The 218,629-nt window shown below is 34.6% G+C and overlaps 6 protein-coding genes across 19 annotated transcripts; 2 read left to right on the plus strand and 4 right to left on the minus strand.

Annotated features, from left to right (window-relative positions):
- Positions 1-2,209: 2,209 nt before the first annotated feature.
- LOC137387979 (uncharacterized) lies at positions 2,210-32,552 on the plus strand. The gene is made up of 12 exons (XM_068074495.1): positions 2,210-2,650; positions 5,990-6,137; positions 6,247-6,689; positions 7,200-7,277; positions 9,659-9,844; positions 12,499-12,673; positions 14,758-14,868; positions 16,096-16,338; positions 20,041-20,256; positions 21,309-21,482; positions 31,825-31,987; positions 32,352-32,552. Exons 1-12 carry the CDS (start codon positions 2,368-2,370, stop codon positions 32,550-32,552), a joined length of 2,421 nt encoding a protein of 806 aa, XP_067930596.1. The 5' UTR covers positions 2,210-2,367.
- A 19,004-nt stretch (positions 32,553-51,556) lies between these two features.
- Positions 51,557-54,101, minus strand: LOC137386748 (uncharacterized). Its single transcript, XM_068072874.1, has 2 exons — positions 53,784-54,101; positions 51,557-52,526 (listed from the first exon to the last, which is right to left on the minus strand). Exons 1-2 carry the CDS (start codon positions 53,895-53,897, stop codon positions 51,717-51,719), a joined length of 924 nt encoding a protein of 307 aa, XP_067928975.1. The 5' UTR covers positions 53,898-54,101; the 3' UTR covers positions 51,557-51,716.
- Positions 54,102-69,605: 15,504 nt separating this feature from the next.
- Positions 69,606-70,962, minus strand: LOC137387980 (fucolectin-1-like). The gene is made up of 3 exons (XM_068074496.1): positions 70,803-70,962; positions 70,183-70,392; positions 69,606-69,853 (listed from the first exon to the last, which is right to left on the minus strand). Exons 1-3 carry the CDS (start codon positions 70,960-70,962, stop codon positions 69,606-69,608), a joined length of 618 nt encoding a protein of 205 aa, XP_067930597.1.
- Positions 70,963-76,543: 5,581 nt separating this feature from the next.
- Positions 76,544-80,664, minus strand: LOC137387981 (fucolectin-1-like). Its single transcript, XM_068074498.1, has 3 exons — positions 80,505-80,664; positions 79,876-80,085; positions 76,544-76,791 (listed from the first exon to the last, which is right to left on the minus strand). The coding sequence occupies exons 1-3, from the start codon at positions 80,662-80,664 to the stop codon at positions 76,544-76,546; spliced, it is 618 nt and encodes a 205-aa protein (XP_067930599.1).
- Positions 80,665-91,569: 10,905 nt separating this feature from the next.
- On the plus strand, positions 91,570-165,514 carry LOC137386905 (tensin-3-like). 14 transcript variants are annotated; one of them, XM_068073109.1, is made up of 33 exons: positions 91,570-91,624; positions 94,334-94,495; positions 101,986-102,083; positions 103,256-103,494; positions 105,252-105,335; positions 105,906-106,076; positions 109,051-109,247; positions 117,545-117,604; positions 119,655-119,747; positions 128,365-128,526; positions 128,863-129,177; positions 130,964-130,987; positions 135,149-135,372; positions 138,354-138,558; positions 140,188-140,331; positions 143,648-143,692; positions 145,012-145,100; positions 146,092-146,200; positions 149,422-149,523; positions 150,709-150,858; positions 151,865-151,897; positions 152,170-152,292; positions 152,930-153,232; positions 154,410-154,527; positions 155,156-155,374; positions 156,744-157,024; positions 159,325-159,420; positions 161,468-161,689; positions 162,453-162,530; positions 163,421-163,522; positions 163,658-163,823; positions 164,048-164,161; positions 164,470-164,611. In XM_068073109.1, exons 2-33 carry the CDS (start codon positions 94,402-94,404, stop codon positions 164,594-164,596), a joined length of 4,587 nt encoding a protein of 1,528 aa, XP_067929210.1. In that variant the 5' UTR covers positions 91,570-91,624; positions 94,334-94,401; the 3' UTR covers positions 164,597-164,611. The 14 variants fall into 14 exon arrangements, with proteins under 14 accessions (XP_067929210.1, XP_067929216.1, XP_067929218.1 ...); XM_068073115.1 differs by having other exon boundaries at positions 156,744-156,970; XM_068073117.1 differs by having other exon boundaries at positions 156,744-156,856.
- Positions 165,515-165,675: 161 nt separating this feature from the next.
- LOC137387982 (uncharacterized) lies at positions 165,676-205,784 on the minus strand. Its single transcript, XM_068074499.1, has 11 exons — positions 205,732-205,784; positions 203,959-204,128; positions 203,285-203,357; positions 202,993-203,081; positions 202,016-202,509; positions 201,270-201,386; positions 200,154-200,258; positions 167,118-167,209; positions 166,346-166,420; positions 166,179-166,253; positions 165,676-165,808 (listed from the first exon to the last, which is right to left on the minus strand). Exons 1-11 carry the CDS (start codon positions 205,782-205,784, stop codon positions 165,760-165,762), a joined length of 1,392 nt encoding a protein of 463 aa, XP_067930600.1. The 3' UTR covers positions 165,676-165,759.
- Between the last annotated feature and the right edge of the window lie 12,845 nt (positions 205,785-218,629).

A 218,629-nucleotide genomic window follows, 5' to 3' on the forward strand; every position in this document is an offset into this window, starting at 1 on the left:
TATATAAATATATATATTATATATTTATAAATATATATATATATATTTATAAATATATATATATATATATTTTATATATATATTTTATATATATATACAGTACTACTAAGTTCTATCAATCCACGCATCCCATATGCTTGTTTACACATCGCTTCAATATGCATATCTCTGGTAATATCCCTGATATGAAATAATATTAACACCTAAATATTTTATTGCTTCCACATAGCTTAAAGGTTGACTGCGCAGAAAGTAATTGTTAAGCATATTTTGTCCAGGCACTAAGCTATAACATGTGCTTTTACAGGATAGAACTGCATCTTACAATTATTTGCTGATGTATCAACTCTATTAAGGCCATCTAAAGTTCTTACAAAGTCTAGAACTAAACAAGTGTGTTATAAGCTCTGTATTCAACTGACAAAATGACAAAAAAAAGATAAAACCAGCTAACAGGTCAGTATGCTCAAAAAGCAAAACTGAGAGCCCAAGTTCGTTTTACTACAATAAGTACAATTTGAAAGCGATTGAGATAGCAAACGAAAGCTTCTAAATTTCCCCGCCTGTTGACTAGCAGTACTTGACGAATCGTAATACGTATACAACAATATTCATGCGCTTTCGTTTCGATAAATAGATCCCGTAAACTCGCGCAAAAATTGACCCAACAGTGCCGACTTGTCCTTCACCTTCATTGAATTAGCAAAAGGCAGGGAAAAAGAAAATCCCGTAGACATAAAGGGTACGTCAACTTTCGAGCATGCACAGCGAAGAATGTCGTGCATCAGTTGTCTTCAAATCTAGATAAAATAAAGAGATAGTAGGCAAGCAAAATGGTAAAATAAACAATATATGAGTGTCCTGCACAAATAATTAACGCCAACAAATCCTTACGTTTGTGCATGCTGCGTCTTCGACAGAGTTTTGGCTGATCGATAAGCGAACGTCTTGGTCTTGGTCAATCGAACCCTAAGACCTCGATCCCCGAGGAAAAAAGGGCCATCATGTACATATCTAGATTTAGTTCAAATGTTTTCAATAAAAGTCAAGTAATATTCGAAGTAAAAACGTGACTATAAAAAGTGCGTTAAAAATTTCCTCGTAGGTCGCGAGAAGTTCTCGGTAAAAAACTGTTATGATAAAATGTTTTGCTGGCTGGAACAGCCCTAGGTACGTCATTGGATACCGATCTGGTATGATGTGAGTGTGTGTCATTGTGTATATTGTTAAAATTATTGACTAAAGACTCATGCACACCGCTGGAGAGAATTTTTATAAGTAAAACCATTCGAGCCGACTTCCGTCTGTTCTTAAGCAATTCCAACCCTAATTTGTCTCTGGCCATAGTTACGCTTTCCACCCCTTTAAGATCCGCAATAAAACGCACAGCGCGCCTCTGGACATTTTCCAGTTGTGTTTCATGTTTTATGAGGTATGGATCCCATACCTCACAAGCGAATTCCAAAACGGGCCTGCACAGACTAAGATATGCAATTTTTTTGACGTTTCTGGGTGCTCCGTGTAATACTCTCCTCAACATCCCTAACCTTTGATATGCTCTAGAGGTAATGTCATCTATGTGTATGTCCCATTTAAAGTCATTAGAGACATTCACTCCCAAGTATTTAAAAGATTCCACAATCTCCAAGTGTACGCCATAAAGGGTATACGATAAATTAACTTGGTTGATTGGTGGCTTCCAGCCAAACAAAACTACCTGGCATTTTTTAACATTAAACTCCATTTTCCATGTGTTAGCCCATCGCTCAAGAGATAAAAGATCTTGCTGAAATAAAAGCGTATCACTAGGCGTTGTAATTGGACAGTATAAGAGAGCATCATCAGCAAAAAGGCTTATAGAAGAATGTTGAAGAGAACTTCCAATATCATTAACATAAACTAAAAACAGTGAGGGGCCCAAAACAGAACCCTGGGGGACTCCGGATGTAACTGCCAAAAAGCTTGAGTTACCTCCTTGGATAACCACTCTCTGAAATCGATCAAACAAAAAATTTTCTATCCATTTGATTATTGACTTGTCAATTGTAGTACGAAGCAATTTGTCAATTAACAGACCATGGGAGACTTTATCAAAAGCCTTGGAAAAATCCAAGACTGCTGCATGTACTGATGTTTCATTACATGATAATGTCGCCACTTGTCTTCGTAAAATCTTTTTAGCTTAAATATAGATTGATGCAGGTAACAGTTGGCAACTTTGCGAAACACACTGATCGGGTATTTTTATACTGAGTCTTTAACCTGTGGTGCTTCGACCTGGAACGCTGCAGAAAGCTCAGAATTATTTTTCGGCTAGTTGTACAATTTTGTAATTGAGATAAACGGCGACCTGTTGCTTTGTTTGGAATGAGTTTTTCAGTAAGTGAAGAAAACTGGGACGATACGCCATCAGCAGTGCCAGAGACTTCTTTTGTTCCAAATGGAAACCATGATAGCTTTCAAAAACAAGACCATTATACTAAAGATAGCTATGACTCGTCAAGAAGCGGCCGCGGTCGAGGCTTTCGAAACCGAAAAGATTTTCAAACTACTAAAAGTCATAGGGACGCATCAAACGACTACACGGAGCAGGATGAAGATAATTTGACGACGTTAACCATTCCTAAAAGTATGATTGGGAGGCTTATAGGTGAGTACATTAGCTTGCCTGATGCTACACATTTTAAGGTAAACACGATACCTTGTGATCATTTGTAAGCTATATTAACTACAATTCTATAATAACAGATGAAGTACCTGGTGACTGGAACGGGGCTAATAGTGTACCAGTTTTACAAAATTCAAGTTAAAGTCCCTGGACCACCCGTAGGTGGAAGTGGAGACCATCAGACTCGTATCAACTAAAATATTCGCATATCTCTGGTTGTTTTTGGTATAAAGCTCTTGGCTGACCCTGACATTTTGCGCGAATGCCAGACGCTCATCATTAGAACACTGCTCAATAAAATCATTTAGTTTTTAGAAAGAGGTGTTTTCAGACTGCATTATGTCATGAAAGGTCTTGACCCTCTGAATTTTCCTACGATTCTGTAATAAATCAAGTCTCAACAATTCCTTCTCTTGGGTAACACCCTCCCTCTCTTTCAGACAATTGACAAAACGATCAGCCTTGTTATGTATCATTTCAATCATTGAATAAGAGATTTCAGGCTGGGGTCCCAAACCTCTGACGCAAATTCCACTTTTGGTCGACAAAAAGTTTTATATGCCAGCATCTTTATTTCAGGTGGTGCTGTTGTAAAATTACGTCTGAGCATGTCCATAACCTGCATCGCTTCTGAGTGTTTTTTTTTATAGATGTGCTCACTACAGTTAAAATCACTAGTTGTGAAAACTCCTAAATACTTGATACTATTAAGACAATTTGAAACCACATTGTTTATTTTATATTGTACGCTATGAAAATCAACAATTTTTAAAGTTCCCAAAATTGTAACTGAACAGGTTAAGGGTGATAAATCTTTGCCGCCAAATTACCGACCAATATCTTTGACAACTATCCTTTTAAAGACCACTGAGCTCATTTCTCCACCTGATATTCACGAGTACCTTGACAGAGAGCAACTGCTTAATTGCTGTCGGTATAGATTTAGGACTCATAAAATGTGTGAGTTGCAGCTGTTGTCTATGGTCTCGGAGTATATTAATAATTTTGATGATAGGATTCAAACTGATATGGTTGTATTAGACTTTGCCAAATCCTTTAATATAATCTCCCATAAAAAACTGGCCTATGAGTTTTCTAGGTGTGGGATCTGTCTACATCTGGTAGAATGGATTTCTAATTGGCTCAGAGGGTGATCACATTTCATGTGTTAATGGTGGCACTTCAGCTTTACATAGGGTAACATCAAGAGTCTCTCAGGGTTTAGTGCTGGGGCCGCTTTTGTACCTTTTTTACATAAATGACATGTTAGATGTAGTGCAAAACTCAAGGTTGAAGTTTTTTGCTAATTACTCGTTGTTGCTCCATTCTCTTGAGAGCCCAAAGACAGAAGTCTTGACAGTGTTGCTATGCAACAAGACTTACACAATCTAGTAAAATGGGCCGATGATTGGCAAATGTGTTCCAACATCAGCAAATGTGAAACTATGTAAATTATTAGATCAGAATGCCTGAAACAACATTACAACTACCATATGCAGGGCACCCAATTATTCTCTGAATGTTACAATCGGTATTAGACTGTTGTTTAATGAGCATATAGATAATATAGCAAAGAAAGCAAATGGAATATCGCATATATGCTAAAGAGATCATTGAGAAGATCTAAGCCTTTGACCGAGAAAATTGCTTTTTTCACCATTTGTATACCCACTTTGGAATACTGTATTGTTTGGTCCCTTTACCTCATTAAAAATATCAAAAAAACTAGAAAGTATAAATCGAAATGCTTTTCTCTGCAGGTACACAAATAATCTCTCAAAATACTTGGAGATTAGTGACAACATGTCCCATTGGTGCTGGCCTTTTTCTTTTCTTGGTCATCAGCAGTCTTCCATCGATCGATGGAAGGCTGCTGATGTCGACATTTTAAATAAATTAATTGATGGAAGGATGTTATCCACAAAATTAAAAGCATCACATAATACACGATTTGGTGCCACAAGGGAACATACAACAAGATATGTTAACAATAATTTTTTTTTTTATTCAACATTAAACAACTTTACGTAATCTTGACCCAAGTGATCTCTTTATATATTTTTTCTTTTGTAAAGTTTCAGTGAAATTTTTGCACTTCACTATAATGCATCTTAGATGCGAATGTGATTATTTCGTATAGATACAGATTCCTATTCATAAAGATAGTCTTTAGTGATACAAAGCGTACGCATTTTAAGCTTAAAATAATTTTGTTTTGCAATTGAGAAATTATACATTTCATATTATCAATACATTGTGGTCGGGTTTTGATTTTTAAGTTTTAGTGTAGACCGAAACATTTAGTAAATAAGTATGGTATTTTTAATATGTGGCCACCATTGAATCATCATCACCAGTGGAGTTTAATTCCTTTGTATCCAACACATATGTCTGAATTTTGACCAAAAGTAGTCCTGCTGTTTTTATGTCTGTTCAAGACATTCATTTGATAAGTTTTCTAGACTACCTATATGTTCAAGGCTGTTTGGTGAGTTTCCTTGAAACAAGCCATTTTGAGACAAGCTGGTCATTTAGCCAATCCTTTAGATGAATGCTATTAGAAGAGTTAACAGTGTTAACTTTCAAGTTGTTTGTACAAGGTCAAAATCTGGTAATTTTAATTCAAATATCAATAATTATCTGCAATATATTTAAAAGCGACTTTATATGGCCTCCAAGTCACCTTAAATTAAAACAACACATCAGCCTGTTTTATTTTATAGTATTCTGGCTCAGTATATTTGAGACCAAGTACGGTTTAAATTAGAAGGCCAAGGTTTGCTTAACACGGGCTTATCTTAGATGAGAATACTGTACATGCTTGTCTTGATATTGGGAATACCCAGTTATCCTAGAGCAAGGGCTACAAACAATACTCGTATATATATTGCAATATATATACAATATACATATATATATGTATACATGTATATATATATATCGTATATATATACAATAACTCGTATATATATTGCTTTTTTCCGCGTCTCGACTGCTCTGACTGCACAGAATATTCATTGATGATGTTGAGCTAACCTTCATCTGGATATTGCATAACATATGTTTTGGAAGTTGATTACTTGTAAGCAGAGGTTTGAAAATTAACTTCAATAACTTATTATTATATGTCCAATTTTCAGTGGATAGCATGCGTGATTAGTTTTCATCCCCAAAAAATGAATGCTAGAATATACTATAAAGGTATATATATAGTACAACCTTCACTGACTGGCTCCATGCATTTTAAGTCATCACTGCTGATAATGGTAAAATATACGGCTTTGGAATTACAATACCAGATGAAGCTGAATGGTTTGTTAGGCAGAGGGGGAAGCAGAAAGCGGGAGATGGAGGAGGACTCAGGCGCTAGCATACATATACAGGACACGGACGGAGAGGGACTAGTGAAGATCAGAGGCAGCGATGAAGCCAAAGATAAAGCCAAGAATCTCATAAATGATATCATTAGGTAACCACGGGTTGGTGTCTATTTTCTATTTAGTTGTTGTTGATTCATTAGCCTTCTAACTCACAGGTCGCTGTGGTCAAGTAGCAACTCTGGTGTCTGTCCATTGCAGCGATGATAGAGGAAGTCATGGCCGCGGAAGATCAAATAGGGGACGAGGTGATGGAAGAAGCTTTGGTGGAGACTTTGGATCCAGTAACTCTTTTAGTTCTAATGGAAGCTTTGGCGGTAGAGGGCGAGGATTCAGTGGAGGTGGAGAAGGGTCTGGCGGAGGAGGATTTGGTAATAGTGGAGGAGGTTTTGGAGGTAGCGGAGGAGGTTTTGGAGGTAGCGGAGGAAGTTTTGGTGGTAGCGGAGGAGGATTTGGTGGTAGCGGAGGAGAATTTGGTGGTAGCGGAGGAGGATTTGGTGGTAGCCGAGGAGGATTTGGTGGTAGCGGAGGAGGATTTGGTGGTAGCGGAGGAGGATTTGGTAGTAGCGGAGGATTTGGAGGACAGTCGGACTCTGTGAAGCCAATTGTTTTTACATCTACAGGAAATTTAGATACCCCTCAAGGTAGATGGTTATTACAACAATTGCTACTAAAACTGCCTGTTCATTGAATGTTTAAATGTACATTTTACTTGAAAACTGTACTGATCATATTTTAGAGTAATAGTGCATAGCATTTTAGAATTAATAACACTATATGAATTAGAATTAATAACACTATATGAATTAGAATTAATAACACTATATGAATTAGAATTAATAACACTATATGAATTAGAATTAGTAACACTATTATTTTATAGCCAACATCAAATCCCAAACTTGTCTCATGTGTTTTCATCAACCAGCCTGACAGACTCAAACATCGCATTTGTAAGACCTGTAGTTCGAGTCTTGTTTAAGGTATTATAATAAGCTAGGCATGATTTGTCCTTTCTAGACACTTATCAAAGATCTACTATTAGAGATCTGATCCATATGGGTTCTGTGTAATTTAACTTTTCTATGGTAGCAGCTCACAGGTTCAGCACTTATATCTTCACATCAAACTCTTGCTTTGCATTCATTTATTAGAACCACTGAATGTGCCGAGGATCGACTGGGATGCTGTAAATGCTGCTTATGTTAGTGATTACGCGGCCCAATGGAAAGGTAACTGCTATACCTTCTGCTAAAGCTTTGACTACACACTGATTCAATGCTTAGCTGATTTGTAACGTAGGCATGTGCTCTGGCTCAACACATCAGTGATTTGCAACATCGGATAATAGCAAATTCTGTCAAACCTCTATTTAAACGCCACCCTTTAATTGAATGCCACCTCTATTTGCCCACCACTTTGACATTTTTTGATTTGTACAAACCCATTATAGAAAGTGATCAGTAGAAAAGTGTTCACAAAGTAGTACTAATAATGACTCGGTTATATCAATCACAATTAATTTTTTTTCATTTTTGCTGGTGTGGTTGCCATCGGTTTAGTGATGGTGTACCTGAGAAGATCGCTCGTTACAATCGCCAGAACTATACTCAGATTCAAAGTCACCAAGGTCTAAATCTTATCCATTGTTTTCAGATTTGTCCATAGTGTGGTTTACAAACTGACCTGAAGACTAAAGCATTTTGATGAATTATGAGAATACACTTCAAGAACACTGTAGAACGCAATAGCAGCCATTGTTATGGCGTGTTTGACTTTAAAACACTAAAAATGTCTTTAAAAATTAAAATCGTTATGTATGTTTTCAAACTCCAAATCTTCTTGGTTTTTAATTTAAAACTGAAAGCGAGACCATCGAAATACTTACATACGAAATACCACACTAATATTTTACAGTCAAAGTAGTTCCTTGGTCTGGTACTTCGACGTATTTGGAAAACAGTATAGAAAAAATGCTCAGGTCGACAGTATTCATGTTGATTCGCCTGAATGAGAGTTTAAAATGTAGGCGACATTAGTATTGCTTCTCTTGTAAAGATGTCCAATTGATCTTCTCAAAAATCAGACGATCTAGTCAAAAAATACAGTGCTACCCTTTATTTGAACGCCACCTCTAATCAAATGTCACAATAGGACAAGGGTTGAAACATAGAGCGTCGTGGTGTTCAAATAGTGGTTTGAGGGTAGATTGACTGGGTCAGATAAAGGAATTCTGACATCTGCTTGGATTTTCCATTATCACTAGTGAAGCGTGGTCAGCATATCAATTATATAATTATGAGTCATCAATAATTTGTGATGACTTATTCGTTAATGTTAATTAATAGGTATGAATAACAGGAGAGGTTTTCCAATATTAGAATAGCTATATTTGTGTGTAGATAGTTGTGTGGTGTCCTGTTGTCATAATTGGAAAGCGATTATCAAATAAAATAGAAAATAATTATTTAAAGTAGAATCGGAATTCTGTTCATTTGGGAATCGTCATCTCTTTTGACTAGTCAGATGTTCAGCAGTCTGTACGGTGCCAACTTAGAATAACACGTTCATTTCACACATTGTGTCACACATCTGTTGGCCATGTATTGGCTATGTTTGTTACGTACAAGCTTGGCTACTTGTTTGTAGCCATGACTCAACTCCAACAAGTTACCAGGTGTCGCAACTCTTCTAGCTATGGCTCTAACTTTCATCCTGTTGATGAAATTTTTCACCCGCGAACTCTGGTGGTTCCACTATATTGATTTGTAGGATGCTGCTGCAACAGTCTAGACCTTGAGTCGTTCCAATTTTAACTTCTCTCAACATCATTTCCTGTATCTAAGTGTATATATTGACGTATTGTACTACATACTATTATTTTCTACTTAATGAGGGTGCTACAATACTAGTAGCTTCTCATTCAGGGCGAAATGATTCGCAAGCCAAGAGCATTTGCATCAGTTTCATGTATGGGCGCAGTTTGTGAGTACATGTGCTTGTGTGTGCACATACTCGCATGCGAGTATGTTCACACATCTGTGTTTACGTGTGCATGCTTGTGTGTGTTACTCATCAAGGACTGAGCACTGGATTTTTGTTACATTAGCTAATTTTGCTTTGATATTAATTACTGGCTTTACACTTCCGGAAAGTAACAGCTTATTTCATAGGAACTGATCAACCCAAAAATACTTTTCGTGCCTGCTACGATTATTTTTGACTGATTTGTGAACACTTTTAAGCTGGGCCTCACAGTTATAAACGCTCAACTGTGGTGGGAGTTGTTTACACATCTGTTTATGAGTTGTGTACACCTCTGTTTGGGAGTTGTGTACACATCTGTTTGGATGTTGTGTACGCATCTGTATATGAATTGTGTACACATTTGTTTATGAGTTGTGTGCACATCTGTTTATGAGTTGTGTGCACATCTGTTTGGGAGTTGTGTGCACATCTGTTTGGGTGTTGTGTACACATCTGTTTGGGTGTTGCGTACACATTTGTTTGGCTGTTGTGTACACATTTGTTTGAGAGTCCTGTGATCCTTTTTTGTGTATGAGATGGTTAGGCAACTCATTATATATCTAACCTCTTCATTTTTATGTCTTAGACTGCCCAAAACTTATCAAGGAATTCTACATTGAACACCCAGATGTGGCGGCTATGTCACCAGGTGATGCGCAGAAAGTGAGGAAGGATAACGGTATTATGACAGTGGAGGACATGAAGGAGGGAGAGGATAAAAGGCCCATTCCTAACCCATGCTTTACCTTTGAGCATGCATATGAACATTATCGTAAGTAAGGATGAGATAACTCTTCGCAATGAGAAATAAGATTGAATCGGCAATATAAAATCAGATTGAAACAGTTGCTGGATAATTAACTTAGGTAATAACGTCTCTTATAAGGGCTGGTTTAACCTTCCATCATTGAGATCAGTGAGGACATCATTGATCATAAGACATCATTGACATTTTAGGATCTGTTCTTTCGGAAAATAGATGTCAAAAGACCTGTAAGATCTCTCATTCTTTAATTTGAATTATCGTAAAACCTTTATTTGAACGCCACGACGCTCTATTTGCCAACTCTTCCTCTGTTAGAGGTGACGTTCAAGTAAAGGGTGGCCTTGTATTTTTCAAACACCTCATCAGAATTTTTGAAAGATAAATTTAATTCTTCCACGGGCGAAGTGAAGTCGCTTAAATTTAGCACTCTCCTTGGGACAAAGTGACATTAACCATTTTGGATACAAGAAATTTGCCGACTTACCTCCCACTTGTTGTAGATCTTCAAATAAATGTGCACGGGGAAGCTGATACACTTATCTACCAGTTGATATCTATTACTTATGATTAACCTATGACGATCTTATAGCCTGCGTTGCAATTTGTTAGACTTTCAATTTTTTATTTCATTCTTAATTTGAAGGCATATTTCTATTTTATAACTTTATTTAACAAAGTAGTATAAAAGGTTGCATTCATTGATATGTTTGCTACAGTTTGCAGCCAAAACTGGTTTTTTATGTACAATAGAAGAGGAGTTATGAGCGTCAATCTATTGTAAGCCGAGTTTATATAACTGCAAGGATGTTATCAAATAATATGCTATAAGCCTGCAAGTTTATGAGTTACATAATAATAATCTATCAAATGCTACAAATACGTATTCAAGGACACGTGACATAAACAAACCTTATTTGTAATACATTCAGAAACAAAAATTAACATTTTTAAAACAAGAATATTAGCATTGTTTTTTCAGCCAGTTGTGTTCTGATTGTTGCTTTCTTTAAAACCATTTCATATTCTTCTGGCTGTTCAATACTTTTCACAGGGTTTTCTGACCTCAACTCCTTTTTTGGACAGCGGGTCGATATTAGCATCCAAATAATTTTTTAGCCAAGCAAAACTTTTACGTTATACAATTAACACTTCTCGGATGAATTTATAAAAACCGCGTGTAATCAAATTAGCCTGAAAAATTTATCCTTAATTAGGTAGTAACACAGATTCCATCATAAATGCGCAAAACTTCACATACATCAAAGTATCAAAACCGTACAAAGGAACTACTAGTAGCCTGATACAAATTATTTCTATGGTGTTGTATTCAAAGTTTTGACAAAAAATTGTAAAGATTTGGATTAGGAAAACGGACTTCGATACAAACAGAAACAACGAAAGAATCAATTGTTATTGGTGTAACTGAGTCATTATTAGTACGGTTTTGTGGACACTTTTTTTCTGATCACTTGCTATTATGGGTTCGTAAAGATCATGAATGTCAAATAGTGGCGGTCAAATATAAATGGTGTTCTAATACAGGGTTCACGGTATCTTGTGTTGCAAATAGAGTAAGTCTGTGTTATTGTTTATCATATCACAAAGTTGTTGAGCCAACCTTATAACAGCTGTAAAAGTACTCTTTCAGTAAACGAGGATGTGCCTGTCAAAGTTTGTCATTCTCAAAACATGAATCCAGTTGTGCCAAATACCACATTCTATTTATCACCAGGTGATATTTTCAACTTTTCCAAAGTTGTTTTCATTTTAGATGGTCAGACGTTTTGTGATTGCTGAAAGATATCCATTAAGGACACTTGTTGCACCTGAAAGTACATCATTTTATAGTTACATCGGGCTCAAATCCTGTAGCTTACATTGATAAATGTGGGAAAATTTTAGAAATGTTTACGACAACAGATTGACGAGCAGTTGATGGTGGGAGGCATCACTTCAGAGACATCGCTGATTAGTAGATTCAGATTTAGATCACCCGACACGGGTTTTTAACTAGCTGTAGTAAAATATCCATAGGAAGTCATGTTCTGTTCGTGTTCAAAAACTGAATGGTCAAGAAAAAGAGGTAAAAATTTTCCAGAAATACACGAGTCTTTTTCATAACTTCTTTACTAGAGATGGGGAGCTATACTAGTGTCCACCAACTACAGTAGGTTGTTTCCATCCTTGGAAAATTGAAATTGCCAGATAAAGTGTATTTGATTAATAGCGGATTTAATATGCTAGTTCTCTCCGTCTCCTCGTTGTTGCTTTCTGCTCTTTTCAGTCTGCAGCCATTCGATATTTCATAGGATGTTCTTACGAGTGTTGTTCATTACGCAGCATACAACATTCCAGTGTACAACACCGAATTCTTATTGTACGTTTCATTACAAATACCGAATGTAAAACACCTCTTTTCCTAGTAGTTCTTATAGCTGCACACTAATCAGTAGTTTTTTCTTGAAATGCACTAATTAACTAATTTTTCACACATTGTATTCGTTTTAAAATATAATACTAACCTCTGTTCAACCTTACATAATTCAATAGACTCGGTTTTTTCATATGGCTATAGTCTACTCAGATCTGTTAATCACCAATCAATTTGAAATTGCTCTTAACGTCTCACAGAAACTATAGTTGTCTTATCTGGCTTCTAGCTCTCATCTTGAAAGAAATATACAAGCAGAAGTTCACCAAACCATCTCCCATACAAGTGCAGATGTGGCCTGTGCTCCTTCAGGGCATGGACTGCATAGGAATAGCTCAGACGGGCACAGGCAAGACTCTGGGTTTCCTGTTGCCTGCATTCATTCACATAGACAACCAGCCTCTGTGAGTAGCCTCTAAATTTGGTCATTTAATGAATAAATGAGAGCTATCACTCCTTCCATCTTATCATGGTATTTGCCTGTTTGTTTATCTATATATAAATCTCGGTGTTTGTGTGTCCAGCTATATCTAGCAAAGGAAAAACCACTTCGCACTGGATTTGAAGCGCGAAGTGGTTTGAACTGGATTTGAAGTGGTTTCACTGGATTTGAACTCAGAACATCTGCATCTGCAGACCAACGATCTATCCACAACACTAACCTGTTCTTATCATTATTATACATCTTATCTATCCTTAATTAAAATTTATTGGCTCGGCATTGTTTTCCCCGCATTGTATTGGTTCGGCATATCAGAGTTGTATTACCACTTTTTCTTCTAGCTGCGATTGCAGAATACAAGCCAACTATGTACTTTTCATCATTAATTAATATTACCTTTTGCCGTTGTTTTTTTTTCGAACACTTTTTCAAAGCTTTTTATTCATTACCTTTTTTTAATTTGTCATTTTCAAATGTACCATTTCAGCTTACGCGCCTTTAATTTCTGGTTCTACTAGTAACTTTTTCTAAGGTCAATTTCTAAAGACTGTAAAAACTTTTCTCATGCACAGGATGTATGTATATCGTGTTATCTCGAATAAGAATTGTCTCTACATTCTTTCTGTTCAGACAGACAAGGTACCCTCATGCGCTTCACTGCTTCAGTCATGTATTTAATCCTGGTATCTCATTATTACGTTCGCAACCAGCGCAGTTGTATTCAAAAATTTGATGAACAGCTTCAGCTGCGACAGAAATCTTTTTTATACACGCACTTCTATGTACGCATTGTTATTATTAATTCAACATATTCATGTTTTTCATTTTGTTTTCTCAGTTTATTAAATGTACAAGTATTAAGTCTTTTTTATTGTAATCATTGTAGTAGAACAGACTTTATCTAGCCATTACTTGCTAGTTTACATTTAGACATGTTTATAGTTGTTTACTTTTTTATAAATTTATTTGAACTGCACAAAACTCTTTTCTCATGATGTGAAGTTGAAAAGTTAGAATGGTAAATATTATATATGTTAAATTAAATTATTGTATTATATATTAACGCTATACGTTAAATTAAAATAGATTTTCTGGGCACAAACCTATTGTATTACCTTTATTAATGTCGGGCATTCAGTTAGTATAAAATAAGTTTGCATTTTTAAGCAGGGATTAATTTACTTTTTTGTCACACCATCTATTTAAAACTAAACTTCTAAACTTCTTAAACATCTAAAATTAAACTTGATTTATTAAGTTTTTTGTTAATTGGTGTATTTTAGATTTGTAGCAAAACATATAATGGAAGTTGGTTAAACTTGCATTAGATCATTTATGAGAAGCTGATTTGATTAAAATCAGCATATATAAGTGAAAGCATTTGGATTTATATCAGAGTATGTAGTTAAAATTCTTCTGTTTGTTAGCAAAAAGGTTTTTTTTTGTTCCTACCTAAAACCCAATTGTGGAATGTAAAGTGCTAAACTATATTTTATGTTTTAACTGTGTATGCATATAGCTAAAGGATTTCTTAGCCACTATAGACGTTTGAGCTCAAAATGCCCAATCATCAAACCCAGGTATTAAACCAAAAGCCTTACTACTAGATTTGTAAATTAGTTTTTGTCACTTTGTGATATCTAATCTAATTTAATCTATTATTATCTTCTCTTTTTTGCGTTTTTAATATTTTATTATCCAAACAATTATTGATGTTTTAACATTTATGAAAGAAATCTCCACTGATATGTGTTGTCTCTCTCATTTGGATTTGTCTGCTTTCTTTACCTTGAGCAAGCAACCCCTTGTTTTAGTCTCAATTATCATATACTGCTTTGTTTTTTTTTAAAAGATTTTAGCAGCTGGTTTGCCAGACTGATTATCTTAGCAACTACACTATTGCCATGTAATTCTGATGTTTGAGAGCTCTCTGGTTTACAAATGTTGAAAATACTGTACTTTGAATATTTGAACTAAACAGCATTTCGTTACATGGGGAGTGAAATAAATATTTTTAAAATAATAATTTATGGAGTTTTCTTAAAGGTCACTTGAGGAGCGTGGAGGAGCAAATGTCCTTATTCTTTCCCCTACCAGAGAGCTTGCTCAACAGATACACGAAGAAGTTCAGAAGTACAACTACAAAGGTATTAAAAGGTTAGTCAAGAGCTTTTCTGACTGGTTTGCGCAAAAACTGGTAACCTATGACTTATTTGCCAAATTGAATAAGTTGATAACATAATTGAATCAAACTCGAATAGCTAAAAGTGGTAAGTAAGCTCAAGGAAGTGTACCGAGTTGAGTATGGTTTCCTCTGCTATTTTATCTAGGATGTCTTGCTCTAGGGATTTCAGTAGTATTTATGAAACTGTTCAAAGGGGCTTGTTATTAGTTACGTGTAGTACTTGTTAGTAGTTACATGTAGTACTTGGTAGTAGTTACATGTAGTACTTGGTAGTAGTTACATGTAGTACTTGGTAGTAGTTACATGTAGTAGTTGTTAGTAGTTACATGTAGTAGTTGTTAGTAGTTACATGTAGTACTTGGTAGTAGTTACATGTAGTACTTGGTAGTAGTTACATGTAGTACTTCATAGTAGTTACTTGTAGTAGTTACATGTAGTATTTGGCTGTCTCCTTTGATATTTTATGTGATTTTCTGATAAAAGGCTTCTGAAAGAAAACTGGCTATTTATTATACAGTAATCTCTTGCTACTTAACAATTCAACTTTTGCGGCTTTAGTACTTCATGGGGTAAAAAATATTCATCGAAATATTAAAAAAAAACAAATAAAACCATACTAAAATACATAACTTTCATAACATGTGATAATCTTTCTCATGTGAGAAATCCCTCCGCAAGCATTGTGAGTAGCAGTAGTAGTAGCAGTTGTCAGTAGTAGTGGCAGTAGTCATATCATAGCAGTAGTCGTGGTAGTAGTAGTAGCAGTAGCAGTAGTCATATCATAGCAGTAGTCGTGGCTCACTGCTCTCCTGGAACATTTTATGAAGTGTTAAAGTGCAAAGTGCTTATGATTTTCACTTTTCACCAGGCCGCTCGTCTCGATTGACCATGAAAACAAGGGGGGCTACTACAATTAATAATACTAACAATCAATATACGATTGAGCGCGTTCACCGCAAAGCTTCTTCTGTCATTATTAAAAAAAGTAACTGTCTATAGAGTTATATTTCCACTCGCCTGACAATTTGTACAGGTGGTCGTGGTCTAGCACTCTGGATGGCTCATCAACTGTGCACTGCTCAATTACAGGCTTTGCATTTATGTGTACTCTTTTGTTAGAGCTAAATGCTTACACTCTATTGTTAGAGTTGGCTGCTCATTCTATTGTTGGAACTAAACTATTTACCCACTGATTGCAGCTGCTGTGTATATGGAGGGGGGAGCAGGAGAGAGCAAGTTACTACAGTAGAGCGGGGTGTACAGATAATTATCGCTACTCCTGGTCGACTAAATGACCTTATCATGGCTGATGTAGTAAATGTCCTCAGCATAACCTACCTTGTCCTTGATGAAGCTGATAGAATGCTTGACATGGGCTTTGAACCGCAGATAATGAAGATTCTCTTAGATATCCGTCCAGATCGACAGACAGTGATGACCAGGTAGATGTTTTTCCGCTTGTCATCTCATTTTCAGTGCATCACTGTTGGCTTCAGTTTGGCTCTAGTGAAGGCATGACTGATATTAAAACCAACGACAGCCTGGTCATTTCCTTAGAGATAGTTGCAGTAGTAACAATGCTAAAATATCTCTCTTGTGTTGAGAAATACTATAGTGTGACTTATATGCGGTATGACCTGCTGACTGACACCAATGGACTCTGACCAAACCCTCCGACTTGTAACTGGGCACGGGTTTGTGAACATTAAAACACCAGAGTTTATATTAGTACAGTTATCCATTCTATTCATATATATATATATATATATATATATATATATATGAATAGAATATATATAAACATATATATATATATGTTTATATTAGTACAGTTATCCATTCTATTCATATATATATATATATATATATATATATATATATATATATATATATACAGTCAAACATGGATAACTCGAACTTCAAGGGACCGAGCAAAAGTGTTCGAATTATCAGAGCGTTCAAGTTATCAGAGCACTGTCACAAGTCCATATATTTACTTATTTATTAGTAGATACATGTACATATACAAACTATAATATAAATCAAAAGCACAAATGGCTTGTTTCAAATTAAATGCTTCTAATGTAAAGTTTAAAACGTTTTCATGAAAAAGTATAGAGATTTTTCTATCACTTGAGATTGGTTTGTTGTTTGAGGTGATGTTATTGCCAGGACGTTTTTCAGATTGACATTGGCAAAACTTGGTCGTTGTTGAAATGCTCAAAAGAAAAGACATTTTTTTTCTTTTGGGGTTTTACCCACGATCAATTTTGCCGTTTTTTCTTGAAGTTTATGCAGATTACCTTACTTTACCTGGGATTCGTTAAGAGCAACACTCCGAGGCAGTTCAATTAGAAGTTTTACGAGGTTTTACGGTACATTCTATATCACTCACGCTTTTTTAATAGATACTTATTGAATGTACACACGTATTCTGTGTTTAGGTCAAACGATGAATAGTTTTTTTGTAGCTCAGACAACGTATACGTTTAATTACAAGAATTTTTAAGACGATTTAAACATTCAACATTCCGACGTTGATTCAACACAGAATCAACGTCGGAAAACTATTCATCACGGGCTAGCTGGGTTACGCCACGCACTCAAGGATTTTCGCCACGCACATACAAAACAAAAACAACATGCGATTTTTGTTTTGTATGTGCGTGGCGAAAATCCTATCACGCGTGCCCTGGCTAGCCCGTGCTATTCATCGTATCGCAATATAAATCAAATTTCACCAAACTTTTAGAAAAGTCGTTGACAAAAATATTTTGCCGATGGTGGTAATAACGACGCTTATGAATTACGAAAAGATGAAGTTTACCTCTATGGCTTTGAATAAAGTGATTTTCTAAAGCGATAACAACCGTTTCGGTAGCCGTTGGGCAAAAAAACAGTTCGAATTAACAGTGTTGAGTTCGAGTTATCTATAGCAATTTATCATTACGTGGGAACGGACCAAAGGAAATGTTCGAATTAACCATGTGTTCGAGCTATCCGTGGACGAGTTATCCATGTTTGACTGTATATATATATATATATATATATATCTCAGCTAGTATGTATATATATATACTAGCTGTGCCACCCGACGTTGCCCGGGTAATAAAAAGGTCTTTGGACAGAAAATTGATTTGTATTTAACACATAACAACATTTGCCATTCTAACATTTAAACTATATATCATGAGAGAAGTGTTTTGTGTAATTGAAATAAATTATGAGAGAAAATAAAAACAACTGTAAAGGTTTTCAAGCTTTGTCAAACAACTGTAACTTTCAAACTTCATGTCTTGAAGAAAAGGTTCTGTGCAGGACAACTAAATTAAAAATTTAAATAAAACAACTGTAAAGGTTTTCAAACCAATGTAAATTTAAAATTTCATAACTTTCAGCGACGTATATCTTTTAATAACGTACAGTGGAACTTCGGTTCTCGAACATAATCTGTTCCAGAAGGTTGTTTTAAAACCGAGTTGTTTGAAATCCGAAACAATTTTTCCCATTAGAATAAATGTATGTAAATTTTAATCCGTTCCAAGTCGAGAAATCAACTTCGGTAAAGTATTTTTTCGACATTTTACACCATAAACTGTACTGCATACTGCATATTATAAATAAAAATGGGTAGATATAGATCGTGTTTAATTTTAATAAAATGTTTTTTATTTATGTTGATGGAAAAAGAAAACAGAAGTAAACATTTCGTATGTTTTGCTCTTAAAACATCCAAAACATTATAGAAAACATATATCAAATATTATCAAAAACATCTTAGGGTAAGTTGACTGGAGGAGTTGTCTCCCTAGCAAATTACTTCGGTAGAGGAGATGTTGTCCCAGATGGTTCCTTTCATTTTGTAAAGAATTTATGAAGCGTAAATTGCTTCTCCGTTTGTTAACGAATGTTTCTGGAGCTGTTTCCAGAATGGTTCCAATTCCGACGCACATGCTTTGGTTTGGTCGATAACCGAATTTATGTTTGAGATCTGAAACGAACAAATCTCAAAATCTTTGGTCGAAAACCGAGTTGGCCGAGAACCGAGTCGTTCGAGAACCGAGGTTTCTCTGTATATAATCAGTACACAAATCGCCAAATTTTAAGTTCAAGATAAATTGTTATCGATATCGTGGTGCCGAATAAATTAGCCCTAACGAAAAAAAAAACGAAGCATCATGTTGCGTAAATTTACGTTCCAAAATAGTTTTCAACAGAGGCATCGTAACGCGTGGGCGCAATGCTAAAATAATTGCGCATGGGGTATATGTTAATGTCAAGATTTTAATAGCTATAGCCAGAATGCAGACAGACGGACTTTGAGAAATATATATATATATATAGATATACATGTATTCATACAGTATATATATATATATATATATACATGTATCTACATAACAAAAGTTAAAAATGAACTTACTCAACATACCATGCGAATCAACCATGGTCAGCCAATATCAGCAATGATAGTTTAATTTATAGCATGCAATGAATTTCGTGCGATAAACAACGCCAGTTGTTAGATAGCTTATCGACCATATTTAGTTTTTAACACAGACTCATGTACCAATTCTGCTACTGTTTTGAAGTTGTTTCATTAAAGAAAACAAGTTTTTTAGAAATGCTGTTTTTTGCAAATATCACAGACTGTATCTCTCAAGGTTTTCTTCATGTGGTGTTGAAGCTGTCGACTACCTATTGTACTTGCAGGTCATTGATATCCAAAAACTTGTTCAAAGACACATTGAGCTACTTTCATAAATATTAAGAGCATTTGCTGCAGCATAATGTTGGAATAGATTGTCATTTGAAGCCAAGCACGCGCTAACAGCTAGTCAAACTTGACAATTCCAAATAAAAAACAAACTTCAGATAGTTACCTACTTTGCCGTTGAAGAGAAACAGAACGGGTGTGGCATGATCAACTTGGTTGAAATATGATGCTGTATTTTTAATAGGATACATCATTTTTAGCTTTAGTAAAATTGTCACCTCACGAGATTGGCACTCATAAAAATTAGAATATTTACTAAACCTAGCACTTGTGTAGCATAATGCCATGTCATTCGATTACAAAAAATATTAATCAAATATTCAGCATTTAACCATTCAACTTCATTTAATGAACTTGACTGTTTTAGCGCCACATGGCCTTCTGGTGTAAGACGTCTTGCCACAAGGTACATGACAGACCCGATCTATGTGTCATGCAGTCTAGACTTGGCTGCATGCCATACTGTCACACAACATGTGGAATATATCGATGAAGAGTACAAGAGAGATCGGCTGTACGACTTTGTACTGCAAGAGCTGGATCCTTCAGAAAAATGTCTAATTTTTGTTGGTAAAAAGTCTGTGTAAGTATCCGTTATATAACTGTGGTAAGTATAAGATAGACTGTATGACTATTATGTTTGTAAGTACATTGGAACCGCTATTTATAAAATTAATTTGTGCCAGAAGCTGTTGTGTAAGTTGGAAATTTCATAGATAGAAACACATTTTACCATATGAATGCCCTAATCTGTTCCAAGCTTCAACACGGATATAATGCAGGCATATGCTATTAATACGTTTAGTGATTAAAACCTGTAACAGATACATATTAGAATTTTATGATTACATAATTATGCATAGAACAAATACACATGGATAGAAGAATGAACAGAAGTGACGAATAATAACTACGAATTGTGTGTTTGATTTTCTGGGCATTGTCCAATAAATTAAGTTAAATGAGGACCATGGGAAGTGGGAGGACAGTGGTCAGAGGAGGTGGGTGTTGAATTGTTTTCTTGGTTTTGTTTTGTTCTGACTAAGTGTTTTAATAGACGTTTTAAATAGATTTATTGACATAAGTACAAACTAAGCAGCTGTTTTCAAACAGAAAACACGGAAATGGAATTGCTAGAAACTAAAGTTGTCCAGCTTTGTATGTGATGGAATAACTCCAACTTATACCACAGCAGCAGGAGGTGGCCAACAGTTAACGGCTGAGAGGAAACATAATGCACGAAAATGAAGACGCACCCTAAATTCAAAACACTGTGAATTCAAAATAAAAACCCAGTAAAATAGAAGTTATTTTTCTTGCTTTGCTGTTTTTACTTTTGTTTTATTTTTTAAACAAACGAAATGAACAGGTCAAGTTACGAAAAGCTTTTCCTTTGTATCTAGAAACATGTTTCGTAAGTCGAAGCAATATTTCTACGAAAAGATGTTGTTTCATAATTTGAAATTTCGTAAGTAGTGTTTCGTGAGTGGAGTTTCTACTGTATATGATAAACAGAGGCGCTGTAGTAGCTCTATTTGAATAATGTTGCTGAACGTTTTTCTACAATATCTAATCTTTCTTTCATGTCATTAATTCCAAGCTTTTAGTGTTAGAAGGGATATTTCTCTGTTGTAGGGCGGATGATCTGAGTAGTGATTTTGCTCTCCGAGGCATCGTATGCCAATGTATACACGGTGGTAGAGAGCAGATAGACCGTGAGACAGCCCTTCGAGAGTTTAAGGATGGCACAGTTAATCTCCTCATCGCAACTGATGTCGCCTCTCGTGGCCTTGACATAGCTGACATTAGGTATGGTCAACTCCTTTTTGTTATCCTAATCGTTGTTGAAAGACTTCATGTACACCACAAAGTTAATGTGATATCGGTCTTGGGTTTGCAACTATCTGCGTATTTTGTAGGATTTACACGATAAGATAGGCTTTTGCTACTTTGTGCCTTGTTGTAGTAAGGTACCACATGTAATGTTGTTATTTTCCAAGGGTGTTGAGCATTTTTATATGATAGTTGCAGGCTTACAGCTGACATCAGCTTAGTTATGCACAAGTTAAAAGAAAGTATCTAATTATTTTTGCCAATAGGTGAAATTTCATGATGTGTTCCATTTACTCAATGTAGCAGTAATATCTTGTTTCATGCCTCGCTTTCTTGCTCCTGATTTTCACAAGCCCAGGTCACATTCCTCTGCGCCATTGCAGCAGTACTGGCACCCTATGGCTACACTCAGACGGCACTATGAATTTTTCATACAAAATGTGATCGCTTTTGTCATTAAAAATAACTTGGGCAGTCACTGCACTGTACTAATAACTTGGGCAGTCACTGCACTGTACTAATAACTTGGGCAGTCACTGCACGCCTCTTATAACTATGAGATCTTCTTATACATTAGCAAATAGCTTTGGAGTTCTCACTCAGGAACAATATCTGCATTAGGTTTCACAATACATTTTACGATTTGGAATTTTCCGCTACTGGATTTCATTTCTAAACAGTAAACCACAAATTGGACCAACCACTTCTTCCAATAGATACCAGTAAATCTTTTGAGATAGCCCCAGAGCTGTTGGCTGTGTGCAAATGCCTTCTTAGTGTTGACAAACTCGCTATTTGTATTATTATATGACCATTGGCTTCCTTTAGATGGAATATTTAAACAGAAATAAATGTGTTCTACTGTTTTACTATCATTGGTTGTTACATAGTGGTTTCTATATGTGAACTCCGGGAGCAAATGAGTCAGACATTCTCCTAAAGAATGCGAATTGCACAACCAGGCGCTCTCGAACTTTAGACTATTTGGATTTAAAACTTGCATTGCTAAATTATCACTTGAAAACTGTCTAGTTCTGAGGATCATGATGGTACCCAACTAGCCCTGCAGCTAAATATTAATGTTGCACTCATTTTAATATACCATACAATGTACAGTATATACGATTACTCTGTTTTGTGATTTTTTCACCTTATGAAGTGGAGCGCGATTTTTCATTCTCACCATACGAACCTTATTCTCACAATACGAATTCAAAAAAATTTCGCCCGAGTTCAAATTTGGCAGTCGGTGTGCTTATTACGTACGTCGAAATAACAAAGACGCCAAAATGCTGTTCGCCGAAAACATTTTCACAACGCGTGAAAGAGACACGATGACCGAGTTCTCTCAGTTCAGCATTTCGCGTGGGAAAAACAGTAATATTTTCCCTTTAAACCGGTAACAAAGTTGGAGTTGCCATCTCCTCAAACAGAAAGTGAGACAACTTTTCTTAATCTGCTAACAAAAGTCCACTTCATTACATATTGAACAGAACATTTTTGAGAACAGCATTGCTCAGGCTTTCTTGGTAAATTTGGTTGAAAAAGGTTATAAAGAGGCCGGCTAAAAGTTATACTGAAAATGAAGCCGGAAACTGATAAGTGATAAGATTTTAGTGATAAAAAGTTGAAGTTTAGTAGAATAATTAAAAATTAATACTGAAACTTAGCATCAAGTGTGTTTAGTAAGCTAAATTAATACTGAAACTTAGCATCAAGTGTGTTTAGTAAGCTAAATTAATACTGAAACTTAGCATCAAGTGTGTTTAGTAAGCTAAATTAATACTGAAACTTAGCATCAAGTGTGTTTAGTAAGGTAAATTAATACTGAAACTTAGCATCAAGTGTGTTTAGTAAGCTAAATTAATACTGAAACTTAGCATCAAGTGTGTTTAGTAAGGTAAATTAATACTGAAACTTAGCATCAAGTGTGTTTAGTAAGGTAAATTAATACTGAAACTTAGCATCAAGTGTGTTTAGTAAGGTAAATTAATACTGAAACTTAGCATCAAGTGTGTTTAGTAAGCTAAATTAATACTGAAACTTAGCATCAAGTGTGTTTAGTAAGCTAAATTAATACTGAAACTTAGCATCAAGTGTGTTTAGTAAGCTAAATTAATACTGAAACTTAGCATCAAGTGTGTTTAGTAAGCTAAATTAATACTGAAACTTAGCATCAAGTGTGTTTAGTAAGCTAAATTAATACTGAAACTTAGCATCAAGTTTGTTTAGTAAGGTAAATTAATACTGAAACTTAGCATCAAGTGTGTTTAGTAAGCTAAATTAATACTGAAACTTAGCATCAAGTGTGTTTAGTAAGCTAAATTAATACTGAAACTTAGCATCAAGTGTGTTTAGTAAGCTAAATTAATACTGAAACTTAGCATCAAGTTTGTTTAGTAAGCTAAATTAATACTGAAACTTAGCATCAAGTGTGTTTAGTAAGCTAAATTAATACTGAAACTTAGCATCAAGTGTGTTTAGTAAGCTAAATTAATACTGAAACTTAGCATCAAGTGTGTTTAGTAAGGTAAATTAATACTGAAACTTAGCATCAAGTGTGTTTAGTAAGGTAAATTAATACTGAAACTTAGCATCAAGTGTGTTTAGTAAGCTAAATTAATACTGAAACTTAGCATCAAGTGTGTTTAGTAAGGTAAATTAATACTGAAACTTAGCATCAAGTGTGTTTAGTAAGCTAAATTAATACTGAAACTTAGCATCAAGTTTGTTTAGTAAGCTAAATTAATACTGAAACTTAGCATCAAGTGTGTTTAGTGAGCTAAATTAATACTGAAACTTAGCATCAAGTGTGTTTAGTAAGCTAAATTAATACTGAAACTTAGCATCAAGTGTGTTTAGTAAGCTAAATTAATACTGAAACTTAGCATCAAGTGTGTTTAGTAAGCTAAATTAATACTGAAACTTAGCATCAAGTGTGTTTAGTAAGCTAAATTAATACTGAAACTTAGCATCAAGTGTGTTTAGTAAGGTAAATTAATACTGAAACTTAGCATCAAGTGTGTTTAGTAAGCTAAATTAATACTGAAACTTAGCATCAAGTGTGTTTAGTAAGCTAAATTAATACTGAAACTTAGCATCAAGTGTGTTTAGTAAGCTAAATTAATACTGAAACTTAGCATCAAGTGTGTTTAGTAAGGTAAATTAATACTGAAACTTAGCATCAAGTTTGTTTAGTAAGGTAAATTAATACTGAAACTTAGCATCAAGTGTGTTTAGTAAGGTAAATTAATACTGAAACTTAGCATCAAGTGTGTTTAGTAAGCTAAATTAATACTGAAACTTAGCATCAAGTGTGTTTAGTAAGCTAAATTAATACTGAAACTTAGCATCAAGTGTGTTTAGTAAGCTAAATTAATACTGAAACTTAGCATCAAGTGTGTTTAGTAAGCTAAATTAATACTGAAACTTAGCATCAAGTGTGTTTAGTAAGCTAAATTAATACTGAAACTTAGCATCAAGTGTGTTTAGTAAGCTAAATTAATACTGAAACTTAGCATCAAGTTTGTTTAGTAAGCTAAATTAATACTGAAACTTAGCATCAAGTGTGTTTAGTAAGCTAAATTAATACTGAAACTTAGCATCAAGTGTGTTTAGTAAGCTAAATTAATACTGAAACTTAGCATCAAGTGTGTTTAGTAAGCTAAATTAATACTGAAACTTAGCATCAAGTGTGTTTAGTAAGCTAAATTAATACTGAAACTTAGCATCAAGTGTGTTTAGTAAGCTAAATTAATACTGAAACTTAGCATCAAGTGTGTTTAGTAAGCTAAATTAATACTGAAACTTAGCATCAAGTGTGTTTAGTAAGCTAAATTAATACTGAAACTTAGCATCAAGTGTGTTTAGTAAGCTAAATTAATACTGAAACTTAGCATCAAGTTTGTTTAGTAAGCTAAATTAATACTGAAACTTAGCATCAAGTGTGTTTAGTAAGGTAAATTAATACTGAAATTTAGCATCAAGTTTGTTTAGTAAGGTAAATTAATACTGAAACTTAGCATCAAGTGTGTTTAGTAAGCTAAATTAATACTGAAACTTAGCATCAAGTGTGTTTAGTAAGCTAAATTAATACTGAAACTTAGCATCAAGTGTGTTTAGTAAGCTAAATTAATACTGAAACTTAGCATCAAGTTTGTTTAGTAAGCTAAATTAATACTGAAACTTAGCATCAAGTGTGTTTAGTAAGCTAAATTAATACTGAAACTTAGCATCAAGTGTGTTTAGTAAGCTAAATTAATACTGAAACTTAGCATCAAGTGTGTTTAGTAAGCTAAATTAATACTGAAACTTAGCATCAAGTGTGTTTAGTAAGCTAAATTAATACTGAAACTTAGCATCAAGTGTGTTTAGTAAGCTAAATTAATACTGAAACTTAGCATCAAGTTTGTTTAGTAAGCTAAATTAATACTGAAACTTAGCATCAAGTGTGTTTAGTAAGCTAAATTAATACTGAAACTTAGCATCAAGTGTGTTTAGTAAGGTAAATTAATACTGAAACTTAGCATCAAGTGTGTTTAGTAAGCTAAATTAATACTGAAACTTAGCATCAAGTTTGTTTAGTAAGGTAAATTAATACTGAAACTTAGCATCAAGTGTGTTTAGTAAGCTAAATTAATACTGAAACTTAGCATCAAGTGTGTTTAGTAAGGTAAATTAATACTGAAACTTAGCATCAAGTGTGTTTAGTAAGCTAAATTAATACTGAAACTTAGCATCAAGTGTGTTTAGTAAGCTAAATTAATACTGAAACTTAGCATCAAGTGTGTTTAGTAAGCTAAATTAATACTGAAACTTAGCATCAAGTGTGTTTAGTAAGCTAAATTAATACTGAAACTTAGCATCAAGTGTGTTTAGTAAGCTAAATTAATACTGAAACTTAGCATCAAGTGTGTTTAGTAAGCTAAATTAATACTGAAACTTAGCATCAAGTGTGTTTAGTAAGCTAAATTAATACTGAAACTTAGCATCAAGTGTGTTTAGTAAGCTAAATTAATACTGAAACTTAGCATCAAGTGTGTTTAGTAAGCTAAATTAATACTGAAACTTAGCATCAAGTGTGTTTAGTAAGGTAAATTAATACTGAAACTTAGCATCAAGTGTGTTTAGTAAGCTAAATTAATACTGAAACTTAGCATCAAGTTTGTTTAGTAAGGTAAATTAATACTGAAACTTAGCATCAAGTGTGTTTAGTAAGCTAAATTAATACTGAAACTTAGCATCAAGTGTGTTTAGTAAGCTAAATTAATACTGAAACTTAGCATCAAGTGTGTTTAGTAAGCTAAATTAATACTGAAACTTAGCATCAAGTGTGTTTAGTAAGGTAAATTAATACTGAAACTTAGCATCAAGTGTGTTTAGTAAGCTAAATTAATACTGAAACTTAGCATCAAGTGTGTTTAGTAAGGTAAATTAATACTGAAACTTAGCATCAAGTGTGTTTAGTAAGCTAAATTAATACTGAAACTTAGCATCAAGTTTGTTTAGTAAGCTAAATTAATACTGAAACTTAGCATCAAGTGTGTTTAGTAAGCTAAATTAATACTGAAACTTAGCATCAAGTTTGTTTAGTAAGCTAAATTAATACTGAAACTTAGCATCAAGTGTGTTTAGTAAGGTAAATTAATACTGAAATTTAGCATCAAGTTTGTTTAGTAAGGTAAATTAATACTGAAACTTAGCATCAAGTGTGTTTAGTAAGCTAAATTAATACTGAAACTTAGCATCAAGTGTGTTTAGTAAGCTAAATTAATACTGAAACTTAGCATCAAGTGTGTTTAGTAAGCTAAATTAATACTGAAACTTAGCATCAAGTGTGTTTAGTAAGCTAAATTAATACTGAAACTTAGCATCAAGTGTGTTTAGTAAGCTAAATTAATACTGAAACTTAGCATCAAGTTTGTTTAGTAAGCTAAATTAATACTGAAACTTAGCATCAAGTGTGTTTAGTAAGCTAAATTAATACTGAAACTTAGCATCAAGTGTGTTTAGTAAGCTAAATTAATACTGAAACTTAGCATCAAGTGTGTTTAGTAAGCTAAATTAATACTGAAACTTAGCATCAAGTGTGTTTAGTAAGCTAAATTAATACTGAAACTTAGCATCAAGTGTGTTTAGTAAGCTAAATTAATACTGAAACTTAGCATCAAGTTTGTTTAGTAAGCTAAATTAATACTGAAACTTAGCATCAAGTGTGTTTAGTAAGCTAAATTAATACTGAAACTTAGCATCAAGTGTGTTTAGTAAGGTAAATTAATACTGAAACTTAGCATCAAGTGTGTTTAGTAAGCTAAATTAATACTGAAACTTAGCATCAAGTTTGTTTAGTAAGGTAAATTAATACTGAAACTTAGCATCAAGTGTGTTTAGTAAGCTAAATTAATACTGAAACTTAGCATCAAGTGTGTTTAGTAAGGTAAATTAATACTGAAACTTAGCATCAAGTGTGTTTAGTAAGCTAAATTAATACTGAAACTTAGCATCAAGTGTGTTTAGTAAGCTAAATTAATACTGAAACTTAGCATCAAGTGTGTTTAGTAAGCTAAATTAATACTGAAACTTAGCATCAAGTGTGTTTAGTAAGCTAAATTAATACTGAAACTTAGCATCAAGTGTGTTTAGTAAGCTAAATTAATACTGAAACTTAGCATCAAGTGTGTTTAGTAAGCTAAATTAATACTGAAACTTAGCATCAAGTGTGTTTAGTAAGCTAAATTAATACTGAAACTTAGCATCAAGTGTGTTTAGTAAGCTAAATTAATACTGAAACTTAGCATCAAGTGTGTTTAGTAAGCTAAATTAATACTGAAACTTAGCATCAAGTGTGTTTAGTAAGGTAAATTAATACTGAAACTTAGCATCAAGTGTGTTTAGTAAGCTAAATTAATACTGAAACTTAGCATCAAGTTTGTTTAGTAAGGTAAATTAATACTGAAACTTAGCATCAAGTGTGTTTAGTAAGCTAAATTAATACTGAAACTTAGCATCAAGTGTGTTTAGTAAGCTAAATTAATACTGAAACTTAGCATCAAGTGTGTTTAGTAAGCTAAATTAATACTGAAACTTAGCATCAAGTGTGTTTAGTAAGGTAAATTAATACTGAAACTTAGCATCAAGTGTGTTTAGTAAGCTAAATTAATACTGAAACTTAGCATCAAGTGTGTTTAGTAAGGTAAATTAATACTGAAACTTAGCATCAAGTGTGTTTAGTAAGCTAAATTAATACTGAAACTTAGCATCAAGTTTGTTTAGTAAGCTAAATTAATACTGAAACTTAGCATCAAGTGTGTTTAGTAAGCTAAATTAATACTGAAACTTAGCATCAAGTGTGTTTAGTAAGCTAAATTAATACTGAAACTTAGCATCAAGTGTGTTTAGTAAGCTAAATTAATACTGAAACTTAGCATCAAGTGTGTTTAGTAAGGTAAATTAATACTGAAACTTAGCATCAAGTGTGTTTAGTAAGGTAAATTAATACTGAAACTTAGCATCAAGTGTGTTTAGTAAGGTAAATTAATACTGAAACTTAGCATCAAGTGTGTTTAGTAAGCTAAATTAATACTGAAACTTAGCATCAAGTGTGTTTAGTAAGGTAAATTAATACTGAAACTTAGCATCAAGTTTGTTTAGTAAGCTAAATTAATACTGAAACTTAGCATCAAGTGTGTTTAGTAAGGTAAATTAATACTGAAACTTAGCATCAAGTGTGTTTAGTAAGCTAAATTAATACTGAAACTTAGCATCAAGTGTGTTTAGTAAGCTAAATTAATACTGAAACTTAGCATCAAGTGTGTTTAGTAAGCTAAATTAATACTGAAACTTAGCATCAAGTGTGTTTAGTAAGCTAAATTAATACTGAAACTTAGCATCAAGTGTGTTTAGTAAGTTAAATTAATACTGAAACTTAGCATCAAGTGTGTTTAGTAAGCTAAATTAATACTGAAACTTAGCATCAAGTGTGTTTAGTAAGCTAAATTAATACTGAAACTTAGCATCAAGTGTGTTTAGTAAGCTAAATTAATACTGAAACTTAGCATCAAGTGTGTTTAGTAAGCTAAATTAATACTGAAACTTAGCATCAAGTGTGTTTAGTAAGCTAAATTAATACTGAAACTTAGCATCAAGTGTGTTTAGTAAGTTAAATTAATACTGAAACTTAGCATCAAGTGTGTTTAGTAAGCTAAATTAATACTGAAACTTAGCATCAAGTGTGTTTAGTAAGCTAAATTAATACTGGAACTTAGCATCAAGTGTGTTTAGTAAGCTAAATTAATACTGAAACTTAGCATCAAGTGTGTTTAGTAAGCTAAATTAATACTGAAACTTAGCATCAAGTGTGTTTAGTAAGCTAAATTAATACTGAAACTTAGCATCAAGTGTGTTTAGTAAGCTAAATTAATACTGAAACTTAGCATCAAGTGTGTTTAGTGAGCTAAATTAATACTGAAACTTAGCATCAAGTGTGTTTAGTAAGCTAAATTAATACTGAAACTTAGCATCAAGTGTGTTTAGTGAGCTAAATTAATACTGAAACTTAGCATCAAGTGTGTTTAGTAAGCTAAATTAATACTGAAACTTAGCATCAAGTGTGTTTAGTAAGCTAAATTAATACTGAAACTTAGCATCAAGTGTGTTTAGTAAGCTAAATTAATACTGAAACTTAGCATCAAGTGTGTTTAGTAAGCTAAATTAATACTGAAACTTAGCATCAAGTGTGTTTAGTAAGCTAAATTAATACTGAAACTTAGCATCAAGTGTGTTTAGTAAGCTAAATTAATACTGAAACTTAGCATCAAGTGTGTTTAGTAAGCTAAATTAATACTGAAACTTAGCATCAAGTGTGTTTAGTAAGCTAAATTAATACTGAAACTTAGCATCAAGTGTGTTTAGTAAGCTAAATTAATTAAAGTTAAATTCAAAGTGTATGTTATATGTCTGTCTCGGAGTTACGAACTCCCTACAGTCGTACTGCGCATAGCACATTGCAACTTTACATTTTAATGCAGATCATAACCAATAAATACACTAAATACACTAAAGTTACCGTAGGTAACTATAGTCACTAAGGTTAATATACTATTTTATAACTAATTTTTCATTTGTACAGACTTGTATGATATTTTGATGATTTTTACCATTTGATGATTTTTACCAGGGATGTCTGCATTATATAATTACAATAATTTCTATACCACTCTATACAATTTTTTCGCCATACGATGCCAACCCTGAAGCGGATTAAAAATGTATGCCGAGGGCGCACTGTATATTAAAAGTATCAGAGTGATGTGTTTCATACAGAGTGTATAGTCTGTGACAATGATGGAGTGATGTTGCCATCTACTCACATTTTGATCACACCTGAGTCGCTGCAATTCTGTTTGCTTATAATAAGGAAATATCAAGTTTTCTCAATACACAGTACATCCCTGAACAAAACAACAAATTTTTTAAACAAACCGCAAAGCAGTGAGTATACAAGGATGAAAAACCATCAAGGAATTTTTTTGTAATTAGAAGATGAATAGAGAGCAAAAAATACCTTGGCTCTCTCCGCCTTCTTACAGTTCCTTCACTGATTGGTTGCCTCCTTTTCATCGCACGCAAGTTGTACTTGAAGAGCGTGCCACTTGTCATCAAAATTCCAAATGTGGCTTTGCGTAATATCACTGACATATTTAGATTAACTGATTCCTCTACATTGACTTATTGAAACTGGTCACTGGTGCTACAGATATGCACGGGCATACCTACAGTATCCTTTAAACATATTTCACATGGATTTATTAGCTTTCGCTTACCCGCTACAAATCTTTACTATAATAAGAGCCGCGTTTGTCTGTCCGAATCCACGATAAGAGCGCTGGAAAAAATTGCTCCCATGGGAATTGAACTCAAATATTCCATTTCTCAAACAGGCACACTACCAACAGCACCACTCGGCCACCGTCTGAGTTGAGGAATAATTGTACATATAGTTATTACACCTGATGATCTTTTATGGTACACTAGACTGCCAGCATACTAGTCTTCACAATAAACAAGCTGTGTCTGTCTGTCTGTCCAAAGTCACACTAAGAGCTTTAGGAAAAAGGAATGCACCACACAGGAGTTGAACCCGGTTATTTGAATTTGCAGCCATGCACAACACCATCTGTGCCACTCAACAACCTCCACATCTAAGAATAATTGTGCACATAGTTATTACACATGGCGATATCTCACGGTACACGGCACCACCGGCGTACTAGTAGAGTATAACAATCAGGTAGGTGTAACGGGTTGTTTTCTCTTGTAGCTATGTCTTCAACCTAGATATGCCTCGTTGCATAGAGGAGTATGTTCACAGAGTGGGACGAACTGGCAGGGCCGGAAGATCTGGTATTGCTGTGACACTTGTCTGCAGGAGGGACTGGGCAATGGCCGCCTCTCTTATCGAGATTCTTGTTGAGGCAAATCAGGTGACTATGTTCAATTATATATTTGCTTCCTCGAATGATAATTTGTTTCCAACTATCAACTTTTCTCATCAGTGGTTAAGCTTGGCGCGTGATGCTGGGAGATGGCTTGAATGCTTGACTGAGCGATCTTTCTGTAATCTGAACCGTGAGTCTGGTAGTCTTGCCTTGGTGGTTTCATGGCTGTCACGCTTTACGCCTGGTTAGGCGTATGCGCTATTTTATGTAAATGCGTATGCGAAATGCAGACTCCAGGGCGGGAAGCTTGCTGTTCTGTGCCCCTTTCATTCCCGCATGTCATGCTGCACCTCGCAGAGGGGATGTCAATATTACTTCTCAGTTTTGACACGGTTTGTTATTTTCCCAGGAGGTGCCTCAAGAACTGGATGACATGGCGAGAAGATTTCAAGCGATGAAGGAAAGAGAAGAGAGAGAAGGCGGGCCAAGGATGGGTCGAGGTCGAGGAGGGGGAAGAGGGGGTCGTGGTGGACGAGGAGGTCGCCGTGGAGGTGACTTCGGGGGTTGGGGAGGGGAGTCATTTGGGGGAGGCAGTTTTGGCTTAGCGTAATCACGTGTTTCTTAGGCAATATTCCATCCATCTAGTCAGTTCATAGTGGCTCTTCTGTCGCTATGCAGTTGTCTTATAATAGATAACCATATTTTTTTAGAAATTCTCTTCACGCTTACATCGATTGAATTTCTTTCTCTTTATTTCCCTTGCAGCCATCACCCAAATCGGACATATGGTCTTCATCGTGTAAATAGTGTATTTTTAGAGCTATTAAATATATTAACGTAACTGTATAATTGCATAAAGAATACAAAAGTTTTATACACAAAATATTAATGTGTGCACTTTGCATAATTTCTCAGATAACCTTCAAATGTCTCAATGGTGATGGAAATTCTGAATGAGAATTTTAATCTTACATTTCATATGACCATGTAGAGGTGGAACGAGACACGAGACGTCTCGAGTATCGACCTGTCTCGTATCGGTCTCGTCTCGACTTAACTATTGCCAAACTCGAGACAGGAAATAGAACTAAAGCGCCTGCGCACGGTTGTTAAAACATGGCTTCTTGCGGTAGCAACAACTCCATATATTGTAATGGATTGCGGGCAACTGCCTTTAAAGTTATACCCGGTCCGTTACTACTTGTTGCTATTGATTATGTTGGCCACTGAGTCTAATCATGTAGTCCGGACAACGGCCCTGTTATATTTTAGTTCTGTGTCGTTAAAACAGATACCGGGTCGTATCTAATTACTCTTCGGATAATCCAATTTAATAAATAACACTTTTGCGGGTAAAATGTCTGTATTTTATCGTATCGTGTCTAAACACCAGCTGCCCTTCATAAAATTCGGGCCTCTTTTACGTATATACTACCAATCGCGGGTAAAACTTGTCCGGACACGGAGAAACGAACGAAAGGCCTTGTCGACCATAGTCCGTGTTCGGTTAACAATGACGTTTTGTTAGCTCAATATAAGAATATACATGTGCATGTATACAGTAATTAATATAATTTCATGAGTACAATTTAAATACAATTCACATACTACAGTTAATACACAAACAAAACTTAACATTAATGAAACGATAAGAATGAAAGTGTTATCGTGTGTTCTTTTAGTTGCGGTATTTCTTTGTAGAGCGACGGTTAACGGTTTCATTACACATTACGGTACATTAAAAAGTAAGAACTATTCAATAGATGGTAAAAATATACATGTACAAAGCAATATGTTTATAATGATTATGATCAGTCAAGCTCAAAATTCTTAGAATATATAACTTCGGTATTTTAGAGCTGTTTGTGTCACTTTTGTTTACAAAAACTATATGCATATCACTATTAAAATGTTGTATTTAAATTGTTTACACCAGGTGAAAATTCAATTTAAAAATAGTTTTATTAATTTTATATATACCAAGTAGCTAGTACTTGTGTAGTGAAATCATCACCAAATGCTCATTATTTTACTGTCTCGTGTCTCGAGTCTCGAATTTTTACAAGACAGTGTCTCGAGTCTCGTCTCGAACATAAAAAACCTGTCTCGTTCCACCTCTATGACCATGACAGTAAATTGCTGTTAGCAATGGCTGGTTCTGGTATATTTAAAAGAATCATGTCGTAGCATAAAACATAAAAACAACTGTTTTCTTTGTTTCACACGCTAAGACAAATATTATAACACGTAGTAGGGGGATCTCGCTGTATGAAAATCAAAACTGAAACATGATTTTTCATGAATTCATGAAACACGGTTACATGCATTTGGAAGCATTCAGCATTTTTTCATCCGCTTCAACTATCTAATTTTCTACAGACAACTCTCACTCTGTTGTATGATAGCAAGCACATGCCTCTGGTAAGGCGGCATTTTGACCAACGACATTGCCATTATGAGTTTTATAACAGGGTTCTTGTTGCAGGATGAGTTGAGTTGGGTAGTAGTGCAGGTGTAAACTACTATTTCTATTGTCAAGTCTTCTAGTTTCTACATATGACAGGGTCAATAAAGAAAACCCAAAATTTGTAAAGTTGCTGCATCTTACTAGTTTGAAGTATTACTATTACCGGTATATGAAGCAGTCCATTTCGGTAAATTGCCGCAAAATTTGGCAATTGCAAGATATCATTTCTAAATGAAATTGTTACAACTAAATAGACAGCTTTGTAACATACTTGACATTTTCGCCTTCAAGTTATTAGCTTAATCACAGTAACTGCGAAACATTCTTGAGCTTTTGGGACGCAAAAAGAACTTTCTGTAGACTTAAGAAACTTGAAATGTGAAGTACCATTTTATCTAATCCTCTAAAGTATTGTTCTTCAACACCAACCTGGGCAATACATGCAAAGAGGGGTGGACTTTGATTTTCATTGAGCCAGACAAAACAACCTTTCATGCTTAATAGGCTCTTTGCTACTCTGTCCATCATGGTCGCTTGGGCTTGATTGAGTTTGATACTGAACTGAATGATTGTATGGAACCTGATGTCTAAAATCTGTTAAAACTAGCTCAAAGCCTTTTAATAGTCAGTTGAAATCAGTGTCAAATAAGAAGTCTCTCCAACAACAAAGCAATTTTACACTGACGATTACACTTGAGCGCTTGGAGCTAACCTTGGCTAGTTTGCTTGGAGAGAAGGGAGACAATTTCCTGCTTGTCTACATGGTGTATCAACTTATATCAGTAGGAAAGCATTTCAATGAAAATACCTGATAAAGCTCAGTACTATTTTCTCCTACTTGTGTTGTTCTTACTCTATTTTCTTTCTAAAAACATGGATTAGGTAGTGGACCTGTGTCCAAATTTCTGTTTTTCACAAAATTCATTGCAAGTCAGGTGTTATGGAGGTGTGAGCAGCTGCAATTTATTAATACCTAAAAGGACCTGAAGCTATAGCGAACATCAGATGAGTGCTAAGGCTATGAGCGCTTGAGCGGCAGGCTATGACAAGTGTTAATAGCTCCATTAAATGAGATAATGGGATGAGGCGATGACAGAGTATATGTACTGGAACGCTAGCCATAGCCGATCTGGCTCCATCCAAATGACAATCCTTATCAGATATCCCATGTCGTGCAGCAACAGATGCCTGTAATCAAAGTAGCCCATTGCTAAATACCAATGCTTCAGTGGGCATGACTGCGGTGTATCATCTTCTCTAGGCTAGATCATCTTTCCTTTTCTCTTCATCCATTACAGACCTCAGTTTCCCCATTCTATTTCAGCTCTGTGAACTGGTCTCGAGCATTTGTAAGTGCAAATCGATTGCCTTTAAAATGCAGAAATACAAGGATTTTAGAATATAATATGTCTGTCGTACTACTATGGACACGATAAGCATAAAAAGTGGTAGATTAGAGAATAGAAACTCGGTGACACAATTTTAAGACTCCAACAAAGAAGATCACCATGTTCCCCAAGGATGCAATGTTTATATACCAAATGTCCATCGTGGTCATTGCAACGCATAAACTTCAATGGTCAATATCATTCTTACACCTGTCTTATGATTCAAATAAGAGACCGCAGCTTATTGGTGTTTTCGTAAGTGTAACCATACAGTAGCAGTCTCGCTATGACAATGGCATTGGTGTTTTCGTAAGCGCCACCATACGGTAGCATTCCTACTATGACAACAGTGCTGATGTTTTTATAAGTGTTGCCATATAGTAGCGGTCTTACTATGATGATGGAGTTGGTATTTTCATAAATGTAATCATATTGTATCAGTCTTACTATGAAGATGGTGTTAATGTTATCTTAAGTGTTACGATATGCTAGCACTCATACTTTCTATTCTAGAAAACATACTTTACTAGATTCATCTGTGACCTTACCTTTTTCAGGTTGCTTGCAAGTTCTTTCAAAGGGCAGTGCTGCATGGTTTGTCATTTTGACTAGTTTCGGCTAAAATTATAGCAGGCCAGTCTGTTGTACTGTGGGAGATTATCAGCTGTAATAAATATATGAACAATCATTCTGGAATGCCAAGAGATGGTTGATAGGCACAGTTGTTGGAGTGTCAGACTATCATGCTGAAATTCATGAGTTCGAATGTCGTAAGCTGCAATCTTTTTTCTCAGTCACTAATTGTGGCTTCGAATGGACACGGATCATATTTTAGTCAAGAATATCTTCTCATGCACGATGAAAGGACGCCTGTTTACTTTATTCTTTACTAGTACTGTAACTGCTCGATTTGTTGTGAGGAATAGTCAGACCTGCCGATAAAGCACTGAGAATAAGTAAATGCACAGTAATTCTTACACGTAAAAGGTGAGTGATTGGCTTAGCAGTCAGGGTGATAGCCTATGCAGCAGATGCTCATAGGTTCTAATCCACTAAGAGGCAATCTTTTTTCCAACATTCGACTGTTGCTTTAGAAAGATGGACGCACACAGCTTTTATGATAGTAAAGATTTTGCCCTAGTCCAACTTATTTTAAGAATATTAATCAACATCGAGTTACATAGTGACAGTTATTATTAATACAGTGACATATTTTCCTAAATGACCAACATGTTCGGTTGAACTTACTGATAACAATTTTTGGCTAAAAAAGTTGACAGCAACGGTTTTGTTTCTGATTTAACATGCCATATTCAATACGGAGTCAGTCATATCTTTGAGGGTCTAACTGTTGACAAAGAAGTGTTGGGAAAGGTTTCCATAGCGGCAGCATTGAATATTCAGCTACATCAACCATTTCTCCATCGGTATTATGCTGATGAAATCTGTGTCGGCAGTCAAACTCAGCGGGTATAGGAAGGTCATGAAAACTAATATGGCTATTAGTGAAGCAATAACATGCTTGGTGAGTTTGGAGAATTTTTAACATGTGCATTCTCAAGATGGGTCTCATCTAATGGTTGAGGATAACTACACAATATGCCACTCAAACAAGCTGGGGAATGTAAGGGCGTATCATTGAATCTTCTCACAACTCCCATATGAGCTGGCCGCTATTAGCAAATGAAAACCATCAGAGAGGCAGCGGGCAGTAGCCTGTGTTCAAAACCCGCTTCACGCTTATCTCTGTCATATCTCTAAAGTTGCCCATATTTTATGAGGCTCTCCGCCTGTTTATAACCTGCAAAACAATAAAGCGAAGATAAAAATGTTCCCAGGTCGATAGGCGTTAGCAGAACAGCGTTCACGGTTGCTAACAAGTGATGTGCCACAACAACTGTTAACAAACTTAGGCTTTGTTGCAGTAGTAATAAGTTGAAACTGTTTTTGCTGTACCTGAGTAGAAGGCTGCCACTCCTCCCGTTCCCAATTACGTTGCCAAACAGGTATGAAAGTTTTCAGTCTAACTAAATCTAAACAGAAAATTTAAAATTTTCACAAGTATGGGTTTTATTGCAATAAAATATTTATAACTTTCTGTTGAAAGCGGATATAATCTCAAAGCAATGGGATACCATAGTAAATGCAGGCTCAATAGTTTTTTAACTTCTTTGTATGGAGATCAATTTTGCAACTTCTGATTGACTTGAAAGTGTCAATCTCCCAAGTAGCAGCAAAGCTACCCAGCAAGCAAGAAATGAACAAGTTAATGTAGGAGTGGATAATAGGTTTATAGAGATATGCCACTATATGCTGAGGAACAAAGAGATGAACATAAATGTGTTTTCTCGTCTTGTCTCTCTTAAGTCTCTCTCGACTCCTTGCTTATATTCGTTATAAACATACGAGCATATTTCTACAAAGTTAGCTGTTGTATTCAAAAATACCGTCGCTGTTAAAATTTTTTAAAGAACTCCTAACGTTGAAGTCTCGAGAACTCTAGCTTTTTAGGGTCATTTGAAGTGGAAAACCTTTATCTTTTTATCTTTGCTGACTCGTGGTTTTTTTCTCCCAACAATGCCAGTCTTTAAGATTTTACACCCATCATATAAACATTCAATTAGACAGTTTAGTTTTTAACAGAAGCATGCCTTTCAATCATTAACTAACGCGTTTACAAATTAAAAGTAGGCGTAAATGCGTTAAACCTTGCAACTAAGATGTACCATCTTGAATTAATAGAAACTGACAGGTACAGAGCTGTCAGAAATTAGGAGACTATCCATTTGTTGTCGCCCTTTTTCATTATTGCCCCCCTGCCTGAGCTATAGTAATTCATTCAGTTGCTAGATATTGCACATTATTAAATACAGAACATTTTCCTTATTCTAAGAAACTAAAGCTCTGAGCAAAGAAGAATGCTGGAGAGTTATCCTCTCTTCAGCATGTCATCACGAATGTTGTTATTAGCGGAACAAGATCTCACTACTTAGTGTTGAGCGTTCTGCAACCCCATGACGTTGTACGGATGTTTTTTAACAGGATTAATTCCACTTATTTGCTTTGTTTGTTACATAAGTGTGCATATAAACTCCAAAAAACTGCATCAAAATGCAACAACACCTCAAATCAAAGCAGAAATGTGTGGTTACCCATCTTAATAAGACTTGGCTTTCTCAGCAAAAGATTGTGTCAGAGTTTTTTGCAGGAAAACAGGTGTCAAAATTACCATTAAACGATGGACTCGATGTGAGATGTGAATGAGAAAAAGCGATGCACTTTTGAACACTAGGATCACTCATTAGTACGACTTCCTTCAGAAACCATCACTTCACAAGCATTGACCTTAGCCGAGAGTGGAAAGGGTCAACCGATGTTGATGTTGATGTCAGAATGTTGCCGGAGTGTGGGCTAAGAGGATGGGAGGCAAAAAGGAAACAAAAAATAATGAGAGACAAAGGGCGGTAGAGTTGAATTGGGCACGAGAGCGCATGCAATGGTCGAAGAAACAGAGAGCAAAGGTTTTTGTTCAGTGGCTATCGCATCCAGAATAATTCAGCCTAGTATGAGAGACTTGACTAATGTTATAGCTTGCAGGTCAAACTGCTCTTCCTTATCTGCCATGGAATAATGAATGCTCCCTAATATAAAGATGCATTGCAGACAAAAATGCTGCCAAATACCAGAATGCTGCTTTAAGTGGATGACAGCATGTTTCAGCATGACAAAACACTTTTTCAGGGTACAGTATTGGTTAAAAATTGGATGGAGGAGAACAACAGGTCAGCTACAAGGAGCCAGCTCAATCTTTTGACCTAAACCTTACAAAATATTAGTGGCAGAAAATAAACTGCATCATAACAAAAAGGTCCACCATCAGAAAAGCTCTCGATGGGAAAGATGATTTGAGCACGGCGCTACATTGTGATCACAAAATTTGATCAACAGAATGTCAAGACACTGTTAAGCGATCATCAAGAACAAAGGCTGACCATCATAATATTGATGGAAATTCTGAGAACCCACGACAACCTTTTTCAAGGCTACCATATATTTCTAAGATCTGCTCAACTTATTTATAAATATTACTTTATTGGCAGTAATTTAATTTCACATAGGATTGTTTTTTAAATTATGCCATACAACAATAATCAAACAAAAAAAGACAAAAGGAAAGCAGTTGGCCATGAAAATCAAAGAAACATAAAAATTATGTAGCAAAGATATCACTAAACTAAAGAGTTAAATGCGTAATAGTTGCATAAAAACATACTCCAAAGTTCCTCATCAATCTCGGCAGAATAGACAATTTGATTGAATAAAATTATGCATGACTCCCTATGAATTAGAAACTTGTTCCATATTAATCCTGAAAAAAATTCTGCATTTGATGGTATACAGTTTGTGGTTGGTTAGAGCAAAGCTAAGGCAATAAATCATTCCTGTACGCTATTGTCTCCTAAAATGTGAAGGGATCTCATAATTTTGAACCGTACCGTAATTAGCCATAGCTATTTATAATTAGCATTTGCTATTTCTAACTAACAATTGCTAATTGTAACTAACAATTGAAAATTATAAATAGTAATTGCTATTTGTAATTAGCGAGTTCTGTTTATAGTTAGCTAGTGTTGTTTATTAACAATTGCTATTTATAATTAGCAATTGCTATTTCTAACTAACAATTGCTAATTGTAACTAACAATTGAAAATTATAAATAGTAATTTCTATTTATAATTAGCGAGTTCTGTTTATAGTTAGCTAGTGTTGTTTATTAACATTAGCTATTTCTAATTTTGTACTTGCTAATTATAATTAGCGTTTGCTATTTAGTTGACTAGTGGTATCAAATATCAGATGACACTTAAATATTGATAAGGATTGCATAATGACAGTAAAACAACCCACAAGCTACGCTGAACACATGAAATAGAACTATGACGTATGTTTGAAACCCTTCATCACCTAAACACCAACAAGCCAATACTAGAGTACTCCAATTTCAATAGTTAAATTTCCGGAGGTTTTAGACATAAAAAGTAGGAAAAGGAAGTGATTTCGAGGGTCAGACAGGTTAGCGTCTTTTCAATCGTTTTCAATTTCTCCCACTGCTTTAAGTAGGCGTATCTAATAGTTTCAAAACTTGAAGTTTTTTTTCAAAAAATTTCAAATAATTTCTGCTGTCAAACTACACTGATTAATAGCTGGCAGTCATAATTATGGGCCTAGGTTAAGTTTGTTTTAGCTAGTGTTACTAAAGTACTTTAGGGCACCAGCTGTGTCTTCACCGTAATATGTCAGGCTGAATCATCCAATTTTGCACTCAGCATGTATTTAGATACACTCCTTTATAGCAGCCATCTTCCCTGGCCACGTATGCAGTGTTTTTTTTGTTTTGCAGAGATGTGCATTCATTTTTGATATAGCAGATGTGATATACCACGTTGAAATTAAATGTATCTTTTAAAATACAGGTTGTGGTTCAATTCCCAAGAAGGCCATTGAGTGTGGCAAAAATGCCATCCAACCCTAAATTTCTCTCTGCCACTCGGCATGTCTCCAGTCATCGAGGTTTCCTTGGTCCTCGACTCAGGCATGTCCAGCCAAGATAACAGAGCTAATTTTGGTGCAACGATATTCTTAAAACACCCACAGCCTCTGCTTGTAGTAAGCTGAGCAGACGTCATACTTAGATGTATTCCTCACACACGCACATCTTTTGAAATGCTTCACAATTTTTCCAAGTTTCTGAGGAATATTTAACAAATGAACATCCAATCAATCTTATAGCGTGTCATCACTGACTGCGTTGGCTGACATTTGACTTTTACAAGTATTTCCTCGATCCAATAGGAAGCCACTCTAGAGGAGATATCTCCATAGTTGGGTGTTGAACTAGTATTGTTACTCGGCTTAGACTGCCCGATGCAAGCCTTGCCTTGCTGGCTCTCATTTTCAAATTTGCATGTAATTTGATTTCAGGGTTCAAATCACTTCATAGTCTATGGTTACGCCCTCTAGATAACGCTTACTCATCTCTAGATACAATCATATTCTAACATTTTCGTTTTGCGTGATCTAAGGCTAAAGAGAGAAATCTGAGTAAATTCCGCAGGCCGCTATGAATAATTCCTGTCAGCTGTTGGCATATCAAAAAAGTAATAAAACGGACCTGTTTGTCGTTTGATAGGACTGCGTGTGTGTTTAATTACATCAGAACTGGCTCACCGACTATCGCTGCGTCTGCCAAGCAGGTACATAAAACACATACTGTGTACTGTAGGAGAGAAGGGACAATGCCTGGCTTTGTCTGACACATCTCCTTATTGTTCTGGTCATACGTATCATCTTGTCTACGATTGCCGTATGCGAGGCAGAGAGCGGACTGGGAATCATCACCATACCAACTGAGGCATGTGTGCTGCAAGCTTGACTGGGCAGCTAAGGAGGAGGTACACACGGGACTGGCAGTTGGTAGAAAGAGTTGAAGAGAGGAGGGTTGAAGTTCTTCGAACAAGCTCGGCTAATCTCCGCTCGAATCACCTCAGCAGTGTACGATCTGTTTTATTAGAGAGTGAGAATAGCAGGTAATAAGACAAGAAGGTTTCTTTATAAACTGTAAGTTGTTTTAAGTATATTGTATTAGAAGTACAAGTTGTTGAAAGTATTCAGACCTTCAATCCAAATTTAAACAGATTAAACTCTATTGTTCAATTATGTTGTTTTTTATTACTTTGGTTGCAATAATTTCATTTCTCACAGAAATTTCTTCCAATTTATGCTCTACAAGAATCTTAAAAAGAACAAAATTTGGTCAATTAAGCAAATAAATGTGCTTGTAAATTTTATATTTGAAAGGTTATCTAGCGTGAATTGAATAGCGGCTTTCCAGAACTTGCACATATAACGATTTCCATAGAGGATTTTATTTACTCATTAAGTGCTATATAAGATATAACATACGCAGAAGATGATGCAATGCACTTGACCTCTTTATAAGTTTCACATCATATACAATTAAAAAGATATTCAAGCTAAATTCTTATAACATCGTCTAATATTAGATTGACAGCTTCGATATGCTGGATTGTTTTAATTCAGTATAATACATAAGGGGTTCTTTTCACTCCTGTAAACTATCTCTTTTATTCCTATAGTTACTCGGTGCTAGAAGGATGGCACAATGTCACCGGTTTACATTGAGGCTGCCTCCTTACATTATATCTCAGCTGATTAAAGTAGGCGATCCATCTGCGTCTGTCACCTGCCCATATCTGTCACCTGACTTCAATGTACAGCTTGAGTCACTTTACAAGGGCTAACAAGGCCTGCGGGCACAATAGTTGACAGGCAGTCACTGAAAGACAATGCATTTCTTTACTCTTTCCGTAGCAAAACTAATTCTATTTTAACATGAAAGAATTTAAAAATGAAGAACAGAGTAGAATGATGTCCTTAATCTATAGCCTGGACTTCCTTTAAACCTAACGTGAGAAGAGTGGCACTGGTCAATAGTAGAAAAGGTGGCAGGTCGAAATGGTTCGTCTGCTTGTTTCAGTACATTTTTAACTCTTTATCATTGGTTCTTATGAACATTTATTTATATGAAGATTTTTTTCAGTCTAACCCATATCATATCATTCCATGGATGTAGACTTCAAACACTTTTTTAGCTCCAAGTTAGTTTGGTTAGACCAAATTACAAATATAGTGAACCAAGAATGAACACTGTTAAGGCTATAATACTTTTTTTTAAATATTGTAAACAAATTGATTTTCTTTGAGTTCAGAAGTTCTAATCACTAGTTGCCCAGTCAGCCAGTGGGGGTTTTACAAATAACAACATTTAGCTTTTGCATACGGAGAGTTCTCTGAGCCATATCCATAATTTATGACATGCAATATTGATACTACTTGCCAAACTCTTGACAACTCAATTTCAATGGTCATTATCAGATAATATTAAACTACGCTTTCACACGGTTTTACTAAGTGAAACAGACATGCCCCACCTGTCTTTGGACTTGATCACAAAATATTGTTCAAATGGTAGTCTTTTATGCTGCTATCAATTAGCATACATAACCTGGTGAGATGACGGATGCCCGACTCTCCGCTCTAATCTACATGGTTTGAGTCAGAGTCAAAGCCAATGATGAATGACTTTGTGTCGTTTGATGTCTCCAATATTATATCAATTCATCTTCCGACCCTCTTGCGATTAATAATTAATGGCTTGTCGAGAAATTATATTGTGTCAGGCGCGAGTGGTTAAAGCTTTCATTTTCCTTTAGAGTGACTTTATTTAAATATTTCAATTTGCCAACTGAGGCCAAGCTTGATACTTAAGTGTGAAATTTGAATTTAAAGTTTAATCTCACTTAAACAGAACTAACTTTCATCAGATGTCAATGGAATATAAAGCATCATTTAACAAAATATTACCATTGCATCTGTTTGATCTTCTCAGTAAATAGATTTACACAACAATCGTTCTATGAAAACCTTAGAATCAGTTTTTTTTGTCATCTATGCACAATGAATGTAGCCCAGGATTCAAAGTTGAGTTTGTTCCCTATCATACTGGGTGTAACAACAGGGGTAATTATTAGCATCTGTTGTGCACTGTAGTGCCACGGAGATTCAAATTCCTTTTCTTAAAAAGATTTCCTCGCTCTACCAAGAATAACTCTTGATTAATCAAATCAGTTGATTAAGTAAAAAATTATCCTAGCTTTTGCATTTTTAAACAAGACTTCTCTAAAACCTCATGCGGAAATATGAATTAAAAACCAAACAAATCCTACCATGTCAGCAGGATAGCCCTAATAATCAAGGTGATCCACAGATTTCAACATAGAAACTCACTTCTTGGAACTACCTACCCTTCTTTTATATAAGCTCAATCACTTATATCAAAGACAAATAAACAGTTCAAATTGTGGTTTTAGCCAAGATTTTTGGACAGACAGTCACATGTTATTGTTGCATCACTCAGATCACTAATTTCAAGAATTTTTGTAAACGCTGTTATTTGGTTGGTTGATAGCTATGATGGCTAAGTATCAGGAAACAGTGTCAGTATTTTCAATATTCTGAATTGGGGAGTAAAGTTTATGATAATTAAATTTAAACATAGAGAAATTAATCCAAGAGGAGACAACAACGAAAACCAACTGCTTTGTCCTATTGTATGTAACTTCTTGATTATCTGTTTTTCAAACTTTATACAAAATCTTTACTTTCCAAACAATAAGAGCAGGCTCATTTTTTAGAAGAAAATTTTTTTTACCAAAATTATATATGCATCACAGTAAACGGTTCTATAGGTATTTTTTATGGTGGTTATTTAATTAATCAAACCTCTATTTTTAAGTAGGTCAGTGTGTAAAATATTGTTTACACACTGACCTACTTATTATTGTTTACACCAAGTTAACTAGGTATTTGATAGTTGACTTTATATACCGTAACTGATTATTTGTTATAAACCATTTAATATATTATTTCATATCGCTGACAAGCTAACAATTTTGCATAATACACATGAATAAGCTCATGAAGAGTGTTTCCAATGTGATATCATGCTTACACATAAATTGTATCACAATAGCCTTTATCTCTTCTTGATTATAATACCTAGTCACATTATGTTTTATAGCGACTAATAGCTCTAAGAGAGATTATCAAACAATCAGAATAGTCTAGCTTAACAAAGAATTTAAGATTTTTAACTGTTTCTTAGGATATTTAATATTTCACCCTACACCTCGCTGGCAGTTATTACAGCAGAGTCACCAAGTACGCTCTGCTCAATGCAGGCTATTAAGTTGGGCTTTAGCTGGGTATTTTTAATCATTAGTCGCTGTGTGAGAAGTTGCTGATATGTACAACATACGCAACTTGTCTCTCATCACCATCCACAAGAGAAACATCGGAAGAGTGTTAGATTCTCAACCGCTGTCTTGTGCCCTCTTTGGTTATCTAGCTGTATGATTGATTCACGAGCTCATAAAGCTAGGTTACCAAGGCAGGCAAGGCAGGTCACTCTTCATCTACTTCAACTACTGCAGTCTTTCCGCCTTCCATGAGCAGACAACTCCTTATTCATACAATTTCTCAGAGAAGACTTCATGGACTTTACAACTTCAACCATGCTATGTTTCTATAATTAGAAATTGTCCTCTATTTAAAAAAAATTAATACTTTAATTGTCATGAAATCTTGATGACTGAATCCTTAATATTAGGAGAGTGTGTGTAGGAGGGATGAGAGTGAGATGTGAGTAGAGTGAGTAAAGAGTGAAGGTGAGTTATAGTGTGAGTGAGGATGATGTGAGTAGAGAGTTAGAGTGTGAGTAAGGAGGGTGTGAGTAGAGAGTGAAGGTGAGAGTAAGTAAAAAGCAATTAAGTGACTCAATAACTGAGTGGAAGATAACATAAATGATATTTTTTACTGAACTAGACAGTTTAGCCTGCTAAGCAATTATCCATACTAATTAACATGCTTCAAGTTTATTGCTTATACAAGCAGCAAGAGAAGCAGGGGTCAAGGTTCAATAATAATTGAGCAAACCCTTTTGTGAATATTGGTTTTGCACTTTTCTTGGAAGCTTTTAGCTATTTACGTACAAAAAGCAATACTTTAGGGCATGTGCATAATGACTTTTACAAATGAAATTCTTTCCAGACTGCTGTATACTGCTGAGTTTTGTCTTATAGACTAGTTTTTGGAAAGTTGTGGATTTTTAACCAGCGTTGCTTATTAACGCATAACGAATTTTATAAGGATATGAAGGAAATCAGACTTCCTCTTTTCCCAGAGTGGCGATTCATTCATCCTCTTCATCTTCCATTCTTATGACAGTCTTTTGGCTGTAAACTACCATTTTTCTCTGCTTGGATAGATTGTGGAAGCTTATTTTTATCACCGTGTGTCACCCCGCATAAATACGGAGTGAGTAAGTATTAGTGATGCCATAACTAGATGTAGGCACATACGTCTGAAGACGAAACTATTTATACACGTGTAGGCGTAGAATGTGTCACTGTGACCCAGGTGCTGACACATCGCAATGCAATGTCTACTTCTGCCAAGAAATTTCTGCACAATTAATGAGGCAGCCTTCTTTTCACTGATAGGGTAACTTGCTCTTGATGAATGAAAACTTTGGTTTCTGTTGGAAGTAAAGAACAGTAAATAAATAACAGTAAATAACACTGTGAATTACTAAATCAGAGGTAGTTAATGGAATACTAAAATCTATGTGTGTTGAAATAATACAGTTGATTTGTAGCCAACAGTAAGGGTACAGCGACTAGTTGAAGGTCAAGGGTATTTAGGCATTAGAAGCTGATATGCAGTTAGTTTCAACCATATTGTTGTGAATCATAAAATAAGGAAGGAGCAGCCGTGGTTCTGTGGTTAAGTGTGAAGGCTTACATTCAGTAGGTCAGTTGTTCAAATCTAGCTATACTAGCCATCTAGTTATCTAGTTATACTAGCCATTTAGGTATATTAGCCATCTATCTATGCTAGCCATGTAGCGATATTAATAATCTAACTATACTATCCACCGAGCTATACCATCTAGCTATATTAACCATCTATTCACAGCAAATGTCTAATTACACCAACTATCTAACTATAATATCCATCTTGCCATACTACAATGTAGCGATTTACAGCTGTATTGGCCTTCTAGCTATACTATCCATTTAGTTATGCTAGCTATATAAGCCATCTGACTATACTTATCCAAAATTTATGCTTAATATTTCATTTGCTACTCAACATCATTCTAAAATAGTTCTTGTGTAAATGATTTCTACTTAAAATATTTCAACTTGCTTTACAAAGACCTTCATGAATATTTTATGCCAACAAATTCCTACCATATTATATGTTCATTTCCTTTGACTGATAGTTTTTAAAGCTTTAACAGAACAAGCTAATGGGCAAGTCAAATAATTGCAGCCGAGGTTGTCTCCCCCATAAGCAGACAACTTCAATTAACAAAAATAATAAACTTTTCAGCTTTTGATATAAATATTATTAACTTTTTGTTATTTTTCATCATGAAAAAAAACAAAATATTCAGTGCACAATTTGAATTATTTTTTATAAAAAAATAAATTTTGGTTCATAGCTCTGAACAGTAACTAGAGTTGTCAGTATACATTTGTGTTGCTATCCTTGCTGTTATTATTAATGCAGTCTTGCTGTTACCAGTAAGACAAGTTCTATTTAATAGCCGGAATATTTAAGGTCATTATTTTTTATTTCAATTTTCAAGTCTTGACTATCACAGATTATAAATCAGTTGAAAATGTTTTTGCTGATAATTATGGCTAAAATTCGTCAATGGAATTGCCAGAAACCCAGTGAATAACCTTTTAGACATACACCAATTCCCTGCATAAAATCAATAAACAAACTTTTTCAGCCTGGCTGGCTTATATTGTGAGCCCACTTTTCCTTCTTTAAAAGACCGTCTCCTTATTCATAGTTGAGATAAGATCAACTATTATTACAGTATTATCATTATATGGAATAATATAAATTTAACTTGAGGTGATACTTTTATATTATTTGCTTTTAATGGTTGTAAATTAAATTCAAAATTTTCTGAATAAGATTTTTATATTTATTTTGAACTTTTATTCAACAAAATATAAACATGTATATAAAGTATCATATTTCATTATTATAAATCGATGCTTAAAAATGTAAGTCTTTATGTAAAAACATAAACACATAATACTACTCAAAACAGCACAAATGTTGGAGTTTTCTCCTCTGTGTATGAGAGGTCTTCAAAAGACTATGTGTGAATGTGTGATCATCCACATACTCAAATTTTGCTACTAGTCAGTGAGTTCTTGAGTTTGACTTAAGTAATGCTTGTACAAGTAACAAGTAATGCTTGTTCATTAAGGGTTGGTCACACGACAATTACAAGGATGTATAACTCTTAAAGGTTGACTTGCAACAAAATTCACATTACAGTTATTTGGTATCATAAGATTCCCCATGTCTTACTCTGTTGTTTAGTAGGTGCAAAATTTATGGGAATGTGATTACAAGATCTTAAAAGCTAAAAAACGAACAGTTAGTCGCAGCTACACGAGACTATCGTAGTTTGGATTCGCTTTCCAAAACGGCTCAAATGGGACGTAGTTGTTACAGGAAGGTTTCTGTTTAAACTTTCATGCAACCTCATTCGTTGAAATATTTTCACAAATATACTTCACACATTCAATGAAACCATGTCTATTGTTCTTATGCGTCTGTTTTATCATCATTGTAATGATGTGAATTTTAGCACTGATATCTTATAACTTACCGTAAAAAATCATTAAACTTTTTAACCTTAGCTCGAAGGAATACATATCATTGTCTGATAATCATGATGAGCCTGCTGGTTACCTGTGATAATCGAAAAGTGTTGCAAAAAATAATTGGTAAGTATTGGGTCACGTTATCAAATTACGACTTGACGATTGAATAATGCCGAAACAAAACTGTAAAGTAGCGAGCATCTATATTTAATACGGGGACTTCGGTAAAACCCGAAGTGTTTGTCATAAACTAGTGGTACGATATGTTTTATAGTGAGCTTTTTATTGGCCTTTCAATTCATGTGAGAACATCATGTGACAAGACGATAATCAAACTGTAATAACTACCCCAGATAAATAAACAGATTCCAATCTACAGCGGCTTTTCATTTTTGAGCTTTTAAGGGCTTGTAATCACATTTCCACGTATTTGGCACCTACAACACAACAGAGTAAAACATGGTGAATCTTTTGATACCAAACAACTGTAATGTGAATTTTGTTGCAAGTCAACCTTTAAGCAAAGCAGCCAAAGTCTGTAAAGGGAGCCACAGGAATCGGTGCCAAATCAGAAAATGAAAGGCATTTAAAATTCTTCCTGTGCTAAGTTTACTATCGACAGATAAGAATTTGTCGAACAGAAGAACATGAAGAACAGAACAGAAGAATTATCACTGGTCAACGCCATTAAAGCCATATAAAGCAAATTAAACAATGAGACAACAACAAAATAGAAACAAAATTAAGAATAATAAAGTAAAATTATATTTCTTGAAAGAAAATGCTCTTTTTACATAACTCTGTTTTATAATGTGAATTGGCAAGGTGTTGGTGTCTGGTATAAGGTGTAGTGACTTTTTGGTAAAATAGGAATGTAATGGATGGTCAGGCAAATTAGAAATACGATTTGAATATTTTTAACAGCAAATATCCAATAGCGCATTTAGCTCATCAGCATTAAGGGCATTTAGGCACTGGTCGAAACTGTCCACATCAGATAGTATAGCCCTAAAACATAACCTTTGAAAGACTTCATTACTTCTGCTGCACCTTACCTAAGCAGATTGAATGAGTTGGAGGCAGTTTTGCTCTAAGCTTGTACACTTTGGTTACTTCAGCTGCTTCTATTAATTGTATTTTTTTATGTCAAAAGGCTTAGTTTCTATTGCCTTTTGGCGAAACCTTTAGGCTAGCCTGTGTTCCTCAACTAAAGAATTTCAAAGCATTGTCACATGCACTATCTTTTACATTTCTTACTTTCTATGTTTTATGATGAACAGTTTCTATGGATTAGGAAACATAACTTGGGAGTTTTCGTCTCTTATAAAACCACATGCTAAATATCAAAAAAGGCTTGGCAGTCAGAGAGTTAAGGGCACAACTTCTAATATAATTACCGATGTACTAGTTGTGATAGGCACAAGCACTACTAACTTTTTACACATCTTACACCAGCCTTGCAGAATCTTTTATTTGTAATTCAAGTTATGCATTGATTTATTGTCCTACAACAAGGTATCCACAATCGTTTTCAACTCAACATAATTATTCTTTGACAAAAATCTTTGGAATGAGTTTTTTACAATCTGATCATTAACATAATAACATTGTAATTAGCATTCAGTGTTAACCACTTTACATCTTGGTTAACAGCTAACAACTAACTTGACGACTAACAACGAAATCTTGGACTAACAATGAAATTTTGATTGCTTTGCGCATCATAAATTTCCAGTCCAATTCCAAAATATCAAAATGATTGGCCAATTAGGTCTTCAGGAATAGCAAAAATAGTGGGACACCTCTAACCGATCGAGAAATGGACAATGGCTGCCGACAGAACATTAGATTCCAATGAAACACTGATTAAAATTCTTAGTAATGGATGTTCAAAATTAGCCAAAGCATGACAACTTCTCCTTGGCAACTAGAGTATGACAGTAAAACTGTTGGCTTTTTTACTGATAACAAATATACACACAATCAGACTCAGTGCACTGCAATCATTGTTTCTACAATTACTTTAGTTGATTTACTGTCTTGGGTTCTGCCAGCTTGGAGCTTCAACATGCTATTCATCTAAAAATATTGTGCTATTCTTAGTGCTTTCACAGCAGATGGAAAGTTGTTAATATGGTCTAAGATCAAGGGGCTTCCTTGTATACCCAAGGTTAGCCTTCGTAGTGCTAGGATGTGGCCTCTCAGTGTCCATTTTATTAAATCTAGCCATCATTTAGTCTGTCAATGTTCTAAATATTGGAAGTGAGGCGCCCAGGCAGCCAAAAACTAAGCTCGTGTCCATAAAATTCACTGCTGCTCTCCAAAAGCAAGTAAACAAATCAGTGCTTTAGAGATTCCAGTAGTTGAGGCAACCTGATAGCAGAATATTCCCATATGAGATGTCAGCAGCAGCTGCCATTGCTAACAGTTGTGTTTATTTTTGGTGCCAAGCAAAATATACTCTAAGTACGTAAGAGAGTATGTAGAGGATAGCAGGCTAGACACGCCAGGCCTGTCATGAGGTAGAAAACAGCAGGCTGAGAAAAGGATTGTATCTATTTAGGTTAAATGAAAATAATCAAAGGTCGCTGGAATGCGTCTCAATACTGGATAATAGCCTGCCATCTAAGTATACATTTTCTATTCCCTGTCTAGATTTCTCTCTGATAACAAAGGGGTATATTCTATACAGCTGTCGACAGTTGACTGTGGTTATCTCCTTCAGGGATATATCTTTCTCCTTTTTATGATCATACGACCGACTTTGACATAAATTGATATCATAGTTTTGGCTGATTATGAGCTCACTATTTTTAGGAGCCTTAAGGTTTAAGTTTGCGAAAGGTCTCAGGATCAGAGGAAAAACGTCTGACTTTTTATAGACAAATGTTTTAGAGAAAGTTGGGTCCATATCGTAAAGGTGTGTGCCGTTATCTCCAAAGAAACAAATATCTATAAACGGCCACTTCCAAAAACGAGACGAAATATCGGTGGCGTTGTTGTTGTAAAATTTGTAACGGTTTAACGTGTGGATATTCATTGTATAGCCAGGAATGAAGAGCGACTCCAACTTCTGCCAGTCTGAAATATTGACTATAATATCCACGTCATCATCCCAGGGTATGATATCATGGTGTCTCCAGGAACCGATGAGAGAGCCACCATACAGGAAGTACTCTATTCCTGATGCGCTCAAGGCATCAGTAAGCACTTTAACCGCTTGAATGATTTGGTCTTTGTCATCTTCAGAGAACTGTGGTTTGAAGGCCTTCTTTAACTTAGGAATGCCAAATGATCGAAGGTACGCACGCTCGGCAGCGGTTAAGTTGTGCCTCTGGTTGCTGACAGAGACACGTGCGGATCTCTTTGCTCTACCCGACTCCACAGCCTACAACACAAAGGTATTAATATTAAGGAGACAAAGCCATCAAGCCTCAGATGAAATACAGATGGGGTGGCTGATTAGTGGCCCTCAAATAAATGTCAAATGTTCTGACAGTCTTCATGGTCAATTAGAGGTATTAAATTTGTTGGTGCTGTAAATAGTAACGGAACACCTCAAAAACTTTTTCATTCTTTAAAGACCCCAAAACACTGTTTATTTTTCACAGAGGAACAATGCACTGTAAAACATTCCTAAAATATACCTTATAATAACTGCTGATTTTTTTCACAGTTGAAACAAGAGAGATCAGTTAAAGCTTGCCTAGAAATTTACAAATTATTGGAGCTATGCCAAAAAGCAGCGTATTCAAATTAAAGATGTATGATTTTATTTGAATTAGCTAATTATGTTGAATATAACGATCTTCATCTTAATTTAATTAAAAACAGTTATGGAAACATCAGAAATATATTTTTCAATATAAGCTTTAAAATTATAATTTGTATCTTTAGATCTTTCAACTAAAATCGAGGAGGTATTTAACAATTATTTAGAATAGAAGTGACATTATTCTAACGTTTTTTAAAATATTTGATGGCAAAAAACTAAGTTTAAGGCTTGTAGATCTATTTTCATAGAACACAAACTTTAATAGATATTTGAGATAATAAATTAAATTAATAATTAAACAACCTTCTGATACCATAAGCCTAAACCCTCTAAATACATATTTATCAATAAGAGTGGGCAACTCACTTTTACGAAGTGTTCAAATAATATAATTTCTATAAAAGCATTAGCAAATATAATAAATATTAAAGATTATTTAGTTTTTAGGTAATTATATCAAAAGATGCTTGAAATCGTTACATAGAATTATTTATTTATGTATGTGTGCATGTGTGTGCGTGTTCACGTGTGTGTGCACGCGCGTGTGTGTGTGTGTGCACGTGTGTGTGTGTTTTGGTGCATAAATGCGTACGTGCGTGTGAAGTCAAAATTGACCAAAGTTTAAAAAAAGTTTGATTTTTTAAAACCTATAAAAGATAACCTATCATTTGCTCTGGGGCGATACTCCCACAGAGTAAAATGTTGTTCAAGCACCTGCTATCAATGTACAGCAGGCAACAATATATTTCAACATAAAAACGTTAAAGTCGAAATGATTTTGCAGTCAACCATAACAACCTGTAGCGATGAAGTTACTCAAGTCAAAATCGCTCCAACAGCGACAAGCAATAGATTAAATAAATGGCTCACCAAACCTTCCTTGAGTTTCACTTCCCAAATCTCTTCTCCTGCGTACATGAGCATCCATAAGAGCAGTACTGTCGTAACTAGACCAGCTAGAATGCACCGTTCACCCTGTACCATTCTCCATGCGATACGGAGCTTCTCTGTTCGTATCAGACGCCTGGTTAAACATACAGCAGATGCTGGGTCAGCGTGTTGAATCAATTGACTCCGCAAGCCTGAGGTATATATGAGTAAAGGGCACGACTGAGGGCTATATGAGACCTTATCTGATGACTGGTGTATCCAACCACAGAATGACAAGTAGTGACATGTGACATGAAAAGACGGCAGCAATTATAACTTCTGTGCAATAATGAACGATGATGTTGTCTAAATGTCAAGGTTGATGAGATATTTCCTTTATTTTAACAAACGAAGAAGATTGTTGAGTCTGCCTACTGATGATTGGCTGCTGATTGCGCTGAGGTCTTCTCAGCCGCACATGTTAGAGCTGCCTCTGTTGAAGCAAATACTCTACTAAAAAGCTTTTAGATTCTTTAGATGTGTGGTTCTATGTAAGTTGCTCATGTATATTGAAACAGGGCAACAGATGTTATAGAAATAAAAAATATTGTTCATAATCCTGAGAGAACATAAACCCATTTCTTGTAGAAACTGTATTTTTATAGCAATATAGCCATCTCCCGTACCTAGTCTTTTGAGATATACAAGCTTTCACCAAATACTTTACTGAAATGTTCTATGTTGTCATATATGTACACATGATATGATACACATGTTAAGTGACACAGTACACAAAGTGTATGTGAGGTAGGTATGGGACATCTATATATGGTATAAAATGTATGCATGATAAATATATTAGATATACTGTATATCTAAAATATTTATCTGATGATTATTAATCTGAGGATTATTGCTTTGCAATATGAAACTACTAGTAATAAACTTGATTTAAACTAGACTTACTTTAAATTTTACTTTGCTCTTTTTAATATTGAGCCCTTTGATGCTAGAGACTGTAAACACTGCATCTATTGTATATATATTGTGTAGATTTGTATAAATGTATATTATTTATATATTATAAATAATATACATATATACTAAAAGAATGCCTGGCGTTGCACAGGTAATAGAATAATTATCTATTGAATTTGAGTAACTTACCTAGAAAGTTAAATCTTCACTGAAGTCTTTACTAAAAAAAATCTGCGCTTTGGGAAAGCTTAACAATAGTTACTCATAGCAGTCAACAGCACTAGTTAGGTGCTTCCAGTGTGAGTATCTTAACCAATGTAATGACTATTTGCTCAAAGCATTCATCGAATTCCGTGTAGCTTAAAGGTTAAGTTAAGAGGTCAAATCCAGAACGGATTTTTGATTGCTAGATTTAATTGCTATAACTGGATACAGCGTTTAACAAAAAGACAAAAGGCAAAAAGACGAACGGTGAGATATAGATATACAGTATATTCAACATATTTATCATATATACATTTTATATACATGTATATATGCGTCCTACCTACCTCACATATATTCGTGTACCGCGTTACTTAACGTGTGTATCATATCGTGTGCACACAAATATGACAACATACAACATTTTCATAAAATATATTGATGCTGGGGAAGCAAATAATTATATAAAAAAATAATTACTCAAGTAAAGCTAGTAAAGAGTACTCAACGCAAGGTATGGAGCTAAGTCTATAAATTGTTTGAAGAATAGTTTGTATTTAGCTTTCAGCTACTGACAGTTTAAAGAATGCATCCTTGATATTATCATAGCTGAAAGCTAAGTATAAACTATTTTTCACACTGTTAACACGGTATACTTGTGTAAGCCTATATCATATCTGATCAAAATGTCGGACAGAAATGAAGTGCTGAACACAGAGCATAGTCTGCAAGCCTGACCTCTGATGGATACAAATATTATTGATGTTGGTCTATATTCCTACACCTCAGGTATGACCTTTTCATTCTACATTTTCCTGTTTTTAGGCAAGTCTAGGCAAATCCATAACTGACTGATTGTAACAAAAAGGCTTGCTATAAAACACTGCAATACAATCATGGGAAGAAATGTTTTGTGGTTTGGTTAGGCAGATGATACGCTAATGTGAGAATTTTTGACCAGATGTTTACAAAATGTGGTCTGTGTTAGCAAACAACCGCATTGCCAATATTTCTATGTAACAGAAGAGAGTACCACTTGACTTATTTTGTAACATTATCAACTTACCAACGAAGATCTTGAACCAATCTGTCTGCTGACCAATCTGCACTATTCTGAATTTAGCACAGTTGAGCCAAGGAGTGTGAAGTGTGAAATATCCTGTGTACTGCAGTGTGCAGGACAAGCTCTCCTATGTACAACAAGTGGTCTTCGTCAACTCGTGAGATAGAATATTCACACATCTGTTTCCAATAGTCGGGTCTCAGCAGAGCAGCGGTAGCCTATTCTCCTACAGTGCTAGGAAGGGGCGCTGATGCGATGCCTCGTCAAATAAAGTAACTTTTTGATCAAGCTAATTTGATAGCCTGCCGTGCGCAGCATGTACTTGGTGACTCAGCTGTAATAACTGGCAGCGAGGCGTAGGATGAAATATTAAATATCCCAAGAAACAGTTAACGATCTTAAATTCCTTGTTAAGCTAGATCCTTCTGATTGCTTGATAATCTACATTAGAGCTATTAGTTGCTATAAAACATAAAGTATGGCCATGTGGAAGTATTACCATCAAGAAGAGATCAAGGCTATTGTGATACAATTTATGTGTGGACATGACACGAAGGTCAAAACACTCTATACATGTGTGTTAGGTAAAATCTTTTAGTTTGTTAGTGATATGAAATAAATCTCAAATGATTTATTATACTAGAATTAGATTTAGCCTGCGCAGCTTGCAGTCTCTTGTTTAGTCTACCACCTAAAAACTATCTTTCTCATTCTTGGCCTGACATCTTTTATCAGCATTCAGGACAAATATTGTGTAAAACTCTACAGATATGGAATGATGTGTACATATTCAGTACATATACAGTGCATCTATTATAAGTACAGCATGATGTGTCCATATACAGCACATTTACGCATATAATGCATCCATCCCAGTATAAGTCCACAACATATTGTACTTGTAATAGATACACTATATATAATAATATGTTATGCTGAATATGTACACACAGTATTTATATATAGACTTATTTTGTATACATAGACTGTATATACATATATATTTATATACATATATATCTACATAAATACATATTACATATCTATATATACATATATATACATACAGTCAAACATGGATAACTCGCCCACGGATAGCTCGAACACATGGTTAATTCGAACGGTTTCTTTGGTCTTTTCCCACATAATGATAAATTGCTATAGATAACTCGAACTCAACACTGTTAACTCGAACTGTTTTTTGCCCAACGGCTACCGAAATGGTTGTTATCGCTTTAGAAAATCACTTTATTCCAAGCCATAGAGGTAAACCTCAACTTTTCGTAATTCATAAGCGTCGTTATTACCACCATCGGCAAAATATTTTTGTCAACGACTTTTCTAAAGGTTTGGTGAAATTTGATTTATACCAAACATCCGCTTAGCGATCGCCCTTCGGAAGCAAGGTAAAGTGAGGTAATCTTTGCATAAACTTCAAGAAAAATCAGCAAAATTGATCGTGGGTAAAACGCTCAAAAGAAAAAGATGTCTTTTCTTTTGAGCATTTCAACAACGATCAAGTTTTGCCAATGTCAATCTAAAAAACATCCTGGCAATAACATCACCTCAAACAACAAACCAATCTCAAATGATAGAAAAATCTCTATACTTTTTGATAAAAACGTTTTAAACTTTACATTAGAAGCATTTAATTTGAAACAAGCCATTTGTGCTTTTGATTTATATTATAGTTTGTATATGTACATGTATCTACTAATAAATAAGTAAATACATGGACTTGTGACAGTGTTCTGATAACTTGAACGCTCTGATAATTCGAACACTTTCGCTCGGTCCCATGAAGTTCGAGTTATCCATGTTTGACTGTATATATACGTATCTATATATATATTTTTCAAAGTCCGTATATCTGTCTGTTGGAAATCCGGCTATAGCTATTATTAGAACAGCTGAGCTGGACAACAATGAAGACAACAATGCAGAATGGTAAGTCATGGCTTACCATCATTGGAAGCCTAACCTTATTAACTAGCTTAGTGGAGTTTTCCATTGGCAATATGCCAGTCTACTAGCTTTAAAGGTACAGTTGTTTGACAAAGTTTTAAAACCTTTACAGTTGTTTTTATTTTTCTCTTAATTTATTTCAACTACACGACAAACTTTTCTCATATGTAGTTTGAAAGTTATAATGGCAAATGTTGTTATATGTTAAATACAAATCAATTTTCTGTCCAAAGACTCTTCTATTTCATGGGCAACACCGGGTGGTCAAAGGTCAAAGTCTCCCTTTTCTGTTCTCATAATTATGTAGTCTGACCTAGTTTGTACAAATCTCACAATCGTCTCCTCATGATTTCAGAGATTCCATTGACACCCTGACAAGTTGTTGATTAAATTATAGAATGCTAATTGTCTCCCTTGATGTTGGTAAGGATCAACTACATCTATATTAGCCGAAGTGACAAACCAATTAGCTTTTCAGCAACGGCATAAGTTTGTTTGATGGCGGGAAGATAGTTCAGTACTTATCAAGAAGGGTGTGGTGTCTATATTTAGATATAAAATTGTTGTAATAGATAATTGTGGGAGAATAGGATAGCTGAACCACCTACATGTATAATACCTCACATTTTTAAGTTGAACTATTTCTCTATTAAATAGATCTTGTTTACACAAGGTCTATACAAGGTGTAAATAAAATGATGAAAATCTTTTGCCACGGTCAAGGACATACGTGGATCATGCAGAGGACACTTTGCTCGCCGCCCTTTCAGATGGTAGGTAATGGTCTAATGAGGAAGAGTGAAGGTCTACAGAATTAATTTGAATTATAAAATAAAATTTTAGAATTGCTAATCTCGCTCTTTTTAATATTATTACCAAAACTTTACAAGTCACACTTTTCATCTTTACACGTTTGAATTCAATTTATTTCTTATTTACCATGTAATTGAATAATGAATGTTTTCTGTCAGATTTGACCTTTTGACCTTGACTGACAATCAGCAATAGTTTGTGTGAGTTATACAAACCCTAAATAGCTGATCAGCGATTGAAATAAAACGAAATGATGTTCTCAAAACAATAAAACAGTAGACCGATGTTGCCCTTTTAAACCAATACTTTACTCATTTTAATTTATTATATATTAGTTCTCTAGCAGCCTAGCTATAAGGATCTTCAGAATTATTCCCCCATGTTAGAAGGTGGCTGATTGGTGAAGTTGTTAGAATGTTAGTCTGGTAAACTGAATGCTGGGAGTTTGAAACCTAATAGATGCAGTAGTTTTTTCTTAACACCCAATTCTTATAAACATGCCTCTTATAATAGTAAATATTTATGTGTGTAAAAAATTGTTAGCTATTAAAACTTGGTTGCAAAAGGCTCAATTTTTTATTAAAAAGAAAGATTTCTGATGATAAATGATAGGTATAAATGCCACTTGAGATGATAAACTAAAGAGTGGCTAAAAGCAACCGTTTTGCTGTCACTGTTTCTTTCAGGCTGCCACTTCTATCAGCTCACGAAGAACTTTGTTTATCCGTACGAAAGTAGGTAGTATACAGCAAGACATAACTTGGTGAGTAAAGATTGGGAACGACTGCAAACAATGATGACCTATTGCAACAGAAACTTGAGTGCCAGGCAATAATTAGTCTCAGCCATTCCGACCAGGCTCACCGTTGAAAGAACACATTAACATCGCTATGCTTAATGGTAATTACACATCCTTGACCTTTCAGCATAAATTATAAATATTATTAGAAGGCGAAGAATGGCTGTTAATTAAATAAGAATAAGAAGCATTCATCGACTTGATGAGCTGCCAGAGAGCTTGCTAATGCAATTAGTTGGTCTCCCTAATCTAGCATCACAAGAGAGAGGAAAGTGACAACATTTGGCCTCATCAAACCAAAGAGTTATTTTTGTTAATAAACTTTAATCACATGATCCAGGAAGCAAATCTATTTTTCGTCATAATTTCGTAAACATTTTTTAAAAAAACATCTCAACACGATACGTTTTTACAACAACCAGAACAGATTTGGCACTATTACAAAAAACTCTTTTCCTATATTTACTTTTACAATGCAAATGGCAAAAGTCTATTACAAACCCTTTTTATTGAAACTTATAGGGAAAGTGTCTGTTTCTCATTATTATCAAAATGAGTTATGCTAGTAACTGCAAAACTGTACTGTATATACTGATGTTAGTAGATAGAATACCACCAAGCGACAAACCGAAAGTGTTTTGAGAATTGAGAACATAGATGACAGAAATTTACCATCAAACGTTATATTATAACAATTGTAAGGAAATGTTACAGATTACCTAAAAGAAAGCACCAATTTGTTTATCCGCTATATAAAGAACATTTATCAAAGAATATCATATAGGATTACAAGTTTGATATGTCTATACATAGACCGCATATTACACATAGACAGCTTTACTGCTGTCTATGCATATGTCAATGTATATGCCATAAACAGCTTTACTGCTGTCAGGAAGGAGAGTAATAAACGGCAGTTCAGTGTGCTGTGAGATGTTGCCACTCAATGTTTTGGTGAAACACTTCTACTACTTCACTACTTCTACTACTAATAAATTTGACTTTGAATTTTAACAATAGTTTATAGCCACTCTGAGCTGTAACTAACAATAGAGTTGTTAGTTACAGTTGTAAAAAAAATCACATCCTGCTATCACAGGTTTTAGAAAGCAGTGATTATCTCCTCTTGCTCGCTGTTTATTGATTAGTTCATACAAGCTAAAAGAAGTGAAAACAAAAGAAACACATAGAAAGATCACAGAGTCTGTGTTTTTGAGCTTGTGTGATGTTTTACATTAGAGGAGATTAAAAGATGCTCTCTCGTTAAAAAGAAAGTAAATGTTTGTAACACGTGACAGCGTGAGACATAAAGCAAGAATGGATACAAGCTTGAGGCAGCAATCATATGATGTTCAGACATCAATCATCAGAATAATCATCACTAGCAATAGTTCTTAAAAGCTTTTTCATGAATTAATGTTAACACTCATGATGAAATTCTAGGACATATTTATTAACAAACCCTACTGTGACATTGTGCATTCGTTAGTCTGAGGAAACGCTCTGTGTTTCCACTTTTTGGTCAATTGAATCCAAACCTGCTCTGTACCTATTTACCAGGCCGCTAACAGTATTTACATGTAGTTTTAAAACTCCAACTGGTTCCTGTGAATCAGCCACTTAAACACCCACCTGCTGGCCATTTGATTGAACATGGAAGAAATCTCAAGCATCGCCAGGTTTATTGCTAGTATCGTTTAACTATTCTTATCGTCATTGTGTTGTCCCACGACCACACGAGCGGAGCGGAAGTGTGGGAGTTTTATGATAAATGCATGCGCACACAACTTACAAAAATTATTCATCAACAATGAGACGAACCCTCGTCAAGAAATTTCATCAAAAAATTTAAGCATCGGAATTTAAAGTCGTTAAAGTATAATAACGATACAAAACACATTTAAAACTATTTAAATATGTTACCAAGTCTTTGTAAACCTATGATAATATCTTAAAACTCATCCATCTGATCGGATTATACACAAATAGACAGATTAATTTCAACGAAAGTCGCCACAAAACACTTGAAAAGCTTGGTTTAATAAAAGTTAAGACCGGAAACTAAAACGCCGAGGGATAGATAATAGAACGATGAAGTATAAAGATGTCTTGCGCATTTCACGAAAAAGTAACGTGCACTTTTCACCAGTCTATAGCATTGTCGAATTGCCGAAGGTTTTGGCCATTAACATAGGAGTACAGAAATCATTTCATTTTTGCTGATTTCAATTTTTTCATTTTCATTTGCCAACACATTTAAATACTTTCCCATTCTAACTGATGTCCAACGCAGTATAAGTAAAGGCAAGCAAACTACGATGATATTTTTTAACGTTTCTTATGAGATTATTACAATAATTAACTATAAGTTTGGACGACTACAGAACAATGACTACGTAGTACAGACTTTCTAAAAATCTAACGCAGTGTAAGTAAAGGCATGACGATGATATTTTTTCTAACGGTTCTAATGAGATTATTGCAATAATTAATTATAAGTTTGGATGACTACAGGACAATGACTACGTAGTACAGATTTTCTAAAAATCTATATAAATATCACAACTTCGTGATATTGTTAGCTATGCCGTTTTGAAATGTAAACAAAATTGTGCATTGGTTTTTTATTATTACTATATAAATAATATTGGTTATTCTAATAATATCAATGCATTTTACTTCTAATATTGGCCAATATTGCATTTCTTTTTTTGCAGGAGGAGAGATATAAACATATAATCTTTTCCTTTCATTATTACTATTTGTTGTATATAATAACACCCAGTACATTACAGCTACCATTGCAGTTATCCTATTTGACTGCTAATATTGCATTTCTCAACCATCAGTACCCTTTCTTTTTTCCAATATCACTTTGTTCGTGGGCTGTATGACAGTGGAATTTCTAGAATTTCTAGAAATAAAGATCGCTTATCAAAACCATTCCACATTCAACGCAACCAACTTTCAAACTGTGTATAGTACACAGTATCTAATTTTGCATTTCTAATCTTCTAATTTTGCATTTCAGAGTTATAAGAAACATATTTCTTTATTGTTGTTGAATTACATACATTACAGTAAATTAGGCCTACAGCTTTATAACACTTTAATAACAGCTTTTATTTTGCTGCAGTTTGCAGAAATCTTCGAGACGCATGAACGCTCATAGGTTTTCTATTATTGCTGTATTACTATATTAACAATATTGGTTATTTTAATAATATCAGTGCATTTTACTTATAATATTGGCCAACATTGCATTTCTCCTATTGCAAGGGAGAGATATAAACGTGTAATATTTTCCTTTCATTGTTGTTGTTTGTCATGACCAAACACTTTTTAAATAAATTTTCTAAAAACCTATATAAATACCACTTCTCGATATTGCTACCTATTACGTTTTGAAATGTAATCAAAATTGTGTATTGTTTTTCTATTATTACTATATTAATAAAATTGATTATTCTAAGAATATCAGTGCATTTTACTTCTAATATTGGCCAATATTGCATTTCTCCTATTGCAGGGGGAAAATATAAACATCTTTTCCATTCATTATTGCTTATTGTTGTATATAATAACACCCACACCCAGTACATTACAGCTACCATTGCAGTTATCCTATTGCACTGCAGAGCCATTTGATTGCTAATATTGCATTTCTCAACCATCAGTACCCTTTCTTTTTTTGCCAGTATCTCTGGCCATCTCGTTGGTCGTGGGCTGTATGACATTGGAATTTCTAGTTATAATTATATGTTTGGATCTAAAACCAAATTAAATTTCAACATGGTCTAAAGTTATTAACCACTATTTTACGATCTACAACTGTAATTTTATTGTCTGTAATTTACATAAGTTATTGGTTATAAGCATGATTTGCATACTCTTTGGAATGTCATCATCTCTTTTATTATTTGTAACAGGCTCTTAACTTTGTACTTCCGATAGGTCTAGAAAAGTAGGCTCAGCTTCAAACAACTCCTACACTACCCTATAGATTACCCTTTTTGAGTAAACAAAATTCCTCCTTGTCTGGGGAAAAGGAAAGTGATTTGCTGACAATCTCTCCACCTATTTTCCATTGTGTTTTAGTTTAGTTACTTTTCATAAAATAATCTAATAGTAGGTTATACTTTAATTTGTTTGTGAGAAATGAAGTTGAGAAAAGCAACCTAATTATGAAAATAAAAGCTCTTTTCATAAAATGAAATTTTTACATAAAACATGATTTAAAAAAGTAAAAAGAAAGACTTTTGCTAGTTGAGTCCTTTGATTGTTTTTTATTTTTTGTACAGCTTGGTACAAAACTTATTACGAACCCTCTACTGTACAAACACTCTATTGTGCAAACCCTCTATTGTACAAACTCTCTATTATACAAACTCTCTATTATACAAACTCTCTATTATACAAACCCTCTATTGTACAAACCCTCTATTATACAAATCCTCCAATATACAAACTATTTATTATGCAAACCCTCCATTGTACAAACTCTCTATTATGCAAACCCTCTATTGTACAAACCCTCTATTGTACAAACCCTCTATTATACAAATCCTCCAATATACAAACTCTCTATTATACAAACTCTCTATTATACAAACTCTCTATTATACAAACCCTCTATTGTACAAACCCTCTATTATACAAATCCTCCAATATACAAACTATTTATTATGCAAACCCTCCATTGTACAAACTCTCTATTATGCAAACCCTCTATTGTACAAACCCTCTACTGTACAAACCCTCTATTATACAAATCCTCCAATATACAAACTCTCTATTATACAAACTCTCTATTATACAAACTCTCTATTGTGCAAACCCTCTATTGTACAAACTCTCTATTATACAAACTCTCTATTATACAAACTCTCTATTATACAAACCCTCTATTGTACAAACCCTCTATTATACAAATCCTCCAATATACAAACTATTTATTATGCAAACCCTCCATTGTACAAACTCTCTATTATGCAAACCCTCTATTGTACAAACCCTCTATTGTACAAACCCTCTATTATACAAATCCTCCAATATACAATCTCTCTATTATACAAACTCTCTATTATACAAACTCTCTATTATACAAACCCTCTATTGTACAAACCCTCTATTATACAAATCCTCCAATATACAAACTATTTATTATGCAAACCCTCCATTGTACAAACTCTCTATTATGCAAACCCTCTATTGTACAAACCCTCTATTGTACAAACCCTCTATTATACAAATCCTCCAATATACAAACTCTCTATTATACAAACTCTCTATTATACAAACTCTCTATTATACAAACCCTCTATTGTACAAACCCTCTATTATACAAATCCTCCAATATACAAACTATTTATTATGCAAACCCTCCATTGTACAAACCCTCTATTATACAAATCCTCCAATATACAAACTCTCTATTATACAAACTCTCTATTATACAAACTCTCTATTATACAAACTCTCTATTATACAAACCCTCTATTGTACAAACCCTCTATTATACAAATCCTCCAATATACAAACTATTTATTATGCAAACCCTCCATTGTACAAACTCTCTATTATGCAAACCCTCTATTGTACAAACCCTCTATTGTACAAACCCTCTATTATACAAATCCTCCAATATACAAACTCTCTATTATACAAACTCTCTATTATACAAACTCTCTATTATACAAACCCTCTATTGTACAAACCCTCTATTATACAAATCCTCCAATATACAAACTATTTATTATGCAAACCCTCCATTGTACAAACTCTCTATTATGCAAACCCTCTATTGTACAAACCCTCTATTGTACAAACCCTCTATTATACAAATCCTCCAATATACAAACTCTCTATTATACAAACTCTCTATTATACAAACTCTCTATTATACAAACCCTCTATTGTACAAACCCTCTATTATACAAATCCTCCAATATACAAACTCTCTATTATACAAACTCTCTATTATACAAACTCTCTATTATACAAACCCTCTATTGTACAAACCCTCTATTATACAAATCCTCCAATATACAAACTATTTATTATGCAAACCCTCCATTGTACAAACTCTCTATTATGCAAACCCTCTATTGTACAAACCCTCTATTGTACAAACCCTCTATTATACAAATCCTCCAATATACAAACTCTCTATTATACAAACTCTCTATTATACAAACTCTCTATTATACAAACCCTCTATTGTACAAACCCTCTATTATACAAATCCTCCAATATACAAACTATTTATTATGCAAACCCTCCATTGTACAAACCCTCTATTGTAGGGGTTGTAGAGGTTGATAGGTTAAAAGATTTGTAGCTAATAGGGTTGGTATCGTACAGTCATTTTAACTATAGAACACTTCACATTTTAGTTTATTTTGTAACTTTTACCGACCTGAAGGATCATAGGTATTCGATTCTTTTCCATTTTGTCCTAGGTATTTGACTTTTTTCCAGACAGGTATCCACAAGTCAATCATCTTCTGCCTGTCAAAATAAGTCAGCCAGGCAATGTATCGATTTTAGCTGTGATCAGATGTACTAGTATGTTGAGGCTGGTAAAGGTATATGAAAATTTATAAATTTTTGTCAAATTTTTAAAATTTCAGATTCATGAACTACTGTACTGTGTGCAGTAGAATGTGCTCTTTCAGATGGTATGCATTTTATTGACAGGAAGTTGGAGTTTACCACTCTTGTCAGTAAGTTCCATTTGTGTAGACTACTTCTTCTATACTTCTCAGAGTGGCTATAAACTATTGTTAAAATTCAAAGTAAAATTTATTAGTAGTATGTTTCACTGAAACATTAAAATGATCTTTTATGTTAAATTCAAAGCATTTCTCGCCTTTTGAAACATTTTCTTGCAGAAACTTTTCAAACACACTCATTGTGGGTAGATCTTATGCAGTAAATATACAAACCACCTGATGGACTGAAGTTTTGATGCATACTGCCTTTTGTATGAACACCTGCCTATAGAGACTCTATAGTAATGGTAATCGATTAACTTTCTGAAGACTCACAAGAGAATCTACTCACTGCCATATAGCACTTGCGTAGAGCAAAGCTAAGTTCACAACTGTCAAGCGATTTTAGTTTCTAAAATTTGAAAGATTAGTATGTGGGTGTTTTATATAGGCCTGTGATTTACATCTCTTGACACGCTTTACACATGTTCAAACATTTTTAACCTCTAATATTTTTTCCCTCAGTTGAGTCTAGGTTTCTATACTCGAGCATTTAATGCTTACTAAATCTCTCTAGTGAGTGGAAAATGAAGGCCTTCTAACTAAATTCTGATAAAACTAAAACTTGAGTCTTGAATTGAGTCGTGTAATATTAGAATAAAGAGAACAACATACTGACGATAAGAATAATTAGATGACTAGCAATAAGTCTGGTGATGCTTGAGATTTCCTTCAGGTTCAATCAGATAACCTGCAGGTGGGTGTTTAAGAAGACGGTTCACAGGAACCAGGCGGAGTTTTAAAAAACAAAACTATTAATGATTTGGCAGAAGACACGGAGCACATGCATGTTAAGTTTGATTGGAAACGCACAGCGTTCACTTTAACTAACAAACACAAAATGACAAAGTGGAGTTTATTAATAAAGGTTTTATAGATTTTCATCATGAATCTTAGCATTAATTAATCGAAAAGCTTTTGAAACAATTGCTAGTGATGATCGATGTCTGAACATTACATGATTGCTGCCTCAATCTTGTATCTATTCTTGCTTCATTTCTCACGCTGCCACGTGTTACAAACTTTTAATTTCTATTTAACAAGAGAGCATCCTTTAATCTCCTTTAATGTAAAACATCACACACACTCATGAACACAGACTCTGCGATCTTTCTACATGTTTCTTTTGTTTTCACTTCTTTTAGCTTGTATGAACTAACCAATGGACAGCGAGCAAGAGAAGATAATCGCTGTTTTCTAAAACCTGTGATAGCAGGATGTGAGCATCTTTACCACTGTAACTAACAACAATATTGCCTTTTCAAATGATTACGTTAATAACCATTTTCCTAGCCCTAGTTACTAGCCAAACATCATTTAAGTAGATGATTAGAGAGTGATTGTCCAGACTACAAACTGCACTTGGCCATTTTTATTCTTACATATACATATAGTTTTGGAAAAGCCTTTGCCTGTTAAAATGCCATGTAAAAAAAAGAGAAAGAGAGAGAGAGGGAGAGAGGGAGGGAGGGAGAGAGGGAGGGAGGGAGAGAGGGAGGGAGGGAGGGAGAGAGAGAGAGTGAGAGAGAGAAAGAGGGAGAAAGAGGGAGAGAGAGGGAGAGAGAGAGAAGGAGAGAGGGAGAGAGAGAGAAGGAGAGAGGGAGAGAGGGAAAGAGAGAGAGGGAGAGAGGGAGAGAGAGAGAGGGAGAGAGGGAAAGATAGAGAGAGAGAAAGAGAGAGAGAACATTTAACCCATAAGTGTACTGACTGTCTAACACTGTTTATGTGAGCAAACTTTGTACATCAAGTTTAAAATAAAAAAGGTTTTCTCTTCTTAAGACAGAGTCAACTGATATCTACGATGTTTTACTAGAGACCTAAAGAATAAGAAATAATTTAGCTTTGCCAGAAATTGCAAAGTTACATGTATTTATTGGCTTGGTTTGTAAAACATTGTAATTACACGCCTTTAAATCCTTTATTATACAAAATATATTATGCAGCTCATGGCTTAATCAACTTTTAAACCCAAGAAACGCCAAGTTAATTTTTTAAGGTTTTTGGTAGTATTTCCATACCAACAAGTTTTGTAATTGTACTCATCGCCTCGCACTTGAATTCAAAATAGTTCGTCAAACTTTTTTATGTTGCTCATATTTGCTTGTCTAGCTTCTCCCTTTTACAAGCTTATTTGATTAATTGATTTTTAAACCTCCATCTCTTCGATTTTGAAAACTTAAGAGAAGGTTTACCAGCTGCCATAAAACACTTTGTACCCGACAACTTCATGTTTAAGACTATGAATTATTTTTGTTTTTGAAGCTATGCTCTCAGGCTGTTTTATGATGATTTGTAATTGTGAAGCCCTCAGGTTACACAAAGGATAAATCTTTATCAATTGCACAATATTGTGATACGTCTTCACTATTGCCTAACTTTTAAACTCATAGTATTTTTAGAGCTTATTCAATGATACCAAATACTTTAAAACCATTACATTAAATATATAATTTGTACTACATTCAATTAAGGTGAGATGACAAACTAATGAGACAGTTGTTATTAACATACTTTGAATTTTTACTGTTGTATTTAAAGTTGCGTTGCCAAAACTCACTTTGTATTTTTATCACATTCATTAGGGTATGCATAAGCTATTATAGTTTAAAGACCTTTATCATAGATTTCTGGAAATATGCTCTTGTGTCAGTTATTCCCTACAAGTATCCTGGCAGTCCGGTCTGCCGTGAGACATCAACAGGTATCACAACTAGCTGCAGAAGTAATCCCAAGTCTGTGAGGTTGGTCAACTAGTGCAGGTGGTAGAGTGTTGGTCTACCAAACTGGAAGACCCAGATTCAAATCCTGTTTTTCCTAACGTGGCTTCGCATGGACAGACAGACACAGCCCTTAATATAGTAAAGAATAAGGTTATTCAACAATACCAAATTGTTATTGAAATTTTGCAGTTCCATTTACAAGTTGACAGAGTTACTAGGCCACAAACAATGGTTTATATCATACAGATGTAATTCTATTTACTTGAAGAAACTAATTTCCTCTCAGTAAGAAATTCAATGGTATGAACGCAATGCATTTCATTAACTAAGGTAATTTAATCAGATAAAACTGATGAACTAGTCACAACAGTAACACAACAAGCTTATGGTGTCAGATTGATTACTGATACTTGCAATGAATAAATAAATAAGCCTTCACCAAATCATTCTATTTGGGAATCTGGTTGAAATCTTATTAACAGTTTCACGCGCTATGGAGATGCATGTCTATGGTGCATCAAATCCATGTACTTCGAACTCATAGATGTTAAGGGATTGAAATCCGACAATCGTAAGTTGGACGAACTGAGCTCTCATTGGTTGAACGCAGGTGATGGTCGTAAAATACTGGTTAAGCATGCCGGCAATACTACTACAGACCGTGTCAAGGTCGGCATCATCAAGCTGTTCCTTTTTTGCTGAAGCAGTTATGGTGACGTCCCTCAATCTTTGTATTACATGTGAAGCGCTGGTATCTAAAAATTTAATAAGTATTTTTAATCAATTCTTCTGGTTAGAATAGAAGTAGCGGCAAGCAAGTGGCGATTGGAAACATTAATGGGCCTGAATACTCTAGTCGATTTGAAAGCGCATATTTAAGTGATGTTTTTATAACTCAAGACTTTTCTCATGCTAAATATTAACAAAATGCTAGCTCCAACTATGTTTTCACATTTTCACATTCCTATGCATAACCACCAAACAGTTGATTTACTGGACAGACAAACAGGAAAGTTTCAGTTAGTCGTCTTTCGAATCGAGCGGCAGCGTTTATTACTGCTGCTAGTTACTCAAAATAAACTACCTCCACGATTGAGAATCCTAACAGCCCAGATGCAGTGAACCTTCTGCAGATCAACTCTTAACCAAGGATTAGTCTCTCTGGTAGTGTGAGCAATTGAAACCGTTTCATCATCCGCTGGTGGTCGGTAGATTCCGTCAACAGCAAACGCACCAAAGTAAGGTGTTGGCAGATTTGCATTATGATAAACAGATGATAAAGTTACATCTTTCCCTAAAAAAAATGTAAGCAGAAAGTATATGAAATGCTAGAAATGTGAGACATAATTTGACCAATTTTATTTTACTATGACAAAGGTGAGAGTACAACATTGAAGTGCTATTCATAGTTTATGAAAAGGTTTCTGAAGCATGAAAAAGTTTAAGATGGTATTAGATCAGATGACCTTTCGTAAGAATTTTACACTGTCATAAGAGCTGGTAGATGAAACCTTTTATGGAAGCTTTGTGTATTTAAGTACTAATATATACCGATTAAAAGATTATTGTATAAACTGTCTAGAAAGAAGAGTTATTCATGCAAAGGTACATTTCACTGCCTTGGTCAGCTGGCCCACAAAACTCATTATTCTTACACATTCCTCTATAATAAGATTTAAACCAAAATATTTATTGTAAACTTACCTCTGGCAAGGAGATGATTGACAGTCCGTGTGTATGCCAGAGATCTTTCTCCACTTTCCACCTCATTTTCCTTCTCCGGATTGATGCATCCCAAAAGGTCACATGAACTGAGAGAGTCGTTGTACAAGAAGCCAGTACAGTCAGATCGGATAGTACACATACCGGCGCATTTCACCTTGCTGACTCTCTGGCTAGCCTTAGAACAGCTTGTTGTATGCTCTGATGACAGAGTTGTCTTTTCAAAAGATGTTGTCAAGCAGCTTCCTCCAACGCTCATAAGTAGCAGACAGAAAATACCTAAAGGAAAGTTTCTAAAATTATTGTCATCAATACAAAAATACGACTTTCGCGTAGCTAGCACTAAACCACAGTGTAGGCTGGTCGCTAGAAGAAATTATAGTGAGTCGTATGCCCCTGTCAAAAGATGTGCTCACTTCAATTTTTAGTAGATATTTATCAGAGATCATAGATATTTTTCTATCATTGAATATTGTATTTGTTGTTTGAAGTGATCTGATTGACAAGATGTTTTAAGATAAAATAGACAAAAGTTGAGCGTAATTAAAACATTCGAAAGATAAAGGTGTGTCCAAAAATGACATCAACAGTCACGCTTCCTGTTTACAAGTGATAAATATACGGTCTCATCAGCATCTGGTACTCTTTTGTTTACCCAACATTTAGATAAAAAAATGGGACAAATTATAATCAAACTATTTTTAAGTCGTTTGGGATATCTATAGCAATGTATCTGAAACAATACTTGAAGTTTTACTTTGGAAATCATGAAACCATGGGCAAATACAAAACAAAATATATGTAGATAAGGACGCATAGCGCCGCAACTTGAACGCAACAGCCGGTGTCATAACGAGATGGATAGGCAGACACGCGGCTATTGACATAATTTTGGGAGAGATATTTTCCTTCCAAGCGTTTTAACCACGATCAAGTTTATCGATTTTACTTTAAAACATTCTGGCAGTCAGATCACTTAAAAAAACAGACTCTTAAATGATACAAAAATATCCATGATTTCTGATAGTCTACTAGAATTTGAATTAATCACATCTTTACTGACAAGAATACAAAATTGCTCCAATTTTGCTGAAGCAGTGAGAATATACTTTTGGAGGTTTTTATATCTAACAGTTTACCATGTTTAAAATTAAACATACCGAATGTCTCCATGACTAGCAATAGCGGCGAATGCGGTTAGGAGAAGCCCTCTGCAGAATGATATGAAAAGTGGCAGAATGAAGATTTCTTCATATACTTTAAGCTCTTGCAAACATTGTTATTTCTATTTGGTAATGGCCATTGATTTTATTTTATGTTAAAGAAAAGGCAAGATGAAACTTATTCTGCTTTTTGAACATAAAGTATAATCATTACTAAATGGAAAATAAAACAATGTACCAGCTTCTCGTGTAATCACCTAATATGGTAGATGTAAAGATTGTAAAGTCTTTGGTAAATGCAAAAGGATCCATTACATTGATTTCTTTTATTTTATTTAAAAAACCTACAGTATGTATATTTACTGTGTCATCTGATTACATAAGCAACAGCTATAAGACCAAGACCCTAGAGTTTTATGGTAAAAATCTACCTGCAATATCTTTTCCCGTGTTTCCATGCTTTGAATTGGTTTGGAGTCACCCGCTGCCAAAGAATTTGTACACTACCGCTTTGCTGATTCAAAGTTACACTATATAGATCTTTGCAAGATTTCTAATTTATTTCTTAAAACAAAATTGGTTAAAGTAGACTCACTTTTTTACCGCAAATGCCTTATATACCATATACACCATATAAACACATTTCATGGTAAGTATTATATACCATAATATTATACACCCTATAAACACATTTCATAGTAAGTATTATATACCATATACACCATATAAACACATTTCATGGTAAGTATTATATACCATAATATTATACACCCTATAAACACATTTCATAGTAAGTATTATATACCATATACACCATATAAACACATTTCATGGTAAGTATCATATACCATATACACCATATAAACACATTTCATGGTAAGTATTATATACCATATAAACACATTTCATGGTAAGTATTATATACCATATACACCATATAGACAAACTTTAAGGTAAGTGTATCTAAATATTTCTATCTAAAGTTTGTCTGTGCCTCTGTGTTTTTTTCAGCTATAGCTATTAAAATAAAGAACCCGTATTGCAGAAGATTTGATCTTCGACCCTCCCATTCACTAGTCCAATCCTTTACCAGTTAAGCCACACAAGATGGATGAAATCATTAGGCAATATATGCCATTATATGGGTGCAAATATGCTACCGCCCTCCGTGACGTTGAGCCATAACATCATGGAGAGCGGTCAGTTAAGTAGCTAGCTCTTATTAGTAAGCTTACTCAAATTATCAATTGGCAATATGCCAGGCTAATAGCATGTGGCAAGCAACTACATTATGCCAAATTTTTATAAGCTGATTTTTAATATCCGTGCAATGCCGGGCATTGCACTAGTAACATATAAACTCATTTTATGGTAAATAATATATATGATATATAACATATAAACACACTTCATAAGTACATGGTCAGTATTTCATACGATATATAACATATAAACCCACTTCATAAGTACATGGTAAGTATCTCATATGATATATAACATATAAACACACTTCATAAGTACATGGTAAGTATTTCATACGATATATAACATATAAACACACTTCATAAGCACATGGTCAGTATTTCATACGATATATAACATATAAACCCACTTCATAAGTACATGGTAAGTATCTCATACAATATATAACATATAAACAAAGTATTAAAGCATTTTCCAGCAGAAACTTTTACCAACACACAAATGATTGGTAAGTCTTATTTATTAAATATACAAACTATCTGATAGACTGAAGTTTTGATACACTTTTCATAAACATAGAAACTCATAGAAACTCTAGTTATGGTAGTCAAATAACTTTCTGAAGACTTTCTGGAGAATCTACTAACTGCCATAGAGCACTTGTGTAGAGCAAATCTAACTTCACAGTTGTCAGCTGGTTTAAGTTTCTACAATTAGAAAAGACACACAGGTATATGTTGTATATAGACCTGTAATTTACATCTCTTCACAATCTCTACCCATTTATAACTCTTGCTCTTTCGGTGAACCTAGCACTGTACTTATGCATTTAGTATTTCTTAAATCTCTCTGTTGAGTAGAAAATCGATGCGTTTTGCTTACATACGGCTAAAGCCATTACATCAATCCTTAAATTGAGCCGGGCAACATTAAAATAGAGAGAACAACACAATGACGATAAGAATAATCAAGTGATGCTAGCAATAAGCCTGGTGATGCCTGAGATTTCTCCCATTTTCAATAAGATAGTCCAGAGGCGGATGTTTATAAGGCTGGTTTTTAGGAATCAGACAGAGCTTAGAAACCAAATATTTTTAGTAATACGGAAGCATAGCAGAAAGCACGGAGCATGTGAGTGTGGAGTTGGACTAAAATAGGCCAAAAAAGTGGAAACTCTTAGCGTTTACCTAAACTAACAGACACAATATCACAGTTTGGTTTGTTAATAAAGATGTCATAGATATTCAGCATGACTGTTAGCATTAATATGTGAAAAAGCTTTTTAGAATTATTGCTAGTTATGATCGATGTCTGAACATAATATGATTGCTGCCTCAAGCTTGTATCTATTCTTGCTTTATGTCTCACGCTGTCATGTGTTACAAGCTTTTAATTTCTTTATGACAAGAGAGCATCTTTTAATCTCTTCTAATGTAAAACATCACACACGCTCAAGAACACAGACTCTGTGATCTTTTCGCATGTTTCTTTTGTTTTCACTTCTTTTAGCTTGTATGAACTAATCAATGAACAGCGAGCAGGAGGAGATAATCGCTGCTTTTTAAAACCTGTGATAGCAGGATGTGATTTTTTTACAACTGTAACTAACAACTGTATTGTCTTTTCAAATGACTACGTTAATAACCATTTACCTAGCCCTAGTTACTAGCCAAATATCATTTTAGTAGATGATTACAGAGTGATTGTTCAGACTACAAACTGCACTTGGCCAGTTTTATACTTACATATAGTATTAGTAATGCTATTGCCTAAACTTGTAAAAATCTTGGTCACCAAAAACTTTAACCAGGTGCATTTACAAAAACCTAAAGAATGCATATTTTATAGATACTACGATAAAGAGTACATCTTACACATATTGACCGTCTAATACTGTTTATGTGGGCAAATTTTGTATATCAAGTTTAAAATAAAAAATTTTTTCCCTTCTTTAAACAAAGTCAACTATTATCTACAATTTTTTACTGGATACCCTAAGTATAAAAAATATTTTCTCAGAAATTGTGAACTTATTCATCGGCTTAGTTTTTGAAACATTGTAATTACACCCTTTAAATGCTTTAATATATACAAAATATATTATACAGTTCAACAAATCAAGTTAATTTTTTAAGGGTTTTTAGCAGTAATTCTATACTATCAAGTTTTGTAATTGTACTAATTGCCTCGCACATGAATTAAAAATAGTTTGTCAAATCTTTTTATGTTGCTCATAATTGCTTGTCTAACTTCTGCCTTCTACAAGTTTATTTGATTAATTAATTTTTAACTCTCATCTCCCTGATTTTGAAAACTTAGAAGGTTTACCAGCTGCCATCAAACACTTCGTAACTGACAACCTCATGTTCAAGACTGAATTATTTTTGTTTTTGGAGTTATGCTCTCAGACTGTTTTAAGATGATTTGTAATTGTGAAGCACTGAAGTTACACAAAGGATAAATCTTTATCAACTAAACAATATTGTGGTGCATCTTTACTATTGCCTAACCTTAAAACTCATAGCATATTTAGAGCTTATTCAATGATACAAATACTTAAAAACCACTAAATTAAATATTTAACTTGTAACACATAAATTAAGGTAAAATTACAAGTAAATGAAACAGTTGTTGTTAACAAACTTTGCGTTTTTAACTGTTGTATTTAAAGTTGCGCTGCCAAAACCCATTCTATATTCTTATCACATTCATTATCGCATAAGCTATGGTCTAAAGATCTTTATCATAAACTTCTGGAGTTATGTTCTTGTGTCAGTTATTCCTTACAAGTACTCTGGCATTCCGGTCTGCCATGAAACATCGACGGGTGCAATAACTGGCTGCACAATTATTGTCAAATCTGTGAGGTTAGTCAACTGGTGCAGATAGTAGAGTGTTTTTCTAGCAAACTGTAAGACCCAGGTTCACATCCTGTTTTTCCTAACTTGACTACGCACGGGCGGACAGACAGACACAGGTCTAAATATAGTAAAGAATAAGGTTATTCAACAATACCAAATTGTTATTGAGAATTTGCAGTTCCCTTTACAAGTTGACAGAGTTACTAGGCCACAAACAATGGTTCATGTCATACAGATGTAATTCTATTTACTTGAAGAAACTAATTTCCTCTCAGTAAAAAATTCAATGGTTTGGACGCAATGCATTTCATTAATTAAGGCAGTTTAATCAGATAAAATTGATGAACTAGTAATAACAGTAACACAACAAACTTATGATGTCAGATTGATTACTGATACTTACAATGACTAAATAAATAAGCCTTCACCAAATCATTCTATTTGGGAATCTGGTTGAAATCTTATTAACAGTTTCAAGCGCTACGGAGATGCATGTCTATGGTGCATCAAATCCATGCACTTCGAACTCATAGATGTTGAGGTATTGAAATCCGACAATCGTAAGTTGGACGAACTGAGCTCTCATTGGTTGTACGCAGGTGATGGTCGTAAAATACTGGTTAAGAACGCCGGCGATACTACCACAGACCGTGTCAAGGTCGGCATCATCAAGCTGTTCCTTTTTTGCCGAAGCAGTTATGGTGACGTCTCTCAATCGTTGGTTCATAAATGAAGCACCGTTATCTAAAAATTTAATAAATACCTTTAGTCAACTCTCTTGGTTAGAATAAAGTTTAACCATAAACATTACTTTATTGTAATACGTAGCATTAATGCTATTCGACAGTGGACCCATGATCAAGCTAAAGAGTCTTTTTTCCATCCTAAACACACTGAATAAAATAAACTTGCAACTTTTTATTTAACAAGACACGGTTATACACAACATGCACTTTGCACTTGCATTTCAATTTAGAAGAGGTTTTTTCCTAGAGAAGGAAAAAGATGTACCCTACTAAGCGCAAAACATAGGTAATTTCTTTGAGAGTACATAAATATTCAACGATCGCGAATCGTGAACCACTATAAATAAAAGCAGCAGTATCCATAATACCGAGCATGTGATACTAACAGGTACTGAGGCTACTATAGCCTGAGCTCTTTCACATTGGAAATGCTGACTAAAAACTAGCTCACAAGTTGTAGTAACACCTAAAACTTATGAATTTTAAGCAGCTCTGATGACCAGTTCAAACAAGAAGAGATCTGATCGATTGAGGAAGCTTGCAGGAAGGTCAACAGTTTAACAATTTTTTTACATGGAAGCCTGAAAATTCCAAAAGAGAGACAGAGCCGACAATATAATACTGAACAAGAACTGGGTAAGAGAGGATTACAATGTTAAATGGAGCTACATTACAAAAGATACTATAGTTGTGTGTCAGGCAAAACATTTGAAACAGTAATGGAAAAAAGTTGGCTCAAATATATTAAAAAGTAACTTAATTTTACTCCGATGGGGTCGTGCCAACAAGTTAGGTGTAAGAAGAGGTTACGATGGTCGTCTACCGCTAATTAAAAGTTTGTAGAAGTAGCGGCAAGCAAATGGCAATTGAAAACATTAATAGGCCTGAATATTCTAGTCGATTTGAAAGCGCATAGGCCTATTTAATTGATGTTTTCATAAGTCAGGATTTTTCTCATCCTGAATAGTAACAAAATACTAGCTTCAACTATGTTTTCACATTTTCATACTCCTTTGCATAACCACCAAACACTTGACTCATGGACAGACTAACAGGAAAGTTTCAGTTATTCGTCTTTCGAATAGAGTAGCAGTACAGTGCTCCCTCGAGATACGATGTTAATCCGTTCCAAGGCTGGCATCGTATGGCGAAAAAATCGCATGTCCGGGGAGAGAAACCATTGTAATTATACAATGAAAAAAAGAAGGTAAAAATCGTCCAAAATTTTATAAAAATGCTGTGTATATTGAAAATTAGTATCAAGATAGTATGTTAACTTTAGTAACTATAGTTGCATACAGTATCTGCGTTGTAATAAGTACACCTAGTGATTATAATCTGCAATACTGTAAAATTGTATTCTGTGTACAAATGCAGATCGTACGGTAACAAGTTCTTACCTTCAAAAGGTACGCGTAACATAAACTTTGAATTCACTTCAAATAAGTTTAGTTTGCCAAACTCACCCTTAAAACTAAGTTTTAGCATGAAATTTTGAACTATTTTAATGAATTTCAACTTTTTATCACAAAATTTTATCCTTCATAAGTTTCTGTCTTTACTTTCATTATAAAATTTAGCGTGTCTGGTTGAAACCTTTTTCGACCAGAATTCAATAAAATAGGCCGAGCGATGCAGTTATCGAAAGAGGCCTCTCACGCACCTGACCATTTCATGGCTACCAAAAAGAAAAATGAAATCTTATTTACTATACAGGGCGTACATACCTTTAGAGTAACGTGACTTTAGCTGGTACATGTAGCGAATAAAGCAGAGAGGAGGCAAAAACGTATCAATGCTAATTATGTTGCTGTACACTTAAAGATTATTTTAATACGTAATAAAATGGAATTTTTAGCAGGCTAAAAAAGGTTGTCTAGTCCTGTCCAATTTTTCTTCTGATTTAAAAGAAAAAAATGCTGGTGCAAAGCAGAAAACTGCTAGCTAGCTAACGCTTGTAGAAGGATCCAGAGAAGGTGCTGCAGTAGTTTTCTTGTATGAAATGTGCACAAGAATCAATGTAACCATACGTACAAAGTTTATACGTATTTATACCCTAGAGGAAAGAGCTCTAACAAGTTTCAGAAAGTAATGTAAATGCGTCAACTATCTTGAGTAGCTAGTTATATGAGTTACATACATACGATGAATTGTATTTACATAGGAGATAACAAGCCCACCTGCAAAGACATGGTTAAACAAGAAGATAAAACATAAAATCAAAAGGAAACAAATAAAATGAATAAAATATGAAAAACATGCCACACAAGAGATAAATAATATATATTATACATGCATTGTTTTAATGTACAAGTCCACATCAGTAAATTAAACACTTGAAATATTTCTGTGAATGTGGGGTTTTTTGTATTTTCTACATCCTCGCCTTTACTAAACGGTTGCTCCTTTTGAATGCTGTTCGCGTGCATGGCCTTCTAACTCCTTCAAATCTTCAGCCGGAAGCTCTTTCTTTTGCTTGCTTTAATGGAGTTCTTGTTTTGATAATAATTGCAAATGCTGATTGGTTGCGATCATATTCCTTGACAATGTTAATAATACGGGTGCCTTCTTCTTATTTACGACATCCAACTTTGTTGACATGAAAATCATTATTCCTTCGTTTTGTAACGTTTGTATCGGTCTCAGATTCCATAACTAACGAATTAAATGTAGATACTTGTAGTTATATACGTATGCTGACTTAAAAGTTTATGATAAAATATATAATAGCTCTACAAATGAATATTTGCTCTCGCTTGCGTATTTTACACAAAATTTTCTACGCGGAATGCTGACATGAGAGAAGTCGATCATCGTGTCTCTTCTAAACGTTCTGAAAATGTTTTCGGCAACTATATTTTGGTGTCTTTTTTAATTCGACATGTGTTATGAATGCATCGATCGCCAAATTTTAACTCGGGCGAAACTTTTCTCAAAATCGTATGGTGACATAAAATTTGTATAGCGAGGTGAAGATCTCACAATGTTTGACTTTGTAAGGTGAAAAAGTCGTATATCAGGGTAATCATATCTCGAGGGTGTACTGTATTTATTACAGCTACTAGTTACTCAAATAAACTACCTCCACGATTGAGAATCCTGACAGCCCAAATGCAGTGGACCTTCTGCAGATCAACTCTTAACCAAGGATTAGTCTCTCTGGTAGTGTGAGCAATTGAAACCATTTCATTATCCGCTGGTGGTCGGTAGATTCCATCAACAGCAAACGCACCAAAGTAAGGTGTTGGCAGATTTGTATTTTGATAGACAGATGACAAAGTTACACCTTTCCCTGAAAAAAATTGTAAGCAGAAAACATAAGATATATATACTGCAAGTGTGACACATAATTTGACCAAGTTTAGGTTACTATGACAAAGGTGAGGCTACAACACTAAAGTACTATTTACAGTTTGTGAAAAACATCTCTGAACCATGAAAAACGTTTAAGATGGTATTGGATCAAATGACCTTTCATAAAAGTTTCACGCTGTCATAAGAGCAGGCAGTTGAAACCTTTTATGAAAGCATTGTGTATTTAAGTACTTATATACACTGGTTAAAAGATTATTTCCCATGAAGTGTCTAGGAAGTGGAGTTGTACGTGTGAAGGTATATTTCGCTGCATTACTCAGCTGGTCTACAAAACTCATTATTCTTACACATTCCTCTATAATAAGATTTAAACCAAAATATTTATTGTAAACTTACCTCTGGCAAGAAGATGATTGACAGTCCGTGTGTATGCCAGGGATCTTTCTTCACTTTCCACCTCATTTTCCTTTTCCGGATTGAAACAGCCAAAAAGGTCACATGAGCTGAGAGAGTCGTTGTACATGAAGCCAATACAGTCAGATCGGATTGTACACATACCGGCACATTTTACCTTGTTGACTCTCTGGCTAGCGTTAGTGCATCTTGTTGTATGCTCTGATGACAGAGTTGTCTTTTCAAAAGATGTCGTCAAGCAGCTTCCTCCAACGCTCATAAGTAGCAGACAGAAAATACCTAAATGAAAGTTTCTGAAATTATGGTCATCAATACAAAATTACAAATTCCGGATATCAAGCTATGTGTAGGCTGGTTGCTAAAAGTAGTTATAGTGAATTGTATGCCTCTGTCAAAAGATGTGATCACATCAACTTTTATTAGATATTTATCAGAGATCATAGATATTTTTCTATCATTAGATATTTTATTTGTTGTTGTTAGTGATCTGACTGCCATGATGTTTTAAGATAAAATGGACAAAACTTGATCGTAGCTAAAACACTCAAAAACAAAGAGATGTCTAAAAATGACATCAATTGGTCATTCTTCCTATTTATAAGTGATAAATATACGGTCTCATCAGCATTGGTACTTCTGTGTTTACGCAGCATTTAGATAAAAACAATGGGACAAATTATAATCAAACTATTTTTAAATCATTTGAGACATCCATAGCAATGTATCTGAGACTATACTTGAAGTTTTATTCTAGCAATGACAAACAAATGCAAAACAAAATATATGTCAATAAGGAAGCATAAATTTGCAACTTGAACGCAACAGCTCATGTCATAAAAAAATGGCTTAGCAGACGTACGACTATTGACACGATTTAGGGAAAAATATTTTCCTTCAAAGTGTTTTAATCACAATCAAGTTTATCGATTTTATTCTTGAAACATCTTTGCAGTCAGATTACATAAAAAACAAACCAAATTTCAAATGATACAGAAATATCTATGCTTTCTGATAAAGTCTACTAGAATTTAAGTTAATCACATCTTTACTGACAAGAATACTAAATTGCTCCAATTTTGCTGAAGCAGTGAGAATATACTTTTTGAGGTTTTCATGCATAACAGTTTACCATGTTTGAGATAAAACATACCGAGTGTCTCCATGACTAGCAGTGGCAGCAGATGCGTTCAAGAAAACCCTCTGCACAGTGATATGAAAAGTGACAGAATGACAATGTTTTCATATACTTTAAGCTCTAGCAAACATTGTTTTTTCTATTTAATGACATCCATCGATTTTATTTTATGTCAAAGAAAAGGCAAGATGAAATAAATTTTGTCTTTTGAACATGAAGTATAATCATTACTAAAGGGAAATGAAAACGAAGTACCTGCTTCACGTGTAACCACATGATATTGTAGATGTAAAGATCGTGAAGTCTTTGGCAAATGCAAGAGGATCCATTAAATTGATTTTTTGTTTGATCTAGAAAACTCACCATATATCGTATATATTTACTACCTCATCCGATTACATAAACAACAACAATACGATCAAGACTCATGAGTTCTGTAATAAAAATACAACCTGTAATATCTTTTCCTGTGTTTCCATTCTTTGAATAGGTTCAGAGTCGTCCAAGCAGGACTTTTAAAAACCATATATACAGACAATCGTTTGAAGATAAATGATATATCAGACGCTATAATACATTCGTATAAAATTCATAGCTGCTTGAATATGATTTATTCTTGAACTAGCACCTTGTTGTACAAATTTGCTTGAGTGATACGCCTGTCGATACCTTGATGACGCTTCGCTAATGCGTCAAGATATGTTGTTAAAACCCAAGCTATTTGCCCTACATACAACAGCTACTCTTACCTGTATGTAAGGTGTAATTAGGAGTTAAACACTCTCTGCATCAATTATAGATGCGGTTAATAATAGTGTAAAATAAACATATACATGTATATGAGTGCATATGTTGTTTAGGTTCTAAAACAATATTATTATATTATGGATTAAACTTTAACAAGTTGTTTTGTAGTGTCAATGTGTGCAACATCTTTTCATCAATGATACTCTGGAATGCTTTTGATGACTGAGTTGTAATAGCGAAGCATACTTTGTGTATTTTACGAGTTAAAACAGTAGTAGTAGACTATAGACATTGGTAGCAGACTATAGGCAGTGGTAGTAGACTATAGACAGTGGTAATAGACTATAGGCAGTGGTAGCAGACTATAGACAGTGGTAGTAGACTATAGACAGTGGTAGTAGACTATAGACATTGGTAGCAGACTATAGACAGTGGTAATAGACTATAGGCAGTGGTAATAGACTATAGACAGTGGTAGTAGACTATAGACAGTGGTAGTAGACTATAGACAGTAGTAGTAGATTATAGACAGTGGTAGTAGACTATAGACAGTGGTAGTAGACTATAGACAGTGGTAGTAGACTATAGACAGTGGTAGTAGACTACAGACAGTGGTAGTAGACTATAGACAGTGGTAGTAGACTATAGACAGTGGTAATAGACTATAGGCAGTGGTAATAGACTATAGACAGTGGTAGTAGACTATAGACAGTAGTAGTAGACTATAGACAGTGGTAATAGACTATAGACAGTGGTAGTAGACTACAGACAGTGGTAGTAGACTATAGACAGTGGTAGTAGACTACAGACAGTGGTAGTAGACTATAGACATTGGTAGCAGACTATAGACAGTGGTAATAGACTATAGGCAGTGGTAATAGACTATAGACAGTGGTAGTAGACTATAGACAGTGGTAGTAGACTATAGGCAGTGGTAGTAGACTATAGACAGTGGTAATAGACTATAGGCAGTGGTAGTAGACTATAGACAGTGGTAATAGACTATAGGCAGTGGTAGCAGACTATAGACAGTAGTAGTAGACTATAGACATTGGTAGCAGACTATAGACAGTGGTAATAGACTATAGGCAGTGGTAATAGACTATAGACAGTGGTAGTAGACTATAGACAGTGGTAGTAGACTATAGACAGTAGTAGTAGACTATAGACATTGGTAGCAGACTATAGACAGTGGTAATAGACTATAGGCAGTGGTAATAGACTATAGACAGTGGTAATAGACTATAGGCAGTGGTAGCAGACTATAGACAGTAGTAGTAGACTATAGACATTGGTAGCAGACTATAGACAGTGGTAATAGACTATAGGCAGTGGTAATAGACTATAGACAGTGGTAGTAGACTATAGACAGTGGTAGTAGACTATAGGCAGTGGTAGTAGACTATAGACAGTGGTAATAGACTATAGGCAGTGGTAGCAGACTATAGACAGTAGTAGTAGACTATAGACATTGGTAGCAGACTATAGGCAGTGGTAGTAGACTATAGACAGTGGTAATAGACTATAGGCAGTGGTAGCAGACTATAGACAGTGGTAGTAGACTATAGACAGTGGTAGTAGACTATAGACATTGGTAGCAGACTATAGACAGTGGTAATAGACTATAGGCAGTGGTAATAGACTATAGACAGTGGTAGTAGACTATAGACAGTGGTAGTAGACTATAGACAGTAGTAGTAGATTATAGACAGTGGTAGTAGACTATAGACAGTGGTAGTAGACTATAGACAGTGGTAGTAGACTATAGACAGTGGTAGTAGACTACAGACAGTGGTAGTAGACTATAGACAGTGGTAGTAGACTATAGACAGTGGTAATAGACTATAGGCAGTGGTAATAGACTATAGACAGTGGTAGTAGACTATAGACAGTAGTAGTAGACTATAGACAGTGGTAGTAGACTATAGACAGTGGTAGTAGACTACAGACAGTGGTAGTAGACTATAGACAGTGGTAGTAGACTATAGACAGTGGTAGTAGACTACAGACAGTGGTAGTAGACTATAGACAGTGGTAGTAGACTATAGACAGTGGTAGTAGACTATAGACAGTGGTAGTAGACTATAGACAGTAGTAGTAGATTATAGACAGTGGTAGTAGACTATAGACAGTGGTAGTAGACTATAGACAGTGGTAGTAGACTATAGACAGTGGTAGTAGACTATAGACAGTGGTAGTAGACTACAGACAGTGGTAGTAGACTATAGACAGTGGTAGTAGACTATAGACAGTAGTAGTAGACTACAGACAGTGGTAGTAGACTACAGACAGTGGTAGTAGACTATAGACAGTGGTAGTAGACTATAGACAGTAGTAGTAGACTATAGACAGTGGTAGTAGACTATAGACAGTGGTAGTAGACTATAGACAGTGGTAGTAGACTACAGACAGTGGTAGTAGACTATAGACAGTGGTAGTAGACTATAGACAGTGGTAGTAGACTATAGACAGTGGTAGTAGACTATAGACAGTGGTAGTAGACTATAGACAGTGGTAGTAGACTATAGACAGTGGTAGTAGACTACAGACAGTGGTAGTAGACTATAGACAGTGGTAGTAGACTATAGACAGTGGTAGTAGACTATAGACAGTGGTAGTAGACTACAGACAGTGGTAGTAGACTATAGACAGTGGTAGTAGAATATAGGCAGTGGTAGTAGACTACAGACAGTGGTAGTAGACTATAGACAGTGGTAGTAGACTACAGACAGTGGTAGTAGACTATAGACAGTGGTAGTAGACTACAGACAGTGGTAGTAGACTACAGACAGTGGTAGTAGACTACAGACAGTGGTAGTAGACTATAGACAGTGGTAGCAGACTATAGACAGTAGTAGTAGATTATAGACAGTGGTAGTAGACTATAGACAGTGGTAGTAGACTATAGACAGTGGTAGTAGACTACAGACAGTGGTAGTAGACTATAGACAGTGGTAGTAGACTATAGACAGTGGTAGTAGACTATAGACAGTGGTAGTAGACTATAGACAGTGGTAGTAGACTACAGACAGTGGTAGTAGACTATAGACAGTGGTAGTAGACTATAGACAGTAGTAGTAGACTATAGACAGTGGTAGTAGACTATAGACAGTGGTAGTAGACTATAGACAGTGGTAGTAGACTACAGACAGTGGTAGTAGACTATAGACAGTGGTAGTAGACTATAGACAGTGGTAGTAAACTACAGACAGTGGTAGTAGACTATAGACAGTGGTAGTAGACTACAGACAGTGGTAGTAGACTATAGACAGTGGTAGTAGAATATAGACAGTGGTAGTAGACTATAGACAGTGGTAGTAGACTACAGACAGTGGTAGTAGACTACAGACAGTGGTAGTAGACTATAGACAGTGGTAGTAGACTATAGACAGTAGTAGTAGACTATAGACAGTAGTAGTAGACTATAGACAGTGGTAGTAGATTATAGACAGTGGTAGTAGACTATATACAGTGGTAGTAGACTATAGACAGTGGTAGTAGACTACAGACAGTGGTAGTAGACTATAGACAGTGGTAGTAGACTATAGACAGTGGTAGTAGACTATAGACAGTGGTAGTAGACTACAGACAGTGGTAGTAGACTACAGACAGTGGTAGTAGACTACAGACAGTGGTAGTAGACTATAGACAGTGGTAGCAGACTATAGACAGTAGTAGTAGATTATAGACAGTGGTAGTAGACTATAGACAGTGGTAGTAGACTATAGACAGTGGTAGTAGACTATAGACAGTGGTAGTAGACTATAGACAGTGGTAGTAGACTACAGACAGTGGTAGTAGACTATAGACAGTGGTAGTAGACTATAGACAGTGGTAGTAGACTACAGACAGTGGTAGTAGACTATAGACAGTGGTAGTAGACTATAGACAGTGGTAGTAGACTATAGACAGTGGTAGTAGACTACAGACAGTGGTAGTAGACTACAGACAGTGGTAGTAGACTACAGACAGTGGTAGTAGACTATAGACAGTGGTAGCAGACTATAGACAGTAGTAGTAGATTATAGACAGTGGTAGTAGACTATAGACAGTGGTAGTAGACTATAGACAGTGGTAGTAGACTATAGACAGTGGTAGTAGACTATAGACAGTGGTAGTAGACTACAGACAGTGGTAGTAGACTATAGACAGTGGTAGTAGACTATAGACAGTGGTAGTAGACTATAGACAGTGGTAGTAGACTACAGACAGTGGTAGTAGACTATAGACAGTGGTAGTAGACTACAGACAGTGGTAGTAGACTATAGACAGTGGTAGTAGACTATAGACAGTGGTAGTAGACTATAGACAGTGGTAGTAGACTACAGACAGTGGTAGTAGACTATAGACAGTGGTAGTAGACTATAGGCAGTGGTAGTAGACTACAGACAGTGGTAGTAAACTATAGACAGTGGTAGTTGACTATAGACAGTGTTAGTAGAATATAGACAGTGGTAGTAAACTATAGACAGTGGTAGTAGACTATATACAGTGGTAGTAGACTATAGACAGTGGTAATAAACTATAGACAGTGGTAGTAGACTATAGACAGTGATAGTAGACTATAGACCGTGTAAAGAATCAACTAAAGTCTGAAACAACTTTAACCAACTTCCTGTTTTGAATAAGCTTCAACTTGTCAAACTTTTACACAAACATTTTAACATTTTATATTTTTGGCATCAGCATTCTTTTTATCATACTTGATATTTATTATTCCAACATTAAAACTGTCTTTAATCATTTTGTTTGATTTTTTGTTATTTTTATTATGGTTTATTAAAACTTTTTTGTCTTTCAAATTCAAGTTCAAAGCGAAAAAATGTTGATTGTTTCCAAGACATAGTCTCATCCTTATGCTTGATTAACACTTGAATGAAAGGCATGTAGTGTTCTAAGACATTCATGTTTTGTCTTGCACACAAAACATGAATATTCATTGCTATTAATGCTGACCTCATATACTAGGCTAATTTAAAAACACTATATGACTGGTAATTTATTGTCACAGTTTTGTTTTAGACCTGATGCTTTCACAGAACCTTTCTTCAAGTAAACCTATATTAACAAAATAAATAATTTTTTCTAAGCCATTTCATAACTGCCATAACAGCGAGTGCTTTTTTTTCTAAATCTCGTTCTTCAGCTAAGAAGCTTACGTTTATTATGAACCGCTGCATGATAGTGAAAGCTTTATTATTTCGTAAATAAAATAATTTTAAAGTAAGCCATGTTTATCACTATAAATTTTGAGTTTTATTTTTATCAGACCTTTTTAAATATCACAAAAACAAGAAAATTCACAATCCTTTAGCATTTGTTTTACTTTGGTTTTTTAACATGAATCTATATTAATGAATTGAAACAGGTCGGATTTACTAAAAGCTACTCAATATTTACATAGCAGTTTGTTTAGAGTCTGTGAGCTTGATTTCTTATAGTATTCAAGTATATTAAGTTTTGCTGAACAAAAGTTTGCAATAGGAAATACAATTTGTTTGTCTACCAAATGCTCAACATAACACATTTTCATTTACATTTCAATCTTTTTCCTTATCTTTAAAAACATAATTATAAAAAGCTAAGCACTTTAAATAAAGTTACTCCAAATTTTCTTCTTAAATGAATGCTGTTTAAGCCCAGTTCAGAGCACTAATCCACAGAACGAAATCTGACTCGCTAGATTTTTTCTCAGTGCCAGATCCAGTACTTTGAACAGAAATTCGATTCAAATGCATAACAATGAAAAGTAGTCGTAGCTGCAACAGAAACAAAACATATACAAGTTTTCCATGCAACAAAAAAAAGATTTTGGCTTGTTGCCAATTCAAACTGAAACTGCTAAACATAGACTTATTAACTGTACTATTAACTATAGACCTATTAGTATAGTTATTAGGTCTATGCTGCTAAAGTATCTGATAAATGACTTAACTGACTTGTACAAATTTCTTGTAACACAATCAGTCTCACATTTCTGACAAGTTATTAGCAGCTCTGACAGCTGACTGATGTTCCCTAAATTAGATATGCTATGTATCTTACAAGGTACGTTCTCATATTCCATTCTTACTGTTCAAAGTTTGTTTTCTTTTTCAATATTGTTACTGTGAAAATGCAAATATCTACACCAACAGTAAATGCAAAAAATATTGTTAACACACTCCCTCGAATTTAAAAATAATAAAAAAATTATCAAAAAAGACACTCATCTGTAAACATCATGCAGCTCATCGATAGATGTTTCATCAATAATGGAAAAGATGGCATAAAATAACTCATAAGTTTGTGCTCTACATCTAGATGTTTTACTTACATACAACGATGCGACACGCCACAATCTATAGAACCAGAAGTTATCCCTCCGCTTAGTAGTAGACAACCCTGCAGCTTGTTCACTAATCGCTGACCAAGACAAATAACAGATACATTATGACACAGCAGCAAGCAATAGACGTATTCACTATAAAACACTGATTATTGATTTGTTTGAACTGTAGCTCTTCAGTGCAGTAGTATCATAGTTTGCTAGTATAATCTATACAATAAAACTTGATATGTTTAGAAGAAGAAAAGCAGTGAAACGCTAAAATACATTATTCTGTCACAAGTAATTAGTTTTATTATAATTGTGTTTTTCTATTTCAAAACCGATGCCAGACATATTTCGGTATAGTCAATGTTTGTAGGCTATGATAACCAAGCGTGTGCCACATAATAGTTGTGTTTGATAAAGGCTAAAAAGTTTTCCAAAGGGTTGTCCGCGTGGTCACCCTCTCTGGGGCACTCTTATATTCTAGCTAAGATACATTATGGCCTGTTCTCACGCCTGACCTTTGCCTTATCAACATCTTTCTACAAATCGTAGATAAGCCTACTGACATTTCTCTCATCAACGATTCTGCTACTGACAGTTTCCTGATCTGAAAAACTAAGTGGCTTTCAAATTTTCTACGCGTAGTGAGAATGCATACGGTTATGTGAGTGGTGTTTTAAATCTGTTGGTTCACCCTTTACCTTTGTAGCATTTCAATAATATTTCGAATAGCTGATTTGAGCTAAACCTGTAAAGGAATCAGTCAAACAGTGAACCAAGATTGTCTCAAATATCTATACTAGTGCCCAGACAGTCCCATGTGCTCTGTGTGAAATTGTCAGATGTAATAAGTATCTGCACAACTATTCTTAGATATGGAAAGGTGATTGAGGGGTGCAAATGGTAGCAAACTGGTTGGGAAGTAAAATATCTGGGTTTGATCACCGTGTAATGAAATCCTTTTCCCTCTGAAAATAGCGCCGGACAGACGAACAGACGAACAGACAGACACGACTCTTATTATAGTAGTGATTTGTAGGCTGTGCTAAACACCCTGTAGAAATATAATAGAAGGGTTCAGTGAGATCTCACAATGTTTATATTGGAGTCGCTACTATAGAGATCTCACATTGAAAGTGGTATGCAGAGATCAACTCTAAGCATCTGAAAGCAAGTAGACCTAAGCAAAGGCTCATAGTGTGCTTCAAGATATGTGCAGGAAACCTGAAAGTGCTCCAAGCGCTTGACGTGCCAAGACTTTAGCAATGAGAGAAAATCCTTAGCACTTAACCTAATGCCTGCATCCCACACATTCTTCACACTAGTACAGAGGAATAGAATGACTTTTAACAGCCTTCATCAAACCCGTCTTTTCACAATGCATATAATAATATGATCCACCTGCTATCCGATGTCACCGTAAAACGATGATGAAGGCATGTTTGTGACATTCATGCCTCACAGATGTAGAGCAGTCTTTAAGTACGTGCCTAGACGTAGATGTTACTTTCGACGAAATAACAACGGAAATAACGGTTCGGCTGAATTCCGATCGTAAAGGCAAGTAGAATTGATCAACCATAAACATGTCTTTTACTATCATACTGACGAGATAATAATAGACATGCATTCTGTTACTCACACGTAATTACGTACCACGCAAAACCCATCAGACTATCGGTTATACAATAGTTACACGAGTATTTGATTTCAGCAGATATGAATAACTGTTGAAAACATGGAGACATATTGCACTTCACAACTTGATTTTTTGCCACCAAGTAAGGAATGCTGCCATTTGTTTTTGCTGCGAAGTATCTCCATAGCAACCAGCTATCGCGGACAGGCGTATTGCACTTTTGTACAAAGAGCCAATTTTTAGTTCTAAATATCTCAAAGGAAGGAGATGATGTTTCTAAAACTGGCCCTTCATGTCTCTCGAGACCAATATGCATACTCGATCAATAACGCAGAACACAAGGGATTTTCCTTTCTGGTTGAGCCTGAGAGATAAGAATCCACATTGTCGTCTAATGCTGAACTGTCAAGTAGAAATAGATACCATTGTTCAAGAAACTGTTCATCAAACAACTTTTGGTTGATGATACTTTCTATTTGTATCATTTATTTGATTTATGCTAATGATTTTTATTGATAATGTTATACTGGTAATTGACCTTCTCATTCCAACAGTTAGTAATTTGTGAACCATTTTTTGGCATCATGAAGTTGAATTACAAATTTTAAAATGCATGATAATAGTTGTGAAATGTGCACTTTCGTTAAACTGTTAAATACCTTCAGTTTTTTTAGTTTTTAGCTTTGCGTTTAGAAACTCGACTAAATATTTTTAACAAATAAATAGCTCGAACTCCCCTGTGAGGAAATTAATCGAGTATCAAGTACACTTCTCTTTTCCGTTGTTCAATATCATATACCCTGCATTGTCATCATATCGATTTGTTGTTCCTTTGAATAGATACAACCCAGCCTACTCCGACAGTCAGCCACAATCATCCCTTTCATATGTGCCATGCACAGCACAAAGACCCTTTGTTAATTCCATATCATCTATGAGTTATTTTTGATGCTGAAAACGAAGTCGCTCTGAGGAGTGGTATATCCGATCTCCTGTCTGTTCCTGTTCACAACCATCAAGACTTCTTGGAGCTGTATAGTTCTTTACCCAAAGATTTTCAGAACCATCTCATTTTTGGATTAGCTCTAGAGATAAGAATCCAATTTGGCTTATTGCTAGCTCGCTTTGATGTGTACTCATCCTCGAGTGGCTGCGCGCACCGATTGGACGATCGCTTGTTGACTTACTTGTCAGTAACAAAAGGGAGAGACACACTTGCATTCTTTGTCGCATCTATCAACGAATCTAGTAACATGGCTACCAAGGTGAGTGAGTGTATGAGAGCCTCGCTCAGTGTTACGGCTCAGCTTTCGTCTCCTCTTCATAACAGTTAGGCAGACGTTGTCATAACCTGCTGTAGACTATCGGAACAGTAGCTTTCATTCATTGGGCTAATCAACAAAGAGCAAGGCCAACTTTGCCATTGCCAGCAAGTCTATACCTTTTATGTCATTTCTCTTTGTTTGTATTATTTGTTACTTGTGTAAATGCTGCGCTTGGATGGAGTACTTCTAGCTGAGAATCGCCAGTGATACAGCGAGTGTGGGCTAATGATAAGGTCACTAGGTAATATTTTGCTCTATTTTACTGCGTACGAGTGGCACGTTACGACTGATGATAGCGTGTGAGCTGTATGATATACGCACACATGGTTTTATAGTTTTGCATCAGAGACATTCGCTTACTCACTCTATACTAACTGGCGAGATACATGTCAGGTTTGTTTAGTTTGCTAGTTTGAAATGGTAGTCATTTCTTTTTAGCTACTCCGTCTGCTTGAGAATTATGAATGCCTACTAGCAGTGTCTCTGTTTAAGGTTCGGTAATAAAGACTTCTTGCATATTGGGTATACTTATAACTTGTATTGATCTCTTGATTAACACTGCGCAAAACATTTATTGCTGGGCATGCCTTAAGGGCTGCCACCGATTGCAACAAAAATACAAAGGCTCTAAACGGTGTTACACCTTCAGAAGCTGTACTAATTTCTTTTTTGTGTGATCTCTAGTTTACAACTTTCTGTTATACAGTGTCTCACCCAGTTGAGATCATTGGACTGCTCTGATATGACTCGCGGCAACTCTCTGAGTTTATAAGTTTATTCTATATACACTTACAAGTGAAAGCGAATGCATTTAGACATGTTATTGGCTGGCTTATTTGGGCTCAGGTATATTTTAGCCCAAATAAAGTCGGTTAGTCGTTCTTGTCCTTTGATTGACTCTAGTCAGCCATAAGAATGGATCATTTAGTAAAGTTGAAAAGTAGTTTCTGTGTCTCTATAGAAGCTTTATTCTGTGAATGCGTTATGATTCACTGGTCATAAAAGAAATGTTTCTAGTACAAAATATTATGAGAGTGAGTGAACAATTCACCTAATGGACTGCTTATTAAATTACCTTAAGCTTTTTTAACCTAGGTCACTAGAGCAAGCATCAGGGTCCTATTACATTTTTCATCACAAAAGCTGGAGTTGCACGACTAGCACGAGCCAGTCTCTGCAGGTGATCGTACAGCAAGCGGAAGATCATTGCCCGTTCATAAGCTCTTCAGCAATCCTTATTTTCTCAATAAGTTTAGACTAGTTCTACTAGAGCCCACTCCTACTACACAAAGGAGAGATTATAATGAAAATGATAAGAGTGAAAGATTTACTTCATCTCAATATCGTGACTAAATATTTGCACAAGTCCGTGTTCAAGCGCAACGAACACGACAACACGAAATATAAATTGTACAGCGCTGACACCGAGAATACTAGATGGAGTTTAAAACTATCGCTATACAGCGTAGATGATAAAATCAATAGGTGACATGTTAGGATACGCAAGATTAGCCGTTGCCTACCTACTTGATAAACCCCAAAGACTCAGCGATCATGAAACAAGTGTAAGCATTAATTTGTCACCGGGGATACCAAAATAAAAGGTCTTACCTTAAGGGAATGTTACGCTTTGCTGATGACATATTGTTGGTAACAGGGTATCAAAATAAAGTTGCTCATTCTAAGTTAGAAGTGTATTACTGGTTAGGGGGGCTGCTATCTAGCTGTAGTCTGTCACGCCAACACAAATTATTTGTAAAAATTTCCAAACTGTTTCGGGAGTTTTCAACACGCTTCAAAACGCATTTGTTGCAATTTTTGCAACTGTTGGAATCCATCGACAATGAACAGTTGAACTTATAATATAGAAATAAAACAACTACAATTGTACTTGGTTTTAGATTGCTTGCCATGCCTAAACTCTGTGCTAAACTTCCGTTAAGCATCTAAAGTAATACTGAGGTCATTCTGAGGTCATGAAAATAAATCGGCCATAGTTAAAGATGAACCTGCAAAAAATTTTAACAGATTTTATCATAAAATATCTTTATCATGTGCGAGTGTTTTTGATGCTTGAAGTGTTCTGACTGCCAGAAGGTGTTAAGATTAGAATCGACAAAACTTCATTGCAGTTAAATCGCTGAGAAAAAATATGTGCAAACTGAAGTCACTAGCTGCTATCGTAGCTATAGTTGATATCGTCTACGGCATTTAGTTGCAGCGTGACACATCTCTACTCCGTAAGTCCATTTGAAAGTTTAAATGTCATAATCACAATTTTGCTTGATGTAAGCATTTCAATCACGATAAAATTTTGTTAATTTTCATCTTGAAGTATCCTGGCAGTCAGATCACCTCAGACATGGAAAACAATCGCAAATGATAGGAAAATACCGATAATTTCTGATAAAATTTGTTAAAATTTTGGGTGAGTTTATTTGGAATGTATTTGTAATTTCGATTTCATGTAAGTCATTTTGTGTAAAAAGAATTATTTCATCTTTGTACTATTGTTTGTAGAAATATAAAAATTGAATAAACGAAACTTTGACAATTTCGACTAAATAAACTAATAGTACTAGAGCAGAGACAATAAGTTCTGCTCGGGTTCTCTCACTCATATTGTGACTTCAACCCTGTCCGTTACAGAGCCACTCCAGTATGGAAGACACCCAAGCATAGCAGGAGCTAAACTTAATAAAATTTCCACTCCAATTATGCTACAGCATTCAACACCTTCAACCCAATCGGGTCAGAGCTTTTCTGAAGAATTCGACATGGAGTTGACTTACATAACAGAGAGAATAATTGGTTAGTCTATACCAGAGTGTTGATCAAAGTGAATTTTTAACCTGTTCGCTGTTAGAAACTTCGATATTTGTTAAAGACAGTGTAAGAGTATAAGATCAAAGGTCTTTCTATTGCTGTTAACACTGCTGTTAACACTACAGTTTACACTGACGTTAACAGTGAAGTTAACACTGCTGTTAACACTAAAGTTAACACTGAAATTAACACTGCTGTTAACACTGCTGGTGTTAACACTGCTGTTAACACTGAAGTTAACACTGAAATTAACACTGCGGCTAACACTGTTGTCAACACTGTTGCTTCAAAAGCGGAAAAGCTACAACATTGCTGTATATTTTCTGTTTCTGAAGGTATGGCTACTTTGTCACTTTCTACTGCCTAATGACTTGTGTTGCTATGCAGAGAGATAATAGATTCTGATAACAAGGGGTTATTTCAGCTACCAACGACAAGGCTTAGGAGTGATACAATGCACATACGGCAGCGGCAGCATTGCAATGAATTAAAAATAGCATAATATATATCAAAGCCTAGTTAGGCAGCAGAAGATATTTGATGCTCTAAAAAGCCATTTAATTACTTGAAAGTTTCTTATAGTTAGCCTGAACTCTTCATATAAAATAATTTTAAGTTATGAGTTGCCTGAAACTGTAATTGAATCCTTCATTTTTTCATGACATCATTCTATCGTTGTCTGCCATCTTTATGGACAACTTTTATTGTTAAAAACACGAAGCTTCTGCAATTAATTATTGCAAACAATGCTTTAGTTAGCAAATTTTTTATTTTAGTATCAAAACAACACCAAAAAATACTATTAATTAAGAGAATGATGATCGTTTTCTACAAATATGGCAGCTTTTTCGGGGATGAGTGCATGTGCAAACAGGGTGATGACGTAAAAAAAAACGATGGATAGCTACAAAGCTTGCTAATCTGAAAATTCGGCTTGATGTCAGGATGTGTTTAAATACACATAGGTCGCATGTTATCGCCTGAGAAACTTAGCTCTGGAAAACTTAAATTTTCTGTGTACTAAAAGTCCTTTTCATAAGATATTTACTAATATAGGGGAACCCGACAAGCATTCATGTAGTCCCACACATTTAGAGTTGCTCTCTAAATGTTGTCTTGATAATAATCAACTGACATGCTAATTAGTTTAATGACCCCCCTTGAATGGAGCTAATGAAAGCTATTATAGAATTTGCAAAACTCTTTCGGTTATCATACCGTATAAACAATACACCACAGGCAGACCTTGACAGACAAAGCTGATCTGTTTAGATATTTGTTTTGCATATCAAAACTATCACATTTTAAAGCACATATTTATATTACTTTATATTTTTGTTTCAACTTATTCTAGGCATTTTATTTTTAATTTGAAACTGTTTCAAAGTTTTTTTGACAGTTTATGGTAAAAATGATTTATAAGGTGAAACAAATTTTACATGACTACATAACTGAATATCGCAGGTCACAGGTTTTAGCATATCATATGATTATTCTCTCTCAGTGAACCTATCTAACTCGGCTTCAGTATCAAAATTATTGCACTGCATAACTGAATTGTGAATAATCGAATCGCACACCAACAAATTCTATTTCATTGTAAGACGCTTGTTTAATCATAGTTTGCGATGGTCATTCTGAAATTACTTGTACTAGAATATGAACTGACCTTTACTATTTGAATATGATTGTTTGCACACTGCTGCCAATGCAAATAATCATACAACGACAGATATCGACATCATATCAGTGACTAAACGCTAAAATGGGTTGTCAAGAAACAGAAGGAGAATAAAGAATCATACGCCTGAAGACCACCGGTTGATTATTTATAGTATCCTCGCTGATGTGAATGTAGATACTTTCAGATCATGTAATAGTCCTGGAAAGGTTTCTCTTGGTTTCTGTAAGTGATGTAAAGGGTAACATCGCTGGTGTGATCTTTTGTGAGTCAAGATGGGAGTTGAACTTGGCAATGGTTATTCTGTGGTGTTACAGTCACCTAACCAGGACATCACACTGGTTTTGAATTTTATTTGATTTTAGCGCAGTACTAGAGTCAAGTTAGTACCGCAGTATTATTGTCAAGGTCGTACTACAGTATTATTGTCAAGTTGGTACCACAGTATAATTGCCAAAGTAGTACTACAGTATTATTGTCAAGTTAGCACCACAGTATTATTGTCAAGTTGGTACCGCAGTATTATTGTCAAGTTAGTACCACAGTATTATTGTCAAGTTAGTACCACAGTATTATTGTCAAAGTAGTACTACAGTATTATTGTCAAGTTAGCACCACAGTATTATTGTCAAGTTAGCACCACAGTATTATTGTCAAGTTGGTACCGCAGTATTATTGTCAAGTTAGCACCACAGTATTATTGTCAAGGTAGTACCACAGTATTATTGTCAAGGTAATACTACAGTATTATTGTCAAGTTAGCACCACAGTATTATTGTCAAGTTAGCACCACAGTATTATTGTCAAAATAGTACCACAGTATTATTGTCAAGGTAGTACCATAGTATTATTGTCAAGGTAGTACCACAGTATAAATGTCAAGTTAGCACCACAGTATTATTGTCAAGTTAGTACTACATTATTATTGTCCAGTTAGCATCACAGTATTATTGTCAAGGTAGTACCACAGTATTATTGTCAAATCAGTACCACAGTATTATTGTCAAGTTAGTACCACAGTATTATTGTCAAGTTAGTACCACAGTATTATTGTCAAGGTAGTACCACAGTATTATTGTCAAGTTAGTACCACAGTATTATTGTCAAGGTAGTACCACAGTATTATTGTCAAGTTAGTACCACAGTATTATTGTCAAGGTAGTACCACAGTATTATTGTCAAGTTAGTACCACAGTATTATTGTCAAGGTAGTACCACAGTATTATTGTCAAGGTAGTACCACAGTATTATTGTCAAGGTAGTACCACAGTATTATTGTCAAAGTAGTACCACAGTATTATTGTCAAGGTAGTACTACAGTATTATTGTCAAGGTAGTACCACAGTATTATTGTCAAGGCAGTACTACAGTATTATTGTCAAGTTAGTACCACAGTATTATTGTCAAGTTAGCACCACAGTATTATTGTCAAGGTAGCACCACAGTATTATTGTTAAGTTAGTACCACAGTATTATTGTCAAGTTAGTACCACAGTATTATTGTCAAGGTAGTACCACAGTATTATTGTCAAAGTAGTACCACAGTATAAATGTCAAGTTAGCACCACAGTATTTTTGTCAAGTTAGTACTACAGTATTATTGTCAAATTAGCACCACAGTATTATTGTCAAGTTAGTACCACAGTATTATTGTCAAGGTAGTACCACAGTATTATTGTCAAGGTAGTACCACAGTATTATTGTCAAGCTAGCACCACAGTATAAATGTCAAGTTAGCACCACAGTGTTATTGTCAAGTTAGCACCACAGTATTATTGTCAAGTTAGTACCACAGTATTATTGTCAAGGTAGCACCACAGTATAAATGTCAAGTTAGCACCACAGTATTTTTGTCAAGTTAGTACTACAGTATTATTGTCAAGTTAGCACCACAGTATTATTGTCAAGTTAGTACCACAGTATTATTGTCAAGGTAGTACCACAGTATTATTGTCAAGTTAGTACCACAGTATTATTGTCAAGGTAGTACCACAGTATTATTGTCAAGTTAGCACCACAGTATTATTGTCAAGGTAGCACCACAGTATTATTGTCAAGGTAGTACCACAGTATTATTGTCAAGTTCGCACCACAGTATTATTGTCAAGTTAGTACCACAGTATTATTGTCAAGGTAGTACCACAGTATTATTGTCAAGGTAGTACCACAGTATTATTGTCAAGTTAGTACCACAGTATTATTGTCAAGGTAGCACCACAGTATTATTGTCAAGTTAGTACCACAGTATTATTGTCAAGTTAGTACCACAGTATTATTGTCAAGTTAGTACCACAGTATTATTGTCAAGTTAGTACCACAGTATTATTGTCAAGTTAGTACCACAGTATTATTGTCAAGTTAGTACCACAGTATTAATGTCAAGGTAGTACCACAGTATTATTGTCAATGTAGTACTACAGTATTATTGTCAAGGTAGTACCACAGTATTATTGTCAAGGTAGTACCACAGTATTATAGTCAAGGTAGTACTATAGTATTATTGTCAAGGTAGTACCACAGTATTATTGTCAAGGTAGCACCACAGTATTATTGTCAAGGTAGTACCACAGTATTATTGTCAAGTTAGTACCACAGTATTATTGTCAAGTTAGTACCACAGTATTATTGTCAAGTTAGCACCACAGTATTATTGTCAAGTTAGTACCACAGTATAAATGTCAAGTTAGCACCACAGTATTATTGTCAAGATAGTATCACAGTACTAGAGTGAAGGTAGTACTCCTGTACCAATGTCAAAGTAGTTTATATTACCAGACAGTTCTTAAAAAGTACCAAAGTAGACATATCGCAACAGTACTATCATTAAAAGATTACCACAGTAGTAGTACATTGTTATCGAACGTACAATAGATTTTATAATACGATTACTGTGTCGTAGTCAGTAAGCCTTGCAACCAGTACTACCATATTAGAGCATTATGCTGTATCATACAACATAAACGGTGTGAAGTCGGCTCAAAGGAATAAATCTGATAAGTTTTACATAATTTTGCAGGACCACATGTAGAATACTTTTAAAGGCTATTTTAAAACTTTGTCAGTCAGGAAAAAAGAACAACAATAAAATAATCTTCCACCAGCTGACACTTCCTGACACCTGTTGTATGTTGTTGTTGTTGACACTTCCTGTTGACATCTTCCACCAGCTGACACTTCCTGTTGTATTTAAATGTGTCATTAATGCTTAATTGTAATACTCTATGCAGAACAAACAGAAATGTTTTTGAGAAATTATGTAATTCCGACTAATATTTTTATTTGCTCTAATGCTAGTTGTAAGTTGTCTTCTCCATGGTGAGCTTTGAACCCACTTAGAAGTATGTAGCCGTGTTGAAGTAAAGTTAGAGTTTTGGATTGTGAGAAAGCAGATATAAGCTATATTATGTGCCCTAAACTGATACCAGCTATATTATGTGCTCTAAACTGATACCAGCTATATTATGTGCTCTAAACTGATACCGGCTATATTATGTGCCCTAAAATGATACCGGCTATATTATGTGCCCTAAACTGATACCAGCTATATTATGTGCTCTAAACTGATACCAGCTATATTATGTGCCCTAAACTGATACCAGCTATGTTATGTGCTCTAAACTGATACCAGCTATATTATGTGCTCTAAACTGATACCAGCTATATTATGTGCCCTAAACTGATACCAGCTATATTATGTGCTCTAAACTGATACCAGCTATATTATGTGCCCTAAACTGATACCAGCTATATTATGTGCTCTAAACTGATACCGGCTATATTATGTGCCCTAAAATGATACCGGCTATATTATGTGCCCTAAACTGATACCAGCTATATTATGTGCCCTAAACTGATACCAGCTATATTATGTGCTCTAAACTGAAACCAGCTATATTATGTGCTCTAAACTGATACCAGCTATATTATGTGCTCTAAACTGATACCAGCTATATTATGTGCTCTAAACTGATACCAGCTATATTATGTGCTCTAAACTGATACCAGCTATATTATGTGCTCTAAACTGATACCAGCTATATTATGTGCTCTAAACTGATACCAGCTATATTATGTGCTCTAAACTGATACCGGCTATATTATGTGCCCTAAAATGATACCGGCTATATTATGTGCCCTAAACTGATACCAGCTATATTATGTGCTCTAAACTGAAACCAGCTATATTATGTGCTCTAAACTGATACCAGCTATATTATGTGCTCTAAACTGATACCAGCTATATTATGTGCCCTAAACTGATACCAGCTATATTATGTGCTCTAAACTGATACCAGCTATATTATGTGCTCTAAACTGATACCAGCTATATTATGTGCCCTAAACTGATACCAGCTATATTATGTGCTCTAAACTGATACCAGCTATATTATGTGCTCTAAACTGATACCAGCTATATTATGTGCCCTAAACCGAAACCAATTATAGTATTTGCCCTAAACTGATACCAGCTATATTATGTGCTCTAAACTGATACCAGCTATATTATGTGCTCTAAACTGATACCAGCTATATTATGTGCTCTAAACTGATACCAGCTATGTTATTTGCCCTAAACTGATACCAGCTATATTATGTGCTCTAAACTGATACCAGCTATATTATGTGCCCTAAACTGATACCAGCTATATTATGTGCTCTAAACTGATACCAGCTATATTATGTGCTCTAAACTGATACCAGCTATATTATGTGCTCTAAACTGATACCAGCTATGTTATTTGCCCTAAACTGATACCAGCTATATTATGTGCTCTAAACTGATACCAGCTATATTATGTGCCCTAAACTGATACCAGCTATATTATGTGCTCTAAACTGATACCAGCTATATTATGTGCTCTAAACTGATACCAGCTATATTATGTGCTCTAAACTGATACCGGCTATATTATGTGCCCTAAAATGATACCGGCTATATTATGTGCCCTAAACTGATACCAGCTATATTATGTGCTCTAAACTGATACCAGCTATATTATGTGCTCTAAACTGATACCAGCTATATTATGTGCCCTAAACTGATACCAGCTATATTATGTGCCCTAAACCGAAACCAATTATAGTATTTGCCCTAAACTGATACCAGCTATAGTATGTGCCCTAAACTGATACCAGCTATATTATGTGCTCTAAACTGATACCAGCTATATTATGTGCCCTAAACCGAAACCAATTATAGTATTTGCCCTAAACTGATACCATTTATATTACTTGCCCTAAACTGATACCATTTATATTACTTGCCCTAAACTGATACCAATTATATTATTTGCCCTAAACTGATACCTGTTATATTATTTGCCCTAAACTGATACCAGCTATGTTATTTGCCCTAAACGGATACCGGCTATATTACGCGCCCTAAACTGATACCAGTTATATTATGTGCTCTAAACTGATACCAGTTATATTATGTGCCCTAAACTAATACCAGCTATATTATGTGCTCTAAACTGAAACCAGCTATAGTATGTGCCCTAAACTGATACTAGCTATATTAGGTGCCCTAAACTGATACTAGCTATATTAGGTGCCCTAAACTGATACCAGTTATATTAGTTGCCCTAAACTAATACTAGTAGCAGTGGAGCATTAAAATAATAATGTAAAGATTATTATCAAGTACAGCAACTAACTCGCTGTGGTTTCTCTTTTCAACGCTTCAGTTAAACTAGCACTTGTTTTAAAAATCCTAACTTTCTGTCCATCTTTAAACTAGTGGTTTAAAAAGCAATCTATTTTGGTTCCAAGGTTAGTTACTTATCTGTTTTAGCCTTAAGCTTCCCTGATGATGGTAGCGAGGTGACATATAGGCAAAATGCGGCGGAAGTATCTGGAATGCTGAGCACCAAACATGGTAACAAGTATGCTGTAAGTAAAATATTGTTTTAGCTGAATATTTTACTATGTAGTATTTTATAGTCAACATACAACTGATATTCACTCCAGTGTCTACATCCGAGAGTCAACTAATTGGACCAAATTTCATTCTTTCTGGTTGAAAGTGATAGATAGTACATACGCACATACTTATGCATATACGTACAAAGGCACATACATGCACATACACACATACATATGTACTTCAGTTTTTACATACATATACATATGTACATACATGCATACGTATGCATGTAAGTATGTATGTACATTTGTATGTGCGCATGCACTATCTATCACTTTCAAGTTTCAACCAGAAAGAATGAAATTTGGTATGTATGTAAGTATGTATGTACATGCGCATGTATGTACATAAACACGCACATACATACCAAAAACGTATAGATGTACATATGTACATACATATGTATGTACATACATATGTACATACATATGTGTCTGTAATTACGTATGTTTCGCAACGTGTGCCTAATTACGTGCGGGTAATTACATGTGCAAACATGTGTACAATCATGTATCTGTACATACATGCATACAAGTATTACATAATTGTATGTACTTGATTGTATGTTTGTATGTATGTATACATACATATAGAAAAGTATGTACGTACAAGTACGTACACACAAGTACATACATGCAAGTCCGTACATACAAGCACATGCATGCAAGTATGTGCATGCAAGCTCACATATACAAGAACATGTATACAAGTGTGTACATACAAAAAAGTACATTCTACTCCATACATATAAGTATGTACATACAAGTACATACATAGGCCTACATGCATATACATAAGCGCAAGTATGCACATACATAAGCGCAAGTATGCACATATGTAAATACATGTACATATATACAAGTACATACATAAATACATACCATTTCATATTAAATCTTTATTGTTTTAAAAGTCCATTGAATTCTTGAAATGCACTAGTTTGCAAGTTTTTGTAGATAATGTACTCTCTTAAAAGGTAAGACAACCCTAATCACAAAATAGTGGGCATAACTGCCATGTTTGAACTGACTTTTACTTCATGAAGTTTGTCCTGCCCATACGATAATATTTTTAAAGGTTTATTTCATCTAAAAGCCATGGGTAGTAGATGCTTTCATTTAGTTGTGTATGTTATTAGATTGTGAACCTCTCCGGAGCCTCGAGAATTCTCTCACAGAACAACTGGCAAGTTTATGAGTTTGGATTCCCTTCCAATTTGGCGCCCGCTCTGGAAGCACTCTGCAGCATCTGTCAAACAGTTGCCACATGGCTGAGTAACTCTAAAGAACATGTCATTGTCTTTCACTGCAAAACTGGCATTGACCGCCTAGCCTGTGTCCTAGCAGCTTACATCAATTACAGCACTATCTATGATGGGTAAGCGTAACAACCTGCTGGCTGTTAGATCAAACTATTTTGATGAGATCTATGGGTTACTAGGACAAACTGCTTAAATCTGAAAGCATAGCGAGCACTTTGAGAAAGACCAGTCTACAGATAGGAGAAAACAGGTTTAGTAACAATAGCAACTTTAGAATGAGATCTTCATTCAGCTTTGAGCTCTTGCCAATAATAGAAAAAATACTTCAGTTCTTTAAGATCTAGGAATATTGATAAGCTTTTTGACTTAATTGTATCTCTGCTCAGGTTAGTTACACCCTCCTTTTTAGTGGATTCAAATTCTATGAAAAGAGATTCCTCTAGCAGCTCAGCAATAAATAATTCTACAGTACTTCTCTGCCCTCCCTTAGCTAACAGCAGCTGTTTAAACAGTACACCCAAACAAATAGAGGTCCTCGTGGTCTTGAAGTTTTCAATGAACTCCCAAGAGCATAAGCTTATGTAAATATTTAACGATTTTAAAAAAAGTCATAAAATTTACATTTATTTTTTAATATTACTAGTAATGTATAGGCTAATCGTTACTATAATAAGAGCCGGGTCCGTCCTTCCGTTTGCTTGAAGCCGCGTTTAAAGCGTTAGGAAAAAGATTATCAAGATCATTAAGAAATTAAGAAAATGATTAAGAAATCAAAATCGAATATCCAGATTTGCAGCCAAGCTCAATATAAACTCTACCACTGGACCACCTTGCCTTATCATTGAATAATTGTACACATGGTTATTACACATAATAATGTCTCACAGTGCACGAGACTGCCAGCGTTCTAATCTTAATAATTTCTGTTTTAAACAAAATTATGTCCGATAAAGTTTTACAAAATAGTTCCAATAATTGCTCTACTATGTTATTTAGCCAGAAAGAATATAATGTTAGAAAGTTCTATGGTTTTATATGAAAGTTTTATTATTACTACAAGTAAATACCGCAGCGCTAGGTTATATATATACAGACAATAAGTTCTAGTTGACATTAGCTTGTGTGACCTACAGAGACTACATAAGCATTATAAACATACATTCTCTGATGGATTAGACCGGTTATTTTCAAATTCTTTTAGTTCATCTTTGGCTCATCTTTTTTATTTGCAAAACCCTGGAACACACCAGCAAACACTCAAAACCCTGGAACACACCAGCAAACACTCAAAACCCTGGAACACACCAGCAAACACTCAAAACCCTGGAACACACCAGCAAACACTCAAAAAAGTGAAACCTGGGCCTGTTTGGATGAACACAACATGAATATCCTTGCAAAAGTGGTAGAAGGATATGACATTTTTGGCCATCTTCCTATGCCTCCAAATAATTGCGCCAATATAAAAGAAATTGCATCATGTCGGGCTCGAACTTATTATTGTAGACTGATGATACTCTAACCAGACAAACGTTCACCTTCCTCAACGTTGAAACAATTGTGAGAATAACTATGCTCTATGCTTTACAACAAAAAGCCAAATGGAAGACAATAGCCGATAATAAAATAAATCAAGTTGAAGAACAGCCATTTATTGATAATTTCCCACAACACATCGAATGATCACTCATATAGTGCACTGGCTGTAAATCGCTGAATTGGACAATCGCATTTTCAAAACTCTTAGAATATCACAGTTCATGTGAAAATTTAGTTGAAATTGATTATTTGTAATAGTTGTAGAACACTGGATAATGGAAACTCAGTGTAACTATTGATTTACATGTAAGTCACTCCCATATCTTTTTTACAGAAAATCTGAGGCGCTAAACAGGTTTGCAATGAAGCAGTTCTTTGATGAACAACTTGTCAAGTTTCTGAATGCCTCACAGACCAGGTAAAAACAAGGCCAGTTTATGGGGTGGTAACAACCGCTTTATCTTCTGATATGAGAGGGGAGCTCTGGCATATAAACAAAGCTTCCTAAAACTATTTTATAGTTATCTCCTCTTGCCCTCAATGCTACCCAGTTAGCAAATTTTATGTATCGTGAACAGGCAGGATGTGTCAAGATTTTATCAGCTTAAGTAGGAATTACAGAATTGGGTTTAATAAAACTATTGAAAGCCTACACATGCCGATGCACATTAAGGTGAATTAAAATATGCAAAAGATGTTTTGTTATGCATTTAACACCTTTTCATCGAATTTTAGAACATCCCTTCCTCCATTGTAGCTAGTGAAGTATATCAGATAAAGCGCAATGAAAATATTTTTGTTATTAATACCCACGTAAAATAAGAATGAGAAGGAGGAGGTCAAAAGGTCATAACCTAATTTGATTTTTACCTAGCATGACTCACCAACCGTTGACAGGGTGAATAGAAAGAGGGCTGAACAGATGGATATTCTTTTCTCATATGCTGCAAGCCCATGAGTACTCCTTCCACATCACATGTCGTTGTAGATATGTCCTTTACTTCACTCAGCTTCTAACAAACAATCTGTCTTTGAGAAATGAACCAGTCTATCTTCAGCACATCATGCTCTATGGGCTGCCCCGCATCACTCACACGTCCTTTTCCATGTTTGTCAAGATCTACGCGAACATGAAGCCTGTTTTCATATCTCGTCATTTGTAAGTTGTTCTCTTTATCTTCTTAGCAAGCTTGATTTGTTTCAAAATTGTTCATTGATTAAAATGGTCTATCAATTTGCTGTCTTGCTCAAAAATAATAATAAACAAACAAAAACGAAGCATGACAGCTCAAAATTGCATTAAAAAAGAGGTTTAAAATCAGCACAGCCGATTATCCTTATCATGCACTTTGTTTGCTTACTTCATATAGATTCACATAGCTGAAATTGACTCATAATAAAACTGTGACGATGCCAACCGTGTCTGTAGGTTTCCTGACTAATTTCTTTAGAATGAGTTATGGAGATTGTAACTCAAGTTGGTTCCAAATTAATAATATGATTCTACAGATAAGTGTGAATCTTACAACAGTAATGATGTATTTATAACAAGTCTGGTGCAATAAATGCATCTTTAAAGGTTGACTTGCAACAAAATTTACATTACAGTTATTTGGTATCAAAAGATTCACCATGTCTTACTCTGCTGTGTTGTAGGTGCAAAATATGTGGAAATGTGATTACAAGCTCAAAAACAAAAGCCGCCGTAGATTGGAATCTGTTTATTTCTCTCACGTAGTCATGACAGTTTGGTTATTGTCTTGTCACGTGATGTTCTCACGTGAATTGAAAGGCCAATAAAAAGCTCAATATAAAACTTATCGTAACACTAGTTTATGACAAACACTGGGTTTTACCGAAGACCCCGTATCAAATATAGATGCTCGCTACTTTACAGTTTTGTTTCGGCTTGGTCTAATCGTCAAGTCGTAATCTGATCATGTGACCCAATACTGCGCAAATAACTTTTGCAGCACTTTTCGATTATCACCGGTGACCAACAGGCTCGTCTTGATTACCAGACAATGATATGTACTCCTTCGAGGTAAGGTTAAAAAATTAAATGAATTTTTACGGTAAGTTATAAGATATCAGTGCTAAAAGTGACAGCATTACAATGACAATAAAACAGATGCGTAAGAACAATAGGCCTAGACATGGTTTAATTGAATGCGTGAAGTATATTTGTGAAAAAATTTCGATGAATAAAGTTGCATGAAAGTGTAAACAGAAACCATCTCCCACAACTATGTCCCATTTGAGCCATTTTGGAAAGATAATCCAAACTATGGCGGTCTCGTGTGGCTCCGATTAACTGTTCGTTTTTTAGCTTTTAAGAGCTTGTAATCACATTCCCACATATTTTGCACCTACAACACAACAGAGTAAGACATGGTGAATCTTTTGATAGCAAGTAACTGTAATATGAGTTTTGTTGCAAGTCAACCTTTAAAAACAGTAGGATGTCTATTTATCATTACCACTAATCAGAACTTGAAATATATGACCTTGGTAGTCAACTAACCAATCAGAACTTGAAATATATGACCTTGGTAGTCAACTAACCAATCAGAACTTGAAATATATGACCTTGGTAGTCAATTAACCAACTTAAACTTTTTTTAAAGTAACAAATACGTCAAACAATATAGGCTAATTATTAGAAAGGCTGTTATTATTGTATTTCACTACTACTTCTAGGTTTATTATCTGCTCTTAGTAAAAACTATAAGCAGATAATAAAAGTAAAAGTGGCCTGAATCCTGAGCTCTATTTTATAGGTTGATGTTTTTCTTACTTCTTATCCAGCTTAATCTGCTCTATAAACTGTAGAACACTCTATTTTCAGTGTAACGATTTCAGACGTAATTTCATCACGAATTAATAAATCTTATTTTGAAATACTATAAACAAATGCATAAATGAGTAGGTTATTTAATAACTAAAGGGTAAAATTATAGTTGTGTAGCCCGCAAGCTCTTTCTTTACTGTAAAATACAGTTTTATCGTGTTTACATTTCATATATAATTATTTAAATAATTTTTGCCTAATGATGAGCTCTGAAGTGACCAGATTTTTTAACTAACATCCTTTAGAAGTCATCAAAAACTATAATTGAAACTGATATTCTTTTAAGTAATACAGGTAAGTTGACACTTAGTATATAATAATATTAATAAAATATATTCTCATGGTTTTGGCAGCAATTCAGTTGAACATCAATTATCTTTTTTGCAGCATCTACTTTGTCTGTTTTACTTTTTTGATAAGGGTTCAATAGATTTTGAAAATTAAATGAAGAAAAAAGTAAAAATTGCATTTTCATAAGTTTTTTGTTTTTGATTACTTGTTCCTTTCCTACTAAAGTAGCGTTTAGATTTACCAGTTAAACTACTGATAACTATTTCAAGCACATGAGCTTTAGCTAGGTGATGCATTCAGACCTGTATGGTATCTCATTAGAATGCCAAACTAGTTGCTAGCCAAATGCATTGCTGCTTCTATCAACGTGGTTACCATGGAAGCGGTGATTACACCTCCTTAGCTTTGTAAAAGGCCTGCTGAACTATTCGTTCTGCAGTATGGCACAGCAAATACGCAAAAATTTAAAGTAATTGTTTGAGATTCTAATACAATTATAGAAAGTATGACATCAAATTTTATGGTAGATACCCAGATAATCAAATTTAACAAAATAACCTCATTAGGGGTGGCAGCATAGAACAGCCATACTTGTTGCGTTAACAACAAAAATATTACAGCAAAAGCTGTTATCTAAATGCTCATATGTGTGCATTGCTCAACTGTAAGACAGAAGTTTGTGATAGCAATGGAATTGATTTCAATAGCACAGTTGATCTCATAGCTGATGTGTGAGATCAATTGACTTCATGATTCGACTACTCTTCTATTGTTGCTGCGCGTAACATATGTCACGATAATGTCAAGCCTTCTAAGAAAATTTGTAGAATTCAACTTGCATTAAACACTGTAAGTTAAAAGCGACCGAACTGAAAAGAATAACTTTGTTGAAACTGATGAAACTCACTTTGTAGACTAGTCAGTGCTGCTGGCAGCGTAGCTGCAATGCGGGTGTTACTTAATAAACGCATACGGATTTTTCTGTATTTAGAGCCATAACTCCAGGGCAAAGTCGAGTTTGTGTCTCTCTGGAGAGACCATTGCAGTTATGCGGAGACATAATTGTGAAGGTGTTTAGTATACTGTCGGGACGACGGCACGCTGTCTGCAGGGCCCAGATGAACACATCTACTATCATGTCTGATAGGATGACTCTGCAAAAAAGAGAGCTGGACATAGCCGAGCTTGGTAAGTGGCTCATTCTTTTGGCTAGTTCTTTGACCTATACCTTGCATCGACAAAGACAACAGCTAAATGATATTTAGTGGGACCTAAGGCTATTATCTTTATTATAACTATAGGTTATGAGGCTAGAGTTTTGACGCATTTATACTGTAACCTTTAAGCCTATCAGCTTTTGAACAAAAGGCTAAACAGACATTAATTGTTGACTTATTTATCAAAATGCAAGAAGCTTGAAGTTTTCTCCTCATGTTCAATGTTGAGGAGATACAAAAGTAGTGATCCAATGAATTGGTTGTATTTCTACACATGATTTCTCCGGACTGTTTTCTGTCACGAAATTCCTTTGTTATAGTTAGTGTAAATTTAGGCAATGTTCTAGTTGAAAGAAAGACCAAAGTCATGCACCATTTTAAGAGTGCTTTAATTATACATAGTTGGTAAGCAATAGGTACCCCAAAGGCGTTCAGATTTTACTTTACCCTAGGACACATGTATTCGCCTCATCTAACTTTCGCGTTTTTGCGGAGTCATCTTCTCGCGAAAATTTCATGAGTGAAACTAAACTACCATAACAAACGAGCGAAAACGCGGAATTAAATAGCTTTGTTCATTGATAGTCCAAGAAACAAATGGCAGCAAGCGATCGAATTGAACTATCGATCTTGGCCACACAATTCTACCTGCGGCTTACAATTACAAACTAGTCCCAAATTGAAATTCTTTTCTTACCGGTGAACTGAACCTGAGGAATCTAATTATTTTGTTCCACTGCATTTATTTTTACATCACCATATTTTCGCACTCATCAGAGCTGCGAAATTAAGTTGCATCGAAATTTTACTCTGTATGCTACTCACGAAACTAAACATTAGCAAAATATAAGTGTCCTAGGGTATTTACCCTTGATGGTTGTAGAAGAATTATGGTAATTTTTACCTAGTTTCTTGTACACAAAGGTATGTGACGAGCGAGCGAGTCCCCTAGAGTCTATTGACAGTGGATATGCGCATGCAGGATGTACCCATTAGAAGCTGTGAACTGACTTCTTCACAAATAGTTTAATATCTTTAGGCTATGATAACCAAACACTTGCCTTATAACAAACTTGTTCAGTGTAAGCTAAAATTTCATTATATTTATCAATAGAATGATCATTTTGTCAGTCGTCTATCGTTGAGAACGACTTGCAGAAGATAACTTTAAGTTTAGGGTTATGTGACGGATGAACAAATGTTTATTGCATATATGAATCAGTGATAAATATTTTTTGATATTTCAACGCGTGTACCCCTTTTGAGCTAGTTTATAGTTTAAAAGCACCCTTCAATAATCGAGTTCACAAAATCCTAACACATTTTGAGTTACATAACAGTTGATGTATTGAGACTCGATTTTAAAGAGTTTCCTATTCTGATATAGGCTAGACGATTGTAGTGCGTCGCTAATGTTTAGAAATCAACAGCATTGATGAGATTCGACTTTTTCCCAAGCCTTGCTCACAATCAAACTCTTATGACCCTGTGAGCTTTGAGAATATTCTCAGCACACATTTCAATGTTATAAGATATATTTGCACATATGTGAAGTAGCAAGGCCTATTTGTTGTCGATTGCCCAAGAAATGCTCTTATGGCTGATCATCAGGGAGCTGAGCGTGGCGGTCATGAGCTTCTCATTATGGATTATAAATAGCGGAGTGTTTGCTCGAGATCGACTATGTCCAATATTTGCGTATGATTGCTAAGGTCCTACATAGCTGTATAATCCCTGACTTTGCATGCCAGGTGCTCTCAAAACTCACCGCGTGTCTTCAGCTTGAGGAGTCAGTAAGGCACTAGGGCCATTGCAGTAAATGGGAAGGAATGTAAAGAACCTTTGAAAACCCGAGTTAGGCCTTCCGTTAAGTGAAATAGTCTTAGTTCCTTGGGTTGGCCAGAATATCTTTGGTATAGTTGATGGTGGATATGTGAAATGGCCTTAGTATACTTGAATTATATGTAGATATATTTTTATTAGGCGGTCCATAGTAGTCATTTTTAGTCATTTTTATAGTCATTTTTATAAAAAATAGTTGGGTAGATTAGCCTTGACTTACTTGGGTGGAATAACCTAGAATACTAAAGTTTAGTGAAATAGCCTTGGTTTGCCCGAGTTTGACTAAATAGCCTTTCTGCAGTTGTGTTGGTTGGAAGGGTTTTAGTTTCGTGTCTATTCGATGTTTAGATCAGACAGGTTTGCTAACATTTGCCTGTTACAAGTAAAGCTGCTCCAACACGTAGCCATTGACTCTGCAAAACTCACGATTAGGTTTACCAAAGCTGTGCCTTTGGGCTGCTGAAAAAACACACGCTCCCAAAATACCTGATAGATCTACATATAGTATCTGACAGGAAATCTTTCTATACCATGTGTTTAATTATCACAGATATAGATATAGATGAAGTTGACTAATTATACCTGTATATTTGGTCTACCGTGTGCTATAAGTTTGCAGTTTGTACTAATTCCTCTGAGACCTAGGCTTGGTTTGCTAGAAATACTTCTTCAATCGTCTATTTGACAACGTCTGTAGGTGTTTTAACAGTTTTATTTTGAAAAAAAAATTATATCCTAGTTATGACCTTCTCACCCTTAGCACTTAAATTTACCTTACTATCAAAAACTGTATTTAACAATTGGCAGCATGCTGCCTGTGTGTGTGCGGTCAGTGGAGTATTGCATTGAGCTAACAGAAACCCCATGACAATGTCAACAATAAAACTATTTCACTTGAACATGTTGTTATATGAACCGTGTTTACGCAGTTCTTTGAAGGCTTTGCGTTCTATTATTGAAAGTAACTCGGTCAAAACACCGATGCACAATGATTGGCTAAACGAAAAGTTGTAGCGATCTCATTAGCTGTTCGCCTGCACAATTTCAATCTTATTGGTAAATGCTTGAGAGAGTGTTTTGTTAAGGAGTCGATAAGCAAGGGTATGCATACTATTTGAGAAAGGCTTTGCAGCGGGTAGGACTAGCGGGTGTTCAGGTAAGATAAACAATAACAGTTTTATGGCTTTCATCTGCTGCTTTTGAAGGGGGTCTGACATAACCGAGCTACGGTTTTCTAAGTTATAGACTACCAGGACTTTGAGTTTATACATAAAAAAGTTATTCTATATGTTTGAAGATAGAAAAGAAACTTTTATGTGTGAATTAAACCTTTTCGGTTGGAGCAGTTTTTATCACAAATTAAGCTACACATATTTGCTAATGTAGGCTAAAGGCATGATGAAGTTTTAAAAGAAGCTGGCATGAGTTGGCTTGAAGTAGCACCAACTTGAATAAATACATAACTAGCCATCTAATTAAAATCCAGCTTCGTTTATCGTAACGTTTGTCAGTGACTAAGTGCAGTGCAGTACAGTACAGTACGTGTGCAGTACAGTACAAGTACAGTGCCATACAAGTACAGTACAAGTGTAGTATAGTACCAGTATACTACAGTACAAGTGTAGTACAGGTACAGTACAAGTACCTTTGTACAAGTATATTTGAGCTATAGTACAGAGACAGTACAGTGGAGTAGATGTACACTGCAGTACAAGTGTAGTACAAGCACAACTGCTCTAAGTGCAGATTATGGAAGCTAGCTCTTCAGTATCACTGGCCTTCAAGCTTGCGCTAGGCATTCCATTACATAACGTATTTAATTAGCGTTAACTGGAGACAGAAGAGCAGCTGCCTTTGAGAGACTTCCTGAGAAGTGCTGCCAGTTGTGCTGCCTTTGTTGAATGTTGTTTCACAATAGGTCAGTTGTGTATTTATGGCCTAGAATCGCCTGGCTGTAACAGAAATAATGAGCACCGGCGGTAACAAAATGTGCCAGGTTATAGTTTCTTGCGCCAAGCTGGCTCATATTATTTGGGATTGGAACAATGCCAAATCTTTCATCGAGAGAAGACAATTCTTTATATCTAATGAATTTGCTTGTTAGATACAGAATTGATGATTTTTGTAAATATTTGTCAGTGTCTTAATTGTGCAATACTAGCAGGTACATGTACAAGTGTACCGTTCATTGCGGTTGTGTGTATAACTTTTGATTGGCATTTGTAAATCATCAACAAAAAATGATGTTTTTTATTACACGTCAAAAACAAAAACGAAAAGACATTTATCGGGAATTATTGAGCGAGTTGAACAAAAGTGTATTAAAAGTTAGTAATCTAATAGCATTGCAGAAGAGTAAAGCTAGTGAATGGGGTGGTAACAAAAAATCGCAAACTGAAACATACGATGGTGGATGTAATATGTTGGTATCGCGGAATAGAAAATGATGTTTGTCATATGCGTGGAAGGATAAATACAAATATTCTGGGTGTAGTTCAGTTATGTCCGGCAGTAAGTTATCTAATAGATTTAGCTTGCAAAACTCTCTCGACTATGTCGAGCCTGTGAAGGGCAAGACGCGAGGAGATTAAGACATGGCTGAATATGCTAGTCTAACAAGAGATGACAAACAGCTTTCCTTTGTAACGTTTTTGTTATTTTTGCGCCGTAATGAATAGCTTGTGTTGTTAAGCAAACACTAAAACAGCCGTAAAGGTTTTCTTCTGTAAAATACAATGACTTGACATTTATGACTTGTCAAAAAAGACTTTAGTCAATTTAAATGGCCTTATTTGTTGGCCGTGATGTGTGATTGACAATTCAAAACGGTTGAACCAAGTATTCTGTTTGAAGCTAGTCAAAGAGCGATTGACTATACACGCTATCAGGGACCACAGGCTGCTTGTAGTTGACCGAGTTTTAGGGTTTTCCGTTAACATTCATCAACAAAGAGAAAGCTAGCCTGAGAGTGAAGGCTTATTTCGCAGGTACAAGAGGGCTAGTAGATGGTTAATCCTTATATACACAAGAAGCTGGTAATCTAGAAATAGCCTACGTGCATAGCCTAAGTTCTGTAGGTTGGAAGTCTAAGAATAAGAGTGCACTGTACGGTGTTCTTGTCGTGACCAGAGGTTATGTTTACATATCATGGGAAGCATTCAATTAAAGCTGGTGCGCGAGAGGAACATACAATAGTGTATATCGCTGACAATAGAGTGACAATGTCGACCTCACACTTCCACCAAGGAAATCAATTGCCTTAGTGATTCAACGCAAATTGGATTCACAATGAAAATATTTAGCTGGAGGTTGATGTACTCTCTTAGTAAGGGCCTTCCGGAGTAGTTGCAAATGAAGTAGTAGAAATAAAAGGGCAGTGAGAAGGGATGGGGCAGGGTCTCTGTTCTTCCAATAATCACACTTAATTGCTCATCCAGTTGCACTATTGGGTCTGAGTACAACGTTATCAATTTTGCTTCTTTCATTCCAACCTTTATCATGGCTTGACTGAATACAAACTTCTCTGGCTATGAAAGAGTTGTATTAACAGTATAAGCCTTACATTATGGTGTTGCTTGAGGGTGGGGTGACTACAACCCGACGTTTCATACTCATACAAGAACTGATGCTTTCAATACCATCGTTGTTTACTAGAGAGAACTATTTGCATCTCTCGCTTCTCATTGGCTAATTCCGTTGATGGCAGCATGCTTTTCGCTGTTAAAAATAATCAGTTTCTATTACACTAAACATAAAAATTGAATGATTAAAAATAACATTGAATTCATAACAATATTGATTAATATATGACCAGTTCGGGGTTATTGAAAATTTACTCATTTTGTAAAGGATGCATTCTTCCTCTTCGTATTATCATTGGTCCCTGACTAATAGCTCAAAGCGGCAGCATATTCATGTTCGGCAGCATATTCATGTTCGGCAGCATATTCATGTTCGGCAGCATATTCATGTTCGGCAGCATATTCATGTTCGCGAAGGCATGCTGTTTTCCTTTAAAATTTAGTGTCAGCAAGACTTATGACCTTTTGTGTAAAGCTCTGATCATCGCTGCCTGGTCATCGAGCTAGTTATAGCCACCTGCAGAAAATCCAATGAGATATGCAGGAATGCTAGGGAGCATTGTCCAGAGATCGGCAATCTATGGTTGTAATCTTTTGAAAACTCTAGTTGCCAGCCACCAACTCTTACATAACCGGTAGTTTGGTGATCTTGTTTTGTTAGTCGGCGGAGACTAGTGTTGCTTGTTAATGCTATTTTATTAGCTTCTATTAATTATGAGCAAGTAGTAGCAGCTGTAAGACACCGGTTATTATTGCATGTGCTACAGGAAGGCGCTAGTATTCTATTGCTCTGCTTTTCGTTTTATGGCCAGAAAATCTGGCATTGATAGCCGCATCTTCTCTTGTTCTCGAGCCTCACATATGTTAACATTTATAGAATCTTCTCCAGTTTATTGTGATATTAGCCTGGCATTTGTAAAGCATTTCTAGTGTAGACCTAAAGCTCATCTAGTTATCTCCCGCATCCTTCAAGTTCCCTCACATTCCTTTGCCTTCAGTAACAGCCTCTGGTGCCTACTACTTGCGGTTAACTTGAGCAAACAGTCATAAACTTCACTCAAAAGTTGCATAATACATCAAAGACTCTTTTAATGATTGTTTGGTTTGATTTAATAATATAAGATGGAGTACTTATGATATGCATACCTTTCCCTGTATGGCTTCTAGGTTACTAAGGCAATACACGTTAATAACCTGCAATTACTCCAACAGTGCCCATAATCTCGGCCTATATTAAATCTCAATACACTTAGACAAGTGCCGTTATAAATATGAAACTATAGTTGATGAGTCATAAAAATACTTTGTCTTTAAAATCCTATCTGAATATATAATTAATAGCAACTATGGCAATTGCTAGATCTAGATCTGGATGAGATCACTGTAGTTTTTTGTGGGTCTTTCAAGTTGGCTGTCAAAAAATGTTTTTGTAGTATTTTTTCAAAGATTTTATTTAAAAAAAGGTTTTGTAAACTCTTCTTAGAATATTTGTAAACTCATTGTTTTCAGCAATGAATTTTTTTAAAAGCAATCGTACCATGCCACTCACAAATACTCCTCTTCATAAACTTTGAGAGTCGCTATAAGTAGCAGGAAACCGTGTTTTGATAGTATTGTGAAGTCAAAGCCCCACTCATCGTTTTTCTCACTGATATCAGTCATATCTATTACAGCACATTCGGTGATTTATAGTCAAATTATGTACATAAACGAAGTTTTTTAAAATCGTATTTGACGCTTTGTTCTAAGATGTACACAAATAATTGCATGTATATATATGGTAGAAAAGAAAAAATGCGCATCTTCAGCTCGTTGTGGATCTTTAATTTGTCAGATTTGGCTGTAGCAGATCATGACCAAAATCATTTGGCCATCCCTACTCTATAGCAAAGTGAGCAAACAAAATACATTGTAGATGTAACTCTGATTGGTCTGAGTAGTTAGAAGAGAACCAACTGCATCCTTTGATACAAGAACGTAGCGTGAATAATGGCTAGTTACTGGCCACAAAGCTAACATAAGTAAAATATCTAAAACATTCGAGTAACAAAAGAAATTTATATATTTTTACTTACTTATATATATATTTTAAAAATATATAAATATCTATAGCAAAACATCTTACTGAGATATTAGCATTTATACTAACAAAAAATGTGTTACTGTGGTCAAATTTTTAGGAACTTTGACAACCGATGAGCTGTCTTTGTGAGGGTTTACGTGATTGTGAAAGCTTGTTGATTCTCTGTTTAATTGGTTAGTGCTTTCAATTAGCTAAAATGTTTAGCCCAAGGAGCTATCGCTGTTTGATAAATTTTGTTTGCAGAAGGATACAGTGCAGTGTTTTTATCTCATGTTTTGAAGCTCCACATAGGTTGTTGCATCCGCAAGATTGTCGTAGATTGGCCTTAGGAGGGGCAGCAGTCTCTGGCAAAGTTGTCATTGAAATGGATTGTTAGATTCATTGTTTTTCATATCACACCGAGGGAGGATGCTCCACCCTGAAAATATGTATACATGAGTCGTTGTTTGCTGTGATAACGGGGCAAATCTTTAAAGTCAACAAAAAGGGTGAGAATGGAAACTCGTTCAAGTCAGATAACTGGGGGCAAACCTCTTTTATCCTTTAGCTTTTTGAGCTTTTTAGTGATTGGGTGAACACTCAATTCAGTCATGTGTAAAACTTATCTTTCTGCTGTTGTACCTTGCCATTCTTTAACATAATTCTATCAAACATTTAGCTAGTTCCATTCTTTAGTTACCTGTACTGACTTCCATTAGCTCAGTTCAGAATCAACCATAGAAAATGAGGTGATCTTCTAACCTTGTCTTCATCTGATTCCAGATCCAGATTTTGTGGAAGATGGAAAATTGGAGTTAATATTTTGCACTCCTGATTCCAGAAGTAAGTGCTGTTAAACAATTTTACTATTCCTAGTGGAAGCTGTTATCTTGCTAGGGAGAGTCAAGAGATATCATATGTAAGGGAGAGTCAAGGGATAATATATGTCAGGGAGAGTTCAGGGATATCGTATGTAAGGGAGAGTCAAGAGATAATAGATGTAAGGGAGAGTCAAGAGATAATAGATGTAAGGGAGAGTCAAGGGATATCGTCTATAAGGGAGAGTCAAGGGATAGTACATGTCAGAGAGAGTCAAGCCTAACATTGCTATTTGTAAATAAATGATAAGGTATCTCAAAGTTGAAGCATACTTGAGATATTAGCTAGGAAGACCAAACCATAAAAACCACTGCATTTTGTAATATGACCTTGATAACAATAGTAAGTGGTAAACATAAGACTCAAGCTGCTATGAGGAGTTGCCATCTCTCATCAACCTTACTAGAGACAGGTGCTCATAGAATGCCTGTTTGTATCAAGTGATTAGCATACGGCAAATATATTTGCGTTCTGTTTTCCTTGCTTTTATTCTTCTCAGTCAATGATACTTCCCAACTTCTTACGATCGATGCAAAGATACAAAATAAATATTATGTCAATTAGTGATTCTCCATCGCCCATACTCCGTATTCAAAGAGCACCTGTCAGACACAGCAGCTGTCTCCGAATAATGTTTCATAAATTGAACGAAATATTTGCTCTATGCGGAGGTCAAAATGTCATCATTCCTATTGTCTACATAGTTTATAAATCTAGCTTAAACAATCCCAAATCAGTGAACAGTTTTTCAATATGCAATGACAGTTGTCTAAGCAGAAAGATACCGAACTGTCACGTAGACAAGTTATGTCTGTTTAAAGGAAATCAACGACAGCAGATGGAATGAGATTCTTAAGTTGGCAATGGGCTTAATGTATAAAAAACTAAATGTTCTTTTGACTTTGTAGCATGTAGTTTAGAGCGAGTTACTTTTAATTGCTAATGTCCTTCCTCCATACACCTGAAATAGCTGTACAAAATTTGTGCATTTGGTATGATGTGGAGTTATCATCTTTGTGAAGTTATCATCTTACACAATGAGGATATTTTTCTTCATTGAGTTTGTTGCTCCCGTATCTCATACCTTCATGGAAAGCTAACTTTGTGGTATCTCTTTAGTGTTTAGTCCTTAATGACTGCATACCTCCACAGCTGATAGAGATTTCCTTGGTTACATTCATTCCCATGCTGAATCAAATCCTTAGCAACCGGCTGCTCTGAAATGAGTTTGAATGAGTCCGCAAGCGTTGCTTTGACAACCTATGACGGTCATGCCTTTAGCACCGAGCGCAGCTTAGAGATTTTGCAAAACTATTTAGAATACATTCATAGCAAACTAATACTTGCTAAAACAGACTTACATGTGTGACTCACCAAACTGTCTGCAAAAGTTGCCAACTCAAGGCTGGTTCACACTATATCTCAGTATCTTGGGGTTGATAACACAATACTTCATCCAAAATACTACCGCAAACCAATTCCCGTTTGCGTCAGCAAATGCTCTGTGACATAGTGTTCTAGTTGTTTTTTCAACTTGTGAAAAGCCTATTTGTTTGCGTGTGCTTGAGTCAAATACTAGTCCCGCAGCGACTAATAATAAACAAAAATAAAAATCACGCCATCCACAACCACGAATTACTATCGCCGAAATGGATCACATTGTATCGGCAGTTTCAGTGCTCAGCAAAATATCAGACAAGTATGACAGCTGCAGACTTTTCTGACGTATCTGCCTTGCTTCGTCGATGTCATCGGTTTAGGGTTTACATACTCGATGATGAACGCCGAAAGGAAAACACCGACATGCGACAGTATCGTGTGAACCAGCCTTAATGAGCTGTTAGCAGATACTCGGAGCGGATGCGTGTAGGTTTCAACGGTATCAACTACAAGACTGTACATACATTTGCGTCTATGCAACTTCTCACATTAGCTTGTTGACGAGTGACACAAGTGTTTTGTTTGTTTTACATGTTCTTTTTTGCTTCTCTCTGTTATTCCTTTTTTCTTACAGCAAATATTTGCACGGAAGATTTTTCGCAAGACTCTCGCTTTGATAGGAGCAGTCGGTGGGACTCGTACTCAGAGTTCAGCACCATTTCTGACGGTGAGTCTAGTATTATTACTAACAGTAACCTGGCAGTTCGGTGCTCCATTATAAATCATCAAGCGTAATAGTTATCTGCCCAGTTATTCCAAAATATGGCAATGCAGTCAATTGGCACAGGTTTTAGAGTGCTGATATCAAGCTGAAAGTTGTGGGTTCAAGTCTTATACGTTGTAATATTTTTTCCCTTACCATTCAACCATGACTGATGAACTGACACGATTCTTATTATAGTAAAGGTTTATATTTCTCTATGAATTGTGTCTTTACCTTACTTAGACACCTTAGTATAAATTCGTGTTTGTGGTTTTGTTTTATGAGTGCTGTTTCATGTTTCCTCAGACTCAGTTTTTTTGTGTTAATATCGGAGCAGTAAGTGTTATGAAAAGTTTGACATCTCAAATTAGACAAATATTACAATTTCACATTTTTTTAGAAATAAGCCATAGATGTTCAGTTATGAATTTTGATGAACAACTGCCCAGCCAGGCATAATTCAGAGTAACTGTAGAAGTTGTCACTATAATCTGATCAGAACACAAAATAAAAGTAATAGGAACACAACTCTGACTCAACACTATGAGAATAAAATAATAATCACGCTCTCAATTAAGTGAAGTCATAATTACACAGACTGATGCTAACAGAAATGTTTATATCTATATTACTGGCACATACTTCTGAGTACAGCTCTAGCACTAGATTTAATATGCTAGCAGTTGTTTGGAACACTTCTGCAATAGTTCATTGGGTTAATGATAAAATACAATGCTTGGTTTTAAAACTACGATATTTTCTATCTAACAACTAACGTTTTGAGTTTTAAATTCTAGCCTATTTTTATGTTTTATACGATATCATGTTGCTCTCTACAAATGAAAAATCTTTAGCAGCTAAGTTTAAAGAAAATGACAGTTTTCTACCATTGATGCTATAAAATTCATATTCAACAATGTTTCAGTTACCTTCAAATCACACGAAAGTATAATTAAAGTTGAGCCCTTGCATTTCAAAATGCTGACCCAGTTTATCAGCTGCCTTTTTTGTTAGAGCACTAGCTGTACAACACGCCGTTGCCCAAGTAATAAAAAGTTCTGGACAAAAAATTGATTTGTATTTAACATATAACAACATTTGCCATTCTAACTTTCAAACAAACTACATATCATGAGAGAAGTGTGTCGTGTAGTTGAAATAAATTAAGAGAAAAATAAAAACAACGGTAAAGGTTTTAAAACTTTGTCAAACAACTGTAACTTTCAAGCTGTTAGCCTGGCATATTGCCAATGGAAAACTCCACTAAGCTAGTTAATAAGGTTAGGTTTCCAATGACGGTAAGCCATGACTTTGAGTCTGCATTGTTGTCCAGCTCAGGTGTTCTAATAATAGCTATAGCCGAAAAACCTACAGACGGGTCCACAGACGGACTTTGAGAAATATATATACCGTATATAGATAGATTAAAGATTAATTTATTCAAAAGGTGCCAGAGCACCTCTAAAGACTACAAAAATCGTCTCCAATACTAAGCTTAATAGTTGGCTTTGCACGGAAGTTTTGATTTGGTTTAAAAGGAACAAGCAGAATTATTTTCATTTCACTTCTAAACTTTTTTGTTTATATGAAATTTGCAGTTATTAGGCCTACACCTTGCAAAATAGTAAATTATTTTGATTTTTTAAAGTTGAAATTTAAAAATGAAAATCGTCAAAAATAGTTGAAAAACTCCACAAATCCATTACAATAATTGTTGTTTTGCTATCCATTAATAAACATTAGAACATCTTTAATCACAACTTGCTGAATTGTCCAAATGTTGTCAGTCTATTATTCTAGTAGCTATACCAAGGAGGTTACTTTGTGTTTAATTTTATAATCATTTTGATAATATAAGAGCATGCTAGTTAGATTTTTTATTTTAAAGCTAACTTTCCCCTAAACTTTTTAAACAATCTATAAAATTCAATAATCAAATATACAGTTTATAAGCCTATAGTGAGAGAGAGAGAGAGAGAGAGAGAGAGGCGATGACATACTGTTTATAGGTTAAATATAGTTGAAACTAAGGCTACCTTACCGCTACAGGAGTCTGTAGTTGAGATTACTGCTGGTTCATCACAAAATGTGGTAGACTGCCGAGAGGGCAGTAATCTCTCACTATGCAAAGCCTCACATGCAATCTATACAATAATAAGTCGGGTTTGAAGCCATGCTAAGAGCGTTAGCAAAAAAAGATCACTTCGCAAAGGAATCAAACTCAGACATTCAAATTCAAACTCGAGCACAATACCGCTGGGCTATTCAACCAACTTTCTACAGCTAAGAATACTTGTCCACATAGCTATTACACATAATGATCTCTCATGATGCCCAAGAATGTATGTAGGCTGATGTACTAGTAGACATAAAGGTGTGGTTAGCAGCTTTCATCTATGGTAACTTCATTTAGGCGGTATTGTTTCTGTACACTTGCTCTCGACTATCTTGTACACTTTCACTTTATACCCTAAACGCATTAACTGCGTGTGAAGTATTTCCGCAGCAGATAGACACAAGTGGAATGGTGGGATCGAGCATATCTTTACAAATGAATGAATTATTTGCTTGGTGAAGCATGTCATAAGCGGTGCCAGGGTAATAATTGTAATATTAGACATTATTGGCATGTGATCCGTACCCTGTCAGAGGTGGAGATGGAAAGTAGTAATACAAACCATCTTTACACATCATGAAAATATCCAATAACCAGGAGTGTCACTTTAAGCAGAAATATGATCTCTATTAAAGCTTCCTTTTCAATATTTCTTTGATGATGAGAGAAGCGCCTGATAGACCCTGCCCTGAATTTTTATTGGCTTCTCACCGTATCACCTTTTCCTGAGTTCCTCTCGACTCCGTAGATGATCATTAGACCAGAGCTAGCAAGCTTGAAAGTATACAACTTTTTATAAAACTGCTCAAGCCTGAAGTAAGCTAAAAGAAAGATTGAACGAATTGATGCTGTGTCTGTTGCTTACTGTGGACTCTGGCATATTTTTTTACAAGTACAGTCGACACCAGCTGCATCGGATATCACTTCTTCGTACTTTGCATGGTCTAAACGATTGTCTGATGTGGCAGGGTCTGTCTAAAAAATGATATATCAGATGCCGCTCTTGCGACAGAAGATGCGAGTGAAGCGTGTTCTTAATTTTTTGCCAGTTTCCTACCCACCTTGCCACTGTTTAGTTTCTTTTATTATTATTACGGTTATTAACATAATACTGTCACCTATTTCAGATATAACCATATGTTACTCTCATATACACTGTATATGCATATTGTATCATATTGAAGCTTAGGAGTATGTGTGTGAGACAATATAGGCTGTTTAATGTACTGTATAGTACTCAATTTTCAACACCTAGACTTATGCAATGTCCAGATTTAGTCTGTATGTATATCCAGTCTGGACTGGTTTAAAAAGACGAGGGTTGTCTGCACTTTGTATTTTGCGAGTCGCTTTGTCATATTTGGCTAGCTGATCATCAAAGAATATGATTTAAAAGATACCATAAATCGTACTGAAGGTAGAATAGATCGACTTACAATAAAAACTTGAATGCTCTAAAATCATATAATAACATTGTGAATAAAAAGTATTATCAGAATAAAATTATTAAAACTGGATCCTAAAATATTATTCAATATATGTTAGGAGCAAAATCGTAAAAATTGATTTTTATAACGGTTTTGGATGAAAGGTTGTACTAGTGTCTGATGCCTCAAATATGTTTTCAGAAAGTTGTTCTTGATTGAAATAAAGTTGTCCACCCCTATTGATTTTACAAAAGGTTTAGTATTTGTTGCTACGAGTTGTATACATACAGCTGTGATGAAATGGTTTTGGCAGCAGCATCAGCAGTGATGACATAACTGCTAAACAATTTCCGAATTCATTAAAGCATGACTCACAGTAATGTCTAACTCGGAAGCTGGCATTTTTAAGAAGTCATTAGTATGAATAAATGGCTGCTTACTGTACAGTCAAACCTTGATGAATGAAGCTATTCGATCCTGATATTCGCTTTGTATGTCGGAACAATCACATTTTAGAGCGAACACTTTTATAAGAATACATTGTATTTTGCTTAATTTGTTTCTGAGCTGAAAAGACCATGATAAATATTTTAAGTCATTGCATTTAGCAATAAAAAGGATTATATAGTACAATTTAAACACTACATGAAAAATAAAAATTATACATAAAAATAATGATTACAGTAATAATAAGTAAAAAGACAGTTCTTTTGTTCCTTTACCTGAGAGACAAAGGAAGATAACTTTAGTTTTGGCATAGCATAAGTCCTATAGTGAGTAATAAAAATATACAGTGTAAGTTTAACATGGACTAGATTTACTTAAATCAAATTAAGTTGATTGAAATACTTTTTATCATTTTTATGCTATGCTGTATTTATATTCTCTAAATTTTTTTTACTTCCGGTCACATGACCATGTCTCAAAGTGCTCTCATTGTCGTACAAATACTACCAAGACAACTACTTTCACAAACTCGGTGTTTCTATGTCGAATAATTCATATGTAGAGACGATCGTAAGTTGAGGTTTGATCGACTGTGTAATATTTCTTAAATAACTGCCGTGACGGTATCTGCTAGCCCTAGTTTTGTAAAGCTGTGTGCCGCAACGCTTTGTTGTAAATACATAAATTGCACTGCTTGTTGCCAGCAATCATATATACATCGTACTAAAGCTCTTGTAAGGACTCTAGCATTATGTTTCTATGACGCGTATGATTCGAAAATTTGAGCCAATCCGGAACTTGACGGACCGTACCCTAAAAACGATATAAATCTGCGAGCTAAGCGAGTTTTGCGATTTGCAAAACTTTTTCAAATCCATAATGGGTGCAAATAGTAGAAACAGCACTTGCGAATCATGAGCACTAAAATACTGCGGCAGCTATTCAATTTTAAACATTTTCAATACTTTCGCCATCCTTTTCTTGATCAAGTTTCACATTTTTGCATCACTAACACATTCACCGCTAACTGCGTCGCTAATTAATAACTTACAGCGTATAATTCTTTGCCTTTTTTCAACATGGCGTCAAAGTCAATCCGCATCATGCGAATGTCCATAGATAAACTTGATTCGCACGGTAACGTAACTTGCAGACAACTCCAAATTCACATGATGCGAGACATGCGCGTCATGGAAACATAGTGTAGGTTTTTGCTTAAAGTGAATTTGGCTAGTGGTACCGCACTAACTAGTGTATTGTAATTGAACTATTTTTTATCTGTACAAAACCTATAGAGCTTATAACATACACATGAAAAACATCATTTTGTATTGCATGACGCCAGCTTACTACATCCACCTTCATTTGTTTAATTTATGAACTTTTTAATACTACAACCTTCAATTAACTATTCCAGCAATACTATTAGATCTCCAACTTTTAAAATATTTGTGTTTAACTCAACAATTCTAGATGTCTGATTGCTCATTTTCTGTTGGCATAATATGCCAACAGAAAATGATTTTAATAATGAAAAACATTATAATATAATGTTTTTCATTATATTATAATGAAAAACATAGTGTTTTTGATGTTTGCTAATAGGAATAAAAATTTATACATAATTATGTACATGACTTTGATGTACTTTAGTTATGGCCCAGGAGTTGCTTTCTCATTTGGACATTACCAAGGTTTTTACTCATGCTATTTTAATGATGTTGGTTTCTAAGGCTAGTTTCTTAATTGCGTATGTCATTCATTCATATGCATCTGTTCTTATTAGGCATTCATAAATGTGTCTGGTTTTTGCTTCATCACTTCTAATTAGTTTACTCTGTGCACCGTGTAAATAATTGCATCATAAGTCTGCATCAAACATATCATAAGTCTGCATCAAACATATCATAAGTCTGCAGCAAACATATCATAAGTCTGCATCAAACATATCATAAGTCTGCAGCAAACATATCATAAGTCTGCATCAAACATATCATAAGTCTGCAGCAAACATATCATAAGTCTGCAGCAAACATATCATAAGTCTGCAGCAAACATATCATAAGTCTGCAGCAAACATATCATAAGTCTGCAGCAAACATATCATAAGTCTGCATCAAACATATCATAAGTCTGCAGCAAACATATCATAAGTCTGCAGCAAACATATCATAAGTCTGCATCAAACATATCATAAGTCTGCATCAAACATATCGTAAGTCTGCATCAAACATATCATAAGTCTGCATCAAACATATCATAAGTCTGCAGCAAACATATCATAAGTCTGCAGCAAACATATCGCGAAGACGCAACAACTTTCTATAATTGTAGTTATACTATATATATAAATCTCATAGTTGTCGTCTGTCCAGTTATTGCTATTAAAATCTAGCCATAAGAGTTCTATATGATACTGGAATTGAACTCCCAATAATTGCAACCGCGAGTTTGCAAACAAGCGCATACACACCTAACCACAAGGCTAAGCCATTATCGTTTTAGCTATTATATCTACAGCATTTTTATCACTAAATGGGATTCCCTTTTTATTACCAATCAATATTATCTTTTGTGCTTGTTTTGCTTTTTAAAAATTTTAAGTACCATTTCAACATCCAGCCCCTATGTTTTTAAATTGTAGTTTTTAAATGTGACGTTTGCATTTCAAATGTCCTATTACCAGCTTCAATTTCTGGTTCTTTCTCAGGGCAATTGCTAAGAGCTACCAAATTTGAAGTTTTTACGCCTGGACTGTTGTATTATCTAGAGTAGGAGTTATGTCTACATTCTCTCTCTGTTTGGTCAGACAAATCTTTTGACAAAAATAGTCCGGTATCTCATTTTTAGGTTCTGTAGTAGACAGTAACTACAATGTTCTGTAGTAGACATAGTAACTACAATAAAGCTTCAGTTTCCAAAAAATCACCAGATGATTTGATATTGCAAATAAACAATACGCAATACATTGTTACATCACTATGTAAAAATTGTACAATTATTGTTAGTATGTTGGCATATTTTAACTTAAAAAGAAACTGTTTTGTGTTCGTGATAATTAAAAACATTTATTTTATGAATGCCCTGGTGTGTGTGGAAAGTAATGGAATAAGCTTATTATACGGCTAACAGGCACATGGGCTTTAGTTCCAGTACAGCTCACTCTGAAAATTGTCAGGTGAGAAATAAATAGCCATTACACGATTGGATGGTTTATATGATTGACGATATATCTTTAAACGGTGACAATTTTCGAATCTGTTTCCTTAAAAATCGTCGCCAAACAATTTGGAGAAAGCAAAAGTTGATGATGAACAACTTAGCTAAACTCATTAATCATGAGTTCAACCAACAACACTAAAGAGTTAAGCCTGGTTCCCGTATCGAACTCCGGCGGTAAATTGCGCAGCAGAATGCTTGTGACGCTAGGCTCGGCGGCATATGCCCACATAAAAGCTACGTCGCTAAACATAATCGTGTAATCAAATAAAATGTTTACTTGCCATGCCACTTCTATAATGGTGACCTTCACCCGTACAGTGCATTTCGGGAAGGTTTGGCCAACGGTCATTTGCAACATTTGAACAGCTCTAAACTGTTGCATTGAAGCCGGCAACTACCGGCGGTCCTCGGCGGTACCTGGCGCGTAGGTTCCCATTTCATCGCTAATAGCCTGCGGTGCTGTCGCCGTCGCAAAGTATAAGGGAACCAGGCTTTACTAGAGATGCGCTATTAACCATGTGCTTGTGTGTCGATATATAAACAGCAACAAACACTGGCATGCTGTAGATTTGACCTATTTCAAACAAGATATCATGTGTCAATAATTATGTTTGTCAGGCGAGATCTTACAGCCTAACGCTTATTTGACACTATGCCAAAATACATTAGTGTATGAAAAGAAATGTCACCAAAAAGTTTCACAGCGAGTAGATAAACATTTGTCACATATTTCTTGCATGAAAACAGCTTGGTGTTGAATGGGAGAAAGGGTGAGATAGTTAAGGTGACATGAGACATGCCTATAACGTGATATTGCTACAACTGATCTAGTTGCGTGTGTAGGTGTGTAGTCGGGTGATTTCTATACACTTCAATATTCTATCCGTGAGATCAACATGGAAAACTTTTCGTTATTAACTAATAGCTGTTTATTTCAAATAAGCAATAGTTTGTTAGACCAGGATGAGCAATTAGATTGAAACGCTTATGAAGTCGGTTGCCTTCCTTGTGGCATTGCAGTTAATAAATGCCATGAAACTTGTAACATCACTTAAAGTACCAAATAATCTAAAATAATGAGTCAAGGTTTTAATTTGCTGTAAATTCACAACCATTTAAAAATGGAGTGAAAACAATTCTTACTTATGTATGCATAATGTAATTAACTATTCATTTTATATTTCTCTAGTAAAACTTGCTTTGAAAACTTTTATTATGTTTTAGCTACTTGGGCTATTTAGCAGAACTATTTACAGAACTCTGGCTAGCTGGTATATGTAATAAGATTAACGCTATTCAAACAATTGTGAAGCAACCTTTAAGTCAATCTGACCTGTTCATGTGCTAACTAGTTGTGTTTTTCGTACAGACTCCCCATTAGACAGCCCGAGTGGTACAAGAAAATCGGTACGAATATCTAAATATTTCGAAGACGGACCCCTTGAAGACAGCCTTTATAACAAGCCTCCTGTGATTACACATAGCACGATGCCTTCTCAAGTAAATGGAAGCATGTATCAATCAACTCCAGGTAAATATTTTATTGAGAGTTGTCTATTCCTGATAATGAGAGAGGACAACTCCTCTGTTTGCTTGCACATTTAGTACATAACTTGCTCTACTCGGATGTTGGTTTTTATTAACTTTGCCTGGTGCTTATTACTATCTAACCTTATTGCTTCTGTTGCACAAACTTTGGCATTTGTTAGTATAAAACTCTTTCTGCACGCTAATCTTTTAACTGCCATTATTAGATATAACATACATGAGGGCGAGACACATGTGTGCTATTATGCTTAAACACTTTTCTTTTGCATTTGTTGTGATTAAGTAAGCTTGAGCTGGTATGCCTTTCTTTGCACTCTAGGAAACGAGTATGGAATTACGAATGTGTCGTCACATGGCAGAGTAAACATAACCGTCATACCTCCTAATAAAATGGGCCGACAGCAATCGCCTGCTGTCGTTAGCGCTTCTCCCGTTGACTCATACAGCTCTCAACAGAGATTTTACAGCAGTAGTTCTCCTAGGTCTCCAACTTCAGGCAACTACAATGGCAACAATAGCAACGACGTTAGCAGCAGCTCCTACCGCACTACAACTGTGCGGAGCAATGCCCAGTACGATCCTATCGCTAACACGGGACAACTCTTACAGCCCGCTGTGCCAGCACAACCCTCAGGTGAAGGTCATTGCTCGCTACACAGTGTGACTACTGCTTTCTTATCAGGCCAGGGCAACGGCTTGTTGCTGCTGTTTGCTTACACTGCCTATGCAAGCATACTAAACACAGTTCACTCTAAGGGTACTATGAAAGCAGTTGATGGTCGACTGTAGACCTATTCATGCACTTATTCAGGGTGCTTTCAAACCTCCTGCTCATATCTTAAAAAGGTACATGCAACCAAATGTTAAAAATAGTTATCTTTCATAACTGGGGTACACAATAGGTATTTGTTTAGTCCTACACACATCTGTACATTTGAAGTTATCTTCCGCCTTCCATTTTCAATGATAGGTGATCAAAGTGTAATTATTTATCGAAGATGCTCAAGTTGATCTAACAAATAATTTTTAGCTTGTATCCAATTATTATGAGACTAGCAGTTGATTATGCAGGCTCAAAACTTTAAAATTATGATAGTATCTTGGGCTAGAAAAACTGATAGTACCCTGAAAAACGCAACTAATGTTTTTTAATTTTAAAATTCAGTCAATTTTTGTATGTTGCAAGATATCGTGTGGCTCTTTGCAAATAGATAGTCTTTATCTGTAGGGTGAAAGAAAATGAGTTTTTCTGCTTTTTTCGCTATAAAACTAAAATGAACTGGCGTTTCAGTTGCCTTCAACTCGCATGAAAGTATAATTAAAATCGAGTAGGTGCAATCGAAGAGGCTGATCATCAATATGTTTCCACGACGCGCATCATGCAGATTTGGAGTTGTGGGCAAGTTGCATTACCGTGCGAATTAAGTGTTTCTATGGACATTCGCATGATGCGGATTGACTTCTGCATCTTGTTGAAAAAAGGTAAGAAATCGTGTGCTATAAGTCAATAATTAGCGACGCACGTGTTAGCAACACAAACAAGGGAAACTCGATTGAGAAAAGATGACGGAAGTACTGAAAATGTTTAAAATTGAATAGCTGGCGCGGTATTTTAATGCGCATCATTCGCAAGTGTTGTTTCTATTATTTGCAAGCCTGGTGGATTTGACCAAGTTTTGCAAGTCCCAAAAACTTGCTTAGCTTGCAGATTTATATCATTTCTATGATGCGGTTAACTTGCGGATTGGCTTGCGAATCATGCTTGTCATGGAAACATAATTTCAGTATATCGGCTGCCTTTTTATTAGAGCACTGATTCATTCAAGAGATGCCAGAACGCCTCTGCAGTACTTTCCTTTGGATAACTAACTCATCGTGCCCGCCTTACCACTATCCAACCTGTTGCTATCTGTTGCGTGTTGTAATGCTTTCTCTATGATTTGCTGAGAGGAAATCTACTTAACCCGCTATGGTCTACTGTGTTTGTTTTCTCTGATATTTAGCGTAAAGCTTGTGGTGTAAATGTTTTTACTTTATGTCACTGACTGACCTGGAAGAATTGATATGTTTTACTGAAAGGTACTTGTTAGAAGTTGATGCAATTAGCATATGTATAGAAGAAAAAGCTTACTTCAAGTAAATTTCGTTGTTTTTCCTTTTAAAGTTATGCAAAGATTGTTGTTTGGCTCACTGCATGGAGTTGCCTCTCAGTCATAAATTCAAGGAATTACTGTAGTTTTCAACATTCATCCAATGAGAACTCTTCACTTTTCTGTTGCTTCATTTCTGCAATGGGAGAGGTTTGCATAACTGCTGGTCTAGCCATCCTTTGGAACAATCAATCACGCCTCTCGTCAGCAATTACGCTGCCGACTGTTGGAGTATAAGTTTGCCAAGTAATGAATTGGATATATATTTAGGATCTATGGCGTCCATCCTAAACAGTAAGTTGCATGGTCAATGGGTATGGGATGATCTCTACTGGTAGATGGGTATCACTGGGATTGAACTTTATGATTGCTACTGTAGACCAATTATAAGTTGCGTCTACTTGTGCCGCTGGTGGTGGAAGTAGAACATGTTTGCTCAACAAGTCTTGCTTCTGCTTGCTCTTTTTGTTATGCAACTGATGAGTCAGAGTATTCGGTTTACACAACTCTATGACACAAGTTGATCATATTGTCTCCTACTTTGAGAAGTCTTTCTATGTCTGCTTGTTTGTGTAGTGATCAAACCCGTGTTTGTTTGCTATGTATATTTTATTATTCTGAACAAGGTCATGTTATAAATAGGCACAGAAATCAATCATAGACTGAATTAACAGTGCGCTAGCAAGAACTATAGCCTTAGTTCTTCTTTGTGATGGCTATGCGGAAGCTGGGGTCGACCTTATACAATGTTAAAAAAAACTACTGCTCAGAGCTCTTACTTTTCACTGTTACCATTCGAGTTGAAGTTCTATTTTAGTTTAATTAATGAAGTAATTTTGATACAATAAAATTATTTATCTGAAAGTTTCGTAGAGTTACAATGCAATCTGTAGATAAAATGATTTACACTCTTTGCTACAGAACTAACTTAGTGTATCTCTATATTAATGTAGAATTTCTGCAGTCTAGTAACACTCTCAGGATCTGAATACGTTTAAGTTTATTGATTCCAACCTGGTTCACAAAAGATAAACTAAATTGTGCTTTGACTGTAAACTAATACACGACATGAATAAGAACATTCCGAAACATAGAGATACCTACCGTGTGCTGCCAACAAAATTTTTTCCTTGATCATAGTTTGCCTTATTATTGGACCGATAAGCGCTTTGAACGTGGTAAACTGCATCTCTGTGCTGAAACTGATATTTGCCAATTTAAAATGAGTTTTGAATTGATTAAACTTTCATAATCGCCTATATTTGAATTAACGTTTTAAATATTCCTAAAATTTATAATTTATTGACATGCAGCTAATTATGTAAATGGTGTTGACAATGAGCACTATTTTGAAAAAGGTTTTTCAGATGAATTAATATTTCACAAAAGTACATGAAAACAAATCTCCCTGTCATTCAGGCTCACCTGTATTGAAAGGTATGATCTGCATAGGTTTCTGTTCTGCCACAAAAGCTGTGCAATGTGGAGTTTGTGTGGAAGAATTATTGATTCTGGAAAAAAATGGAGTTGCTACATTAACTTTGACTCAAATAAATTTTGCGTTAAACCTCTTATCATCAATAGTTTTTAAATTTGTGCTAAGTTTAGATGATCTGTGATTGTAACTTTCCCATTTTTATAGAGCTGATGTTCAGAAGACAATTTGAATTGACAAAAATTTAATGCATTAAAAATGATAAAAAAGATGGCCCTGAACTGACATGATGATAAAAAAGATAAACTGGAATAGGAATGGCGGAATTAAATCCGTATAATTTGTAAAATTGATCATGCTGAGGAATTATTGCTCATGAAAAGAATCGGCCTGAGAAGAAAGAAAAAGTTGTGCAGAAAATGTGATCGCATGTCGCAAAGGAATAAAAATGGCTAACAATATGCAGACAGCTGAGACCGAGTCATCTATTTTTGCTACTGACCTTGACATACCATTCTCATGACCTCAACAGTTATTGCTTCGATATTCATCAACTCCCTGTATGAGATGTCACGGTTAGGATTTAAAAGAGATCGATGTAGTGAAGTTTCATAGACTAACTGATAAATAATGCAACTTAACGTGTAACCAAGACCAACTTTTGCGAAGATGATGAAAGTTTGTTAAGAAAAAGCCTATTGCCTCTAACATACTTATGATGGCTGTCATAACAAATCTGGTGTGACGCAAGGTTTAATAAGTAAACATTCTGAAGATGGTTTCCTCTATGGACTATGTAGTAGTCTCTCTGGCTGTAGACTTCTGAGTCATTGCTCTGGAATCGCTACCAAAATTATTACTTTAGCTTTGATCAGTATCAGGTAGCTGTGAGCGGCTTACACGCATTTAGTGCAGGTCAAAACAATCTTGATTTGTGTGTCAAGCTTGGCTAACTGCGCAGCTTACTACTATCGAACATGATGAATCTAAAAAACTCTTTACGATTGGTTTACGCCTGTCAGAGTATAGAGTGGTATTTAGTAGTACTATCGAATGACAACTTTAGTTTTAGCAGTTGGTAATCATTTTCCAAAGCACAACAGATATATATTACCACTGATTATTGTTCTATGCTAGGTTTGATTAGCAAAAGCCAAAAATAAACAAGTATAGGTTGAAAATTGCTGGTATAAAGAAATAATTTAGCTGCCAACTTTTACTATGACATGTGTGCTGCAAGAGACAAATTTGATAAGCAAGGAAACGTCTGGAAAGAGATGTAAGCTGACTCGCAATTGAATGAGTGTGCCATAGATGAAAAGGTTTTGTAAAAATATTAGGGCCAGTCGCCGCTTTTTTGTTTTAAAGGCAGTTTTATCAGCGATCAAGTGCTGTTTTTATTCACAATCACAATTGAAGAATGGGATTTTTATCCTTCAGTCCTATATCATGATAGACAGCGAGCAAAGAGCTATTAACCCTCAATGCGTAGTATGTCCATCAAGAATAGCATTATGTCATTCATAAAGCTCACATAAAACGTATTATAGGCTCTCAGTTTATAATATTTAATTAGAGGTTTGAGAGTTATAATTATAAGTCAGCTTGTGGTGAATCAATCAATTGCTGACCATAGTAAACTATTAAGTGTTTGAGAAGTACTGCTATAGAGCATCTAAAGAGTTAAACATATTTGTCATAATCACGATTTGTTTGACAATGAATATTGTTAGGACATTTGTATAAAAACAACCAGTCCATTAAAACAAAGCAGTATGGAGTAAAATGTTTTATTTTGCTATAAGCTAATGATTTAGTATGTTCCACCACATCTTTACTATCATAATGCTAGAAACAGATGCATACGTTGCGTTTAATTTCATTTATAATCTTTACTATAATAAGAGCTGTATCGAGTTGTTTGTCCGAAGCTACGCGAAGAGTGCTACGAAAAATATTCTACTACAAGTGAATCAAATCTAAATAGCTAGATTCGGATATTCGTATTCCGAGCCAAGCGCACTAAGATCTGCACCCCTTTTCCACCTTTCTACATTTTTGAATAACTGTGCACACTTAATACACATGACAATGTTTCATTGCGCACCGAATAGCCAGGGTCCTAGTATGATATGATATGTCACTAGCACTAACACTTCAATGATCAGCAAAAGAAAATATTCTTTCAAGCGCCTTTACATGTTTCACAATCCAGTGCCACACGCGTATTGCGAGTCATGCTTCACACTCCGGTGTCACACGCGTATGGCGGTCATGCTTCACACTCCAGTTTCGCATCACTATGTGATTATCAATTCTCTGGCATATGGGCATTTTTAGCTACTATGTAGATAGAGATGTCATGGCATGCGTTGATGCCTCACCTGTTCTGCCGTGTCAATATACTGGCAATAGACGTTCATTGAAAAAACAAGGCTTCAGGTAATAGGGTTCTTTTTGTGCTGTCGCTTTTCGAATGCTGATGACTTCGGAGATACTACCAGTTAGCTTATAGATTTCTCTAGTTTACATTATCAGGCCTGGTCATATCATAACACATGCTATTCCGTCTTCCCAACCACTCAGGCTGCTCTGTTGGTCATAATTGCACCCACCTTCCTCTGTATCATAATTGTCTTGCTTGCTAATTAATACATGTTCTTTACTACTACCAGCTGCCCCTCCACGGTTAAGTTACTTCTTCACTATATACTCTCTCTTTATTGGACTACATATCTTTCTTAAACTATGTAGTCACAACTTCAACAAGTGATCTAAATACTAGGAAGTAGAAAGACAGGCTGCCGTCATATGTATATTTTACTGACCTTTGTTAAACTCACAAAAACAAGAGACAATCAATAGATAACTTAGCTATTATCATAGCCCTAATTTTATTTAGAATCTAAATACTTATGTACAATTTAAACAGCCATTGATAGCCTTTGTTCTTTCTGCAAAAACACATTGCTTTAGCATGAATTTTTTAAAAATAATCATGATCCATACATTCACTGCAGGCAAAGAACAGAGTGATCTGGATGAGATCTTAAGGGAACTACTCGGAGAGTCCCACTCCAGTACAACAACCACAACAACGCGCAGTGAGAGAGTCAGCAGTAATACAGATGACGCCTTTGTGCGTGAGCGACAACAGTACAACAACCCAGATGGCTCAACAACGACCATCGAGAAGCGAAAGTACAAAGCACCAAATGTCACAGAAAACGTTACTATCAACAAGGTAAGCTGCTTGAGTGACATAATTTGACTTGATTGATGAAGAATAGATTTTTTACTGAAGGAACTAGTTAAAGCTGACTTCACTCTAGTCTGGCATCAGCTACCAACCCCTTAAAGATCATAAAGTATGGGATAATGGAGTAGGACACCAGTTTCCGTGTAGTTGAAGCTAAGGATTTCTCTCGCCTACCCATTGTTATATCTGGCCGCTGTTGATTACGTTGTTCAAATTTGATTTCGGCAGCTAATAAAGAGCTTGTCATCAGTTTCCTAGGAGTACATTTTTAGAACATCAAAAAAAGATAGTTTCTTAAAAAAAATATAATTTGAACAATTTGACTTTAAAAAACAACTTTTAAACGACAAAATAAAACAACTTTTTATTACTGAAAAATAGATATATTAATTCGAGTGTGAAGGTTAGATTTTGATAATAGAGTTGTGTTTAGAAACACAGCATGTATCATCTTTAACAAGCAATCATGTTACCAATACATACAGACACATGAGGCAAGTTTTTCAGCAAATGTAACAGTTTACATCTGAAGTCATTGCAATTATATATTCGCTTCCGGCAGCGAAGGGAACTTTGTTATGGTAACTTATGCACCATTTAATTAAAGTAAGCATTTAAAAAAATTTTGCAGAATGTTTTGTTTTAAATTTGATCCTCTAGAATTTGAATTGAGATTTTATAATCACTGCGTTAAAACAGATGTTTTTCAATGTTATGACTTTGTGTAAACGCTTGCAGTCACCAAATCTGGCATTTTAGTTAATCCATCATTAATACACATAATTGGATTATTTCTGTAGAGTATATTTAATTTATTTAATTTTGGTTGTGTCAAGCAGACATTACAACTTAAGCCCAAAAGCTTGCAACTGAAAAGGTTGGATCATGCTCAATTCGCTTCGACCAATCGCAGCCAAAGCTCAATTTTTATTGGACGACTCAACAGTATCGAATCCAGTATTTAATTAAATTTTCACAAACAATCGATTCAATAGTGGTTCAAAATGAGACAAATGAAATTACACAAAAACAAGGTAATTTTTCTTAGAAACTTCAGTTTCTTTGGCTGAAACATCGGTACTTTGGCAGTTTCAGATCAGTTGTAATGTGGTCACCCCTTTAAGCATATCAGCTCTGGTAGTTTGTTTACATTTTCCACATAATTTTCATACGATTGCTAAACAAGAGAGCTGAAAACTGCCAGATTCCATTCATAACATTGCATGTTAATTTCAAGTCAGAACTAAGTGGTCCCAAACTACTTCAGGTTATAAACAAGACTGAAGCATTTCTGTATAGGCTATGACTAGTCTTACAATAATCTCATCTATGTATGAGAAAAAGTTTTTATTGTACTCATCAAGCAGGCAAGCTTTGAGTCGTTTCTTTAGTAATTTCACAATACGCTGTATCAACCCTGTATTGCTACTGCAAATGCTTATGTTCCAATTTTGAGAGCTAATTTTAGTCTTACTTGCAAGGTTTAATAATGGTTAGTTGAAGAATCATAGATGTAATCTATAGATGTAATCTGAGAGTTCTAGCTAAATTTTTACACACTCTCTTTTGAAGTCTTAAAAAAGTCTTTCATAATTTCAACATGGATTCTGTTCCTACACTGGTATAGCATACAGAATTGAACCAGAATGGCAGTAAATCGTGTCATGTGAGATATTTGAGCATACGCAAATAGAGTGCCATGTTCGCTGGTCCTAGGTAATGCCATCTTGTTTTACAGTTTGAAATCTTTGACATTGCGCAATGAGCCCTCAGCGGCGAGCATGTTATGTTTGCGTGTGTGGTCTCCTCATTTGTATGTGTGGTCTCTATAAACCAAATAGTTTAGTTTGGGTTTTAATTAATCTAATATTGGTTTATCAATGAGAAATAGTTAGCGACTAGAATTAGATATTGAATATCTAAATATTGTGTCATTATACCAATACCGCATAAAGCATTAGTTTACACAAAGTGAACGCGATGAATGGAGAGAGTCCCGTGTGGGCAGCGGCCTGATGCAAGTGCACGTATTATGACTCCACTGAGTAATAGCTTCATCTATGTTCTATTGATTGCTTTCCTCTATATCTCTGCCGTATTTGCTCTGCACTTCCACCTCTAGAAGATATTAAGACTAGGAGTCATTCTACTGCCTGCTATCAATAATTGCCCTCCAGGTGATGCGAATCTCTTCTCTTACAGTCAAGCGAGGAGAGACTGTCATTAGTTGGGAGAGGCAGCTAGTAATACCCTACAATCAATGGAACAACGATATAAATATATTATCCTGTTATAGGTTGGCATTTACTGCTCAGTGTCTTTACATAGTTATTGGCTGCTCGCTTCATTCATATTTATTTGAGAGCTGATCTCATTCTGGCGATGTGACTATAACTTGGACCTGATGAGAAACTCCAAGTAGTTTGTGCTCCTATATATTGAACGAAATACACGAAAATGTGAAAAATATTTTTCCCAAAACAAAAATCACTATTACAGACTGATGGAGCGATAAACACACATCACCATTACAGACCGATATAACAATAAGTATTATTGTTATATCTTATCATTTTCTTATCATAATTTGATTTTTACACTTGAATTGAAGAAAGACTTACATTGGGAATTTGGGGAATATATAGAACCATATCAATCATTAAAAAAGCATTTTACAATGGCTATTCATTTAATGACATTATAAAAAATAAAACTTACTTTTTATTTTAAAATTATATTACAATACTTATCATAGCATTATATAATATCATTTATTATCATGCTATATACTTCTGTATTACTTAATCACTACACACTTATTATGTTGATTAATATTATTATATATATAATTATTATTATTATAGTATTAACTTATTGTTTATTATTCTTTTTTATTTGAGGCTTCAAGTTAACGTTTATCTATTCTAGTTACTACAGTTATGCTTATGGTCTATGGTTTTTGGTAGACATCAAGTCGCAAGATGCATACAACTACACAAAATGGTTCAACAGCCCCAGATATTGACAGCAGCGGTCTTTCTTGGCTTCAGCAACAGCAAATCAAACTGAATCAGCGTCAACAGAAGTTTGACGAAACCGACAGCGCTGAACCACAGACCTACTATTCACAGAAAGACATAATTGTAAACCAGCAACCTGTGGCCTACACCGGTAAGTAATCTTGTAACAGGTACAGTGCAGTATTTGCGAGGTAGTTTAGGCTCACAGGCTATATCTGTGTGGTATTGTCTATAAAAATATTTTACATGCCTATGTCTAATAATATGGACAATGGGAGTAACCGCGTTGATTTGTGATGGAAAACTATTTTTATGAGTGTTTCCCACATAGGCTATTTAGCTTCTGCCTTCAAACACGCCGACTCTTACCTTCTGAGCGTATCTAACCCAGTTAAACTTATTTAAAGTGTAATCAAAATTTTAGCTTCAAGTACCTTACTTGTTTGCTCCGTGACCTCTTTACCCTCACTGTGACCTCTTTACTCCCACATTACGTCTTTACCCCCACCGTTACCTCTTTACCCTCACTGTAACCTCTTTACCCCCACTGTTACCTCTTTACCCCCACTGTTACCTCTTTACCCCCACCGTTACCTCTTTACCCCACCGTTACCTCTTTACCCCCACCGTTACCTCTTTACCCCCACCGTTACCTCTTTACCCCCATCGTTACCTCTTTACCCCCACCGTTACCTCTTTACCCCTACTGTTACCTCTTTACCCCCACTGTTACGTCTTTACCCCCACCGTTACCTCTTTACTCCTACCATTACCTCTTTACCCCCACCGTTACCTCTTTACCCCCATCGTAACATCTTTACTTCAACCGTTACCTCTTTACCCGGTTCGTAACATCTTTACCCCCACTGTTACCTCTTTATCCCACCGTTACCTCTTTACTCTCACCGTTACCTCTTTACTCCCACCATTACCTCTTTACCCCCACCGTTACCTCTTTACCCCCATCGTAACATCTTTACTCCAACCGTTACCTCTTTACCCCCATCGTAACATCTTTACCCCCACTGTTACCTCTTTACCCCACCGTTACCTCTTTACTCCCACCGTTACCTCTTTACTCCCACCATTACCTCTTTGCCCCCATCATGACCTCTTTACTTTCACCGCTCTGTTGATCATGTTCCTATACAATAGACTTCATTTCTGTACAGGACTGTCATATAGTGTACTATCTTATGTACATGTGGGTTTAGACATTTACATGTACTCACAGATATGTACATGTAGATGTGAACATGTACATGTAAATGTAGACATATACATATACATCTATACTCAGACATACTATTACATGTAGATGTCGACATGTTCACCCTGATAAACATTATTGTTACATGCGATGCATAAGAAAGCCAACTAGCAAAACTTTAATCGAGCAACTAACGAAAAAATTTGGCATAACTCAAGCCACTAATAAAGTTCAAGTCAGTCATGTAAAAGACATCGAGCTGATAGTACAACATATATGTACAATGATGCGTTGGCTCACCCCTAGCTTGGTTCCTATCGCAATAAAGTAACATCTTAATTTTTTAAATTTTTTTGCGATCACATATTCAGTTTCTCACTTCTGATTTTAAATGGAAACTACATGCAACGTCTCGACAAGCTAAAAGCAGTGCATATCAGTTAATTTACATATGAGGCACTCAAAATTTTTTTCTTCTGTGCCATGCTCAGTGGCCTACTGCTATGCTGGCACTTTTACAAGCGTCGTGTGTTATTTATATCGCTAATAGCAAACTTATCTCTGCTGCAGTACTGATAAAACCAGAAGAGGAAAAGAGGCGACAAGAGGAAGTGCGACAACAGAACGAGACAAACCTCTCTAAAAAGTCGGTAACGAATGTCTCTCACACTCACCACACGCACTACAACTTTAAGGATGCTGACGACAGTGCTGGTAAGTCGGTTTTTTAAAACGCCGCTAGCTAAACTGGTTCAGTTGTCTCTTTATGGTAGAAAGTTTGGTTGGTTTGAACTCGTCTCATACGCTAGAGTGTGTCGCTTTTAATCGCGAAGGTTTGCAAGTTTAATTTATTAGTCCCCGCTCTGATGCTGCAGCCTATTCTTACGCTATCATAACAGCTCAAGGAAATAATGAATGTTTTGAAACATGGCTGATACCATACCTTTTTATTGCTTTATTGTATGGTAATGCTGTCAGTTGTTAGAATTTTAGCTGAGAGCTAAGGTAGCCTTAGGGAAAAGTATAAACTGAACTACAGGAAGTTTGTTTAATTTAGTTCCCAGAACATTTTCTCAGTTATAAGAAAGTTTTTCTGGTCTTAGAAGTCCGATGAAGATTGACACACAACTTTAAAGTGAACATATTACATGTGTGTATTGAGTAACTAAATTTAAACAATGTCACTAAAAATTTAAAAAGCACAAACATTAAGTGTCATAAGCGAGAAATTCCACCATTTAAAAAATCTTTTGAAGTTACATATTCCTATTAATTTACGACTAGTAACCTACTAAACAGGAAGTGAAAAATAAGCGGATTGATAACATCTTATAGAAGATAAAGATAGATGGATCTGGTGCCCAGGATAAGGGCAGCTATGCTAGGAATAAGCTGGCAGCTGAGTCCCTAATTAGAGCCTCCCATTAGCAGCAGCTGATTGTTTACAGTTGAAGAATTTTCCTAAAGCTTTGAGGTTACAAGAGAAAGTCAGGCAGCCAATTAAAATGGAGTTTAACTAATTACTAGTTTTCAAGCAGCAGTCTTACTTTGGCTCATGCTGCCCCATGCTGCCTCATGCTGACCTCTGCCGGAGTTATATGAATACAGCAGAGTCACCAAATTCAGCGAATCAAAAAATGTTCTTAACGCTCCAAATCACCTAAGAAATATTTTGCTTACTTGTTCATAATAGTTCATCAACTGCAAGTTGGTATTTATTGTACCCTGACCTCTACCTGACTTGTACCTGACCTGTGCCCTTCATCTACCCTAAATAATCGCTGATGTTCAGAATAGCCTAATTTAAAGAATAGATCAAGAATAACCACCTGTTTTCAAGTAAAAAAACTGTATTCGGAAACAGCAGGTGCAAAATGTTCCAAACCTAAGAGCATATGTTGGCAATAGTTTTGTTTAGATAGCAGCTTTGTAATCATGTTACCTAGAGGAAGTTGTAGACAATGCCTCAAATAAACAGTTTTATGCAGTTTGAATTCAAGATTATGCCATTGTGACTAACTTGTTTGGTATGAAGGTTACAGCAGTTTTGTAATGTTTCTCCCTCCTGCTTCTTCATTTAACAATTAACCAATATAAAAAAATATTTATTAACCTATTTAATTCTATATTAATACACAGTTTTAGTCGGTAAAAATAAGGTATGTTGATTATTTTCTTATGGCATCCTAGGAACACTGAAGTCTTTAAACTTAGTGAATTGTAACCTATAAACTTGATTTTGCTATAACCTACCTTGGTAATTTCACCATTGACATTGTCAGAGCATTTGAAATAATGTTACTTTCACAGTTGATATTGTGAGAACACCCAAAATTTTACCTACACAGTTGATATTGTTGAAGCACTTATCATATGCTAACACAGTTGATATTGTGAGAACACCCAAAATTTTACCTACACAGTTGATATTGTTGAAGCACATCATATGCTAACACAGTTGATATTATCAAAGCAGAAAGTTAAAACACCAGTTGATGAATAAATAAAAATAGTGATTAGATATAACAAGTATAAGTACTTCTTTTGTTGTTTTTGAATAAGATTTTGACAAGGCGCAAAACAAAATTTCACACTAAAAGCACCAACAAATTTGGTTTGTAACTAGCAGATTTAGTAAAGCAAATAGCAATCTTAAACTTGTTCAGTTGTCATGCTTTGGGATCACTTCATTGCATGCGCAACACATTGTGTAAAACATTGTATTTATACAATCCACACAGCTTGTTATTATTCCAAACCACCAGCCTGAGAACGCATGGATACGTCTGAGATGTTTTATGGGAGCATTTAGTACAAGGATAAGTAAAAATATTTGCTCTCGTCGTCAGCGAGATAGTCAAATCACGCCGTGATCTTTTGCCGTTTCCACGGCTAGTAGCAATATTGTATAGTGGTTGAGAGAGAAAAAAGTAAGAATACATGAGATGCTGTCCGTGAGGTAATTTTAGCAGCTTCAAATAACATGGACTGTTAATATTTCCTGAAGCTGATTCAAACTAATTACACCAAATCAAGGAACAAATTCTATTTTTGTTTCTTGGTTTTTACCAGCTAACATTTTTCCCTGCTAGTGTTTTCTAATAGTCTAGAAAGAGAACTTAGTTCGCTTTCTCATAGTCTAGAAAGAGAACTTAGCTGTCGCATGTAATACATTCATTTCACGTAAGTCGAAAAGAGTTGAAAATCTGCAACTGTCATGTAAAAACAAAGACACAAACCATGGAAGATCCATGAATAGGGAAAAATCTAGAAATTAAAATGGCTAGCTATAGCCACACATATGAAGTCTTGAGAACGCTATTTGAATGAGTAAGTTCAAGAACCTGCTACAAATAGCTTCTCTACTCGGCGCTCCTAATCAGTAGACACCCGATACCAGCCCCGGATATGGCAGGATAAGATCTTAATGAGCACATTAAAAGCAGTAGCGTTAACTACTGGCCAAATAGCAGCTGCTACGAGGTTGTACACGATTGCTGCTTTGTTCAAGCGTTTGCCACGTGTGTTGTGCAAGGTTTGTGTTGGCAGGGTGAGGCTGTTTAGCGAGCTTTGGAAGGGTGCGCTAGCATAATTATGTTGTGGCTTTTCAGGTGTGTCTGCTAAGCATTGACCCTACCTCGGCAGCAAAGGAACAAGAATAGCTTGTATAAAAACCATGTGCCCTAAAGGCCTTTATACTCTCGTGCTTCTCCTCTAATTATTTGTCTGTGACATCACGAGAATTCATGGAGGATTACATTTCTTAAAAGATTTGCTTAGGGCGTTTTATTTATTTGCTTATACATGTAATTATTAGTGAGTCATCATTGTGGTTTTGTGAACAAGTCAAGTTGTGCATACATTCATTAGTAGGAAGACAATTCCAAATTAACAATTAACAAGTTTCCAATGTTTAACTTTTCTTTAGACCTGTATGCTAATCGAGAATGCTGTCATGCAGTGTGTTGCTGTTTGCTTTAACAATGTATTTTGGAGTTTTCTGCTACGTGCTGGGTTTTCCTCTATTTAGCTAATGGCAATGCCGAGTCCTCACAAATGCTACAAACATTGGAAGGTATGCTTGCTCCCTTCTCTTTTACTCTTATGCTTTCGCTTGCTCGTTTTCTGTTACCATACTAACATTCAAATCTTTGCGTAATGTTGACAAGCTTTAGATGTTTTCTTTCAGAGATTTCTCTCACTGTTGAACTTTCATCAGCGCCACATAATTCTTGCCAGAGTTTTCAAAATAAATATTGAGAGCGTCTTTGTTTTTGAGCTGCACAAGCACCGGTGAGAGGAAATCAGTTGACTCACTCACCGTATCCATTTGTCTTGCTATGCTCTGAGCTCATGTTTAGTTAGTCTAGTTCTTGGCTCTTAGTTTAGCAACCAGCTTGTAATCTCCATCTCTTGCTCTACCACACATGATTATCTATACTTTGCGCATGTATTTGTGAATTGCATCTGATATTACACTCTAGCTCTGTAACCGTATCATTACATTGCTACATGCATCATTTGGACCCTCGGCAGCTCCTTGAACCCCTGTGAGCGTATCATTTAATTCTAATATGTAAGCATATCACGTAAGCATACAATGTGGGTGTATTTTGTATGCATATTGTTTACATACCAAATCGGCATACAGTGTAAGTATACTGTAAGCATACCATTTAAACACGCCGTTTAAGAATACTATGTATTGTACATACAATATGAACATACCACATTGTCATACAATGTACATATATGGTGTAAGCATACTGTGTAAGCATAGCGTGTAAGCATACTGTGTAAGTATAGCGTGTAAGCATACCATATAAACATACCTCACAGCTCACTATTAGCAGTCAGCACATACCTATCTCAAGCTGGAGCAGTTAAATGACTTAAATGACGAGTACCTTGTACAATGGGAAGATGAAATAATTATAGTCTACCCTTGATCTCTTCTTACTAAAAACCAATTTTGTCACCATTTTTGTTTTGTAATCGTTTTCAACAGTTTGAATTTAAAAATTGTGAAAATGATAGTCACATATGTTATAAAATGGGCAATATAAATTTTGGTATATCGAATTACAATGCCTAACTAACTTAACATTTAAAATATGGGTAAAATTTTCCTAGTCCTCAGAAAGCTGGTAGATTCTAGAAGTTCATGTAACAATCTTTGTTATTCATGTCTGTGGCATACCTCTAATGCTGTTTAACAGGTTAGATGCAGCATGCAATGTTTCCTTTAACTGTTTGTCGCGTATCATTTACTATGTCTAGGATATACGCTTCATAGTTTATTAGGTATTATCCAATGTAATATTTTGTATGTATTTAAAACCATGTTTTATGCCATGCTCTGCATACTATAACATGCACTATGTAATATTACAGAACAGAGAAACAAAATCAAACAGCTCGAGGATGAACTGCGAAATGTGAAGCTTAATCTTCAGCAGGCAACAATCCAGAAACAGGAAGAGGTTCGTTTCTTTTCATTTTCTGATTCGGAGCGTTCTTACCAATGAACTGTCAGTTTGTCAGCATTTACTGTTTGTAGTTTACCTGCGCTAAGCTAACTTAAGCTTGTTTCCTGTTTCTTTGAGAAGAGTTGCTAATTCATGGTGTCTAGAGATCAGTTGGGAGAACTCTCATTGTTAAGAAGTGATTGAAACACGCTCTATGTGAACACTCCATTAATGAGGGTCTTCAGTTACCAAGCTAACAGCCGTTCACGCCGTGATGCTCGGTGTATGTCAGAATCATGGGCGATGCGATTTCTTCTCATGAAAGTAATTGGTTTATTGTTTCTGCGAATTGAAGAGCAGGATAGATGAGTGCATTGTTACGCTTCCTGCTCCCGTTGCTGTTAGGTCATTAAGCAAACATTTCACACTAGCCATCATTAGCGTTTAATGAAGTGTAAACAACAATTCCTTTGGGGCTTTCCTTCTTATATAATACTCGCTTGTAACATGATTATCTATTAATTATTACTATGGAAAAAGATTTAGACTAAGTTTCAAGCGCTGGTCAGAGGTCAGTCAACCCCTTCCTCTAATCATCACTTTCTGTCTCATGTTTTAATCTAATCAGCCATTGCTAAAGGCGAATGTGTCGTCTGTGTCGTCGCTTGCAAATACTCCTTGTGCATGTCTAAGCAACGTCTGCCTCAGATAGGCTCACACCGAAAAATACAGTTTAAATTTTAAAAGAATCGGAGTCTGTAATGGATAGTAATGGATACCACATGTAGTCTTGTTGAGGCTGACCGTCTTTCGAGTTAACGGAATGACTACGATGAGAGGCATGTGTAAGTCAGATAACGAGGAGTACAGGAGACTTGAGGAAATCATGGAGGAGATGTCTCATCTTCTTGTCACGCAGACGGTAAATGTATTCTATACGGCTTACAGGTAGCTGTTGTTCAGACATGTATTTGGTATCGTTCATTGCTTGTTCCGACTTTTCTAGCGCAAGAAGGTAGCGAGCAAACCTCCACGGCCGCCCAAACAGGAACTTGAGGAAGAAGAAATTCTCTCATTCAAGCCAGTTGGAATAGCAAGCTTAGAAAGTGGTACAGGTATGTGCAACCCATCATAGCTGCATGACTTTCGCTTAAGTGAAGTATCTCTCTAGTATCTTTCCCTATCTTTAATCTGTTACTAGCTTCGAAGTTCAGACTAAACAATTTATAGATGTTACATAATCGTTTAACCAGCACAGTTTTGTGATGATTTCATAATTTATTATTTACTAAAAATTATTTATATTCAGATACAATTGTATTTCCTTATTAAAGAATAGAGAAAGCATAATATTATTATGATTTATTAGTTATCTTGAGGTGTTGACTGATGTTCTAAAAAAAGAATCAAGGAGATTGACCCCCTAGAAGCTGAGATATAGACAGCCAAACACAGGTCTACCTAATAAAGAATCAGAGGAAAACCCTTCGAAAATCCCGAAAACTATGACGTATAAAATCGACTTAATGGTCATGTGCCGGAGTTGCGCACCCTTACCGCCGTTACTTATAATGATTGTTTTGGCTACGAGATGTGAAACGCTTCTCGCGATAGTAAATAATTTACATACTAGCTCTGGTTTCTCAGGAAAATCATCCAAACATTGTGTGGTAAAGGCATTTGCCCACAACCCCTCGTCATGATTTTTTTAAAGCAGAAGAGCAGATTTTGACTATTGTGCTTCAAATTTTAACTCGATCTCCACGGATATGCTCCGAAGATCATCTGTTCAACGAATGGCGCGTGTATAGTCTATATGCGATATCCGCGATTGCAGTTTTTTTAGAATACGAAATAGGAATGGGACTTTTTGTTCCTTCATCATTTTTCTACTGTGTATCTACTGCAGCATTCAGTTGATTTTCATGATTATCGTCACTATTAACAGACTGGAAGTTCACTACAGCCATAATCTTAAAAAGACTAACTTGACCGTGCTGCTCTTGCTATAAGAAAAGAAAACGATAACTTTTGCTTTGATTTTTCTATTGATCTATTATCTTATCTATGATTATTTTTTATGATTTATATAATATTCATAATGCATATTATACAAAATAATAATATAACTGCGTATAGAATAAATGATGTAACTAATATAATTTGTAGAAAATTCCAAATGATAACCGAGATTGATTTAATTGATTCTATTTATTAGCTATAGTTAAAAAATCTGAACAACGCTAAAGATGAGTCTGAATAGGGAAGCTAAGTAGGAGAACAACAAAACTGAGCTGAACTAGCAAGATAGCGAAATGTTGCGAAATAATAGATGCGTGTAATTATTTTATGCTAAAACTAATCTACACGTCAGAGGGACTGGTTCGGAATTCTAGGAGCGATGATTGTTAGGCCCAATTTGATTGTTCTATACTTCCAGGGATTAAACCAATTAAAACGCCGTGATTGTTATAGGAGAGCGCATTAGTTGGCTTAATTGACCAATGACACACAAGTCGATTTCATACGTCATATATTGATGATTACCAAAACACTTTTGTTTTTTGGTAGACCTGTGTTTGGCTGGCTATATCTCAGCTTCTGGTTGGTCAATCTCCTTGATTCTTCTTTTAGAACATCAGTCAACACCTCAAGATGAATAATAAAGCATAATAATATTATGCTTTCTCTATTCTTTAAGGAACTTTTCATTATTCAGAAGCAAGAAGTGTAAAAGAGTATATTGTAGCGACTGTTAAAACATGAATAACTCTCTATAAGTTTTCTGTAAACCATTTGCTGCCCACTGCGTCAGCAGCAGCAAATGGTGTGAACCGAGCTGAGGGGATCTCATCATGTAATGAAACGTTAAGAGAAATTTGTAACAAATATTTCATAGGAAAGATGAAAGATTTGTTGAAACTTTCTCTTCACAAATATCATAGCGTGTTTGGGTAATTCTAAACACATTCAAAGGACATTTTCATGATTACATTTTTTTTGCTGCGTACTTTGGTTTTAGAATTGATGTGTAGTTTTATTTGCTAACATCTCATTTTATTATCAATATTATACATATATATTATACATATATATTATACATATATATTATACATATATATTATACATATATATTATACATATATATTATACATATATATTATACATATATATTATACATATATATTATACATATATATTATACATATATATTATACATATATATTATACATATATATTATACATATATATTAAACATATATATTATACATATATATTGTTTAGTGATGTTTACATAATATTTATATAAAGTTCTTGCCAGGGTAATCTAACAAACTCTAACTAAACTTACGTTTAGTCAGACTAGATGGATCATATTAGCAACAAAACCATTTTATCGCTGCCTGTTCAGTTACTGGCACTGGCACAAAATTTATTGGGGCTAGTTCATAATGTTGTTTGAATGTTTATTTTAAGCTGTTAGTTTTGTGGAAGAGATTTTTCAACCGCCACTTAAAAAATTTTTGGAGCTTCCGGTTCCATCTTCGGGCTTTTAGAGGCCGTAATAAACAAAGCCAATAACCACCTTCTTTCACAATTACGAAATAAAAACAGTTAGATTTTACCTTAGCCAGTCAACAAGTTTTTTTGTTGACTAGCTAAGGTGAAGATTTGTCAAGATTTTGTTAGCCAATCAACAAATATTGTTGGCTAAAAACGTCTTAAAGATAAACTTGTGAAAAATTTTAGTAGATTTTATCAGAAAGTATCAGTATTTTTCTACCATTTGAGATTGTTTTTGATGTTTGAGGTGATCTGACTGCCAGGATGTTTCAGATTAAAATCGACAAGATTAAATCGATGGTTAAATCACCCAGATCAAATGAAAGTGTGATTATCATGCTTATAGTTGCGATGAGACACGTAACGCTGCAACTTGAACACGATAGCCAATATCATCTGAAACAGCGACAGCAACTAATGATATCATTCCACGATTAAGTTTTGTTGATTTAAATTTTTAAACATCCTGGCAGTCAGATCACCTCAAAAATCAAAAACAATCGCAAATGATAGAAAAATATCGATACTTTTTGATAAACTTTACTAAAATTCTGTGTAAGTTCATCTTTAACATCTCTACATTGTATATCTTATTAGAAGCAATTCCCTTGCTTTTGCTTCGATACGCTGGTTCAATTATAGAAGAGAAGCATGTTTACTGAATTCAAATTCATAGCTTTTCTTATTTTGCTTTGTTAGCTTATAGCATCACTTGCTTTTAGCTTTAGCTTATTAAAACAACCCGGGTTTCATCTTAGATTATGTTTGGCAGGAGCAACCCTTCCCCGTGTGGTCAATATTCCAACTCCTGATGAGGAGGAGGAAACACTGAGTTTTAAACCAGTAGGTTTGAACACCCTTGATAGCGGCGCAGGTAAGTCTCCGCTATTAATGTCCATTCCTCTTTTGCGCACCGACTGCTTCTATAGACTATTTATATTGAGCCTGTATTAAATAACACTGAGATCTCTGGTTCAGTTTGTTTGTGTCTCTGGAAATTTCCTCTTGAAAGGGCTTTGCCTGTAGTTTGAACAATGAAAGTCTCATATACAGATTTCCAAAGACTGTTCACTGAGAATTTGGCTACCTATAATAGACATAGATTGCCAGCTGCATTTGCTGCAAAACTGCGTACCAGATCAATCCATTTGCACCACGATTGTGACCGACCAAAAAGTGGTGACATGTTTCGTTTAGCCAATGAAGCGCTGGCCTTTTGTCAGCTAAACCTAAATACTAACCTTGCTCATTGTAACTACCATTTATTATTTAGCTTAACAATAGGACATATTATGCTCAATTTATTATTATTATTATTTCATAAATTAGGAGTCATCATATTGTGGTGTAACATTGTACGATAGTACAATGTCATAAGGGTGAAGTACACCGTAGATGAAACAAGAGGTGTTATGAAATACTTTTACTAGTAACAGACTTGCAAAAAGGGATCTACAACGTGCTAAACTTCTTGTCTTTAACATCTATGCAAATCAATTTTTACTGTGATGTTTGTAATATAATTTGTATATTTTTTTATTTAGTATTTACCTTAAATATTTTGATTTTATACAGTTTTTAATGTAAATAAATTTAAATTACTTTAAAGCAACTAAGTTTTTACTACAAGTCAAACTACTTTCTTTCAAGTTTTATTCGGGAACCTAGTTTGGTAAGACAAGATAACTAAACGCGATGAAGCAGTGGAAGGAAATATTAAGCACTCATAAGAAATATAAATATGCTGACAATCACTGTTAATGTTAAAATTCATAGATCCATCGGCAGATTCGGTCCTTACATCTCCCATTTTCCCTAGTCTCTGAAAAATTACGTTAACTTCTACATAATATGTGGACAAAAGCTTATAATAGGGACGAAAATGTATAAAAAAGGAAAGCTTATATTATAAGGTCTTCGCTATTATTTGGTGTGTTGATAAAGTATCATGCATAATTATTTTGCAAATTTTGCATGTTTATTTTTTTTTCTTTGGAATGCTAAGTGTTTTCCAATATTTCCTTGAGAAGATTATCACAGATTTGTGGAATTAATACAGGGCAACCCTTTGTTCACACAAATACTATGAGAAGCAGCTCTGAAGGAAGATCAATGCCAGGAGCCCAAAATGGGATGATGGGTGGAGTTCAGAATGGAACAATGGGTGGTGCCGGTTATGGCAACACATTGCGAAGCCAACCGCAGTCCCGTAAGTAGCTATTCTAAGTCTCGATATATTACTATGATAAGTTAGAAACATTGGCTTTTTGTTTCTTTTCAAGTTATAGGAGCTGGTTTAAAATAAAGCAACAGACTTGGTTTATTTAAGAGACTTGAATAATTACTCTGCCTTATTGCGATTTAATCTTTGACGATTGGTTGCTAGGCGAACACCGTGTGCACTTTGATGGCAGTGATACAAAGCATTCTAGTGAAGGTAACTCTATTGCTAGATGTCAGTAGCTAGTTCTTTCACTCTCTGCCTTGTCATTTAGTTCTCTCAACTGGCTTTAGTGTAATATCATTTACCAGCTTACTACATCTCTGTCTATTTAAATACTCTACAGTATAGCGATTAAGAGTACTAGCTAAGTACTATATGAGATCGATGTTGTTTGGGCTGACATATGGACGAAAAGGTCAAGTTGGATGGTTACAGATGAACTTACACAAAATGTTAGTTGATTTCATCAGAAAGTATCAATATTTTTCGATCATTTGCGATTGTCTTTTATACTTGAGGTGATCTGACTGCCAGGATGTTTCAAGATTAAAATTGGCGAAACTTGATCGCGATTCAATTGCTCAGATCAAGTGAAAGTGGAATTATACTGTCTATAATTGTAAAAAGATCGACAGAATAGAAACACATTACACTGCACCTTGAATGCAATAGTCGGCATTTGCATGTATTTGCATTCTGAGTGTTTTAATTGCGATCAAGTTTTGTCTATTTTAATCTTGAAACATTTTGACAGTTGGATTACTTCAAACATAAAAAACAATTACAAACGGTAAAAAAATACCGGTACTTTCTGCTAAAATATACTAAATTTTGTAGAGGTTCATCCTCGAACTCTCAGTTTAACAAGGAGGTACTTTCCGTAAAGAAAAATGATGCTTTTAGCAAAACACATTCGAAGCTATAAAATTTTTGAGCAAGGCCACATGACTGGGCTTTGGATAAAACACTGCCAAGGTCATTCCTGTTGTAGTCTCCCACATGGAGGATGAGGAGGAAGCATTTGGTAAATGGTTTTAAATGCACCTAATTGTTTGATGCTTTTAATCACTGCTTACCATAATTTGTGACACCAGTATTTATTTATTGTTAAGTTCAGATGATATTTTGCCTTTTGTTTTGCAGAGGCTTTGTTAAATGATGCAACGGCATTTACACTTATTCATATTTAGTGATTCACGGAATAGGCATATTATTTGTATTACTGTTTCTACATAAAGAAGATGAATGAGACAGTTTAAGCGAAAAGGGTTATGTCTTGTCTTTGTATTTCGTTAGCATTATCGCCTACAGATTCAGCATATCCTCCGGTATTTCTATCGACTCCATCTACACCATACCAGTTTATGTCAACCTCTCCCACATCTCCCACTGTTCGGTCGCCACAATGGCGATCGCAAGGTAAACCTGCCTCGGTAGTTTTAGTGAGCTGACATTATTGCCTAATACAGAGAGTGACCCCATGGATGAATTTCATACAGTGGGAGTCGTGCTCTCACCAACAACTTGAAGTTAGCTCCTCCAGGCTGTCACACGTTAATCTTTCTAATAAATTACTCACTTTTCCAACAATGCTTGCTGATTAAAAGCTGAGGCTGATGTAGGTTTGATTATTAATAATACTAAGTACTACCCTCGGTGTCTACAAATGTCTACAAATGTCTACATAGAGCTCAGGCTAATTGTGTCTCTCGGTAGCTCTCTTGGCTTTTATAGTTGTCCCTTGAAATTCGTGTGACCCTTCTCTGTCTGTCATTAAGTGTTGCACTCCTCTTATTCGTCTCCATCCGCTGTACCTTAGTTCCTATAATCAGAACTTTTGTCGGGAGGTCCCAACAGCGTCCATTTGATGATGAAATCACTGGTTATTGTTGACGAAAATGTTTACGCATGTCATTGTCGTTGCAGATTATCGAGCTGCTATCCGTTTACTAGTCAGCTCACCAACCTTTTGAGCTCTCATGTATTTTAAGCATGCTGTTTGGCTGTTGTAACAATGTCTTGTCTTGTTTTTTGCACTGTCTACCTTTTACTGTAGCCCTAATGACCATGAGACAACTCCGACAGGCCTCTCAGCATGGCTACAATGTTCTTGGTCGATCTCATGAAAATCTTCACGGCACGATAATGTCTCCTCAACTGGGTTATCGGGGCGGAGTGCGCAAGGAGCCCTTGAGACGATATGCCAGCGCAAGCAACCTGCCTTTTAGTAATCCACCTGGCCCTATTCAGTATAGGGGATCCTCTACCAACCTAGCATCTGCTCCAGTCCTTCGGATTTCGGGTGATTTTGAGGATATGTGGAGCAGACAGCATGCTGCCGCAGGTGGTGGTGCGGCTGGTCAGCATAAAGCAGTATTTGGTAGAGGTATAGGCTGCATGCAATAGCACTGCCTTTATTTGCACGATCCTCACTGAACAGCCTCGCATGGTTCCAGCAGTCATCCGTTTCTGTGTTGTCTCCCCTTGCGATCCCGCATTGGTCTATGCCTGACACTGCATTGTACGTTATTGTTTGGGTCGGTGTTGTAGTTGTCCAATTTCTCCTTCCCATTCACAAAGAGAATAAAAAACTTATAGGGACAGTACTTCTCATCACGAATTGATGTTGAAACATTTCTGTTGGATTTGTCTGTGCAAGGGTCACCACCAGTATGATGTAGTTACTCGAGGAATTGTCTGCACAACAATTAAGTCTCGAAGTAATATCCACAATAGAAACGGGTGTTTATATTCATTGAGTGCAAGGAGAAATACTCACTATTTTGCAGTCCACATCCAATTCTGTAACAGTAAGAAGTATTCCGCTAGCCGCCACCTATAAATCTTTCAATTTTTTACAAAAAGCATTATGATTCTTTGAAACTTCTGGCAGCCCTTTGCCATAACGCTTGGGTGTCTACACCACTATGGCTGCTCCACTGACAAGGTGATCAAGTGTTCTGTAACCTTGACTAGCCCAGACATCTGTTGAAGTTCGTGTCTGTAGATTTGTTCTTCGTTGTTCTAGAACTTTCTAATACTTTTCTATACTTTAAATATTATTTCTCTTTCATATCGTGTCTTCACATTTCTGTTTGTGGTTTACCTTTTGTGGTTTCACATAGCAAATAATTTCAGATGCTTTTCATCACAGACTTACAGCTTTTTGGTCACTAAACTGCCTGTTCAGACTTGCGAGCTAACCTTTGAGCATGGTTGAAAGATTGGTTGACTGATTCACCATAATATCTCAGTTGAGTAGCAAAAGAGTGTTCTAGTGACCCGATTACAAGTCAGGAGTGTTCTAGTGACCCGATTACAAATCAGGCTTCTAGGCTTCAAGTAGAGCTTTACATTTTCCCACATTATGCTTTTCAACATAGAATAATAGCTAATACGCATTAAGTATCTCACACCTACAAGAGTGGATATTTTAGTTATGATTGATAAACCAATTAGATGAAAGACTCACCATTGACTCTACATAGCTTGAAAGTCTCTTAATTCTGGTTTCTAGTAGTTTAACTACTTTATAGATTTTGGTACGGTAACTAGCGGAGGTCCTCGGCGAGTAATTAGTGAGAACCAACATGTACAGCATTCGTACTCCACGAGTGGACAGCCGATGGTACCTGAGGGATCTATGTACAACCAGTAAGCATATCTTTCTTAGTCGATCTGATTTAGTCCGACATATGTTTGCTCATATATTTTGGCAGCTTCTTACAGCAGCATGGTTTTCATACATCTCCTTGCATAGTTCGCAGGTACATCATAATTCCGCTATGTTATGCTAGACTGATATATTTTTTACGATAGTAAATTTGACTACTTTACGATTCTACTTGTTTAGAAATTTAGCAAGGACAATCATTGGCATTGCAATTGAAAACCTAAATTGAATATATAGTCTTGACCAATATCTATTGGTTTGAGGCCCGAAATGAAAAATTATTGACCTTACTCTTGTAAATTCCTTCATGTTAAACATAATCCATATACGCCGATAAAGTTAATGCAGCAGTGCTTATTGTATAGCGTTGCGTAACACCTTAGATTGTGTTCAGTTTCAAGAAACTTACATTTTTCTTGCTACTTTGAGCGATGGCTTGGAGGTGTATGAGAATCGGATTTTCATGTAGTGTTAGTGAGTGTTGCAAGAAGGCATACGATATTGTAATGAAAGCTTGGCTTTAAAACTGTTTCGGATGCTTACTTACTCCTTAGAGAGCTGCACACTCTAACACTTAGTAGCTAGTCATATAGTAGTGCTTTGTACTAGGGGCCTTACTGGCGCTGAGGAAATGAGTAGCATGCATGGAACTATGGGTAATAGTGGCAACCAGCGACAAGGAGGATATACGACTTCTCATAGCTACCACTCCGGCATGACCCAAGGGGGTCAGACAGGTACACTGCCCCATAATCAGGCGCTTCATGTGAACACCGGTGAGAACCGGTACGCAACTGTAGGAGGCCAACAGGGCCTCTCGTCTGCTGGGTAAGTGTTGTTTTCTCAGCAGATGCCCATTATCCCAAAGCTTTTGCGTGTATAAAAATGCACTAACAGTTAGATTGCCTTAGGGCGGAAGCACACTAGAGATACCAGACACGATCGAAACATTTTGTCCTTGACATTTGTAGAAACCTCTTTTCATTTCAGTGCTTGTAATTTAAACTAGTATCCTGGCAGTATAGTGTGATGTGGGAGATCATCAAGTGTGCTGGTCAAGCACAGACTATAGTTATGTCAATTATTACTTGGAAATGTGTGAAGGTGATTGATTGGAGCAGGTGATAGGGTGTCAGACTACAGAGCTGAATGTCAGGAGTTCGAATCTTACACGATGCAATCTTTTACACCTCTTTCTGTGGCTCCAAACAAACAAATGGAAAAACACGGCTTTGTTGTTATAGTAAAAAAGATTGTATAGTTTTTCTTATTCATTATCAATAATTTTGTTCAAAAAACAATTTTAATCATAATTTTGTTATGTTTTAGCGAAACCAAGTTTTCTTATAAATCGAGCTATTCTTTTAAGTGAAGTACAGATGTTATTTTAAAATATGCTTGTCAATGATCAGCTTGTTGTTTTTGAAATTATTAGGCAAAATCATCCATCTACTCTCCATAAACGCAGATTTGCTAGCATGCACCACTAGTGTCAACAGCAAAGACTATGCCCACAAATATGCCCTCCAATTCAGTTGTAATTTCTCCAGTGTGCTTCCGCCTAAAATGTCTCCTGCTTGGTTAAAGGCTAGATTAGCTGACAATCAGAGTCTGTATCAGATCAAAACTGTTGTCTACAACAACACAGCTTCATTTGACTCAGTTTATAAGTTCATGGAAAGGCAAATATAACATTGATCATCATCAATATGGTGTGCTGCATAGTAATAAGTATTTTACATTAGATAAATTTTTTATCAAAAGGTTTTCACGAAAATCTTATTTCAGTATTTCCGATAATACAAATTTTTTTTTCAACCAATAGAAGACATTTAGAAGGCTTTTCTCAAAGTCAGCAAGTCTGCCCTGCAGCTGTAAGTTGCTTAGAGGCTGCAAACAATGCTAATTTAGCGAGATGATTATGTTAGTGTTTTGTGTGTCTTGCTTGACAGCATGCAGAGCTTCCTGTAGAAAGTTTGTCTAACTGTTAAATTCTAATTAAATAAAGGAGTTCCCACCTCAAACCTTGTTAATGTCTGCAAACCAGGAATAGTAAAACATCTAATAAAATAAACATGAGAAGGGAGTTAGATTATTGGGAGATGCCATCTAGGGAATCGGCTACACTTCAGGCCGACATCATAAAAGTGAGCTAGATAATAGGCAAACACTTTAATTTGTACTCTTCTCGTTGTAGACACGTACACTTCATAAATGGCGGAGACCATCAGTCAGGTATGCGTCACCATTCAGCGGCGACACTGCGCACAGGTGCTTCAGGTGGCTACAGTGGTGGGGGCTCAATTCATGGTACGGGACATAATACAGGTCATTCATCTGCTGTGGGTGGCAGTCTGTACAACCTGCACACCCCTTTGTCTCCTGGGGCAGCTAGCTATCGTGGTCCTTCATCTGTCTACCACGGTACTTCCTATGGCTCAAGAAGAGGCAGCATGCAAAGTCTTGTCGCTGCTTCTGGTATGTTGCTGTGTCATCTTGCTCACCTCTGTCCTATTTCTCCATAAAAGTCACTTTTGCAGTACACCGTAGATATGACCAGATATATATATATATATATATATATATATATTACTCTGTTGGCAATAATTTAAATTTCAGACAAATGTTTTTTAAATTATGCCATACAAGAACCATAAATAAAAAAATAAGGGCAACAGTTAGCCTCTAAAATCAAATAAATGATTTGATACATATAGTATTGCAAATACTTTTCTTTGCTGAGAGCACGGATATTAGCTGAAAGATTGTAAAAGCAGCTTGCAATGATATTTTCAAAGAACTTGTAATTGTTAGATGTTGCATGAAATTTGTTCACATCACATACGGCAAGTTGAAATGAGTTGAAAGCCTGTAACTGTCATGTAAAAAAAACCAGTCTTTTTAAGGAATTTTATTCTCTATCATTCCATGATTTCAAAGCAAAAATTGGTTTAACAATGGATCAAATAGCCTAAGCTTCATCACACAAACATTTCAGCAAACTGGTTAATCTAATCGGCTCATAACCCACCCCTAACGAAGCCTATTCACTCAGGCTGGCTTGTCTGCTACCCTCTCACCATACTAACTGCATGCTGTTTATCTCCATGGTCATACGCTACTATTCGATGCTACCCTAGGTACCATCTGCATACTCTAGAAAGTTCTAGGCCTAGTTTAGTTAGCATCTATAAATTATTTGGCATGCACTAAGGCACCACCAATGACAATAGAAAATGTTAGGTAAAAGATTTAACTTCATGCATTATCTACATGTATTTATGTAAAATTTTTCAGATCTACTGAATCATGGAAATTTTATAATGTTCAGATCTACTGAATTATGGAAATTTTATAATGTTTCAGATCTACCAAATCATGAAAATTTTATAATTTTTAGATCTGCTGAATCATGGAAAACCCTGTTTTCGGTCAGAATTTAAAGACACAGCATGATAGAATGTACCTACATGTAGATAAAACAAACTGGTGCTTGTTTAACCTTTTTTATCTCAAAGACTAGAATCTGAAGAATCCTTGGTTATCTCCCCTGTACCTAATGCACTTAACCAATTGCTCATCTCATCGTTTCTAACCCTTAGCACTGGCCAATGACTTTGCTCGCTCTTATGCACAAGTTACCCACAGTCAATGGCTTGCTGAACCCGCAGTCCATCTTGTCAGTCTATAGTTAGCTAGCTGCCTGTAGCTCTCTTGGGCTCTAGAGGTTGTCAGTGAATGATTTGTCTTGCTACTATGAAGCTGCCAAGCTGCTGCCACTGTGACCTCCTAATAGCCTTGTGCGTCTAAATCAGCTGCTGCTCTGGTAAGGCTATTCTTATCCTATGCTAAACCCTAGCCAATTGGTAAGTAGGCTATAGGTGGGGCACGTTGTACACGTATCGTTATCTACATAATATAGAGCATGTCCAGGCTATGTCTGTACTAACTAGCTAGCCAAAAATCTTACTAACCAATACTAAGGGCAACCTGCCAGATATCCATCCTGAAGTTTTAAAATCAACAAGCCATGGTCTCTCCTTTTCTTAACTATTAAATACATTCACCAATGGCTTTACAAAAGCTTGTTATCTATGATCTATATGTTATATGTCGTCTAACACTTGAAGCAACTATAGTCAGTAGAGTGCATATACATGTATGTTGAAACTGTAAATAATATTGTGGTATGATAAGTTTTTCGTTTTTGAACAGTTTTTCATGATGTAAATATTTACTTTGTTAAAGCTTTTTGGACTAATTCGATGTTTGTAAACCAAATCATTCATAAAGATGCTTTAGAGTAGCACTCTTGGGCTGAAAAGGTAAATACTGTAATGTACATGTACAATAGAGCAAAAAAAATAAAATAACAATATAAAAAGAAATACTCTATATCTCACATGACATCACACATATAACGTTATGTTATTCCTTGATCAACAATAGTTTCTTGATGTTCTTGTTTTCGAATTTATTAACTTTTAAAAATCTGAGGCGTGAAAATCTTGGATGCATTATCAACTGGCTGCCGCAATAGCCTTGAAAACATCAAAGCTGGCAAATGCTTTGCAAATTTGCTGGCAAATGCTTACTCTGTGTTTGATTGAATAACTGCGCACTTTTCAAGGATTGCCTATTTAACCGCCTTATATCACCCGCTTGGCTGATTGGTGGTATTTTTTTAAACACCTGTTCACTCCTGTCAAAATTTATATGTCAGTTTACTTTTTTGATTATTTCTTTGTTACCTCTAACAAATTTTATAACTTTTTCAGAGATGTTTGGGCACTCGGAGAACAGCCATGTAACTGCTAAGTTTGTGAAAGATACATCGAAATACTGGTACAAACCTACTATCTCCAGAGATGAAGGTAGGCTCCCTCCACTCATCATGCTTTAGCTACGTAGATTTGTCGTAAGTCGTTCCTGATTCAATTATAAGCTTTAAATCGAAATTTCTATGGATTTTGGGTAAACCATGTCAGGTGTGCTGCCTGTGATCATAAAATGACTAAAGTCTGATAAGTTTATAAGTTGTCCATAGTTTCAGCTGACACTCGGACAGTATCAAACTTTGTTCCTCAGTTGCAGTGGTGGTCGTAATTATGAAACCATTTAAAATAAATACGTTATTTGTTATTAATTCATAGTTTAAGTATTTATTAAATTAATTGTAGCAATATACGCATCAATAGAAAGCTAGGAATATTTTATCCATAAATATTATTAACTGCTTTTTACCTTTTTAACCTGATTTTGGTGTAACGTGGTAATATCTGCACATTATGACAAAACTCCAATAAAACGAAGTATGTATTCATCAACAAAATTGGCCACATTTAACATAGCTTTTGAACATGTGCATATATCTAACTATATAAAATTAAATGGTGGCCTTGCTGAGTATTAATCGCATTAGTGTACCAGCTCTTATCAATCACAAGTTAATATAAAATAGGAGCCCAATACTTGTAAATAGATTATATTTCATGCAAAATTGCAAATGCTTTTGGCAGCACACAAAGTGCCTACCGAACTTGCTTCTCAAATATGTACAGTATGTGTAGTCTGAGATGAGATAAAAAGTGGGTTTATACCGTAAATGACAAAGAGCGTGAAAAAATTACTAGGTGGTCTAATAATCGTGATCACAACCGTATATGTAGGTAGGTGCATATATGTAGGTAGGTACATATATGTAGGTAGGTACATATATGTAGGTACATGTAGGTGCATACATGTAGGTAGGTGCATATATGTAGGTAGGTGCATATATGTAGGTAGGTACATATATGTAGGTAGGTGCATATATGTAGGTAGGTGCATATATGTAGGTAGGTGCATATATGTAGGTAGGTGCATATATGTAGGTAGGTGCATATGTGTAGGTAGGTGCATATATGTAGGTAGGTGCATATATGTAGGTAGGTGCATATATGTAGGTAGGTACATATATGTAGGTAGGTGCATATATGTAGGTAGGTGCATATATGTAGGTAGGTGCATATATGTAGGTAGGTGCATATATGTAGGTAGGTGCATATGTGTAGGTAGGTGTATATATGTAGGTAGGTGCATATATGAAGGTATGTGCATATATGAAGGTATGTGCATATATGAAGGTAGGTACATATATGTAGGTAGGTGCATATATGTAGGTAGGTACATATATGTAGGTAGGTACATATATGTAGGTAGGTGCATATATGTAGGTAGGTGCATATGTGTAGGTAGGTGCATATATGTAGGTAGGTGTATATATGTAGGTAGGTGCATATATGAAGGTATGTGCATATATGAAGGTAGGTACATATATGTAGGTAGGTGCATATATGTAGATAGGTACATATATGTAGGTAGGTACATATATGTAAGTAGGTAAGCCTACATATATGTAAGTAGGTAGGCCTACATATATGTAGGTATGTACATATATGTAGGTATGTACATATATGTAGGTAGGTACATATATGTAAGTACATATATGTAGGTAGATACTAGACATCGTGATCGATCTACCACAATGGTGAATACTAATCAATTCTGCTATTTACCTTGGTGACATAGCTTTATAAAGCTACATGGTAGTTGATGCTACCATCTAAGGGCAATACACTATAGCTTAACTAGAAGAGGGAGAAGCCTCAATCAGAAGCCGACAACTTTTGGCTAATAGTTTATGATAAGCGAGTAACTTGTTTTTGGCGATGAAAGGTATGGATTACTGGTAGAGAAAGCATTATGCAATCATGCAATTTGGAATGGCTGGCAATTCACCTTCTAACGGAAGCAACTCAGCCAGTGACCTTTTCTTGCAATAAACAGACAATTACTCTAGTAGGAAATGGCATGCAAACATCCTCACCCTAATGGCTGCGTACTGACCAATCAGCTCTCTATTCCTGTTCATTTCTACAGTGATCAGCCAACTGAAGGACTCCCAGCCAGGTACCTTCATTGTCAGAGATAGTAATAGTTTTCCTGGAGCATTTGGTTTAGCTGTGAGAGTGCACCAGCTGCCAGCCAACGTACAAGCTAAGAGCAGCGGCAATGATTCCTCAGAGTATGTCAGGTTCTATCTTATTGAACCAACTGCCAAAGGAGTGAAACTAAAGGGCTGCAGCAATGAGCCCGTCTTTGGTGAGAACATTACTTCAAATCCTCCTGCAGCACTTGAACTCTCCAGTCGTGCCAATTAATAGCTTCATGTTGCATTAGCCTCAAGCATATGAACAGAATCCCGATTTTATAATTTATTACAGAATGTGTAATCTACAGCTTTTTTATTAGAAACAAACCTAAGAAAATAGATCCCATATCATTAGCTTCACTTTTGACTTTGAAGAACAGGTTTTGACACGTTTTAGATCCGTAACCATAGTGATGTATATGTTTGCATTTTTGTCTGTTGAGAGTAATTTTATTTACCTTGAATGCTTTAATCACTAGATATTGCATTATGGGAGACTGCTCATTCATTGAGAACCAAATGAAAATCAAAAATCTTTTATTTAGGGACGGAGCATTTCAAATACCATAGAAAAATATTGCAAAGCTGTTAAATTTCCTTAAAAAACAGCCTTAGAAAGAACTATTGTGTCGGTAGTTGCCAGATGGCAGATGTGAATTTCAGATAAATAATCCAACACAGACGTTGCGATGCAAAATATGGAAGACGAATTTGTCTTGCATGAAATGCGACTTGATTAGAATGGTGACATAAAAGTGTAGCACCTGTTCTAAAATGCAGTTCCATTATATTATATTATGTTCCATTATATTAAATATAAATAGAAACTAAGTAAAAGATAATTTTGAATATACTATCATAATTTTGTAGGAAAGGTCAAAGAGAACCAGTATATCTATAAAATTACAATTATAATATGGAATATTTTTGTAGCAAGCCTGGCCGCACTGATCTATCAGCATACGATCACACCTTTGGCTCTGCCCTGCAAACTCCTCCTTCCTGATCCTGGTAAGTATACCTTCTCTCTTAAAAGAGAGTGACAGCTTGTGAGATTGCTTGTAGGTATAATAGAATAAATATACGCCATGGTCGCCATTGTTATATTTATTTAAGACGCGCATACATGGCATATAAGCTATTCTGAACTTATTACAATATTATATCATGCAATGTAATATAATAATAAAACAAAAAACTGTGCAATATTGGACTACACAATGCAATAAATTATAATATAATTTTCTATAATATGATATATTGTGATCATAATAAAGTATCATGCACTCTAATGGAAAATAATGAAATGACAATGTATTGTTATCCTTTATTATATTGATAAATGATATAGATTAATGTAATATGATGAATTGTGATAGCTATTGCTCAGAAGCATAATCGCAACTTGTTAGCATATTTTTTACACTGTTCCATTTCGCCACTTTCTCCTTTGCAGTACAATGCAACCTTCCAAAGCTTGCTTTCCTTTTATGACTAGTGGTTTCCTTAAAACAACGCAGGTATGATAATGTTTTGCTGTTGATCAATTTGGCATGATATGATTGGCTAGCTAGCGGAGACTTTTAGAAGTGAACAGCAGATTTTTGTAATTATAGTTTTAGTAAATTTTATTTCGAGCGTTTTTCATACTCAGCCACTGACAGAACAGCTGAGGTCAACTTGTATAATTATTACTATTATTACTATTATTTGTTTTATATCATTTTCTTGCTAAACCCCTTCAACTCAGTTCATTTTTTTGTCATAGTTTTTTTCTTTCGATTCATTTTGATGAATGGTAAAAGCTTCTTTCCTTTTTACCTGCGCCTTACCTGCGCCTCACTTTGCAAGCTGGCAATCATATCAGTACGCTTGCTTCACCCCTCCTCCTTTCCTAACAGATCGTCTGACTGGCTTTACATCTCTCACGGTAGACCAGACGGATGGAGTGGCGATGAATGGTGACATGAACTCTGCAACAGAACTTCTCAAACATGGCGCAGGTTAGTTTTTTACACCTGAAAATAGTCTCTTTTTCAAAGGACCTCGACAATCTTTCAAAAAAGGGTTGTTTTCCGTTGTTTGCTACAAAAAATTGACCTCATTTCTAATTACCTTAGTTTTTATTTATTGCTCAGCCTGCAGTGTTGTCTACCTGAGTAATGTGGATACGGAGTCTCTCACGGGGCCACAGGCTATCTCTAGAGCAGTGCAGCAGACCTTTGCAAAGGCATCGGTAGACACAACTGTGGCCACGTTCAAAGTCTCCTCAGATGGCATCACATTGACAGACACAAATCACAGGTAGGTCCGAGTTGTAGATGGCAAGTGATGGCGGCAGCAAGTGAGTCTTTTCAACAGCGAGTTAACAGCAGCTGCAGCAGTTAAATTTAGACTGAGTTAGATGATTCTTAGTATAGGAAAAGTATCACTGAAACATTTATCCTTCATGCAAGGTATCTCATAAATTATTGTACATAACTTATGCATTACAAAAAGAGGTAAGAATGCTCTCTGTGCTATTTTAGGCTTTTCTTTAGACAGCATTTCCCCAAGGAGAGCATTTCGTTCTGCGGAGTAGACCCTGCAGACAGGAGATTCACACAGACTCTTGACAATGGCATGGAGATTAAGGAGGCCAAGTTAGTTGTTATTCAGTAATAGTTGGAACTCATGCTAAAGCCACAGCTTCGGCGGTGCCTAAGGCTTCACATTTGTGTGGTTTAAACATGGCAGGCTAATATGATCATTAGAGATCCGAAGGAGAATCAGCAATTTTTAGAACTTTCTCATTGTCTCATGTTATCACTGTATGGTTTAAAACCATGCACGCTTAAGTGAGGAGTTGTTTTCACATTGCTCTGGTGTCAGCCTGACCATGACAAGTTGGTAAACCTAGTAATGTTCTTAGTTACAGCATTCGTATTAATAATTAATATACTTCTTACAGGATGTTTGGATTTGTTGCCAAGAAGAAAAAGGGAGGCAACCATTGCCTCCTATTCGCTGAACTTGATCCTGAACAGCCGGCGTCAGCTGTTGTCAATTTTGTAACTAAGGTCATGATGAACAAGTGAGGAGATCAGATTTATGCACTCACCTAACTTCTCACTCAATGAAATATGCTCCTTCATCTAGTAACTGCTCTCCTTCATAACTTAGCGAGTCAACTATTTTTATTTTTACAACTTTGGTATCTCAGCATGTTAGCTCAAGCAAGCACTGCCAAGGTCACGAAAAGCCTGGCTCTTTGTTGGATTCGCTAAAACTTAACCTGCTGACTGCCCGAGCAGCGTGATAAACTTAACCTAGTATAGTATCATAATGGTGCTTGTCTTATTTAACCTGCGGTGTCTTGGTACTGCATTTCACACTGTATATTAGAGATAATTTATTTTCTAACACTTACATTACATGAATGAAGATTATGGATAAAGCTTTTGCAACTAGGTCAGATATAAGCTGTTTTGGTGAGTTGTGGCCTTGTGACCTACTAAGTTTGTTCTTATCCAACCGAGAAAGAGAGAACCACTAGACTGAGACTGCGTGGTACATGACTAATTAAGGAATCTCTTATAGTTACTTTCGTGTGATGGAATGCTCTGTATTTACAAACCTCAAATTTCAAACCCGTGTTCGCTGGCTTTTGCAAAAGCGTATTGACCATTTGTACTTTAGCTTATAGCTGTTTTGTGAAGCTTTGTCAACAATATTCACCTGATATACTTTGTCGAAAGCTTGTTTATTTCATTATCTCTTGCACCTTATTCTCCTAGATATCGCAGTGGTGTACCAAATCAAATATTGTTGTATGTATGCCATAAAATGTTGTGAGACGAAAATATTGTACTCTTGTTTCTGCAAACTTTGTGTAAGAACTCACAAGGGTGTTGTTATATTCACAGCACTTCATTTCTATCAGGCACACAGCGACTTTATATTGCCATTATAAATAAATTCTGATATTTTATATAAAACAAATACAACAGACTATGAAACTAGGGCACACTGACTAGATGTTTTACATGATAGTTCTCAGACTAATCTGCATCTATAGAAATCTTATAGACACACATATAAGAGCTAACCATAACTAATGAAGACATCAGTGACTTGATTCCATCATAAAAAAATATGAAAGATATTTTTGGTAATGTCATGGCTATCACAGTCGAAACGACATTCATGAAGACTGACATGTCATTCGCATGATTGACCTATTTGTTTCCTATCCTTCTGTTCAAGCAGCTACCTTGTTGGTCTTCTTAATATTCACGCCTTGCTTTTGGCTAAAAAGAAACCCAGTGAGAGTTGATCAATGGTTGACAACTCTTAATTAATGGAAGAGTTGACTAATATTTATATCTTGCTAATATACATTTGGTAACATAAATCAAAAGCAATTAAATCTCTTACAATTAGGATTCTTAAATGCACTGATAGCATTTCGAACGACTTCCAAAAAGGATGGTGTTTTCGAGAGACAAGCAACCATGAAAAGTGGTGGAAATCAATGCCTATGCAACTGCAGCTAATTGCGTATAGAACTATCTGTATGTCATACACATGCAGAAAAACATTACTTATGAATAAAACGAGCTGCTACACACTAATAGGCCTTATGACAAAGACAACCAATCTAGGGAGGAGGGTTCTTACCAATCTAGCCTTTGTTTGGCCTTCTTCAGACTTTTATATTCCTCTTTCAGCCATTTATCAGGTGAGCTGAGCAAACTATAAACATATAAATATGGACTTGACGATAAAACAAGCATTTACTATGACGACAGCAGGTTATGGAAAAGTATACAATGCTAGAGACAAACCCTGCAGTATGTAATTGTTTGCGCATCTCTTGCTGGCATCTGTTCACAGACTGTGAGGCAGGAGGAAGCAGAGCTCTGCAAGCAAAAAACAAACATTCAGCAGCTAATATATCCTAAAGAGTGCGTTTTATCAGTCAAAAACTGGTAGATGCTAACTTTATTATTATTATTATGAATATTATATCTAGAAACAATATTTCACAAAGAAAGGCTCCGAAACTCTAAAATAAATATTTAAATATTTATTATAGATATGTTATTTAAATACCTATATTAAAATATCTTCTACGCTTACCGAAATGTAAAAATTTTATAATTTTCCAGATTTGACGAATCATGGAAATTGTATAATTTTCCAGATATTCTGATTCATGGAAAACCCTTGTTTGCGGTAAAAATTTACTGACACAGCATGATCGAATGTACCTAGATAAAAAGAACTGATGCTCCTTTATTATTTTTTATCATAAAGACTAGATTTTTAAAAATCATTGGTTATCCCCCATGTACCTAGTGCATTTGACCAATTGCTCATCTCATCAATTCTAACTGGCCAATGACTTTGCTCGCTCTTATGCACAAGACAATATTTCACAAAGAGAGGTTATATAGAACACGGTCGAAAGGGGAAGCTAATAAAACAAATTAAAAATAATTTCTTTTCAGAATGTTTGGAGATAATGATGCCAAGAGTTAGCATTGAGTTGTATGCATTTAGAAAATGCTTAAAAGTAGGTTTGTCCGTCATCCAAGGCTAAGAAGCTCTGTTTACCTGTCAAGGATGGTTCTATCTAGGCCTACACCGAGGTGTGCCATCTTGGCATGTACTTGTGTAAGCTGCTCTATTTCATCTGGGTCTTCTCTCTGGTAGATAAACAACAACATACATGTAGCTCATGTGTATGTATAACATACATGTACATTGAACTCCAGTAGCGATAACTCTACATGGAGATATCAAAGATTAGTAATAGAGTTAACATGGTTACTGTAACAATAACTCTACATGAAGATATCAAAGAGCAATAATAGAGTTAACATGGTTACTGTAACAGTAACTCTACATGAAGATATCAAAGAGCAGTAATAGAGTTAACATGGTTACTGTAACAATAACTCTACATGAATATATCAAAGATTAGTAATAGAGTTAACATAGTTACTGTAACAGTACCTCTACATGAAGATATCAAAGAGCAATAATAGAGTTAACATGGTTACTGTAACAATACCTCTACATGAAGATATCAAAGAGCAGTAATAGAGTTAACATAGTTACTGTAACAGGAACTCTACATGAAGATATCAAAGAGCAATAATAGAGTTAACATGGTTACTGTAACAATACCTCTACATGAAGATATCAAAGAGCAGTAATAGAGTTAACATAGTTACTGTAACAGTAACTCTACATGAAGATATCAAAGAGCAGTAATAGAGTTAACATGGTTACTGTAACAATACCTCTACATGAAGATATCAAAGAGCAGTAATAGAGTTAACATAGTTACTGTAACAGTACCTCTACATGAAGATATCAAAGATTAGTAATAGAGTTAACATGGTTACTGTAACAATACCTCTACATGAAGATATCAAAGAGCAGTAATAGAGTTAACATAGTTACTGTAACAGTACCTCTACATGAAGATATCAAAGAGCAATAATAGAGTTAACATGGTTACTGTAACAATACCTCTACATGAAGATATCAAAGAGCAGTAATAGAGTTAACATAGTTACTGTAACAGTAACTCTACATGAAGATATCAAAGAGCAGTAATAGAGTTAACATGGTTACTGTAACAGTACCTCTACATGAAGATATCAAAGAGCAGTAATAGAGTTAACATAGTTACTGTAACAGGAACTCTACATGAAGTTATCAAAGAGTAGTAATAGAGTTAACATAGTTACTGTAACAGGAACTCTACATGAAATTATCAAATATTAGTAATAGAGTTAACATAGTTACTGTAACAGTACCTCTACATGAAGATATCAAAGAGCAGTAATAGAGTTAACATAGTTACTGTAACAGTACCTCTACATGAAGATATCAAAGAGCAATAATAGAGTTAACATGGTTACTGTAACAATACCTCTACATGAAGATATCAAAGAGCAGTAATAGAGTTAACATAGTTACTGTAACAGTACCTCTACATGAAGATATCAAAGAGCAATAATAGAGTTAACATGGTTACTGTAACAATACCTCTACATGAAGATATCAAAGAGCAATAATAGAGTTAACATGGTTACTGTAACAATACCTCTACATGAAGATATCAAAGAGCAGTAATAGAGTTAACATAGTTACTGTAACAGTAACTCTACATGAAGATATCAAAGAGCAGTAATAGAGTTAACATGGTTACTGTAACAATACCTCTACATGAAGATATCAAAGAGCAATAATAGAGTTAACATGGTTACTGTAACAATACCTCTACATGAAGATATCAAAGAGCAGTAATAGAGTTAACATAGTTACTGTAACAGTAACTCTACATGAAGATATCAAAGAGCAGTAATAGAGTTAACATGGTTACTGTAACAGTACCTCTACATGAAGATATCAAAGAGCAGTAATAGAGTTAACATAGTTACTGTAACAGTACCTCTACATGAAGATATCAAAGAGCAGTAATAGAGTTAACATGGTTACTGTAACAGTACCTCTACATGAAGATATCAAAGAGCAATAATAGAGTTAACATGGTTACTGTAACAATACCTCTACATGAAGATATCAAAGAGCAGTAATAGAGTTAACATAGTTACTGTAACAGTAACTCTACATGAAGATATCAAAGAGCAGTAATAGAGTTAACATGGTTACTGTAACAGTACCTCTACATGAAGATATCAAAGAGCAGTAATAGAGTTAACATAGTTACTGTAACAGTACCTCTACATGAAGATATCAAAGAGCAGTAATAGAGTTAACATGGTTACTGTAACAGTACCTCTACATGAAGATATCAAAAAGCAGTAATAGAGTTAACATAGTTACTGTAACAGTACCTCTACATGAAGATATCAAAGAGCAATAATAGAGTTAACATGGTTACTGTAACAATACCTCTACATGAAGATATCAAAGAGCAGTAATAGAGTTAACATAGTTACTGTAACAGTAACTCTACATGAAGATATCAAAGAGCAGTAATAGAGTTAACATGGTTACTGTAACAGTACCTCTACATGAAGATATCAAAGAGCAGTAATAGAGTTAACATAGTTACTGTAACAGGAACTCTACATGAAGATATCAAAGAGCAATAATAGAGTTAACATGGTTACTGTAACAATACCTCTACATGAAGATATCAAAGAGCAGTAATAGAGTTAACATAGTTACTGTAACAGTAACTCTACATGAAGATATCAAAGAGCAGTAATAGAGTTAACATGGTTACTGTAACAATAACTCTACATGAAGATATCAAAGAGCAATAATAGAGTTAACATGGTTACTGTAACAATACCTCTACATGAAGATATCAAAGAGCAGTAATAGAGTTAACATAGTTACTGTAACAGGAACTCTACATGAAGATATCAAAGAGCAATAATAGAGTTAACATGGTTACTGTAACAATACCTCTACATGAAGATATCAAAGAGCAGTAATAGAGTTAACATAGTTACTGTAACAGTAACTCTACATGAAGATATCAAAGAGCAGTAATAGAGTTAACATGGTTACTGTAACAGTACCTCTACATGAAGATATCAAAGAGCAGTAATAGAGTTAACATAGTTACTGTAACAGGAACTCTACATGAAGTTATCAAAGAGTAGTAATAGAGTTAACATAGTTACTGTAACAGGAACTCTACATGAAATTATCAAATATTAGTAATAGAGTTAACATAGTTACTGTAACAGTACCTCTACATGAAGATATCAAAGATTAGTAATAGAGTTAACATAGTTACTGTAACAATAACTCTACATGAAGATATCATAGAGCAGTAATAGAGTTAACATAGTTACTGTAACAATAACTCTACATGAAGATATCAAAGATTAGTAATAGAGTTAACATAGTTACTGTAACAATAACTCTACATGAAGATATCATAGAGCAGTAATAGAGTTAACATAGTTACTGTAACAATAACTCTACATGAAGATATCATAGAGCAGTAATAGAGTTAACATAGTTACTGTAACAATAACTCTACATGAAGATATCAAAGATTAGTAATAGAGTTAACATAGTTACTGTAACAGTACCTCTACATGAAGATATCAAAGATTAGTAATAGAGTTAACATAGTTACTGTAACAATAACTCTACATGAAGATATCAAAGATTAGTAATAGAGTTAACATAGTTACTGTAACAATAACTCTACATGAAGATATCATAGAGCAGTAATAGAGTTAACATAGTTACTGTAACAATAACTCTACATGAAGATATCATAGAGCAGTAATAGAGTTAACATAGTTACTGTAACAATAACTCTACATGAAGATATCAAAGATTAGTAATAGAGTTAACATAGTTACTGTAACAATAACTCTACATGAAGATATCAAAGATTAGTAATAGAGTTAACATAGTTACTGTAACAATAACTCTACATGAAGATATCAAAGAGCAGTAATAGAGTTAACATAGTTACTGTAACAATAACTCTACATGAAGATATCACAGATTAGTAATAGAGTTAACATAGTTACTGTAACAATAACTCTACATGAAGATATCAAAGATTAGTAATAGAGTTAACATAGTTACTGTAACAATAACTCTACATGAAGATATCAAAGAGCAGTAATAGAGTTAACATAGTTACTGTAACAATAACTCTACATGAAGATATCACAGATTAGTAATAGAGTTAACATAGTTACTGTAACAGTACCTCTACATGAAGATATCAAAGATTAGTAATAAAGTTAACATAGTTACTGTAACAATAACTCTACATGAAGATATCAAAGATTAGTAATAGAGTTAACATAGTTACTGTAACAATAACTCTACATGAAGATATCATAGAGCAGTAATAGAGTTAACATAGTTACTGTAACAATAACTCTACATGAAGATATCAAAGATTAGTAATAGAGTTAACATAGTTACTGTAACAGTACCTCTACATGAAGATATCAAAGAGCAGTAATAGAGTTAACATGGTTACTGTAACAGTACCTCTACATGAAGATATCAAAGAGCAATAATAGAGTTAACATGGTTACTGTAACAATACCTCTACATGAAGATATCAAAGAGCAGTAATAGAGTTAACATAGTTACTGTAACAGTAACTCTACATGAAGATATCAAAGAGCAGTAATAGAGTTAACATGGTTACTGTAACAGTACCTCTACATGAAGATATCAAAGAGCAGTAATAGAGTTAACATAGTTACTGTAACAGTACCTCTACATGAAGATATCAAAGAGCAGTAATAGAGTTAACATGGTTACTGTAACAGTACCTCTACATGAAGATATCAAAGAGCAGTAATAGAGTTAACATAGTTACTGTAACAGTACCTCTACATGAAGATATCAAAGAGCAATAATAGAGTTAACATGGTTACTGTAACAATACCTCTACATGAAGATATCAAAGAGCAGTAATAGAGTTAACATAGTTACTGTAACAGTAACTCTACATGAAGATATCAAAGAGCAGTAATAGAGTTAACATGGTTACTGTAACAGTACCTCTACATGAAGATATCAAAGAGCAGTAATAGAGTTAACATAGTTACTGTAACAGGAACTCTACATGAAGATATCAAAGAGCAATAATAGAGTTAACATGGTTACTGTAACAATACCTCTACATGAAGATATCAAAGAGCAGTAATAGAGTTAACATAGTTACTGTAACAGTAACTCTACATGAAGATATCAAAGAGCAGTAATAGAGTTAACATGGTTACTGTAACAATAACTCTACATGAAGATATCAAAGAGCAATAATAGAGTTAACATGGTTACTGTAACAATACCTCTACATGAAGATATCAAAGAGCAGTAATAGAGTTAACATAGTTACTGTAACAGGAACTCTACATGAAGATATCAAAGAGCAATAATAGAGTTAACATGGTTACTGTAACAATACCTCTACATGAAGATATCAAAGAGCAGTAATAGAGTTAACATAGTTACTGTAACAGTAACTCTACATGAAGATATCAAAGAGCAGTAATAGAGTTAACATGGTTACTGTAACAGTACCTCTACATGAAGATATCAAAGAGCAGTAATAGAGTTAACATAGTTACTGTAACAGGAACTCTACATGAAGTTATCAAAGAGTAGTAATAGAGTTAACATAGTTACTGTAACAGGAACTCTACATGAAATTATCAAATATTAGTAATAGAGTTAACATAGTTACTGTAACAGTACCTCTACATGAAGATATCAAAGATTAGTAATAGAGTTAACATAGTTACTGTAACAATAACTCTACATGAAGATATCATAGAGCAGTAATAGAGTTAACATAGTTACTGTAACAATAACTCTACATGAAGATATCAAAGATTAGTAATAGAGTTAACATAGTTACTGTAACAATAACTCTACATGAAGATATCATAGAGCAGTAATAGAGTTAACATAGTTACTGTAACAATAACTCTACATGAAGATATCATAGAGCAGTAATAGAGTTAACATAGTTACTGTAACAATAACTCTACATGAAGATATCAAAGATTAGTAATAGAGTTAACATAGTTACTGTAACAGTACCTCTACATGAAGATATCAAAGATTAGTAATAGAGTTAACATAGTTACTGTAACAATAACTCTACATGAAGATATCAAAGATTAGTAATAGAGTTAACATAGTTACTGTAACAATAACTCTACATGAAGATATCATAGAGCAGTAATAGAGTTAACATGGTTACTGTAACAATAACTCTACATGAAGATATCAAAGAGCAATAATAGAGTTAACATGGTTACTGTAACAATAACTCTACATGAAGATATCAAAGATTAGTAATAGAGTTAACATAGTTACTGTAACAATAACTCTACATGAAGATATCATAGAGCAGTAATAGAGTTAACATAGTTACTGTAACAATAACTCTACATGAAGATATCACAGATTAGTAATAGAGTTAACATAGTTACTGTAACAGTACCTCTACATGAAGATATCAAAGATTAGTAATAAAGTTAACATAGTTACTGTAACAATAACTCTACATGAAGATATCAAAGATTAGTAATAGAGTTAACATAGTTACTGTAACAGTAACTCTACATGAAGATATCAAAGAGCAGTAATAGAGTTAACATGGTTACTGTAACAGTACCTCTACATGAAGATATCAAAGAGCAGTAATAGAGTTAACATAGTTACTGTAACAGGAACTCTACATGAAGTTATCAAAGAGTAGTAATAGAGTTAACATAGTTACTGTAACAGGAACTCTACATGAAATTATCAAATATTAGTAATAGAGTTAACATAGTTACTGTAACAGTACCTCTACATGAAGATATCAAAGATTAGTAATAGAGTTAACATAGTTACTGTAACAATAACTCTACATGAAGATATCACAGATTAGTAATAGAGTTAACATAGTTACTGTAACAGTACCTCTACATGAAGATATCAAAGATTAGTAATAGAGTTAACATGGTTACTGTAACAATAACTCTACATGAAGATATCAAAGAGCAATAATAGAGTTAACATGGTTACTGTAACAGTAACTCTACATGAAGATATCATAGAGCAGTAATAGAGTTAACATGGTTACTGTAACAATAACTCTACATGAAGATATCAAAGATTAGTAATAGAGTTAACATAGTTACTGTAACAGTACCTCTACATGAAGATATCATAGAGCAGTAATAGAGTTAACATAGTTACTGTAACAATAACTCTGCATGAAGATATCATAGAGCAGTAATAGAGTTAACATGGTTACTGTAACAATAACTCTACATGAAGATATCAAAGAGCAGTAATAGAGTTAACATGGTTACTGTAACAATAACTCTACATGAAGATATCAAAGATTAGTAATAGAGTTAACATAGTTACTGTAACAGTACCTCTACATGAAGATATCATAGAGCAGTAATAGAGTTAACATGGTTACTGTAACAGTACCTCTACATGAAGATATCAAAGAGCAATAATAGAGTTAACATGGTTACTGTAACAATAACTCTACATGAAGATATCAAAGAGCAATAATAGAGTTAACATGGTTACTGTAACAATAACTCTACATGAAAATATCAAAGATTAGTAATAGAGTTAACATAGTTACTGTAACAGTACCTCTACATGAAGATATCATAGAGCAGTAATAGAGTTAACATGGTTACTGTAACAGTACCTCTACATGAAGATATCAAAGAGCAATAATAGAGTTAACATGGTTACTGTAACAATAACTCTACATGAAGATATCAAAGAGCAGTAATAGAGTTAACATAGTTACTGTAACAGTACCTCTACATGAAGATATCATAGAGCAGTAATAGAGTTAACATGGTTACTGTAACAATAACTCTACATGAAGATATCAAAGAGCAGTAATAGAGTTAACATGGTTACTGTAACAATAACTCTACATGAAGATATCAAAGATTAGTAATAGAGTTAACATAGTTACTGTAACAGTACCTCTACATGAAGATATCATAGAGCAGTAATAGAGTTAACATGGTTACTGTAACAGTACCTCTACATGAAGATATCAAAGAGCAATAATAGAGTTAACATGGTTACTGTAACAATAACTCTACATGAAGATATCAAAGAGCAATAATAGAGTTAACATGGTTACTGTAACAATAACTCTACATGAAAATATCAAAGATTAGTAATAGAGTTAACATAGTTACTGTAACAGTACCTCTACATGAAGATATCATAGAGCAGTAATAGAGTTAACATGGTTACTGTAACAGTACCTCTACATGAAGATATCAAAGAGCAATAATAGAGTTAACATGGTTACTGTAACAATACCTCTACATGAAGATATCAAAGAGCAATAATAGAGTTAACATGGTTACTGTAACAATAACTCTACATGAAGATATCAAAGATTAGTAATAGAGTTAACATAGTTACTGTAACAATAACTCTACATGAAGATATCATAGAGCAGTAATAGAGTTAACATGGTTACTGTAACAATAACTCTACATGAAGATATCAAAGAGCAATAATAGAGTTAACATGGTTACTGTAACAATAACTCTACATGAAGATATCAAAAATTAGTAATAGAGTTAACATAGTTACTGTAACAATAACTCTACATGAAGATATCATAGAGCAGTAATAGAGTTAACATAGTTACTGTAACAATAACTCTACATGAAGATATCACAGATTAGTAATAGAGTTAACATAGTTACTGTAACAGTACCTCTACATGAAGATATCAAAGATTAGTAATAAAGTTAACATAGTTACTGTAACAATAACTCTACATGAAGATATCAAAGATTAGTAATAGAGTTAACATAGTTACTGTAACAATAACTCTACATGAAGATATCATAGAGCAGTAATAGAGTTAACATGGTTACTGTAACAATAACTCTACATGAAGATATCAAAGATTAGTAATAGAGTTAACATAGTTACTGTAACAATAACTCTACATGAAGATATCAAAGATTAGTAATAGAGTTAACATAGTTACTGTAACAATAACTCTACATGAAGATATCACAGATTAGTAATAGAGTTAACATAGTTACTGTAACAGTACCTCTACATGAAGATATCAAAGATTAGTAATAGAGTTAACATGGTTACTGTAACAATAACTCTACATGAAGATATCAAAGAGCAGTAATAGAGTTAACATGGTTACTGTAACAATAACTCTACATGAAGATATCACAGATTAGTAATAGAGTTAACATAGTTACTGTAACAGTACCTCTACATGAAGATATCAAAGATTAGTAATAAAGTTAACATAGTTACTGTAACAATAACTCTACATGAAGATATCAAAGATTAGTAATAGAGTTAACATAGTTACTGTAACAGTACCTCTACATGAAGATATCAAAGATTAGTAATAGAGTTAACATGGTTACTGTAACAATAACTCTACATGAAGATATCAAAGAGCAGTAATAGAGTTAACATAGTTACTGTAACAATAACTCTACATGAAGATATCACAGATTAGTAATAGAGTTAACATAGTTACTGTAACAGTACCTCTACATGAAGATATCAAAGATTAGTAATAAAGTTAACATAGTTACTGTAACAATAACTCTACATGAAGATATCAAAGATTAGTAATAGAGTTAACATAGTTACTGTAACAATAACTCTACATGAAGATATCATAGAGCAGTAATAGAGTTAACATGGTTACTGTAACAATAACTCTACATGAAGATATCAAAGATTAGTAATAGAGTTAACATAGTTACTGTAACAATAACTCTACATGAAGATATCAAAGATTAGTAATAGAGTTAACATAGTTACTGTAACAATAACTCTACATGAAGATATCACAGATTAGTAATAGAGTTAACATAGTTACTGTAACAGTACCTCTACATGAAGATATCAAAGATTAGTAATAGAGTTAACATGGTTACTGTAACAATAACTCTACATGAAGATATCAAAGAGCAATAATAGAGTTAACATGGTTACTGTAACAGTAACTCTACATGAAGATATCATAGAGCAGTAATAGAGTTAACATGGTTACTGTAACAATAACTCTACATGAAGATATCAAAGATTAGTAATAGAGTTAACATAGTTACTGTAACAGTACCTCTACATGAAGATATCATAGAGCAGTAATAGAGTTAACATAGTTACTGTAACAATAACTCTGCATGAAGATATCATAGAGCAGTAATAGAGTTAACATGGTTACTGTAACAATAACTCTACATGAAGATATCAAAGAGCAGTAATAGAGTTAACATGGTTACTGTAACAATAACTCTACATGAAGATATCAAAGATTAGTAATAGAGTTAACATAGTTACTGTAACAGTACCTCTACATGAAGATATCATAGAGCAGTAATAGAGTTAACATGGTTACTGTAACAGTACCTCTACATGAAGATATCAAAGAGCAATAATAGAGTTAACATGGTTACTGTAACAATAACTCTACATGAAGATATCAAAGAGCAATAATAGAGTTAACATGGTTACTGTAACAATAACTCTACATGAAGATATCAAAGATTAGTAATAGAGTTAACATAGTTACTGTAACAATAACTCTACATGAAGATATCATAGAGCAGTAATAGAGTTAACATAGTTACTGTAACAATAACTCTACATGAAGATATCATAGAGCAGTAATAGAGTTAACATAGTTACTGTAACAATAACTCTACATGAAGATATCAAAGATTAGTAATAGAGTTAACATAGTTACTGTAACAATAACTCTACATGAAGATATCAAAGATTAGTAATAGAGTTAACATAGTTACTGTAACAATAACTCTACATGAAGATATCACAGATTAGTAATAGAGTTAACATAGTTACTGTAACAGTACCTCTACATGAAGATATCAAAGATTAGTAATAGAGTTAACATGGTTACTGTAACAATAACTCTACATGAAGATATCAAAGAGCAATAATAGAGTTAACATGGTTACTGTAACAGTAACTCTACATGAAGATATCATAGAGCAGTAATAGAGTTAACATGGTTACTGTAACAATAACTCTACATGAAGATATCAAAGATTAGTAATAGAGTTAACATAGTTACTGTAACAGTACCTCTACATGAAGATATCATAGAGCAGTAATAGAGTTAACATAGTTACTGTAACAATAACTCTGCATGAAGATATCATAGAGCAGTAATAGAGTTAACATGGTTACTGTAACAATAACTCTACATGAAGATATCAAAGAGCAGTAATAGAGTTAACATGGTTACTGTAACAATAACTCTACATGAAGATATCAAAGATTAGTAATAGAGTTAACATAGTTACTGTAACAGTACCTCTACATGAAGATATCATAGAGCAGTAATAGAGTTAACATGGTTACTGTAACAGTACCTCTACATGAAGATATCAAAGAGCAATAATAGAGTTAACATGGTTACTGTAACAATAACTCTACATGAAGATATCAAAGAGCAATAATAGAGTTAACATGGTTACTGTAACAATAACTCTACATGAAAATATCAAAGATTAGTAATAGAGTTAACATAGTTACTGTAACAGTACCTCTACATGAAGATATCATAGAGCAGTAATAGAGTTAACATGGTTACTGTAACAGTACCTCTACATGAAGATATCAAAGAGCAATAATAGAGTTAACATGGTTACTGTAACAATAACTCTACATGAAGATATCAAAGAGCAGTAATAGAGTTAACATAGTTACTGTAACAGTACCTCTACATGAAGATATCATAGAGCAGTAATAGAGTTAACATGGTTACTGTAACAGTACCTCTACATGAAGATATCAAAGAGCAACAATAGAGTTAACATGGTTACTGTAACAATAACTCTACATGAAGATATCAAAGAGCAGTAATAGAGTTAACATAGTTACTGTAACAGTACCTCTACATGAAGATATCATAGAGCAGTAATAGAGTTAACATAGTTACTGTAACAATAACTCTGCATGAAGATATCAAAGAGTAGTAATAGAGTTAACATAGTTACTGTAACAGTACCTCTACATGAAGATATCAAAGAGTAGTAATAAAGTTAACATGGTTACTGTAACAATAACTCTACATGAAGATATCAAAGAGTAGTAATAGAGTTAACATAGTTACTGTAACAGTACCTCTACATGAAGATATCATAGAGCAGTAATAGAGTTAACATGGTTACTGTAACAGTACCTCTACATGAAGATATCAGAGAGCAATAATAGAGTTAACATGGTTACTGTAACAATAACTCTACATGAAGATATCAAAGAGCAGTAATAGAGTTAACATAGTTACTGTAACAGTACCTCTACATGAAGATATCATAGAGCAGTAATAGAGTTAACATAGTTACTGTAACAATAACTCTGCATGAAGATATCAAAGAGTAGTAATAGAGTTAACATAGTTACTGTAACAGTACCTCTACATGAAGATATCAAAGAGTAGTAATAAAGTTAACATGGTTACTGTAACAATAACTCTACATGAAGATATCAAAGAGTAGTAATAGAGTTAACATAGTTACTGTAACAGTACCTCTACATGAAGATATCATAGAGTAGTAATAGAGTTAACATGGTTACTGTAACAATAACTCTACATGAAGATATCAAAGAGTAGTAATAAAGTTAACATGGTTACTGTAACAATAACTCTGCATGAAGATATCAAAGAGTAGTAATAGAGTTAACATGGTTACTGTAACAATAACTCTACATGAAGATATCAAAGAGCAGTAATAGAGTTAACATAGTTACTGTAACAATAACTCTGCATGAAGATATCATAGAGCAATAATAAAGTTAACATGGTTACTGTAACAATAACTCTGCATGAAGATATCAAAGAGTAGTAATAGAGTTAACATGGTTACTGTAACAATAACTCTACATGAAGATATCAAAGAGCAGTAATAGAGTTAACATAGTTACTGTAACAATAACTCTACATGAAGATATCAAAGAGTAGTAATAGAGTTAACATAGTTACTGTAACAGTACCTCTACATGAAGATATCAAAGAGCAGTAATAGAGTTAACATAGTTACTGTAACAATAACTCTGCATGAAGATATCATAGAGCAATAATAAAGTTAACATGGTTACTGTAACAGGAACTCTACATGAAGATATCATAGTGCAGTAATAGAGTTAACATAGTTACTGTAACAGTACCTCTACATGAAGAGATTAAAGAGTAGTAATAGAGTTAACATAGTTACTGTAACAATAACTCTACATGAAGATATCAAAGAGTAGTAATAGAGTTAACATGGTTACTGTAACAATAACTCTACATGAAGATATCAAAGATTAGTAATAGAGTTAACATGGTTACTGTAACAGGAACTCTACATGAAGATATCAAAGATTAGTAATAGAGTTAACATGGTTACTGTAACAATAACTCTACATGAAGATATCAAAGATTAGTAATAGAGTTAACATGGTTACTGTAACAGGAACTCTACATGAAGATATCATAGAGCAGTAATAGAGTTAACATGGTTACTGTAACAATAACTCTACATGAAGATATCAAAGATTAGTAATAGAGTTAACATAGTTACTGTAACAATAACTCTACATGAAGATATCAAAGATTAGTAATAGAGTTAACATAGTTACTGTAACAGTACCTCTACATGAAGATATCATAGAGCAGTAATAGAGTTAACATAGTTACTGTAACAATAACTCTGCATGAAGATATCATAGAGCAGTAATAGAGTTAACATGGTTACTGTAACAATAACTCTACATGAAGATATCAAAGAGCAGTAATAGAGTTAACATGGTTACTGTAACAATAACTCTACATGAAGATATCAAAGATTAGTAATAGAGTTAACATAGTTACTGTAACAGTACCTCTACATGAAGATATCATAGAGCAGTAATAGAGTTAACATGGTTACTGTAACAGTACCTCTACATGAAGATATCAAAGAGCAATAATAGAGTTAACATGGTTACTGTAACAATAACTCTACATGAAGATATCAAAGAGCAATAATAGAGTTAACATGGTTACTGTAACAATAACTCTACATGAAAATATCAAAGATTAGTAATAGAGTTAACATAGTTACTGTAACAGTACCTCTACATGAAGATATCATAGAGCAGTAATAGAGTTAACATGGTTACTGTAACAGTACCTCTACATGAAGATATCAAAGAGCAATAATAGAGTTAACATGGTTACTGTAACAATACCTCTACATGAAGATATCAAAGAGCAGTAATAGAGTTAACATAGTTACTGTAACAGGAACTCTACATGAAGATATCAAAGAGCAATAATAGAGTTAACATGGTTACTGTAACAATACCTCTACATGAAGATATCAAAGAGCAGTAATAGAGTTAACATAGTTACTGTAACAGTAACTCTACATGAAGATATCAAAGAGCAGTAATAGAGTTAACATGGTTACTGTAACAGTACCTCTACATGAAGATATCAAAGAGCAGTAATAGAGTTAACATAGTTACTGTAACAGGAACTCTACATGAAGTTATCAAAGAGTAGTAATAGAGTTAACATAGTTACTGTAACAGGAACTCTACATGAAATTATCAAATATTAGTAATAGAGTTAACATAGTTACTGTAACAGTACCTCTACATGAAGATATCAAAGATTAGTAATAGAGTTAACATAGTTACTGTAACAATAACTCTACATGAAGATATCATAGAGCAGTAATAGAGTTAACATAGTTACTGTAACAATAACTCTACATGAAGATATCAAAGATTAGTAATAGAGTTAACATAGTTACTGTAACAATAACTCTACATGAAGATATCATAGAGCAGTAATAGAGTTAACATAGTTACTGTAACAATAACTCTACATGAAGATATCATAGAGCAGTAATAGAGTTAACATAGTTACTGTAACAATAACTCTACATGAAGATATCAAAGATTAGTAATAGAGTTAACATAGTTACTGTAACAGTACCTCTACATGAAGATATCAAAGATTAGTAATAGAGTTAACATAGTTACTGTAACAATAACTCTACATGAAGATATCAAAGATTAGTAATAGAGTTAACATAGTTACTGTAACAATAACTCTACATGAAGATATCATAGAGCAGTAATAGAGTTAACATAGTTACTGTAACAATAACTCTACATGAAGATATCATAGAGCAGTAATAGAGTTAACATAGTTACTGTAACAATAACTCTACATGAAGATATCAAAGATTAGTAATAGAGTTAACATAGTTACTGTAACAATAACTCTACATGAAGATATCAAAGATTAGTAATAGAGTTAACATAGTTACTGTAACAATAACTCTACATGAAGATATCAAAGAGCAGTAATAGAGTTAACATAGTTACTGTAACAATAACTCTACATGAAGATATCACAGATTAGTAATAGAGTTAACATAGTTACTGTAACAATAACTCTACATGAAGATATCAAAGATTAGTAATAGAGTTAACATAGTTACTGTAACAATAACTCTACATGAAGATATCAAAGAGCAGTAATAGAGTTAACATAGTTACTGTAACAATAACTCTACATGAAGATATCACAGATTAGTAATAGAGTTAACATAGTTACTGTAACAGTACCTCTACATGAAGATATCAAAGATTAGTAATAAAGTTAACATAGTTACTGCAACAATAACTCTACATGAAGATATCAAAGATTAGTAATAGAGTTAACATAGTTACTGTAACAATAACTCTACATGAAGATATCATAGAGCAGTAATAGAGTTAACATGGTTACTGTAACAATAACTCTACATGAAGATATCAAAGATTAGTAATAGAGTTAACATAGTTACTGTAACAATAACTCTACATGAAGATATCAAAGATTAGTAATAGAGTTAACATAGTTACTGTAACAATAACTCTACATGAAGATATCACAGATTAGTAATAGAGTTAACATAGTTACTGTAACAGTACCTCTACATGAAGATATCAAAGATTAGTAATAGAGTTAACATGGTTACTGTAACAATAACTCTACATGAAGATATCAAAGAGCAATAATAGAGTTAACATGGTTACTGTAACAGTAACTCTACATGAAGATATCATAGAGCAGTAATAGAGTTAACATGGTTACTGTAACAATAACTCTACATGAAGATATCAAAGATTAGTAATAGAGTTAACATAGTTACTGTAACAGTACCTCTACATGAAGATATCATAGAGCAGTAATAGAGTTAACATAGTTACTGTAACAATAACTCTGCATGAAGATATCATAGAGCAGTAATAGAGTTAACATGGTTACTGTAACAATAACTCTACATGAAGATATCAAAGAGCAGTAATAGAGTTAACATGGTTACTGTAACAATAACTCTACATGAAGATATCAAAGATTAGTAATAGAGTTAACATAGTTACTGTAACAGTACCTCTACATGAAGATATCATAGAGCAGTAATAGAGTTAACATGGTTACTGTAACAGTACCTCTACATGAAGATATCAAAGAGCAATAATAGAGTTAACATGGTTACTGTAACAATAACTCTACATGAAGATATCAAAGAGCAATAATAGAGTTAACATGGTTACTGTAACAATAACTCTACATGAAGATATCAAAGATTAGTAATAGAGTTAACATAGTTACTGTAACAATAACTCTACATGAAGATATCATAGAGCAGTAATAGAGTTAACATAGTTACTGTAACAATAACTCTACATGAAGATATCATAGAGCAGTAATAGAGTTAACATAGTTACTGTAACAATAACTCTACATGAAGATATCAAAGATTAGTAATAGAGTTAACATAGTTACTGTAACAATAACTCTACATGAAGATATCAAAGATTAGTAATAGAGTTAACATAGTTACTGTAACAATAACTCTACATGAAGATATCACAGATTAGTAATAGAGTTAACATAGTTACTGTAACAGTACCTCTACATGAAGATATCAAAGATTAGTAATAGAGTTAACATGGTTACTGTAACAATAACTCTACATGAAGATATCAAAGAGCAATAATAGAGTTAACATGGTTACTGTAACAGTAACTCTACATGAAGATATCATAGAGCAGTAATAGAGTTAACATGGTTACTGTAACAATAACTCTACATGAAGATATCAAAGATTAGTAATAGAGTTAACATAGTTACTGTAACAGTACCTCTACATGAAGATATCATAGAGCAGTAATAGAGTTAACATAGTTACTGTAACAATAACTCTGCATGAAGATATCATAGAGCAGTAATAGAGTTAACATGGTTACTGTAACAATAACTCTACATGAAGATATCAAAGAGCAGTAATAGAGTTAACATGGTTACTGTAACAATAACTCTACATGAAGATATCAAAGATTAGTAATAGAGTTAACATAGTTACTGTAACAGTACCTCTACATGAAGATATCATAGAGCAGTAATAGAGTTAACATGGTTACTGTAACAGTACCTCTACATGAAGATATCAAAGAGCAATAATAGAGTTAACATGGTTACTGTAACAATAACTCTACATGAAGATATCAAAGAGCAATAATAGAGTTAACATGGTTACTGTAACAATAACTCTACATGAAAATATCAAAGATTAGTAATAGAGTTAACATAGTTACTGTAACAGTACCTCTACATGAAGATATCATAGAGCAGTAATAGAGTTAACATGGTTACTGTAACAGTACCTCTACATGAAGATATCAAAGAGCAATAATAGAGTTAACATGGTTACTGTAACAATAACTCTACATGAAGATATCAAAGAGCAGTAATAGAGTTAACATAGTTACTGTAACAGTACCTCTACATGAAGATATCATAGAGCAGTAATAGAGTTAACATAGTTACTGTAACAATAACTCTGCATGAAGATATCAAAGAGTAGTAATAGAGTTAACATAGTTACTGTAACAGTACCTCTACATGAAGATATCAAAGAGTAGTAATAAAGTTAACATGGTTACTGTAACAATAACTCTACATGAAGATATCAAAGAGTAGTAATAGAGTTAACATAGTTACTGTAACAGTACCTCTACATGAAGATATCATAGAGTAGTAATAGAGTTAACATGGTTACTGTAACAATAACTCTACATGAAGATATCAAAGAGTAGTAATAAAGTTAACATGGTTACTGTAACAATAACTCTGCATGAAGATATCAAAGAGTAGTAATAGAGTTAACATGGTTACTGTAACAATAACTCTACATGAAGATATCAAAGAGCAGTAATAGAGTTAACATAGTTACTGTAACAATAACTCTGCATGAAGATATCATAGAGCAATAATAAAGTTAACATGGTTACTGTAACAATAACTCTGCATGAAGATATCAAAGAGTAGTAATAGAGTTAACATGGTTACTGTAACAATAACTCTACATGAAGATATCAAAGAGCAGTAATAGAGTTAACATAGTTACTGTAACAATAACTCTACATGAAGATATCAAAGAGTAGTAATAGAGTTAACATAGTTACTGTAACAGTACCTCTACATGAAGATATCAAAGAGCAGTAATAGAGTTAACATAGTTACTGTAACAATAACTCTGCATGAAGATATCATAGAGCAATAATAAAGTTAACATGGTTACTGTAACAGGAACTCTACATGAAGATATCATAGTGCAGTAATAGAGTTAACATAGTTACTGTAACAGTACCTCTACATGAAGAGATTAAAGAGTAGTAATAGAGTTAACATAGTTACTGTAACAATAACTCTACATGAAGATATCAAAGAGTAGTAATAGAGTTAACATGGTTACTGTAACAATAACTCTACATGAAGATATCAAAGATTAGTAATAGAGTTAACATGGTTACTGTAACAGGAACTCTACATGAAGATATCAAAGATTAGTAATAGAGTTAACATGGTTACTGTAACAATAACTCTACATGAAGATATCAAAGATTAGTAATAGAGTTAACATGGTTACTGTAACAGGAACTCTACATGAAGATATCATAGAGCAGTAATAGAGTTAACATGGTTACTGTAACAATAACTCTACATGAAGATATCAAAGATTAGTAATAGAGTTAACATAGTTACTGTAACAATAACTCTACATGAAGATATCAAAGATTAGTAATAGAGTTAACATAGTTACTGTAACAGTACCTCTACATGAAGATATCATAGAGCAGTAATAGAGTTAACATAGTTACTGTAACAATAACTCTGCATGAAGATATCATAGAGCAGTAATAGAGTTAACATGGTTACTGTAACAATAACTCTACATGAAGATATCAAAGAGCAGTAATAGAGTTAACATGGTTACTGTAACAATAACTCTACATGAAGATATCAAAGATTAGTAATAGAGTTAACATAGTTACTGTAACAGTACCTCTACATGAAGATATCATAGAGCAGTAATAGAGTTAACATGGTTACTGTAACAGTACCTCTACATGAAGATATCAAAGAGCAATAATAGAGTTAACATGGTTACTGTAACAATAACTCTACATGAAGATATCAAAGAGCAATAATAGAGTTAACATGGTTACTGTAACAATAACTCTACATGAAAATATCAAAGATTAGTAATAGAGTTAACATAGTTACTGTAACAGTACCTCTACATGAAGATATCATAGAGCAGTAATAGAGTTAACATGGTTACTGTAACAGTACCTCTACATGAAGATATCAAAGAGCAATAATAGAGTTAACATGGTTACTGTAACAATACCTCTACATGAAGATATCAAAGAGCAGTAATAGAGTTAACATAGTTACTGTAACAGGAACTCTACATGAAGATATCAAAGAGCAATAATAGAGTTAACATGGTTACTGTAACAATACCTCTACATGAAGATATCAAAGAGCAGTAATAGAGTTAACATAGTTACTGTAACAGTAACTCTACATGAAGATATCAAAGAGCAGTAATAGAGTTAACATGGTTACTGTAACAGTACCTCTACATGAAGATATCAAAGAGCAGTAATAGAGTTAACATAGTTACTGTAACAGGAACTCTACATGAAGTTATCAAAGAGTAGTAATAGAGTTAACATAGTTACTGTAACAGGAACTCTACATGAAATTATCAAATATTAGTAATAGAGTTAACATAGTTACTGTAACAGTACCTCTACATGAAGATATCAAAGATTAGTAATAGAGTTAACATAGTTACTGTAACAATAACTCTACATGAAGATATCATAGAGCAGTAATAGAGTTAACATAGTTACTGTAACAATAACTCTACATGAAGATATCAAAGATTAGTAATAGAGTTAACATAGTTACTGTAACAATAACTCTACATGAAGATATCATAGAGCAGTAATAGAGTTAACATAGTTACTGTAACAATAACTCTACATGAAGATATCATAGAGCAGTAATAGAGTTAACATAGTTACTGTAACAATAACTCTACATGAAGATATCAAAGATTAGTAATAGAGTTAACATAGTTACTGTAACAGTACCTCTACATGAAGATATCAAAGATTAGTAATAGAGTTAACATAGTTACTGTAACAATAACTCTACATGAAGATATCAAAGATTAGTAATAGAGTTAACATAGTTACTGTAACAATAACTCTACATGAAGATATCATAGAGCAGTAATAGAGTTAACATAGTTACTGTAACAATAACTCTACATGAAGATATCATAGAGCAGTAATAGAGTTAACATAGTTACTGTAACAATAACTCTACATGAAGATATCAAAGATTAGTAATAGAGTTAACATAGTTACTGTAACAATAACTCTACATGAAGATATCAAAGATTAGTAATAGAGTTAACATAGTTACTGTAACAATAACTCTACATGAAGATATCAAAGAGCAGTAATAGAGTTAACATAGTTACTGTAACAATAACTCTACATGAAGATATCACAGATTAGTAATAGAGTTAACATAGTTACTGTAACAATAACTCTACATGAAGATATCAAAGATTAGTAATAGAGTTAACATAGTTACTGTAACAATAACTCTACATGAAGATATCAAAGAGCAGTAATAGAGTTAACATAGTTACTGTAACAATAACTCTACATGAAGATATCACAGATTAGTAATAGAGTTAACATAGTTACTGTAACAGTACCTCTACATGAAGATATCAAAGATTAGTAATAAAGTTAACATAGTTACTGTAACAATAACTCTACATGAAGATATCAAAGATTAGTAATAGAGTTAACATAGTTACTGTAACAATAACTCTACATGAAGATATCATAGAGCAGTAATAGAGTTAACATGGTTACTGTAACAATAACTCTACATGAAGATATCAAAGATTAGTAATAGAGTTAACATAGTTACTGTAACAGTACCTCTACATGAAGATATCAAAGAGCAGTAATAGAGTTAACATGGTTACTGTAACAGTACCTCTACATGAAGATATCAAAGAGCAATAATAGAGTTAACATGGTTACTGTAACAATACCTCTACATGAAGATATCAAAGAGCAGTAATAGAGTTAACATAGTTACTGTAACAGTAACTCTACATGAAGATATCAAAGAGCAGTAATAGAGTTAACATGGTTACTGTAACAGTACTTCTACATGAAGATATCAAAGAGCAGTAATAGAGTTAACATAGTTACTGTAACAGTACCTCTACATGAAGATATCAAAGAGCAGTAATAGAGTTAACATGGTTACTGTAACAGTACCTCTACATGAAGATATCAAAGAGCAGTAATAGAGTTAACATAGTTACTGTAACAGTACCTCTACATGAAGATATCAAAGAGCAATAATAGAGTTAACATGGTTACTGTAACAATACCTCTACATGAAGATATCAAAGAGCAGTAATAGAGTTAACATAGTTACTGTAACAGTAACTCTACATGAAGATATCAAAGAGCAGTAATAGAGTTAACATGGTTACTGTAACAGTACCTCTACATGAAGATATCAAAGAGCAGTAATAGAGTTAACATAGTTACTGTAACAGGAACTCTACATGAAGATATCAAAGAGCAATAATAGAGTTAACATGGTTACTGTAACAATACCTCTACATGAAGATATCAAAGAGCAGTAATAGAGTTAACATAGTTACTGTAACAGTAACTCTACATGAAGATATCAAAGAGCAGTAATAGAGTTAACATGGTTACTGTAACAATAACTCTACATGAAGATATCAAAGAGCAATAATAGAGTTAACATGGTTACTGTAACAATACCTCTACATGAAGATATCAAAGAGCAGTAATAGAGTTAACATAGTTACTGTAACAGGAACTCTACATGAAGATATCAAAGAGCAATAATAGAGTTAACATGGTTACTGTAACAATACCTCTACATGAAGATATCAAAGAGCAGTAATAGAGTTAACATAGTTACTGTAACAGTAACTCTACATGAAGATATCAAAGAGCAGTAATAGAGTTAACATGGTTACTGTAACAGTACCTCTACATGAAGATATCAAAGAGCAGTAATAGAGTTAACATAGTTACTGTAACAGGAACTCTACATGAAGTTATCAAAGAGTAGTAATAGAGTTAACATAGTTACTGTAACAGGAACTCTACATGAAATTATCAAATATTAGTAATAGAGTTAACATAGTTACTGTAACAGTACCTCTACATGAAGATATCAAAGATTAGTAATAGAGTTAACATAGTTACTGTAACAATAACTCTACATGAAGATATCATAGAGCAGTAATAGAGTTAACATAGTTACTGTAACAATAACTCTACATGAAGATATCAAAGATTAGTAATAGAGTTAACATAGTTACTGTAACAATAACTCTACATGAAGATATCATAGAGCAGTAATAGAGTTAACATAGTTACTGTAACAATAACTCTACATGAAGATATCATAGAGCAGTAATAGAGTTAACATAGTTACTGTAACAATAACTCTACATGAAGATATCAAAGATTAGTAATAGAGTTAACATAGTTACTGTAACAGTACCTCTACATGAAGATATCAAAGATTAGTAATAGAGTTAACATAGTTACTGTAACAATAACTCTACATGAAGATATCAAAGATTAGTAATAGAGTTAACATAGTTACTGTAACAATAACTCTACATGAAGATATCATAGAGCAGTAATAGAGTTAACATAGTTACTGTAACAATAACTCTACATGAAGATATCATAGAGCAGTAATAGAGTTAACATAGTTACTGTAACAATAACTCTACATGAAGATATCAAAGATTAGTAATAGAGTTAACATAGTTACTGTAACAATAACTCTACATGAAGATATCAAAGATTAGTAATAGAGTTAACATAGTTACTGTAACAATAACTCTACATGAAGATATCAAAGAGCAGTAATAGAGTTAACATAGTTACTGTAACAATAACTCTACATGAAGATATCACAGATTAGTAATAGAGTTAACATAGTTACTGTAACAATAACTCTACATGAAGATATCAAAGATTAGTAATAGAGTTAACATAGTTACTGTAACAATAACTCTACATGAAGATATCAAAGAGCAGTAATAGAGTTAACATAGTTACTGTAACAATAACTCTACATGAAGATATCACAGATTAGTAATAGAGTTAACATAGTTACTGTAACAGTACCTCTACATGAAGATATCAAAGATTAGTAATAAAGTTAACATAGTTACTGTAACAATAACTCTACATGAAGATATCAAAGATTAGTAATAGAGTTAACATAGTTACTGTAACAATAACTCTACATGAAGATATCATAGAGCAGTAATAGAGTTAACATAGTTACTGTAACAATAACTCTACATGAAGATATCATAGAGCAGTAATAGAGTTAACATAGTTACTGTAACAATAACTCTACATGAAGATATCAAAGATTAGTAATAGAGTTAACATAGTTACTGTAACAGTACCTCTACATGAAGATATCAAAGATTAGTAATAGAGTTAACATAGTTACTGTAACAATAACTCTACATGAAGATATCAAAGATTAGTAATAGAGTTAACATAGTTACTGTAACAATAACTCTACATGAAGATATCATAGAGCAGTAATAGAGTTAACATAGTTACTGTAACAATAACTCTACATGAAGATATCATAGAGCAGTAATAGAGTTAACATAGTTACTGTAACAATAACTCTACATGAAGATATCAAAGATTAGTAATAGAGTTAACATAGTTACTGTAACAATAACTCTACATGAAGATATCAAAGATTAGTAATAGAGCTAACATAGTTACTGTAACAATAACTCTACATGAAGATATCACAGATTAGTAATAGAGTTAACATAGTTACTGTAACAGTACCTCTACATGAAGATATCAAAGATTAGTAATAGAGTTAACATGGTTACTGTAACAATAACTCTACATGAAGATATCAAAGAGCAATAATAGAGTTAACATGGTTACTGTAACAGTAACTCTACATGAAGATATCATAGAGCAGTAATAGAGTTAACATGGTTACTGTAACAATAACTCTACATGAAGATATCAAAGATTAGTAATAGAGTTAACATAGTTACTGTAACAGTACCTCTACATGAAGATATCATAGAGCAGTAATAGAGTTAACATAGTTACTGTAACAATAACTCTGCATGAAGATATCATAGAGCAGTAATAGAGTTAACATGGTTACTGTAACAATAACTCTACATGAAGATATCAAAGAGCAGTAATAGAGTTAACATGGTTACTGTAACAATAACTCTACATGAAGATATCAAAGATTAGTAATAGAGTTAACATAGTTACTGTAACAGTACCTCTACATGAAGATATCATAGAGCAGTAATAGAGTTAACATGGTTACTGTAACAGTACCTCTACATGAAGATATCAAAGAGCAATAATAGAGTTAACATGGTTACTGTAACAATAACTCTACATGAAGATATCAAAGAGCAATAATAGAGTTAACATGGTTACTGTAACAATAACTCTACATGAAAATATCAAAGATTAGTAATAGAGTTAACATAGTTACTGTAACAGTACCTCTACATGAAGATATCATAGAGCAGTAATAGAGTTAACATGGTTACTGTAACAGTACCTCTACATGAAGATATCAAAGAGCAATAATAGAGTTAACATGGTTACTGTAACAATAACTCTACATGAAGATATCAAAGAGCAGTAATAGAGTTAACATAGTTACTGTAACAGTACCTCTACATGAAGATATCATAGAGCAGTAATAGAGTTAACATAGTTACTGTAACAATAACTCTGCATGAAGATATCAAAGAGTAGTAATAGAGTTAACATAGTTACTGTAACAGTACCTCTACATGAAGATATCAAAGAGTAGTAATAAAGTTAACATGGTTACTGTAACAATAACTCTACATGAAGATATCAAAGAGTAGTAATAGAGTTAACATAGTTACTGTAACAGTACCTCTACATGAAGATATCATAGAGTAGTAATAGAGTTAACATGGTTACTGTAACAATAACTCTACATGAAGATATCAAAGAGTAGTAATAAAGTTAACATGGTTACTGTAACAATAACTCTGCATGAAGATATCAAAGAGTAGTAATAGAGTTAACATGGTTACTGTAACAATAACTCTACATGAAGATATCAAAGAGCAGTAATAGAGTTAACATAGTTACTGTAACAATAACTCTGCATGAAGATATCATAGAGCAATAATAAAGTTAACATGGTTACTGTAACAATAACTCTGCATGAAGATATCAAAGAGTCGTAATAGAGTTAACATGGTTACTGTAACAATAACTCTACATGAAGATATCAAAGAGCAGTAATAGAGTTAACATAGTTACTGTAACAATAACTCTACATGAAGATATCAAAGAGTAGTAATAGAGTTAACATAGTTACTGTAACAGTACCTCTACATGAAGATATCAAAGAGCAGTAATAGAGTTAACATAGTTACTGTAACAATAACTCTGCATGAAGATATCATAGAGCAATAATAAAGTTAACATGGTTACTGTAACAGGAACTCTACATGAAGATATCATAGTGCAGTAATAGAGTTAACATAGTTACTGTAACAGTACCTCTACATGAAGAGATTAAAGAGTAGTAATAGAGTTAACATAGTTACTGTAACAATAACTCTACATGAAGATATCAAAGAGTAGTAATAGAGTTAACATGGTTACTGTAACAATAACTCTACATGAAGATATCAAAGATTAGTAATAGAGTTAACATGGTTACTGTAACAGGAACTCTACATGAAGATATCAAAGATTAGTAATAGAGTTAACATGGTTACTGTAACAATAACTCTACATGAAGATATCAAAGATTAGTAATAGAGTTAACATGGTTACTGTAACAGGAACTCTACATGAAGATATCATAGAGCAGTAATAGAGTTAACATGGTTACTGTAACAATAACTCTACATGAAGATATCAAAGATTAGTAATAGAGTTAACATAGTTACTGTAACAATAACTCTACATGAAGATATCAAAGATTAGTAATAGAGTTAACATAGTTACTGTAACAGTACCTCTACATGAAGATATCATAGAGCAGTAATAGAGTTAACATGGTTACTGTAACAATAACTCTACATGAAGATATCAAAGAGCAGTAATAGAGTTAACATGGTTACTGTAACAATAACTCTACATGAAGATATCAAAGATTAGTAATAGAGTTAACATAGTTACTGTAACAGTACCTCTACATGAAGATATCATAGAGCAGTAATAGAGTTAACATGGTTACTGTAACAGTACCTCTACATGAAGATATCAAAGAGCAATAATAGAGTTAACATGGTTACTGTAACAATAACTCTACATGAAGATATCAAAGAGCAATAATAGAGTTAACATGGTTACTGTAACAATAACTCTACATGAAAATATCAAAGATTAGTAATAGAGTTAACATAGTTACTGTAACAGTACCTCTACATGAAGATATCATAGAGCAGTAATAGAGTTAACATGGTTACTGTAACAGTACCTCTACATGAAGATATCAAAGAGCAATAATAGAGTTAACATGGTTACTGTAACAATAACTCTACATGAAGATATCAAAGAGCAGTAATAGAGTTAACATAGTTACTGTAACAGTACCTCTACATGAAGATATCATAGAGCAGTAATAGAGTTAACATAGTTACTGTAACAATAACTCTGCATGAAGATATCAAAGAGTAGTAATAGAGTTAACATAGTTACTGTAACAGTACCTCTACATGAAGATATCAAAGAGTAGTAATAAAGTTAACATGGTTACTGTAACAATAACTCTACATGAAGATATCAAAGAGTAGTAATAGAGTTAACATAGTTACTGTAACAGTACCTCTACATGAAGATATCATAGAGTAGTAATAGAGTTAACATGGTTACTGTAACAATAACTCTACATGAAGATATCAAAGAGTAGTAATAAAGTTAATATGGTTACTGTAACAATAACTCTGCATGAAGATATCAAAGAGTAGTAATAGAGTTAACATGGTTACTGTAACAATAACTCTACATGAAGATATCAAAGAGCAGTAATAGAGTTAACATAGTTACTGTAACAATAACTCTGCATGAAGATATCATAGAGCAATAATAAAGTTAACATGGTTACTGTAACAATAACTCTGCATGAAGATATCAAAGAGTAGTAATAGAGTTAACATGGTTACTGTAACAATAACTCTACATGAAGATATCAAAGAGCAGTAATAGAGTTAACATAGTTACTGTAACAATAACTCTACATGAAGATATCAAAGAGTAGTAATAGAGTTAACATAGTTACTGTAACAGTACCTCTACATGAAGATATCAAAGAGCAGTAATAGAGTTAACATAGTTACTGTAACAATAACTCTGCATGAAGATATCATAGAGCAATAATAAAGTTAACATGGTTACTGTAACAGGAACTCTACATGAAGATATCATAGTGCAGTAATAGAGTTAACATAGTTACTGTAACAGTACCTCTACATGAAGATATTAAAGAGTAGTAATAGAGTTAACATAGTTACTGTAACAATAACTCTACATGAAGATATCAAAGAGTAGTAATAGAGTTAACATGGTTACTGTAACAATAACTCTACATGAAGATATCAAAGATTAGTAATAGAGTTAACATGGTTACTGTAACAGGAACTCTACATGAAGATATCAAAGATTAGTAATAGAGTTAACATGGTTACTGTAACAATAACTCTACATGAAGATATCAAAGATTAGTAATAGAGTTAACATGGTTACTGTAACAGGAACTCTACATGAAGATATCAAAGATTAGTAATAGAGTTAACATGGTTACTGTAACAATAACTCTACATGAAGATATCAAAGATTAGTAATAGAGTTAACATGGTTACTGTAACAATAACTCTACATGAAGATATCATAGAGCAGTAATAGAGTTAACATAGTTACTGTAACAATACCTCTACATGAAGATATCATAGAGCAGTAATAGAGTTAACATAGTTACTGTAACAGTACCTCTACATGAAGATATCATAGTGCAGTAATAGAGTTAACATAGTTACTGTAACAGTACCTCTACATGAAGATATTAAAGAGTAGTAATAGAGTTAACATAGTTACTGTAACAATAACTCTACATGAAGATATCAAAGATTAGTAATAGAGTTAACATAGTTACTGTAACAATAACTCTACATGAAGATATCATAGAGCAGTAATAGAGTTAACATAGTTACTGTAACAATAACTCTACATGAAGATATCATAGAGCAGTACTAGAGTTAACATAGTTACTGTAACAATAACTCTACATGAAGATATCAAAGATTAGTAATAGAGTTAACATAGTTACTGTAACAGTACCTCTACATGAAGATATCAAAGATTAGTAATAGAGTTAACATAGTTACTGTAACAATAACTCTACATGAAGATATCAAAGATTAGTAATAGAGTTAACATAGTTACTGTAACAATAACTCTACATGAAGATATCATAGAGCAGTAATAGAGTTAACATAGTTACTGTAACAATAACTCTACATGAAGATATCATAGAGCAGTAATAGAGTTAACATAGTTACTGTAACAATAACTCTACATGAAGATATCAAAGATTAGTAATAGAGTTAACATAGTTACTGTAACAATACCTCTACATGAAGATATCAAAGATTAGTAATAGAGTTAACATAGTTACTGTAACAATAACTCTACATGAAGATATCAAAGAGCAGTAATAGAGTTAACATAGTTACTGTAACAATAACTCTACATGAAGATATCACAGATTAGTAATAGAGTTAACATAGTTACTGTAACAATAACTCTACATGAAGATATCAAAGATTAGTAATAGAGTTAACATAGTTACTGTAACAATAACTCTACATGAAGATATCAAAGAGCAGTAATAGAGTTAACATAGTTACTGTAACAATAACTCTACATGAAGATATCACAGATTAGTAATAGAGTTAACATAGTTACTGTAACAGTACCTCTACATGAAGATATCAAAGATTAGTAATAAAGTTAACATAGTTACTGTAACAATAACTCTACATGAAGATATCAAAGATTAGTAATAGAGTTAACATAGTTACTGTAACAATAACTCTACATGAAGATATCATAGAGCAGTAATAGAGTTAACATAGTTACTGTAACAATAACTCTACATGAAGATATCATAGAGCAGTAATAGAGTTAACATAGTTACTGTAACAATAACTCTACATGAAGATATCAAAGATTAGTAATAGAGTTAACATAGTTACTGTAACAGTACCTCTACATGAAGATATCAAAGATTAGTAATAGAGTTAACATAGTTACTGTAACAATAACTCTACATGAAGATATCAAAGATTAGTAATAGAGTTAACATAGTTACTGTAACAATAACTCTACATGAAGATATCATAGAGCAGTAATAGAGTTAACATAGTTACTGTAACAATAACTCTACATGAAGATATCATAGAGCAGTAATAGAGTTAACATAGTTACTGTAACAATAACTCTACATGAAGATATCAAAGATTAGTAATAGAGTTAACATAGTTACTGTAACAATAACTCTACATGAAGATATCAAAGATTAGTAATAGAGTTAACATAGTTACTGTAACAATAACTCTACATGAAGATATCACAGATTAGTAATAGAGTTAACATAGTTACTGTAACAGTACCTCTACATGAAGATATCAAAGATTAGTAATAGAGTTAACATGGTTACTGTAACAATAACTCTACATGAAGATATCAAAGAGCAATAATAGAGTTAACATGGTTACTGTAACAGTAACTCTACATGAAGATATCATAGAGCAGTAATAGAGTTAACATGGTTACTGTAACAATAACTCTACATGAAGATATCAAAGATTAGTAATAGAGTTAACATAGTTACTGTAACAGTACCTCTACATGAAGATATCATAGAGCAGTAATAGAGTTAACATAGTTACTGTAACAATAACTCTGCATGAAGATATCATAGAGCAGTAATAGAGTTAACATGGTTACTGTAACAATAACTCTACATGAAGATATCAAAGAGCAGTAATAGAGTTAACATGGTTACTGTAACAATAACTCTACATGAAGATATCAAAGAGCAGTAATAGAGTTAACATGGTTACTGTAACAATAACTCTACATGAAAATATCAAAGATTAGTAATAGAGTTAACATAGTTACTGTAACAATAACTCTACATGAAGATATCAAAGATTAGTAATAGAGTTAACATAGTTACTGTAACAGTACCTCTACATGAAGATATCATAGAGCAGTAATAGAGTTAACATAGTTACTGTAACAATAACTCTGCATGAAGATATCATAGAGCAGTAATAGAGTTAACATGGTTACTGTAACAATAACTCTACATGAAGATATCAAAGAGCAGTAATAGAGTTAACATGGTTACTGTAACAATAACTCTACATGAAGATATCAAAGATTAGTAATAGAGTTAACATAGTTACTGTAACAGTACCTCTACATGAAGATATCATAGAGCAGTAATAGAGTTAACATGGTTACTGTAACAGTACCTCTACATGAAGATATCAAAGAGCAATAATAGAGTTAACATGGTTACTGTAACAATAACTCTACATGAAGATATCAAAGAGCAATAATAGAGTTAACATGGTTACTGTAACAATAACTCTACATGAAAATATCAAAGATTAGTAATAGAGTTAACATAGTTACTGTAACAGTACCTCTACATGAAGATATCATAGAGCAGTAATAGAGTTAACATGGTTACTGTAACAGTACCTCTACATGAAGATATCAAAGAGCAATAATAGAGTTAACATGGTTACTGTAACAATAACTCTACATGAAGATATCAAAGAGCAGTAATAGAGTTAACATAGTTACTGTAACAGTACCTCTACATGAAGATATCATAGAGCAGTAATAGAGTTAACATAGTTACTGTAACAATAACTCTGCATGAAGATATCAAAGAGTAGTAATAGAGTTAACATAGTTACTGTAACAGTACCTCTACATGAAGATATCAAAGAGTAGTAATAAAGTTAACATGGTTACTGTAACAATAACTCTACATGAAGATATCAAAGAGTAGTAATAGAGTTAACATAGTTACTGTAACAGTACCTCTACATGAAGATATCATAGAGTAGTAATAGAGTTAACATGGTTACTGTAACAATAACTCTACATGAAGATATCAAAGAGTAGTAATAAAGTTAATATGGTTACTGTAACAATAACTCTGCATGAAGATATCAAAGAGTAGTAATAGAGTTAACATGGTTACTGTAACAATAACTCTACATGAAGATATCAAAGAGCAGTAATAGAGTTAACATAGTTACTGTAACAATAACTCTGCATGAAGATATCATAGAGCAATAATAAAGTTAACATGGTTACTGTAACAATAACTCTGCATGAAGATATCAAAGAGTAGTAATAGAGTTAACATGGTTACTGTAACAATAACTCTACATGAAGATATCAAAGAGCAGTAATAGAGTTAACATAGTTACTGTAACAATAACTCTACATGAAGATATCAAAGAGTAGTAATAGAGTTAACATAGTTACTGTAACAGTACCTCTACATGAAGATATCAAAGAGCAGTAATAGAGTTAACATAGTTACTGTAACAATAACTCTGCATGAAGATATCATAGAGCAATAATAAAGTTAACATGGTTACTGTAACAGGAACTCTACATGAAGATATCATAGTGCAGTAATAGAGTTAACATAGTTACTGTAACAGTACCTCTACATGAAGATATTAAAGAGTAGTAATAGAGTTAACATAGTTACTGTAACAATAACTCTACATGAAGATATCAAAGAGTAGTAATAGAGTTAACATGGTTACTGTAACAATAACTCTACATGAAGATATCAAAGATTAGTAATAGAGTTAACATGGTTACTGTAACAGGAACTCTACATGAAGATATCAAAGATTAGTAATAGAGTTAACATGGTTACTGTAACAATAACTCTACATGAAGATATCAAAGATTAGTAATAGAGTTAACATGGTTACTGTAACAGGAACTCTACATGAAGATATCAAAGATTAGTAATAGAGTTAACATGGTTACTGTAACAATAACTCTACATGAAGATATCAAAGATTAGTAATAGAGTTAACATGGTTACTGTAACAATAACTCTACATGAAGATATCATAGAGCAGTAATAGAGTTAACATAGTTACTGTAACAATACCTCTACATGAAGATATCATAGAGCAGTAATAGAGTTAACATAGTTACTGTAACAGTACCTCTACATGAAGATATCATAGTGCAGTAATAGAGTTAACATAGTTACTGTAACAGTACCTCTACATGAAGATATTAAAGAGTAGTAATAGAGTTAACATAGTTACTGTAACAATAACTCTACATGAAGATATCAAAGAGTAGTAATAGAGTTAACATAGTTACTGTAACAGTACCTCTACATGAAGATATCATAGAGCAGTAATAGAGTTAACATAGTTACTGTAACAATAACTCTACATGAAGATATCAAAGAGTAGTAATAGCGTTAACATGGTTACTGTAACAATTATAAACAAAAGCTGCCTATACAAATTAATGATTAATAACCTCAATGTATTTGTGGGGTGGTATGATTGTGGTGCGAGAAGGCTGTGTCGAAGCCCTTCTTCTACTTGGTGCAGACTGAGCTCTCCTTGTAAGCCCCTGAGGCTTCTACAAACAAGAGTGTAGACAGAAATGTTTTAATTAAAACAAACATGGAAAGTTCTAAGACTATTAAACGGTGAAAAATGCTACTCTGCTAATTTAGGCACAGAACTAAGCTCTCTAGGAAGCAAAGAGCTTAGTATCTCTAACAAGTACAGGCAGTTAGATCTCTAAATATGCAATTAATTTGTTGCAGGATTTACTTTGTATGTCCAAGCTGTCATATGTTCTTATAGGAGTACACTGTACTCATATACACTACACTTTAACAGACCTATTCACTTCAGTACAGTACAATTAGACTAGACTTTAATAACATTTACACAACACTTTAACAACATATGCACTACACTTTAACAACATATACACTACACTTTAACAGACCTATTCACTTCAATACAGTACAATTGCAATTTTTTCTACAGTCCACAAACCAAATGATGCAAAAACGTATTATACAAAAATATGTACAAACTAAATATATAAGAACTAAACTATATGTGCGTGATAAATTTGTCAAATCTGAAAAATAACGTATAAAAAACGGTTTCGTTATTTTTCCTACAAAACACAAAACAGAAATACATAGGCTCAGAGTTAAAGGCCGCTAGTGATAAGACTCGCAGCATAACTTGTGTTGCAACAGCCTCTTAGCTTTGACTTTAAAAACTGTACTCTTTCAAGGAACATCAAAAGTTGTTTGTTGGAAACGTTTCAGGTAGAGTCAAACACCTGCTCACATTTTACATCATTTGTTGATCAATTCTCATGTTGAGGCGATCCGTAAGTAGATGTTTGACTATATTTGAATTGCTGTTACAGTAGGAATATACTTACATGATGTTATGGTTCAATTAGTGCTGCTTATACTCTCTGATCACATATCAGATCTGTTATAAGTACTAAGTAAAACTATTGATTATCAATTTGTCGAGATTTTAGTAACTTTGTTGCCATTTCAGATTTTTTAGAGAAAATACATTATGAAATAGTGATTTGCAGTTACTTTAGAGTTACCTTAGAAAATATGTGAGCAGTAGATGGTCTTGAAGGCTGGTGGACACCTGACAACCCACCCTCAGCTTCTTCCTCACAATTACTTTGGCTATTGGCTTGTTCGTTACCAATCAATTCCTGTAAGAATAACCCATAATGCACTAGTAATGGGTCAGGATTTTTGTGTTTCTGCAACCGAATAACCTCGACAGGCACTGAAAGGAAAATAAAAAATAAAAACATATTGTAAACAAATAAAGTATATCACAATAAACATAAAAAAAAACATAACCAGATAATTGTGGAAGTTTAAGTTTTTAAGTTTTTGAAAGTTGAATTTAGATTACGCTGAGCTGTATAGAATATAAAATAGAGAGATTAGAATGTCTCTGTACATGTAGGCTATATGCATAAGTACTCTATATGTCACACGCTTCAATCAATTAATCCACTTGATCTTCTTACAACTCTTTTCCCCATGCAAGTACAGACAAAAGCTTTTTTACTTCTTGAGAGAGAGAGCAAATTGAGTAAGAGAAAACAACTACAAATTAGATGTTTAACAATGGAGTATTAGGAGGCAGTTTGTCAAGCTTATGTGATCTGCTGTAGCATTATGAATGTCAATATGTAGTTATGCATGTGGCCTTATGGGTAGATTTCAAACAGTAAATATAGACGCTAAACCCATGTTGTTAATATAATTTAGTTTTTGATAGTAACACATCTATACTAGTATACAAAGGGCACTCAAAGAATAGGCATACCATTGCAGTCAGCACATGCGCTGCCTTGTTGCTATTCCCCGCTTCATACAGACTGAGAACTACACTCTCATGCTCAAGTGGCCTCACAACCTCTTCTTTCTGTTCAAACTTTTCTGCTTCTATACCGTTGTCTTCACTTCTTATTTTTCGGTCGGCTGACCTTTCTCTGCTCAGCTTCCTGCTGGGTGGTGCTGAGCGTACACGCTGCCTTACTTTCTGTTCTTTCCCCTGCGATGACTCATTACCTGATTTTTCATGGGCTGACTGAGTCATGAGAAGAGGCTTCTGTTTAGCTGGTTGAGGAGTTTGTGAACATTTCTGATTGATGGTTTGAGGAGCTCGTGGAGGCTTCTGATTGGAGGATTGACTAGTTGGTGGAGGTTTCTTAACGGATTTAGATAGACGAGCTTTGACTTCTGCTGGTAGCTGATACTGAGTTCGATGGGACCTTTGATGGAGTTGGTGTGCTGTATGTTTGGTTTCCTCAACTACATCTGCAAATGAGATGCACAAACAACTTTAAAATATAGGCCATCAACTAGCAAAAACTAATTAAACAACACAAAAACATTTAAAAATAATTTTGACATTTCAAGAAGAGTGTAACTGGTTCTGCATAGTGTACATAAATTTAAAACAGGATAAAACAAATGCAAACTTTATTAGTTTCAAGCCGTATGCATGTACATGCATACGGCTTAAAATAAGCCAATAAAAAGTATGTGATGTGATTAATCTGCACCGATTGTTATCTTTAAATTTAAAAAAAGGAAAAGTCCAGAATTTAGCCTACATAATCATTCAAAAACATAATTTTACAGCTATTTGGTTTACATATTTGAGATCTGGACATAATGAGAATTAATTTAATATATAATTCATGGCTATTTACTAAATTCACAATTAGTAATAATGTTGTAAATAAGAGTTTTAGTTTTTCAATAAAAGGGTCCAGTTTATTTCTCACACCACTGTACCTCCAGCGAAGGTGAGAGTTTTTATAGCCTTTGCCATTGGGACCGCCTCATCAGCCTTCGTAGGCATCTGGAAACTGACGGATCTCAGCCTACAGAGTAGATAAACGGCGTAGCCATAAATATTTGCATTGGCCATCCTATACTTTGTGAAGACTTTATCCTTTGATAGTTACGCAAAAACAGAAAAAACTAACAGGGTCCCTTTTCCATGTATTCTCAGTACACTCTGCATTGTATCCGAACTGTATTCAATATATACCATGCTCAATGCATGATCTGCAAGTGTACATACTTTTGTTTAACTGGCTTGCCATGGCCTGCTGCTGCAGTTCCATCAGCGGGTTGAGTAGGAACAGGCGTGTTACCTGGATGCAACAGAGATTGTATGTTCATGAATGCGTGTTAGTCCTTAAGAGTAGAGTTACACCTCCTGCCACTTATTCATAATATTAACATAACTTTAAATGTCAGGAAACATTTATTTAGAAGATCCCCCACAAGAGCATAAAATCATGATAGTAGATAAAACACATAGGGGACACAACTCCTAAATTGAGTTTGACTCTAATAAACTCAGGATACAAACACAAATTGTAGAATTGAAACTATGTAGCGCAAAAGTGGATAAAACACACAGGAGACACAACTCCTACATTGATTTTATCATAAACTCGGGATAAAAACGCGAACTGTAGGCTTGAGAGCATGTAGCACAAGAGCATTGGTGATTGAATGTTCTTCTTAATACCACTAACGGTCCTTGTGTGACTCGTACCACCGACCCACTGATCACAAGTCAGCATCAGTACTACTAAACGACAACTAAACTGTAGAGAGCACAGCTCGTAGGAAACAGCTTTATAGAGAATGCCTGAACATGTCAGTGAGAACTCATATCTATGTAACTAACAAACAGCAGTAGGATGATGAGGAGACATATTTGTTTTTAGATGTCGTGGTTCTGACCTGCAATGACTAACTCATCCCTGGCACTGCTAGGAGCTGGCACCACCTTCTCTCTACCATCCGCCTTACTTGTCCTTATTCGTGGCTTTTTCAACCCTGAGTTGATACGACTGGATACATTGGAAAAGTTTACTTTAGTGTCACGAGTTGAAACAGGTTTCGTATCGTGCCTGCAACATTCACAGCACCTTGATATGAGATATACAACAGTTATTAATGCTAGTGTTCATACTATCGAGATGTCTAAAAAAATTAACCGTGCAACGAAGGAAAATGTGATTGCCACTTGCAACTCACTGTAAAACAGTGACACTTGTGCTATATTAACTATGACAGTTGTGATCTAATTGTATTGTTTTATAGAGAGACTACAGGATATTAGAAATTTGACCTTTATAAGCTACATAATTATTTTCATATCTTCTGATGATAATATCAATATATTAGAGAGACAATCATGGTGACAATGTCAATCCTGGTGATTCTACTACTGAGCAGACAGTGGCAAGCAGACACGGGAATCAGGACAGTGCTTTATCAATGCTGCTTTTGGTATCACTTGATTTCAAATCTAAGAGGACTTTTGCCATTGTATAAACATATTCACATAAGTAATATATTATGTTTCAAAGGATAGATAGCATAATATGCTATCTATCCCTATTATCCTCTCATCAGGCTTGTGGACTACAGCCTGGTGAGGAGATAGACTACACCCTTTAAACTGTCAGTAGCTGAAAGCTAAATACAAACTATTCTTCCAGCTATTTATAGACTTAGCTCCATACTTCACTTTCCACTCGCTTGTTAGCTTTACTTTAGTATTTTTTAAATAATTATTTACTTCAGCAGCTACATATATAAAAAAATTTATATAGCCTATATTTTTTATAGAAAAAATGTTTTACATATGGTACCACAAGATAGAAAAAAAGAAATGTATTGTCATAACATATTAAATGAATAGTAAAGCTCAATTATTTTGTAAATACTTTTGGAAACGCCATTGTCATGAAAAGAAAGAACTCATTAAAATGGGATTGTGTGCAATATTGATGAATGAGCAGGTATTGACACACAGCTGAGAGGTAAAATTAAGCGGTTTTGCAAATAACTAAAATAATAATAGTAACAATAATGATAATAACAGTAATAATATTAATAATAATGGTAATGAGCTACAAGGCTGACAACTGTATTAGCAGAGAGCGAGAGTATAGCGAGGAAGGTGCTGTCACGCATCATCACAGCATACCAAGAAAATACGAAGATGCCAACAAGTTGAGGTGGAACACTAAGAGCGAGGCCTTAATGGACTGCATGATTTTAAAATGAGCTACAATTAACTAAGTCGAACGGCTTTCAAGAATCATACAGCGATGTACTGGCACATTTCTAACATGACAGTTATTGCAAAAACGGTTATTGCAAAAGCGGTTATTGCCAAAATGGTTATTGCAAAAATGGTTATTGCAAAAACGGTTTTGCAAAAATGGTTATTGCAAAAACGGCTATCGCAAAAATGGTTATTAGATAATGAATAAGTAACTCTACATTCAATAAAAAAATAATTCACTCGTAAGTACCAACTCAATTTTTCCAGCACAATGAGGTTTGCAATTAGTGTTTGTCTGCAGAGAAAACCATGAACTTGTTTAACGATTTTGTTAGAAAACTAAAATATTCTCACAAGCTAAACCATTCTGGAACTCGAAACGATTCGTGATTACAATTAACTAACTGCAAAATTTATGTGTAACAAAAGAAGACAACTTCTCTACCAAGTCGGTACCTTGGGGTGACGGCTCGGAAGACTCGGCTAACATTTCTGCTCTTTAGTCCTAACTTGCTGGCCTGCCGAATAATATTTACATCTGGTCTTTGCAAGACAAAAGCTGCCGTGCCCGGCTTAACATCTGCTGAATCTGACTGTGAGGTTACTACTTGGTTGCTGACTTCGCAGAAGGCTGGTATAATAAACTCTGAAACACATTGAGCATTAACACCAGACAAAGCTAACTTATTTTAACTAGTATATATCTTTAACTGAATGACTCTTCCACGCAAGACAGAAAGTAAGACAAACTGAAATATCTAACCTATAGAATTCTTATATGTGAAGTATAAGGACAACTATTGGCACACTATGCGTCAATGTGAAATTGCATGGTTAAAAGATATTCAACTACTGCAGAACTTAAAAGTTATTGCAAGCACCGCCACCCGACGAATAGTGCAACTAAGCAAGAACCTGTTTTGGAGATGTCAGACTCCAGTTTTTCTATGGTGCATTGCGACTCAGCTATCTTTGAGGCTAGCTGTCTCTCTATCTCTTCTACTCTGCGATTGATTTCTTCATCAATCTCATCATAATCTCTCCTTCTGTCTATCAATGGAATCTCCACATCATCCTTCTACAAATAGATACTTGCTTTCAAACTGCGAGTTTAACTACCTATTTTACTGCATCATATATCTGCCTTGGAACAACTACAACTACAGCAGCTAGTTTGAAATTTCCTATGAAAATAATAAAGAATTCAATTTGAAGCTAAAATCTGAACCTATTAACAGTGATAATTTTATAACTGAATTTAAAACAATAATGCATGTTTCTGCTCCTTATGAAGGTATTACCTGAGCGACTAACTGCCGATCTTTGAAGGGTATAGAAATGGAGTCACCAAGAAAGGTAAGGTGATAAGCAGAGACTCTCTCATAAAATATTTTGGTCAGTAAGTAGAAGTGAGGAAACTCCGAGTATTTTCCCATAATCCATTCCGAATATTTTATTACTTCGGATTTTTCATAGTGAACTTATTGAAGAGAGAAATAACTTGACATAAGCACATGGTGATAAGACGTAGAATGAGGCCCAGCAACATATAAAACATATTTAGAAAACTTGTAACTCATGTGCAACTCACTTGTTTAGACTTGTCATCATTGATGTTTATTTGGTATAATAAATGCATCTACTTACTTGTTTGGATTTGTCAATATTGATGTTCCATCTATAGAGCAGATCTCTGAATTCCTCCCTCTCTGCACTCGTTCTTCCTAAAGTATCTGTAGTCTCCTTATCGTCTACAGATTGCACTGGTGATAAACTAGTCTTCAGAATATCAGCACAATACATTAGCTGATCTTTTATACCGGGACTGTACGGAGACTGGCGCTCTGTTCTAGCTTTGGAATCTTCCGCATTATTCTCTGTCAAGTGGTTGACACTGTGCAATAGTTCTAACTCGTCCTCTTTATCAGAAGAGCTGCCTAAATGGTCATCACTACGAGGACCATCATCACCATCATTACAATGAGGACTGGGTGAGGAGCCATTTGTCCAACAATCAGACTGCCTAAGAGACTTTTGATGGGCCTGAGCTGTGGAAGCTCTACAAATGACACACAACCATTAGTTATTGGCTGATGGCCAACTATTAAACAAAATCTGTAAAGCGATAGTTAGTTGACAGTTTCTAATAGAGTTAGTGTTACGAACACACAAGCGTAAACTCTTTACATTGGGGAAAATGAGAGCCAGTATACCATTGATTCCTGGTGCTACTGAGAGAATTTCCGACTTTAATACATTTACAACGATGGAGTAACTAGAATGCTTATAACAGAATACAAGTAATATGCTAGACGTAAACTAACTGTGGACACGAAAGTCTTATTCTGTTCGCAAAAACGTTTTTCTTTGTTTAGTCGAGCTCTAAATAAATTAAGGCGGATTTAAAGTCAACTAATGAATTAATATGTGAAGGAATGCACCAAATTTTTATAAATTTAGTATTACATGTGCTGCATACAACATATGGAACAAAATCAGAGGGCCGACGGATGAATATCCAATAACCCAATGACTGATAGAGTAGATAGTAATCAGATGACTTACAGAGTGGGTAGAGATGTACCTAGTAATCAGATGACTGATAGAGTATATAGAGATGTACCTAGCAATCAGAAGACTGATAGAGTAGATAGAGATGTACCTAGTACTCAAACGACTGATAGAGTAGATAGAGATGTACCTAGTAATCAGATGACTGATAGAGTAGATAGAGATGTACCTAGTAATCAGATGACTGATAGAGTAGATAGAGATGTACCTAGTAATCAGATGACTGATAGAGTAGATAGAGATGTACCTAGTAATCAGATGACTGATAGAGTAGATAGAGATGTACCTAGTAATCAGATGACTGATAGAGTAGGTAGAGATATACCTAGTACTCAAACGACTGATAGAGTAGATAGAGATGTACCTAGTAATCAGATGACTGATAGAGTATATAGAGATGTACCTAGTAATCAGATGACTGATAGAGTAGGTAGAGATATACCTAGTAATCAGATGACTGATAGAGTAGATAGAGATGTATCTAGTAATCAGATGACTGATAGAGTATATAGAGATGTACCTAGTAATCAGATGACTGATAGAGTAGGTAGAGATATACCTAGTAATCAGATGACTGATAGAGTAGATAGAGATGTACCTAGTACTCAAACGACTGATAGAGTAGATAGAGATGTACCTAGTAATCAGATGACTGATAGAGTAGATAGAGATGTACCTAGTAATCAGATGACTGATAGAGTAGATAGAGATGTACCTAGTAATCAGATGACTGATAGAGTAGATAGAGATGTACCTAGTAATCAGATGACTGATATAGTATATAGAAATATACCTAGTACTCAGATGACTGATAGAGTAGATAGAGATGTACCTAGTAATCAGATGACTGATAGAGGAGATAGAGATGTACCTAGTAATCAGATGACTGATAGAGTAGATAGAGATGTACCTAGTAATCAGATGACTGATAGAGTATATAGAGATGTACCTGGTAATCAGATGATTGATAGAGTATCTAGTAATCAGATGACTGATAGAGTAGATAGAAATGTACCTAGTAATCAGATGACTGATAGAGTAGATGGAGATGTACTTAGTGACTTGCTGACTAGCCCTATGTATAGGGGAACATACCTTGCAACGCGATTCAAACTCAGTAAGGACTCTATCTCCCTTTCCATATTTCCTTTCATATCAGAGTTAGAAGGACTATGGGCTACCTGTCCTTCTCTGTCCAGCTCATCCTTCGTACTCTTTTGCGTGTAGCTATGAAAAATCGATAACACATTGCTACACTTACAACCACTTGCTATAGTATGCTGATCAAGAGTTCTTCTTAACAACTTTAGTCTCTTACCTTGACCTAGGAGCAGCAGAGGAGGCTAGCTTAGCCTTGAGCTGAGAACTTATGGCTACTGTAGCAGTTCCTCCTGACAGATCAATGTTTAGGTCATCTAATAACCTAAAAAATAGCAATTAGATAATCTAGGTGTTTCAGATGCTCACTTTATGTGTATCAAGTCTACTGAGCTGATGATAGCAAGACGGTCATCTCTACCGGAGAGTCTCTATCTCTTCTTCTTCGTCTGCTTCATCTGAGTCATTCGCAGAAGGCAGCTCTAGGTTGAGTTGATGCCGTACTGAGCTTTCATTTTCCTCACCTTCTTGTGGCACACTTTGGTTGTCCTCACTGTTTTCAAAGCTTTGTGAATGAATGCCTCGCTCTTCTTCAGACAATGCCAGCTCAGGTTCAGGTGTGCTACAGGGAACTCTTAAACCATCACCTAAAATGGCAAGTTTATTAATAAAAAAGATACGGTTCAAAAAATTATGGTAAAACTTTTTTCGCAATCAAATAATGAGTTCAATGTGACATTACATCACAGTACTGGCAAACAACTTATTCACACACTCATCACTTATACACAAATCTTTGATAAATGGCCACTCTTGAAACCCCAATAACTCAGGCTACAGCAATCACCAAATCTCTTTCTCTAGCAATAACAATGCATGAGCTTTTTATCACATTTGCAGCTTCTTCCGACACATTTTACTATTTGAGATCAATTTTACAAAACCTCCAAACTTTAATAAAATGAAAAAATATCTTCTGATTTCATAGACTGAGTACTCATTGAGTGGCAATCCAGCACAAGGCATGTAGAGCAATAACTGTGCTGTAAAACATGGGCAGACAACGGCTTATGACACAAGAATAGCACCTTTGTGATGTAATGCTATCGGTAGGAACAGTATGTTAGAGACTGGAAAGGATTTTTCATGTCAAGTTTTTGTTTGCTGGCACTGTAGTTAGCGAAGCTCCTCAAAACCCACTAGTCTATGCTCTACTCATAGAATTGCTTTAAAACTGTCTCATCATTATCTTGTATCCAAGTTTACCTTGACTATAAAAATCTCTATCTGAGAATCGGTAGGAAACTTGAGCTTGTTTTTTAGAAGTTGCGCTCTCTCTATATCGTGGAGAACTCTGTTTCGTTGAACACATATCATTCTGCTGACAACTATCTGCAGGTGAGCTATCATAGTAGAAGGGCTGACATGTAGACATTCCATTTAATGCCAGGGCACTAAAAGCATAACAAAGTTTCACTTATTAAACCAGTTTGTGAGGTAATATGGTAGAGAGTGCTCTGAAATAACAAAGGATGTGAACACAATGCTAATATGCACTATCCACATACTAGACCATAGACCTATTAACTATACCTATTATTTAACTATTACCTATTAATATATAGTTAATAAGCCTATGTAGTAGACACACAACAATACAACATACAAAACTGATTGTTAAATCTTAAAATGAGGACAAAGAATGGAGACACGAGACATATATTGAAACCTCATTAGAAATAAATGGCAAATTCTTACTTATAGTCTGAGGTCTCTTTCTGGGAAAACTTTTTAGCACTAGCTGGACGTGTCCTCTTACCAGATAGCAGACGTCCAGTTTTAGCATCTGTCTTAGCAGTTGCTGGCCGCTGCACCGCTAAAGGCATGATAGGCATCACATGAATCTAACTAACATGAAATGACCATATAAAAACTACCTATACCACTGGTAATATAACCACAGTCTATGCGGTTAATAACCCAGACGACTAACAGTATGAATTGTACAGTCTATATGACTAACAGTATGAACTGTACAGTCTATATGACTAACAGTATGAACTGTATAGTCTATATGACTAACAGTATGAACTGTGCAGTCCATATGACTAACAGTATGAGCTGTACAGTCTATATGACTAACAGTATGAACTGTGCAGTCCATATGACTAACAGTATAAACTGTACAGCTAGTATGACTAACAGTATAAAGTATAAACAGTACCATTCATATGATTAACAGTATGAACTGCACAGTCAATATGACTAACAGTATGAACTGTACAGTCCATATGACTAACAGTATGAACTGTACAGCCCATATGACTAACAGTATGAGCTGTACGGTCTATATGACTAACAGTATAAGCTGTACAGTCTATATGACTAACAGTATGAGCTGTGCAGTCCATATGACTAACAGTATAAACTGTACAGCTAGTATGACTAACAGTATGAGCTGTACGGTCTATATGACTAACAGTATGAACTGTACAGCCCATATGACTAACAGTATGAACTGTACAGCCCATATCTCTGATAATATGAGAAACACAAGTAATAGAGCTAATAAAATAAAAACAGCTTATATGACTAATGACACAGAAGTGTAATTTATGTAACAATATGCTCAAGCTTGGTAAACATAATTGATATGATCATTAGCATTGACAGTTACCAAAAATCATTACTAAATATTACTAACAACCTAAAGGGGCTAATGACTACCAGTAAAAGTATAAGATGCATAGCTGATATGACTCTGTAGAAGCGAATTGAAGGAATGGTTGCTATGTCAGTTAAACAGTCAATGAAACATAGCAAGCTAGCTAAACATTTTCCCCAATTTGCCTTGCAGAGCTTCCTCAACACCTTAGAGATCTTAAATAAACAATAGTTCAACAAAAGGATCTGCTGATGAGTGATTTAATGGAGTAGCTGAATGTTAGTTTAGCTAAAATTATAGTTTATATCAGCACTAGTTGTGCTACCCGGGTATTAAAAATCAGCTTATAAACAATGACAGGTAATGAAAGTTGCCTGCCACTGGCTATTAGCCTTGCAAATTGCCAATGGAAAATTTGAGTACGCTTACTAATAAGAGCTACCAGCTTCTCGTGACGTTAAGCAATCACCCTGCATCGTGATCTAAAGCGGTAGAGTATTTGCTCCCATATAGCGACATATATCGCCTAGCAAATCTATCAAGCTCGTGTAGCTAACTTAGTAGGGCATCGGAGTGGTTTTGGTTTGGTTTGGTTTGATTTTTATTGCGTAATAATAACATGACAATATGAGTAAAAAAATACACAGAGTAGCAATAGGACATGCCAGATAGCCAGAGGCTAGAGTCAAGGCAGCCCCAGCAAGCAGTAGGAAAAGAAACAGAATCAGCGATAAGCGCACACTCCGGAGCACCAGAGTCAGGAAGGACAGTCCCAGGACGCCCACAGGCGCTCTACCAACTTCGCCTTCAGCTGACCCGGAGCAGAGCCCGCACAATCACTCAAAAATTTATTATATAATTTCATTGCACTAAAAAATATCGATCTCTGTCCCTTAGAAGACAAACACTTTTTCAACTTTAATTGATTTTTACTTTTTAAACGGGTATCTTGACAATGATCTATCATAAAATCTTGCAACTCTTCCATGGGGAAAGAATTTGTTAAAAACATTAGCAGGCGATACTGGAATAAAATTTCAATTGGCATTATTTTTAAAATTTTAAAATTTTTGGAAACTGTTTGATTTGGTTTAAAATTGAGTATTATTCTGATTGCCTTTTTTTGCATGATTAAAAGTTTGTTTAAATCAGTTTTGTTGCCGTGGCCCCAAAACTCGATTCCATAAATTAAAAGAGAATAGAAAAAACTGTAGTACAAATTGATCATGGTTGATTTGTCTAGGTAGGGGCGAATGAAACGTAATATTAGTAATATGTAATTAAGTTTTTTGATGAGACTTTGGATGTGTTTTTTAAAAGTCAAGTTGTTGTCTAACGTGATACAGGATAGACTGAGATCACATCTTTAGTAATACGGATTCATTATTCCAAGATTTCAATAGCTATAGCTGAACGCATATTCTTACATATAGACAAATTTTGAGAAATATATATATAGATGAAGTTACTATGTATAACAGCCAAACTAACACTAACACATTACAAACCTGACTTTTGTTTAGAGTATAATAGTTGATCAGATGCATTGGCTGAATCTAAAATTCCGATGTTGTAGACTGTTAGTGGTGATGGGCCATCACTAGTCAACTCTGAATATGCCATCTTGATGTTGGAATCCCACCCTCAACATTCTGTGAATCATAATGAACAATAAGCTAGAAATGACTTCAATACACCATATCACAGTTTTGAGAGTGTCCTTGCAATATTTGTATAAGTCAATTTACTGATTTTATCAACTTTTTTAATATGGTCAGTTATTATCAGGGTTGGGGTAATATCCATAATTGTAATTAAATAAAATTAATAGTTATTAATTAATGATATTCAATTATTAATTATGCATTAATAATTTAATTAACCAATTGTTTGAAAGAAAAACACCCAAATTACTAAATTTGAATTAACATGCCCAAGGTTTTTGCCTTAAATTAAATTACTAATTAATAATTTAATGAGTAATTTAATGAAAATATTAATGTTCATTATCAATTGACCCCAGCCCTGGTTATTACTCTCGCACCGCTATAGAATAACAATATACAGAATAGGTATGGTATGCATTTACTCCCGCATGTCCTGTTCTTCAAAAGTTCACAAACTATCAGCAAAAAAACAAAGAGTTTTATTGAACCAGTTTTAATACTCATATGATCATTGATTTTATGTCAAGACACATTCTATCATTATTCACAGAAAATCTAATCCGTGATCTACCATCTGATATGCGGTATGTCCCATAGCTTACATAATACATGGCCATATGCACATCATCAGACAGAAACGGGACATCGTATCTCGTTTCTGCAGTTTTACCAAACAGTTGGGACTAAACATCTTGATCCACAGAATCATGTGAAAAAAGAAGAAAGCCTTTATGTGGCAAACCAGTTCTGATACCTAGAAGCCATTGTCACTGACAACCACAGCAATATGGATACTGAATTGGAAGCATACACGTTAACTGCTTAGAAGTCCTTTGGTAGACTCGGAGATAGAGTTTAGAACAACCAATGCTTAACTATCAAGATAAACAGTTCAATAGCATTACTAGCACTTTCTATGGTGTGGAATCGTTAGATGTCTACAGAGCAATGGTTCATATGGTCAGTCATACTCAACATTAACTGATAGCTGTCAATGTCAAACGAAAAAAATTGCAAAATGACTTTACTACTAAGTATGTATAGGATTCTCATCAGTAGATGTCATAGATTGGAAAACCATGTCAATACGGTAAACAACACTAGACTACCAAAGCTTGTACTCCACTCTCAACTCACAAGGGTGCGTGCAAAACTCAAGGAAGTGTTAAAAAGAAATGTAAAAAACAAATGAATGTCGTTGAATTCTATTAGAGTCTATTATCAAACGTAAGCAGCCGGTGACAGACATAGAGATAAAACCCTTCCATTATCAGCCACGATAGACATCTGTTTTTTTATATAAAAACAAAGTTTCAAACCAAAAGAACAAAAATAATGTAGAAAGTAAAAGAGATACAAAAAACATGTGAGTTTAATCAACATTGGAAAGTAGAACTTGCCTTGATCAAACATATGTCACACAATAATGACTGGCCCGTAGAAGCCTTGGTCCCCAGCTTAGGGCAACGACTTCTATAGTGCATGTCTGCAGCACAGCAGCTACTAGACTTGAGTTACCAACTGATAAACAGATGCCATATGTAAAAAAAACTCGAGACTAAATATTAGAAAATATTTTACTCTTGCTGTTAATAGGTTGAGGGAAGACTTGTTGCTTAGGCAATTAATGCAGCAGATGGATTTGGATTGGAAAGAGGTAACATATATTCTTATGGCTAGGAAGCTTGCAGAAGAATGTGATGATATATTAAAGTGCGCGAAGGCTAAAGCTAGTGGTAAAAATGTTTCAGAAGCAGAAACCATTGTAACCAAACAATCTAAAAATAAACTAGAAGTGGTAGTCATTACTACAAGGAAGGTGCAGGAGTTCATAAAACTTTGCAGAAAGACCATAAGAACTATTAAGATAATAGGGTTGAGTTTACTAGACATCAACCTAGGAGCCCATATAAACACTCTAATCAGCCTCCAAGGGAGTCTAATGCTGATAGAAATAACTAGGTCTAAAGGTGAACTTTCATCTAATTGTGATGATGAATGCTACAGGTGTGGTGGTCAGCAGGTTCAGCTATGCAGTTGTACTGCAGCTAGATGTGTTATTTGCAATAGGAAAAGTCATACTAGTATTGACTGTAGAAATAGTTCTGATGACTCAAGGAGATGAGATCTTAGCAGGTACCGCTGTGATAGAAGTTGCAGTAGCAAAAGTGATAGGAATATGGGAAAAGGTTAAGCTAAAAAAGACAGGTATTACACATGCTCCCCTCATCTTAGTAGAAGTGGTAGGTTTTCTTAGTGTGATCCTAAATGACTAGATGATAAGATAGTATGGACTTTAAAGATAACTGACATTGATATTGATTTTATGTTTGATACTGGAGCTGAAGGTTTGACCGTAACTGAGGAAACAGCCAACAGGTTAGATTAACAGTTGAAGGAGCCATCAACTGTTTTGACCGAAGTAGATAGTTGTGAACTAGAAGTAGTTGGTAAGCAAAAGTTCAGCTGGGAAGTAGATACAGGTCTATGGAGATTAAGGTTTACGTTGTGAAAGAGTTGAGAACTAACTTATGGGACATCGAGTAGCCAGATGGCGCTCTCGACACAATGTATATAACTTTAACATACAACATGTTTAGGGTATTGATAATGTTATAGCAGACACTATGCCTGGGCTGTCTGTAAAAGACAGGATGCCTGTAACAGATGATGACACTGAAGTAGTAGCCATGGTAAATGTTGCTTTAGACTTGAATGAGTTCATGACAAATTGTTGATCAGATGCTGTGATTCAGCAACTGAGCCGAATTATGAGATCTGATTAGGAAATTTAGCCAAATGCACTAGATTCTTCTTATTACTAACTGAAAGATGAGTTCTCTTTGTATGATAGATTGGTGTTGAGAGCTGGGCATATTGTAGTACCTGAATCTACGCAAAGTCGAGTTATTAGTGTAGGGCATGAGACTCATCAAGGTATAACCAGATCTAAGAGATACATTCGATCACTACACTGGTTCAAAGGTATGGGCAATTTGATTGAGCGGGCAGTTCGTGATTGTAAAACACGTAAATTCAATGATGAATCATGTATTACGAGAGATGTTCCTCTATGTCCTGAGAAATTACCACAGCAGGTTTGGCAGAACGTCGGTATAGAGTATAGACTGTGTAGGCTCATTTGAGATTGATTGTCACGATAATAAGGCTGTAACACTGGTAGATTCCAGTAAGTGGCTAGAGGTAGCTTTCATGGGTAGTGTCATACCAAAAAATATAATCCAGTTCTTTGAGAGATTATTTGCTAGCGAAGGCTATCCATAAGAACTCATGAGTGATAATGCAATAGACTTCACTTCAAGAGTGTTTGATGATTATCTAGCTTTGTGTGGAATCAAACGTGGAATAAGTATTTCTTATTACCCTCGCGCTAATGGTGAGGTAGAGCGGTTTGATAGGAAGACAAACTATTCAAGACGCCGTCCATGAAGGACTGGCTTGGGAAAAAAACAGCGCTAGGATTTTGACAGGTACATAGATCCTCTCCTGGTTTAACCACATGTGTCTCTCCAAGCGCTTTACTTCATGAAAGAAGGATGCATACAAAACTTATGCTGGATAGGTCAATTGTTTTAGTTGAAGATTGCTCAGGTGCAGATTACAGAGTAGATCTTTATCAGGATAAACAGAAAGAGTATACAGATAAGCGTAGAGCTGCTGTAGACCTTGGTTTGCAAGAAGGTGACTTAGTTGGAGTAAGACGATTTTCTAACTTAAATGGACAATCTCAGTTTTCTCATTACATTGCAATTGATTCTCAGTTAGCTTTCATTCATATTGACTCAGCAATGGACAGTCAGTTAATTCCCATCGCGCAAGAGCTAATTCAGCAACTCAACAAAGTCAACACAATTGTAATCTACCTACTTACCTTTTCGATTATGTCACACAATGAATGTCTTTGAGCAGAGAGAAAACTTAGTGCTCAGTAGCAAAACTATGTATATGATTTATGTTTAGACATATATTTTTAGAGTTATCTTACTAAGTTGCGGTGACCAAGATTTGATCTCGGAGAAGAGAGCGTTACTGTCGGCGCTTTCATCAGACCAAAAATTTTCCCACTAAAATCCTCAAAATGAGGCAACAGCGTAGGAACTCTTTGCAAAAAAATTCTGCACAATGTTTTAATTTTACTTTTTTTAGTGGTCGTGTACATACATGTACATAAATTTATATTTTGTATTAGTAATATTTTGCGGTTAAGATTAAAAGTAAGACAGTGCAGAAAATAAATAAAATACACCTGCAAGTACCTCACTCATCTACAACTCTATTTGGTTTTTTCGCGAATGTCTCTGGTTGTTCTTGGCCAGAAAGAGTCGAATAATACAGTGGTTTTTATAGCTGGGACAAACAAGCCCTTTTGTGTCTTGTATTGTGTGAGTGTTTAAAAAAAAATCAAATGAGTCTTCTATGACATTGCTTGCTTTCACCTTTACAAAGAGAGTTAACCTTTTATCTTGCCTTCTCTTCAACAGTGAATGAAAATTTATGTCAGCTCGCAGTTTAGTAAAACTAACTGTATTTTTCAAACGGAAAGCTGTGTTTTGAATTTTTTCCTGTTATTCTTTAGTTATGGATCCCAAACTTGACACTCGTATTCAAAAATTGGTCGAACAAGGGTCTCGTAAACCATTTTTCTAGTTTTGGTGTCTGCATCTTTTAAATTTTTTAAGCATTCCAAGAAGTCTGTAAGCTTTGGAAGAAAAATTATTTATGTCTTTTCCATTTGAGATCATTACTCAGCTCAGCACCTAAGTAGGGGTGGAAATTGACATGCTGGAGCTGCTCTCCACTAAGAAAAAAAATTTTGTTGCGAGTCCACTTCCCCCACTGAAAGCGCTGAGCATTTTTTAACATTAAAAGATAGTTGCCATGTTTTGGCCAACAGCTCAAGTTTAGTGAGATCAATTTGTAGAATGTTACTTTTATCTCGGGTATCATATTTAGCAAAGCATCATCAGCAAACAATTGACATTTAGATGTAATACCTGAAGGTAGGTTGTTTATGCGAATTAAAAATAACAAGGGTCTTAACACAGATCCCTGAGGTATCCCTGACAAGACTTCACAGCAGGATGACTCCTGACCATCGACTACAACTGCCTGTTTTTGATTACCAAGGAAATTTTTCACCCAGTTTATAATGTCAGGGATTATTCCGATCTTAGCCAATTTAAATAAGAGCTTTCGATAGCTCAATGAATCGAATGCCTCTAGAAAAATCGAGAATCATTAAATCTGTAGCTAATCCGTGTTCTCGATTTATAGCTAGATCATTAAACGTATAGACTAGCTGTGTGTCACATG

Source organism: Watersipora subatra, chromosome 2, assembly GCF_963576615.1.
Source record: "Watersipora subatra chromosome 2, tzWatSuba1.1, whole genome shotgun sequence".
Classification (NCBI taxonomy): Eukaryota; Metazoa; Bryozoa; class Gymnolaemata; order Cheilostomatida; family Watersiporidae; genus Watersipora; species Watersipora subatra.

Coding starts and splice junctions, on each gene's coding strand:
- LOC137387979 (XM_068074495.1), top strand. CDS start 2,368: ATGAGTTTTTCAGTAAGTGAAGAAAACTGGGACGATACGCCATCAGCA. Junction 9,845..12,498: donor GCATGCATATGAACATTATC/GTAAGTAAGGAT, acceptor TCTGGCTTCTAG/CTCTCATCTTGAAAGAAATA. Junction 14,869..16,095: donor AACTACAAAGGTATTAAAAG/GTTAGTCAAGAG, acceptor CACTGATTGCAG/CTGCTGTGTATATGGAGGGG.
- LOC137386748 (XM_068072874.1), bottom strand. CDS start 53,897: ATGGTACAGGGTGAACGGTGCATTCTAGCTGGTCTAGTTACGACAGTA. Junction 52,527..53,783: donor TGAAACTCAAGGAAGGTTTG/GTGAGCCATTTA, acceptor TTTGTGTTGTAG/GCTGTGGAGTCGGGTAGAGC.
- LOC137387980 (XM_068074496.1), bottom strand. CDS start 70,962: ATGTGTACTATCCGATCTGACTGTACTGGCTTCTTGTACAACGACTCT. Junction 70,393..70,802: donor CAATCATCTCCTTGCCAGAG/GTAAGTTTACAA, acceptor CATTTTTTTTAG/GGAAAGATGTAACTTTATCA. Junction 69,854..70,182: donor TAGGATTCTCAATCGTGGAG/GTAGTTTATTTT, acceptor TTAAATTTTTAG/ATACCAGCGCTTCACATGTA.
- LOC137387981 (XM_068074498.1), bottom strand. CDS start 80,664: ATGTGTACAATCCGATCTGACTGTATTGGCTTCATGTACAACGACTCT. Junction 80,086..80,504: donor CAATCATCTTCTTGCCAGAG/GTAAGTTTACAA, acceptor AATTTTTTTCAG/GGAAAGGTGTAACTTTGTCA. Junction 76,792..79,875: donor CAGGATTCTCAATCGTGGAG/GTAGTTTATTTG, acceptor TTAAATTTTTAG/ATAACGGTGCTTCATTTATG.
- LOC137386905 (XM_068073109.1), top strand. CDS start 94,402: ATGCTACAGCATTCAACACCTTCAACCCAATCGGGTCAGAGCTTTTCT. Junction 129,178..130,963: donor TGTGCCAGCACAACCCTCAG/GTGAAGGTCATT, acceptor ATATATATTTAG/GATCTATGGCGTCCATCCTA. Junction 163,523..163,657: donor ACTTCTCAAACATGGCGCAG/GTTAGTTTTTTA, acceptor TTTATTGCTCAG/CCTGCAGTGTTGTCTACCTG.
- LOC137387982 (XM_068074499.1), bottom strand. CDS start 205,784: ATGTTAGCCGAGTCTTCCGAGCCGTCACCCCAAGGTACCGACTTGGTA. Junction 203,082..203,284: donor GGCAAGCCAGTTAAACAAAA/GTATGTACACTT, acceptor TCTACTCTGTAG/GCTGAGATCCGTCAGTTTCC. Junction 201,387..202,015: donor CGCATGTGCTGACTGCAATG/GTATGCCTATTC, acceptor TTATTCTTACAG/GAATTGATTGGTAACGAACA.